The sequence below is a fragment of the Diplotaxodon limnothrissa genome, linkage group LG19 (assembly GCF_057381915.1).
Source record: "Diplotaxodon limnothrissa isolate DT_005_m linkage group LG19, D_limnothrissa_male_GT1.1, whole genome shotgun sequence".
Taxonomy (NCBI): Eukaryota; Metazoa; Chordata; class Actinopteri; order Cichliformes; family Cichlidae; genus Diplotaxodon; species Diplotaxodon limnothrissa.
The window spans coordinates 25,634,014-25,922,371 of NC_140614.1; the positions used below are offsets into that span (position 1 = coordinate 25,634,014).

Here is a 288,358-nt window from a genome sequence, read left to right on the forward strand (position 1 = left end):
ATTGTCCTAAGGTTGGTGTATGACCTCTGGGCACGAGGATGACTGTGCATATGTAACCAGGCTAATTTAGACAATGCTCTGAGCAAGCTTTACTCCATAATTCACAGGCTTGGGGTTTTTTTTAACCCCTTTTTCCCCCATCAGACAAACCCTAGGTCTGCAGCCATGCACAACTTCTGCTCCCCAGCTCATCTGGATAGCTGGAGGCCTAGTCAGAGACAGATAATGGACCAAAGGTACAAAGGCGCACATATCTCAATACATGCATGAGAGGAAAGTGCTGGGTCGTTATGGTAGTCTGAGATAGCCCCAGTCTCATCACTTTCTCTGATGTGTGTGTACATGAGTGACATGTCATTGTCCTCACATCGGCCTAAAGCAAAGCTCCTTTGTTATCATCTCTGAATGCATAAACCTTTCTAGTCTGGACCTCAAAACAGAGGACAGGGCAATTAAACACCATGGTGTCGCTTGAAAGAATTTTCTGTGCATTTTTTTCCAGTCCCTTTTAAAAATGATGTCCCATAAAGGAGAACGAATTGCTCCATGGAACTGATGCATTTATTTATGTTTTGTTTTGGGGTTGTTGTTTTTTTTAGCTTTTTTAAAAAAATAATAAAAAACATTGATTGTTATAGAAATAACTTCTGAAGCACATTCATTACAAATAAAAATGATAAATTAGACTTCAAGGTAACTATTAATAAAAACCTCTGTACAAAACATGCAAAATACATCAAAGTATTTATTTGGTCTCTCAGCTACAAATGGGAGACTAAAGAAAAAAAAGTCTTGACATGGTATTCCAGACTAAAAGCAAAACTAAAATTTCAGATCACTTCAGCGAGCCTTCAAAACAAACTTCACTGCCATATCGGAGAAATGCTACCACGGTTCCTCTGTTCCTCTGTGATTGTGATGACGAGTCGTTCTCCCAGTTCAGAGCCCTAATGGTGTCTGTGGAAGGAATGTAGAACTGAGTTCCAGGCTGGCAGGGACGTGCTTAGAGCTGCACACTTGTCACAGTATATGATATGAGCACTCCTCTGAACTACAGCCGTTAATAATTTCTTCAAGATCCAAAAGTCTTTTTCTTTTTTTTCTCTCCACACTGTCTTTACAGAACTAGCCACCAAGTCCCTGTAACTATTTCAACACTTGCAGTAGAGAAAGCAAAGAGATGGAACACTCTCTTTGTTTAACTGAAGAAAGTTTGCAGAACCGGTCTCAGAACTTGACATGAAAAGAAGAGCAGTGTGAGCAGTCAGGCAGACAGATAGTCAGGGTGGCAGGCTCTGAAAGGAATTCTGGGTACCAGTTAGCTTATCTAATTGCAAACGAGCACAGAAGTGCATGGACACTCATCACACGCTTGTCAAAACATAGCTGCCCAAGATTTTGCTCTGCTGTTTGCTAAAGATTTTGTTTACATCCAGACAGGCGTTATCTAATTCCACTTTGAGAGGACAATTGTAGCAATTACTCTCAGATAGGTTTGGTACAGCTGGAGAAACAAAAGAATGAAAAGATTTATCAAAAACATCTCTTAGAATTATTGCATCATCCCTGGGCTTTATCTGGAGTCTATGTGCATCAGCTTTGAACAAAGACTTGAAGATATGTGTTTTTTTCCTGATAGTTTAACATCTATGGTAAAGATTAACAGGCTATTAAAAGTTGTGTGTTATTGATGGAATATGATAAAAGAAAGTTGTTAAAGGTTCAATTACAAAAATGAGCCTATAAACACTGAGTAAAATTAAATGGTTTCATATGGAGAGAAGTTAATGTGTCTTTGTAGTTGTAGAAAACAAATTTTAGAAAACAACAAATGCTATACCAACCGGTCTGTAAGGCTTCAATCACAGAGACCTAGAAACAAATTGGTGGCTTCAGGGGAAAAGTTTGTATTCCTTTGAAATGTGTCGGTGAGTGTTTGTTGGCTGACTCGTCAATCAGAGTGAGTGTACGTGACATCAGTTAGGACTGGGACTTTGGGACCTGCCGGCAAACTTCACCAAATACTTGCAACCAGTGAGGGAACACACATTATTTCCTAGCGTCCCGTGGTTGCTAGGTGCTCGCTAACCATATCTGATGACGGATTCAGTCGTCTGCAGTGAATCTTGGTAGAACCTATGATGTAATCTACGTAAGTGCTCTACACTGTTGCCAGTAGGAGGTGATAATATAAGGTAACATACATGCGAATTATGCATCAGGTTACGCTGAAGTTTAGAGTGCTCTGTGGTTACAATGTAGCTATGGCATAAGTCTCCAGTAAACCTGTGTAACATCAGTCTCCTAGCCTGCTCCCAAGGTCAATACTGACATGCTTTTCGAGCCACTTCAATATTAATACCTTTTTTAAAAAATTTTTTTTTATTGTTTTAGTTTAGCATACTAGCAGGGTAACATGTTCTAGTTATCAAAACTAATTAAAATAATTTTAATGTCACTAGTTTGGAAGTTAGCCTGGTAGCGCTGAGGAAAACATTGCAGAATGGCAATCTGTGGGACCGTTTGAAGAGAATTTTTTCTATTGAAAACTACAAGTGCCACACTCATGGCTGAACTAGAAGAAAAGACAAGGAAAAACCGAAAAATTCCCTGTTATCCTCTGGGTGCTGTGGATAACTGTACCAAAATTCACGGCAAGCAAGTCAAACAGCTGTCAAGACATTTCAGTAAAAGCAGAACATGTCAACCTGCTGGTTAAAAGTTGCTGAAGTATTTCAGTCTGGAGTCTGAAGTGGCCTTCCCTAGAGCAATCCCCTAGCATGGGTAAAAAAAATGGTGACAGGTGTCTTACTTAAAGGAACACTGCTGGTAGTGAGAACTAGAAGAATTTCTGAAAGAACAGGAAGATTAACACAAACACTGAACTTAAGTTGATCTTATTTTCACAATGCTGAGGGAAAGAGAGAAAAGTCTCCTTACACAAATATTCAGGATCCCCTTCTAACACTGCAACTGAATCACAGCACACGTCTTGTGGTTTTTCCAAACATACAGCGCATTAAGTAGACATGTTCTTTTGAATTCAGTGGAACATCCTCACTCACCAGGTGTCACTAGCTGAACGGGGGTCAAAGTTTAAGGAAGGAAGAGGCCATTTTGTTTTTCACCATAGACCTGAAACTGCTGATGGATGCACTTCCTATGTCTTTGCATCCACACACACATACTGGAACAAATGGTGTGACTGTATGCTAATGTTCTTGCTTGTGGCCATGCATTATCTGCTCAACAGAGCAAAAGATTAAAAACAACCACAGATCACTTGTGTTTTGAAGAAAGAAAAAAAATTTGTTCAACAGCATTTTGCACTTCTCTCTTAATGCCACAAGGCATTCGTGTTGAGTAATGAGTCAGACTAATCCCTCATTGGTTTCTGTGGCTTTGAGCATTAAAACATGATGCGTCTCCTCACTTCACTGTAAATGCCTGTGGACCTCTTAATGTAGCCAAATGCCCTGCTGGGTTGGATTGACCGTAATGGATTTGGTCCAATGACAGATATCCCGCTCTCATAAATTGATTTGATCTCAGAGGACATAAAATTAGAGAATTTTTACAATTGAAACATCAATGGGAGATAAACCACAATGGCATGAAGAAAGTCAATGCCTGCTAAACTGGCACTGGAAGAATCAAACATGTTACTCAAGTGACTGGTTATTAAATACTTCTGATCTGCTTTTATCTTAATTTTGTGAGGTCGCTGATTTGTTTAATAGATGAAATACATCTTTCTAATTTAAATCCAAAAGCAGCTGCAACTAGTAAATAAAATTTCTTCCTAACTTCCATTTAAATTATTGTCACTGGAATGTTTTACCTATGATATGTGGACTAAAAATAACATGATGCTAATTCCAACTCCCTTTTGTTATTGTTAATGCCGGTATCAACATATTTTAGCATGAAAGATGTGTAATCTATCACAGGGTCTATTTTTAAAATCAGTCACTCAGCCAGAGTCCGATTGCTCATAAATTCAGCATCGAATAAAGTGATCAGATTACATTTAATGCATTTTTTTTGTTTCCGCGGGCCTCGGCTATAAATTAAAACCATCTGAAAGCGTCTAGAGTGCATTTCATTTTGCCTTGATTCATGCGCTGTAATATAACCCCTCTCCGATTCCCTGTGTGGCACAGGACAGCGGGGCGAGTGAGCTGAGTGCGTCAGGAGATTAAAACCTAACCGCGAGATTGGACTCAGGATGTAGGCATCAGATAATATACTAGAGATATAATGAAAGTGCAAACAAAAACCTGGCACAAGAGAAACGCCTGCTCATAAAATCTCTTCTCTCACCATTGTCTTTCTGACAAAAGAGATTCCACAAGCCTGGCGCCCTGCGAGTTATTAACAGTTGACTGAATTACATACTTCAGAAACTTAAGTGATTTGAGTTTTGCCCTAGCTTTTCCATTGCCCGACAGTGTGTGTAGCTGTCCTTATGAGGGCTAAGTACACAAGGAGCACATTGTATGAATGTGCATGTAATTGAAAAACTGACCCATCAATGGAATAAAGGTGTCAGAATATTGTGTTTCCTACACAGACAGGGAGGTCAATGAAGCAACTTTAGCAAATGCAGTTCTGCGAGAGGAGATCATGACGTGTAAAGCTCTTGCACTCTGTCAGTGCAGTGCTGAGCCCCTCTTCTCGACAGGCTTGGTTTACACCTTTGTGTCCTTGTGTGCCCGGCTGCTGTAGTGATAGATTGGTCGTCGCTTCCACGTTGGGAGCAGCACTGAATGAGACGCCTGCCGGACAGCTGTGCTGGCACACACTGCCATCCTTGCTGCCAAGTCGCAGAGCCTTTTTACCCCCTCTGCTCCCTGAACACTGCTCAGTGCTTACCGTCAGCCTCTTCCCTGTCGTGCTTCAATGACAAAACACACGTCAGGCTTTAACAGCTCACTTTGCACTAGCTTGGCGGATCCAGGCCAGCTTTTGTGTTATTGGCAGGGTCGCTGTCTGAGGTGTGTGCTGGGCCAGTGGAGCATACAAGGTCATATTTGGTCTCTGCTGTTCATGCTAATATATTAGATGACTGAGATGATTAGTGCAGACATACGCAGGCTGCAATTTCCCGGCCTTGTGGGAGCTGTTATCATTTTATTTAAAGTCTAAAACAACTTACATTAAACACCTTCCTGGGAGAGGCATTACAGGAGAATCCTGAAGTACCCATCGCTGTCAGGTTCTGAAGGCCTTGAATTGAGATGTACTTTTAGTTACAGTAATTGAAGAAGTTAACATGGAAGATGTAGAGGGGTGTAATATGTGATTAGCATTTTGCTGTGGCACCAGACTGCATTAATAAGAGATGATGAAAAATCAATAGCAGTCATTACACCACTATGCAGGATAAAATATTAACTAGTTTGGAAACTGACCTGAGGAGATTTCTTTTCCTCCAGCAGAGAAGGCTTGATGTGGTTATTGGTAATAAACACCTACAGGAGTGCAAAAGCTAGCCGAGGAAACATCATATCTACCAAAGAAAGGGATGATGAGCAGTTAACCTTCAGCATAATTAGATCAACCTGGCCTCGTATGTGTTTTTTGCATCAGTCAAGTAAAGGAAGGTGAATGTATTTGAGCAGAGAGAATGATAAGTAATACAAATGCACACTGGCAAATTCAGTTCCTGCATTTGTAGGCATGTATTGACTCCAGACTTCAAAATGTATATCATGGCTTTGTGGAAACATCTGTCAGTGTCATTGTACGGCTTCACAAATGGCTTTGATCTCTCCAAGCTACTTCAAGTGCGAATGCAGAATCTCTTTCTAAGGCATGTTATGATTGTCTGTATTAAAAGCATACATTTTAAATGGGAAGCAGATGATGTTATTAACCAGATCCTCCATATTGTTGTTACCATTCTCACTGAGGACTGTAGTCTTCCTCTTTCTGTCTTTTCTGAATAGATTCCCAGTGGAGGGATCGACATGGATTTCACAAACAATTTATCCCAAATTGCAGGAAAATTGACTGCAGATCTTACAGAGAGGACAAGAAAAAAAGAGAGGAACGAGCTTACGATGATCCACAGGGTATTTATTCACCAAGGCTCTCATGGTCGTTCCACAGGGTTCTCTCCTTTCAAAATAACCCACGGCCCCCTTTTCAAACCACCCTCCAACAATCACCACCCCCACCCATTCGTTCGCCGTTTCAAATGTATTAATGGGCCGGAACCTTCCTGGATGATCTTGGCCCTCTCCCTAATGAAAACACTCTGTGGCTGGATCCCAGTGCAGTAATCAGGATCTGGCCTCCAGAGCACTGCATGCAACATGCAGAGCAGGAAGAGCCCCCCAGTGACCCCACACTGTGTCCTTCAGTCACCCCATGTTGCCCTGCGCCCTCTCTGGCCTGGGCCTCTTCTCTTCTAAAGCCCTCAATGCCTGAAGCCACAAGCCAGGACCTATACAGTTTGAGGAGTTTGATAGGCTAGAAACAGCGCCCATTACCGAATTTACTGTTTATGTAATGTCAATGAGGTGTAACGCTCTGCAGTATCACAGTTTTGTAGGCAATTAGAGTTTATGGATATTCAAAAGATTTTGAGTATGTGTTGATATATTATTATCCCGTGGTAAGCTGTTTGTTTCAAATAATCTCAGTATGTACCTCAGTGAAGAAAAGTTGTTGTTACATGTTTCAAAATATTACATCATCTTTAACTGTGAAAGCTGTGTATACTGTGCACTCTGCTTTGGGCATCTCTGATTCATCATCAAATCAGAGCCCTCAGCTACCATAAACAGAAGCTAGCCGCATATTGTAAACGGTGAAATAAAAGCCTTCCACTTCCAGGGGAGGTGTCATTTTTAAAGGCTGATCGGGACAAAACAGAAGCAGAAACCATGTCTTGGGCTCTCTCTGTGTTTAGCCTGTCGGTAGCCAGAAAGACTTTGTTTGGTCTGCTTTGACAGGCCTCCTTTAGTCTCCACTCTCTGTCCCCCCCAGGCCCCAGCCTTCAGCCTCGAGGTAAGCCCAGCCAGATGTGGCGACCCAGGGTTCTTTACAGCTGCACGTGTAGAGGGGCACTAGAGTGATGGTGCAGTCGCTGGGATGTGCATCATCTGTTTTAACTTGTCTGTCTTCCCTGACAGACCTGCTGAGTGCTGTTTTCATTCCCCTTGGATAATATCTTTTACAGTTTTGCGAAACTGTCAGCAACCTAAAGCGGTGATCCCCACCTACCTGTACTGTTGCCCATCACCCCTAATGACAACCAGACACCTTCAAAGACAGGGCACTAAGGTGCTAACTACCCCACAGAGCTACAGTACATCTCACACACTTCCCAGCTCACATTTTCCAGATAGAATGTAAGGTTCAGTTTATTTAGCTGAAATATCTGTTACGTGATTTTACTGTTGTCTTTTACTTTTTAGTGGGTAGTTTTTCTTTTTTCTACTAGTAAACATGCACCATTTCTAATATTGGCTTTAAAAAGAACTTTGCGCATCGTAGGGGTGTGATAATGTAATAGAGGGTTGATGTCACTCAAACTCAGCGACACTAGATAAATTCTGGGGACCATTTTTGCAAATTGTGAAAAATGCCCCTCTTACTTTGGTTTATGCGAGAGACATTTATGTGTGAGCACTTCTTCAGGGCAATTTATTTGAGAATAAAAGAGGAGCCAGCCTTCACATGTGTTAGTGGAGCGTGTGACAACTACACTATGGTCTGCATTTGTTTTTCTTGGGCTCTTTCATTCTCTCCCTCTGACCTTGGGGGAACAAGGACCAGTGGGCAATTGTCTGGTGTCTCGAATAGTTAAGTCAGACATTTTGCTGCTCTACAAAGAACTGCAGGCCCGCTAACTACTGAAGAAATTATAGAGGAAAAAATAATGAAAGAAAATCTGTCAGATATGAAGAAGTCTCAGCTTTTTAGTGTCAATGCTCAGCCAGGCATAAAATGCTCCATTTAGACCCCTGTTCCAGAAACAAAGCTTTCTGGCACAGCCTCACAGGTAGTGATTGTCTGAGAATGTACAGAAAGATTTCCATGTCTCCCTTGCCCCCTCCTTTCTCCTCCGCTTCCTCCAGCCCTCCCTCTCTCCTCATATAAGACTGTAGCGTTCAGCAGCTCAGCTACGAGTTGTGAAGCAAACTTGGTGAAAAGCAGCAGGAGATGAATCTCTTTAAGTCCCCTTGAACAACATAAAACAGTCTGGGCTTCCATTATTCAGGGGCCTATGCTGCTTGTTTACAGTAGACTGGGCCCCGGTGCACCTGCACTCCGGATGGCCTGACAGCTTGATGGGCCCTTTAATGGTGATTCACTGGCCAGATATATGTGGATAAAAATGGAATTCTGGGAGAGCAATCTAATAAGAAAATAAAGCGCTGAATGGTTGCCATGGCTGTTGGATGAGCTTGTTGGGCCCTGTTCACCAGACCATGCTGGCTGGAAATCAAATCCAAACTTTGATCTTGGGGCTTTATTACATGCTATCACCTCAGCTATGGGTCCCTTCAAATAGAGTGTCACAGGGTCAAGTAGATGGTACTTTAGTTTTACCTTTTAAAACTCAGGCTTTAACCTTGATGCTCTGTAAACAGGAATTCAATCCCAGCGTTGAACATTATTTGGGTGTCTGTGGCAGTGTGCCCATAGTAAACTGTACAGTAAATTCTACACAGAAAAGAAATAAAATATCAGGCTGGTATGGAGCTATGCCAGAAATCTGACTCTAAACATAGCACTCAGAAGAACAGAACAACAAGCCTCACAGAAATCAAAGTTTACTAACTTGATCTCTGGAGGAATATTACTTTCTAAACAAGCAACTTAAAACACAGCCAATTTTATTGTAATTATATTATTATATAATGTATATGATTACATTATAATCTAATTAGTGGATATGATCTTTTGAAGGCATCTGACCCTGCTATTCCCAGCCTTTCGTCAGTGAGATATAAGGTATCCAGAGGCAGTCCAGTCTCTATGATGTTCAACAGCATGTACTCATTAAATACAGAGTGCATGACATGGTGCACGCACACACACATGAAAGGACACACATGAACGCATACAAACGCTCGCACTCACACGCAAACACATATCCAGGATTCTAACGTGAGGTGCATTGATCTCCCTTGTCATATATCATTAATGAGGGTATTAAATCCATGTTTAGGAAGCAGAAGGCTGGCTTTAAGCTGGTTTTGCTGGAGTAATGCAAAAGACCCTTGCAGAAATCTCCCCCAAGGAAGTGCCGAGCTCTGGCTCTCTGGCTGAGGAGCACATTAATGGAGTGATGTCATGGTAGCTCATATAACTTGCTCTGTCCAGGGACAGGGAGAAATTTCAAGTCTCTGACCCATAAAGTGACCCTAAATCAGCAAATGATAACGTGCAATTATTGAAAGCATATGTTCATATAAATACCAAGACCAAAAGCTGGAAACGTTTCTTTTTTGTGAGAAAGAATATTCAGATTGATGATAATGTAGGAAGCAAATAGCATATGATGCATCCTTATAAAAACCTTGTCATACTGTATACCAGCTCTATTGATCTGGCTAAAATTCTCCCCTGCGTGCCTCACCCCTGGGTTATCATCGCATCATTACCATCCGGAGTTTGGAGAGATGCTACAGTATGATATGGCAAATGGACTCACTATTGATTTTGTCAGAGAAAGACAGAATGGCAGATGGAGAGGAAATCAAGAAAGAACATCTGGAAGGGGACAGGGAGAAAAGGGTGTACAAAGGGCCTCAGATGAGAGATGATACAGGAGGATGGGGATTCGCATAATCCTGTTGAAATTTGCAACTGTGCAACGCAGAACAATTTCTGTGGAAGAAATATTTAAAGTCAGTGGACCTAAAATAGGCAGGATATGTTTGTTTCACACTCTTTGTACTTTCATTACACGTGATTTAGAAAAAAGAAAGTCAATTTTTTATCTTGTATTAAAGGAAAATAGAAGGCTGTAGCACATTAGAAAATAGCAACTTTTCTCTGACTAATCCCATTATAAGAGGGAGTCTTCGCTTTGGAGCAAAGCTGAGGTGTTAATGTGATGAGCAGCATGAATGCTGAAAAAAATGGGACAATCCTTCCTTTCGGGAAAGGGATATCCTGAGGCACAGCTATATAGACCTTAAGTGCTGACAAAGAAGATATTGTATTTTTCCAGTAATCCTTTTAAACACCACAAGGCAGAAGCATACAGTTCATTTCAGAGTAATGCTTTTAAATTTCATTGAGGAAAGACTTCTTTTGTGATTTTATCAATCATTTATTACAAGCCTGGCAGAAAAAGGTGAATATTCATATGCATAAAAGTCACAGTGTGCTTCTACAAAGAGAAATACTAAGAAAATAAAATAATCGCAGCAGTTCCTCCTGAATCAGGTCATCCACACACACACACACACACACACACACACACACACACACACACACACACACACACACACACACACACACCAAAAGACCAGTATTTTTTTCTCTTTCTTCCCACTGGCTTGGTTTGTTTTGTTCTGCTTGATTAACCGAGAATGCTTGAAACTGTATGTATTGTTTCCGCACCATGAGCAGTGTCTAAAATATTTGCTGTGCATTAAATACTTTAGCAGACAATCAAAATCCTTTCAGCACTCCCCATTACTGTGAATAGGCTTAAGGGAAAATAATGTGCTGGGCATGCTGGTTTCGGAAAACATGTCAACAATTTATCGTCAGTAGAGTTTCTTGCTGTCAGGTGGAGCTTACTAGGGGCTACGATTAGTGCGGATTTGTGTGATGCACCATAGCCTTGACACTGAACTGTAAAACAGCTTCACGCAACATTCCAAAGCACCTGTCAATCACCTCACACCTACAAGGATAAATATCCATCTGCTAGGGCAGCGCTTTGAAAGATGTGTTAAAGTGAGTTCTGTGTAGCTGTTTTAGTTACATCGGGAATATGTTTTAAGATACATTCTTGGCTGAACTTTCTGTTTTTGCACAACAGCGGACATTGTGATGTGCAAAGATCCACTAAATACTCAGGAAGACTGTGTGGTATAGTTATACCTTGAGATGGTACAGCCAGTTGCATCGGATGTTGCCAGGTCCCCAAAGCGAGACTTTCTGACCAGACAGTCTTCTCATTATGACCAGCACAGGTGGATCCTTGCTCTAGTCTGCTCTATTGTTCAGGCTTTGGACACTATGAGAGTACCATTAACAGTAGAGGTTATGTGAAATGTGAAGGTGGGAGGAAACACATTTTTCAATACATTAATTTTTAGGAAGCATCTTTCACAAATGTCTCTGCTATTAGCTGACCTGTGGGAAGCTGCTGAATGAGTTTCACCCAGCGTTCAAGGTAGGATGGCAGCTTTTAGGAAGGGCAAAGGTCAGAGAGCATTTGCTTTCATAAAACTGGTTTTAATCACTCCTTTGCCACTTACTGCTTAGACTGAACTTTTGGAGAGTGCATGCATGTGTATGTGTCTTTCTTCTCTACCTGTTCAAATCTGCTAGCTTCATTTGCCCTTTGAAGATATAAAGAGAACTTCGTTTATTTATTGTAAAGTCACTATCTACAGTAGCCAAGGGGACAGCAAAAAGAGCATAAACCACTTAGCAGCTAGAAGTCTTTTTGAATTTATTGCAGGATTTTTAACTGGTCATTTTCCTTGCCAACAACTGCACATACTTTATGCAACATCTCATGGCTGAGAAATACAGGAAGTCTGGCGGCTTTACCGGGGGAAGCTGGAAGTGTTGCAGGGCATCCCACTGAGAGGAAAGATGGACAGAGGTGTGGTGGAGTGGCCAGGGCACCTCACAGGAGACCAAAAAGGATTTCACACCAGTTGTGGCCAATTGTTTTGGCTTATCTCAGAATTTATCCCAACTCCACCTCAGAGGCAGAAATATGGATATAAGAAACCAATAGTTCTACATAACACATCAGGAAGTAAAAATATGTTAATTATTCAAGCTCGCAGCAAAATAATAATAAATGAATTCTCTGGAATGCTTTTATTATTACACTGAATACCATTTGTGTTGTTAACAATAACGAGATTAATACACCGGCCTCACCCCCTGCCATTCCTCCTGGATTATGGTATTGGCTGGGTGGTGAAGCTGTCAGTCACCAACATGTCTGGACGCATCAACCCCTAATCATCAGAGTTTTAACAAAGTCCCTCACTTCTAACAGCTTAGGATGACTGATACATCACAGGAGCGGGCACCACTGCCTCAACATGCACCTTAATGCAGTATAAGTCTTTCAAAACCGAAACAGGATGACATGGCCACACTCCTAAAGCATGTTTTAGAGACCAATCCTCCTTTGGGTAGATTAAAGAATATATTTTCCTGGTTTGTACCTTGGATTCACAATGTAGAGTTTGACAAAGGCTGGCATTCCCTTTGACATCCCTTCATTTGGTCTGTGGCTCTGTGCCATCAGGCCTCTTGAGGGTGGGAGATGAGTGGCATGGTGAGGTCCAGTACACGTTTGCCTGCTGGTGTGATGCAAGGGCAGTGTTTATGCGACATCATAAATATGCATGTTGCTTTGTGAAGTGCAGGGGCATTTATGACAGTAGAGTGACAGTATTTGCACTTTCAGAGGTCATTTACCTGTCATCTACTGTGACAGTGGGGATGAACAAGGCAGAGGACAACTACGCATCACAACTGATAGGACAGTTTGAAAGGGTTTAAGTGACTAAGGGGACTTAGTTTTAATTAATTATTATGATGTAATGTAACATTTCCCCTAAATTATAATTGCTACCTTACATGTAGCTGAGCTGATCTGCATGAGATGAAGTGCACTTTAAGTATTTATAAAAGAAATCGCAGAAGACATATTAAGACATAGTGTTTTTCTTCTTTGGTCTTTGATTGTTCTTTCTAGCTTGAGGATACTTTTCATAAGCTGATTGGGGTTAATACACTAGCCAATAGCACAATGCTGCACTTCTGTTCCACTCTGCTATTTTTTGGGGGTGTTGCTACTTTGGAGTGTCTACATCAGCCCTAGCCTCAAAATAATGTTTCCCAGACCTGAACACTGGCCCCAGCATGTGGTATCACTTTGATGGAAGATTAGCAAGGCTGATATCATCAGGCCTTGTGACCTGATGCTTGTCCTGTGGCTGTATAAAAACATTATGAAGATGTCTTGGCTGTGAGGTTGTCCCAGAATTTCTTAAATAATAATAATTTCTTAAAATAAGTAAAATTACAGAATATATTAGGTGAGGCACCCTGAGGTAATTTGGCATAGACACTTGGGCATAGAGACATTTCCATTTACAAAATTCTAATTTCAGACTAGAAGTTGATGAAAAAACATCAACTGTGTGATGTCATCTTATAAGTAAGATTAGGCAGCAATGGTTGAGTCTTTTCCTGGAATGACACGGGGTTGGTCAGAGGAGGTGCTCATCAGCCAGGATAAGCTCTGGATATCTACGCGCCCCCACCTCAGACAGATCACGCGATGTGGAGAGCTATGTCCAAATGAACACAGGTGCTCTGATTCGTCCTGCGTGTTCAAACACAAATCCAGGCCTCTAGGGAACCATGCTATCCTTCCCCAAAGAGCATCTGCCTCGAGGGATCTAATGTCAACAATGAGGGGATGTTTTGGAGCTACGGTGCATTTTATAGTTCTGAGTCAGATGTGTATGGGGTATGTGTATGAGAAAAAAGAGCGCAGGAAAGGGGCATACTGGACACTGGATAAGCATTCCTTTTAAATCACTAAAAAGGTATTTCACAATATTTTTCATGAAGTAAACAAGTAAAAAATAAACAATGTTGACCAAGGGATATTGAAAGTTTTACAAACTGAGTCCTCTAATTTAGACATTGTCTGCATAGATAATGTGTGAAGTTATAACAAGAAAACAGCCAAAAGATTTGCACAAACCACAAAATCATATGTGTCAGTAAGTTGAGAACCTGATAAACCCCATCAAAACCAAACCCTGCTGTGCCGGGACTCACAATAGCTCACTATTTCCCGTCTTGGATACAAGTCTCAACAACCTCCTCTCACTGGGTCAAAGTGCTATATGGCACAAGTCCAAACACAGGCCTACAGTAAATAGAGGGTGTTTCAGAGTGCATAGAGTCTTGCTTCAGAGGGACAGTGTTTGGATAGGCCCTCCTCTGTCTCATGCACATGGACTTAAGTTGAAATAATGTGCTCACATGCTGCATGCTAGATTTATGTACCTGAAAGTGCTGCTCCATCTCCGCAGCTTAGTGCTCTCGGGTCTTTCACCAACATGTAACCTCACATTGATAACTCTGAAGCAACAGCAAACAACTGCTGGGGCACTTGTAACTTGAGTCCATGACAAGTATAAACATACATGATGTTGTTGCCTTTTTTGTCAGTTTTCCTTCCTTCCGTGTTTACCGAGCTATAAGATGAAAAGTGTTAGCCCCTGGCTTTTCCTTGGAGTTTGTCCATTGTCAGTGTGTTATAAGCTCACATGATTAGTTATGTGTGCTTAAATTACTAAAATTCAAGTAATGACAATGCCTATGGCAGAATGAAGTAATATTTATGCATAGTGTTTACTGTACAAAAATATGCAGGGTGGAGGTGGATGCCAAAAAAATCAAAACAAACCTATTTCCTACTTTCCTCTGACTGCTTGGATCTGGGCTGATCTGTCCCTGGCATGAGCCCCAGGCACAGAGACTGAAGATATACTCCCTAAAATGATCGTCCTGTGCAAGTCTTACACGGCTCAGCTAAAAGATTCATTTGGGCTGGAAGGACAGAAGAAAGGCGGAGGAGTCTGGGATGTTGCAAGTTTGTTTGCGTATGAGTATGTGTTTGGGCAGAAAGGGAGTACGTATGATCAAAAGCAATGGGGAGGCAGGAAATGATGCAAGGCTGTAAAAAAGAAAAACTGCTGGTGGTGCTTATTTTCACTACACTCACCACTAAAAATGGACCAAGGTCTGAGGGCCTGAAAGGTTAGGGCCGATGCCTTGGAAGTGACCAAGCTCTACAAATAGCCCCCCTGCCCCTGTCTAAATGTCATTGTTTGAATTCCATCTGGAATATGGATAGTTCCTACAGGGTCAGGATCCCAGGAGATGGATATTTCCCTCTTGTCCAAATCTACAGAGGAAAGGAAATATTAAACAACTCCACTGCACCTTGATGTTTCTGCAGACCAATTTTTTTTCTGACAGAAATCCTTCATATTAAGGAAACAGACAAGATGCAGTGCATGCTCTTACCATCTCTAAATTCTGCACTGCAGCATTAAAATGACACGGAGAAATACAAACTAAGAAAAATAGAGGATAGTGTAGCTGCACTCTCAAACAGGAAGGTAAGGGGCAGTAGACATCAAACTGTCACTGTCAGTCTATATGCGGCATCTCCATAAACTGCTGGATACAGACTGGCTCAGCATGAGGCCAGGGCCCCCATTCAGCAGAGCGTTCCACTAGAGTGAGCCCAGGGGAGCCCTGGGCCAGGTAAAGTACTATCCCAGTGCCTGTCTTCTGCATCTAGAATCACAGCCCATCTAATGAATGAGACAGAGCACTTCCACCACTGACTCTCGGAGTCATTAACAACCTTCACTCACAAAGATTTATAACTTCATGATAAATGCATGTGTGACTAACTACAATAAAGACACTTCCAAGGATAACAGTTTATTTTTGGTCAAGCATGTGTGTGTGTGTGTGTGTGTGTGTGTGTGTGTGTGCCTTGTGTTTGGCAACAGCGGAAAAAAAAAAATCGCACCATTTAACAAAATTTGAGACAAAAACAAATTTTGCAGATCATTTCCATTTTATAATGATGTCCTTTGTAGTGTGCACTTTCAAGATAACTTCAACAATTTTCCAAAACTGATATTTCTAAATACATATATTTATATTTATAATATGTCAATCTAATATGAATATATTAAATGTAATCTGTGCTAACATATGAGCTACACCTTGAAATAGAAATAATAGAAATAGCCCTCTACTGACCGTAATAGAAACCCATAAAGTGGATTATATGCAGAATGCATGTGAGGTTTAAGTAATCTGATAAAACCATCAGTTGGAGCAAATCGCCAACAAACTTAAACTGTGCGCAGAAACACACACAGCTGCACACGGGAACAGACGCACGGCACTATCTGGTAAAGAACACAGCAGGTAATCTGAAGCAGTTCCAGGACTGTGCTGCTTAGATGGCTCCATGCCTTGAGGGCCTGCTAAACACTACTCCCTTGGCGAAAGCCCCATAGAGGAAGAATCAAGGAGAAATCAGTGTCTGAGATCATCCAGGCCTACAGCACAGAGAGCTAATAGTAAAGCTAACCCTCACCTGTCCATGAAGACTCCCACCTCCATGTGTGCCGTGAGTGTGTAGTGTGTGTATTTTGCATGATGGAATTGGGAGAATATCTGTGCTTGTGTGTGTGTGTGCCAAGAAAGTCCTTGCCAAAAGCACAGCTGCCTTCATTGTGACGCATGGTTCCATCCCATCTGATCTATCTATCCAGAAAATGAAAAACCCACTTTTTTTTACTCTGATACCACTCCGCTGCTACCTCTCTCTTTCTTTTAATTTTCTCCTCCTTTTTTTTTACTCCATAATTTCTTCCAGTCATGCCGTCTGAATGTTCTCTCCAGACTCACATGGCAGGACAGAACCTGGAGCCCCAGCTCTCCTCTTGGAATGTCATTAATTCCAACATTCCCATCTCTGTCTAAAGTTAGATGATTAGACCGCTCACTTGCTATGGAGTTAAGATATTGTTCTGATGAAAACATTCTGCTGTCTTGTCCTCCTTTCTTTCGCTGCTAGTGTGAGCCAGAGGTTGAGAATGGATCCAATAGAAAGAAGGTAAAACTTGTTTAAAAGCACCCTTTTTATACCCCCAAACATATGCAAACAAATACATTTTTCTGCACATTATATTTCTAATGATACGTATGCTGGACGTTAGTAGAGAATGTTATGATGATACTACTTGAAAAAAAAAACTATTATTGTATAAACTATGATCTTTGGTGCAAGAGATTTGATTGATCATATGCATTTAAGTCTGCAAAGTTGGAAAGAGTGCATACTCAGGATCAAGTGAAGAACAAGTCAGTCACTTTTAAACTCTCACAGGGAAACCAAGGTCAATACAGCATACAAGTCCGATGAATTCGACTCATTGAATATTGATCAGAATGGGGGAAAAGTAAATGATCGATGGGAGAGGTAGAAGACTGCTGAAAATCTGGAGGTCCTCATCTACTGTGAAAAAGATTCCCAGATTATAGAGAAAAGGTGAGAACGTGGTCGGACGGCTCAGGCTACAGATGTTCGCTAATGTATTTCACAAGCGGCCTTTCATTTTTACTTCTACTACCTTTTTTAAACCTACATAAATTAAAATATGGTTTCAAACAACTTTATTAAGTGCATTCACACAAATTAAACAGTGTCCTTCTGACCAAAGGTTGTTGTGCAATCTGACTCAGGCCAAATGAACAAATAAAAGCCTTTAAAAGAACACCTCGACTCAATTAGGCCTTTTAACCAAACCACGGCAAACAAATCACTTTGTTGATCAATCTCTTCAATAATTAAATGCCGGGCAATAGCTTTTGTGTTTGGCTGCTGTCAATACAACTGAAATTTATTTCTCACTGCCTGTACAGGAAGTCAATTTTTACAACCTTTCGATTTTTGACTGTGAAAGCAAATAATCTGAATGCAGCAGTGAGTGGGGTATTAAACAGTCAGTTGTGTAACTGCAGACGATGATGTCTTTTAAGGGTTTTTTTGGTTTTGTTTTTTCCTGCTGCAACATTAATCAATAGATGAATTTAGATATGCCCTGCAGTGCTAAATCCCATGCACTATGCTCGAGGAATTTTGGTGCACAATGCCAAGATATACAGGATATGAATATGATATAACCATCCAGTAGTGGTACTATCCACTGCAGTAATCTAACATGATGAAATACATCCTCTGAAAGCATTTCACAAAGTTTTCTGCAAGGGTTTGATTGTGTCTCATGCTGTAGTCTCCCTCTGGATGAGACTGTATATCATTATTTTTTCCTAACCTCGGGCTATTTACTACTCTTTACACTGACGAAATAACTTACTTTCAATCGGCAACCCTTGCCCTCTTTGTAAGGTAATTTCCCTGGCTGAGAATGGAGCAACCAGAGGAGGAAGCAAAGGGACAAATTACCCTCTGTGTCTAGACAGGTACATGGGCAACAACAAAGGCTAACCTCTACAGAGAACAGATCTGAAGAAAAGACAGGCACACGGTCAAATCTCTAGGCTGCAACCCAAGGTTTTCAGAATGGCGAAGCAATGTACAGTATTTTTAAGTGCACAAAGGTAAATAATTATAACAAACAGAAATAAATAATAAAGTTGTCAGCCAATGGAAGGAAGAGTACGTGGGGAACATAAATCACACAAGTATCACAATGCAGCACCTCCTTTAGCACAGTCCCTAGAGAGAAGGTCTGGGCAGACTTAGATCCTGGACTCTCTCACAGCTATGTAAATCATACCTGCTGTATTAGACCCTTCAATAGACCCCAACAGCTCCCTCCAGACACTAGTCACAGGTCCCCTGCTCAACTGTTAATTCAACCCAGAAATCACTACAGCCACTGAGCCCGTTGCTCCAAAATAAGTCTCAGAGGAAGTGCTCTAACCCCAACCACAAAGCTCCAGACCTCTAACCTCAGATCCTCCAGGTACATGAGCTCTTAGCTTGAGTCACAGTTGTGATGCTATAGTGGTAAAGTCCATTTTAAAGTTATTCTCAAAACTAAAAATAACATGACGACAACTCTCAGTGCTCAAAAAAATGAGAATAAAGAAACTTGCTGGATTAAAAAAAAGGAATCATAATGATAATGGAAGACATCCATGTGAAGAAAGCCAAAAAAGCTGTTAAAAGCTTCACTTAAGAGGCCATATTTGATCCTTCCAGACACTTCATCGGGAGCCCAGCAGGAGGAAAAAAAAGAGCAGTTGATGGAATGCAGCCATTTGTTTGACCCCGTGGCTGTCTCGGGGAGGAAGGCCGGAGACAGGTAGATATATGGCTAGTTTGTTATTGTGAATTCCAGATCCTGTGATTATCTCTGACTCTCAACCTTCTGGAGTTTTTTAATCTGGGGATTCTTGAGACAGTTCACTTGCAGCCGCTGACGTCGCTTCACGCTCACCTTTTTCTGACCCCCTCTTCACTATTTTAACACTGCACACACAGCACACATATGCAAAAGCTACAGGATTCCCTGTTTAAGAGAGAAGAAAAAAAAAAGAAGTGGGGAAAAAAAGCAGTACCTTACAGAGTCCAGGGCCAGGGTCAGGTTTCGTTTTAATGTCCGTTGCATGAGGATGGGGGCCTGTGGAAGTGGGTTGCTGGGCAAAAAATGGGGTTACCATGGAAGAGTGTGGGGTTAACAGGAGTTCCCATTCTGCACATACAAGCCTGCTGATGTCACACACCGCTACTTGGAAGCTGGATGACGAGTCGCAGCTTTTTTGCTGCCACTTAAATCGCTTCTCTTACTGCTGATGGGGAATTGGAAATAATGTTAGCTGTAAAAGATGGTGATAGACAAGACAAACAGGAGACCCCCGATAGCAGAGACTTCTAGACAAAAGGAATCAAGTTTCTGCGCCTTTCTCCAAATGAGAGGTGGCTGATTGAAACCAGATAAGGTTAAAATGGAACTGTTAGGTCCAGTAATGAGATTCCCTGAGTGTATGTTTGGATTAGGTGATTACAGAACTTGCCTTCCTCCTTGCAGTCACTCAGACATGCACACTGACACAGTCTGTATGTACAGACACCTACACGTATGCAGGCGCACACTGAGCACTAGGCTATCATGAGGGTAAGAGTTCATGAAAAAGGTGAAATACAACTCTGTCTTCCTGTTTCTATACTATAAGGAGGTGTAGCAGAACAAAAGGGAAATGGGTTATGAAAATAGACACAGCTGGTAGAGCCTAAACAATGGGCCAGCTGGTTCTTTTTGAAAGTAATGATCCTCATGACTTCTAACACTCGTGACAGGGTGTGCAGAGTTACCAATAAAAGTAAAGCAGAAGATGAAAAGACAAGCAAAACTCAATAGAACCCGAGCGTCAGACTAACACCTGCCTATATGCAGGTTAATGTCAGATTTGGGATAAATCCAATGCAGACTGAAGCTCAAAAAAACCCAAATTAACAAACAAAAAAATCCCAATTTTATTTTTCTCCATCTGTGGAAAAATCTGTTCAAATGATCATTTTTTAAATCGCATTTAAGTTTTCCCCCGAAATTAAATCTTTCATTCTACCGACGCGCCTGTAGTACGCAGGGACTCTAGCGAAGTATACTGACATATGTTGAAAGTTTGTTGGCTTAAGTATTTCGATAAAAAATATGGCGTGCATAATTAGGTGATGTTTCCATTTTTTAACTGCTGGGACAACACTGTCAGACAGGCTTGCAGCCGCTCACTTCAATAACGGTGTGTGTGTGCATTGTTCTTTTGAAAAGTTTGTCACACTGACAGCGTCACCAGGGTTTTTGACATCGCCTGTCATGCTGAAGATCTCTGCTGCCTCTGTTGCTGTCACTCCTTATCAGCACTCATTTCTTAAGTTTATGCTTGCAAATATTCAAAAACCATATTACCATACCTAGAGCTGCCAGGGGGGCAGAAATGAAAGGAGGCAATAATCTCTCTCTTTCTTTATCTGCAAGCTATCCTTCAGCAAAGTATTCTGAGCTAAGAATTTTCAGCAGGCTTATATGACTGAGAAGGATATTAATGTTTTGATTGTCATCTTTTTTTTTTCTAAAATGATCCAGCTTGTGTTCTCTATGGCAAACACTCTAAAGTTATTCTTTTCTAAATTATTCTATTTTACCTCAGGTTAAATGGCAATGTCACAAAAGAGCGTATATAAAATTATTAAATACGGCACACAATAGTTTGGGGAGTGTGGGGGTGGCTTACATGCACATTTAATTGCATTACAAGACAAACACTTAGCACCATAATGCAAAATCACAGCAGTACAATTTCACAGTGCTTCCACACAAAAACATGCTGCCTGGCATGCATTTTGGCATATCCATCACAATGCTCCTATCTGCAAGGTGCAGGGTAACCTGATTTAAGGGCAACTTATTGGATTTGTGGGAGGGACTGAGAGGGGTGGAAGGGAGAAAAGAAAAACAAAAGGGAAGGATTAATCACGATGCAGCGGGATGACAGTGCCTACAAAGGCGGCCATGAAACAGTTGCTTGACGAGAGAATGATTGCAGCATCTGCAAGTAACCGGCTGCCACTGGCGATGTTCTTCCTCCAACTCAACTTGTCAGGTGTAATCATTTTGTTAAGCTTAATGTTTTATGCAAATGCACTTGGGGAGAGTTTTGTCAGGGGGCTGGTTGTTGTTGTTTTTTTTGGTTTTTTTCCCTCAGTGTGTGATGTATGTGTGGGTATGTATTGTGGTTAAAAGTGTGTATGATGTGGCGTGTGTATGTGAGCATGGGGAGTGGGGTGGAGGTGGTCCATATTTGGCAATGTGTATGTGTGTGTGGTATTGTTTCTTAAGCACTCTGAAAATATTTGCATTCCTCTGAACCCTGCCTGTGTTGCCCTGATTATTTCCTGTATGCATCAGGGTTTTCTCTCACAGAGATCACACAGCTCAAGTCACATCACACATGACTGAAGAGGAGGGAGCCATTGCTCACGAGTGCCTCTGCACTCTTTCAATAGAGAGGAAACAATAAAAGGATCAATGAGGAAAGGAAAGAACTGATATGTTTATACACTTCCTTGGATGTAGATGGCAGCTGATTTTCCACAATCTATAGACTCAAAGCTGAGTATACTGGCATGATGTCGTTATATTGAGTCACATGACCTATTTTTATATTTTGGAAAAAACAGACTTTCAAGGTCAACAAGACAATTCCAACAAATGTCTCCTTTGTCCTTCGTATTAACTGAGGCAATTTTCCAATCACTTTCCATAAATTCAAATAAGACTTTTCTTCCCCATTTCTGTTTATGACAACAGCAATGACAACTATATTGTACTATACTGTATTACCCCAGTCTGTAACAGTTAATAGGTCATACATCTTTCTTAACGGACGCCACTGTAACAGCCTCATGGGACCCGGCAGACACAAACAGCCAGCCACACTAACTCTCCCAAATCAAAAAATATTTCATCTATAAATAACTAAGGTAATCAGCTCTAAAAACCAGCAGAGGGAGAAGAAATGCATTGGGATGGACCAAACCTAACATGGCCCCCAGGTATGCTTTATGAACTTGCACCTTTTTGTACTTTTATTGAGCTATATCATTTTTTATGGTTCATCACCATCATCAGAGGATCTCATGTGAAGAATCAAAGTCTAATGTCAGTGCAGAGGAAGGAAAGAAGTCGGGCTGAATGCGGTCTTAGCCCGGGGTTTCATTTTCAATCGTCCTTTTTTTTTTCCCCACACATGCCTTAATTCGCTGCCAGATGCAATAAAACGGATGTAGCCTGTGGAAAGCGGGGTGGCTGTCTTATCTACAAGATGATATTCACTGCCTTGCCTTTTTCTCATCACCTTTAAAACTCCCTCACACTTTTACACAGCTGCCTGAATCCTACGGAGCAGGTTCACTCTTCCACGTTCTCTAGTCAAAGACAGAGGAGAGATTGAAATTTACCCATGCTTTAAAACCTCACTGCTTTGAATGAAATTTGACAAATTGCTCATTTTAATTCCCCAAAGAGTATATGCCCCTAAGCTTTCACCCCTCAAGTTTGGGTTACATCTTTTTCATCATTGTCTTGAACTGAAACTGTTTTGGATGGGAAGCTGAATGTTGATGATTCGTGACTTTGAAAATTATTTTTGTGTCCAAAAAGGGAAAAGGCTTTGTGACTTTTAACCTCTGGTTCTGTAGTGCATCTCCCATGTGCATACAAGTCAGAGTGAAAATATTTGAAGATCCTGTTTAAACTGACATGACCTACAATAGGGAATAATAGCACAAAGAGGAAAGGGGGAGATCTAGAAGCTTCGTATAGTTTAGAACTATTTTCACACAACCAACTTCCAACTTATAATGCAACTCTACAATAATCCAAATTATGCTAAATGCTAACAGAACAAAAGCTATTTGTTGTTCGGTGAAAATTGATTTAGACATTATTTCTGACGCAGTTTTGACTAACAGCCACTGGACCGAAAGCTCCTGTAAATCTAAATATCGCCAGTGGAAGTTGTGGAGTGCACACTGTTCTGCTTTCTCGTTGAGTTTAGCGATAATATGAGGGTTGTTATGGAGGAAAGGCAACCATGGCAACAACAGATGGCCTCCACGTGCCGTTTGTCTGTCCATTTGTCTTGTCGGCATAGCTCGTGGGGTTTTTCCGAGACTGGACTCAAGGGAAGCAAATCAACCAAGTAAAAAGACATTCAACCTCTGGAATCTTGAATGTGCACTTCTTCTCTAGGCTCCTTGTGTAATCTGTGATGTAACTATAATTGCCTAATGGTTAACTCCACTGATTGTACCACAAACTTTGTATAAAAGATAAATATCGCCACCATTATGTCACAAATTGGTTTGAGGACTGCCGTTTTGAAGTCGCAACTTACCCATTTTTTAATTTTTTTATAAGCACAGAAAAGGAAAGACGGGATTTGACTGAGAACTTAAGGAAAGTGACTATCATGCATTGAAAAAGACCTTAACCTAGAAAACGAGACAAAAACTTTCATAGGAAAGAAGGGTAATTTTTTCAAAGACTTTGACGTAATCAGACTTCTTTTTGCAACCAGACGGTTATTCTTCTATACTGGTAATTAGACAACACAGATTTAAGGCACTGCATTGGATTTAATTTTTAGATGCAGAAGCTAAGCCCATTTCACGATAAAGTCTAAAGATTAATCTAAAGATTAGGACATTAAAGGTGGCTGAAGAACACTGCTGTGAATAATTCTTTTCTAGGCTAAAAATATTGGACAAATTGGACACAGAAAGTCTTCAAAGTGCAATGCAACACTGGACAATTAGTGGCGTTTTGGTTGTTTTTTTTCTAATAAAAAAAAAAAATGCTAGCAATGTTACAGATCTAACACAGAAAAATAGACAACTTATAACCAATTTAGATCTTCCAATTAACCTAATCCCAGGAATGTTTTTGGATTCTGAGAGGAAGCAGGAGTACCTGAAGAAAACCCATGCAAGCATATGGAGAACATCACACAGAAAGGCCTGGCTAGCTTGTGGATTCAAACCTGGGCCCTTCTTGCTATGAGACAACAGTGCTAAACACTGCACAGCCATTGTGCCGTCTGCTCATAAGTAAGCCAAGGAAAAACTTCAGTTTTCAGTAAACACTGAATAGTGTCTTAAAATACAGTAATGTGTGCATTTGTGCATCTCTATGTGTGAAAGTGGACCACCAAAACAGAGCAGAGAGGACAAGCAATATTGCAAATGACAACAAAGGACTTCAACACTGCTGCACAGGCAACAATAAAGTGGCATCCATGGGTGCAATTACAGAATTACTAGAGTGGTGTAGTAGCTCTTTCTCATTAGAATATTACCTCTGGCTCCCAAAAAACAAGTTGAACCCCATTAAGATGACCTTCACTGGTACAGCGCTCATTAAAGAATGCTGAAATGCTCTTTTTCATCTGTGGCCGTAATGAGGGGACCGGTGTACATATCAATATTGAATTTTATCAAGAAGGACCCAGGCAGCAATTATAAGGACCTTTTTGAAAAGTTCACTTCTATTATGCCCCTCTACCACTGGTAATGACATTGTGGCCATAATCGCTCCCCCATGTAGTTAATATCAAATATGAAACCAGATATCAGGGGCCCCAGAGACTGTGAGTGCATGCTTTGTGTGTGTAAATGTGTGTGTGTGCCCGCATGTAAGCACTATCACAGTGTAAGCAGGTGCGTCCTTCATTGCATTGTGCCTTTAATCTTTTGATATTACAAGCCATTCATCATTTCATCCTGACACCTTCATAAAATAAAACATACAGTAATTAATTTTGGTAGATGCAGAGACAGAAAAAAAACGTAGACGAGAGGAAAGGATGATGAGAAAATGAGGAGAGGGTTATAGAGACAAGGCTTGAGAGTCCAAAATAAAGATTAGATTTATTATATTTTATGTGTCACATTCAGTGCACATTTTGGATGTGTCAAATCAAAGGAATAGAGCTAATGGAGTTTAACAAAAATTTAATCTACTAATTTTATGCTTGAATCCAGAAATACAGGCGATTTCTCTTCATCAGTATGACTGTATAAGGCTGTGTGACTGCTAGATTCAACCACTGATAAATGTCAGTTCAGAACAAAGATACTGCAACATCCACTCTATTACTTTACATCATTCTCCCCAACACACATTTTCAGGTTCATACTGTAGGCATCTGGCTTGTAAGTAGCTTGATACAAATTTTAGATTAACTATATCAACAACCTTACTCCTGGGCATTAAAGCTAGACCTAAATGTAAATACACAAAATTTTAACTTAAACTGACATTTTTGGATTCTGATACACACATGTACAGAAATAAAAAAGATAAATAAAAGAAAAAACTGCCAACAAAATTTACAATGTGGACCCGCACACTGCGTGCAGTATACAGAATTTTTTTTTTCTCCACAAACTCATTACTCCATTGCAACTTGGTTCTCCCTGTCAGTCGTGGTCTACACATCAGCCTCTATTACACACAACTACGCTCTGAACCCTCTAACACTGCTGCAGACAGTGAAGATGGATGCTTACACGGTGGAAAGTATGAAATTAAAAGGAAGAGTCTGATAAATTGACAGCAGGCACCTCAGGATAGAGAAGCATGAGATGGAAAGATCGACATGACTTGAGTGTGGAGCGTCGGGCCGCTGAGGAGAGGCTGATGGATATGCAGTGGGGTAAGATGTTTGGCTGTGAAATTGTTGCTGTGTTGTGTGTTCTTTATTTCATTTGAGATTTGCATGTTTTTACTGTATACACTTTCTTTTCCACTAGGCTAGATATTCTTCAATAAATAAATAAAGAAACAAACAAACATAAAACTGAAATGCCTGCAGAAATTGCCCTAACACTTAAGCAAGTTTAACCATTTTTTGTTACAAAAGTAAAGAACACGACAAAAATATTTCATGCCACTTTAACACAGTTTTGTAAGTAAATTATTTACTTTTTATTTATTGTGGTTGTAGTAACTTCTGGAAAGTCCTTCCTTAAGATATTAAAAGAGTGATTTTTGATCAAAAAATTATTTATGGATTAAGTCACATATTTCCCATATTTTTTCCCCCACCATTACAAATTTTTTAATGGTCTTCACTAACTAGTGCTGTGCACACTCTCTTCCAGGCTGAGACTCTGGCTCACTTCCCAGCACATGTGTGTTAAAATTTAAGTGGCAACAACCAAGACATTACTGTAACTAATTTCCTTCGACCTCCACTTCTCAGAAGCAAATGTTGAGGATGTAGTGGCCTTTCGAACTGGCTTTATACCTCCCTCTTGCCTTCCCTTCCTCTTCTAACAGTGGTAAAGTCCCTGCACCCCCCTAACCCTACGCTGCCCGGCTGCTCACCCCAGCACAGGTGTTTCCCATTGCCAGTCACAGTCTCTCGCCCCAACACCAACATTGTTTTAAGGCAGAGGACTCTGGGCTCCTTCCAGAGACATCTGACAAGCCCATGTTTATCTGCACGCATAAAACCGCATGCATCGCAGTGTCTACTCGCTCAGCCTCCAGGGACAACATATGGTTTCAACATTAGTTCATCCCAATGAATGAAGTAAAAGAAAAGCTGTAAGGCCTTTGGTGGAAGAGGGCTGAAACGTGGGAGAGAGGATGAGTGTTAGCATCATCCACTGTATACAGTAGCTCTTTCACAAATGCTATAGAGAGCAAGTGCAGTGCGATTAGGCTGTTACGATACCTGCGTTAATGGGGGCGGCATGCATGCAGTCATCTTGATAATTTAATTTGAGTGTGCCCTGAGGTGGAGCAATCTTTATTTCATCAGCTCAAAGCAGTTTATTTCATTAAAATGTCTTCTTGTCCATCAGTAAGAACCTGTTCCTTTTGAGATAAGCTGGCAGAGTTCATCATAATTGCAAATGTTTGCCCATAATGTAAAGACCTTGTGGGGTCTAGTATTCTTTGAGATGAAAAAGGTTGCCATGCATACAAATCAGGACAAGTGACAGTAATTCCTGCCAACATTTTCGATTAGTTGCAATTCATAAAAAAGTGTCAGAGTTGCTCTCACCTGCGGGGCTTTGTAATTTGGCCGCACAGTTTCCTTTAAAACTCTGCTTTCCTCTCCATATAGTTTTCTCTAAAAACTCCCAAACAAGTCGAGTTCATTTTATTGAACTTAAAACAATTAGGTATGAAAATGAGTCCCTTTGTGCCATCATCTGTAATTTAAGTTTCATACTTTTCCTCACTCCCACGCATTTCCAGTATGTTAATATACACTCGTACGAGCACACGCTCAACTCTTGCCTACACCCCTCCCACACATCGCGGCGTAGCCGCTGAGAGGGACTAACTGACAGAGATTGCTGGTAATTCAAGCCAACATGATTGACTTTGTGATCACTTTAAAGTCCCAACTGGTCTTTATGCTTTCAAGAAATGCCAAAAGTTTCCAGCACAAAAGTGGCAGGGAATCAGGCATGAAGGAAACAAGAGGTAGAGAAACTGTACAACTGCTTTCACTTCAGAGCCCACCTCCCTCATTCCTTCTTCCCTGACTCTTTCCCCCCTTGGTACATTTAATGGCATAAAATTATGGGCCTGCAAGAGCGACAACAACTGTCTAGGTTTAAAGCATAATACGTTGACAGATGTGACACGGCCATTTTCTCCTCCTCCATTAGCGTTGAGACGTGGCCACCTCCTTTTGCTCTTAAAGAACCAACCACCGTGGCAGGCTATAGTTGTCAGACGTCACTTCCTCTGTCATTAACCGCCGACACACTGACTGCTGCTGCTTTCATACTGACAAACAGAAAAAAAATATATCAAGGAGTCTTAAAGTATTTCAAAAGTAGTTTCTCCTTATTGTTACATAAATTCACATTAATCACAAGGGGGACGTGATTTCAAAACCGTGCCCCCTAAATGCACAAAAAAAGTATGTTTGTTACTTGGGAGGAGTGCAGAAAGGATCCCGACCATGAAATCTGTCCACAGAACAAAGGATTCAGATTCTAAAAACTGCATATCTCTTATCCAAATATGGCGGCCACATTCTGTACACTGTGCCTCGGAGAGCCAGAGAAGAGAAATATGATTTGGATAAACAGGAAGAGGATTATCATTCATAAGCTTCTGAAGAATCTCAGTGGTGAACGCCAGGTTAGCTGAAACCATAAATAAACAAGATCTGTACAAACAGAGTTTTGGTGTCGACTGTGCCTTACATAATAGCTTCGCTATTCTACAACTGTGTCGAAGCCAAGGTCTTTGTATAACTGATACCCTGTGCTGGTTTCTGACTGGTCTAAATAACCTATGACACCTCATTAGCTCTCAAGTTGGACACTCAGCATCATATTATTAATGGTGACATTGAAAATAGTAGCCATATTAAAGACCTCGCACTTAATGGTGCTGGTTTTGATTAACATCGCCTAAACTAAAGTGGCAGTGAGGTTAATGGGAACTTTGAACACACTTTTAATACACACGCTTTAATACGACATGCTTATTATTGGCCTTGCACACAAACATGTATACACACACACACAGATACGCACATATTTTCTCTATCTTTGCTCATATTGTCTTGGTAGGGGGGGTTGGGTGGTTATCATAGCATATGTATTATAGCACAGAAAATAAGTCTGAGGGACTCATGAAGCTGCCGCTGACTTGTCTGTATGAGCCTCATTAGGGACATTGATGGATGGGCTATTGCCACCACTGGGCTCACCAAGAAAAGCTCTGGGTATTATTAGTGTTTGTGTGTTTCATAAACTGACACTTAATTACAGGTGCAAACTCATACAACATACATTAATGAGTGTATGGCCCACTGAGTTTAATGCAGCCTGGATACTTAAAAGAAAGAACAAATGCAATTTAACACTGTGATGAAGAATTGGCCATATTATACAACATAAGGAAGGACAAATTATTGGTTTTATAAAATTGTAAAATTATTAAAAGAGGAAATTAACCTAAAATGCTTACACTGGAAAAATGAATAGCGCATAACTAGTTGTTTTTAAATATATGATAAGGGTTCACCTTGTGTCTTGTGTCTTGCTTTTACCTTCCAAAAACCACAGAAAAACTGTATAATTTAATTAATTCTATTAAAAATCACAGTTTAAAAACTAGATCACTGCGAATATGTAAGAAAGCATTAACTTAAAAATAGAATTAACTTCATAAAACAGTGTTTTTTCATTTACTTATGTTGCAGTGAACTCAATTCTCTTCTTTTTCACACACGCAAAACTGTAGTTGTGTATCAGATTTACAGCTGATAGTTTACTTTTATACCAGAGGAGGTCATACGATATGATATTTTCTGTTTCCCAAAATGGCTTCAGCCAAGAGCCCAGACATATAAAACATACTCCTGACAGCGATACATTTCATGTGATGACACTACTCTGAAACAATCCTGATATTGCCTTTCTCTGTCATAAACAAAACCTGACCACAGTTCTGCTTGCTGGTGTGTGTTTGTGCACTGCTGTCAATTTGTCCATCCGGTGTACGAATGTGTGGAAGGGGAGGAAGAATAGAGGAAGAATGGCAGAAGGACATGGAAGGGAAAACTCTTATTCTCAGTGGCAGAGTAAGTAGATGGGTTCACTCTGGGGAGAGCAGTGCGGATGGTTGTAAAATGCACAACTCCATGGTAACTGAAGGAGATGGTGGCTCTTCTGAGAAAAGAAACAAAGCGAGAGAAAGGGAGGGAGACAGGAGTGAGCGAGGAGCGCTAAGAAAGAAAGGAGGAAGGAAGAGTGAAAGAAAAAAAAAGAAAGCAGGAGGAAGGGAAGTGAGCAGACAGACAGAAGGGGATGGAACAGACATGGCGGGGGGGGGGGGGGGGGCACTCTGGCAGGTGCTTCATCATCTGCTGAGGCATTGTCAGGCCGCCCGTAAACAGTCATTGGGCTTCTCGAGGGAGCAACCTTCTTCATAACTAGCACAGGTATAAATCTGCCTCTTAGCCACTAAATTAGACACATTCTTGAGAGAGTCTCACTCTGCAAGTGCTCCACAAACCTGAGGGAAAAGGGAAGACAGAAAATTAAGGTAATCCACCGAGAGCAGTAAACGAGGTGCATGAATAAGGTATAGCCTGTGTGAATTTAACCAGATGGCCACTTTGATCCATATGAAAAATTGTTAATGTTTTCTCAAGCAAAAGCTGTTATGAATAGATTCTTTACACTGAGCAAGAATTAATTTCCCCACCAACTCAAAGAGCTGTCACTGCATCACATGTAAGTGCCTGCTGAGGCTCAAAGCCCAGTGCCAAGTCCAAGTCTGCACTCTGTCACTTCTTCACTGTTTATCCTTCATTAAAACTCTAAAAACAGTGACACACCTTTTTTTTTTTTTTTTTTTGGATCAATGAACTTTTTTAACCTGTAACGTGGTGACACTTGGATATCACTGGCAGGGATTAGTAATGGGGGGAAAGGTCAAGACAAATGAGCCTTCTGACCATATAAAGTGTCTACTCGTCTGTGAGAATCCCTGTCATTCATCCTAAAAATAGCGGGATAATATTTATATATGCCCATATTTCATTTGATAAAAGGCAATATTATTAAAGTCTTTATCGAGAACAATAATATCCTTTAACATAACATGTAATGCTCCCAGCTAAAAGGAGTTTGTTGACATGGTGTACACTTACATACCACGTCTCCTCATCGGCTGCTTTGAATGAGTTTTCTGAAGTTCAAATTTGTCATTGGGAAAAACCCTGCAAACACGAAACTAAAGTGTGTTGCTATGTGTTGTAACAGGATACTAATCTCCAAAACACTCCATATATATATTTGCTAAAACATTGCCTCACTCGCAACGTGTTTGCTTAAATAGCACTTCACTTAGTCATGTTTTCAAAGGGTATTCTATGAGTCAGATGAAGGGGAAAGTAGGTTAATGTTAAGACATTTCAGTACAAAATAATGAAAATGTCATTTTAATAATCATGTAATTTACTATAAATTTGATAAGGAAAATTAACTTTTTTGTAAAATGAGTATAAACAGGAAATTAAACAACAAATGAATAGCTTAATAAAAATTTGGGGTATAAAATTTTTTTTTATACATTAAAAAAAGGCTTAATGCATGATGTAATTAACACTTTAACTGCAAAACAATGCATGAGTCTGTGTTTGCAGTCTCAGCCAAGGCTTTGTCAATCGTCCAGTTTAGGGTAACTGTTTTACTAGTTCCCCTCTCACTGAGCTCTCTAAAAAAATAAAATCCCCGCAGGACTTTTTAACATTCTAATAAAACGATTTTACAGAGTGGCGTGGGTGTGAATTTTGGGGATGATGCCATGAAAAAAACATGTGAGCACAGGATTGTTAGTGACTGAAAGGAAGAATAAAGGGAAGGTGTTGAGCATATTTAACTCATAAATCATGACGACACCGTATCACACAAGCAAGTTACATTTAGTTCAATTATGCAGGGCAATGTGAAAGTGATGCACTCTCTATATGTTAAAACTGCTCTGCATTTGGTTAAAATCATTAAATATATTGTTGTGAAAGTTTTATATATATTTATATAAACTCTAGAATTAAGTGAAAAAATTGTATTTGATGTTTTTTTTTTTAATTCACATTTCGTTTTTAAGATTTATCCTTTTGACAAATCACACAAACAAAAGTGCATGCTAAATTAACACAGCCATAATCAACCTTTGATACAATAAGCCTTGTGCTGACAGAAATAATCCACTGGCCACTTTCTCAATGAATAATTGATGCCCATCTTAACGGACTAATGAATGAATGTGGTTTGGTTTTGAGTGATAGCCCACTCATTGGAAAGCTATCCCAGGAGGGACGGGGCACTGGAGACGGAGGTGCCATCCTCTATAACCTGTATAATTGGTCATTTGACATGAGTGACTTGACTGTGTGTGTCCATGCACTGCCAGTGGAGGCTGACCCCTTTACCCTATTGTTTATTAGCACTGTTCCAGGTTATCACACCAATTAGAGCTGGAATAACAGTGATCAAGAAAGCAAAAACAAAAAGTATAAAAATGCATACTATTATCTGCGGGAATAGGAGATCAACTCGGTGATGGCAGGCATAAGAGAGTACTCTTTTGACCTGACTAAAAATAATTCTAAAACAAATAAATAATCGAGGAGTAATTTTAGAATCATGAAATAAGCGACAGATGCAAAAAAGGGTTTTTGTTCTATAAAGGTTCCCGCTGCGTTGCTCACTTTAAAAACAACAGCGTGGAAAGGTGACAAAGCTCCAAGGCTGTTCCCTGTATGCATTTGTGCTGGGCTTGTCCAAACAATCATACTTACATTTTAGCACTATTATACGCACACCCGATTTCCACAGGTCTGATAACATTCTCACTGCCGTTTTGGTGTGGCACTCTGACTAAACAATACCTTATTGACACGAGCTCTGGCCTCACAATAGCCACAAAACATCAGGGTTCCTGTTTTTGTTGACACTGTTTGAGCCCTCCATTGAAAGCAAAGTCACTGTGGACACAGCAATGCATAATTGGAGCTCCCTGTCATACAATACTGCAAATCAACCCTTTAAATGTTTGAGCATGATAAGGCAGAGAGAAGGCACACAGAAGGGGAGCAGGACAAAGACAGGGGGAAGTCAGGTGAATGGAAGTGTGGAAAGTTGATAGAAATGGAGAGTTAAGGGATTGTGGACTCGAGCACCACTAGGGGACAGTAGTAAGTCATGGACGGCAGCAGAAGCGCGCGTGTATGTGTGTGTGTGTGTGTGTGTATGCATGTTAGTGTGTGTGCGGCAAACAGTGAACAAAAGACTTTCTTTGTTGCACTCTCAAATAATAAAAGAATTCAGAAATAGCTACTTGACTGCTTTAGAAAAGATCTTGACAATGCATTGGCCCATAATGCACAGGAACAGCTCCAGATTTACATAATCATATGTAATGTAAACCACTACGAGGCTCCACAGCCAATAAACAAACTGACTGGGGAGAGGGTGAAACAGAGAGAGAGAGGGATCCACTTTCCCCTATGGACTTATATACTCACTTAAAGTACATTTTGCTTCATGCGCTCACAACAGTAGCACAACGTTTGCAAATTTTGTGGACACGTGCGCTGATGACAACAGAAAATACGCTTCTTGGGTAAAAATCACAGACAGCGAGGCAGCTATTTTGTTTGCATTTTACTTAAAACTATTTAATCATTGCAGTTTGCTAAGAAAAGAAAGACAGTTGAGTGTTTTTTAATCCACTGCAATAACAGTTAAAATAACACAAATTATATCTGGTTAAAAAAAGTCTGTGTTTTAAAGGCACATAAAAATTGTGGAACCTTTTCTTTGATCACGTATCCAGATGAATGGCCAAATGACTCGATGTCATTACTTGTGGTATACCTACTTATATCTGGTTTCTTTGTGTGTTAAAAGTCATTTGTTTGGTAGCTGGTTTAAACTGGAGAAGTTAACACCTCCACGTACCTCTGACGTTAGATATAACTGTCAAGAGGGAGCCTGTGTTTCTTTTTTGCTATGGTAACCGAAGACGTATATTCAAAACACGCTGCCTCCTCCTCCTTCTTCTCCTCCTCCTCCTCCAGCAATTAAAAGCAGAACAATAACAATATTCACAGATGACAGTGGCATCTGTACAGTAGTTATGCCCTTCGTTAGTCTCAAAATGTTCCTCATGAATTAGTTAAGTCTGTTAATTGCACATTTATTGCACTCAAGGCCACGGAGAGAAACACTAAACCGCTCTCGAAAAAAAATAGCAGTTAAACACGTATAGGAATCATGAAAAATGAATCAAGCTTTTAAATTAAAGCTTAACATTGTGTGTGTTTGTATTTTGTTTTTTTAGTCCTACAAATTTAATTTACTTGCTATTTTATCTTTCAGGATAAAATGGAAAATTCTCATTGATCTAATCAAAGGGGCTACATTCACAATTATCATATTTTACTTTATTAAAGTTAATGACGTTATTAAAAAACAAGCATGCTTCACTGCTTGAAAATTAGCGATGGATAAACAATAAAAGGGAAATTCTGGAAACTTTATTTTGAAAGAAAAACAAACAAAAGTAACAGGCCTAATTATTCCAGTGCCTACATTTTGTGTTAAGTGCTTCCAAAACATCACGGTTACGATCATATTTCTTCAGAGACAAGAAAATAAGGCAAATATCAGAATCATCCGGCAGCATAATCTCTTTGTGTTTACACTTTATCATCGCCTTTTCTGATCTCTGGCGTGTTTCATTATGGAGTGATGTTTGAGTGACACTGTGCCGGCTGTCACAGCCATGTGCTGAGGTTCCCTCTCATTTCCAGCAGCAACAATAATAATGACTATTCTAGTGCTAGCCCCACTGTTTGTGTTATTGTTGTGGGGTGTCAGACACAGGCCCTGACGTTTGCTATGCTATCAGCAGGAGTGTACAAATACAAACACATTTGCCTGAGTTATTGACCTTTATCTCCCCACTTTCTTGACAGCCTTCTCCAGTTATTGACAATACAAACACATGGGACGGCGCATAACCTTTCATTTACAGAGCACTTTCTCTCTTTTTGTCTCTCTCTCTGTCTCCCTTGTTCTTCCTTTCCCTCAGTCTGCGCCTCTCTGCACTTGCAATTTGTTTAGATAAAATGGGGACAGACAATGGTACTGCTCATTTCTGCCATTTTTCTTTCACTCCAAATTTCAGAGGATAATATCATTAGACTGATACAATGGCTGCTATTCAGCCTTAGATACACAGATATTTCAAGTATTCAATATAGTTTTGACATGCTGACATTAGGGGAGATTGTTGTTTCCCTATTTGTTTGCTTACAATGATGTTGATTCCATCATAAATCTTGGGTACCTAAAGCAAGATGTTTGTCTTTATGATGTTCAAATTATCAGTGAAATATATGTGGTCGGTAAAGTGAAAACACAAGGAATAAGCAAAAAGATGTACAAAAATAAAAACTGGATTTGAGAAACAAATATTTACACTGTAAATAAGGAACGTTAAGTTTTTACACTGAAAAGTATACAGTGAGCAGTTTTATTAATGCAAAATAAAAAACAACATAATTATTCTGAAAATTGAACTGAATCCACTAACCCATAATAAACAGTACAATTTACTGCATCTCAATACAGCATTGAATAACAATGGTCATAAAACCACTAGTATTCCACTAATGATTCTCCTCCAGGATTTATTGTGTTTTTCAATGTGTGTCCTCTTGCATTTCAGCGTGAAAAATAGCGTACATAAAATACGGGTGTCCCCACCAGTCGGCCCTCTGCAGGTACTTCAGAGCCCCAAAATTAAATTTTAAACAATCCAGACCAGTGTTTGGTGACCATGGTTAATCATCAAGAAACAAAGACATCAAACAATATTTGATAATGAGAAAAATGCCTCCAGGATATTAGGGGATGGGGGGAGAGCACAGCATGAGCCTCGTCAGCAGAGCTAGGTAGAGAGGCCAGACCAGACACAAGCCGCATTCACGTGTCTGTGTGTGGTGATGGTGGGTGTCTGTGTGTGCGTGTGTGTGTGCCTCATACACAAAAAAACACTTATGCACGCACGCACACATCATGGTGTGTCGCACACACCAACGCTTGTACACACACACCTCGTATGGACTAGAAATAAAAATTTAAAAAGCCACTTTTTTTTTTCAAAGTTCCTGACGAGATAATTAGAATTCAGTGTATGGAGCCATTGGTGAGATTAGAGCGTTGTGAAATTGTGCTTCATTTTGAACTTCACTGCATCACGCCTCAACCCAATTATCTACAGTTAAAATGGCTTAGTGAGGCTCCAAACTGTGACTGACAAAAATACAGAGCAACCTAAAAAGTTTTCTTTATAGATAAAAGTAATTACGTTGCACCATAAAAAAGCTAAATAGCTAGACTTCTATTTTCTCTGAAAATACATGCAACGTTCAAATCACACTTTGACATCTATTAATATACATTAAGAGGTTAGTGATGGAAAAATATTTTATTATTTTAAATATTCAAGTTTTTTTTAAATCGTATATATTTTTTTAAATTAGGAATTTATGCTTTCAGTAATAGATGCAGATCCAGAATGGCTTCATTTTCATCAGGCCAGTATAATTAGTCCTAACTAAAATAAGAAGTTGGGCAGCCAGGAAGAGGGAGGGAGGGGAAGTGGTGTTGGGTAATGAGAAGAAAATGTTTTTTCCCCTCTTCCTCTGTCATACTGTTATTGGGTTATCCTTGATTGACGCAGCGTTAACGGCCGGGCCAAATCAAGGCAGATCCAGCAACCTAGGCCGAACGGCAGCATGTGCAGCCACCTCGGTGCAAATTGCACTCGGGCAGCCCGTTGACTATGATTAATGAGTTTGGGCTGCAGCCTTTGTTTCCGCATGCAGCCGTTTAGAGTGAAATACAATCCCAAAATATTATGAATCTCCTATTAATCCAGTAAATTTGCTCACATTGCACATGTTGTTTTGGGCGATTTACAGATTTACAGCCAAATGTGTGTGTGTATGTTTGCACATATGTGTGTGTGTTTGTGTGTGTGTTAAGGGGATGAGCACAATTGTATTTAATTACATGTCCTCTAATTAAATTCATTAAAAGATAATAAAATAAATGAAAGAAACAGCTTTGAAAGCTTAGGTGAAACACATGTGTCTTGTCTCCCATGATGTAAAATATGGATGTGGGATTTTCAGGGGCAGTCATGCTGTACAGGGGGGATGTATGAATCCGATACCTTGCTAATACTACAGGCATTTCCTGGTTATGGTTTGCCTCATGTTTAAACTGTGATTTTTAGAGCTAAGATCCCAGACTCCCTGAAGATTGGAGAGCAATTCTGTGTTGCAGGGGAGTGAAGTCACTGGCTTCAGTAATGGAAAAAAAGGAACATTATGACAGTAATGCTGACGATCTAGTGTAACAAAATGCTCTCTTTGTAACGTGAGTAATATCACTAGATATGGTAAGGAGGGACTATGTGTAAGACATGGGGAGGGCTTGCAATTTCCTTAAACTATGTGATGAGTAACGGAAATTACACAGCCTCACAAATATTCAATTCATTGTCAGATACTGTTGATAAAAAACACTTCTTATGCATGCACGCATTTTCCTCTTCTCCACAGATACACACTTTCCCTCTGCTGCCAGCAAAATGCAAATGTTTTCCAGGCATTAAGGTATATAAGTGCCATTAGTGGAACAGTGCTTAGCACTACAATGGTGTGCCGAGAGCAGTGGAGCAGAGATCAGTGCAGCATCTCCTGGATATCAGAGGGAGACATCCTTTGTAAATTCATCTCCTACTGTGAGACGGCTTCACAGCTGGTTAGCGACACTGGGTGTACAACTGCCCTGTTTACACGCAGTCTCCAAAGCACTCATCTTTCACCCGGTATCTTTTCCCTGCATCCTCTCCATCACCTCGCTCTCTCTTTCAGCTCTAATCACAGCCTGCTGTGGCTTTCTTAGCCATCAGTAAATGCATACAGATATAAACTTATTCAATACAAAAATGTGTGCTTACACACACACATAGGAGTACATAGAAGGGCAAGAGTAGACACCTGCAAACAACAAAATCTCTGATCCCCTAGCTTTTGAAGCCATTACAATACACAGCCTTCCAACCCCTTCTCTGATTTTTATCATTTTATACCATTGCATTACACTGGTCCTTTTATACCTATTACACACACGGCTCCCCACCAAAACCCCTGATCCTCTGATACCTAGATGGGTAAACTGCTCCTCCTGCCCCTGACCTCAGCCCTTTGTAGCAATCAGACCAGACTTCCTCAGTTGCCCTGATCTTATCTAGCTATACCAATCCCACTACACAGCTCCCTTTTGTAACAGCTACAGAGCGCTGAGCCCTTTCAGACCCAGGCACTATGCCGGTGAACACAGAGCCTAAGACCTCAGCTCATCTCAGACATCATACTACACTGCCCAACAACAATGACTGCTATTTTCTGACACAGCACAGGTCAGATAGAGCCTTTCTGCTCACTGATGCATTGTTCACTCAGAATGCAGAAAACCAAAAGAATGTTTGACTCAGCCATAGAAGAGACTAATATAATTATACAGGCATACAGGTGATAATACAGATTAAAAATAAATAAATAAATAAAAAATACACATTTTGAGTCCTGTTATTTGTGACAGCGATCATCTTTCATTTTTTATTTTTTTAGGAAAATAAAAATCAAACAAAAATGAACTGAAGAAGACAAAAGATTTAAAAGAAAATCTATTAGTGAATGAGCTTTAGCACTATTCCACAGAGACTAATTATACAGTAATGCCATTGTAAAATTATATTGATCTCAAGGGATGTATTTGGTCTTAAAGAATTACTCCAATCTTACTGTTGTTTAAAACAACCAATTTTTAACTGTTAGATTCATAATCATTAAAAGACACACAGCTTCAAGTTAGAAATGTTACAGAAAGCAAATGTTTATCCTTCAAAGTTTCACAGTTGTTTCTTCTATACAGCAATCCATTTGAATTTTTTACGTCTAATTTATGTCGTGCAAATTGAACCAATATACCTTTACTGCTGAGAGAGGATGCTGGTGGATACTGGGGGAGCCCAAGACTGGAGATGACCCACAACATTTCCCATAGGAGGTAATTGTGGAGTCAAGGGGTAACAGATGTCATATGACTCTCATTGAACCACTATAAAAAGGTGAGAAAATATATTTAGACACTTTAATTTCAATTACTGCGCTAAATACGGAAAATAAGAATTTTTGAAAAACGATGGACTCAGCTATAAAGATACTGCGTCTTCAGTTCTTTAAAATGTAAATAACTATTTTTAAAAATAAATCAGAAGTACAAACAAAAGAGCCATGTGTCTGAAATCGCTGCATGAACCCTTCGCTTTACATGAGACTGAGTGTTGCGGTACAAAATATAAACTTGATGGTCAAAGCTAAAAACTATTTGTTTCAGCCATCGTTTTTTTTTCATCCCCAGTGAGTGCCATAAATGTAAACGCAGAACCAAAACCATGGCTAGAAATGTGTTAAATCTGTCACGCTATTAGTGAAACTGTAGTTCACATACGCATTAGGGAGGCGTTCCCTTATTTCTCCCAGTCACCGTGCCTCTATTTCTCCATTACAACCTTTCCCTTAAAACAAAAGAACAAAAAACATAAGCGTTTTCCCTAACAGCACAGTTCATGTATTCCAGAGCCGCTGGACTGCAAAATACTTGAAGAATGTAACAGGAGAGCCTGTATCTTATCATTACTAATACCTACTCGTTTTTGCGTGCGTCGTTAACAGCCGACGAGAAGGCAGTTCCAGTGACCAACACGTCTTAGCTAGGCACCGCCTTCGCGCTACAAAGTAACCAATCATCTGTCGGCATACTCAGCTCCTTGGATTCTTCTACCAATCAACTCGGTGTTCACATGAAAGTAACCCCCTTCAACTTCCTAGCGGGAAGCAGCTATCGGGGACGGTACTAGGACTGCAGGAATTAAGAGTAAAGATCCCTTTTTCATGGTATTTATTGCTTTTGAGCTATTTTTTGCAGCATGTTGCACACAATAGACATGAAGCCGACTAATACCTTGGTGAGACCGAAGGTTTTACGTTATGATATGCCCTTAGTGTTTCGCAGGTGTAACATAAAGCTAGGTTTGGTTAGCGGTGCAGCTACTAAAACAGTAAAACAGCTGTTTTTGACAGCTGTCAATGACCTGACACCCTCGCAGGTCGCGTTGTCACAACTTTGTGCAGAAGCATGTGTTGATCAGATTCTCTTCCCCTCTTCAAAGATGAGACTGTCCCGAGCAGAATATAAAGAGATAGTGCGATGGACTGAAAAACTGAGACCTACACGCCGATGCATGAAGATACTGAAGGACAAGTTTCCAAGGTGAGTGTGTACACACTGGATTGCATTCAGTGTGTGTTTCCGTTGCATTTGCCAATTGACTGTTACTGTACTCCAAGTGCATATTAATGTCTGACATAGAAAGTAAACACCAAACTGCTGCGTATGAGCATCAGTTACCACACATTATAAAACAATGAGTCAAGACCAAAAGAAGCCCAAACAAGATGTCTTTGGATTATTGGAAATTAATTAATGTATCAGAAAGCTTGTTAATTTAAATTATATTGTTATCATCTGAGTACAGCTCCCCATAGCCAAGTAATCCCCCCCCCCCTCAGTTTTATCTCCTATTTTTCAGCATTTGTGATCCTATTTAATTCACTTGTTAAGATCACTAATTAATTCCACACAGGTTTCTGTATTGGCTTCCACCACAGCATTAGCCAGCGTTTTGCCATGCAGGTCCTGCACATCCAGAAATCGAAGAGAGAGGTTAATGGTTGTATTTGCCTTTCTCCTTGACACTGAAGGCCCTCCTGTTATTGACTGTAACATGTGTAATCCCCCAAGGCCTCCAGGACAGCATGGCTGATCCCGTCGAGGTCACTTACAAAGTCGCATGTATTTGGAGCTTCCTACTTCCATTGTGCCCTAATCACCAATCTAGAAGAAGGTATCAGGTCCCCAAAGGGGATGCCATGGAGTTTCAGTTTGCCTTTGTTCTCACTGTCAGCATTTTACGGAATATGTCATGCATATAAAATGCATCCAATATTGCTCATGTTTAAGCACTGAAACACTGAAGTCTGTCTAGCGTTTATTTCTTTTTTGTATTCTCACTCAAACTGCCTTTAACAAACATACCAAATGCCATCTTTTGTACTGGAGTGTAATAATTAAATGAAAACACTGCACCGTTTTCATTCCAGTAATTCTTCACAGTCTTCCTCTCCCAGAGGTGCTTGCTCTTTTGTTTAGTCTTGCTGGTTATTATTTTTACGTTCACTATAACCAATCTCGGGGAGGCCCTTGCTCTTTAAATCCCTGAGTCTCGTCACTGGGCCTGACAGACAGGCACGGCAGCAGTGTTTTCACAGTCTGCGAAATTATTCTGGTTGTCCAATCAGCTGAGCTGGGCTCTGGAGGGTTAGTGATTGGACTGGCAGGAAATCAGGCTCTTAAGACATAACATATCGACTAGGCCATCCATCATCTCTTAGCATGCGCTCAGGCACAGCAGTCAGCCACCCCCACCCCACACACCCCCTGTCCCCTTAGACTGTGTGGGAGCCCTGCCATTGCGTAAATATTGGCCAGGCTGGGCCTGGCAGTGGTTGGGTTGGAGGGGGTTTGGGGCTTTATTGTGGACAGGCTTGGACTAAGGGGATGGGCAAGAGAATTGGTTATTACAGTCAGGAGAATAGACAGTTGCATTGATACCAAATCATTTTGCAATATACTATACCTGTTTTCCAGGGGATGGAAACTGTTGAATAAATTGTAAATTCATGTGTTGTTTACAAGTATAATAGCAGAGGCATGAAGTTTATTTAGATAGTGATATTATTTTGCTACCCTGTAATTGTATTTTATTCAGGGTTTCTCTTTGGCCAACATAGCCAGAGCCAGCACTGTAATAAATATATATATTTTCAAACCTCATTTTGTTAATTGCAATATTATTTACTCAGTTAAAATCAATATTGAGTAGAAATGGCATGAAATGCACATATTTCTGTCAAAGAAAGTAGCACAGTCAGTGCCTTAATTGTATGCATGTAGTTAACCACTAAAGGCTGACTTTGAGTCAGTAAACACCATATAGTTTTCTTTTATGCTACATTAATCTGATTTATCCAATAAGTATATGAAAATACTTCACAGGTGAGCGTAAAGGCATCCTACTGATGTAATACATTTAGGTCTAGGGAGTTATTAGTTACTGACTTTAGGTGAAATCATAAATGATTTGATGGTCCTCTGTGGTCATTTTACAGTTCTGCTCTGGCTGAATTCATTTTTTTATGCAATTAAAGTTAAAATGTATTAATAAAAGGAGTTGATATAAAAAGGATCTTTCATCATATATTATAGCTACAGATCTACAGTAGATAGATGTTGACTAGGTTGAAAAAAATCTTTATTTGTTAAATTTCTTACAGTTCTTTCCCCTTTAGTTGTTTTTTTTTTTTTAAATTCTGTTAAAATAATCATTACCCCAAAGGATCTGAATGCTGTATAGAGTTCAAAATCATTTCATAGTCATTGCTTTTGATTGGGAACTTAAATGGAAGAGAATTTAAACTTGGAACAAAAAGATTGTTATAGGCCATTTCAAGGTAATTTCCACAGAGAGTCTGTCGGTCTTTTGCTTGTATTATGAAAAGCGTTTGTGGGAGGAGAGAGGGAGTGTCCTATAGACAGACAGAAAGAGAAAGATTGTGATGTGGAGTCCCTCATCTGTAACGGCTGCATAACACAGATGTTGGGAGTCATCTGTCAGCCTGGCCTCTCTTGCTGGGCCCGAGCTGCTCTGGGGGGAAAAGAATTGGACATGGTGCTGTCACTTTTTACCCCCACTCACAATGGAGGGACATGCAAATATCAACCCCCGTTCTTGCCCTCTCTTCTTTGCCCTCCTCTTAGCCAGTCGTGGTGTCCTGTCTACTATCTGGACTGTGGCTAGGCAGAAAAGGGGGATGGGGGGCCGATCGCAGGCTGGTGTGGGGGGAAATGTGACATCAGTCCCATCAGGTCCTTCTCTTGCCACATATTAGAATTGGAAATGATGGGCTGCTCTCTCAGGCCTTGCCTGTCTTCCCATGGGTCTAGAGGGGACCCCAGTCCTTCTACCACTTGTCCCCCGAGAGAGTTGGTGCAAGAAGGGCAAGATAAAGAGGGAGGGAATGTGAGAGTCCTCTGTGTCCTTCTGTGCTATATTATGAATGAATTGGGATGTAATGATCACCCCCCTCTTTAAAATGCCATTCAGCTCCTTATATGGCTTTCACAGTGATGAAAGTAAAAGAATGAGCAAAACGGGGCAGATGCGGCTGATTTGCAAAAAAGAAAAGCTTAAACAGTAAAGTGTGAAGCATCTTTCCCCACTAAACACAATCAGCGCCTCTCTTTTATTCACACACACACACATACACACACGCACAGACACAGTTCCCTGGTGAGGAGTCCCTGAACGTTTTTCGAATCGGGCCCTAATGTGCCGTTTTCATCAGCACTGAGGCGGGCTGCAATATGGTGCTGGAGCTCGCTCTGGGAATATGAATGTTGATTAAGCATGCGTTCAGCCTTTTGAAATTCTGAAGAAGTGTCAGAATAATGGATGTTGAGCAAATGTCAAGCATTTGTTAATTTCTCTGTTATTTGGGGTTTATCTAGCATGATCTTTGGAAGGAAAGTGCAGGGCAGGGTTGTTGTGGCATGTGCCATTGATATGATGATTTCTTGGCTACACTTTGTTTTTGATGGTAATATCTCAGCTCAGCATGAAGCTCAGGGAATTGCTCATTGATTATTTATTGTAGTCATATTGTTTACCTCTTTACATGGCGGTTAAAGTTAAGGATTTGATAACAGGTATAATATGGTGGAGAAAAAAAACATTAAATATCGCTTTTTTTTCCCAGTGTGTGGTATTTATTATTTGTTCACAGCTTTCAAGGGCTCATTGCCCACATTTTAGGTATATCAAAGTCTTGGCATATATGTATTAAATTCCTGGCTTGTTTCTCAGTTTTAACTTTGATTTCTACGATTGTCCCTGTGGAATCAACTGATTTTCTCTTTCCAGCTGCTGTGCTGTGAAGGTAGAACTCCACAAGTATTTTGTAGGCTGGAAGTGGCAATGACATTACCCAGAGACTGATCAAGTGCAGAGCCTGTGGGGCCAGCCCCGACAGCTTCCAGTGCATGGCCTCACACTTCTGGCTGCCCATATTGAACAAAACACAAACTGGCAGTTGGGGCTTAGGGGTACAACCCTTGAAGGCTGGCTAAATAATTCCACGCCTTTATGTGGTTAGATGAGCACTGGAAGGGTGAAGGGATGAATGAAGTGTTAGCAGAGAGAAGGTGTGGAAAGAAGAGAAGCTGAGTATACAACTTCATGTCAGGCTAAGGAGTTCATGAATAATAGATGTAATCAATTACTTGATTAGGAAGCAAAGGAATGGCTACTTCCTTCTCATATCAGAGGGATGTTGTCCAAGCACATTCCATAGAGTGCAAAGCCTTTTTGGCTCATTGGTCTAAAAACAAAGAGGTAAGCAGCTTGTTTTTGAGTTAGGCCTGATAGAAATTACATGGTCCCTTATCGTGAAGGTTAAAAACTGCATTTACTGGAGCGATAGACTGAGTAGGTCAATATTAGTAGAGTAAAACTATTGATATGGTACTCTAAGAATAAGAGCAGCATCTGCTGTACTGTATGCTAGTGTCAGTAGTAGTGTTGTCACTGAACCCCCCCAAAAAACATATGTACTCTGAGGGAAACCTACAGTTCAGCTGGGCAGTTATATCAGAGTCTCTAGCCTGGGGTTCTCTTTGCATACTGGAATCAATTGCAGACGAAGAATGAAACAAAATTGCCCAGAATGGTACAAGTTCCCCAGCTGCGCTTGGGGGAATAGGCAATTGGTCAGTGTAATGTGTTTCTTTGCCAGACCAGTGGACACTCGCCACTTGACGGATAGCATGAACCTCATTTTCTGTTTTCCATGAGAGCTTGCAGAAGCAGCAGTGACAGTAATTATGCTTTAACAATGGCAAAATACTATAGTTATAGCACGTCTTTGCACAGACGGAGTGGTGAAGATCCCTTGCTTTCAGGAGGAATCACAATTAGAGTGGTGATTGTAAAGGTTTTCTTGCTCTTTTTACCGCCATTATATAACAGCTCTGACAACTCAGGGCACCTCAACAGACAGAAATTTTAAAGATTGTAATAAAGTAAAGGAAGCTCAGTAGGGGTCATATTGTGCCTCTGCTAAAACCATTTCTGTCCATGGTCCCCTACAGCCTTGTAGGTTTGTATGGCCTGCTGCGGTAAGATTGTTGGGGGTGGGGGTTTCTTCACAGTACAAACTGGTGAGTCTTCCTTCAGATGGAGAAATATCTTGAAAATATTGTTTAAAAGTGACAAAAAAATTGCACAAAAATTTCTATAGCTTTCTAAAATGCAACAGTCATTATGTTAATTGTGCTTAAAAGGGAAAAAAAAGCCTTTATACTTGTTTTTGCAGAACAAAAATTGCAAATATTTAAACTCTAAACACGTGCGCTCATTGTGCAAGTATTTGTTTGAAGCTAAATGACACACTGAGATTTGTGTTTGTTTCTATCCGTTGTCAGAATATATCACATTTATACATTAATGTATAAAGATTTTTTTTTCAACTCATTTGTTTGGCTGCTGATGACGCTAGGCTTAGCTGAGAAACAGATGTTAGCATTTTGCCTATCAGCATGTGTAATTAACAACATTTGCATATCCAGCGTTTTAGCCCGTATTCAGCTGTATAAAATACTGATCTATAGCAAAGTAAGTGCTTCATATAGTATTGTCAGCACTCTTGTCTGAATGAGGTGTTTTGATGGTAAATAAACCTAAATATGTGAAAAAATAATGGAATTAAACTTCAATAATAATGTAATGTAGTATAGGTGTAGAATTTAAACTAAGCCTTATCCTCTCAGATTTCCTTGCACAAAATATTTCTTCCATGTCATTCCCTTCTGAAAATTGTTTCATCGCCAGCAGTAAAAATATGTGCTATTAGACAGTTCCATGCCCTGAAGAGTCACACCATTCAACACACTCTGCATGCAGATCCACCAAATGCTAAATACTGTCGCAGCATATGATACCAATGCCATTAGCCAGGTGGCTTTCATTACCCAAATTACAGCTATTGTTTATAATTAATTATTTGTAAATAGGAAGTTTCCAAATATAATTGATAGTTTGAATTTCCCTCATCTCCTATTAATTAGGTTGATGGGAATTTCAAGGCTTTTCACTGTGTTCGTGTTTAAGGCAATGATACAGCCTGAATGCACAAGAAAATAAGTTAATGCAGCACTCAAACTTGAATTTATCAGATTCACAGCCACTGGGTAACCTAGCTTAATAGAGCCTGAAGTACTGACCAGACAGCCATACCAGTTCAGTGACAAAGTGAAAGTCCCTAATTGTTTTTAATTTAATCTGCTGCTTTACTATTTTGGGTGCCAGTGCATATTAATGCTCTGTCTTATGTTGTAAGGAAGGGTAATTAGGTTGAGAGTGAATGATTCCCTAACCACTCTTCTGTCTCCCAACCTTCTGTTTCCCCATGTTCTAAATTATATCCGAAAGGGCAGATTTTTTATTTTCTGCTTTTTACATAAAAGCCACTGTAAGTGTGCACTGCAGTGTCACAGACTCTTGTCCGTGGCTCTTCAAATTATATTTTGTGTGTTCTTTGTTTGATGAGATTGATTTTTTTTTTTTTTAAGTAAGTGAAACAGCGATCAATGAACCCATATGTTGACCTTGGCAAGTGCATTAAAAAATAGCTTTCTTTATTTACACAATTCACAAAGGGCTCACGACTTCCTAGCTTTAGTCACAGAACTGTTTTAGGCTTCACTTTAGGAAGACAAGTGTCTAATATATGTTATTTTAAATATTCGTAGTCATTGTCAGTTACAACCACATCACCAAGAGATATTTAAATATTAGAAAAGGTGGAAAACCTTGTTACCTTATCATCTTATTTCAAAAAAATGTTCAAAGCTGTTTTATCATATCCTAACATTTCCATGTGTTGCATATTGACACTAAGCATTTGGCTGTGCGTATCATGTGTGCAATTCATAATAAAATGCAAGCTACAGGATTTGTTTAAGGCTAACAAAATACAGTCAGAAATGCAGCTGGTTTTAGAATAGTTAACAAATTGGGTTCATTTTTATAACCACTGAGACAGGACAGAGTTTCACAAACGCTTGTACTGTGTGGCAATGGGATACATGAATTATAGTAAAAATGTAATACTCCTGTTCAGTAGGCAGATCAAATCCTCGCTGTAAGACGGCAATTGGCTACATATTTTAGCATAAGGTGAGCTTACTGCGCCCAAGAGAGGACAGGCTGGATATACATTAATGTAAAGTCTGCAAAAACTTATTGTTAATGTCTGTTAAATAAAAAAAGGGGGATTATAGCAGCATAAAACTTGACAGACTCTATAAAATGCAAACAAGTCTTGGTTTTAATCCAGATATCTGCATTCAGCTCTTCATTTTGCCCCTTTTTAATGTTTTTCCTTTTTTTTTTTAAACTATTTCTTCACATCTCTAATTAGTTTAGTTCGAGTCTTGTTTTTGTGTCAATCTGCTTGAGGTAAAAATGAAAACACAAGTCCCCAAAGTTCTTAGTGTTTTTGAAACAGATATGTTTTCATAGATATTAAGCGTCGTTTATGTCCCTTTAAAGTTAACAGGCTATAGATTTAGCAATTAAGCAGTAATCATGCTCATTATAGAGAGTAATCCATTTAAAACGTAACAGATGTCTGGTCCGACAGGGGGATCATGATGGTCCCATGCCAACAATAAGGCTGTAATACTGTCGAAATGCTCAGGTGCAAGGTTGAAGTGTGGAAGAAATTTTTTCCCTCCCTTAAGTGTCCACATGTTGACAGTTGACCATTTAATGGCCCACTTAATTGCGGTGGCCCCTTCACCCCTAAGCATCATTATAAATTAATGCTGAGGGGGTAGACAATTTTTCCCCTCACACTCTGAGAACTTCCTTTGTCGTCTTCTTTACTTTTGTAACTTTGTGTGTGATGAGAATCGGGCTGCTTTAACATGTGGTGCTCGATTACACCAAAGTCTAGTATGTTTGATATGTGTGAACACTGTATACTGCCCCACGGGCATGGTACGATGATTTGTGTCCTGCTTCTTGATGAAGAGCCAAACTTGGGAGTGCACGAGACATACTTGAGTATCGTGTGCATCAGATGAAAAAATCTGTATCAAACACATGAGATGAGGTTTGAAGGATTGCACGACTGTGTGGACCGTCTTCATTTGCACACCCAAAACAAAACCACCAGTGACGTGAAATACTGCTCAACTTCGGAATACTTCAATAACATTATCAAGTTGTTAGAACTGTTGTGTCAGTAAGATTTGGTGCATGTTTTATTTTGCATATGGTGGTTGGGAAATAAGCAGGGAATTGAGGGGGGGGGGGGGGGGGGGGGTCGCAGTTGTTCTTGGACAGTGTACAAATTAATTGTACCTAATGTGGAAGTATCCTTAGCTGTTCTTCAGCTACAGGATTAAAATTGTTTAAAAGTGGTGTCTAGGGATCCCAAGAGGACTTCTTTGGTTCATCATAACAGGCTGAACTATTCCAATGGTTAAGATGCTTTCTTTAAAAAATGGTCACAGACAGACATTCCAGACAGAAATCAGGATTTGACATTCTTCTGGCTTTGTTTGCATGTCACAAGGGTATTTTACGGTTTCTAGTGATTGATGTCGGTGTCCTGTGTAGACTCAATATTTTAATACAGATTGGAAGCTTCAGCTTCTCATGAGTATTTACATACCATTCCCAGGTGACTTGTAATGAAAAGTCCATTAAATTTAACAATCAAGTGTACTGAGTGCAGTATATGGAGACATAAAACCACTTGTGAAAATTACGGAGCAGTTTGTGGGTGTGTGTGTATGAGAGCACACGTTTCTTTTTTTTTTTTTTTTTTTGTGATATGCAAGCTGAAGACGTGCACAGTCCAACTCCTATAATTTGTGTCACTCATTTAAATATCTGTAACTCTAAGGACACAATGGCAGCTAAGGTGGGTATCGAATGGGCTGCAAGTCCCTGTTGGAACTGTCTGTTTTCCGGGTTTGCCTCTTTGCCAGGTGTTTGACATTGACTGGAGCTGGAGATAAATGTAGCTTATGGCAACCCATGGAATTGACTGACTCTCGGGAGTCACATATAGTGAAAGTTTCCATTTCAAAGCCCATCCGTTACAGTGGGAATGATATAGAACGGTCCATATGCTATCAAAGAAAGTACTTTTTTTTCTTATGCGTGTCTACATGTTGTCATACACAAAAAAAGACACTCACAGTAGTCATCCACTTTGCAGATTAAAGTAAAAAGCATACACTTGGGTCAACATGTTTCTTGGAGAAGAAGAAGATTTTCATAAAAAATGTTTTTACACCACAACAATGGATTCACAATAAGACAATCCAGATATGATTGTGTAGCATTTCAGCTTTAATTTCATGGGTTTACCTAAAGTATTATATAGGAATTACATCCACCATTTCCACAATTGGTCATTTTTCACAAGCTCAGAAATCTAGCATTTGGTTATGTCCAACTGTTCCAGCTTCCACATATTTATAGTCATGCTAGTTTATCCACTTACTTTTAAACCTATGAAAACTATGACTGTAATTGCTAGTGAATACCACGCTTTACTCACTAGTTAAATATTGAACTGTGTCAATTATTTGCATAGATATAAATTTCTCTTCAATTTTGTTATCTTTAGGTTGGTTGGAGTTTTCTTGCCATCGTGTTACTTTATAATAGCAGACTCTGCACTTGAATTAAGATTAGTTTAGCACTTTCCTGGAGAGACAAAGGATAGAGGAAGATGCTACGTATTAATGACTAAATGAAAAAAACAAAAATGAGCTATATTTTTCTCATCTTTCATACCCCACACAGCCTCCCTTTTTTTCTTCCCCCACACCATCGTAGCAGGAATCCTTTTGTCAGAGGTGTTCATCTGGAACAACTTTGCCACACTTGTTTTCATGTTCTTTTAGATTACAGGGCAGCTGGCCCCAGCTTTGAAGCTCCCTTCTCCCTTTGTCTCTGTGCAATGCACTCTGGTAATTAACTTTGTCCTTCTTTTATTTGTTCCAGTCACTCGCAGTCCACTCTTCTGAGCATCTTCTCCCTGGAGTACCAGGTTAGAAGTTTTCTTCCTTTGTGAGCCCTGACAGGTGCCTAATTGAATGATGAATGTCCCTTTATTTCTTTGTAATTGAACTGCCAGCTTTCTGATTGGTTTGGAGGATGTCCCCCCCTCACCATACCCCCGTTTATTTCGCCCCACACCACCACCCCCTCCTCCTTCTCACGTTCACATTGAGGGCCTTTGCCTGCCTGAGCCTCAGTGGATGTCTGCCAAGCCTTCCCATCCATCTGTCTAATAACATCTAGCCCCTGCTTATTTGGTGGACCTGTAATAAATTATGCTAAACCATTATTATTCTGACAATAATAATTTCCCCGTGTAGTGCGGCTGTGTGTGCTAAATGTTTGCTGACTCGCACTGTCACTGCTGCTTTCCACGGCTGACAGTGGATGATGATAAATGGCCACTGCCGCCAGTGGCAGAAGGCAGCACAAGCAGAAAATGGAGTCATTTATCATCCCACTGACAGGTGTCAGTCACACTGCCCGTCTCTGTGGAATTACATTTTTTTGTGTGTAGTAGTTTTTAAATAAGTTGTTTTTAACCAGTGCTCTTCCGCTATATCCCCTGTTCTCCTTCTTCTCGGCAACGATGGCAATTGAATTGCGTAGAAATGTCAGGGTGTGAAATGTGGAATAATGTCATTGTTTGATCAAAAAAGGAGAAGTGAATACAGGGTTTGAATCAAGAAGGTAGATGGAGATAGCTGGTTTGAACGAGAGTGCCTTGGCACAGTTTGACCCTTACCAATATCATTGAAATTAAATTGCTGCTGCAATTGTTCATAAAGAATAGAGCATGGAAGAGAAGCCAAGGGTGAACAAGTTAGCATTTTAGTCAGGTCAACCGGAAATGGAAAGCACTTTGTGCCTAAAAATAGTACTAACTTAAGAGCTGTATCTATGCCTATGTGTATGTATCTGTGTGTATGTGTTAATTGTTTTAGCTATTATGATTATTATGCCATTAATCTTCATTTTTCTTCATATTATTATTACATTTAAAGAAATGGATCAAAAGGACATTCTCAAGACACCATGTGCCGGATGTTATTGAAAGCTACTACCAAAGGTATTGTGTTTCCGTGCTTTATATTGTTTTGTTTTCTTCTGTTTTCTTTCTAGATCGTTCTCCTTCTTTATCGTTTTCTCATCTCTCTTACTGTTTTTCTTCTTCCTTTAAATCGTTCACCGACCCCTGTGTGTGGCCTCCATGACAATTATAATCTCTTACAAACAAATCACCACCCACAGGATTCATTCCCGACCCCCACTTGCACCTGCTAGGCTAAAGCTCTGTTCTCCGTGTCAAACTGAAAGCAGGAAAGTAAATAAATAAACCAACCATTGGACATTTGCCTTACACACAGGCTTATGATGGGATGATTATCTGTAATTCAATGAGCATGGTTAAATTTAAAAAAAAGAAAAGAAAGAAAGAAAGAACTGAAAACAGACTGTATTGGGAAAAGCCTCTTTGCATATTGCAATTAGCCTTTATCTAGCTTATTAGGCCACTGTTCTGGAGAAAATAAAGCTGGATAATGCACTTCTAATCTACTTACAACAACAAACCTCTGAGATGATCTGGGTAAGATCTGAAGTGTGTTGCAGGTTTAGCTGGCGAGGGAAAAAAGGCTTTTTGGGCGGCAGGGGTTAACTAACTATCATATGCTTGTCTGGCTTCTTGGAAATTTGAAGCCCTTCAAGCAGTGCTGTTTTAACCACACGGAGCCTGCCATATGCCACCCAGGGCAAAGTCATCTGGGACATTAGCATGTCTTGGCTAGCCCGATCTAGCCCCCTTCTACCCTTCTGTCTGCCTTTGTGGGTCATGTTTTTTTTTTCACTACTCTTGTTATTCTTTGTTATAATGAAGGTATCTGAGTGAAGCCAAGGCACAGCCTACTGCTCCTGTCCTGCTTGAATTGGCCAATGAGGTAATGGCATAACTTTTTTTTTTCTGTCTTTTTACTTGCCAATGAAAAACACATCTGAGTTTATCCTTTATTTTTTCTATAAATGGATAGATAGCAGTTGGCTGCAGTTTTTGATTTTCTTCCTTGTCTGTTAGTCATTATCAAAATTGGTAAAATGGTTGGCTCAATTATCAATTATTTAATGTAATTAGCGCTCGGCTCCATTAAGCAGATGTGAAAATACTTTTTCTGTTTTATTATGTAATTTTCCAAATTGCAGTTGAGGCAGAGTTGATACAAACTGCGGACAGGTGAGACTGGGGTCATTAGTTAATTCCTCTCTTTATTATTTGATCTGTTATTTTCTTTGCGAGTTCAGTGAAGAATTTGTAGTCTTGTTGATGTAGCAGCAATTGTTTATGTGCAGCTTAAATCCATGTCATTCAGTGGTACAAAACTCAGGTAGGTTGGAAATTCATGCTGTAAGAAACCTGTTTCTTTCAGAATTTAAGTGATCACTTATATTTATTATATTTTAAACCTAGTTAGTAAATGTTTGCTATTTTTAGGGTAATGCCAAACTCTTGTTAAGTGTTCCAAAATATAAATCCAACTATACTATAGTCTCAATACACTACATCTTAGATGGTTACATTACTTCTTACTGAATGAATGAAAATCTTTGCATTCATTTTTTGTAAGTTCACGACATTTTTCGTCTTACAGATTATAAAGGAAGAGAAAAGGCCCGATAACCTTTTTAAACATTTAAATTTGCATTTGAATTTTGATTGGCGCGTGCACTAGGCAATGAAATTCGAGGGTCTCTTAATCTAAAATCACAGTAGTTCACATGCATCAGTGGTACCTCAAAGCCAACTGCCATTATTCATTCTCCGTTTAATTGACGCTTGATTTTTTTTTTTTTCTTGAAAGGATCCAATTCAGCTAAGAGATAACTGTCTATGAACCATTTAACTGTCATCTTAATATGCTACTTAACATTTAAACCAAGCACTCATGGTCTCCCAGACTGCTAATTGATGTAGTTTCATGTCTTTATGAGACAATATATCTCCAACAGAGGAAAATGATTAACAGTGATGAAAACTATTCATAGATATTTTTTTGCCCTTAGAAGAAGCTCATGAAACAGAGATGGACTCAACATTCACTGTTTCTATCTTTATGGGAATTTTATGCAAATATTACTTGAATATGGCATTAGAACAGGTGCAGTTGTGCTGCACTGTGCAACCCATTTTGGTTTACAGTTTGATAAAACCAGAGTTTTAATAAAAACGAATTCTTTTTAGGCTCTGTGATTCTTAGTCACATGTTAAACTCATGAAGGTATGTGTTATGACCAGGGAATGAAGATGGACTCATGATTAATATGAAAATTAGGGAGATGCATGTACCTCAACTAATCAGGTAGTCTTTATTCAGGCTGAGCCTGCATTGGTAATGTTGCCATTTTTCATGTGTCAGCTCTGATGCAGGTTACCAAGAATCTGATTTTCTCTGGTTATTCAGGGTTCGATGGTTTGAGTTGTGAGCCGGCCAGGAAGCACAGAGAGAAAGGAGGGAAGGGAGAAAAGAAAGTGAGGGGAAATTAAAAGAATTAGAGAGAAGAAAGAAAGCTACTGTAACTGCAGGTTACAAATGCAAGTCAGAGTCAGTACTATCAGAGGTCTTAATGAAGATGTAAACTCTTTGCTCACCCCTTAATTATTATAGACATGTTAAGCTTTTTTTTTTTTTTACTAGCTGCCTTCTTAGTGCAATATTATGGAGATGTTAACAAATACTACTGTGGGTAAAAAGACATTGTTTAGACAGAAGCATCTCTGCTCCCAGCGTTACAAGGAAGCATCACAGAAAAGATGAAACACTCCATTCTCACTGCAAGCTGAGGGCAAATTCACTTTTGGTCCCCAATTATGCTAACAAGAGGAAAAATGATCTTTGGCTGGAAGAATGTTGTTTCGTAATGAGCTGGCTAGGAATGGCAAAGTCTTCAAGCAATGTTTTAATTCCCTCTATACTGAGTAAGCTGTGAATTTTAGTAGTGAATGACTTAATGCATCTTCTTTTATTCGCCGTATATTGTTTCAGCATTAGCCAAATGTAGACCTTGGAAAAATATATCTTATGCTAATGCACCCATATATATTTTTTGTCATGCTGTTCTTTATAATAACTGTTGTATTTTTTTAATATGTTAATAAAACATTGTAATAATAACAACAATTTTAGTATGTAGGAATGTATTGCACTGATCAGAGAGACACATTCACCATCAGTCGTTCGTGCTCTCTTACCTGTCAACTTTTCTCCTTGCACTCGACCATAAACACTGCTCACCTCTAAGGTGTGTTTGTGTTCAAAGAGTGCTGCTGCCATAGGTTCTTTCCTTCCTATTAAGGACTACATTCCCACCATCCCTCAGGTGTGTCCTATTGGTTCCTATAGTTTTGCCTTGGTGATCATTCTATGATTAAAGCTCTCCATTGTCTCTTGCCTGGGCACAGTATGTGCTGCTTTTTCTTTCAAGATGAGAGACTCAGGTTGTCTGTTTGACAGAAGGAAAGGCAATTCAGCCAGGTAGCTTGGCTGTGTAATAAGCGATCTCTTGTTCCTGTGGGAAAGGTTGATGCAAAGCAATGCTTTCAAAGACCAATTTGCACGCGGATTGTCAAAAGTAAGGTCAAGGTTTTGAAACGCAATAATATAATTTAGAGCCATTACGATCATTATTATCTATGTGACATCAGCCAAAGGTAAACTGGCTGTGCAATTTCAATGTCGTAAGTCTTAGGCTCTTTAAAATATGTTTGCACTTCCAGCTGGATATATGGGATTTTTTTTCTCAAGCAATTCTTCAGAGAGGAATATAAATTCCACCATCTTTTAAGTGAATATTAATTCCTCATTGATAGTAAAGTCTGTTTTTATTTAAGCTGCTTGTCTTTTCTGTTGATTTTTTTCTTTCCTTTTATGTTTTTTTTTTTTTTTGTTTTTTGTTTTTTAAATCTGTGTAAAGGTGGATCTGTCTCCTGCGCTGATGGCTCGTATCATCCTGGACAGGTTTCTTCAGGGCCAGGATGGTGGAATGCGTGAGTAACACTTTTCCATTTCTCACTCTGTCCTTTCTATCATTCTCCCCATCAGTCTTAATTGTAGCACTTTGTCTTTTTAATCCCTTTCTGTTTGAGTCCCAATTCCAGTCTAGCTGCTGTATTTTCAGCCTGTCAAACCCTAATGAGAGATAGACCACATTTAGTAGTAGCTGCATCCCAGGGCACATGACTGGCAATTAAGTACTAGGAGGACCACCCACCTCTCAACTGCAGTGTGGATCAATGGTAGCTCACCTCATCAGTGTTATTTATAACACCCCTGATTTCTTCCCTCAGCCTCCTTCATCCCCCAATGCATCCATCTATCGCTAGCATTCTCCTCTTCTCTCATTCCCTTCTCTTCCTCGCTGCCTGCTGGGGTCTGCAGAGGAAATTGAGTTGAGGGAAGACTGTGGCAGAAAAAGCAAACCATTTCTAGGTAGTGCTGATGGACACACTGTGGGAGAACAAAATTACAGACACAAATATTGTTGTTGAATGTGTCAAAGATCTTTTCCAGAAATTGTGGGAATTGTTGCCCATGTGTAGTCTGGTTAGTGTCTTTCTCCTGTATTTGTCCAAAATTCCTGCGTTTTACCAGTTTTAGTCACATTGTTAATTTATAACAAAAAATAAACAACTCCCCCTCCTCTCCCCTCCCATCCCCACACTCTGGAACTTCCAGTATCACACATATGCATATTATTTTAGTGGGTCTATCCCGAGGACTTTCTGTCTGTGCAGTAGTCACTACTTTGAGAGCGAATCACATGATGTCAAAAAGACGTGCTTCCAATTTAATCAAGAAAGAGATTAAAGTGGATGTGTGTTATTTTCAACTTCGCCACAGCACAGCCATTTGTCAAAGTCAAAGATGTGATTGCTTTGGACCCACCGTTATCCGCTGCCTGTCAAAATACTAGTCTGAGCTGCTTGTAGAACAGGGCATTCATCCACAAGCACTATGTCTCAGATAATGGCACACTGCATCTGTCCATCTCCATACAGTGAAAAAATGTTTTATTATTGCTCAGAATAGATTTGTACCAGATGAAATGTTCTAGAAAATCCTTGTTTAATTTTGAGCAGAGTTACAGGCGTACAGCATCTCACTTTTTTGGATGCTAGCAAATAATATCATGCTCCTTCAAAGAATAATTTCACATGCAATGCATGTTGTAAATATTTGCATAATATATTATCTAGTGAAATAGATAATATATATTTAATATAAATATATATATATATATATATATATATATATATATATATATATATATATATATATATATATATATATATTAGTGCAGTAATTTGTTTCCACAAAGAAACAATGCAAGGATAATTGTCTTTCCTGACAATTAGCTAACAGGTTGGTTCAGTGCTATTGGCAGGCATATCTTTCATCCTCCCTCCAGCCTCGGACAGATCTCCAGTGTGCTTGTGTGTATTTGGGTGTTTTAGTCAGACTCTAGAGGAAGGGCAGGCAGGCTCACTGCAAAGATCAATAGACTTCTAAATAAGGGACATTACCTCCAACAGGGTGAGTGGCTTGCCTTTGCCTACCATTGTCGTTGTTTTTTTTTTTTTATTCCTCTTCTCTTTCCCCTTGCATTTAAGAGACACATGAATGGGGCCTTTGGGACTATGGAATATATGTACAATCACTAGTGCCGGATCAATACAGAGTTTTAAATTGTTTTTGTACCTTCCTAGTGTGTGGGGTTTTTTTTGGTTTGCTTTTTGCTTGCTTGTTGCAACCCCCTATCCCCCACCAATCCCACATCGTCCTTCCCACTAGCTACCCACACTGCCACACCTCAACATGACAACAGCACCAGCAAACTCCATCCCCCTTCCTTGAAGCAGAAATATTGGAGAGTGTTTCAGTCAAGCAAAGTGAAAGACTATCTGGTGATGCTTGTACATGAATCAATACAGTCAAAGCAGTTTTATTATGTATTGAATGCAATATCAACATCCATAATGGTCTTTGCTTCTTGTCTTTTGAAGCTGGGCAATAGGGAGGGTCACTTGTTCACCCAAATGACACAGCTTTAGTATATACACCAGAATTCCTTGCAGGGTAGTACTTTCTTTGTTTTTCTTTCCAGACTTGTATCCAGCTTATGTGTCAGGGTTGTGAATATGATAGAAAAGTTTTATGAAACTTTTTTTAAGTCAAGTGGTTATTATAAGTCTTTTTATTGGTTAAATCTATGTCTGTGTTGTTTATATAAATATACTGGATACTATATTTCATTTTATGAAAGTATACATAATGATAATAAAGCAAAATTGTATTGTTTTTAAATATTCAGTAATCTTGAGGAATACATTTTTAAATGATTACATTTTTTGTAAATATTTATACATTTTCAAATATTTCAAATAAGTGATTGAAAAAAAAAATGAAGATAATAATTTCACTGAATTTCAGTGAGCATGAATGTGCCAGCTCCACACAGAGAATCCCTCGCTGGCTGATGGATTCAAGTCGAGGACCTTCTTGTGAGGTCACAAGGGGTCATGCCTGCCAGTGCATGGGTCCTCTCATGTACTCCAGCTTCCTCTTACAATCCAAAGATGTGCATCTTAGAGTAACTGGTGATTGTAAATCGGGTATACATGAGAATATGAGCATGAATGGTCATCTGTCGCTGAGTTAGCCCTACGATTGACTGTCAACCTGTCTAGGGTGTGCCTCATTTCACGCCCTGATACCTGGGATAGGCTCCAGTCCCATCGCAACCCTGAATTGAATAAGCAGAAGAAGATAAATGAATGTGTGGATGGATGGAATTGCAGTGAATCCCAATAACGACAATTACTAGAGCTGAACTAACAATTGTGCATTTTAAAAGGTTTGCATTAACAGGAGTGGTAGGGACAGATCTCATGAAAACATTATTATAGGCACAGCTAACACATCTCAGCCCAATGAAAAGTTCTGTAAATGAAAGTATAACACTGCAGAGAGCTATACTGTCATTCCTATTCTGTATCATTAGATACAGGATGGTCGTATCTAGTAGTAGATTCAAAGTCACAGCAAAAACACTGGGGGAGCCAATGCTCTGTCTTCTCCCCCTCCTGCTATCTCTTCATCTTTCTTTCTATTCCTCCTTTGACAGGAGTTGATGTGCCTCTAGATTTAGACATACTTTTTGAGGAGGCAATTTTGCTAGCTATTTGACCTTTTCCATTTTCCCAAGGCCCAGCTCCAGATTAGATTGCTACTCCATGTTTTGTAACTATGTGATTCGACCGCCTTTAAGATTTATTGTCACATTCCTTTACAGAAGCCTTGTACGCAAGGTTATAAATGTCCCGTGTTTGATGTTAACACTGTGAGAATCTTAGTGTCTACTATGATCCTTTGGTTACTTGACAGGATTTATAATAACTTTAATGTTTCTCAGATAAAACGTGTTGATAACTGAATATTGTACTGGGTCTTATCGGAGCAAATTTTCAACGTGGTCGCTATGACTGTTATGGTCCCTTCCCTCTTGTGTTCAAGTGCTCCTCTCTTCTCTGTTACACCTCTCCAATGTGCAGAGATGGGGTGTGTATATGAAGCCTTTTTTTTCCAAATAATGAGAGCAAGGGCACTTCATTAGCAAGACGGGAGGGAGTAAGGAGGCAAAGACAGCATGAGTGTTAGTGTGTGCATGTGTGTATGCAAGGGGGCGGTTGCGAGGGAGGTAAGCAGCACCGTGGTACTTCACTTGACATGTATACTAATTACTCCTTTTCAGCAGAGAAGCTCCAGTCAGCCTCTGCCACAGTCTAATGGCCTGACCTGGGAAGCCTTTCTCCATAGCAGTGCCTCCCCAGATCTACTATTACTACACACACACGCACACATACACAGAGAAATGTGGAGTCTCATCTCACCGCTATCAGAAGGAATCAGGTGGAAGCAGATCAGTTCTGCCCCAGTAACCTCTTCAGGGACCGAGTTCCTCTTGCACAGGAGATACCACCTCATATCATCAACTAGCACCTACACACCACCACAGATAGTTTAAAAAGAAACACATACCCCCCCACCCCCTATCTCCCACTCTCTCTCTTTCCCATCTTCTGTTTTTTTTCTTTTTTCTCAGTGCGGGGGGATAAATTTAAAAGGAGTAAATTGGAAAATCAAATGAGGGCTTTAGGCAACCGCAGAGATTTGCAGAGCTGTCGGCCAGTGTTGGAGAGCCTCATCCATCATGTCCCACAAGTAGTCAATTCCTCTAGTATCTGTAAATGTTTTCAGATATTAGCCAATTTATATGCTCCGAGATTCATCATGGAAAATCAGCTTTAGCGGTGCACATTATCAGGACCTGTCTCTCCCTTGCTCCATGAAGTTTGATGAACGAGTGCCCCTCCACAGCTCAATGGCTTGCGCATGGGGAGTGTGCGGGGGTGTGGGCATATAGAGGAAATGGGTAACTGCCCACCCCCACCCGTGGAAAATAGTGGGTTTTTTAATTAATAAACAAACTTACAAAGGAGCTCATCAGTGTCAGGGGTAATAACAATCGTCATCCGTTATTGTTTATTACAGTCCTCCCTCAACAAATGTTGCTATTTAATGAGGTTTCTCTCTGTTTTTTTGTGTTTGCGATAATGACTTTTTCACCCTAGTGGAGAAAAGAGGAGTCCCAGTAGTTACAAATGAAAGAAAGTAAGCAATGAGAAAACATGCCAAGGTTCTGTTGCCGTTACCTTGCCTTATATAGTTTATCTTGTTTTGGAGTTGCATATGAAAACAGGCCTGCGATTTGTTTACACTGGTTGTTTTCTTTAGCAAATCCCTATGGAGGTGTAGCGTTTCACATCTATTATTCCCCTCTTCTCTGTTCCTTTTGTTCAGATGTTGACGGTGTGATATGGTGCCTTAGTCAGAATTTATACCAGCATGGGACAATTACAGTAAATTTGGTGAATGTTTACAAGGTGCAAAGTTGTGCTGCAGGGCTTTGTTCTCCGTGTCTAGTGTTCTACAGATTGTGCTTTTTATTTTTCTGCACGCATTTTTATGTGTGCCTCTGTATGTGCTTTGAGCGTGTGTATTTAAAGAGCATTGCTTGTGTGTTTTTGTTTCTGTGTGTGTATGTTTGCATATAGCAGAAAGGAGCTCAGGGTGTTCTAGAGGTGTGCTGCCATGCAAGGCGGGGGCGTCTTTAATAAATGTATGCTGATGTTCGAGGCTGCAACGATGCGAAGGATGCAAGGGCCCTGTTGTTATTTACTGCTGTGTTTGTGCACAGCAGCGAATCCTGGGCCTGCAAATGGCATTACAGCCCGTGATGAATGAGCATTAGGGTAAACTCATTTTAAAAGCATCCTGATTTATTAGCAGCCTGGCCTTCCATTTTCATCAGGTCAATGCTTGGCTGAAATTCCACAATGTCAGCGCCAAGGTCACCTCTTTATGGCTATTTTTAACCCCATCCCTCAAAAAGCGCAGACGAAAGAGATCCTGGCACTTATTATGGCCGTCGACAAAAAAATATCAAAGAGCTTGAGAGACAGGGAGAATTCTAGTCCTGAAAGTGTGTGTTATGTGAGAGACCAAAATGTGGTGGTGGTCAACCTCCAATTATGAGTGCTAGTAAGACAAGAGCTTTAATGGCTAACGTTTGCCTTCAGGGAGGTTTATTACACACTACTGTTTTGCAGAAACAGCGTCAAATCTATAAAAAGACCATTAGGAAGAGGGAAAAAATCAATCAAAATGCCATTAAAGTGGAATACATTGCCAATATTGCTGATGTGGTTGCGGGTCCTTTGATTTTCCTTCAGATTATTAGGCACAGTCGAGTAGTGACTTTGTTAAGGGAAACCAGTGTTGTTGGGGAGTAATATGTCTCCTGGCTTCATAAAGTTTGCTGCCTCATATTTCCCACTTTATTGATTATCCATTATCATTTGTCATGAGGTGTCCTAACTCAAGGGGAAAATATAACCCTCTTTCTTCACCACCACCCGCATTGCACAGGAGCATGGTATGGATCTGCGTGTGAAGGTACCAATCTCTGAGAAAAATGAGCAGAGAAATAAAGCACTGCCCTGTGCCTTGCAGCTCTAAGAGGGAGTGTGGGGTTATGGGATGGGCTGGGGGAGCACTGTAGCTGGCTGGGAGAGACTAAAACAGAAAGCAGGTTGCACAAAACAAGAAAAAAAAGCCTATGCAGGAAAAGATAGAGACGAAGAAAGGAGGAGGCGCTTTTGTTCTTCTTCCACCTCCTCTACTTTTTATTTCATCATAAGGTAGATGAGGGATCATAGCAATGGCTATCTTGTTTGTGGTAGTTTCCCTAAGTGTGTAGGGGATGAGAGCATAGAAAAGAACAGCCCGCCTTTTTTTTTTTTTTTTTTTTTTCACCCGCCTTTCTGTGGGTGAAATTTATCTAACAGAGGCCTAATGATCCAGATGGCTATCAATTGATTTATTACATTTTTTTGTAACTTTTTTTTTCAAAATTGTATTAATTTTTAAATAAGCCATCGTGTCTATAACCGTTATATACTGTGTGCAGTTTCCTAGATGCGCTTGAGAACTTCTGCGATGTTGGTATAGGCACCATCCATGCCTGAAATGTGAATAGAAACATTCCATGTATTGTCTCTAATGCGCCAAATCTGTCAGGCGCATGTGTACATATATATCACTAAAATGGTGTGCCTCAACCATTTCGTCACACGGTGATACAATCCATTTAATCCAAATCTTTTTTAAGAAATGATTTAAGGAATTTTTTGCTGTTGCAGTAACAGCGAGTCGATTCGCAGGCCTCCCTTTCTGATTTATAATGTTAGTAGAGCAAGAATAGGGATGAGAGATGCAGAATAGTCAGCGTTCATAACATAGATAAACTACATGAAGCGCCTGTGCTTTGGACTGAAACATTTATCTATAGAAAATCTGTACAGACACCAAGCAACCATCTAATAGGCTAGTGCAGAAATACTGTACACAGGTTGGTGGGTTAGAGGCTGTCCGGGCTGGTTTTGTTTATAACACTAACTGTTTTGCTTGGTTAAATCCAGCAGTTAGACATTTTCTTGAATAAAATTATGTGGTCATTATTTTTTTCCTTTTTCTGTCTGTCTCCCTCTCTTCTTTTGCTGTCTTATTCTCAGCATCTAAATCAGTCCTCAACAGCATGCTGAAGGAGCCATCTTTAATTCCAGACCAAATTTTGGCCAGTAATGTCTACCAAGTAAGGGTTTTAAGTTTTGTACTTAATTAACATTTTCCAGAGAACTGTTTAATTGCCTGAGAGAGATAATTCTATTTAATTATGTGAAATGTTATTATTTTAAGGCATTTGCTGTGTCTCTACTTAACAAATCGAAAATTGCTTGTGCACAGTGAGTTTTCAAAAAAAAATGGTACTCTACACCTGGCTGACAGACGGCATCAGCGGCTCATGTTTGCTGATGAGGTCACGTGAGAGCCGGCGGTCATGCCTGCCAGTCTGCCAGCATCTCCTGTGTTTTCTCCTTTTTTTTCCAGCAGTGTATGGGCTTCCCTCACCTCCCTTACACCCACCCACCCTTTTGGCACGCCATAATATTTCTTCCCCCTCTTTTCAGTGCACAATAAATGACTGCTGTTATGGACCGCTGGTAGACTGCATCAAACAGTATCCTATCCCATAAAATTTTAAGCCTGAAATTGACGAGGAGCTATTGAAGGGGATGAGATGTGTCTGGCTTCACCTGACATAAAAGTTCTGCTTCACAGAGGAAGTGTTTCATCCTGCCTGCCATCCCACTATCATCCATACAGGGGCTGGAAGGCGATGGAGGGAAGAGGAGGAGAGGATAGGCTGATCTAAATGCATCTCTATGTGCATGCTGTGAATCAGACCCAATGTTCTATGATACAAGAAAAGAAATATAATTCAAAAGCTTTTTGGAACAGGAAAAAGAGCTAATACTGTTACATACATATTTTTAAATGCATTTTAATTCATTACTATTTACTTCTGATCATTTTATTCAGATGTGCACTACAGAAAGTTTTTACTACATTTGTCTAACTTAAGGTAATGATTTATTATTCATTTATAATTAATTTGTCCACCTCATTACTATTCTTCCCACACACTTTCCCCACCTACACACACCCCCTACTCGTCTAGTAGGACCTTGGCTGTAGGGGCAGAATGGAGCTCGGGCTTTTTTAGGGGCAACCAGCTGGGTAGCAGATCAGCTATTTTCAAGGGGAGGAGAATTATTTGAGTCGGTGTACACGTGCACGTCCGTATGTTATTGTGTCTGTCCAGGCTTTCTTGCCCGTGGTGGGGCTGTGTTGTTCTGTTCATAGCCAGTCAACCTTGTCCCTATACCCTCCTTCCACATCCCCCCCTTTTTTAACATTCTGTGGCAGTCCTCTCAGTGTCAACTTAAAATCAGTTACTCTGCCACAGAGAGTTCATTATAACCACCGCACTGCTATGTTCTTTCAAAGAAGTCATCCACACATTGAATCAGTTGCGTGGCTACTAGTTACAGTATGTATAAATATATATATATTTATGTAATTAGAAACCATTTTGGTTGTTTTAGTTTTTAGAGGGTAATATATTTCTATAAGAGCTTCTTTTTCTCTTTCAAAAATAAAACCATCATCATTGCATATTTCCTTTTATGTGCCTTCAAGCTTTGCACATCCTTAATACAATATGGCATTTATTCTAAAAGTATTTTTTCTTCAAATATTATAAAGTACTAGGCAGAGTATCTCATCTATGCACTTTATGCATTTTGTCAAATTGGCATTTGTTTTTTCTTTCTTATTTAGATAATGCACTTCAGAGATTTGTTGTGAAAGCAGATTTAACTTGACCCGAACTCTGATTATGCTTTACTGTATGTTAGCATGAGGAGAAATGGCTTTTGCTTTGCATAGTAAATCAATAATGGAGAAGAGCAGATTCTTAACTGTAACTGATGGTAAACATGTGCATGTAGTCGAGCACTGAATTTTCTGGTTTCCAGAGAATTTAAATTTAAAAGTCAAATGTATCGTAGTATTGTTGGAATCCTTGACTCGATTCTCAGCGCCATAGGCCATGAGCATGAAGTGCTGCTCCGGGAAAAACTGAAGGAGAAGAACCTTTCCTTTCTGGGTAAGCCATCCTTTGACCTTCTCATTACATTTTAACATGAAAATGAAAACAACTCATAAGTCATATTGGAACCATATGGACATTCTTGACTGCAAATATTTTTTATTTATTTATATTTCTCTCTGCGTAAAGCTGTTTTGGGGGATTTGATGTTTACAGAAAATCAAACAGATTGTTCTCTGAATATCATCTATTTTTCTGATGCTATTGCCATATTCAGATCAAATTAAATGAAGATGGAATGTTCAGGTATGGAACTATAGAATCCTCCCATCCTCATATCACCCCATCCCATCATCATTTACTAGGTCAGATGAGTGATGAAGAATAAGAATCATTCCCACTGTCATTACGGCCGTATCATTTATTTGGACATGGAGTGCTGACCTTTCTTCAGGGCTGTACAGAAGACTGTTCTAAAGCTGTCAGAGTTCGAGGGGCACGAGGGCCACTGAAGCAGCCTCACCCCATCTGATAAATGGATTGGAAATAAGCTACCCAACAGCAGGAATGGACCATTAATTTTAATCAAAGCTGATCTAAAAAAGGCGATCAGAGCCACATGAGAATGTCAACAGCCCAGTGGGTGTGTACAGAGGTTCCCATCCTTATACACACAAACACATTTCTACACCGACATTACAACATCTTGGATGCCTGGATATCTACCACAGTCCTCTGGTAGCCTCGGTGACCTCTCTCTGCTCTCTTTCTTCATCCGTGGCTGATGCTACCTCTTCACCAGCACTAACCGCCACCCTCCATCTAGCCACAATTCTCTTCCATGCCCCATTAGTTGAGCTTGGCTGAAGACAAAGAGGCAGGCCTTTGGAACTGAATGACCTGGTCAGTGAGATTTAATGGAGAAATCAGGTGTTGGAGGGATAATGGCTAGAGCACGCCAGAAGTCAAGGACAATGGCTACAGCTTGTGCAGGCAAGGGTCAGGCTTGCAGAGACTATAATGCCAGCCTTGTCTCCTTTCTGTATATTTTATAAAGCACTGCCAAAGAGAGCAATACTGTAACTGGAGTTTAGAGTATTTTGTGCAGTGACAGCAAATACGTGACAGATGTAGATAATGGTTTAACTACACTGGCTGTGCTCTACTGCTGTTTTTCTGCTTTGCTCACGCTGAGCAGTTTGTTACCAGCATCTTTGTGAAAGCAGTTAGATCAGCAGCCTGTGACTGATTGTTCATATAGAAGGTTACTGCAAAACAGCAAGCATAACATTTCTAAACTTTTATTTTCAATAGATGAAAACCACCTGAGAACTATGGGCTACGACAAAACACCTGATATCATCCTGGAGGTTCCAGTTGGTTAGTATTTACATTATGAATGTAACCTCACTTCAACCTTAGGCATCTCTATTGTCAAAAAGTTTTGGGATTTTTTTGTATATGACTGAAGAAACAAACAAAACAAATGACCTCGTCTAACTAGTTTTCTTAGATTTGCTGTGTTTTGTTATTTATGAAAAGCTGTGGAAGGACACATTGTACACTGGATTGAGAGCAAAGCCTCTTTTGGAGATGATCAAAGCCATCAAACCTATCTCAATGAACAATTCTGGAGCTATTGGAACAGGTGAGCCCTCTCTTTTTTTTATCTGTTTTGTTTACTTTATTGGCCATCAAAAATTTGCCAATGTTATTTTATCAGTTTTCATATTCTTTATAACTTCTCCTTTTTCACTAGAAACTATGATCAGGTATTCTCAGTTGTATAAAGAACTCCTATCTCTGTCCGCCAATGCTTACCACTTCCTCTCTGGCAAAGGCCACTTTAACCACAGGATTCCACATGCTACAGCTGCACATTACACTACTTCCACATTCACTCATGTTCTCTGAGACCTTTAGAGCCTGAATGGTCTGCCTGTGAGCTTGATTGTTTTGTTGAATAAACACATTGTGTTGGAAGGGAAGCAAGGAAATGGGTGACTAATGCCTGGCCTCTGTAGCATGAGAACTTTTGGACAGGAGCAGGTCCTGACGGTGGCGGGACAGAGGTATATGTGCGCAAATACATTTTTCAATGAATCTTAGAAGTGATAACCTGTAGAACATACTGACCTATTTAATATTTAATTTGAAACCTGAATAGAGTGGACACAAACAAGTGGAGTCCACATCTTAGCCTTGGCTGACACCAGGTTCCCATATCACACTATAGCCCTGATCCTCCACTAATGGTTAGCTGACATGGTGGTGCAGGTTCTCGTCATTGATGCTGTGTTCAGTGAATTATGATAACTTTATTTGTATGGCACTTTTCAAAACACAGAGTAACAAAGTACTCAACAACGGTCACCTTAAGGTGCTTTATATTGTAAGGTAAAGACTCTACAATAATAGAGAGAAACCCCAACAAGTAAACTGCCCCCTTTGAGCAAGCACTTGGTGACAGTGAGAAGGAAAAACTCCCTTTTAATACAAACAAACTTAAACCAGGCTTGGGAGGGGCAACCATCTGCCATGACCAGTTGGAGGTTTCTCTCATGTCTGTATGATTTATTAGAATGTGTGCAGTACGTGATATAATGAGATTAGTTTGAGATTTGATGTATTCATAGAATTAGGTCTAAAAGTATTTGGACAAGGACACAGTTTTTGTAATCTTACCTGTGAACACCACCACACTGGATTTTAAATCAAACAGTCAAGATGTGACTAAAGTCCAGGCTTTCAGCTTTGATTCAAGAGGTTTTTAAAGTGTTGCATTGCATTGGACTGGTTCTTATATAGCGCTTTTCTACTCTGAGTGACTCAAAGCTTTATACTACTAATTCATTGACCCAATCACGCCCATTCACACAAGCTTGTTAAGTGCTTACTATCTAACATTCATACACATTCGCACTCCGATGGATGCATCGGAGAGCAACATTGGGTTAGTATCTTGCCCAAGGATATTTGGCATGCAGACTGGAGAAGCCTGGGATTGAACCACCAAACTTCCGGTTAGTAGCTGATCTGCTCTACCACCTGAGCTCATCGACACTGTGAAATGCTATCTGATCAGTGTTGCAGCCAAATGCTGATCTTTCTGGAATACTTGCAGCTTGGTTGGATAGTTTGTGTTAGTCTGAGCCTTATATATTTGCTCATATGTGTCTGTCATTTATATTCACAAGGCTAGCCTTGTCCAAGTATATTAAGGTACTGACAAAGTAGATCCTATCACGTCAGCCAGCAGCCAGTCAGACAAACATTCTGTGTCAAAAAAAGAGAAAGAAAAAATGTCAGACCCCACCTTTTTCAGCACCCCTGTAAATTTTATTTGACATTTACAACTGACATTTCAAAATGTGCCCTAATCTTTCTGTTAGACCATACGCATGATCATTTGAAGTACAAGTGTAGTCCCTGATGTTCATGTTTGTGTTTGGAAACGCAATGACACAAAACTATAACCTGTTAAGAGCAGCAGGTGAAAAGAGAACGGTATCATTACCAGCTGAAGGCAAGGCTGTTTTTTTTTTTTTCTTCCTCTGATTCTGTTAACATGTCAAATGCGGTCTTGGAGACTTTTGTTTAAGCAGTGGCAACAACAAAGACAATGTTATAACAGTCCTCTGTTAGTCGGTCTGGATGTGTGATGTTGACCGTGTGTTAGTACTGCAGCATGTACAGAATTAGGTGTTTTGTTGAGATCCAAAAGAAGGTTGAATTTAGCCATAGGTGTGGGCTGTTTAAATCTTTATCTGTAAGTCCCTACTCCATATACATGATATAATGTCTCGTGTTTTTGGTTTAAGAACTCATTCACTTTGGGCTAGATAGTGTCTACTTCACTTTTCACTTCATCTCTCGTTAGTTGGTCTAAGTTTCAAACATCAACCAACAGGTTGATGTTTGAAATATTTGTCCATTCCTTCATTGCTCAGTCCGATTTCAAAGTCTAAACTGTTCAGTTTCCTTTTTGACCACCCTAAGAAGGGCACACCAGTGTTTGTAATTACTTCATTGCCTCTGATTGACATTTCCAGTGATTTGCTTATTTTTCATGAATTCCTTCTTTGCTTTAACTGAGCTGGGTTACCCAGAACTGTGTTAATTGTTCTTCACTTGCCCTCAAGCATTACAGAGTAAGGATGTGTTTTTGTAGACGGATAGAAAAAACATAACTAATTTTCCCTCCAAAGCCCTCACCAACTGCATTTATCATCCAAACAATAGTCTTGCCAACACAGTAACCCCATAATGAACCCCTCTTCAGTGGAGTGAGGGGTAATGACGCTTCACCTACAATGCTCCCAAGAAAAAAAGGGAGAGGACAGAAAAAAATGGAGAGAAAAAGACAGTCTTCTGCAGAATCAGACAGCGTGTTCAGGCCCAGTGCCTGGATGAGATGGTGAAACAGCAGCTATTGGTGTCTTCCAGCCATCAATCTTAGCTGGTGGCGTTCCAGAGCCAGTGAGCCCTCTGCTCTGACGGATGTTCAGATAATTGAGTGATCCATCTCGCGCAACTATCAGAGTTGCATAAAAATTATTCACCTGCTGGTGAATATTAAACACATAATGAGCCTCTTGTGTGTTTTAGGAGAAGTGGATAAGGTTAAACACAGCATGTAATGAAATATGGACTCTTATGTGGTAGCACCTTAACTGCCCCTAGTTGATTATGGTGTACTTATATCAATTACGCTTGGCAAAGTTCCTTCCATAACTCTGCAAGCAGCAATTCAAATTCTGCTCATGCATTTGTCTGTCTAGGTGATCTCATACTTTAATCCAGAGACCATGGAGATAATTATTATTTGCTGACTTCTTGATTATTTTTGCACTCAAATATTGTTGAAACATTTGCCTAAGTTATGTAGCAATAGAGATTTGGGTTTTTACCATTTGACTGAATAATAGTTGACATAATTGGATAATTAAAAAAAAAAAAGATTATAGTTGCTTATTAAACCACTTGTAAAGGCTACTTTTTTAGAATGAAGGACAAAAAAAACTAAATAAGTTTTTATACTTGATGGAGCTAAAGTTTAATGACTGGTCCTTATTATCAGGAGAGCAGAAAACTGTCAAAACTACAATATATCCAGGCTCAGAAACCTTATTGCATGCTTATTGTTAACCCGCCAGACTTTTTAGGTTCATTGAGGTAGCTAATTGCCTTTATTGCAGCATTTGTGTACCAAAAATAATCAATCAGGTAAATCAGAAAATGCAGCAACCAAGAAAATAACTTTTTTATCGTGTTTTAGTAGATTAAACATGTAAATGTGGGTATAAACGAGTGTAATTCAGAGCTCATTCATCACTTTTCAGCTCTTTCCCTTCGTTCCCTTTCCCTATTCCACCCAGCCGAACACAATGAAAAGCCTGTGTGACAATGAGCGTGGACGCCAGCTCCCCTCCTCCCAAAGTAAATCAGCTGTGCGATTCGTAAACTGCAAATGTGTCAGAGTTGAAAATGTTAGCACTCTTAATGGAGGCTTGAAAAGGTTAGATCTGATAAAAAGCTGTCAGACGTCCACAAAAAATGATTTATAGCAAAATAATGGGACAGTATGCCTCATTTCTCCCTCATATGAAATGGGGGTTAAGACTTTTGGGTTTGCTATTATACATCATCTGGCTTGACCACTTGCAAATTTAGTGAGACTTGAATGCACACACACGCATTATGTTTCATCTGGCTCCTTTGTTTCAGTAATTTTGAAGGCCTTGTTGTAATGCTGATAATTTATGTCCCCACATAATTAGTAGCATAAAATTCTCATGCACCAAAAGCACTCATTGATCTCCATTCTTATCTGCTTATGTGCGTCCTTTGTTACACTTTTGTGATGGAGGAAATGGTAAAACTAATGAGAAAGTCATAATTCCAAAGTCTCACCAGACCGTTCCTATAACATCAATGATCTGCTTGCTGACACATTACCTCATAAATAGACATACCTAAGATTTTTGTGATGTTTTATATTAGTTGACACGACCACAATTAGAAATCTCCAGTTCTTTGTGAACTTTTTCTAGTTATATCAAGGGCTGCATGCTGTAGGTTTTACAGATGAAATTGCGCATTAAGCCTGTTAGTCTCAGAATGTCAATCCATTTGCGACATCAAATTAATTTCTCGATTCATGATATTGAACATTGCCATCCATTTTTAATGGACATGTCCATCATTTTTGTTGAACTTTCTAAAGCCTTGATAACAGGAATGCCTAATTAGTGGAGTGGAGTGTAATGTTACAGTGGGTGTTTGATATGCCCTATTGAATTCATCAGCTGGTACTTTTAGCTTTAAAATATGTAAGGCCTTCTTCTAGATATTTGGATCCATAAATGTAGTTTGTGTTCACTTAAATAACTGTTTATATATGACTGAAGCTGCTCATATTTAGAAATAATGTTTTGACCTTGTGTGCTTCTGCACATGTTTTCTCGTATAGTCCCAGTTAATGCAGTGGCATAAGAGTATTAAAGGCCTCAGCATCTAGGACATCACAAAGGAAGAGCAGATAGGGGATGTCACCTGAGCGAGGGAGCCCAAAGGCCGTGGCTGCCACTGATTCAATGAGGCTGGACATTACAAGGCCATCCCTGAGGACAGGTACTGGCGCTTCTGGGGTGACAGTGTGACACCTCCAAGACCTGTGCCCTGCCATACCTTACCTCAGGTTCTTGTCATAAATGTGCAAGACAAAGAAAGGGGGTGAAAAATAAATAAATAAAAAAGTATCCATGGCAATATTAGCCTTTAATGAATAGCTGATAGTCACTAAAGTGACAGAAACAATATTTGAATAGATTCATTATAGCACCAGCCAGCAGTCTTTTAGTTTCTCAATTAATCTATTCTCTTGTGATGTTTAAGAAAGAGCTTTTTTTTTCTGGCTTACAGTTTTTCTTCTGTTGTGTAGTTTTGGGCACTTAATATCAATAGAAAATTCTAGTTGTTTTGTGGGGGGGGGGGGTTCTGATAAAGCATAACTGTCTCCGCATAGCCTTCCTGCTATTTATAGTTATGGATGCCCCATGCAGTGCAGGAACGTGGCCTCTTTTATTGTTTCCTTTGTTATGACATCCTCACGTAGAATATTCCACAGCAAGAAAAATAGCCATCCACAGTGGTGGTTCCTTTAGGGCTTCGCAAGTGTTTGTTTTGGGGAACGTCAGCCCACAGAAGTGCAATGCTAGCCCTCACAGAGCAAGCTACTTGGAATATTAATGGTAAATGACAAGTCGGCCGTGATGCTTCAAGGATTTCATACTTTTAAGGATGCACATTTGGGTGCATTGTTTAAGACGTCTGGGGTGTAATCCGCACTCTCAGGTCTCTGGCAGCCTCAGGATTTAGCTCTGGTTAAGCCCCATGTCTCCTATTTATGTTGGTAGGGTTGTATGTGTGCATTATCCAAATTTGTCATTTACCATTGAATGTGAGAGCAGCTTTGACATCGCGCTGTGTGTATAAACGAAGAGCAGGACAGAAAGCGGCACCCCAGCGATATATACCCCTCCTCCTGTCTTGCTGCTTGCCTGTGACACTGTGAGATGGAGAGGAAAGCCTGAAGTAAAATGAGGTGCAAGCATGTCTGCTCCATGAATTCCTGTTTTGGTATGGAACTTTTTGAAGATGAACGTACATTTTTTTTGTCAGCTTTCACGATGTATGTCATCACACTTAAAAAGACTCACTCCTCCCCCCCTCATTTTCTCAGTCTCGCCGCCTTCTTCTCCTTCTTTTTTCCTCTACATTGACCTTCTGGGTTTCAATCCAGGAAGAAGCCAGCAGCATTTGTCAAAAGCACAGAGAGACTAGTGGGCAAGGAATCGAAAGGCTTTTTGTAAAAGTCAGTCTAACAGGAGAATTTTAATGGCTGTCTGACCTCTAAAGGACATTCAAATCTACATTACCCTCAATGTGATGTTAAACCTGCAGTAATATTTTCTTGACAGCGGGACAAATAGATTTGTCACACACTACATGATGCTTTATATGCATCACACAAAGGCCTGCACACTCACAGGTGCTAAATATCTTCACTTCTATCTAGATAAGTTCTAGAGATAATGCGAGTACGTGTGAGTAGTATCTGTTATATTGATCTAGTTTTTTCATTTAAAGACCTGCGAGTTCTGCTATAAATCGGTCATGGCGAGAAATTAATGGTTCAATTAGGCTAATTTAGCATTAATTTATGTTGGTCAGCATTGTCTTTGTGTATTTGCTGGCACGGAAACGGTAAACACTTTTTTTTTATTCCAGTCCAAAAATAAAAGAATTATTTTTTAACAAATGACAACCAAGGAAACAATGCTTCATATTTCTGCCTTTTGTGTTTAAAGAGCAGCACTGTGTGTACCAGATAATGTGCTGGTACTCGTGGTCTGTAGAGGCCCATCAGTCACTGTGTGAAGCTGGTCGCTTGTGATAAGTGGTTCCTTATAGATAACCTAGACAGTAGGCTTCTTTTTATAGACACACTGTCCCTCACATAACCTTGTTTTTTATTGTTGTTGTTTTTTCCCGCTCATTCTTGTTTCCTTTTCCCCTCCACACTGACTTCAGCCTCTTATTTAGCTTCCACGCTTTTAGCTTTGTATCTTTTTTTTCTCGCTTAATCAAACAAGTAATGATTGGATTTCTGTAACTAATATTACCAGCAGAATTCTGATCATATACAGTGAAGAAACACACACACACACACACACACACACAAAACCGTACACTTGCAATACATGTGCATGTGTGTACTGCAGTTTTAAGTGCTTTCCTGGCTCACATTCATCTGTGTGTGTATGAAAGTTAAAAAGATCCTGACAAAAGGCTCTTGGTGATTTATACCTATAAAAAGCTTTTGATATTCTAAACCAGGAGGCAAAGTTCTTCCTGTTTTCGTTATATCTCACAAACTCTTCTCTGATAATGCAGCAAGTAACAGAAAGGATTTTAAAGAATAAAATAAATTATATTTAAAAAAAAAAACACCAGTTGGCCTCCAAATGACTTCAAAAGCAGCCATGCTATTTTAAATGTACTCTAAGCATTCTCAACTGCAGTTAAGAAGAGATTTCTATTTTTTATCATTTGTCATATGACCTAATTTCTATTCAAAAGTACATTTGAATTGCTTGTTCTCATATTTAAATCCTATATCCGATTGTATCCAGTAGCAGTCATTGTGACTGATGTACCAAAAGTAATTTAGTTTAAATACCATATGAAGAGATATTTATTTTTGAGAACAATGTTTTATATTTCAGTATTAATTCACTTCTTTGCATTGTTGCCAGAAACACTGAAAGAGATATAAGCACATTTGAGTTTTTCCCCTCACTGGCCTGGCATTTGTTAAAGAGCTTCGTCAGAACCCTCTTCCCCCATCTTTGTTCCCAGGCAGCCCTTTCCTTCTCCTGTCTCTGGTTTGAGTTTCACGTCTCTCGGCGGTCTGATTGCCTGATAGCTTAAACATCTCTGCCTGCCTATCCTTTAGTGGGAGTGTGTAATCAAAGACACATGAGGAGCCTGTGTCCAAGTGCCGACCTTCTGCTTTCGCTCATCAATTCTTGGGGTTAATGTACAGGATCTATCAGGTCAGCAGATTTGTCTGCACAAACTCTGTCAGGTCTATAAACGATTGGAAGAAAAAAATGCGTCTGGCTGCTGGCTCTTATGAAAACTGTGTAGAATAAAATGAACACAAGAAAATTTCTGCTTATATATTTTTCACCACATCTTTGATGGTATCAGTATTTCTGTTCTGTGTTTGTTTTTTTATGACTGTTTTGAAATAAACTTCGTTGAGGTCTATATGTGATTTTGGAACAAAAAATCCTGTAACATTTGTTGATGTGATTTTTCACCATAAGCCGAAACAGATGGCACGCAATCCTTTTCCTCTAGACTGATGCAAGTTAACAGGGGCATATATTTCTGAACAAGTGAAATCTAAACTCTTAACAGAGTTTGAGGCTTTGACCCCACCCCCTTTGAATGGCCGCCATAGAGATGTCAAAGAAATCTATTTCTCATTTTGAGTGATATCTCTATCAGTTGGCACATTCGCACCATGAGTCTATCCCAATGTTAAACCCCGAATCTGTCTCTTCAATGACGAGTGCGCACGTCTTAAATGACCACTCGTATCTTTTTGTTATGTGTCTGTGAGGTTAAAAGTGAACGGGCAGAATAGAGCTGTCTGGTGAAAGGCCTCTGATAGAAAGTGCCACTTCCATTTGAGCGCAGCTGCAGCAAAGCCTCTGCTGGCTCACTGTCCAGCCCGACACTTCACATTCTCTTCTCCTGCGATTGGAATGGATTTGAAAACTGTTAACTTCAGACAGAGTTTTGGCTTGACCATTTCTGATCTCTTCCCATTTTTTTCATTGCTTATCTCCCACTTGTTTTGTCAGAACCAATGACTGTCTCAGACGCTGTTTTCTTTTTGTTTACTTAAGTTTTCTGACTGCGTTCCTTTTTTTAAAACTTGGACTCAAAGTTGATTCCAAACCAAAGTTGGTACTCCTAAACCCATGTAAAAAATATTTCATATACAGTTTATATTTAAATATATACTGTCATGCACCGTTAAATTACATCTTGCATAACTTTTTATTCAACTTTCCATTGGACATACCATTAAGCTCCAAAATACACCTCCTAATTTGGTGATGAGGGGGTTTAACGGTTTGAGGAACTCTATTCTCAGACATGCTGACAGTCTTCACCCCCTTGGGTCCCTGCTAAGGATGGAGTTCGTGGTCGGAGGGAATAAAGTGAAAAAACCCTGGCTGCGTTTTAAATTCTCATTGTGGTTTGAATTAGAAAGGGGATAAATGCTCTGAATAATGATCAGAAAACATTTAGCTTCAGCTGCCCGGGTGAAACAAAACACACTCGAGTGAAACTTTTGAACTTTTTTTTTTCCTTCCCCCAGCCGTTTTGTTTTCAAATTTTAGCACTGAGTTCATGGGAAACTCACTCGGAGGTTACCTGCGCCTCTGCAAAGTGATGGAAAAAAGGATTACGTCTGCAAGAATGTTTTTACAGTTAGTTGAAATATTACTAACCTTGTCAAATGTCATTTTGAATGAGAGCGCAAACATATTTTAATCAGGGTTTTAAAGGCACGGCTTTTCAAACTGTGACTCTAAGAGAAAGGGGTCAGTTAATTGCAATGTTTGATGTCATATTTGGTCTCTGGCTCCATTTTGATGCAACTGCCTGGAAGCATGCTCGCTCTCCTGCCTGGCTCTGTGTCTTTCTCTGTCTCACACACATACTTCATCAGACACAGTCAAATGAAAAACTATTGAAAGGTCTCAGAGTTTGTAGTGCTATAATCTTCATAAAGTCGACTTCTTGTCAGCCTTTCTTTCAACTTTAACCTTTAGCCTCTCACTGTGTACATCACCAGAGTTTGGCCACTTTCCATGGATCTGGCACTGCTGACATATAAGAGTGTTATTCATATTTTTGTGAATGAAACCATGAGTGTACAACAGAACAGCAAAAGTTACAGCAGCCTGACTTTTTCACTTTTCTTGTGAAAATATGAGCCCTGCTCTGACTTGTACTCAAACCTCTCCCAGCATACTATAATGGGCTAATCATCCAAACTCAGTCCCAAATCTCTTTGGTTCCCATAATTACTCTTTAACAGCAGTGGGAGGTAGGGGGTGGGGGGTGAGGAGGTAAAGGGATATACATTGTAAATTATGTTTGACAAGGTGGGGTTAGTGGTTTTGTCGTAGCTTGTCTTTAGTTATTACTCATACTTCCTCCTGCCATAGATAAGGCCTGCTGCTGAACATACCAAGGTGAGCACTGGCGCAGGGCTCTTATCGCCAGCATTGATTTAGGGCAAGAACTTAGTGACAGAGGTCATTGTGTAGTAAAGCTATCCGTCATTCAGGTTTGATTTCTGTTCAAACTTGTCTCCAAGTTGTCTACGCATAGGTTTGTAGCTCACAAGAGGTAGAGGCCACAGGAGGGTTGGACTTGGGTGGCTAAAGCTAAGTGCGTGTTAAGAGATCACAAAAATGTAGCATTTTGCAACAGTGACTACTGGTTCAAACTGCTATTTAAAACATAGCTAATATTGTAAATCTAATTCAAACCTCTTATTATCGTATGAAATCTGAATCCACAATCATTCGTCTTATGTTTAAAGCAGACATTACAAAAAAAAAGTAGACACATTTTTTTCTCCAGCAGCAATCTGATAGCCTTACTTATAGAGGCATACTTACAGAAATTCCCCTTGTATTCTGTTTTCTTAGTATGTGTGTAAAACTATTAAATTTTCCCTCATTTAAAATTCAAGGTAGTTCTCAGCCTGTGGTATATACATTTGCAATCATAAACAGAGGAGATGAGTGTTTTCCCCTGTGCAGGGGTGTTTTTTTAGATGTCTGGTGATGGGTATTTAGTACCGTTAATGTTGTTCATGGCCTTCATTTCTAGACTTGTAACTTTTGGCTTAAATGTTCTATTTATTCTGGCAACCAAGTGAGGAACTCATACTTTCAAATATGCTCTGAGTCATATTATTGATTGGTCACGAAGATTATTTATTGCACTTTCTCTCTAACTTTTGCAAAAGTTGGAAGGCGACTGAGATTCTCCTGGAGTGCTTGCGTGTAAATGGCTATAAACTGGCTGTGCTGAATCCTGAGAGGAAAGGTACTCCCGTAGAATGTAAAGGTCTCTTTAGTTATGCTAAAATATCTAGCAAGGATGGTGGTGCTGCTCACTCCAACCTTCTACGGGATAACTGAAGTGGCTAATTACACTTCAGTCTGTAATCAAACCCATGTCAGGTTGTCTGAGAACCTGGATTTATATGGTGGATTTCGGTTAAATACAGGAGCAGCTTAAACATTTTATGGTTCTCTCCTCAAATTAAAGTTTTTTTTTTCCCCGCAATCCCCTCTAAAATATGTCATATCCCATTACGCAAATTTGGATATGGTAAATTAGTGAGGAGTGTGCTTACACTATGAATATGTTGACTTTTTTTGTGCCGTATGCAGAGGGTTAGCTTGCTGGGGGTTGGGGGTGTCTTTAACTCTAAAAAGTTGTCTTGAATTTTCTCCCCTTGGAAGATGATGTGTTTTTGCAATTCAAATATTTGCTCATTCTCTTCTCCATTGCAAAGCTCCCTTTGAAGCAAGGAGTTCTATCAGGACCAATGACAGTGTGAGTGTGCAGCGTGACAGCGCAAGAGGCAGTGCTGGACTATTTCTAACTGCATATTTAAATAGCACGGAAATCCAAAATCCAAAATGTATGCAAATGACGGCATGTTTTGCATGCTGATATTTTCATGATTTGGGGCTTGCATATTCAGGTGGTGCTCAGTACGTGCCTAGCTTTAGCAACATTAATCAGAATTACTTCGTGTCTTCCCCATATCCTTGATCTCTTTTTAACCAACATTTCTGTGGGTGGAAGGCCTGCAATTTGGTAGATTTACTTGATTTATTTTTCATGAAAGCTCTGTTGAAGGTTTTAAGACTGTTTTTAAGTGAAAGGACATACTAAAAGTCTTATATTTCATAGGAAAGTGTGTAACCCAGAAATGCTTAATATTTACTTCTTAAGAGTTTTTTTATTTTTTCCCCCATTTACATCCTGACTGCTATGTTTACTCCCCCTTTGTGTTATGTGCACATGGTTGAATGAAATTTTTAGATAATGTTCATTAAATCGAGAGCATATGGAATCTGAAGCTGCCTTTTAGGTTTTTTTTATGTAGCTCTTTATGCAATAAGCACCATATCAAGACAAAACCCTTGAAATGGGCCTGAGGCCTGTCTGCACTTCTTAAGGTATAGAAAATACAATATAAAATAATTAATTGAATTGTCATCTGTATGAACGGTTCTTGCTCTTTGCACCCTATAATTCCCAACCTCTTTCTCCCCATTCCCCCCCCCCCCCTTTTTTTTCCTTCTAAACAGCAATTAATCTCATTTTTAGTCCAATTTCCAGCCCTCTGCTAGTGTCAGAGCGAGTCCCCTGTTTTGTTCCTATTTGGCTTGGTTCCTCTGCATAGTCATTAAGGGCCCAATTAATGTCACCCTTTAGCTGAAGAGTGCTCATTTTTATTGGGGAGCTGACAGTCACCGCCATGAGTGCCGCAGTGTAATATGCATTAATTGCCCCGTAACACTGGTAATTACCAGTTCTTCAAGCCTCTCAGTAAACTGTCATGCCCAGACACGACTGCTTTGAAATAGATTACTCATTAGGGGGACCTGCCCTGTTTTCCAATGGGGGCTCACTGGGTTGGCATAAAGACGAAAAAAATCTGGTGCTTGAACAAATAGTTGCCAAGAGCAATTTCCTATTACAACTTCCCGGTGAAGGCTTTTCTCTCTTTCTCTCTTTCTTTCTGCCTTTTTTTTTTTTCCTTGGATGGTTTTCCAGCCGTCACTTGAGTTAAGGATCAGAAGTAGAGTTAAAGGTCCATCACAGATCTTGCTGATAGCAGTTGGTTTGTCTTCATGTCCCAGTTTGACTCCTTGAATGAAAATGTGCCTTGGGATTTCACCATTCAGATCACTGCGTTGTTTTAACTTTGTTACATTTGTATTTTGTTCATTTCTTTTCTTGCCTTAAATTTAAAGAAAAAAATGCCCCGAGACCAGTGCTGCATTGAAAATGTCAGAGTTTTGCTTGACGGGGGGCATTTCAAGGCCTCTGCACATAAGATCAAGGCAGTGTTGATGTGAAGTTCTTGTTCAAATATTGATGCTAACTTTGCACAACGCTCGTGTTTGCAAACTGTGGAATCTCCGTTTTAAACATAAGCTTGTGCTTCACAGCCCCTTCAACATGTTCCATGTCCCTGCAGAAACTTGTATTGATAGAGAATGCAAATAGATAAAGAAACGTATAGAGGACAAAAGGCGAGGATGCAGTGTGGGTGCCACCTTTGCTCGGCGATAAGATATTATAAAGGAAAGACCAAATCAAACAGCGTTAGCTAGCACACATCCTCTGCACAGAAAGGTGTTGGCCTGTTTAGTCACGCTTCAAATAATATTTAGATTTCACCACAGCCTTGTAAATGCTCCGAGTGTGCTGGGCCGATTCCTCTCTGGTACCTTTCCTTTTTTGTCAAAAGCACTTTTGTGTCATTACCCATTTACCGCAGCAAGGAAAAGAACAGAATTTGAAGACCAGGGAAAATTCTCTCACATACACACACAGATGGAAAACACACGCAGCCATGTGCACACCGAGCCTCACAAAGGTGCTGCTTTTGTTTTATCTCCCTTATAGCACCTGCTTCAGGCAATCTGCTCCCACTCGTCTCAAATGAATTTTGTCACGGCCTTTCAGATTCTCAGTCGGCGATGTGCTAATGAAAGGAGATGGTACAATTTGAACTGACCAGGTAGCAGCCAGCAGTGCACAGCTGAGAGCAAAGGATGGGGACACACCCCTCTTTGAAACAAAAGACAAGTCAACCGTCCACTGATATACCCATTACCCTTCTCATTAATACCCTGCAGACCTTGGTGTGTGAGCGTGTGTACTTTGGTGCGCTTGTGCGTGCGTTTATCTGTTTGCGTTGGTTGAACACTTATCGAATTGTTTATGACAGGCCTAATTGGGCTAATTGAAGACATTAAGATTACCTGTCAGCTGTGTGTATCCAGTCTCCCTATCTGTCTGACAACTTCTGACAAGTGAGGGACCCCGTAGCATCCGTGATGATGGAGCATTGCCGGGCCGTAATAGGGACAATAGGGGCCTCTCTAATTTGATGTGGGCAGCATTAGTTGTGACTATCCTGTGTGTGTGTGTGTGTGTGTGTGTGTGTGTGTGTGTGTGTGTGTGTGTGTGTGTGTGTGTTAAGTATAAGTGAGAGTTAGCTAGGGTAATGGAGTCCCCTTTGGCAATGTGACAAAACGATGAGGTAGTCTGAGGGAAAGAGTGGAAGGGTCTTCGAGTGTTTAAGGACATGAGAAGGAAGGTGCTTGAGGGTGATGGCCTTCACAGACTGACAAGAGACGAGCACTGACATCTGAGTGTCTGTGTGATTGTGGACCATTACCAGTACTGCTATATCAGGGATACCCATACTTTTTGACATGGAAAATGATCAAAATAGGTCCTGAAGTTCCACTTTGGTCTGATCTAATGTCTGCCATCATAACATAAACAGGTTTATAAGAAAAACCATACACAGAAGTATTTAGTTGATAAGTTACTGTATTTATTTTTGATTTTCATAACATTAAATTAAACCCAGACTAAAGACTCAGTTGAATGGTCCTTTTTTTGTCCTCCTGAATTTTTATTTTAAGGTGAGCGGAGCATAGTCCTATCTTCTGAGTCTTAAGGAATGTGCCTGTGCATATCTGTATCAGCTCACCCTCCCTCCTTTTTTCCTCCTCACTCGCCTCTCCTGTGTGGCCATTCTGTGGGGCTTTGCAGTGTCATCGCTATGACAGATCAACACTGTCAGCCCAAGAGATCCCTCTGTTTGTTTGTTCTTCTCCAAAAGGGGTTAAACTGTCAAGTTGACAACTCACGAGACCCTTAGACTGCCCTACTGCCTCTCCTCGTCTCCCTCCCTCCCATCCACATTCATCCCCAAACGAGTGAAAATCAATACCAGATTGCCTGAGGACCACTGTTTGGTGTGGGCTTGACCCCTAGATGTCCCCCACTCTGCTTCTTTCATTACATGTAGCCCAGTATTTAACTTCCATCCTGATCCCTTGCCTAATTAGTTTCGATAAGCTCAGAGTCTCTCTTTCCCTCCCTCCTTCTCTGTATCTCCCTGTCCTACTCTTACAATTGCATTCACACACAAACACAGCAAACACATGGACTTTTTGCTTTCTTTCACTTTGAAGGGACACTGTGGGCTGGGAGTAATAAAAAGACAAATCCCGACAGGCACACAGAAGCCCTAAGCTATTCTTGAGCTAGGATTATTGTTTTGTTTGCTTAGCAAATTTTTTAAAACTACAGTGAAATTAGATTTGCACCCCAGATTGTCAGTACAAACACTGGGGATATCCTGTGTTGTCCAAAACTAATGGCACTCTGCTGTGTTGGGCCTGTTGGCTAGTCCTGTGGTTTTCAGAAGGCCTCGTTGATATCGCGTAGCTCTGTTTAATCATTTTACAAAGCAGCTATTGATATTGTGTGGAAAATGCAACTTCACCTTTAGAATTCCCTAATAATAACCTTAACCTTGATAAGTGATGCAAGCAGGTATCCAGTGGTTTTTCTGCAGGAGGTATATCTGTGTGTATATGTATATTTACCACCCAGATGTCCAGGTGCCGCCACTGTGCCGGCTGGCCCGTGGAACACTGACAAGCCCCAACAACATGTCGGCCCCCCCTGCTTTACTCCCCCCAGGGGCTAAAATTACCCTCAGGAATGTAAACAGACTGCCGAGTAAGCACACAGATTTCTGTGGCCCTTCGCCTGCATCCCTCTCCACACTTGCCCCCCCTAAAGTGGGACAGTTCCATTTTGGACACAGAAGCCAAGGTTGATGCGGAGGCTACGGTTTGCTACAGTAGTTTTCTGATTGAGTAACAGGACAGTGATAATCATTTTTCCTAACTGCAAATATTTTTTGTAACACCTGAAAGACAAATCTACTTTTTTCCCACCCTTGTACTCCTCATATCTCCTTTCCCCCATTTCATTTTAGCAGACAGATAGGCATTCACACCAATTCATTAGTGTGTGGGGTCGCTGTAAGCAGTGGAGTTTGGGTGAAGAAGTTCACTGGGCTGGGCGCTGACATGTTGATTTAGTGGTGGTAACACGACTGCACTTCCAAAGGTGCTGACTTGGACGAAAGCCAGGCCTCTTTCTCTCACAGGGAGACAATAGAGACCACACTCTAATTTTGGGGCAGGGTTGTACTCATGGACGCAGAGGCCAAGAGGCCTACACAACAAACATTCGCACCTGCCTTTCCATGACTTTTGATTCACTGAACTGGTAACAGAACTTACAATGAAGTACTTATTCTTGAACCTGATGGAGACCTTGGGCCAATGGATAGCATGGCTTTTTCAGAATGGAAGAACAATGAGGAGCAGCCATACGAATTTACAAAGTCTCATTTAAAAAATATACTTGTGGCTTACATATTATATATTTCATGCAACTTGTTTGTGTTTCTGTGGTTTTAAGTACAGTTGCATGTGGATATTAAATGTTTTATTTCAACAGCTTATGTCGATTAAAAAACAGCTGAGTGCATGGCACACATCCCATGACCTCATATGCAAACATGATATCCATAAGTACACACGCATGACATTGTTCCTCCGCTGGATGCATTAGATGTGCCGGCGCTCGTTCAGACTGATGTTGCCCTAGCAAGGGTGGATAGGGTTACAGTACAAAATGTTGTTGATTAGGGGCTGTGCCTGTAGTGGGGGATCGTCCTAAATTGAAGACACATTAGCTACAGGGGTTAAAGGCAGGATTAGGTCCAGATCTGTGTGGCATAAGGAGCAATGGTCAAAGAAAAATGCCTGTCCCAATGCTTGTCTTTGACTGTTTCCCCAGGGACAGGTGGCAATTATCGGCCAGGGCTGCTGGGAGTTCACAATAACAGGTTAAAGGAGCATGTATCCCCTTGACAATGTGGTTTTCTCTGTCTGCACAGCCTCCCAGCCCCCAGCCTTCTTGCCCACTACCATGGGGAGCTTCTTGTCTCTAGGCAGAACTCATAGACACGAGGACTCATCAAAGGCCCGAGGGGCTTTCAACTGATCTCCAAATTAGCACTATGGTCAATGTTTAGTTTTTAGAACTTGGAGCATTATCTAAAAAAAGGGAAAACCTCAGATGTTTATTTTTTTAAATCATATTTTTACTTAGATTATCTTAAACATGTATAGGAACTCGATTAAAACCGATAACAAACAAAATACTGGCACTCACTGATAAGTATACCCTTTGTTAAAAGGTAAAACAAACTTATTCTAGCTATAAGCCGGCATCAGCTTCACTGGCATTCCAGATGACAGCTTGTACCTGAAACTATATATACTCAATGTTTGCTAAAACATTAAGTATATTCATCCCCGAGCACCGCTATTTTGTTTGTTCTTATAACTACATTTAAAATGTATTTACATAAATCAAGATTCCCAGACAAAATTACTACCCGCTCAAGATTTCAGTTCAATATGGTAGAGACACTATGTGCTGTCATCACCATGAAAGAATTCATTAATATCAGCATTAACTGTTAATGAATATCCACTCAGTGTGTCATAACTGAAGAGATCAAGCCATTTTCATGATGTACAGTGTCATTAAGGAGTGTGAGGAGTCGATATCTGCGAACAAAAAAAAAAGATCAGGTGTGCTCTTAGTTCCTGGACGTTAACCCTTTAAAAGCCGGAGAGACCGAGACGGACATTTATTTTTCTTGCATTTATGTTAACAAGCCTGTTCAAAACAATCCTTTTTGCAAAACACTAACACACAGGACACTTTTGTCTGAAGGACAAGTTTTGGGGTTTTTTTTATGATTATGGTGCCACCACAGAGCTGTCGTCATTAGGCCGCTTTGTTGTATGTAGTGTACTCTGCGCTGCTTGGGCCAAATTCTGAACACTGGAAAGACAAATCTAGAGCCAGACCACACCTTGTTTAGTTTTGCTTCACATCCAATACAGACCAGAGTGTGTCAAAGCGTGTTGGACCGTGACACCGTAGATCTGAGAGGGAACCCGCACACATTACACACACAGTGCACACTTGTTTCTCAGATATGTGTTGCTAATGTGGTAGGCGACATGCTCAGTTAAGGGACTTAACGAGTTCAAAACACTGATTAAGTCTCCTCCCTTCAGCTGGAGGATGTTTTGGAAGCATGATATTGAGCGAATGGTTTCTAACTGGGACCAAATGTAATTAAGTTGGATATCTGTAAGTTACTATTGAGCCAGCAAATAAATATAAGGTTAATGCTTATTTGCTCATTCACATAATCATGTGTTAGTCAAGGTATCAGTCGGATGTCAGATTGTGTATCTGTACGGTGATAAGGTTTTGGTTATTGTGAGAAAGTAGCTGAAGTGATAGGAGCTTGTGGGAAATTTGAAGCCAGAAAGTGATAACTGATCAAATAATTAACGGGAGAAAAAAAAACATTTTACAATTATGGATGCATATGTTTAAAAATAAGCAGTTTTCTCTATTTATCATATAGAAAAAGCTCTAACCTTAGTTTTTTGTGTGCACAAATCTCTCCAGAATCTTTAAATTCCCAAATTCTTTGCAGTATTACACTTTGTTCTCAAATTGCTGAACCATTTGTCCATATAATCTTTTAGTAGCATTATTGGTGAATTGAAAATATAAAATATTAGTATATTATTTTCCCTATTTTACATTTATAGTTAATGAGCACAAAGTTCACCTTTTGCATTTGTAGGACGGGACTGAAATGTTGCTAAAGCTGAATCGGGTTGACCATCAACTAATTTTGTGATCCCTTAAAGGGCACAGGCTACATCCTGCTCCAGAAGTGGTTGCTGTGTTTACCAAGTAAAGCTCTGGAATCCTCTTGTCTCTGTTTTGGTATTGTTATCTTGCATTAGTGAGCATAAATTATCTCCTACTACAACATAAAACTGACAACACACTGAGTCGACCTGACCTCCCACATCTCTCATACTCTCATACTTAAACATTCCACCTCCACACCTCTAGCTTAAAAACTACATATGCATATGAATATGACATGCTCTTCACTGGTGACAAAGATTAACCGCATTCTTCTCTGTTCCTCCTTAATTACGACGCTTGCGTAGGTTTTGGTGATAATAATGTACAATCGTGTGCTGCGGTTGCTTTATAATTGTGTTTTAAGTACCTAAGTTGAATTAAGTTTTTTTTCACCGCTCAATGAGACAAAGTAGGGGGTGGAGAAAGTAAAAAAAACCAAAACAATGTTTTCTATTCTTAGCTATGGTCATGTTAATAACTTGTCTGTGGGAGGTTAACTCTTCCATTCAGTTCCTGTTATTTATGGACAGTCGGATGTATAGTTTGTAGCAAGGGATTATTTACCTCCCTGTTCGAGGACGCCCCTCTGGGTAGAACCAGCCTTAAAATATCCTACTTGTGCACAGCAGTTTTACTTGTCAGGGGTGTCTTCATCATCAGTCTGGCTGAATTGCAGCAAAATGCACTACAAAGTCATTAAAATACACAAGCTGGGTACAGTATTCATGCAAAACTGTATCACCTGCTGACATGCAGGCTCTGGGTCACTGCCGTCCCTGTAAATTTTCGCAAATAATAACACATCACAACACCAGTATCTAACCTTTTTTTGTTTTTGTTTTTATAAAGAAAACTCTTATAACTCTTTGATAGGTGAACATCTATCAAAGGGATCTCAAAAGAATAGTCTTACTTTTACACATTTATTCTCTGTCTTTTACTACATACGCAGTTCGTCAGACTTCAACACAGACATTTTTATGCCTCTGTACTTCTCTCACAATCAGTCTGAATGCTTTTTGTCTTAAAAGAAGTTGAGCGGGTTCCATTACGGCATTTGGGAAAACTGAGAAAAGACTGACTAACACTAATGTTTGGCAGTGCTTTAGCTGCCTACCTTGTGACCTGATGTATGGATGCTGAAAACAAAGAGGTCTTTGTGGAGAGACCTCAGAGACATAGACTTCACCCTCAGGTGAAGGCTTGCACTGTCTAAATCATTGCTGGGGTGTTTGTTTAAAGTGGACCTGTGCGGTGTGTAAAATGAAGTGAGGGCATTTTAAAGTCGAGCATAAATTCATCTCAATTTTATTGATAATTCGTCATGTCATGTAATGTACTTTGGAAAAAGTGATTGAACCCGAGTTGTGCTTGAAGCTTCTTCTTTTTTTTCCACCAAATGTAGCAAAGGAAGTTAACCTTGATCTGCGTGTTGAGCAGAAATGTTCAACTCAGAGATTTTTGAAAAGGTTACACTACCTGACCTCCCATGCATGGATTACGGGCTTTCAGCCATGCTTTCATTTCCCCCCCAAAATGAGAAAAGCAAGAACTAAAATCAAGAAATAAGTCTGCAAATTATTTGAAGGGTAGAGTTGGTATATTTTTACGCATGTGTTTATTATATTCCGTATTGCTGGCTTCATGGCATGTTGTGTGTGCACAGGCAGATACTAATAACACTCCCTCTTCTCCATTCATGTTTTTTTTTCTATTTCTTACTGCCTCGCTCTCATTAAGCTGTTGTAGTAAGCTGCTTGGCACCTGCTTTAAAATGCGACCACCAGCAGCTCATTAACACTAACGAAAGCACGGCTGGCAGCCCGCAATCCATGCCCAGGCTCGTCAAGTGGCCCTCTTGCTGAAATTAGCTACATTTCACAAACAATTTCACCAACTCGTTACATAGCGAGGTGTTTATTGGAAGATGGTTGACTCTGACTTCGAGGTGGTGTGCGTAATAAGCACATGCCAGCTTAAAATGAGCCAGCCCACATAATAAACCATAATTTGCCTACAAATTTAAACTGAACTTCCACTCACTTCCTCCGGCGTTCCAACACACAAACTTCAGAGGAAGTGTGTATATATATATATATATATATATATATGCAGTAGTAGTGCCTAAAGCACCCTGCTGTGTATTTTTACTTGCTTTCTACTTAGTTTTAGACTTTTTCACAAGAAAATCATGCTGGAACCATCAGACTTAGTCTTGACCCCCTGACCGTTCCCTTCCCCCTTCAGTGTTATTGTTACTATTCCCAGTCCAAGATTTTTACCTCAAGGTCCCAGTAGTATTGACTTGTATTAATCCTGAGAAGGATTCAAACTCCATTTATTTTCTTTACGGTATGGAAAGGCCTTGGTGACATGGCTCCCCAGTGTTTATAATTTTGCTTGTTTCAATTTGTACTCAGCCTCCCTTGACAGACCTGGGACATGATGAATCGTGCACGGCTGCCTTATCTGTTGATGTGCAGTTTTAACCTTTTCAGAAGGTTGCCTCTTTCCAGTGTGTGCCGACCAGTCTGCCCGTTCTACGCTTCTCACCCTCCCCAAACACACGCATACATCCAGAACACAGGAAATACAAAGAGAACGGCGGCAGAATAAAAAGAAGCACATAAGCCCTTTTCTGAAGCCACCTAATGTAAATGTTTAGGTTTTGTTTCCAAAACATTTCCATATTAAGAGTTGACGGCCATGTGCAGCAGTGGAGCGTGGAAATGGCGAGAATTTGAGGGTTTGAGTTTTGTGCAGTGTTGAGAGGGTGAGCTACGTGTGTGACACTGTGGTGAACTTAGAGCGTGCATCTGCAGGCTTTCTTCGGGGCTGTTGGCTTTGGCCTGTTTGCTCACAGATACAGCACCGTAAATCACGCGCTGTAAAACGCAGAATGCAGGGATGGGGTGTAGGAGCATGTACACTACTGCGAGGGCCGCTTAGAAGGAGGTGCACATATCTTCATGTACATGCGTCTGTCTGCACACGGGAACTGTATGTAGCATGCGCACTGCCTCGAGACCAGTCATTATAACAAGACATATGTAACAGCTGGAAAAAGAACAAAGGCTGAGAATTTATTGTTTCTGTGGTCACAATGCAATCTGTGTGTTTACAGTAAATTCTTAAATTGCAAACTAAAGATTTCTGTAAATACAGCATCTATAATAGTTCTTATAGTCTAACCAAAATGTCAAAAGATTTTATGAACTTTACCTTGAAGCTGAACTTGTACTGCTCTCTGTGGCCCTTTAGCTAGCTTCCTGTCTTGGCCTCCAGAGGCCCCACAACAGCGTTAACTGTCCAAGGATGAAGAGCAGTACTGTCAGCCCCCTGAATCTGCTCTAGCATCTAGCAGCTACAGTGCTCTCCACTCAAGAGTTCAACTGTGACACGTCTTTATGCGTGGCAGCTAAGGTTCAAAGAAGAGAGGGGCCACTGGTGGCTCTTTGGGGGTTAATAAATATCTTGAAAGCTGCTTTATTTCCTTTTTGAAAAGAAATAATAAAATGTAGTTGCACATTCCAAGTGACGAGTTCCTCTGTTTAAAGCGTTACTGCATCTTTCACATCTTTAGGGATACAGTTGCTACAGGTTCTACAAGGAAATAAACAAAAACATCCTATATCTAAACACTCCTAATTTGAGCTCACATTTGCTTGGAAAGTCAATCTTTATTGCCGCAGTGCAGATTGCTTTCCCCCTCAAAATGAAGGTAAATGAAACAGCTGGACACTGTTTGACTAGCTAACCTTAACCACCATATGCAGTGTGTTGAACTCTGCATGCTCTCTTATGCACCAAAGGCTTCTGATGTCAGGATCCGGAGGCCTTGGTGTAGTGCTTTGTTATAGATAGATTATTGTTATTTCACTGCCATTGTAATGTGATTGAGTGTGTATCACCCTGTCAGAAAGATCTTTATCTTCCTGGCGGTGTTTTTGTTTGATTCAGCACAAGTTTCCTGGATGTGATCAAAGGAAAAATACCTAAGCCATCTTATCGCTCATAGATCCATCTCACTAGTGTCCCATCTTTCTATCTCTTTACTAACCTATTCCTGATGTTTTCTGTATTTCCTATCCAAAGTCAATAGCATTTTCAGATATGAATTTGAAAGTCTATCTCAGTATTTGCACACTGAGAACTCTTGAAAACAGCAGCGGTAATGTACTAACAGTCTGTTTTGTTTTTGTGCACTGCAGGTTTGGTCCAGGCCTTGTGATCTACTGGTATGGCTTTATTGGAGAGCTGGATTGCCAGAGAGACAGAGGTATCCTACTCAAAGACTGCTTCCCTACAGACATTGTCACCCTGTGCCATGCCACGCAACAAGACCGATCACCTGAGAGCCAGAATAAAGACAAAGAATGAGAAAAGATCAGAAGCAAGAATAAAACCAAAGTACAGATGAAAGAATGAATGGGAGGAAAGTGGGATGACAACAAGGAGGTGGGAAGGGTACGAACACTGAATTTTGCAGGGGTGGATACCTAGATCCGGAAGCAATTTGGCTTTCCTGCAGTGTGAGACTACTGGCAAAAAATCTGCCCTGAACTTCACCTGACCCTCATTCTCTCTCTCTCGCTCTCTCTCTCCCTTTCTTCCTCTCATTCACTGCTCCAAAGCGGCCGCATGTAAATGCACACCAGCATTCTCTATATATCTGACGTCACTCATAGTCATACCTGTAAATGAAAAACATGATCTGGGAGGCTGCTCTGGTCGTGGTCAACACCTGGCCCTTGGATGGCCTCTTGCACTGGAGGCTACGGTGCAAGCCAGGGCCGAAGCAGGACATAAGGGCCTTCCTTATCACGCTCAGGCCCTGGCCTTTGTCACTCCTTCCTCCTCCGTTCCATAGGCAGATAAGAGAGGTGCGGTCTAGGGGCTGGGTGACGCCTGTCTCTCACCTGCGTCACTCAGTGCCCTCTCAGTCACTCTCCAGCGGGATAAACAGGATAGTTTCTGATTAAGGTTGGCCCCTCAGTGACCCTTTTCACATTATAAAATCTTTTTTTTTTTGTTAGCACATATGCTTGACAGAACTGTTCATGCTGCTGTCAGTGTTTATTTCTTAACTGCGCAACTAATATTCAAATTCAAAGTTCCACTAACCTAATTAAGCGCAAATTTTGATACATTTACAAAAAAGGAATTTTTTTTTTTTTACATTTGTTGGCTTCATGTTTACTGTAGAGTTAAAGTTATTGATAGAATTTCCAATAGGTGTGAACAAAATTGAATAATTTTCTATTTTTTTACGTTGAATATATTAATAATTTTTCACTGCATAATGTCATAAAATAATGAGCATAGCCGTGACAGTTTGCCTAAAGCAAAGCCATATTGAAATTGGGAGTAATGTGGTAGCCTAACAGTATTCACTTTAAAAGGATATAAAATAAGTGAAGAGCTTATCCTCGCATTTGTGAACCTACGTTTGCTTGACCAGTGTGTTTACTTAGTAAAATATCAAAACCAGGAGCTTTTTTACTTGTTTCACAGTAATAAAAAATAAATAAAAAGACTATTAGAATCAGCATTTGTTGCATTCTGTCCCACATTTAACCTGTAACAATTTAAAGTAAAACTACTGTACTTCCATGTGTTATTTTGTACATGTAAATATTAATAAATGTGTTGTGTAAACTATTTTTAATATGTTCCCACGTTACTGTCAAAATCATAAACTTTATATATCAGGCACGTTTAGGCAAGTGAGGTAAAAGACAGGTACGTAGAAACACCTGATTACCATGTAAAGGTAAGTGACTGTCTAGTAGTCGTCTATTGCACATCTTTATAACCGTGGTACATTTTATGAGTGGATACTAATGGAAGAAACACAGCCGGGCTAGGAGAACCAGAAGTGAACATAAAGTTGAGTGATGGCTTTAGAGGCAGATATGCACTGCCTATAGGGGATCCCTGTCCTGCCCCTTTCTTTATGGCACACAAAACGATAAGAGGAAAGAAAGTGAAAGGGTGAAGAACATGCTGTCACCTCAGAAAGTACACTCACAAAGAACTATTTTTGTTCATAGTGTGCTTTCAAACTGCAGGCTTCACGTGTTCTTGTGCATAGAAATGAGTCAAAACAGACCTCAGGTGCAAAGTTAGTGGAAAGCTTTTGTCTTCAGTCTATTAATCACCAAATCCGACCGCCTCATTTTCTGTTATTTAAGACAACTTCCCCATATGAAACAAAAATATGTGTTCCTATGTTTGGCCTGCATTTATGCACTGTTCAAACAGTTGGAGAGATATGGTATGTAGGGGTTAAATACCATTAAAGTGCTGCTTGATTTGTTACCCTTAAACCTCTAACCTTAAGCCGACTCCCTATCTAGGCCCTGATCCCCTCCATGAGGAGGCCACTGGGTCACCACTGGGTCGCCAGGCGTCCATGGCTTCCTCTGTGCCCCCCCGCCTCTCTGCACACTGTGGTACAAAACAACTGTCCCCATGTGTCCAGTTAAACTCGGCGCGAATGCCTGGTCATGGTATGCTTAGACATCACTTTATGGCTCCTGTTGGACAAAAAAAACAGAGCTATTTTACTCGGGGAGGGAAAATTCTCCATTCAATAAGAGCAGAAAAAAAATTGAAAAGAGCAGATTCAGTTCCTCTCAAGTTTCAAGCCTTCCTGCCATTGTTTTCCAAGGTGGTTGTTGCACAAAAGAGTAGCCAGGGTCAGCTCCTATAAATTAGGTTCTGCACACAATGTTCACTAAATAAAGCTTTTTTTTAAAACGGACTTCAAAGGCGAGCCACGGCATCAGTGTCAGGTGACCAGATTTCCATGATGTGAGTGCAAATATAGAAAAACTAGTTTCCATCTGATGATTTTTAAGAGCCAGACGTCTGTATTTTGTGTTTTCTCTCCCACCCCTGTTAGAGTCATTGTTCCTGTCACAACAATGGGGCACTCGAGTGCTCTCCAAATAAGGCCAGTTTGGAGAGGTCACTTCCAGGGGCTGGTAACACCCGTGTTCTGGAGAAATTTGATCCTCAAGTGGCATACAGCAAAAACAAAACTACACATTCTTTATTTTTTGCACTGGAAAAAAACCCATTGACAATATATAGATTATTCAAAAAGTTGTAAGTTGTAAGTTTCCAAATTTTCTTAAAATTAAAATTAATAGTTACTAGTTACTTATTTATTTGGGGAGGGGATGGGGGGGTCTCTTCTTCCTGTACTCCAAGGTAAGGTAATACGAAGTTTTCAAAGTAATTTGTTAATTTGTGAAAATAAAAGACAAAAATACTCCATTAGCATAGTAAACTGGAACTGTAATACATCAGCCTCTATGAGGGGTCTTTGAGATGCTCCTAAACCTGACTGGAATCCACCTAACGCCTCACAGAACTCTAATTCACCAAAATGAAAAGCACACCTGTTTATATAAAGTCCCCCAGTTGACTGTGTGTGTCAGAGTGAGAGCCAAGTGATCCAAAGAATTATCAATGGGGTGATACATTCTAAAGTGTGTAGAGCAATTTGCCATAGAAATATTTGACATGATTATGTCAAGTGCCCAGGAGCTCGGTGGAAGAAGTTTGTAACCACCAACAGTCTCCCCAGACCTTTCCACCCATTTGCTTTTTGAAGGTGGGAGTAGCTTAGTGCAGAACAGCTCTCAGTGCAGCACTTTATCAATTATGGCTTTGTGGTAGAGTGGCATGATGAAATCCATGCTTCACTAAAAGACACATGACAGCCCACTGGGAGTTTTCTAAAAGATAATCACCAGGATGAGATTCTGCATATGAATATGTAGAATCTGTAGGTAAAAGTCAAGCAGTTCAGGAAGTTTTCTGGTAGTCCAGGGGCTATTGACTAGACACATTTGAGCAGGTTTTGCTTTCAAAGAGGCTAGTGGTCCATGTGAAAAGTAAAAGGGTCGGCATTTGTAACAATTTATGCAAAAACCATCACTTGTTTATACTGGTATTGCTTGTTTTTTGCATTTCTAAACAGTGATCAAAGGATACAAACATTTCCCTCAGAGGCTAAGCCAGCACACTTTGTGTTCCCAGATTTGCCAAAAGGCAGTTCGACTTCCAGACCATGAAAAAAATTTTGATCTTTCTGTTCTCAGTTCTCAATGGCATAGAGGAGACAGGCCACTGAGCATAACCTCATTAATATCATCTTACAGTCAAACACAGTAGTGGTGGAATTGTGCTATGAGCGACTAGTCACGATAGAGGGAAACAGGGAAACCGAAATATATAGCTCGATCCCGAGTGCTCAGGGTCTCAGGTTACCAAAGGTTTCATTTCAAGAAGATGACCCAAAGCATAGCACAGAGAAAAACAGCAGTGGTTTTGGGAAAACTGTGTGAAGTCTGCACCTGAACCCCAAAGGAGCATTTATAGACCTGGAAATGGCTGCATAACAGCACTCCCAACCCAACATAATTGACTTTAAACAATTCTGTCAAGAAAGGGAGAAAAGAGATTCCAAGTTTGTAGGATCTTTCCCACGAAGAACGGTGGCTGCAGTTGCTTCCAGTGGTGCTTTAATCAAGCACTGAGCGAAGAATCTGAATACCTAATAAAGATGTTTTTTTTTCTTTTAATAAATTAACAAAACACACTTAATGCTCTCAACACACTAAAAAAATAATTAAATGCATTATGAGAAGACCATAAAATGTGGAAACCTCAAAAGTTTAAAAACCTGAATACAATATATGCACATGTTAATAAAAAGTTTAAGAGGAAAATTGAGATCATATTATTCATCATTTTTTGCTGTTGCAACATTAAAAAGAAATGATGTGTAAGGTGATTTAGTTACACCTTATTATAATACTGGTTACAGTTCTTAAATCTGGGACTCCCATGTGTCAGATTAGTTTGATGCAGTTCACAGCATCCACTCTGTCTGGTCTCAGCCTGCAGGCTATTGGAAGTCCACTATCCACTCAGATGTACATCTTGGACCAATCTCTTCCACATCCTGCTGTTTTATGCTTCTTCATCCAAGCTCATAGATAGACCACTGAGACACACAGAATGAAAAAAGGAGAGAACCTGGAAGAGCTGGTTCTATCCCTCTAGCAGACCACCAAAAGGACTTTCTCCACGCGCCTGTGTTATTTATGTGAAGAGAGCTCTGGCCTGTTTCTGCCGCAGGCAGCATAGTGCTTTTAGTAAGGATCCTCTCAGCCTCCCTCAGCCAGCCAGACATCACAGCATGGAAATAAATAAAATTATATCCAGGAAGAGTCCAAACAGCCAGTATGAAATGTAAAAAAAAAAAAGAAGGAAAGAAAGAAAAGAGAAAACAACAACAACAAAAAAGATTTTACATTTTTTATTTATTTTTTTGTTGTGAGGGCTTGAATAACAGCACTGGGAAAAAGCGGTCTCTCTTCTCTGAGCCGAGGAAGATGCGAACAGACTTCATTTTTATTTTTAGGAAGCTCTACCCGCTAATCAGAGGCTGTTATTTAAAAACAACAATAGATCATGAGAAAAATGGTTGGGGGGATTTTAAATGGCAACGCGGTGGATTTTTGATTGACATGATGGAGGACAGATGGTATGTTTGAGGGAAACTGAACAACTATGACAAATAAATCCACACTGAAGGGTGGGGGAGGATAATTTAGTTTCCTATGACTCATTGGCTTTATGGGACAAGACACGAACGGGAGCTTTAAAAAAACAACAACAACAACAAAATTTTAAAGCTCTGCACTGCCTGCAAAAATCAAAGATCACATGCAACCAAGGTCTGGCCAGTAGCTTTAAATGAGCAACTCAACATGCTCTTAGTTGAAATGAGCAGCTTGGCAATAGAAATGGTATGCAACAGTATTTTAAAGAGAAAGCTGTTGACTTGGCTTCTTGCTGATTGACGTATTTCATTTAGAGCTAAGCTCCCATTTGTGAAAACAGTGGCACTTGCTGCATAACCCGCTGCATTCAAATAAATCCAGGAAGCATATCTGGAGTTCCTTCTACTGAGATCTGATATACCATGTGTCTGCAGCTAGCACTTAGGCCTGTCACAGTCCTGAGCTTAGCCAAGATGTCATACATCAGCTATTTTTGTTCCAGCTACATTCATGCGTATTATTTTAACATGTATAGCAATGAATAAAAGAGATAACGGGAATACAACCGAATGTGCGTTTGTGGTTGGAACCACAGGGGTGACAACCCGCATGGAGTATGCCTGCTCCAGCATCAGCCACTAGAAAGGTCAGCCCCCCCCTTGAATGGCATTTGGTTTGTGACAGAAGTGACCCAGAAACTGTGATATCTCCTGATCACAGCGAGGGTCCAGAGGAAGCCCGGTAACAACCCCAAAATCAGGTTCAGGCCAGCATGGCGATGAGCAGGGGTGAGGAAAGCAGCAGGGTAGAGGAAAGGTAGAAGAGGAGCAGACAGCAGAAAGGCAGCAGTAGATGTATGATCACAAGTGACATCCTAAAAGATTAGAGCTGCGTGGTCGGAAAATACGACTAGAGCTAGTCAGGGGGAAAAGGTTAGTTGCATGAGGTGGAGAGAAAAAAATGATTCGGTCAAAACAACCTTGGCTCACCCTCTCCCTTGTCTTCTATTTGTGAGCATTATGGCCTGATGAGAGCTGTGGCAAGCTTGTTATTATGAAATAAGTGCACTTGGGAGGAGGTGGGGCTACTGTACGGATGAACGTGGCTATTATGGGATGCACAGACCGCAGGTTTTGATTGGTGCTGAGAGCAAAAGCTTCCAGGGCATAATCAGAGCCACTAATCCAGCTGATAACAGTGGGTCTGGCCCTGCACACTGTGCCAACCCCTCGCTCATTCAAAAGTAGCATTGCATTTGTCAAAACAAGCCTTATTGTCATTTATCACCCTGCAGTAAATCCTGGCTTGAAATCCTAGCACACAGATGAGAAGACTTCTCTATTATGTACAGACTTAGCTTAATTTGGGAAATATATGAAAGAACAGATGTGATTGGGTATTTTATTGAATTGTTGCCACAGGTAACATAATATTTTTGCGCTGGGAAATTATGAAGAGCAGGGATGGAAGCAGTCGTTTGCACGGTGAAGACAAGAACAGAAGAAGGCACTGGCTTTTTTTTTGTGATGTTTTATGAGTGTTTCATCGAGCCTTTGCTGCGCTGAGCAATTAACTGTTTTGCTTAAAACACAGTGCCAACTGCAGTGCTGCTTCAGTTAGAGAATTGTAGGCCATTTGTCATTTTTACAACTCATTTTCACCCCAAAACACTCCACGATGTGGCTGGATATAACCTTGCTGGAACCATGTCCTTGAGTTCCCACTGGCAGGTAAATATACACTTCCATCTAAACACACGTCTCACATTGTCTGCCTTTGACTTATGGGAGGTCAGCCTGAGAGGGATCGATGTTGCAATTCAGTTTTAGAGGCCTGATGATGTCACGTTGCAGTGTACTGTGGCTTATGGGACCAGGAACCTGTTGATACAAGAAAACCACATCACCTCAACGGTCTTGACTCACATTTAGTGACAAAGGATGAGGGCCGCATGTGTGCTGGAGTGGGTTTTTATGCACACTTGCATGGACCAAATCTTGCACATGCTCTACTGTAACTTCAACACATCACTCCACTGACAACATCCCAATCCCACAGGGATCATCATCAGGTCACACAAGAGGGAAGAATGAATAGAGCGATGTGATGTTGTCATTCAAATGCAATGGATCACTTGAACTCCACTGCCCTGTTGTAATGACCCTGTGTAAAGACCTGTAATGTGGTTTTCCCATTGGGTTTGAGGGAAACCCTATTCCAGGCCATTCAGGTGTGCAATAAAGTGCTTTTCACTTTCTGAGGACTTCCTGTCTCCAGTGGCGTTCTCCATTAACTCCTCACAGACAGACAAGAGCCTTTCTATTGGCCCAGGCACTCTTTATCGCAGCAGTTATTCCCCTCAGGTATGGCGCTACCTGACCCACAGATAAGATAGAAAGCCGGCTGCCTGTCATTATTGGTAGATGAAGGCTATCTGAATATTGACAACAGTTTACACTCCTTGTTGTGAAACAAAGTTGAACTTGTAAGACAGTTGAACACAAGGCTTTTATTGTGTTGAGGAGATATGAAAGCTCCCTGTGGCCACATACCCAAATACCCTTATGTCATGGCTTGCAACCCCTCCTCTTCAGTTGACTATTTATTCCCACCAGCTGTAGTGACGTGCTAAAAAAGTTCTTGACACCAGCTATTGCTTTTCATCACTGAAGCTTCCCTGCTAACAGGGAACAAGTTAGCGTTTCTTGTCTCCCCTGTATTCTGTGTGCTTGTGAAAATGCTCACAGCGACCGATTTTAATGCAAGACACCGCATAAAATGGGTCCTTGAATCACCTGCTATTAGAGTGTTGTGCAGAAAAACATGACTAATAATAATAATAATAATAATAATACGCTGACGTGGATGTTGTGTGAAAAAATTTTTCGCACATGCACATTCCATGTTTTTTGCAAGTAAACTCATCTTGATAGTTTAAAATAATTAGTTTCGCCCGATTATATAGTTTAAAATGACCAAAATAATGTTGTTTGCGACTGAAAAAAAGTAATCTAAATTTAAGACGTCATTTTCCGCTTTTCACTGGATAAAATGATGATTATCCGAAGTTGTTGGGCTATTTGTAATTTGAATAAGAGCAACTTATCCGGTCTTAAAGTTTGTGGAAAATATTTTAAATAATATAAAGCCATTTCCACTTTCCACTATTGTAAAGGCAATAAAACGCATTTCAGTTCATATTTAAACGAAATTAAATGATTACTTATTTCAATAACAATGTGATGCTATTAAAATAAGAAATCATCAATGATCAATTCTGTGTGAAAAGTTATTATTATTATAAATTATTATTATTATTAATAATAATAATAATAATTAAATAAATTGCGGTTGGCTGTGCTTGGAGTCTGTCGTCGCTATGTTTTATAATCATATTAAACCAGTCTGGGCTAATTACGTGGAGCACCGTTGACTCGCGTTGACGCACAGCCTGGAACTCCATCCCAGTGTCACCAGACTCCCTCTCCTCTTTTTGCCTTCACTTGTCTTCGCTCCTTTTTCTTCTTCTTTTTTTCTCTTTCGTATAGATGCCTGCATGCCATTGAATTGTCGAGGTTTTAACTGCCATCCGAGACGATAATGGTTACCGATTCTATACTTTCAGCCATAATCTTCAAGTGGGCCGTGATTAATGATGTCAGAGTTAGCAGGGTCCTTCGGGTCCCCGGCTGGATGACTTCAGCCCTGCTGCCCTGCTCTTCAAACCTCCTCTCTTTTCTTTAAACACAGACGCACAGCCACCGGCGTACACAGAGCTTGCAGAGATGGTCGCGTATGAATTGCTCATTTCTCTCTCTCTTTTTCTCTGTCACATACACACACACACTCAGGAATGGGAGCCGGGCAACAAGTCCCCAGGTGCAAAGCATTATATTGACCCTACAATCCATCTTTATTGATTTTACCATCAACGTGCTCTCCTAATACATGCATAAGGAGCCTTTTACCTGTGAGTAAATATGAAACGAGAGTCTCTGAGGTCACATTTACGGCAGCAGGTCAGGGTCTCTCTCATATGTTGAAATAGCCAAGGTGGGATCCCAGTATGTAAACTTTTGAGGTAAAGGAAGAAAAAAAGTAGGATATCCGTATTTGTATATGTACATAAATATACACGTCTGAGTATAAACTTCAATGTTATTTGCAATTTTTAACACAGAAATGGAAATGAACGAATGAACGCTGATGTCTCTCAAAGAGAAAGACATAGAAACCGCTTCTTCTTCCTCTCTTTCCATAAATACATTTACTCTGGCCCCCAGAAGGGGTCGCCATCATGTAATAACACTGCGCCCAAGGGTGTGGTGGGGAGGGGGTCTCCAGATCGCGCTCCTTCCCTCTCCCTCTCCCTCTCTTTCTCTCTCGCTTGAGAACATCTACATTATATTGAAGTTATTTAATGGATTTGAAATGCGCATCGTGCCTTTAGAAATATGCACATTAATCAATAACCCGGAGAAATTTCATATTTTACAAAATCCACTATGTGTGCGCATCCACGCTTCTCTCCCCCTGCTTCTCCCTCAGCCCTCTTCTGTTATTTACAGTTCTTGTGAAATGTCTCACTTTGCTGCCCTCGGCCTCCCGCAAGATATTTCTAACCATTTTTTTAAGCTCTCAAAATAACCGAAGGAAATTAGGAATAAAAAAAATCTACTTACGAAAACAACCCATAAATTAAGAGAATCGATATTTGCGCCACTCAGTGTTAGGACTTTCGTTTCATAATGGAATAATGCCATATTTATACCCCAATCTTATGGGCTCTCAAGCCATAAACCGTGATTATTTCACTGAAAAACCGGTCAAACGTTGACAACCTTGGGGCCATTGTAACACGGTGCTGGAAAAGGGAATATAATGAGGAGGAGGAGGGGAAAAGGAGGCCAGCGGCTTGCCTAATTAAATCTTAACTGATTGAAATGAAGGTTTGAGTACCTCAAGGCTTGACTAAACTTCGGCTATTTCCCTTTTTATTGCGCCTTATTTATTCTGCACTAACATGCCGTCTTTTCTGCCTCTCCAGCAGCCTCAGCACTGGCCATTGCAATTTTCAGTTTCTGCTAATTCCAACCCCCCATAGCTATGTTATTTGACTATTTATAACATTCGCATCATTAAGATTTCCTTTTTGCAGGGTGAGTGTGCATTGGAGAGGGGTTGTGTATGTGTGTTGAGGGGAGTGGCAGTCACTCTTTTTTAAGAAGACAAGTATCATTGAAGTGTGAAAAAAATCGCCTCTTATTCCTGTAGCGGGCAAGCAAACAATCGTGAATATCACCCGGACAGTTGAAGATTTTTTTAAGGTGGTCCTCATAAAAATATAAGCCATGATGCTCTTTTTTTATTTGCATTTTTTTTGCAGCAAAAAATATGTTTATATAAAATGCTATGTTTAATTTCAATATTCCAGAGATTTTTATTTATTATTTATTTATTTATTTATTTTTATTTAAGACAAAAATCCAAATTTTCTATTGATCAATGCCGTCGAGTAAATATCGCAGAAGGCCAGTGAGGAGTCATCAGTGGGACTATCTGTGGGCGCGTTTCTTCTCCTATTGTCTGAGGAAATAGTATCATAAATGATAAATAGATAATGGAGCTGTCTCCTGCAGACACGTTCATCAGCGGTAAATGGGAGCTGGCGCAGAGCACCACGGAGAATTAAGGCGAAAGAGTTTGCAACATTCCTGCAGGGGATAAGTTGTTGACAATTAAAGAACACACACATATACACACACGAGGAGAGAGAGAAGGAGAGAGAAAGAGTGGTGGGGCGGAGAGATGGGGACGGGGAAAGAGGTCAGAAATGCATTTACTGGTTGTCTTTGTTGGTTATTTCTGTTTGGTTCCGTGTGCTAATTTTTTTCTCTTTTGTTTGCTTTTCATTTGAAGACTTTCTCCTCAAGGCCGGCTTGACTTTTACGCCATATCAGGTGTTGCTGCCATTTGAGCGCGTGTTTTGCTTATCCAACACCCAGACAAAATGCATTACACGAAAAGGGAGGTGTATGTGAAATCACAGCTCAGTTCAGGTAGATGGGAGCATTTGGTTCTTAACGCAGCCTGACTTTTGATTAATCGCGTAAGATATGAATGCATGCGTCTTTATGCGCCATTCCCCTGCTAGTTGGCTTGAAAATTGAGTGGTTTCTACATGGTGAGCTATTTCCTGGTGTGCAAATTCGTGTATTTTTTTTAATTTATTTTATGCCAAAAGGAAATGCTTCATGTATAGGAAAATAAAATGTGAAAGTATATCACATCTCATTACTGAGAAAAAGGGGGCAATAAGCATTAGAAGTTAAAAACACAATGTGAACTCGACGGATAGATGAAGTTTAGACTCACACAGTTGCCTTTGCTGAGTTTGGATTGCAAAAAACAACCAAGTCTTCTTTAAAAAAGGGGGGGGGGGGGGGGGGGGGGGAGCCACTGCCGTGAGACTGGGTTGTCCAGAAAGCCTTTTCGGTGGTGCTATAATAAACCATTTTCCCTGGGCTTTATTGATCAGTCACTCTGAGCTAATGTAATTATCCTCATCAATAGGGGGACTGCAGGGAGAATCATTATGCGGTTGACATTGATAAATGATCAGCCAAATGCGGTCCTTTTCTCCCAGGGACCCCCGCCTCTGACCCGCCTCGCACAGGCCTACATAACGTAGTCATAGAAACACCTTATGGCAAGAGGAGAGAAAACTGCTGAAATGTTAAAAAAAAAAAAAAAAAAAAAAAAGGAAAAAAAGGAGGGCAACACACAGACACACACATGCGTACACACACTCATGGGCCTACACACACAGAGAACTGAAACTTAAAAAAAAAAACAAACAAAAAAAAAAACTGTCCCTGTCCCCCAGAGCAAGCCATTTTGGGGAGAGCCAGCTGCACAGCGAAGGACACTCAGTCCCTGCGTAAGCGTTCATTTTTACGACCACTATCCAAATCAGCAATTTGAAAGAACAACAAAGAAGAAGCAAAACTTTTCTAACGCGCTCCCCCCCGTCGCTGCCAGCAGATCCACTTGTGTATCTAAAAATATATATTTGCAGTCGTCTCTCTTAGATCATAAACCCCACTTTACCAGATGCTCTGCAGGAAGCGCGCACGCACACATATACAAACACACACACACACACACACACACACACACACACACACACACACGCACACGCAAACATATCCAATAACATGAGTATTATTAACATGTTGCCTCTGTAACGCAGTGTTTCTAGCGGGTGAACTGGGTGTGTGGACTTTTAATATTGTTGCACGGGAGGAGAGTGTCTTCCAGAGGAACGGGCTGCATTGTGCAGCAGTGCAGAGGGAATATATTCCTTATTTTATTCCTGCAGCAGCGGCCCGGACTGGCTTTGACAGGGAGGAGATGAAGGGGTGGAGTTGTTTAGCTCGGCTGGATCATCCATCATCCCTGTCACACCGAATCGGCAAAAGGAAAGCAGCAGAGGCAATCTACCTTCTGTCTCATCGGGGAAGAGGGGAGGGAGGAGGAGGAGGAGGACGAGGGGGGGGGGGGGGGGGGGGGGAGGAGGGGTCGGGACGAGGGGGGGAGAAAAGAAAAAAAAAACTATTAATATTAAAATCCTCTCCATCCACAGTAATCCTCACGTTTTCTCTCTTTTTCATCTGATAATCTCCGCACAAAACGAAGGGTTTCTTCCTTCCGTTTTATCCACAGAATAATAGACCACTAAAAAAACAAAAAGGGCTTTTAGGTTTTAAATAGTCGACAAAAGAAGATACACCAAACTAGACTTTGGTGTAAAACTAATAATTTTTTTTCTTCTGCCTGGTTAAGGCCCAGCATTCCGAATTGGAAAAAAAATATTGTTAAATAACGATTATCTCTTCAGGTATGGTGTCTGCAATTAAAACAATTTTTCACCGACAACCTGGGAATCGTTTAAACCAATTAAAAGAGGGGGGAAATACCTAAAAGGAAATATTGCTTTTGGATTGTCGTGCAGGCCAAAATATATGAACGATAAATAGCTAAACAATAATAATCTGTCAATGCTGGATTTAAATAAAAAAAAAAGGACTTTCCATGCAGAGAGTGGAAATATGCGATGTGCAAAACCGGAGAAAATACATAATAAAAAACTAAAGTCAACAGTTAAAAACCTGTTTAGGCCTGCAAATGCGTCACAAACAAACAAATTTAAGCAATAATGTATAAAAAAAGACCCATCATTTTTTTTTACGATAAATTATAATATCTGAATAAAAATAAAACGCAAAAAAAGGCTCGGTTAATATTTAAACCCACAAAAAATAAATCGAAAATCTTAAAAAAAAGAAAAAAGAAAAATCTCTATAACAACGACAACACAAGAAGAAATAAAGAATTAAAAATTTAAAAAGAAAAAAGAGAATCCTAAGCCAGTTTGGTTAGTGTGCAAAATAAACAGTAAAATTCAATAATAATAATAATAATACCTATAAGTTTCCATACACTATATTTGTTGCTTCACACATAATAACAAGATTAAAAAATACTTTGCAATGATAATTAAGAGAAAAAAAATGTAGGAGTTGAAACATACTTATAGCCCTGAATCCAGTGCAAGAAAGTAAAGGACAGAAAATGTTTCAGCCAAAGTTATGTTGTCATTTCTGGTTTAAGGCTATGACTTGGGTGGCCGCGGGAGAACACCGGCGCAGGGATAGAGACAAGAGAGAAGAGATAGCCCTCAAAGCCCATCTCTGTACTCCTGGACGACATTGCCCGATTAGACCGACAGGCGGCGCTGCAAAACGGCAGAAATTAGCACAAAGCACATACAGAGGGCCGCCATGGTTCTGACCGAAGAGGCAATTATTGTGGGAACAAATCATTGCTCTGTTGTTAGAATAAGTAGGAAGACTTTAAAAGGTGAATCTATGTGGACTTTTTTTTTTTTTTTTTTGGAGGGTACAGGGAAAACCCTGGCTTTTTTATTATTTCTATTTTTACTGTTTTTTTTTTTAAATATTTAAACTAATTCACTTCCACTCAGTTCATAGTCACTTTCCTCATGTTGGATATCTTTAGAAAAATAAATAAATACATAAAATAAAAATACATGCCCTTTAAAACGTTTTGTTTATGCTTATCAATAAGTCCAGGCCACTGTCAGCCTTTTTTCTTTCTTTCTTTTAAATGCACCTCCACTTAACTGTTAATAGCCTTCTAAGTCTGAGATGGGCTGGTGTTGAATTTGCTCTGCAATTTGCACACTTTATTTGCATTTGTCAGTAATTTATTACGCGGAGGGCATATTTGTGTGCCTAAATAAATGTCCATGGGAAGATGTATTTCAACCACAATTTGTTATTGTCAGTTTAAGAGGGCACTCAAACGGGCAGTCTGGTTAAAACAAGCTATTGCAAACAGAGTGCTGGAAGAAAGTTTGAAATGGTGTATTTTTATGACCATTTGCAAAAATAAATTCAACAGGCAACAATATATATACAAAAAAAGGGTTTCTGAGTTATAATAATAATAAACCAATTAATTGTGTTCTGTTAAAATGGGTACGTGAATTAAGACTTGTATGCAACACAGTTAATCACACAAAAAGCTAACAAAAATCAAAAATGAAATATTTATTACAGCATTTGTGACTGAACACCTTTTAAACATTACGTCACAGTCCTCATACAAGTATTTAATGTATTTTTGACAAAGCTTAAGGGAGACGGCATCTTATCATCTAGTGAGGAACACGTGCTGAAAAAGGAAGGAATTCATGGACATACAATATCAATGCCACAGCAGATCTGAAACTAGCAAAAACATTCTTTTTCAATTGAGGTAAACACATAGAATATCTAACATGAAACAATTAATAGACTGAACTCTGTACGAAGTTTGTTACAATATTCTCTCAGCTTTTTTCTCCCAAAAGCATTGAGTTCATAATTTAAGTTTTTTTTCTTTTCTTTTCTTTTTTTTGTGTGTGTGTATGCGTGTGTGTGTGTGTGTGTTTCAGGTTTTTTGGTGCATCAACCATCAAATGCTTCTCCAGTGCCACAGAATCAACATTTGTGTCAGCATTGTCCTTATGGCAAGAATGTTGATCCACAGATAAAGAAGCGCTGCAGGATGTTGCTTTTCCACTATTAAGCTTCCTTCAAAATGCTCTTCATCAATGAGAGTCCAGGGTACAAAAAAAATAAAATAATATTAAAATAAAAATGTATAAAACCAACACAATCCAGTGCTTGGGCAATTCAAACAACGAACTCTTTTTTTCTTTAAAACCTACAGGGCAACATTCATTCATGAACCAAAAACAAGAAAAAGAGAGAGAGGGGCATGACAAATGTTCAAACTGAATCTTCTGGAGAGATCCGGTGTCATTTAGCAGCCTTTTCCCATCATGCCCTGTTCTTATGGGGGACAGGACCTGATTGCCCTCTGTGGTTTGAAGCCTTTTTGAGATGTTCCATCTTCTTATTTTTTTTTCTTTAATAGTGCTGTGCTGCGAGACAGTTTCTCCTCCAGGAAGGAGCACACACAGTGTGAGAGAGAAAAGGTTAACCTTTAATTCTAAAACTAGCTCAGGAAACAGAAACCATGTGATCAACAAAAAAAATGCACAAGTTTTAACTTATTTATCTATACTTTTATACTACAGTAGTTATAACTCTTGGAGTCTTTCTGTTGTTTCTTTTTTTTTTTTTCTTCTCTTTTTTAAATCTTCCAGAGTGATCTTATAGAAGCGTTTGAGAGCATCACATGAATGTGTACTGAATGTGTTTATGACGGTGCGTGAGTGTGAGAAAAGTGTGTGTGTTTTGCTTTTTTTCGAGCGGGTGCGTCTGTCCGTTCTTTGCACACGTATGTCAAAACATCCTCTGTTGATCTTTACCAAAAGCCCAAGACTTTACAAAGTGTTCTTGTCAGCTTGGTCCTCCGTTTGGATGAAAGTAACAAAATTGACAAGTTAGAAAAAAAAAGAAAAGAATTATCACAGCTCATCTGGAATTCTGTTTCGTTCGTGTCAAATTCTGGTCAAAAGGGTTTGCTTCTTATTCTTAAAAATAGTCTCAAAATAGGATTTATTGTTGGTTGCTGTTTGTTTGTTTTTTATTCTTATTGGTTTCTTGTAGTAGCTGCTGTTGTCGTGATGTCGTAGCAAAGTTCCCTTATGCTATTGGGCATGGATGTCCAGGCCTTGTCCTCCAGTACTGGGGTCAACGGGAGAAAGCAAAGGGGGTCTCTGTGCAGACATGGTCATTCCTGGGTGCGACGAGGGTCCTCCGTGCATCAGCATGGCGTGATGAGTGTGGTGGACGCGGGGATGATCGGGTAGGTATGCATGGAAAGGGGGCCCGTGTCGGAGCTGGGAAGGGTGAGAGGTCAGCTGATGATGGTTGGTGTAAGTGGGTGGGATCATGCTCATGCCCATAGGACCACTCTGAGGTACGTACTCCCCTGGCATGCCTGACAGACCTGAGAAGAAAGGCAGAAAGACGAGAACGTATTTACACAGTCACTAAAACTGTTTTCTCGCCGCAGCTTTGACACGCTCCCTCTCCATTAACAGACCTTAATTCAATTTAAACTCAACGTCTCCAACAAAGAGCTTAACAGATTTTATGACACTGCGCCTGTGACTGCAGCGCTTTTAGCTCCTACAAGTAAAGAGAGACATTATTGCAGCAGACTATTTTAGGCGATGGTGAGTGGTTTACAATGCCCAATAGCGTTGTGGTCAGGTCTCAGGTCGGAAAATGATCCTCAGTCATCCACAGACACTGTAGTCCTGGAGGATGTGAGGAAAACCAAGCAGGCGTATTGATGTGGAGAAGTGCTAATACTTTTACAAGTGGAAGAGTCAATTCCCCAGCTGAATTTAGTGACTAACTGAACAGGCATTCTCTCGTGGAGATGTGCCTTTGTGCACATATTTGATTTAGAATCTCTTAAAGACATCGTTAAATAATTTAGGTCTCGGTTAGTTGCATCACCAATATAGAGAACATTAAAGGCTTGTTTCCGCCTCTGAATAAGAGCATTTCAAGCAAAAAAAAAAAGTACCAGTTGTTCATCAAACAGCGGCAAGGCAGTGTAACAAAGACAAAAAAAAGGGGAAAGAGAGAGCAAACGGAAAGGCGGTGGCTTATGCTGATATCTCTTAAGGTGGACTCCACTTCATATGTGTAGAGACCTCAGCATGCTGCATCTCTCATACTGTGACACGACCCAGGACACGGGGCTGACTCAGCAGTGCCACTGTTTGGCTTTTCGCATTGCTGTTTGTTGTAATCAGCAAGAAAAAAAAAAGTCAAATGTGGGGGTGTTGTTCCTGGTGCCTGGGACTGGAGTATGGGAACAAGGCTGGTCCAGAGGCCTGGACCTTGGGGAGAAACGAGTGAGCAGGAGGTCCCGCTGGAGCCAGGGGGCCTGGGTCTGGGATTGGGTCTGGGCTGGCCTGCTTTGTAATGTGAACCCCTGGGGGATTAGAAGCTGTAATAGGAGGGGAGAGGTCGCTGCAAGGTCACTAGGCATGCTCACTCTCTGCATTCCTCCACCTTAGAACACTGCAATTAAGAAATTACACTGGAGGACCCCGGTGAGGGGAAGAGGAGGAGGACAGAAAGGAGAGAGGGACAGCAAAGGCCAAGATTAATGGCCAGTCCGCTGGTTGAAAGCTATGCCATTCTCTAATGCTCCCTTTCCATGTCAGTTCATTTGAAATGCAAGTGTTTGTCAGAACAGGTCTCTTAAAACCTCACTACTCGGGTCATAAAATAAATAAATCATTCAGGGTGTTAGTAGGGTATGATGGATGCCCTCACCTCCATATAATCCAGGACAGCTCCTGTTAAAAGGCCCAGCAGATGTTTTTGACACTGTAAGCTGGTAATCTCTAGTCTTGTAAGCTCCAGTCATTCCGTTAAGTAGATCCTAGACCCCCCCACCCCTTCTTTTATTAACAAGAGTGGTAAAATCTGAAGACAATGACTGAGGACAGACTGGGCCTCTCTCCCTTGCCATCTCTGCATGCCTGCCTCCCTAGCTGGCTGCGCACTTCTGTTATGGCACAGTAGTCCTGCTCAATGGCTGGCCATAATTAAGTACCAAATATACCATATTGTGTGACTGTGTAATCAAATCAAGAGAGGATAATATTGCTCTGTATTAAGCTATTAATGTAATTGGTCATGAAGCATAAAGTATGTTACGTAATTAAATAGTCTCAAAATTATATAGCCCTATATTAAGAATTAGCCAACCTGAGCAAATGTTGTCTCTGTGTGGCTGTTTTAGGGAACATTGCTTCCTGATTTTCCCTTCTCTCTCTCTCTTTTTTTCCCTCCTGCCATTAGCAAAGACAGGAGGGGATGAGATAAAACGTGCGAGAGGCAGCGAGAAGCAGAGGAAGAGAGAGAGAATGCAAGGACTGGAGGGGTGAAATGATCTCTGTCGGCAGAATTACCGCTGTGACCCTTTGGAAAATCCAGTCTCCATTTACATATAAAGGGTTCTTTTAATCAAGGTAAGTGTTATTATATTGTGCCTCATTGGGCAAGGGAGTTTAGGTGTTAAATAAAATTTCATCTGCCCCGCCGCCTTTGGGATGTTATATGTCTTGATTTTTCAAATGTCAGCACTGTGGCAGAATGGCCAGCTTAATCAGACTGCCGCCATTTAGCTATAGAGGGATTGTGTGTGTATGTGTGTGAAAGAGAGACAGAGACAGGAAAACAGTGTCTCGGAGAGGCCGTATAAGTATGTGTGAAAAAGACCCCCTCCTTTTGGACAAAGTGTGCATGCCTGTGTCTTCTACCTTATAAATTTATCTCAGTGTCTCCCTGCTCTTGTCTGCGAGTCTCAGGTCAGGCCACTCACTGCCTCCTCCCGCTCCCCAAATCGTCTCCCTCCAGTAAAAAATAATCAAAACACACAGCCCCCCCACACACTCATTCCTCCCTTTACACAGCTCAAACCAAACCCCCAGTGAAGAATCGGCCATGTCACCCGCGGCCCGTATATCTTGCTCAGGGGCCGTAATGTACTGCGGTGTTCCCGTCTTTGCATATAAGATAATTTGGGCATCAATCCTTCCCCAGACAGATTTATGTCACTCGGAGGACAGTTTCACTTCTCCTTCTTTATCGCTTCACTGGAGCCTGCTTAATTTCTCCCTGTCAGGCCCTTCCCCAGGAGATGTTATTTTTTCCCTAAATGTCCAACATTTGCATTGGCTGTCCAAGATGGGGAGAGCGATGGCGCTGTTGTGATAAATAAATTTGTGCATGCCATGGCAGGTTGTTTCTTCCCCCCCCTTTTTCTGTTGTTGTTCATGTTGTCTGGCGCCACAAGTCGGGTCCTCTCTGTCCCAGGATGATTACCCCTTTTTCTCAAGTCTTCAATTTATCCTCTACATTTAAAGCATCTTTCTGGCTACCTAAGTTGTTGCTGGGAAGGAAGGGGGCCCAAGCTTGCTGTAAAATTCTGCCCAGTGTGAGAGGACATTGTGCTGGTCAAGTGAAAGGGAATTGGGAAAAAAATGGCATAAAAATAAAACCCAGCAGCCCCAACGTGTGAAAAAAAACAAGGAAAAGAACCCAGTACTTACTTCCCCCTTTTCTTTGCTTTTTGAGTTACAAGATGGAGGTTACATGTAGTGCCATTGCCCATCCATGCCCATATTCATCCCCATTCCACTCATAGGCCCTAGAAAGAAGAGATAAATGCCAGAAAAAGCATCAGCAGGAGTTTGAGTCACAGCGAGGTCAGAGACGACCAACTAGTAGAAGGGATGAGGTTGGTTAGCTTTAGATGGAAAATGAGGGAAGAGGAAGATGTGAAGAAGTGGTTTAAGAGTTTACATTTCTTGCTGGTTCCCTTAAACCCATTTGTTGTGATTATGAGATTAGAAAAAGCACAAGCAAGGCAGGCGGGGGGGACTTTTAAAGACAAGCGTTATCGTGGTTGAGGTGCACACTAGTGTTAGGTTTATGCGACTGACTTGGGAGACCTTCTCCATGCTGAGGTTACTACATTTCATGCTGCAGACAGTGGGGTCAGTGTCATTCAGCTCTTTGGTAACTCTTGTGTGGTAAAGCAGGCATGGTGGAGGGAAGACGGACGAAGGAAAGGAGGCGGATGGACTTACCAGCTGGTCGGATCCCCATGTGTTGCTGACCGTCCAGCACGAAGCTACCCATTGGCTGGCCCTCCGGACTGTACGCTGCTCCTTGGCTCACTGAAGGATCAAGAAGAAAACCTGATTGTAGTCAAAATGTGGACATGAAAAGGGAAGGGGGGAAGAAGAAGAGAAAACACACCAGACAATCAGCAATTGTCCCAGCTCCAGCCCAAACATACTGTAAGACATTGTGCTCATGTTTGTGGACAGCACTGACTGACGCGTGGCATGCAAACATGCATACAGTGGGTCCTTATGCATGCAAGCACACACGCACACACAAACACTTGTGCGTACACGCAGCAAGTGTCATTCAAAACCACGCTCAAGGGAGACACATTGTTCTCTAACCGAGAGAAGAAAGCATGCAGTTTGACAGGATGGGAAGAATTTATGCCATGGCAGGCAATTCATCCAGACTCAGCCTTCAAATATTTTGTTAAATCCATAGCACATGTATATGTTTCTTTTCTTAAGAAGAACATAACATACAAATTTAGATAATCCCAAAATTGCCAGATCGTTTAATATGTATTATGGATGAATTACCTGATTAGCTGTTATAATAATAAAGAAGACAGAGCAGCAATCTTTGCTCAGCTGGATCTTATTTTGTTTATTATTAGGCTTATTGAACTAATGCATTTTGGAGACTGCAGAAACCATTGCATTCTGGGACTATAACAGAATTATCTTGGATAATCTGTAATTCTCAAAGATTAGAGGGAGATGTTAGTCATGCTGTGTTAGTAGAGATTGCTGATTGGCACACACTGGATGCAGGCTGTCAAATACTCCACACAAAAGAGCAATAAGTATAGAAAGAGGCGCCCACATTTGTAAGTGCATCTCATTTTAATCATGGCTCGTGTCGGTTTGAACAATCTCCATCCCTGAGTGTAGGGATCTTCATAAAACGAGAATTACTGTTTTTTTCTTCTTCTTTCTTTTTTTCTTTTTTGGTAATGCCAAAGTCAATGAAGCTTAGGGTGACTGAAACATTCAGCAGGATCACATAGTGGCATACTTGCTACTACTAGGTTGTGCTTTTGGAAATCTGAACACATTAGACATGGAAAATCAGTGTGTTATGATTTACCAATATAAAGTGTTCCATCTTTTTTTAAACCAATGTAAATCTCTCGTGCATGGGGGATAAATCAAGACATAATGGTGGAATCCATTAAAAAAAATCAGAGAGGTTTTGATATTTGCAATGCAGTGAATGACTACTTAAGATCAAAATTAAGAAGAGTGATTCTTGAGGGAAGGAAATAAAAATGCAGCAGAAAATTTCAGGGGAAAGCCCCCTACCTAACTGAAAAAAAGGAAGAAAAACAAAATAGCCTAAAAAAGAAGGGAGATAACTCATAAATTGCTGCTAGCGTTTTTGGCACTCCTCTTGTGTCCAATTAGTAATTCACAGAGAGACTGCTAATATACCTCTCTTGCCACTTAGACTGGGAAATCTCCAATTAGAGTCAATCAGCAAACAGCCTGCACCACTGCTGAACACATCTCATTGAGAAAATGGAAAAGGGAATGAACGATGGAAGAGGAAGAGGAGGGAGTAGGTGTAGGGTACCCCTCTAAAAATCTGGGCTCCAGGCATAATGTGCTTGCCAGTAAAGGATTTGGAAAGGGTGTCTTCATGCAGGGAAAAGAAGCCGTACTCTACTGTAGATTAGCTGGATTGTCTGTTTGGGTTTTTTCATTTTGAAATTTTTGTTTGTCTTTTCCTTTTTTTTTACCTGCTCGATTTGACTGATCGATCATGGGTTGTACTATTCTTCTCCTGGCATTGATAAACCTGGCAGAGGAAAAAATAAACACAGAGAAGAGAAAAGCAAACGTTAAATCACGCTGCATTCACACACAGAAAGATTCATCACGAGCCTCCACAAAGAAAAAACAGTTTTGCATGACTTAATGGCAACATTAGCCACCGAGTCCTTGAGAGAGGCGCTCACGACACAACAGCAACAAACAAAAGGGCAATTGTCTGCTGACTTGGGAACCCAGTGAGGGATACTTTTAATGTTCCTTATGATCTATTCCCCCCTCTTTTAATAAAGCTTTTGATTACGTTTGGTTGCTATGGGCACCAGGGAGACATTCCTCAAGTATTAAGTGCAACTTGGGCACAGAAGAACCCTCAACATGGCACATCCATTCCTCTCTCCGTCTTGCTTTCTTTTTTCTGTCACTACTGCTATAGTTCTACCCAACGCTCACCAACTCTATGTAATGTACTGCATCTTCTACAGTTATTGCACCAAAATGTTATTTTTTGTGGGGATACTTGAATTTCAAAATGAACTTTAAGTTCAAAATGCAGGACATAAATGGTTCCTTTCATTGCACCCCCATCTCTTCCCTCCCCCTCTGTGGGACCCCCAACTCTGGCTGCATTGTAGGGGGTTCTGCTCCCCTTCCAGCTGTCCAGAAATGAGGACCAGGCATGGGCCACGCCGTGCTTTCACAAGGTATTGTTATGTCAGTGAGCCCATCAATTAGGCTGTCTGAAGTTTTATCACCACCACAGCAGCGAGTAAGTGCACCTCCACAAAGCCTCCCCAGCCAGTCTTGCTCCTGTGGCTTTTCCAGTGTAGAGCCGGAGGTCATCTGGAGGTGACTGCCAGCCAGGGGCAACCTTTTTAACTTGGAATGGGATGCCTTGGGTTGTGTCAAACACAATCTGCCCACTAAGGCCAAGGAAGTTCTCCACCTTTATATCTTTCTTTTTACCTCTGTTGCCACCTCTTTTCATTCTGACTTTCTCTCATTCACTTTAATAAACCTGAAAACATAGCATGGACCTAGCTCTAGGGGTACCCCCATGTGGTTGATATTAAAGTGGGGTTTCAAATCACGTTGGAGCTGTCCAGCATGGAGTCTTTTGCTAGTTCCAAAAAACACAGTGGAGGGAAGAAAAAAAAAAGTCTTTACTGCCCTCTCCTAACATACGGGCCAAGGCACCATCAATATGGCTAAAGAACTGGTCATTAGAAGGAAGGGAGAGCTGGAACCAATTTGGGTTCCTAATCCCCCATGAAGCCCTGATACCTGCCCTTACCTTCTCCAATGAACTTAAACGCCTGTAATCTGCCCGGCTCAAAGTGACATGGTTAAATGTACAAAATGCACAGTTGGGAAAAGAAAGACGCGGTGCTCATTTGCCAGGGGGCATCCAGAGTGCAGGTACGCATGGGGTACTGCAGGCCCCTGAGAGAAAAAAGATGAAACAAACCCACATGAGAATAAGGGAGAATGAAAGAGGAAGATGAGAGGTGGAGTGGAATGGAGTGAAGGAGAGAGCTGTATTGGAAATTATACTATTGTAACGCATGATTTGCAATTTAAGGGAGGAATAAAAATGAACTTTTATTAACTCTGAAGTATTTTTGAACAAAGGGGACAAAACATTGCGCGATAGCTATGCTCCAAGAAATGCCCGAGGTGCTTCAGGGAGAAAGACGGTTCCAGCATCGAAACCAGCTGAGCAAGAAAACAGTAAGACATTCCTCGTATCACACTCCCCTCTTTAAGTACAGAGTGTAAGGCTTGCCAAAATATATGTCCTGCTTTCTCCCTTTGTGGATGCACCAACAGGCTCAAAATCACAACCATGTGCATTCTTACCTAACGTATTCTGGGTCACAGCCATAAACACATAATATTAAGAATGTTCTTCCCAGGTGCTAAATTCAACCATACGGTTTCTAGTGACTGCAGAGGAAATACTCTGTGCACTGGAGAGTACTCAGTAGGATCAAAGTGTCATTTTCAGATGGAAAAATAGTTGTTTATATTTGTGTTTTTCCATCTTCTTACAGACAATATATAAATGTAAGCATGCCGGGAAGCATTTAGCTGCCAGTGTTTACTAATTTTTAGTACCCAAACAGCTCTTGGGGTATGGAAAAATGTGGATTTTCAGATATTTTCCCAAATGGACCTGCTTCTTGTCAGTGTTCCCTGTTGGCTAACTGTCACGATAAAGATTCACAAAGACTATTTTTGCACACTAAACAAGTTGCCACAGTAACCAGCAGGCGACGATGTGCACCGAAAAGAGTTGGGGGGTGGGGTGGGGAGTGGGGGTGCCTCTTGTGGCCTTAGAGCACCTTTTATCGGTCTGAGTAAAGTCAATTGAGATTATCAGAGCTGGGCCAGATAACACTGTTTTCCCTCCACCCGTGAGCTGCTAATGGAGTGTGCTTAGAACAACACAACCAGGAATCCTCCAGAGATGAGGGCCAGTCAACTCAGATGGACAGTCAGATGGATGGATCAGAGGACCCAAAGTCCTGAGAGAGATACAGAGGTTGACCACAGGGATTTAGAATTCCTAAGCCACTTGCTAAAATGTGTATGTGTGTGTGTGTGCTGTAAATCTACACATCAACACCATGGACATAACCACAACCACCGCCAGTGTGTCCATAGGCTAACCAGAACACAGGAGGCTCACAGGGGACACTAGCTAAAAAACCTCCAACCCAAAGCCCATGTTTTATTATCTACATCTGGTGGTCTAGCTTATTATGGCCTGCCTCTGCTCAGTGTTAGAGCACAGAAACACCGACACGCACACACGCACACATAGTACACAGAGTACCTCTCAGCATGGGAACTCCGTGCTGTCTTCAAACAAATAATTAAAGGCAAGGTTAGGGGGTCGTGTGGAGGTCATTCATTGGGATACAGCTCAGAATGTGTACAATACCCCAGGAAAAAGTGGGCTGTTGGGGGCTGCGGCCCACTGCTGTTTAATATTAGCAACTGGTTTTGTCCAGCCAATAGGCCCTAAACACATTTTCAAGCTGCGTTTCAAAAACTGCACTCACAGTGCTAAGTACACTTTAGAGCTTGCATGTTAATATGTATGCACATGTCAGTCAATATGTGTGTATAATGCATGTCAGCACATTCTTCACATACTACTGCCAGCTGGCTCACAGAAGCACTTTTATTCACTGAGATGGCGTGAAAGACGCACTTGAAAAGCACAAGCTTGTGTGCAGATACAATAATGCATCTCCACAGGAAGACCTGGTATCCATCTTCCTAATGATATAAGAAGCTAAACTTACTACGGCTGTTAGGAGTTGAACATAGTGGGCAGATATGAATGATGGAGACAGGCTAGCATGCTGTGTTTTGCTATAGCCTGTAGTTACTTGAGTGTGGGGGGACTGAGATTAAGATCTGGTCAGGCACAGAAGAAGAGATATAGATGGACTAGTGAACTTACATAATCCTAAAGCATACCACGAGACTTTATTTTTTAAGTAGAGTCCTTCAATTTTACAACGCTCCCCTTTAATGCAGCAAGCCAACTGCATCACAAGCATAATAGTATCAAAGGTTACTGGAGGTTTGCAGATGTAATCACAGCAAACCAGTCTGTCTCACTCAGTGTCGTCTTAAATTTTTTTCTTACTTCCTCATCTCAGTCTGTCAGAAAGGCCTTGTTTCTAGTTAACTGACTTGCAGCCACACCTGGTAACTCGCTCCTGTTGTCAGCATTCCTTCGCTGAGAAATTGTCATGCCAAACCACCCTACCCTGGAGCACAGCCAAGAGACGGAGAGCGAGAGGGAGGGAGACGAGACAGAGAGAGGCGAAACAGAGAGTCTCAATGCTTAGTTAGCCAATTGCGGTGGAGATCACAGGAAACCTAGCCAATCAGGAGTGGGGTCACTCGTTTGACGAGTTTGTGATGAAAGAAAGAAAGAAAGAAAAAACAAGACAGAGTGAGACACGAGAATGAAATGCAGAAAACTGAATGTGCCTTATCTAAAAAATAAGCACAGGACTACTCCAAACATAGCGCTGTACAGTGTGCAAAGCATTTAAACAGTGTCACAAAAATCGTTGACAGTTTATTGCCTTCATGGCTGACCTACACATGCCCATTTTGGAAGCTCATATACCAAGTGAGAGGGGGGCAAGTTTCCGATTCCTGGGCCCCTATTCGTCTGACTTTGTAGGAAGATTAGATGCAACACAATCTGTACAAGAACATACTGAACTCAATCCATGATCACTGCTTGCAAACATGACTGTCCTCTGGTTCCTATTAAAGCTCATTGCTTCCATACTTCCGCTTCAGACAGAAATAAAGATTCCAAACCCCCAGCGATTGAGTCACAACTCACTAGAATCAAAGGAGGAAGGCTTTAGTTTGATGCTCTTCCACCAAAAAGAAAGGCAGAGAGACAGGAGTGGAAACTGGATGTCCTTTGACCGGGAAGTGCATGCAAATTAACCCCATGAAGAGAGTGTGTTTAGTATAAGCAAACACTAATTATGGTCCAGTCAGACACAGGGTAGTCCAAGGCTACTGAACTTCTAACACTGATCCACTGTAGTGTCAACAACGGTGATTTAATCAGCTCACATGGTCCAGGCAGGCCCCTGTAACAGTTTATACATGGCTTGCCACCAGACTGAACCTACAGTATCTGTGGATTTATCATAAACTATCACAAAGGAGCTTTTCACTCCTCTAGGATAGAGATAAGTGACAAGGAGGTAGGAATGGGGAAGCTTTCTCAAGCTCATCAGCGACAGAGTTTCCCTTTTCTATACCTTCTTCGCTTCTTTAAGTTAAAACAGGAGTCGAGAGACATGTGCCGGGCGAACATTACCTCACCCCTGTGTTTGATTTAGTGCAGATGTGAAGCAGAGCAAGACAGGATCATTTTTTTAGAAACGTCGGTGAGGGCCCGCGTTTAGGGCAGCCACTGTGTTTACATAGTTTTACCTCTGTCTATCTCTTCCCCTCTCTCTCGCTCTCTTTCTCACATCCACTGTGCCTCCATATTCCCACCTCCCACGCCACCTCACCCCCCCACACACACTCTTTTGTCTGCCTCTGAAAGGGGGACTGTTTCACCTCTCCTCCATGGACTTTCACTGACCTGTTTTTCTTTCCCTTTTTATTACTCCACTCATTGCCCATTTGTGGCATCCCCCCCTCAGTCCTATATGACTAACATTTGCATTGCTCTGTCAGTCTAGCGGCAGAAGTCATTTCTCTCTGAAACCCGCTGAGTACGAGTCATTAAGACTCCAGTGGAAAATCAGACAAAGAATTATATATTTGTGTTGCAAACTGACAAGATTTAACGAGGAGCTAATTAAAATAAATCAATAGCACTGCGGCATGCTTGCTCTCTGTCTCTCTTTTCTCACTCTGATTCTCTGTCAGCACCAAAGAGGTGGAATACTGCAGTGTGGAGCACAACGCTAGGAAAGTAATTGTTTAGCCTTAAAACCAGGCAGCCGTCATCCATGCATTATGAAGAATAAGTGGGAACTGACTCACTCATCACAAAAGGGTAAATATCTGATAGAAATATGGAACAATAATCCCAAAAGTCTCGCTCTAAACTAAAACACCAAAGCAACACACACAACAAAAGAAACAAACATAGACATCTCTCCCTCTATTTACCCTCCCATCTAACACCTTCTCCCCTCTTCCCCCTGTCCAGTGACGGTATGTCACCTCTGGGCCTTGCAGTCCAGCAGCCTGACCCCTACAGGGCGGGCTGTACGGCACCAGCTGCTGACTGTCCGTCAAACACCTCCAGAGCAGCGTTGGGCCAGGAAGACCACGCTTGTTGCCCCTTTGATCCGGCAAGCAGCAGCTGCTGCTCCACACAGCAGCACTTTGTTCCTCTGTCTCCTCACCACACTCTGTCCTACGGCACAAAACACCAAATCCAGCGCAGAAGTGGGAAAAAAAATGTGGGGGTTATGGGGGTGGGGGCAAAAACGAAAAAAAAATTCCTCCCTACAACATCAACAAGCTCTGACAACGGCAGCGGGGGTTTTTCTTGGCCCCAACAGAGCTCTTAGGCATCTACTTCTTGACGCTTCACCCTCCCTTCTCTTTTAAAAGATACGATAGTTATTGTTCAAATCAGCCAGGGTGAATGGAAGGGACTGAGGCCAAGCCCGCCCCAGGCGTCAACACACCTGTATGAAAGAGACCTTATTGTAGCAACCCAGCGTTACTAACTTGCCCTAGCACTACCAGTTTTCTGAAGTAAGAAAGAAGGACCAAATCATCTCATCTGCATTTTTCTATCGACACAGTCTCTTAACATTTTCCTTCATGTATAATATTTCCTTCATTAACTTCCTCCTTTTTTTAACCGATTGCCACTCGACAGGGGTAATACGAAAGGAGTTGATCCCACAAATCTCTTGTTAGCAAGACACCCCCCCTCCCTGCTCCCACACCCACCTTAAGACAACACCTTATTAATGTGCACAGGTGTACAAAAGGTATTTTCTGCCTGCACAGGAGCCGAGGGACCAACAGCTGCATTTTTTCTTGTTTGAAGAGCGCCTGAAAACAACCAACATTCTTAGGTCAATATTAGCCCTCGTCAAAGGCTCCAGTACATAGCGCGTGACAGAGGCCGTCAGCGCTGGAAGGTAACGCTCATTCCTCATAAACCAGCTTCTCACCTTTTGGATGGGTGAGGTTTTCCTGCTTTCACGAAGGACCAGCAAGAAATAGAACAGATACACAGAACACATACTGGCAGGCTGCCTCTCTCTCTCTCTCTCTCTCTCTCTCACACACACACACACACAGACACACACACACAGCCAGGCAGGGGGAATAGAGAAACTGACTGCAGCACTATCATTACCCCAGCCTACCCATCAGCTCTCCTGAGATGAGTGGGTGTGCTTACAAGATCACCCCAATTTCACAGTTGTGAAGAGTGCCACCCCTATTGCCCACATTCGCTTCTCTTTTTTTCCCCCTCCACTATGCCAGACCTGTTGGACTCCTTTTCATGTCTTTGCGAAGTGGGCAGGTATAATCTCAGTTTCCTTCCACTTCTTAGTGCCAACATAGAAAATCTGTGGCTTTTCTCGCTTCTCTCCCCTGAATTATCTTTCCATCTCTTCTTCTTTCACCCCGTCTTTTGTCTCCCCGCTCTCTCGTTTTCTGCTCCCTTTCATTCTCAACCCCGTTTTCTCTCTCTGCCTGGTAATCGAGTGAGAGATTCCGTGACTCTGTGACTCCCCCTTATTGTCAGATATCAAACAGTGCGGCTTTGTGGATTACCATGAGAAGCTGATAATGACATGATAGAGGCGTGATATTTCAAACAAAATTGAGTGTCAATTGCCTGCATCGTCTAGGCAACACAAGTGTCTGCTCTGCGGCAGCCAGACAGGAAATAAGGCCAATCTATTTCCTTTGCTTCATATCAAACCTCTCTCCTCTCCCCCTTTTATAAGACTGTAATGGGTCCAGCTCAAAGAGAAGAAGAGAGGGGGCCTGCCAAGAGCAACAGTTACATTCTCTCTCTCTCTCTCTCTCTCTCTCTCTCTCTCACACACACACACACACACACACACACACACACACACACACACACACACACACACACACACACACACACACACACATAATGTACATGTATTCTCACATTTGCAGACAGCTTGCACTCCTGAATATAAAAATGTATTAGAAGGCATTAAAAATAAAAGGTGCCCTCATCTTACCACCCCATTCCCAAACATATGTATACATTCATATTCTCCCCCTGCTCTTGAAGTTTTTACTCCTCATGCTGGTGTGCTACTAACCGTGAATTTAGGGCAGTGAAAATGCACTGCAGTTTGAGCAATTAAAAAGTGACACCTAAACCTAGTGGATCGACCAGTGAGATTCTCTAATGCCTGGCTTTAGGTGCCGCTGCACTTGAGAGTCTTTCAGAACCAGACTACTGCAGAGTACAGGATTCAGTCTGTGTGTGTATATTTGGGAAGGGATTCTCCCTCCCTCTGGGATGTCATCATCTTCTCATCACTGGGTCTCTGGCGTGTGACTGAGTGTTTCCATCGAGCACGTTTCCATGATGTTGTCTGAGCGAGCGAGTTTGCGTCTAGCACATATTAGTGACCGCGAGAGAGTCACCGGTTAAATGTTGTCAGCTTGCCTCTCACTTCCCTATTGAATAATTAATCTGAGTTTCAATTGCACATAATCGCTTTGAAATATACACGAGTGAACTCACAGGCACACAAACACACATGCGCCGGCACAGTCAGAAGCAGAGTTTAGGGCTAAAAAGTCCAGCAGCAGGCTAGTGATATAAATAGCTGTTGTTTGTGGAAGGGACTGCTGGCAGAAGCAGCAGTGACACTGTGGAGCAGACCACAGGGACTCTGATGTGCTTGGTGGCCTGAAGCGAGCCCTCTGCCTCTCAGATCAGCTCTACCACCAACTGTGTAAAAGCTTTGACTGGCCTCCTTCATATGTGACAGCCTTAAACAAATACAACAAAGCCACATTCTATTAAGCCTACACTGCAGAAGATCCTTAAAGGTCCTTAAACTTAAGCCTCTGAACTGACATGTGGGATGTTTTTATATGACACGTCTAGTAAAAGCCCCAAAATACAGAAAACTCAATTCTCAGCCATCTGTGTTCTTTAGATTTCAACTATCCAAATACATTATAAAGAATGTATCTCATACAATACAAATGCATTACCACATCACAGCAGCCCTACCCAGCAGCCTTGACCCACACCAGTTTGCCTACAGAGCAAACCGATCGACAGAGGACGCCATAGCAACAGCACTCAATGTAGCATTAACACATCTGGAGAGGCAAGGAAGCTATGTGCGTATGCTCTTTGTGGATTATAGCTCGGCATTTAATACCATTCTTCCATACAAACTGGACGCCAAGCTAAAAGACCTAGGGCTTCCTCACAGCACCTGTAAGTGGATCAATAGCTTCCTCACCGACCGCAGACAGAGAGTGAGAGTGGGACGTTACACATCTCCAGCCCTAAATCTAAGCACTGGGTCGCCACAGGGCTGCGTGCTTAGTCCACTGCTCTACTCGCTTTATACACACGACTGCACCCCCGCCCACCAGAGCAACACCATTGTAAAGTTCGCAGATGACACTACTGTGGTGGGGCTCATATCTGGGGGAGATGAGTCTGCCTACAGAGATGAGGTGGAGCGGCTGTCTTCATGGTGCAAGGATAACAACCTTCTCCTAAACACGAAAAAGACCAAAGAACTCATAATTGACTACAGAAGACACAAGACAGAAATCCAACCACTAATCATCAGCGACGACTATGTGGAGAGGGTGGCAGACTTCCGCTTCTTGGGAGTCAGCATAGAGGGAAACCTATCCTGGAGTGTGAATACCTCTGAGCTACTGAAAAAGACACAACAGAGACTGTACTTTCTGAGAGTGCTTAGGAAGAACAACATCACACAGAGACTGCTGGTATCTTTCTACAGAGCCTCCATCGAAAGCATACTAACGTACTGCATAGGCATATGGTACGCTAGCTGCACAGTGGCTCAGAGGAAAGCACTCCAGGGAGTAATCAACGCTGCCCAAAGGACAATCGGCTGCCCTCTCCTCAAACTGAAAGACCTACACAGTTCCCGCTGCCTCAAAAGAGCCCATAACATCATAAAGGACACCTCACACCCTGGACACTCCATGTTCGAACTGCTGCCTTCAGGTAAACGGTATAGAACAACATACACAAGGACTAACAGACTCAAACACAGTTTCTACCCAATTGCAATATCATGTCTCAATGCTACTAAAAGTAGATGACTTTCATTGCCCCTGTTGTCATTTGTGCCCTTGATGTTGGAATGCTTTCAGACATGTTTTGTTGGATGCGCTAACAAATTGACTGAGTGATTGATTGTTTGAGTGATATATCAACTAGGTCGTATGTTGAGTGTCTGTATGGGGCCTTAGGCCTGGATTGCTTGGGTGTATTTACTGTATGAGAACACTGTATTTTATATGTATTTCTATCTTTTATATCATATCTATTATAGTTTTTAAGTATTTATCTTTCGTGATGTTGCACTGACCGGAGACATCTTTCAATTTCATTGTACTTGTGACAATGACAATAAAGAATATTCTATTCTATTCAATATAACAAAAGGATGATAAAGCAGGCATATCTTGGGTGCTTGACACCCTCTACTACCAGACTGACACCCCATTCCACCTCACGTGCTCACAGAGTCCCAATTGAAACATCATCACCAGTAATGGGAGGAATAAATATTCATAAGGGTGGGAATAGAGAAACCCAAGATTAGGGTAATATGCCTTTCATTGTTCTTTCCCTTTCCTTTTGCCAGCGCTTCCTCTATATCTCTGTATCTTGTTATGCATGTTATGGTGTTGGATAATCTTGGCTAATTCCTCAAGCTACCTCTGATAACTTCATCAAAGTGTGTCTGTTTGCTTGCAGAGAACGTGGCAGCATGCTACTCTGTTTATTTCTCACCTCTCCCAAATTGCAAATTAGCAGGTTTGATATGTGCAGGAGTTTGGGCCACACTCCAATTAAGATTGGATTGTTTTTGTGAAGAGGCCCTCCCTCTCTCCCCCTCCTGCTCTCCCTTCCCTTTTCTGCTTGGCACCAGGTCTACTGATATCTCATCCATAACAGGCCTGAACTGGGGCAGAGCATGGCTTAAACCAACAAAGGACTATATTGATTTATAGGGTCTCCCGTGATGGGCTTATTGGCCTACACCTCAAAGCCACAGAGGGCACAGGGCCATGAATCACAGCTTCAGAAAACACACAAGCGCACAACAGGTAAGAATATTACACTGCAGTGTTGCTAACAATGTGATTACAACTCTCTCCCGTTTTCTGTCCCGACCACATTTACTTTCATCACGTCTTAAAGGACGGAGTGGGTGGTAATTGGAGCTTATTTTGAATATGGCACCACAGAAACAAAGCAAAGACAGACGAACATGCCTATTTACATCGTGTTACCGTGCACCCAAACACAAGGACAGAGGGAATTGCAAATTGTGTAAGGAGGAGGTAAAGGAAAACAGAGAGTAACAGAAAGAGTGAGAGAATGAGCGTGCCTGGACAGAGAGAAAATACCTTGGTAAGGTTCAGGGAGTTTAAAGAGCTCAGCCAAAGAAGGAGCTCCTGTCCTCTCTGGCTCCAACACACACAAACACACACATACACGCACATATACCCTCAAGGCCATTCTGTTACACCTGGTCACCTTTATCCCTTTTAGTCCTCTACACCCCACCCCTGCTTTTGAACACACACACCAAAAACACATACATAACATCCATTCTCCTAATTCACATCACCACCAAGGCACACATAGCAGCACCCTGTGCCTAACACACAGCTCCGCTGGCTATCTCCCTCAGCAGATATAACTAATTATTCCAAATCTACTCTGTCAGGTTGTCTGATCCTCTGGGGCCTCAGTTTAATTCTCTCTCTCCCTCTGTCTGTCTCTCTCCCTGTGTGTCATTGGTTCGCTCTCAGTCATAAGCCACAAAAAGACCAAGAATCTGCGCCAGATGACCTCCCAAGTAAAAACATAAACAGAGCGACTACCCATAAAAACACATATAGCATCACAACAGCTGAAGTTCATGACTTTCTTTGTGAAACCAGACTATTCAACATAACTGCCAAAATGTAAGTTCGATTTTTAAAAAAAAATGCACAACACAATAAAAATCGGGGATCGAGCCTTGCGCTCTGAGCAACTTTGAAAAATCACAATTATTGCATGACATCATCCAGCATACAATCCAAGGGACTTATGCACCTATTCAAATGCTTAGTCCCTCTGTTGGCACTTGATGTTGGCACCCATGTCAGGCTTTAGAGCTAAATAACAGGCCAATATGCCAGGCTTTCCAGCAGCACACCCTGAAAGCCTGTGGAGAAACTATTCGTCCCAATGAGCTCTAAAGGCAAATGGAAGCTCATAAACAGAGACTCGACTGTATAGACTTTGCATTTTATCTTTCAGCAGTTTCCCCCTTTTATGAGCCAGGGATCTCTATAACAGGAGGGAGAAAGGGAGGGATAAGCAGGATGAGAGGATGGCAGAAAGAGTGAGAGAGAGAAAGGATGACAGTAAGGATGCAAAGAAAGAAGATGATGGCAGAAAGAGAAGAAGAATAAGAATGAGGTAGAGGTTGGGAGAATGAGATAGAGGAGTGCTGGGGTCACAAATCTTGCTGCTATTCTAGTACGTGACATCTTCGCTCGTTTGCGGCTGCTCATTAACAAACAATACTGCTGTGAAATTGGTTTAATGACAAAGTAATAAAATTGCTATTCTGCTCACAGATGGCCTCAGGCGCAGGGAGATTCTAGCAGGCTTACTGTGGCTGCCCGTGTGCATTAAGCTGCTTGTTCATGAAAACAGCATCCTACACTTTCTTTCTCACTATCATCAACCCTTTTTTTCTTTTTAAGTTCTTTCTCTTCTTACAAATGAAATAAATTAACCTACTTTTCTGCCTTGTTTTCTCCTTGAATTCTCCCTCTCCCACACTCTCACCCTCTTTCTCTCTCTCTAGTGGATTCTTTTCCTCGCTCTTTCTCTCTCTCTTTCTCTCGATCTCTCCCCAGTTCTCACCCCTAGTACAGAAATTACCATCTTAAAATAAAAAAAGGGGGGCCTGCCCACGCAAACGCAGCTCGACTTCATTTCAAAAGCAGAGCCCTTGTTATTAAACGACCCACCAATAAAAACCAAGCCGTTGAGGAATAAAAGAGCCAAAAGGAGCAGAGAAGTACAAAGACCTCCCTCCTCCCATCTCTCTCTAATGCTTTCTCTGTAATGCCTCTTTTAGCTCTTTGCCGCTCTATCTTGCCTGGTCTGGCTTCGTTCTTCTTGCATGCCGTCTGCGCTTTGGAGAATCTTGAGCTTGCAATGGGAAAACAAGTTAAAAAAGGCATTCGTTTTCGTGCACGATCAGCCGACATTGCCAGTTTTTGTGAAAGTACCACCTGTTTTCCATAACTCATACAGAGGTGGGCACTGGGTTGCTTCATAGCCTCGTTGGGTGTCCATACCATGCTACGAGTCAGCGTGCCCCCAGTGCCTGATAAAAATGTTAGTGAGCCCTGTTAATCACAGTGAGAATTTCAGCAGGGCTAATGTACTCACATATACTGTGAGAGCACGGTGGCACACATTAGTGTCAGCTGTTTAAGACTCCCATGGCTTAAACTGTGAGTAAAGCATGTGTCTAGATGGTGCAGTTAACAGATATTTGGATCTGTAACAACCGCTGAACAAAATGAAAAAGAAAATGAAACCTGCTACGAAAAAAGAGCCCGTTCTGTTCTAATCTTGCCAATAGTGAGAATATGTTTTTCTAAATGTGTTTCTTCCTCCAAAACAGATGAAACAGGATTATTATTACAGCATCAAGAAAGCAGCCAGATCAAATGAACTTAGCGGGTAGAGGGTGTTGGTAGGGGGGATGGCACTCGGGATCCGACAACAGAGTCAATTCTGCTAATTAACTGCCAATTAGCGGTCCCTAAATGAGAGGGATCATGATGCCTGTGTTGGCAGCACCCCGATAGTCTCTCTTTTTAGTTAGACACACATATACACTCATGCTTGCACACACAGATACACCAGAGAGACACACACACACACGCAGCCACAACCTCTCCACACTCTGGCTGTATATTTAGAAAGCCAGGGGCATGAGATGGCCACTGCTGGGAGTCCCTGGTTGCAGCCAAAAAAAGGCATGACATTTCCATCTGGGTCAAAGTTAGACAGATAACCAGCAACTTCAGTCAACTAGCCCACCAATGTTGTAGAAAAGAAGAGATAGAAAAGTAGGGAGTGGGCAGTGAGCAGAGTACGGGGTGGGGGTTGGGGGGACCTCAAAAGCCTCTGTGTGAGATTCATGAGACGTAAATACTTATAAAGAATGTGGAAAAACAGGCGGCTAGGCCAGTTTCATAACTTTATGTTACATTTGGAAAATATTAGTTATTATTTTGCATTTCATAATGGGCGTCGCTGCCAAACCAGAGAATCATAAAATCGTATAAAATCGTAAAAGGCAGTGTTCCTAAGTGTCTCTTTGGCCCGAGAAAGGGGGATGGAAAATGCTTTCTAAGTGGAGGAACAAATTTGCTTTTGCTTTTTCTCTTTCGTGTTTTCAGACACCACAAACAAATGTTAACATTTTGCACATGAACCTTCAGTGCAGCCACTTTGTATCGCCGCCGAGTGATTTAAAGTCTGTAAAATCTAGAGGTGATCCAGGATGAGTTGATCTGAATGGGAATGGGGAACCTGCTGTGAAGAGAGCTACAGATCAGTCAGTTTAGAGCCATCTAAATTCAGTTTATCTGCATGCTGTGCCACAGCAGAGCACAATCGGGGGTCATAATCGGGATTCTATATAGATAGGGTAAAGTTCAAAAGGCATATAATTGTAATGACTTTTGATTTTTTATTTGCTTATTTATTTAATGTATTTTTTATTTTATTTGTGGCATTCTTTCAAGATCCTGTTTCAGTCCTGTTTAGCTTATTTCCCCAGTGCACCTGCCTGCTCAGTTACTCGACATATGAATGACATTGGTCGCACATAACGCAGTTTGCTGGCTTAGTCAGAGCACATCCTTCTGTTCTTAAAACAGAGTAATTAAACATATTATTGCTAATACAGTACATGTACAGTTATTTGTTGGCGACTGTTCAAGGTCAAAAAAAAAAGAGAAAACAATCAGTGCACCACACTCCACACTGAACTGCCACAGAGATTGAGCCTATTTCATCTCCTCAGTGGGCACAGGCTGCTTGGCGCCGTTGTCTGGCGGATATCCTTCCCTTATCATGTGACCTGTGCTCCGACAGGGGGCAAAGGTTGGCTGCGATCCGCCTCTGTGTCTTAATAACTCACTCATTGTATTCCTTTCTGCCGCTAATTGGAGCCTCTCCTCACTGTGTGTGTGTTTGTGTGTTTGTGCATGTAGTCTCCCCTGGGCTGTAGAGAGGAGGCAGACAAGTAAAAATAGAGTGTGGCTTAGTGCCCTCTTTATTGTTATTAGTGGTCCAGTGGCACAGCAGTCAGTTATCATCGATGCCAACAAATGACATATTCGCTCTCTGATTTGTTCTGCACCCCCACCCCCACCCGACTGCAACCCAACCCCCCCCCCCCTCACTCAGCCATGGAAATGGCCAACTGGCTGCCTGCGAGATGAGGGAATAATGACGGGCCGATTTCCTTCCTTTTTTTAGATGCCATTTCTTTCAGTCATCTGTCATCGGCATCATCTCTCAGGCCCATGTAATAACCCTGTGTGTGTAGTTACATGCCGCCTGTGTGAGCGCGCGCGTACCCGTTGGTGCTGTGGTAAATAACGGCAGGACAGTCGGTGTGTGTGTGTGTGTTTATGGCAGAGAGCGAGGGCACATCGTGCTGGGTGTGATGCTGAGACATGAAAGGATTCGGTCAGGCTCCATTTAGTTCAGAATGATAGCAGGACACTGGGAGCTGCTGAGGAAGGCAAATTTGCCGCCAGACACTGTAAACTCTAAATGCTTCTTTAGCTTATGAACACCTGTCTGCCATTTCACCTACTTCGCTATCCCAGAATGCCATGTGTGACATGGCCCTCACCTTTTCCTGCAATCTTAAACAAATGCAATTACATATCAGACCACTCCCACGTTCTCTTAGCATGACGCCTGCTGTCTCAAATGTAAGCAGGGCAAACAAAACCCCACACTATCTAATGGTCAACTAATGGTGTCCTGACACACTGTATACTCATACACATCTCTGAAGTTCCCATTAGTAATAATGCACATACAAACACACCTTTGAACGCAGGGGAAACTATTAACAGGATAATCAAGTCTTTCCTCTCATAAGCTCAACACCAGAGCAATGAGATTGTGGACTTTAACCCTTTCCTTTGCCCTTATTAACATCAAACAGCTGTTGGCGTGTGGGCTACAAACAGGTGAGGCTGTTTTCTCTTCTTATATATTCTCGAGTTAGACTCCGCCGGAGTATCAGAGTGTGGCGCTGAGACAAAAGGGTTTAAACCAGTTGAGTTTTGCTTTCTGCCTGCACAGGTGAGCTCCAGGTAAATGTAAAGCTAGGTGTCATTTGGAGGGGATGGTGCTGGGAGGTTTGATGGGGCAAAAGGGGAGAGAGTGAGATGCACTGTCTATTGACTATCACACAGTGCACCGTTGTGCCCTCGCTGGGCTGCGATTGTGCCGGCGGACAAAGCCCTGATTCAGCACATCCTTTCCCCGAGGGAGAGCTCTGGAAACCGAAGACGGCGGCCATCCCCTCCCTATTCCCCCCAATCATCCTTTGCTTCTTTTCCCCCCTGTCTGTCGCTATCTCTCTCTCTCTCCCTCTCTCTGGTCAGTAACATGGCAGTAACCATGCATCAAAGGGAATAACAGAACAATGCAAGGGACCAGCCAGGAATTTGAGGGGGTTTTTTTGAAACAGGAATTTCATATGGCTAAGTTCTGTCATATCTGGGGTGAATGATCTGAGCAGCCACTGGACCAAATATCAAAGAGAAAAACAAAAAGGTCAGACATTTAACTATAACTCGCTACCTAGCCTAGATAGTAAAAAGTGGAAAACTTCTGCACCTTCTTCTCACCTTTCCCTTACTGTAACATAGCCAGTAACGTGGCAGAGTCACCCAGGCCTCCCGACATCAGCCGGGATGCACCACAGATACACTAATGGACTCCAAGCCTCTTCAGTAACTGGTATGTATTTTATAAGAGGCCTGGTGTAAAGTTAATACAGCTCTGTGATCATCTGTGATTATGCATCTGTGTGCGTATGCTCAAGGATGTTACACAGTGCAAGATGCTTTCAGACCAAATGGATGGCTTGAATTTCATGGCCAATGAGAAGGCAGGGACTCGTCTCAGATCTATCTCTGTCTATGTCTCTGTCTATTTCTCTCTCCTCCCAGGTTAGCAGAGTATTTCTGCATTAATCACCATGACACAGGCAAGGCAACTCAATTTTCTGCTCCTGTAGGTAAGGTGCATGGCGTCCCGAAACGGTGGCACGAGGCATGAAACAGGCAAGCGGGGGCTAATCTTTGGTTACTAGTGTAATTGAAATGCTATCCACACTGTAGGGTGCATTAAAGTCTGATAACACCGGTTCCTGTGGCCAATTTAAGTAGCTTGACTTCCCCTGGCTAGAAGGGAATAAAGCAAAGGGTGAGAAAGAAGGGGAGAGAAAGAGAGAGGGAGCGAGCGAGAGAGAGAGAAACGAAGGAGACAGAGTATGTCAGATAGTGGGGGGGAGCACGAGGGAGGGGGCTGATAGATAAGGCCGACAAACCAGGCTAATTCTCCAGGCATGTTTCTCATTGTGATCCAGGAAAAATGAGAAAAAAATGAATCACAGAACCAAAAAATCAATTGACCCTCGGGTGGCTTGTCAGGCTGCGAGTCTGATAAACCTAAAAGCTTCGTTAATGTCAGCCTGCCTGTACCCAACAGATAGAGCACTTTGTAAATGAACCCGCTTTGATAAATATATTAAGGAAAGCTGTGAATAAAAGGCACAGACTTGTCATTTGTAAATAGAACCCCCGCTACATGGAATTAGAATGATAAAATGGGGTTCCATATAATTAAGTTTGTGTAAGACCTGAAATCCGTGCAAATACCTTCCCGGAATTTTGAAAGGAAGCTGTCAGTTCAATTAATCTGAACATCACCCTGAGAATGTACTGAACAAAATTAAGCTGCAGATAAAACCTGGGCTAGTATTTTGATAAGTAATTCCTGTATCATTTCTTTGCTTCTGTGATCATTTTATTTAATCCACCACCCCCAGTTATGTGCTAAGCCATCTACAAAGGCCCTGCTGGCCAGGCCACCAAAACCTTAATCCACCATATAGCTGGTGTAAAATGGGGAGGGGGTGGAAAGGCAGTTTTGCCTTTTGTGGGGGCACCAGTGGCGGTGGTAGGTATGGTTTTGGATGAAGGGGTGGGGTGGGTGTGGGGGCTGTAGGGGTAGCTTATGATCAGTGCCTGTCTCCCTTAAATATATCCCAGTGAATACATGTGCATCAAACCACAAAGACCACTGACTTAGCCGCGGAACACTTTACAGATAACACCGGAACATCCTGGTAGCTTACATATAATAATGTTACAAAGGTTGTCTGTGTGTATGTCTATGTGTGAACCTCTGCATGTGTCTGTGAGCGATGGGGAGGGATGTACATAAACGGTTTTCACACTTTAGGAGCATTAGTCGTCTTGGCTGATGGGGAGAGGGAGGCGAAGGCTTTTGAAAATAAAAGGCAGAGCGATGCTGGTGGTGGAGATAGGGCAAGCGGAAATCTTGACTCACCAGTTGTTTACTTGCAAGATGGTGAGGCCCGTGTCTTGGGCTAGCTGCTTCTTCTGCTCTTCAGAAGGGTATGGGTGCTGCAGGAGCAAGCAGAGAGAGAGAAACAAACACATACATGAGCCTCTTTGACATACAGATTAGCATAAATATCCATGCATGTAAGCACTCGTATAGCGAAGCGCTGGAAAACGAACACGTGCTTCGAGTCAAGTTCATGGCTGTTGCTTATTACTGTATCTATTCAATATGTTCCTGTGTTTGTTGCATTGTGTAACTTAAGACTGGACCTTCTCATGACCTCCACCCAATGCTGCCTCTTGCACATTATAGACATTCACACCATACACGTGTCCACACCCACGCATACATACACACACACACACACCTACACACACACACAAACACACACGCACAGTTTAGTGCAAAACCTGTAGGAGCTGGCCAAACAAGTTTGTTAACACTGTCACCAGTGATAACCCCCATTCTTTATCCCCACCCTGCCTACACAAAAACAACATATAGCACACCTCCAGAAAGAAAAGACACTTATGACCATACACACTTTGACAAACATGACTTTCCAGTAGGCCTAAGCCATATATTGTGGTGTCTGAGAATCCTTTTATAACATACCGGCACAGCAACAGATTGAGTGGGTGAAGATTTGTGGAGAATACATTTATCTTTCCTTGAATGTCTGACATGTATCCCGGTGGTGGCTCTTTCATAGAGAGCAGCTGAAAAGAGACTAATGCTAAAAGAAGAGAATGCTGTGAAATGTGCTCCACAGATATGCCAAGATTTTTACCTGAAAATGTAATTCTCCAACAAGGTCTGCAATGATACTATTTGTGTCAGGTCCAATCTAGAGAACATTGGCTGATATAAATGGCAGACCTTGGGCTGCCTTGCTCCCCCTGGGCCTGCTATGAAGCATGACAAAACAACAGTGATCGCTGGTGACAGATGTCTTTAAGGGCCAGATTAGGAGACGGGGCGCACGCAAACGAAACAAATGAGACACTATGTGTTTCATTCAGCCGGTGTAAACAGAAAGCATGCATGCACACAAGCACGTGCAAACAGAAATGCAAATAGACAGATGAAAATTATTCATAGACCTGACACCTACAAATCAAAACACACACACACAAATCCTTTTTGAGGTGATGTTTATAACTCCCCCTCCCCCCAAAAAGAAAAATACCTTAAATCTTCAAAACTTTAATTTGATTGTTTCAGTTCCTTTCCGGGTATATGCTCATTGAGCACATTTCACAGCTGGCAATGTATGCCCAGCTCGTGTTAATTGAATTGAATTTTAACTTGAAATGATAGCAGTTGCTCAAGAAGCATTTTCTCATTTACCGCTGTAATAATTTATATGAGAAGTCATATCAGCAGAGAAGGAGATTCCTCCTTTCAGGTAGCCCTGCCTGTTTAAATGTAGTCTGTTTTAATTAAAGAAGGGATGAAAAAATGGTTTGAGGAATGTGCACAATTAATAACAAACAAGGCTGAGATTGGACAAATAATGACTCCCGGCTGCAGAGGGGGATTAATCTGATTTGTACTTGTGTACTTAGTCCCTTTTAATATGCTAAAATCATTAACAAAGGAAAGATGATAATGCTTGCATAGAAATACATTTTTTGATTGCCAGGTGTTGACATTTCCTTGGCTACCGGAGACAGAGTTGCCAAGGTATTGTGTGTGTGTGTGTGTATGCACATTTGTGTGTGTCTCTGTGTAAACATTTTCAAGAGAAGCCACAGGGTGCACAAGATACAAGCTCTATTTTATATATATATACATATTATATATATATCCTTTTTTTTAATCCATTTTTCCTTTTAAGTATACACTATATAAACCTCGAGTATGCAAATGCGCCTAAAAACCTACACAAGTAGAGAGCTGGCTAAAGATGATGTCGTATGGAAGTGTGGAGATAGGAGCAGCCTAAATTGGAAATGGGAGTGGGTCATTTACATTGTATTAAGGCTTCCTCAGCCTCTCAGCCCCAGACCCGGTCATCAATCGCCTACTGTCAGCCAGAGCGCGCTCTAGCCTGGTGATAAATACGCTGGCCAGCGGCACGGCTCGTCCAACAGCCACCACGTAATGAATGGTTTGAACAAACAAGAAAGATGTCTCATCAAGGAGAGTGGGGATGTTAAAGCCCCCCTCGCACACAAAACCCCTGAGTAAGGAGATTTACTCTGACCGCATAGACAAGAAAAAAAAAATCCTATTTCGTTCAGCTCATACCTCTTCCCCTCCTTACTTATACCTCCCTGTGTCAGATGATCACCCCCTGCAATCTTAATACTTGTAAGCATTCGCCCATAGGCACTGCTGAGCGTACACACAGAGAAACAAATCTAAACGCAAACAGACTGCAACATACAAACAGCATGAGTACATAATCAGTCTCTTCTCTTCATCTCTGCTCGGCATTCTTTGTCTTGCATTTGTTGCTGACCCTCCATGCCCGACATATGTGTGATTTTTTTATGAATTAGAATGCAAACCAGACCTGGCGACACACACACACACACACACACACACACACACACACACACACACACACACACACACACACAAACATAAACACACAGACATAAGAAACAAGCTGACATGGTGGGCCTAGTGGTTACAAGTCTGGAGTAGCTGTGAAATTGGAGAATGGTTGATTGTTAACTGCCACAAAAAATACATATATATATATATATATATATATATATATAAACACCCAGCACGCCCCTGCGGGCGGTTTATCCTTCAAGCTCGGGTCCTCTACCAGAGGCCTGGGAGCTTGAGGGTCCTGCGCAGTATCTTAGCTGTTCCCAGGACTGCGCTCTTCTGGACAGAGATCTCCGATGTTGTTCCCGGGATCTGCTGGAGCCACTCGCCTAGCTTGGGAGTCACCGCACCTAGTGCTCCGATTACCACGGGGACCACCGTTACCTTCACCCTCCACATCCTCTCGAGCTCTTCTCTGAGCCCTTGGTATTTCTCCAGCTTCTCGTGTTCCTTCTTCCTGATATTGCTGTCATTCGGAACTGCTACATCGATCACTACGGCCGTCTTCTTCTGTTTGTCTACCACCACTATGTCCGGTTGGTTAGCCACCACCATTTTGTCCGTCTGTATCTGGAAGTCCCACAGGATCTTAGCTCGGTCATTCTCCACCACCCTTGGGGGCATCTCCCATTTTGACCTCGGGACTTCCAGGTTATACTCGGCACAGATGTTCCTGTACACTATGCCGGCCACTTGGTTATGGCGTTCCATGTATGCCTTGCCTGCTAGCATCTTGCACCATGAGCTATATATATATATATATATATATATATATATATATATATATATATATATATATATATATATATATATATATATATATATATATATATATATATATATATGGCAAAATCTTGAATGCAAAGTGATTGGAAAAAAAAAAAGTCCAATGTGTATCTTCCTGGATATGTCCCTCTCTACCATCAGCGGATGTATGACATGAGTATTTAATGGAAGGAACACAAACACAGTGGAAGATCAAAGATGGTATTGATAACCTCCCCACTGGCTTTGGAACCACTCAATATGTTCAGTTACAAACACCACAGCCAATATCCTTAAAAGAAGATTGACCACAAAATGTAAAGCAGTCTATAAATAATTAGAGGCAGACATGAGCAGTTTCAATTTGTTGTCCCGGCAGCGCGAGTCTCGGTTCGAAACAACCCCGTTAATTATTCTGAAACCTGTTAATGGAACAGGGCACATTATCCTGATGGGCACATGTTGTCTAGCTCCTGCAGTCTGACCTTAAAAAAAAACCCCACTCAGACAAACATCAACACAAACACCGATGCATACGCAGGTGGACCAAATTCTGTCTCTTCCTAAGAATTGAGCTGTGCTTGTACTTCTGTGTGTGTGTGTGTGTGTGTGTGTGTGTGTGTGTGTGTGTGTGTGTGTGTGTGTGTGTGTGTGTGTGTGTGTGTGTGATCGACTGCTGGCTAAATTACAGGGTTTGATGTGCTCTGTGCTCTCTGATAGTGCTGGATGTAATGGCCCCTGTGGTTGCTGAACATTACAAGCTGAGGTAGCTCTAGCATCTGCTGCGTACGGTCCTTGACCCCACCCTCACCCCCACCACCACCACCCGCCTGAATCCAGCTTAGCAGCTTGGCATTTCATTGTATGCAATAACCACATCTACCGCTGGACCCGTCTTAACTTGACACCACACCTTTTGCACACCTATCTACTCATCCAACATCCAGTTTGTCATATATCACTTTTGTGCTCTCCTGACACCTATATGCACCCATCATCAAATCCCGTGGCCCGGTCATTATCCCGGCTGTTCCGTACAACCCCCACCACTTTTCCTGCTCTGCGGCTTTCACTCTTCCCCCTGAACCTGCAGCTCCTTGCATGAGCTGCAGTTGGACCCCATTGATGAATTACATCATCAGTGTGTGACATGAGTTATAGAGGCAGGTCACAAGGTTACAGTGGCTTGCAAACCAATTCCATGCTAATGACTCACAGGAAATCAAAGGCCATTGGCTGTTTACCCTCAGTGCAATGACAACACAAAGAATATACTCGGGATCAATGGGGTGATTTAGCTTAACCTCTTTTTGATTTTCATGGTAACTTTAATTAATTTTTAAAAAAAAGCATTTGCTACACAGATACAGAACTTTTTCATGTGTTGGAGCCACTGGTGGACTTTATTGTGACTCTTCTGTATCTAAATTTACGGAAATATTGCATCTCAATATTTCCTTTCATATACGCCTTCCACACACTGATTGGAATCATATTTGTTTTTAATCAAAGTGACTGGAGGATGATAATAATATTCACTGTCAGAAATAAACGCAATCAAATATAGGAATGACATTTTAATATGGATTTGGCATTGAGCTGGGGTAAGATTGGCACATTTTAAATATCAAGTTGGCGCTGTTAATAATGTTACAATTGGCTTCTTTGACAAATGACAATGAGATTGAATGCATATCAGCATTACTGAGAGATCAAACAGATATGACAAATAAATCCAGTTGGAGTTTTTGAATCCTCGCGAGTGTTTACTATGCACACAGCCTACCTAATGGTTGGCTTTTTAGTCGCAGGTTTCTGACAGGTTTTGTGATTTATATTGAAGAATACAGTTAATTACGTCCATCTGTAGACATCAAATGGACGGGCACATGACAATTAAAAAGAGAAGTGCGTTCTATTTCTGAGAAATCAACTTTTCAAATTTGTCTGAATAAATGCAAAAAAAATTATTTGTGGTTGAATTTGGTAATAGTGAGTAGAAATTTGCAAGAAATTTGCAATTGGTAAATAATCCAGCTTTACTGTTTAAAAGATCAGTTTTATTTATGTAACTGATTCTAAATAACTGTGATGTTTTTAATGGACTCTGAAGTAAGAATAGCAAACTTGGGTATACATATGTGGGACTTTTGAAAGTTAAAAAAATGCTGTTGTCCTTCCCTACGTTCAAGCTCATCTCCAACTTTCTCTACTCTGTTCTCTCTTTCTCCCTGTTTTTGTGTGATTTGAGGGAAATGGAGGTGGGAGGCAGTTGAGGGTTATTTGGGTGTTTGCTTTATTTCACTGGGAACTACACTGCTTCCTGACAACAGTCTGAAAACAGGCAAGAATGCCACATGACTCAATGACTCAACCCTGCTGGTTTCCCTTTCTCTCTCGCTCTTGCTCTCACTCGACTACACACACAGGGATACTGCCAGCTTATAAACAGAACTCACATGACGCCAAACAACAAACCGCACGCACTGCATGCCAACCTCTGATAACAGCAAATAAAAGTACATCCATATCTACACCTCATACGATCTGCATTCAGAACATACCACTACACTTGTCTTGCTCTCGCTGCAAACTCCAAAGCTTCCACAGTAAGTATAAGGGCTCTCAGTGGACTGCCCTCTGACAGTAAAACAGTGATGATTGCAAATACAAGGTGGACTGGTGAGGCCTGCGGCATCTATTATAGAGCAAAAGGGCCCCCAGTCTGTCTGTCTGCCTCTCTGACTGGCTGGCTGGTTGGCAGTGTATCAGTACTACTACTGCTGTTGCTGCCACGGCCCCCCACAACAATCGCTGGCTGGGCTCCTGAAGCCAGCTCCTGGACCTCTGCCAGCAGCCTGTTTGCTCTACACCATTAATTTATGTTCACTGGAGACAGTGCAAGGTTGTAGAGAAGCTCTACGGCATAACTGCCCCGTTTGCCTGCCAAGCTCCAGCAAGAGTAAGAGCGGAATGAATGGAAGAGAGGGTGAGGAAATAACCCTGGAGGATGTGAAAGATATAGGCATCTGATTGTACCAAGCTCCATGAGGCTAAATAGCAATCACTCCCACACAATCCCAATGCACCTCCAGACTTAGCGATCGACCAACAAAAAGACTGCGATGTTTTAGGGTAACACCTCCAAATTCTATCATGCATAATGAAATGAAAGATATCATTTTATCCAATAGAGGAGATAAAAATGTTTTTAAAAAATAAATAAAAAAAACCCCTGCTCATTATGTACACAGAAATCAAAATGAAACTCCCAGATGAGTTTCTGTTGAGCTCAACCACAAATCTATTAGTCGTTGCCAACAGTTATATCTACAAACTGCATGTGTGCTGTGTTGCAGACCCCGGTCCACTTGTGGCCGGGAGACATAACACAGAAATGCGCCTGTCTAATCGTCAGATTGAGATCATGGCTTATTTTTTCACCGCATGGCTGCCCCTGTGCTTTCAAGAGGAGGAACGCGATCCTTCCATCCTTGCAGTGTGGGCCCTGGTTTTCTATCTCTCTCTTGTTTCCTTCAATTTCTCCTTCTCCCACTGTACTCTATAGGTCCCAACAGCAATACTTCTCTTGCTATACTCACTAACCCCTTTGCCCTCATCTCGTACCCTCTTTAGTTCACCTCATCGCTTCTCCTTTCCTCTCATCTCGTCTCGTCCCCCTTTTTCAAAGTTTCCGCTCAAGCTTTAAGCCAGGTCCTAGAGGGCAGGAATTTGGCCTGGTTTTTCAGTCCAGGCTGCTGGCTTTGTTGTGGTAACTGCCTGCTCAGGGGCACCCAGCTCTGTTCTGCTCTCCTTTCTAGCTTGCATGATGTCAACACACAGCCACGCTCACTACTTGCTCTCAAGAAATCTTTAAAACATGTTCTTGCAATGACTACAGCCGAGCCAAAGGATCATCCTACAGAGGGATTTGTTCCTATTAAAACTTTATTGGTATACATTTTCCAACCTTTGGTGGATTTTTAAAAAAATAATTCTTAGTAATGACTCTCCTGTTCCATTTTGTGCTATGATGTTGCTTGTTAAATTGTGAAATGACTGGTGTTTTGCCTTTGCACGGTACTTTTCAAACCTATGAAGAGATCATTAGAGGTTTGCTGGGTTGGTCATAGCAGTCGATCCAGTCACTTTGCCTGCATGAGACAGCTCAATATTCGCACCACGCGTTATTGTTGCCAGTCACAAAGTCATGGCAACGTGAATCTCTGAATAAACATCGGCACTGGTTTAGTAACACGCAGTGTGCACATGCTACAAAGGAAGCAGTCGTTTTCTGGGGCTGAAACATGACATTTTTTTTAGAAACTATGAGCAACTGATTTAAAAAGTAATTTGTAATCAATTAAAAATACATTGTATCAAAGTACATTTGAGACGAATGTATACTACAGGAATACAGAGTGTTGGAAACCATCCCATAGAAATGTCAGGAAAACAGGGGCTGGTGTCAAGACAGTAAAGCACTTACAACTAAGAGCTTGTTGGAAAAAGTACTTAATATTAACATACAGAGTCGCTCTACGTTTACCCTCTTATTCTATTATGTTCCTTACACTTTGTTTAACTTCCTAAGTCAAAGTAAAGTGGGGCTGATCTTCAATTGAAATAGAAACAGATTCATTTGGTAAGATGGACAGATTGAGCTACAGAAAAAAGGGGGGGGTGTTCGCTCTTCAAATAGAAGCTTCTGAGAGTTTCCACTTGACGGATCTCCCTTTCACTGTGAATTAACTTAATGAGAATAAGTATTCAAATACACATCCAGCACCTCCTTTAGCTCTATCCCTCTCTCTTTCTACTCTCTCCCTCTGTTTCTTTAAGACTCCACATTCTCAAGAGAAAGGCCAGTGCGTTCTAATAGTAAGCCTCAGGACACAACAACGAGAGCACAACCACTTACAGAGGACAAACAAGAAACCCCCAGGGCCCACTGTGGAATGTCAAGCCAATTTGGAAGATATCATAGGACATTTGTAATGTCAATTTTTGTTTTCAGGTCAAGAATCAAAGGCAAACACGGTTGGTAACATTTGTCCATTACATTGCAGTCAGAAACAACCCCTCCCCTACCAAAAAACAGCTGCGGGGGACACTTCCTGTTTGCTAATGATGCTAAATGTGTTCAAGTCAACCATGTCAAATTTTCTCCCCCTCCAAATGGACAGCTGGGGTGGAAAGAAACATTTTATCTCTTTTCCTTCTCTGCCTCCCTTTTTCTCTACCCTCTGCCAGTAAAAGAAGGTCCATGGCAGGAAGACACTTCAGATCACATCTCTGTCAGTGAGCCGGACGAACATAGCCGCTAGTAAGCATAGGTGCATTCATCTGAGATCACAAGTACTTCCAGGGAACAAAGTCAGCCAAGCCCTGATCAGTCACCACCCTGCCCCTTCCTGTTGTGTCTGTTCTCTTTTACTGACTACAATTTTTGCCTTTCAGAAATGCAAGTCTTCTGAGCTCCCCTTTCATCTAGGAGTGTATGAGTCAAGGAGATATCTCCTGTCATTGCTCAACACCCAGGGGCGGCTGGCTGCATGGGGCTGTGTGGACTGACAAATGCCCTCAGGATCTTTCACTTTCTTAATGTTTCTCAAAGGAGGGTCGGCATGTGACAGGAGTTAAAATGCCTTTATGAAGTGCTGCCAAGAGGAGAAGAGAAGAGAAGAGAAGAGAAGAGAAGAGAAGAGAAGAGAAGAGAAGAGAAGAGAAGAGAAGAGAAGAGAAGAGAAGAGAAGAGAAGAGAAGAGAAGAGAAGAGAAGAGAAGAGAAGAGGCTTGTGTTGCTTTTAGTCTGGTCAATAGCAGCCAATCTTTAGGTGCATTCTTCCATCCCATTTTCTCCCTGCTTGTAGTGCTCTTAGGCTCAATCCTGCCCGCAGGCCGAGGTGACCTTTGCCCTGGCTGGCCTGCCTAGCTACAGCCCTCTCGTTTGTTAGCCGCTTTATCCACTGACAAAGCAGGCAGGAAGTTGGCAGCCACCCAGCAGCCCCATGGGAGGATGACCATCAGCTAGCTCAGCTTACTGCTTATTACAGGATGCTGGGGAGCATGTGTGTCTGTGTGTGTGTTGGCATATGTGTTTGTCCTTATGCTTATGTCTTATGCATTTATTGCATGTTTGCATGCATGCATGTTTAGAAATGTGCATATGCAGACATGTTTAACTGAAGGTTTTTGTGCAGGAAATTCTTCCATAGAATAGGTCATGTCTCCAAGTTAACCAGATCAGCTATACATGTTTGCAACAATCAGGCAACCTTCCAGTCGCTGGACTCAGGGGACCCCAGCACACTTTCTCTCTCCCTCTCTCCACTCTTTCTTTCCTCACCCTCCTCCTCTCTGCAGCCTGCTCATCAGAGCGCTCAGAACAGCTCACTAAAACATTATATCATAAGACACTCTAGTTTCACTCTCGCCACTCCATAAAAGTCAGGTAATTCATACTTCATTTATATACCTTCCCATTAATAAAGCTGATGAACTTTTACTCCTTAAATCTAATGGGCCATTTTAGCACGACTGCCAGCGCTTGCCGTTTTCTCTTTCCTTTTCCGTCTGCCTCTTCTCTCCCTTCTATTCTATTAGTACTTTGAAGAAGGATAATCCGCAGGCACTCAGGCACTGCACACGTACAGTGGTATGTGGCTGAGGATGCAAAGAGAAGGCTTAGGAAATTTTCAGACTTTTCACTGACCTCTGTCACAGACAAGCAGTGACACATACCATCCATGCGGTTGTTTTGTTTTTTTCTTTTCACTGTTTTCCCCTACCTCTCTCTATCTGGGCACAACAGAAGGTCACTGACCTGCAGGCCTGATGCAAGGCATCATGGCTCCTCAGCTCTGAGGCTGTTGACAAGCGACTGTGTTCTTTTCAACAACTCGTTGAACCCCCCTCCCAACCCCACCTCCCTTCTCAGGAATGTAACACAACCGCTCACTGAGGTAACCCAAGCCCCTCCCCTCTCCCATCCTTCATTTGCGGAAAGAGAGAGAGAGAGACAGAGACAGAGAGTGAGACCGAGACCAACTGGGGGTGTTAGACAGCTGTCCCCCATCTCCCCATCTAACTCTTGCTCACTCTCTATTTCTCTTCCTCTCTTTAGATTTGCTTCTAGCCCACTGCCTGTGGAATAATTAATGATGCAATTGAGCTGAGGAGAGGACTCTGACCAGCAGGGGCCATTCCTGAATGCCCGGGTAGCCGTTTTATGGAGGACCGGAAAATAGAAACAGAGAAAGACATGAAGAGACAGATAGGCAGAGGAAGAGAAGGATATAAAACAGTCCAACAGCGAGAGGAAGAGATTGTTAATAGTCTGTTCCTCAACGGTCTTCTTCCCTGTTTTCGTCCCCTCTAGTCTAATCCTACATCCCCATCCCCCTCTTCTCTCTTCCATCCTCATGGCGGGATTGGGGGGCCTGACCTGTCTGGTGATTGATGGTAATGTCTCAGGAAGTCATTTTCCCCGACAGCACCCCGCCGCCTTTCAACAGGCCTGGTGCAGAGGTGAGCCCATCACATAGACGCTGTTAACTCTTTCCTCACTCACTGGCCCAATCTTTCATACTGATCTACTTCACACCCTCATCTCTGCACCACCTTCTACCAACCCCAACCCAAAGACTTCAAGTTCTAAGACCATGGCAAGGATGAGAATGGGATCAGTGAAAACAAGTCATCTTGACATAAAAGCCACACAGGCCATCTTGAAGTGGATCTGCCAGGCAGCCCCTAATTCAGGTTGCTGGGGATAGATCCCCACGATTCCATTACTGTCAGTGCTTACCACCTCCATTATGGCAATTAGGACATGGCTCTAACACTAGGAATGCTTTGCTATCTTCTGGAATTGCAAACATCTGCCATGTCTCCGCTCCATGTGTCGGAGTGGAGTTGTCGTTTCTTAAACACACATCTTTTTACAGTCACACTCTCCCCTCTTTTTTCCCTCTTGTTTCTTCAACACTGCTCTCCACATTTATTTTCTTAATTCGACTCAAACTGTGCCTTAAAGAGATCCTTCTCTGTTTGAGTCCAAATAACCTAAAATGATCCGTGAAGAGACTTGCGGTTCCTGATTTCAATAGGCTTCATTAGTTTTTAATATCTAGCCAAGAAAAGGAGGGGAAAATGGCATGGAGATAATCAATGGAAAGGGGCTGGTACCCTATTAATCTCCCCCAAAGGATTGTGGGTTAATACACGCTCTTACATAGGCAAACATGGCTGTGTGGTGAACACATCTGTCTGCCTGGATGGGTTACTTAATGAAACAGCCAGCGTTTGGCTGCTGAGATGGATGTCATTCCCTCAGTGAAAAATGAGTTCTCTCTCCTACTATGCTGAGGCAGAGCCACACATGATAGGACTCCATTCAATTCACTAGAGACCTAACTGTGCCCCTGTGTGAGAGCAGCTTGTCGGGCTGGACAGGCAACGCATGGGCACTCGAGCAAGTCTTCATGGAGATCATATCAGGGAATCCTAATGTGAACAAGACTCAGAGTGATCTGGGAATGAGAGAAGTCACGGAAAGACTAGATGAATGGTATTACAGTAGGAAGATAAAGAAGAACAAGAAAGAGGGGAGATGAAGGTTGAACCACCTGGGCTAGATAAGCAGGCTCAATGTGTGTGTGTATTCTAGATTGTAAGTATGCCTGTGTGCATGCATCTGCCAGTATACGAGTGCATGTCTGTTTGTGCATGTATCAGTGCGCATTCTGACAGTGTTGGAGGTGACCCCTGGTCAGGGAGTCCTGTAACAGGAGCTCACCTCCGGTTCTGCGAGCTCTCCTCTCAGTGTGCTAAACAGCCACCTGAAGACAGGATTAGCTATTGTGACCCAGCCCCAGAGGTAACTGAGATACACCTCCGGGGACAGACATGAAACGCACACTGTCACGTGTTGCAGAGACGCAGCCAGGTGGGTAGAGACTGACACAGACGAAAACAGCCGTTTAAAAAAAAAAGCTGTAAAAGGGAGACAAGATAGGACAGGTGGTGGGAGGGATTGTAGATGCAAACAGGACGCTTATAAGAGGATGATTGCAAGCAGGATACAGTGTAACGTAAAGCAAGTTAGGGTGAAGGTGTCAGTGGTGTTTGCTGTTGTGTAAAGACAACAAAGCTTCAGAGCATAAGAGGATTGGGCAGCCTAACTTACTGCCTTCGGGTAGCTGAGATTTGTGCCTCTGTGGAAATTGATGCCTGTCAGCCTATCTATGACTCAACTCTGACAATATGCATGCATGTGTGTTTCTGTGTGCATGTAAAAGTGTGCATGCTGTGCTATGACAAATGAGCGGTGCCTAATTTGTGACTGATTATGCAGGCTGCGGGTGCCCTAAACCTCTTTGAACTTGTAATTGCCCCTGGTTTCAGTAATGAACATTAAGGAGGATTCAGAAATGTGTGGCTAATTACACATTTGCCCCCTCCACACACGCACACACACTTGCACTCTTTTACATTTCTTCATCCTATTGCTGGAGAAGAAAGAGGAAAAGGAGGAGTTGGAGAAGGAGCATGAGAGCCAAGGAGGAGGTGCTGGTTTGGGAGGCATATACTCCTGTTGTTACCCTCTTTATCTAAATAATTGTACAAGCGGGTTTATTGGCTTTAGAGAGGTGCTTTGTGTGTCAGTTGGTGCAGCCCTGGGGATGTAGGGGACTGGCTTTCCCCAAGATCAATATTAAGAGAGATTCACATCTGGAGCCAAGGCCTGTTCTGCTTAGATTTGGATTTATATATTTGGGGGTTTTTTTTCCTATGTGATTTTTCATTGGTTCTCTTCTTCCTCTATCCATCTGCTTTTTCTTATCAGTGTGTGATAAAGCCTACTTTTGATAGAGAGACTGTTATCTATCACACATGCTCATTTGCTCAGCCTTACATGATCTTGGAGGGACTTGGCTACAGAGAAATCCAGAGTTCTGGAGTGAACTACATCTGCTCTGTGTGGAGAGCAGACACAACACATGGCTCGGTATAAGCGCTGAGCAGAAATGCTTGAGCAATGAAGCATTCTGGGTAAATGGTTGCAGTGCAGGGAAGGTCTACTGTGGCTAGTGGAGGGGGAAGAGTCGGGGAAAGGAGCAACAAATTGACCTGCTCAGCCTGGGTCTTTGATGTGGACTGAGCTCTCTCTTAAAAAAAAAAAAACAGTCCATATGTTCAGAGAGGGAATAGCGATAGGATATCAATGGGGGAAAATGAAAAGGTGAGGAAGTGGGGGGAAGAGGTGAGAACAAGAGGCATGGCTCCCAGTTATAAGGACCCCACTGTGCAGGAATCCCACTGCCTACCCCTGGACTAAGAGCCGGGCAAAACAAAAGCATGCATTTGAGAAGAGTTGGACGGGAGGGGAGAAAAATCACACAAAATGGCAGGAGTGGGATTTGGTGCAGCTAGGCTCCCATGACAAACCAAACAGTGAAACTCATAGTCTGTTTTTGATTTATACTCCGTGCCTCCATCCATCTCTCTTTCCTTGCCTCCCTCCCATTTTTTAGCCCGGCTTGCCATTTCCATGCCTGTGCTGCTCCTTTTCCCTTTTGCATTTTCTCCTCTTGGTGTGAGATGAATATCAAAGCAATAGTGGGGCAGCTTGGAGGCCTGCAGCAGAATCTCATTGGCCTCCATGGTCCCCAGCAAGCAGCCGCCACTGCTCTAACAGCTCTTGCCACAACCCTGCAATCAACCGCGGGGGCAATGAGACCAGCCTCCCGGGTGGATATTCTGGAAGGGTAAGGGGTAATTTAAGGGAACTAGTTTTAAGACGTCAAACCAAAATCCTCTTATATATTTTGTTTTGAATAAGATAACCCGAAAAGTGTCAAAGGGAGGAAAATCCTACACAATCAGCTCCGACCATCTTAATAACCTTGTTTTTTAACCAGGGGCATGTTCACTATCGCAGACGCTGGGCTCCCTCACTGCATATGATGTCATTCTGTCCCATGTCCCGCTGAGCTGGCTCAGCCAGGTCCTAGCTTGGATCAGTGTTATTACTACATAAGAAATGGACAGCAGTGCTGAAGGCAGGGAAACGTTACTGAACTGGGGTCAATTCTCAGTGGAGCACACAGACGTAAAGAAGCATCCTCCTTTCTCTGCACGTGTGTTCTTGGAAGTCTCTCAACTGTTGTGAGCTGTAAGTTTATAAATCTGAGCGGCCTTGACAGGCTGAGTTCTGTTTGTAGTCTGCTGTGGTCAGGGCATGTGCAGTCACCTCCACAGGGGCCAGTCAAAGTCATGCTGTGCTGGAGCTCTTCGCCCGGGACACCTTATTTAAAACCATTATTTAAAGAAATGCATATAATATCACCTTTCGTGAAACGTGTTATTATTACTATTATTATTTTATTTTTGCTGGAGGATAATTTGTAGGTTGCTCTCTCTTTTTTCTTTTGCAAACACCGTGGAATTTCACGCAACTTAATCACCTCCATGCAGTGGGAATGTACCGTAAACAGTCCCTCAGCGAAAGCACTCATTTCTGCTACTTCATTAAACAACCTGCATTAAGATGCAAGCAGCAGGAGTGAAAATTAACTGGAAGGGATGGAAATGAGAGGAAAAACGGAGGAGGAGAAGTGGTGTGTTTGTGCAGGTATCCCAGCGTTAAAAGATACACAATATAATATGATGCTCATTTTGAGAATAAGCAAGCTATGGGATTAAGAGGGGGGAAAAAAACTACAAAAAAACATGCCAACAATTTTTTTCAGCGTATAGTGAACGCGAGGCTAATGTGCCACGCTTTATATGTCAGTAGATTCCAAGTGGGGTTAGTTGGCTTTGAAGTGGAACTGTGACAGATCTGGATTAGAGGGCAAAGTGTAAAGGTCTGATGTTGGAGCATGAAACGAATTAGGGTTTATTACATTCTAATACAGCACTAAATCTCTAGAAACACCTACCATTTATGCCAAAGCACTGTAAACAAAGCTTTTGTCAGTCATAAGAGCTGTGACACACTAGCATTTGAAAACAATGCCATAGTTGCTCTGCAATGAAAACAAAAACTTGATTTATTTTACTCATTTACTCATTCTGTTTTCTTCTTTGCAGATTAACATTCTTGAGTAAAATAAGCCTAATTTCTCTGTGAGGGTCTGCCACTGCTGCGTTAGGCCCTCTGTGGTGTACTGGCTGGGGAAGAACAGATGGCAGACTGAGGTGGCTTGTGTCTGTTTTCCAGGGTCGCTGAGCAGCCAGCATTAGAACACAGAGGCTAGACAATAGCTAGGCACCAAACCTCAAACCCCCCACCCCCACCCCCCCCCAAAGGTCTCTTCCACACTCATTATCAATGACTTTCAATTACCCCTGTGCCAAACATCACCAAACTATCCTGTCATATTGTCACTAACATCTGTTTTGCAAACACACAGGGAGCAGTGGGTCTTGTCACAAAAGTAACCATGTGATGACTCTTTTTCCTGCGTTTTCCACTGATGATCACACATTCGGGCAGTGGCAGTGAACCAAATTGTCGCCCGGGTTGCTACGGGTGACTGGAGGACTGACTTTTGAGCTCCTGAGGCAAACAAGCACATGACAGATTAGTGTGTGGGCCTCCTCCAGGCGTCCACCTCTGTGACCCTTAGGAGTCCCCTCCTTACACCCCCTGCTCTTACCCCTAAAGCCAACCCCTGCCTCTCCTTTGTTCATCCAAACTATCAACAACCTAGAGAGATGGACAAGCAAACAGATTTTTATGTTTTGCAGTCAACAAAAAGAGGCTAAAGTTACTTTGAATAATATTTTCAACGTAAAACTTTTTTGTCTGATCTATTATCAAACACAATTTTTTTTTTTTTATTGAACCGCTCAGTTAAATGAAATTATAGGTAAGTCGACTATTTGTTTATTGAAAAAAAAGTACTGTGCCATGTGTATGGGAAAGAAAAAGTAGGCACCAACAAATATGGAATAAATAGCTTTTGGCAGTTCGATGTAAAAGGAGGAAGGGCTATTTCAAACTGTTTGCAGATGTGTGTCTGCACCAGCTAAATGCTGCTTGTACTGGAACAACACACAAGGATTAGAAGGACTAGAGGAGCTTAAACAAAACTGGGGATACTACAGGGCTGACTGTTTAGTCTACTCAAACAACATGTCCTCTCTTTTTGAGGAGTGGACTTGTACACTTGTTTATCGTATGGAACAAACATCCGTTGCCAGGTTTGGCCGTGCCTGCATCCATGTCTTGTGAATGACCCTAGCCGACTCTTTTATGTGCGTCTATAAAGGGTGGCAGAGAGAGCAGCTCCCATAGGAGGGCTCGACCTGACGATGACACCCTGTCGTCATGGAGACTAATGCTATGTTGGGCTTGGATCGGGAGTGTGCGCATGTGTGGGTGGGGCAGGGGGGATAGCTACTGTCACTAGTGTACCTAATGATGTTTTCAGCACAATGCTCTTAACTCTAAGACGCTCCTCGCTCTGGTGAACACCTGTGTTATCTGCACTGGTATCTTTACTGTTCTCGTAGGTACATTTCACTTTTCAGTCAAAACATAGCTCATTAGTCAATACTTGTACTGGTGTTACATTTAGGATGATAAAAGCCAATTATACTAATAGCTACATTTAAATACCATCTACCCATACATAAACATTTCAGAGCTGAACATTTAGTTCTACTTCACAGTCCAAGGACTCTCTAAATGACTAAAGGATATATCACTTCCCTTTCAAGGAGCCCAGGGGACCAATACACCTGGCTTAGCAGCTTAACAGCATTTCCCAAAACACCCAGGCCAAAGGGTGGCCCAGCACAGAACTTGAGACGCTTGATGCTCTAGTTGGCTACCTACTTGCTCGTCTGACTGACCGCTCTCCCTCTCTCCTACGATCCCTCACTCCCTTGTTTGAGTGCACACACTTAAGGAAAACTTTCAATTTGGCCCCGATTGCTCCTGAGGTTCCTTATTTATTTTCATAGGTGTTGGAGACTTTACACTAGTCAAAAAGACAAGGCCAGAGCCCAGAGAGGTATCTTTGCATCTGAGTGCTTCCTGTTTTCATTGCTAGGCCAACCCTTGTCTTTACAGGGGTTAGTAAGGGTTAGCGGGGGGTTAGCAGGGGTTGAGAAAGAAGGAAGACCAGGGGCGCCAAGGGGCTAATTGTAAAATTTAAAGTTTGCTTTTGCTGAGCACAAAAGGGCATTACCATTGCAAAGGTAGGAAAAAACTCCCATCACTGCAATTTTACAAATCTGACACGTTCTCTGAAATCTTTCTCTAGCTACTTATCTGACTCTCTCTTCCTATCCTGAATTCTGTGGTCCATGCTTCTGAAGTGCAGCAGAACATTTTACCCCTAACAGTGAAGTTTACCTTTCTGATAACATAATCTCCCTGTAGTATTGAAAAGCTTATACCAACAGTCTGGGATTTCCCTTCCCCTAATGTGGCTGGAAGACATCCAGAACCTCATGGTGAGGGAGGGGGGGTATTAGAGAAAAAGAGTGGGAGGGAAGATAGAAGAAGGGAGTGGAGAGACAGTCTGACCCTCTTCTGCCAGCTAACACCAGCTGATCTGTTCAACACTCTGCCAATTGCATATGGAGCATTTAAGGTTGCCAGCTCTGCAGTCAATACGCATATGGCCTCGACATAAAAGAGATCAGGGTTATCGCCGCCTTCTCTGATTGTGCAATTGTGAAGAACTGTCTCTGAGATCAATATGGTGCAAAAACTGTACTTTCCCCTTGCCTGGGAAATTGGCATACTGAGATTAGCGGTAAATATGACTTCAAGTGAGGTTACTTGCTATATATGACCGTCATGAAGGAAACAATCTTGTGAGTTCTCCCATGAGAGTGTGAGGTCAGAGTAAAGCAAGGGAGGGTGGGAGGGGAGAGGCAAAGGGCAATTTTGTTATACTGAATCTAAAAGCCAACAGTTGTTACTACTGGCCTGTGTTGTTTTTTTGTGTTTGAAGGGGGTCCTGTCCTTTTGAGCTTTTCAGAAGATGTGACAATGGCTGGATGTTGAGAACATATGTAGAGAGACCCCTGCGGCTCATGGAAGAGGAGCTCCATGCTGGCCCCTCAGTTTGAGAAAATACAAGCCCGCTCCTTTCACTCCTCACCCCTCAGTTAATGAATGCGTGAATGGCAGAATGCCGCTATAGGCCATTCAGGGGCCAAAGTCCCCAAGAATTCACCTTTGCACAAATGCATCCAGCTATGGCAAATACATTTGCTTAACAAATTAAAAGAAAGAAGAATGGTTAATGGGTGTGAGTGTGTGTGTTTGTGTGTGTGTATGTGTGTGTGAGCAAGAGAAAAAGAGCGAGAGAGTTTATGGGTGGGAGAAGTGGATGGTGAGAAGAGAAGGGGGATAATTCAATTAGCCGTCTTCCTCAGCAGAGAAATGAAGGCAGGTTAAAAGGGAGGGATTATTATTTGTACAAGACTGGCCAAGGCTTTGCACAAAAGAAACAAATAAAGATTGGATAACATCTACAAGCAGGGTTTGTGATAAAGGGGTGAGAGGGAAAGGGGAAAAAAGAGGGTCTGAATTAACCAGCGTTCTGAAAAAATGTGCCCCTCCTTTGCTCACCGCTATTTCAATTCAAATTTAAAACAATTCTAAAGATAATTGGCAGGGACTCTTCCAAAAGGTCTGTGCAGAAGCTGTATGGGGCTTTCATCAGGAAAAATGACCAATCTTGAGAGAATTTCTAGCCTTACCATAAAGCCTGTGTATATAATTTGTTATTTTGTTGTGTTTTAATGACACACAAAAAAACAGGTAATCTTAACAGTATTTGAACATTTTTCTTTCAACTAACAGTTAGTGGTACTCAAAAGTTTAATGTCTGATTGAAGCCTGGTCTGTAGCATTTGGTGAGAGGTCTCCAGTCAGAGAGCGATGGGAGCCGCGAACAGCTGTGAAGTCATTTTGATAATGATGAGAATAATAAGCGTGCAGACTGGCGTGGTGGAGCCGCTAAGGCCTGCGAGGCTCAGGGCTTTGCTGTTGCAGCTTCACTGCTCCTGAATAGATAAAAGTGATTAAAGCACTCCTGATTATCCCTGACCAATATGTAATGGATTTACAGCCCTTTCAATTAGGCTGTATTTGCTGGCTGCTTATTACTTGGGCTTTTGGTTAGGTAATCAGGGTACGGGGCTTTGAGCTGGGAGTGGGCACTGTGGTGGTGGTGGGGGCTACAGAGTGCACAAAGGGCACATGACCCTCTTAAATGTGCGGATGTTCTAAAAGACTCTAAACGAAGGCTCCTTTACTTTCACATTCTCTCTCTCATTTCTTTTTTTTATTTTCCCCATCCCCCTAAACTGTCCATCCATCCCTGGAACGGGGAACCGCAGCCTCAAGCAGCTTATGTGTCCCGGCGTCGCCACCTCCTTCTGAAATCTGACCTGTGTTGCAAAATCAATACAGCCTGATGTTCTGATAATGTCCTGACATTAGAAAGGGAGAGGGGACATGTGGACCACCCCGTTTCACTAAGAAACATACTCACGGGAAAATAACGGTTGTGATTTTACAGTTTACATTTAAATTACTGTGACATTTAGACATATGATCCAAGACTGATCAGTCATTGTCAGAGATTTCTGACAGAATTGTACGGTAAACACTTTCCTATGGAGCTATGGAGAAGAAATAAACTAACACATGTCAATTTTATCGAGAGATAAGTAGATTAAGGTTCCCTTATTCCACAGAAAGACTGATTATGTAAAGAGGCCTTCAATTCCACATCCTACTTCTTTACACAGCTACACAGTCACAGTCGTTCTCTTTTATTCCCCAGTTGTTTTTTTTATCATGCTGCTTGTTCAGGCCAGAGCTGCAGTGCATCTCGTACTAGAATAAATGTCTTGGATTGCTGGGTCTTTTCTTTCTTTCTTTCTTTCTTTTTTTTTTTTACAGAAAGTGTGCTGAGCAGAGTAAACAGCCCAAACTGATTAGATTGACCTGGTCACTGTGTCCCTTTGACAGGTGGCTGACAAGTGAGCATCGCAGCAGCACCATCACTCTCTCCCCACTGCCTCAGTAGCTACTGTGTGACAGGTGCGTGTGAGTATGTGTCTTGAATGTGAGTGTCTCTAAATGTTTATTTGGTTTGTTGTGTGTTTTTTTTTTTAAATAATATAGACATATCTCCAAATTATAATGGTTGTGCTTACCGTGAGATGCTGGAACAGCCACGCCCTCATGATGTTTGTGGCCACCTTAGGGAAAATGCCACGCTTTTTCTGCCTCTTCTTATCCTTGTCTGGATCATCGTCATCCCCTGTGCCAGGCGATGCAACGCTGTTGTCTAAGCCATCTCCTGGACAGAAACCAAACCCAGGGTTAAATAACATCCCCGACCACACCACAGGCTCAGAATACAATAGCAAAAAAAATGGAACAGAGGTATACAGTCAAAGCTGAGTTTAAGGCTCATGAAAGATGGATAAAAGGACAAATACCACAGATAACTTTGAAAGAACTGGAAAGTGCTGCACTAAGGCCAAACGAATTTCCACAGCAAAGCCAGTGTTGTGTAGTGAATATATGGAGGTAGGGGGATTTAGATGGCCTTAGACGAAGGGCTGTACAGAGACTGAGAGGTTTACATGGAAGCCTCGCAGAGCTGCTCTATACCCCAGAGCACGGGAGGGGAATAGGGGTTAATGACTCTAATGTTATGGTTGGACGCTGAAACACTGGGTTCCTCATTCCATTTTTACAGTAGGAGGAGATGGAAAGAAAAAAAATGGACACAGAGCCTTCAAGTACAGAAGAGACATGGACTCATGTCATTAATTCAATTAAATTTGCATGCTTGACATAATGTAGAGCATTTTTTCCCATCTTTTGATGAGGGCCAAAGGGGACAGGATGGAGTTATGCAGATATGTACTGTAACACACAGAAATTCATGAATTTAGGACATCCAGTTAAAGTGCGTGGAAGTAAATGTTATTTGGGGTGGTTCATTGTTGCACTTCGATGCACATAATGGACTCTTCATCGGCTTCCCGAAACCCTGAACAACCCCACCCCCAAGCTTCCGCCACGAGATTAGCATGACCGGCCAGCGGCGGCTTTGCCTGCATTAATGTCCATCAGCGTTTGATTTCACAAGGGAAGCGTGCACATACCCGGGCACGATTTCTCCTTTAAATTGAAGTTTCCATCTTTGTCCCTTGCCTTTTCCTTGTTCGTCTTCCTCGGCATTAATTGTGCATTAGCAAAAATGATTTACTTTTAACAGTCATAGTTATTTTTTCTTGCCCCCGGGCACAAATGCCTTGAAAGCCTTCCTTGAGGGCATCTAAATTATGTATCTGAAAAACTCCTCCACTAAGGAAGAGAAGGACCCTGACATTCTCAAAATTCAGACTCATATGTCCTCCTGTTTTTGGAGAGGCATCAATCACAGCCACCTATACAAGCCTTAATCTCGCATAAATATTTGAACTAATAACATTAAAAAGGGGGAAAGAAAAAGGATCCGACTAGTGGCGTAATCTAATGCAAAATAAATGAAGAATACAAGGACAGCGGGGGCCCGCACTAACTACTTTTCCCAGTTTTTTTTCTTCCCCTTGTTTTTGCCTCTCTTTTTCTTCTCTGTCTTGCACAGTGTTTTCCTTCCAGATCATTAGTGGAGAGCCACACGAAAGAGGAAAACAGAGAAGTGCCGACTTTGCGCTCCCTGTGTGAAGTTAAAGAAGCAACAGTCCTTCTGAAGGACACATGGGAATGGGGACACAGGCTAGGGGTGTTGTAATTGTAGAATGGGCATTCATTAGTGGCAAATGCCATAAATCCCAGACTAAGTACGAATCCTTGTTCAGGAAAGCTTAAAACAATAAACTTTGGTCTGGCCATAGCCCTACCCTGACTGTGAGGGGCTTCCTGAGAAATGTGACCCAGACGGAAGCTAAGTCTAACTCCCTGAGTTTGCTTCCAAACTTCAATAAAAACACAACTAGTGAGCTGTGAATTTTAACCAACTCCCTTTTGTTTCACTGCTTTTGAGCTTCACTGAATAATGTTGATACACAGTTTGCTGTTTGTTTGTATGCCGCTAGGTTTTGTGTTGATTTTCGAGCTACTCTCCAAATCCCTCTCCTGCTGTGAGCAGTCAGGCTCATCCAATAGAACCACACAGTGGCCAAAAGGCTGGCAGATTAATTTTATTGACGTTTCCATTTTCACTGCAATGCGATAGCCTCCCCCCCGGCCAGGGCCAGAGCGACCCGTGCGTATTTACAGACTGACCTGTCACTTCATTACCCAGCATGCTCGCTGCCTCCTGCCCTAGCCCGCAAGGATGAAACCAGACTCCGGTGCTTTTCAGCTCCTCTCTCTCTTACATGTGCACGGATGCTGACATGTGTCCACAGATCAGGCATGTGGCATTCGAGCATTCATTCTGTGTACAGTTTAAATACAAACTGTGTACAGCTTTTGTATGACTTCAAATATGTGAAAATGTGCACACAGTAAATAAAGAATAAAGAAAAATCAAATGTGGACAGAACATGAAAAGAAAGAGCAAAGAAAGAAGAGAAACAAGAAGACGCAAGAAAAAAAAGGAGTAGAAATAGAATAAAGAAGATCCAACTTGCACAACCTCATTACATCTAAAGGAGGGCTGGTGCTTTGCATCCACCCCCACTCCTTTCTTATGAGCGAGAGAAGGAACGCTGCAGGGCAAATTGTCCCAAACGCTAATGGCTTCTGACTGTTCCCTGGCAACTCTGCCATTCTAACCTGTGTGGATGTGCACTCTGAAAAAAAAAATCAGGAAAGAAAAAAAAAGTGCAGAGCAGGGGGATGAGTGTCCCATCATCTGGCCATGTGACACAGATGGGGGTTGGCTATTAGGAGGCAGTCGAAAGGCCTAGGGGAGCTGAGGTGCTGGAGTGTAGCCCCAGGCACTTTTGGAAAAGCAGCGCCCTTGGAGACAGAAAAAAGACAGCCCCCCCCCCTCTCTCTCTCTCTCTCTCCCACTCTCTCTCTGTCTTCCCTCAACCTTTCCTCCTCCCTCCTTTTCCCTCACTCACGCTATCAAGATCTTGACTTAAAGTGTCTGCAATGAAAGTTTCTGTGCAGATTTTCAGATGCACGCAAGTGGAGAAGGTGTAATCAGGCAAGATGGAAGACGATGACCGGACGCGATCAGGGCGAGAGAGTGAATGAGTGAGCGCACTAGCAAACAAACAAGCACAAGTCCAAAGCACATTACGCTCGCACACATTCCCTCTCTCATCACCAGTGGGTGGTTATTAAAAATGCATTCAGATATATCTCCTTGTGAGTAAATTGGTCTCAGGGCTGAGCTCATTAACGGGTCGGGATAGGACTGTAAACACACTGCAACTTGGCTTATCTAATGCTGGCACATTCAGGGTCACTTCAGGATTTCTTGCATCAAAAATTGTAAAGTACAAAGTGTCCTACAGTCTCTGCTTAGAATAGGGCAGACTTCAGTGGACTTTTAATGACTTTAGAGCAAAAGTTGTATTGTGTCTAGTAGGTATCCTGCCCCTTAGGGACCCACTAAGGTCGAGTCTGTCTTGTGTATATGACCATGAGTAACATATACTGCAGCTATCAGTATAACAAGAATGCCCTCCCTCTGCTGCTTTGCCGTTTTCATATGCGTGAATAAATAATGACTTGTCAATAGCTGGAAAACACATTCAAATCCAGCCATGTTTAGTTATCACATAACACTCCAGAGTGGTCCATATACCATTAATAATAATACCGTGGAGCCTCTAGACAAGCTTTAGATGTTGTGTGTGTGTATCATTGTAAAGGCTGTGCAGTGATTTTGCACTAGGAAGTCTGGGCGTTTATTTCAGGGTAATGAAGCAAGAGTGTAGAAGCAGTGGCTTATGGAAGCTGTGGTTAAAGTGACTAATTACAACAGACCCCCCACGCCCCCTGTCAGCCCAAACTAGTGAAGCGTGTTCACCCAAGCTCACCCAAAAAAAGGGGGGGGGAGAGAAAAACTCATGAGGAGAGTTAGATGGAAAGAGGAGCAGATGGATACCAGAAGCTTGGAGTTTTGCTGCTTTAGGAGCTTCGCTGGTCTTAGCACACCATAGTGACCGGGCCCTACACCTCTCCCTCCAACACCCTCCTATTACCACCACCTCTATCCATGCAGGCTTGGCCGCAGAGAATGAAGTGAAAAGAAGAAGGGGGATTTAGAGCCTCCCTTTTCCCCCTTTTTCTCCTCAACTTTTCAGCCAACATAAGCGGCGTTTAGCACATTCAGTCCCCCAAATGGCAGCGAATGAGAGAAGCAGTGGGGGCTCCTCTTTTGTCCGTCTGGTTACCCCTTTTATTTACTCTGGATTTACGGAGGGGTCTTTGCTGGCTCTGGGACCACATGCTCTTGACGCACACACAATCTCTCACATAGGCACATACACAAACACATAGAAGCTCTATTCACACTAGTGGAATGGCTATTTCTCTGCTTCTCTGTGCCGACTAGGGATTACAGATCATCTTGCTATAACTGCAAGCTAGCAATATGGTTTACATTCATGTGAAACACAACGCAAGTGCTAACAAGTAAAACACGATTGCCATACCGGTTAAACACACACACTCAAACTTCCAACTTTTAGATAAAAGTAAAGCATCTGTGAATTTGTGTCTTCATGTGACCACACACCACAGATGCCATATGGTTTACTGCACTCATTCAGATCCATACAGTAGATGAGGGCTCTAAACTGAACTGTTTTAGTGTGGCTGCACCACTGCAGCCAGTGTTTTACGCTGATTATTTCCTGATCTGTGCTTAAACAAGCAGCAGCCCTTGCACTGGACCATAAAACAACAGCTTAGTAAACAGCAAGCATGCTGACAAATTGGTAGCGCTCAGGCCGGAGTCATTAACAGCCTTAAAACCTGTCAGAGCAATTACAACAAACTCTCTCCTTCAGCAAGTCCCCCTGCCAAACTCAGATGTCACCATCCGCCTCCTCTTTACCACCCCCCGTTACTGCCAGGACACTGGCTAAAGGTGAATTAGAAAGCACTACCATTTTTCCCCTCTCTTCTTCTCCAACAGCCATGACACCCCAGAGAAATGAGGACAAACCTCCATCTCAAACACAGCTGTATCTGCATCCTGGGGGCTACAACTGAGTGGTTCTTTTTGCATGAGAAATAATGTGTAGTTGTCTCCCCTGAAAAACACATCATTAAGTGTTCCCTTAAATGAAGTGGAATAAGAGCTTCTAATTAGATGGTTTTTTTTTCTATGTGTGGGGAAGCGAGGCAGTCAGGCAGTAAGAAAGGCATGGAGAGAAGGAAGGAGGGAGGTGGGGGCGGGAGGAGGGATGTCAGGGAGCGGTTGCTCAACAACTCCTGTACCTCTTCCCCTCCCTCCCATCTCTGCCCCCTTCTCTAAGCCCCCTAACACTGCCATCAGGCAGATATCTCTCTGTCATCCCTGGAATGCTGGAGATAACTATCGCCTCTCCACCGATAGAAGGACTCTCTCCTCTCATAGGCAGAGAGTTGACCCTACTCTGCACATCCCTACCATAGAGGGTGAAGGCTGAAAAGGGGGGGTAGGTTGGGAGGTAAAACTTGTTTTTAAAAGCCAGTTAGACTATTTTACCTTTTAACCCAAAATATGGGCTGTAGCAAAGCCATTCCAAAGCCTTTTCAGCCTTACTTCTATAGCCAAGGAATCATAGTTTGTCCAGAAGCAAGAGGTAGGAGGTGGGCCAAGCTGCCTGATTACAGCTTTTTTTTTGTCTATATTCGCTGCTTCCAACAGTTTTTTATCATTTCATAAAATTCCAATCTGTTGAGAATGTACAATACAACCTGATACCTGCAACAACAATTAACTTTTTCCCTCATAAACCGGGACTGAGAATCATACAAACAAATTAGGCCTCCCTCCTAAACTCTTCAAGTTCTCTGCATATTTATGTCTATATGAACACACAGCAAACATGCTGCCTTTACATAGATGTGAGTTATATATAAAAGAACGCATGTCAGCTGCGACGAGGCTCTGCCATCCAAATGGGGCTTTGAGGAGGAAAAAAGATCCGAAGAAAAGAGATGGAATAAAGATGTATAAAAGAAAGGAGGCAGGCTGTTGCAGATGTCAAGACCCAATTTGCATGAATGGCAAAGGGCTAAATTGCAGGGGATGGGGGGATCTACCCTCCACCCCCTCACCCTGCTTTTTTTGGGGGGGGGGACTAAAAGGGAGTTGTGATGCCCATGACTGCCCCTCGCTCAGCAGACAGGGATCAGTGGCTAATGAAGGGCTTTGGGCCTCCACCAGATATTTCACACTCTCTGCTTCTCTGACAACTCCACCCTGCTCCCCCCTGCACTCTAACACTGCAGAAGAAACTGCTGCTGCTCTTCCCTTACATTCTGACTTGAATGGGGCTAATTGGTCTCACAGGTAATCTCGGTTCATCACTCGTTTCTTCATAAACAAATTTACAAACCTGCCACTGCATGAGTCCAATTCTCGCTTATGTCTAACCAGACTGCTTCTGTCTTATCTTCTTCTCTTATTATGATACACTGAAGCTATTGTTAGTCTTGGGATTGTATATATTGACAGTGCTCAATAATTTATCATTTATACAATAGGATGCACCCAGAGAAGCATACCTGCATCTCAAGATTTGATGCAGCATTAAATATTAAAGAAGAAGTGTTTACCAAAAGTAATTAGGGTACAGTGAATAGAAACACACATGAACAGTAGTAAAATGAGGTGCCCTCACACATATGCTTCCTAAAAAAATTACTAACTTGCTCTATTTTGGAATTAAAAAAATTTAAAAGCAGGGGAAAAAATGAGAAAGAGCAAAATGAAAAAAGGAGGTGGAGACAGTGCCGATACTTCATATGGCTCTATCTGCTAGTAAAGAGTAAATGAGTAAATGCTAGTAAATAGATTTCTAATCCCCTCTAGGAACTATTGTATATCAAAGTCTTCTACATAAACCGCAAAGAGCAGCTGTATGCTGGTTGCCAATTTAACTGAGTGTTTTTCTTTCTTCCTTTCTTTTTGTTTTTCATTCAGAGCAGCTTACATCGTTTCAGGCAATGCATGATAACAGCATAAGCAGTGATTCTCTACCCTCAATTACAACTTAAAACCAAACAAACTTGCTGTTTTTAAGCTGAAGAGGAGGTCAAGTCCTTGCCACACCTGATGGACAGTGGCATCAAAGAGTTCAACAAAGATTGGGGGGGGGGGCTTGTCTATATAGAGCTGGGGGTGGGGATGGAGGGTGGAGGGGTTGGTAGAGTAAATGAATTAAAAGGTTTATAAATCAACAAGTCAACCATCAGATTGCAGCCTCTGCTCAGCAGCCCTCTCATCAGCCAAATGCCAAGTTTTTTTTTCTTTCCTCCTCGCTCTCTTTTTTTTTCCACACAAATGTCCTGGAGGCAGGGAACAAAGCGAGCAGAACTGATTACTGCACTGTTGCTCCGCTCCGACAGACTAAACTCTGTTTGGCTTCCTAATGAGCTCACTAAAAACCCAATTCATCACCCATAACCCCTTCTCAACCTGCCTTGAAATCTCCCATTATGGGGAGTCAAGGACAGTCCGTTTACAGGCTTTGGACCAGGGTCAAGGGCTGCGATGGGTGGATGTCAGTGGCAGCGACGGCAGAGCTGCCAAGATTATTTTGAAACAGGGGATACTTCCTGCATGGCTCCTCTTTCCATACACCATTCATTTCATTCTAATTCACCTTCTCCTTTGATTTTTATTCTAATGTTATACACCAAAAATATATTTTTTAAAATATACAACAAGAATGTGGTATGCTGTTTTTCAAGTCTTACACCAACTTCTCCCATCTCTTATTCCCCCCTCCCCATTTCACAATACCAGTGGTGTCTCAGTCTTAGTAGAGGAATGTCCGGCTTGATGGCTGCAACAGCGGGAATGTCCCGTTCTAGTCGGCTTTCGCACCAGAGATTTCAAATTTAATACCCTTTCGTCCCATCCCTGCAAAGACAGGAATTTGGTGGGAAGGGAATGTAGTGGGGTAGGGGTGGGGGTATAAAAGAGTGCAATACAGTCAGTGTATTAAGGGCAGGGAGAAAGGAGTGAGATGAATATTGTAGGTAAATGACAAAGAGCTGAGAAGGTAAGGAACGGGGTAATAAGGAAGCGTTTTGGTTGGAAGGAGGGGTCAGAAAGAGAAAGGTGGAGGAGGAGGAGAGCAGCACAGGGCTGGGGTAAACTCCCACAGTTCCTCATTACATGGAGCTGAAATGATCCTCCTGACACCTGAGCTGTAACCAAGAGATTACAGAATTGATGAATCCTTGGTTTAAAATGCAGCTGTTTTATTCTGCTTTAGTAATTAATTCTTTTTCCGATAGTATATTGATTAAGCGTAGCCCCTGATAAAGTTCAAACCGAGAGAGATCCCTCCAGGGTTTTGGGTTGGCCTGCTCTAGAGAGCCAATGAAAACTTCCTCCCTTCACCTGCATCTCTCTTTCTGTCAGAGCAGTTTACCCTCATAAATTAGTCAGATCTTTGTGGAGTGAAGATCTCGCTAAGTTGATACTTGCTTTGTCTGCCTCTTGCTGATACTTCACTCTTGTTATTATCCAATCACACCAACACAAATGCAGATGCCCTTACAGACAAGTATATATTACACAGCTCACCAAAACGTTAATTTGAGAGTTATCTTGTGCCGTACTGAGAGACAACACCTGTCTATTGATTACTTAGGTTCATTTGCCCTCCTTCCTTGGCTCTCACTCTCACCGAGCGAGGCACTCGTGGCATACTGAATGTAAGTATTTTTTTGTTTTGTTTTTCACTTTTTCGTTTTTTCACAAAACTACTCTTTCATTTTTTTTTTTCCATCGCTGCATTTTCCATACAGCTGTGAGTGAGAGTGTGATCAACAGAGGGTAGAACGGATCTCTCCGGGGAGTCAACTAGCAGAGAAATCAGATACAGCTTTACAAGAGACTCAGCCGCTCATGTCTTGTCAAGACCCCTCACCTAACGGCTTCTTTACAAGTCAATAACCAGGGCCTAGTGTCCTCCACTGGGCCTTGGCACACATTCACCTCATCCTATAGGAAGCAAAGGTGGGGAGGGGGAGGGGGGTAGTTTCAGAGCCTTTTTTTATTCTTTATTTTTTGCAAATTTTATATGAATAATGCTAGATTTTCAATTTGAAACTCATACAGACAGATGCTGTGGTGGAACATAAAATATAGACCCCCTCCCCCCAGACAACGGCGTAATAAATAGTGACAAATAATTGGTGATCTCACGAAAAAAGAACAGACAGAATCCTTTTTTTTAATATTAAGAACTAATGAATGACTGAATGAATTATGTAGGGAGGAGGGAAAGATAATTAGAAAATGGAAGTAGTGCTTAATACATTTACAGACTATTTCCTTTTGTTAATGGGACCGCAGCACGCGCAGAGAGGGTTTTGACGAGGCTAGTACTGACTGTCCGCCCTGCTCCTTAAGGTAAATCCAGCAGGTCATTTCATTAAGGCCCAATTCCATGGCGCTAATTTTGATTTTAGGGGCTTGACAGCTGTTGGAAGTGGAAATTGCGATGGTACGATGGTTGAGAGAGGAGCCTATTACGGCAGTGAAAAATACAAATTGCAAAGCCACTTCAAATTGGTGCCAATCTGCAACGCTGACCCACCAAAAGTCGCACTTCATCACAGTCTACGTGATGTTAGCTGCGTGTAAAGACAGAATAAGAGCCAATTACTGTTTTTTTTAAGAACCCCCCCCCCCCCCCCCCGAGAAAACAAACAAACAAACAAACAAAAAAAACCCAACCTACATATACTTTTCAACAGTAATGTTTTCCTTTGTTCAGTAATAGTAATAAGAAAGGCATCAACATATGTATTTATTGAATGTGTGTCCCACAATTTTGACATATAGGAACTGTCACAAACTATAGCTGCAGGAATTACTGAAATGAACTACTATCACAATTATTGCTGATTCAGCAGTTTCATAAAGGTAGGGTTGTACTACAGTGTTTACGCGCTTTCTATTTTCCTTGAAGCTCAGTGCATACTTTTTGTTTACCTATCAATTCTCCCTCACATAGCATGGTCAACAGATGGACGTGACACATGCTTTGAGCTCCTAATTGCCTTGCCTCACAAGTTAATATGCAGCATCAGAGCTCCAGAAGGAAGGAAAAAAGCTCTTCGTCTGATGCTATTAATTAGCAGTGTTCTATAGCTCTCAGCTTTTTGAAGCTCTCCATCTCCTTTTGTTTTGCACTCTTTTTTTCTTTTCTTCTTCTTTTTTTTGTGGGGCCTCGCTATTGACTTTTCAATTTTCCCCTCACATCCACCCGCTGCAATAGCAGTAGCGCCAGTGCTTCTAGTGTGGTAGCCAACCCAACAATACCCCCAAGCCTACTCTCCGAGACGCTGGCTGGGGAGCCCTGAGAGCCGGGCCAGGCCTACAGCTCCCACCAGCCCACCACTCACTCCCCATGAGACCAAAATCAAAGAGAGAGGCCCTTAAAATATAACCATGGGTATAATGAGGGTGCTCCAAAGAACAATAAGCATATACACCAAAGGAAAAATGAGAGTAGGAGTACAAAAGAAAGATGGAGAAAACTATAGGAATGTTGGCTCGCAAGTGTTCTTGAGAAGTGAACAGCATTGAGAGGATGAGGGGGGGAAAACACAACGCGATAGTGTGCTGTTGGAGAGAGGGCAAAGGGCCACAGCCAGTGGTGATGGTAGCCGGGGCCACGCATCTATCCAACCATGTATCTGAACCCGAAACAACAAGGGGGTTTGCCGCATGCCTCTGGAGCCGAAGGGAGCCAAAGGGAGCACGACTAATTTCTGCACAACAATAGGGCTGGATGAGCGCCCACACAATGGCAGGTGCTTTGAATAGCAGCAGGGCCCTTGCAGCGGGGATCTTCTCCTCTCTCACTCCGAGGGCTTGGGCTCTGGCTTGTGTAACCTTTCATTTTCAACCAGGCTTCCTTTTGACTCATAAAGGATGAAAATGATCTCATGGGGGGCCAAAGGAGTAAGAGACAGCCAGGCCTGTGAGGCACTATTCAGACCAAGTCCATCTGTGTTTTCTCTAACATCTTCTCTGCCTCTTGTTTCTTTCCCTCCCTCTCTTTCTCGTATTCAGTTCCTTTTTTTTCCAGCATCCATCGCTTCCTTACTTGTTAACTTGCCTCAATATAAATCACACTTTTTTTCTGCCTCATTTTCTTTCTTATTGACTGTATGTTGGGTTGTTCTTTTTCTGTGGTGGTTGTGTTTGTTGTGCTGCTCCTGGGCTGTCCTGTAGGCCAAGATGCAGTGGAAAAGGCAGTTTTCCCCCCACCTTAAGAGCATTTTTTCCAAGGTCACAAGGTCAGGCTTCACAGATGTCTCCTGCAGACACTCAGTTGTCTACGGACTGTATCCCTGGGAGTAAGCATTTGTGCTAAACAATGCAGCTTTCCCTTCACTTTGGAAAATATTACAGTTCTTTCCTTTTTGTCTTGCTTTTTCTTGCCTTTCTTGTTTTCATTGTTGTATTTTTGAATGAAGCACCAAAGTGAGTGCAATTTTTTCCAAGGTGGGGGTTTCTGTCTCGAGATAATGAAGCAAAGCACTGGTTATCACAAGATAGTGGTGTTTTCTTGCTGCTTTCATTCCTTTAAATACTCCCCGTCTCCCTAAGTTTCCTCCAATTGTTCTAATGGGGCCTTAGTCATCCTTGCCTGATGGCAGAGGGAAAGATGCTTTTAAAAGTCTTTTTCTTCTCTTCGTATGTGTTGCCAGGAGAGAAAAATGAAAACATGTAGTAACTGTCCTAAAATCCACACCGATAGACAGATACAAAAAAAACCCTTGAGTAAGCAGGGTTGAAGGCAAACAAAGAGAAACCCTAAATGAACAGAATGACAATATTTGAACTAGAACATCTCTGTGTAGCCTCAATCTTGCAAGAAAAAAAAGAAAATTCCTGAGCTAAACAGCTTTCATTAAAGTCAAATCAGCTTGTGCTTTTTTTAGGGGGTGGAGCGTGACACTGGTAAAAGGGAAGCGATTGCACCATTTACCATGCAAGTTCTGCCTCAGAACATGGAAATGTGTGTAATTGGAACAACATTTTAAAAATACAGGCACTGAGCTATCCTTGAATATCTCACTCCTTTTCATCTCGCTTTCCCTTGTTCCTTTTTCTGTTCCTTCATTTGATATGGTGTTCTTGCTTCCCCCTCCAAACATCTCCTCTGTATTCTGCAAATTGATAACCCTCTAAATGAATTATGGTAAATGCATAATGAAGGTTTTCTCAGCTTCAGCCCTGCAGCCAGCCAGGATGGAGCATCTCGTTTGGCATGTTTGATTCGTTTTGTTGCGCATTTAGCCCCAGTGTTCCTTCAGAGTGTTCACTGCTTGGGGCATGTAAATAAGAAATTATCCTTGCTGACTAACATGGCTAATACCTCCTCTGGGGTAATCAAAAATTATTAGACGCTTGCTTCCAATAAACATTAGGGCTCATGGCACTAACCACTGTCAAATCACTCACCTCCGCCTGCTCCCCAATAGCCATAAAATGGGTGAACAAAAGTGATCAGGTGTGGAAAAAGCACCCTGGCTACACGGAAACTGAGAGACCGCAGGACTGCTATTATGCCTAAAAAAGCAGCCCTTGGCTTTAAGAGTCATTAAAGCATGTACTAGAGTGGGAATCAGACTAGAAAATGAGCTTATCTTGCATAAAGCCCTCAAAAGCTTTGCATAAACGTGAAAGATGTGTGCGTGAAAATCAGCAGCAGAGAGGAAGAACTCGGATTGTAACACACTTCCTTTATCATCCTCCCACTCTTTTGGATGGTGGCAGCATGGTTAAAGCACTACCTGTAGGGTATAGCTGCTTTGCTTGGTTCCAAATATGCTTTAGTGTCTAAACCCTGGTTTACGCAAGAGAAAAAAAACCACACACAAGTGAACAAGCTTTAGCTAGCCTTGCTAAGCCACTCTACTCAACCATGTGCTGTCTTTTGGAGGGACCTTTGCTGTGATGTGCAGTTTTGACATCAGGGGAGGAGAACTGGGAGGGTGGGGGTGGTGAAAGAGATTAAAGAGCCAAGGGAGGCAGAAGAAAGAAATGAAAGTAAAAGAGTGCAAGGCCCATTGGTCAAACACAAAGGGGAAGAGAGGGAAAGGACATTTGAAGTCGGGGTTAAACTCCAAATAAGCACACCTTAAACTGGCTCATGTAAGCTAGCAGTCAAGGTTTTTGGAGTTTCCCTGCAGGTGTGCCTTTGACAGACTTGGCCCCCATAACCTCTCTCTGATCTAGAACGGGGCCTGGGGTTGGACACAGAAACTAGTGGCATCTTGCTGTCTCTCTCTCTCTCTCTCTCTCTCTCTCTCTCACACACACACACACACACACACACACACACACACACACACACACACACACACACACACACACACATGCTTACATTCTCTATAAACACACACGCACACACCAACACACCGCCAGACAAGGGGAAAACAAATCTGGTGAGGACTAAAGCAATTGGATTATCACCTCTTAAGGGTGACTTCTTGGCTGACCCCCTTCAGGCTAGCCTGCTGAAACAAGACTGAAAATTTCCTGGGAAAACACTCTCTCCCTTTAAAGAAACGAAGCACTGTCGTCCTTGTGAAAATGCAGCAGTGGCAGCATTAATGGACATGGAAATGCCCTTTGGGGCATGCGCTCAAATCCCTTTTAGCCATATTACATCAGACCCCTGTGCACTTCTCATCATCACCACATGCGCTGGTGTAATCAGCAATGGAACAAGGGTGTGTAAACCCACTGTATAATGAACTGATACAACAGCATTGCACTGTCTTTGTTTTTGCCTAAAGCCTTTGGGTAAAAGAATTTAAAAGCCACTCCCCTCCTTTTACTGGAGTTCAATCCTGATTACTTCCCTGCAACACCGTTTCCTCTGTGCTTTTTAGCTATGCTCAGCTCACTCCCAGTTAAGCTGGCCTTCATCTACTTCTCAGAGAAACAGAGGAAAAGAAAGAGAGAAAGAAAAATCTCCCCCAAGTTTCCCCTTAATGGCGTGAAACAGAAATTCTCCTCAGCTGCTGTCAGAATAATCTGGATAATTTTTTCCCTATGTTCTCCAAACATTAGTTTGCACATTAGGCTGACACAGTAAAGACGTTTTTCCTGTGGCGTAGGCTCAGTACCTGGCCAGGTTGGGCTGGGCCAAGTCACACCAGAGGCCTGTTTGTGATTATGGATCAGAGTGAAAGGAGCCAGCACAGTACTGAGGCAGAGGTCAGTGGATAGAGGGGAAAAACCAGAAGGAGAAAAGAGATGCTAAGAGAAAAAGGGAGCGTGGATGGAAGACCAAGAGGTGGTGATGGTGGTAATACTGTGGGAAGCCTATGTTACTGGAAACTGGCTGTATTGACAGTTTTTATTCTTTTACATTACCTTTTTTTCCAGTCTTTTAAGCTATAGCACAGGGTCAGAAGAAAGACAGAGAAACCCAAAAAAAAAGAACGAAGAGAGAGCGGAAGGGAGGAAGGAAAGTGGGAGCTGAGGGAGCTGATCATTCTCTTTAATCACATTTTGGATGAGGGCCAGGTAGTCTGCGGAACTGAGAGCGAGACAGAGAAGGGTGAGTGAGGAGAGGAGTACGAGCGAGTCAGTAAGTGAGGGAGGGGGTGGGAGAAAGAGAAGAGGAGAGAGATGGAGGAACAAATGGAAAGAAAGGGGGAGAGAGAGGATGGGAAAGGGACTTATGGAGAGAGGGGATGAGCCTGAGAGCAGAGACCCTTGAAACAGCTTGAAGTGCAGCAGTGCTTAGGCAAGTGTGCACATATGCCCGCACATTCTATGTCTATGTGTGTGTTTGTGTGCAAGAGAGAGTGACAGCCATTCCCGTAAATGCCCGCGAATGCTGAATCCAGCAAGAATCTGGTGTTAGAGCCGAGGCTAGGAGAGATCCATTTTAAAACTATGTGCATTAACTATACTTTTCCCCATAGATTAAGCACTCCACATGAATAATTTAGTCTCTTTTATGCTAATGGGATCATGAAAGTATCCCCTCTGTACCATGTTTTCTCCCCCCGCACAGCAACACTTCTCAGCTTTCAACAATGGCCCTGCCCCTTCCCAACAAACCATCAGACAGACATGTTGCACTCTTTCCATAACAGACACCTGACTAACATGTGACTGACATGCAGTGGCATGGCTAAAGCTGAGCACCATAGCTCATTGAGAAACATTGTAGCATTGTTTGTTTTGTCATTAAGCAAGTATACCATTGGTTTATGTTAAGTGCGGGCTACTGACTGAGATATAGCAAGCTGTATGCGCGTCATGGCTGCACATACTCATGTTTAAGTTATCTCCCTGCTGATCTGGTTTTGTAAATGGCCACAGAGCCATATTACTCTTAAACTTTCTTTGCTTTTTCTGTGGTTCTCTGTTTTCTTTTGAGAGAGGAAGTGGACATATCCTGTGTGTTTATGTGCCTTTTCAGCCCTTTTTGTTCAGCCTCTGCCATCGCACACTAAAAAACACCCATGCGCACATGCGAAAACCTTGTTGCTTCAGTATTGTGTTGTGGTGAGGTGGGGGCAACTGTGTAAAAGATTATCAGTGCTCCAACAGCTGGGAGTGAGAGCCATGAAACAGCAGGGCTTGGGCCTGCATTATTGTTTATCTGTTGTTTATGGGCCAGTGTTCAGCTTTAATTACTACACTAAATTAAACTCTAACAGGCACTTAGAAGAAACCAGCTAACACATGCACATGCATACAACCTCCACCCCCCAACCAAATACACACACACGCAAATTATGCATTGTAAATACACAGACACACCTCAACGATCACTCCAGAGCTGGAGTATACGCTACTAAAATGCAACAAGGTTTCCATCTTGTGTTTACCAAAGATTGCTGTGTTTTTTTCTAATGTGATTACATGTTCTTTCTTTTTCTACCTGCACATTTGCATCTTCTTGAGCCCTGAGAAATACTGTATTTAAAAAAAGCAAAGCCAAAGGTCTGGAAACTATAAGATCCAACAGGGCTTGTTCATGCTGGGACACAAGGAGCTGAGTCCCCAACAGAAATGACCTCTTTCTAGTGAGCTCAACCACAAAGACCTTGCTGATTGGGGCCCCTAGCCAGGGCCAAAGGAACTCACCACACTCCCTACGCATACACATATACACACACAAACACAATCATACCACAACACCATCAAGCGCAACGTGCTCCCTTGGAGCTGAACACTCAAGCTCTCCCTCTCTTTCCTCCCTTTCTCTCCATCTCTGCCTCTCTCAGTCTCTCTGGGGAGTCGGTCTATCCGCAGAGCGTGGGGATTGTTCAATTGCTGAGAAAATGTACAAAATGCTTTCTCCTCTCTTCTGTTGAGCCTTGTCCATCTACAGTAGAAGCTTGGAACAGTACAGAAAGCCCTTTTGCTCGGCACTCAAGATGTCAACGTGGATTTGGTCTTCATGCATAGCTAATAATTACAAGTGTGGACTGGAGCTGCGGCATGCTCAAACGCACACACACACACACATATGCACATACAGAAGGAGGACAAACGCATTACCTACCATGCTGAATCAGTGTTGGGGATTTACTGTTCATGACTGAGTGCATTTGACTTTACTGTGTTTGGTGTGGGCAAACGTGTAGAGTATTTCATCACACTGCTCCATCACACTTTGGATGCTTACCATATAACAGACACCTGCTTGGAAATGAGTGCTATCTTAAGGCACGCACATTCATCAAGTTTACCTCCCTGCAACTGATGTCTATGATGTTTCAAGATAAGCTTGGAAAAGCTCCAAAGGACTGTTAATCAAAATGATGTGAATGCAGAGCCAGTGTAGTTATTGTGTGTTACCTTCTGAACTGGCTCCCCTTGTATTTATTTATCTAGCTAGAACATAGGGAGTCACTCTCTGAGAGTCAGAGCGTTGATTTTGCCCCGAGGGCGATAACTCATATTTCCTTTTTTGGAGGGAAATTCTGAGAAAAGTATTTTTTTTTTAAGTCTGTTAAGCGGAGGGATTAGGGTAAGGATGCAGATCTGAGAATTGTACAGAAAACTTTTTTTTTAATATGTGTCAGAACCTTAGCTGGCACTCTTTACTGACAGCTACGAACATGCTTCACCTTGGTTTTCTGCTTGACAATAAATTATTCCACACGAGGGATAATACATATTTGCGCACTTGTTAAATTGCTTTTTGGCACAGGTTCAGAACAACGCTCAGCACTGAGATACAAGCCAAAGACTTTAGAAGAGGACTGTGTTCAAAGCGACCCTCTTGAGTCCTGTATGACGGTGCTTACAGCACTTTAAAAAAAGAAAGAAAAAGAAACGGTAAGCAAGTGATACAGACGTTTATTCTCGTGTACATCCCCTAACAGGGAAAGGCAAAAAAAAGCAAAGTGGACTTGGTCACTGTCAGAGATCCTTTGATATTTCTGGGACAAATGGACTGGTGTCATATTTCATGCAAGGATGTTTCTAGATTAAAATTTGATTTCAGTGTTTCTCAAGCACGGATAGAACACACCTTTTAAGAGGAAAGACGGCAAAAAAAAAAAAGTTGATTTTTTCTTGGCAGCCGAAACCTAAAAGCGGCGTGGATCTCACGCGCTCTTTTACTGTGCTCCTCTCTCACTTTCTCCCATCTATTCTGTCTTCCTCAACCGATCCACATTGTCACCCCTTTTAACAGGGGCCAAGCTGTTAAAGACCCCATTACTGAAGTGAAGCCCACATTTCACATTTTCTCTGTGGACTTGAGAGTGCGGACTACAAATTTTATGTTGAAATGTATCGAGATAGGAGGCGAGATCATGCATGGAGCGGAGTGAAGGAGAAGAGAGTCGAGGCGGGAAAGGTGGAGAGGTTGGAGAGGGAAGGCTCTGTCAGAATGGAAGGGCCAGAGTCGGGAGTCAGCGAGCGCTTCAAGCGTTAACGTAATTGCAAGAATGTGAAAAATGAGGCGGCGGGGCTCCCGAGCGAAGCGAAAGGTCAGAGCATGCCTCACACAAAACAACTGGCTAGAGGACGGCCTCATTAGACCATTAAATCAGCTGCCCTTGGTCTTTTTCCCTTTTACTCTCTTAGTCATTTTTCCTCCCTGATCCTACTTTTTCACCTTCTCTGCTCTTTAACCTTTGTACTTCTGTGGTTCTTCAGCTTTGTTCAAATCTCCACTTCTCTTCTAAGCTGCTTAGTTTGTGTTTTTTCTAGCGGCTAAATATTTTTGAGCTGGTGGATTTTGCATTTAACACTGCGTGCAGGTCAGGCTGTGGACCTGATCTAGTCTAGGTCTATCTTGGCCCAGAACGCGGTGCTATACCGTAACTGTCTTTGGCCCGTATTGATTGGCTGTTACTGGATACGGTGGGGAAAGGAGTCGATAAGTGCTCTGTGGATTACAGGTCACTTGTACTTATGTGTGTAAGATAATCAATAGGCAGTGCATTTCTTTCTCTCATCCCCTTCCTCTTTCGGTTGCTCTTCATCTCCCGTGCTTCTTTTGCAATTACAAAGAGGAGTGCAAAAACTCTACGTGTGCTCTGTCCTCTGATCTGTCATGCTACGTTTTTAACTAATACTATGACTTCAAAGCAGAAAATCCATTTAAATCACAGCAATTTCTTGGATTTTTCTTTTCTAAAGTTTTAAGTATAGTTCAACTCATACATCACTTGGCCAGTAAAATCGGCCTATATTGGTCGATGTCGAATATATTAGTACTGTCTGATATATACTTATATTTTTTTGCATAACATAATGCAGAAAATGTCATCACATAGTTTGTTGACAGAGCAGCTCTGTCTGCATTGCTAATGCTCTCAGCACTGTCTGCGGAGCACATGTAGCAGATTAGCATTAGAGCTGAGCAGACGGTTTTGCAGAGTAAGTTTCCACCTAGTTTGCGGTTAAATAAATAAACAACAATGTCATCATTTTCAATATAACCCTAGCATACTGTACGTATACCTACGTGTATGAAAATGAAGTATGTCATTTTCAGACAGATACTGTATTTGCATGATCCAGTATCAATCAGGTCCTAGTTTTAAGACATTTGAGACATTTAAGACATTTGTTGCATAACAAAATGTCCTGTTTATGCTGTCTGTGAGCATGCAGGGCACTCTGTAGTGTCTTTAACCAACAGATAGTTCTGCATCTGTCACGGGAAGAGGAAAAACTTTACCAGTCTTAGTTATTTTTCCAACCAGGCTGTGATTCAACTAGTTCTGACACAACTGACCACAGATGTCTGCTGTGGTCAGTAATGTTTCAGGGGCTTCCGTCTAAGGAGCAGGAGATGATTTAAATAGCCCCACCACAAAGTACACATCATCAATACATTTGACTGCTTATTGGCAAAATGATAGCACAGAACAGGCAGAGCGAGCAGCTTTGCTCTGTGAGCGAGCTGGTATCGGTGTGTATCTGAGTCTGCTTCTGTGTTTAGACAGCGTGATGAAATTTCATGAAAAACTCTGGACACTGCCAGAGGGCACCCATGGATACAGAAGAGACCCACAAAAGCACACATCTCTGGTGCATTCAAAACAAGATGAAGACAAGAGAAGTGGGGTCAGGAACTCTTCATCTGCTCTCTCGGTTCAGGCAGCAGATTTCACTTTTAATCGACTTTAATTTTACACGAATTTAACACTCGCTTTCATATAGAAACTTACCTAACAGCACGTACATTTGACAATTTTCATGTCAAAACTGATACCGACCGTGACAAAAATACGAGGCAGGTCGCTGTGACTCAAACACACTATCTGTATTAAATTCAAATGCATTTGTTTTGAAATGCATTATAAGTGTTTGGCAGGTCGTGTAGTAGATAACACAAGGCTCAGTGAGACATAATTAGGGGCTGTTGTGCAGGCAAAGTTAATATGGTTTAAATTCAAGAAAGAACTGGCAGAAATATACTATTAATCACCAGCTTTTGTTCAGCTCTCTAAATAGCAACACTTTGGAAAGCCTTTTACTAGGTTGGTATGGTATTCCTGTGGCTGTTGCTGGTATTTCAGTGCGAGTACAACAGTGGATAAGCATGTTCATTTTTAGGTGTGACTGTGTTTACATGGATGCCAGTCAAAAAATTGGATAATCCAAAGTGCAAAAGGAAAGGGACTGGGACATGTGTAAAGAGAGATGTGCCACCTATTCACTATAGAGCTCACATTAGACAGGGTTAAAGTGAAGAGTTGGCAAATCCATGCGTGATGATTAATATGTCCTGCATAAATCTATGTATGTTTATGTGCTAGGGCTTGAGCGCAAAACTAGACCAATGTGTGCGCATGTGTTACGAATGTGCATGCATGTGCATGCCCATTTCTGTACTGACTCACCTTGCTCACTGCTGTTGTCACCGCTTTGTGAAGCATGTCCCCCGCTGGAGGGCCCCGGTGTGCCGGCTGAGTGTGTGGAGGTGGCGTCATCGTGGTCTCTCCAGGAAGCTGGGTTCTGAGGTTTGAAAAAGGAGAAAGCGAGCGTGGGATCCATCCATCCATCCGTGCATCCAACCACATTCCCCATCCAAACCACAAACCAGGAGCAGAGAGAGAGCAGGGAGGGGGAGAAGTTGGAGGAGAAGAAGATAGAGAGGAAAGGAACACAGAGAGAGAGAGAGAGTTCATATGAGAATGCTGGAAATGTGAAAGTGACATCTGTAAGAGTCTAAATGCATCGTGAAGGTCCTTGGCCTGTTTGTTTCCGCAGCTTTTTTTCTCCTTTATTTCCCAGCTAGCAGATAATCAAAGTAGCTACAGTGATTGAATAGAAACAAACGAATACACCAACGCAACTGGCTATAAGTCAAAACGCTGTAATCAAAGTGTTTCATTAATGTATGAGGGCAAAACAAAGCACCGTTAATGTGGCATTTGATTTTGAACATTGCAAGTAGAGCGCTTGTGAGTAATAGTCTAAACACATATGGCGGAGCCCAGTGCAGTTCATTTGTACCATAACCAATTGAGACTTCCGTGTCAAGTGAGAAATATAGAGGTAAAAAGTCCAAACACACCACAGCCGCCATTAATCATTACCACTGTCAGAAATGAAAATAAGATATGACAGTGATTCTCCTGCTAATCTGCCAAAAATGTGTACACGCCCACACTGACATACACACACGCCCACAGAGGCTTGCTGAAATACACTTATGCACACATGCTAATGACATAATAGAGCAAGAAGTATAAACACAGATGCACGCACACTCACTTTCATATATACAAAGGCATCGTGAAAAGAAGTGTTAAAATCCCTGCTGGCTAACTTCAAAGAAATAACCATAAACAAATTCATAGCTTTTAAGTTGACTTTATTCTCTCCTGCCCTACGTCCAGCTCAATTTCTCGGCTCCTCTTCTCTTTCCTGGTCATTCCCACTCCCCTGTCAGTACACACAGGGAAACAGGATTTTCTACTGTACAGGAAAGGCTTTATCAGAGCCACATGAAGGCAGACTAGAGCTGGAATTTCCTCTGCCATTCAGGCAATAGAGGGACAGACTGATCACGTCATATACTACATCTGTGCCCACAAACACAGACTCAATCGGCTACGCACTCCAAACAGCCTCTCGCACAGAGTTGATACGACATCCTAGCTCACGCAGCCCTCGCTAGTCTTTCCCAGTTTAACATGTCACCTGAGTATGATGACAAAATGTTGGCAAACTTGAGCCTAACGTTGTCTGGGGCCCGAGAGAAGCAGCCCCTTGAGCAGAGCCCAAGCCAAACAAACACAGGCCTGCACCAAGGCTTCCCACAAACCTCAACCCACTTCTCAGTTCCCGCTACGTGTTTTTTTCTCCCTCAAACACACATAAACACATATACATACATATGAAAGTAGAGGGAAAACGTACATGCCACAGTATATTCCTAGAAACAGACCGTTTTTACCATTTTGTCCAACTTGAGCAGAGTTTCTGATGAACTTTTCCCTCAGTCCCCACCAGAGAGGAGCCTGCCTGCTTGCCTTTGTGCCCCAGTCAGAGTAAGCTGTACTCGAAGAGGACAGACAGGATAGAGCCTGGAGACTAATCGAGGTTCGCAGGGAAACAGAGACTAAAGACACGCCGCTGCCGAGGTCCCCTGGGCACACAGTCCTGATGTGCTGGTGCTTGTTCTGCTGCGGAGGCGAGGCTGCTGCTATGCCTGTAAGCGAGGCCCTTTTATCTGCTAAGTTTTTTGGGGAAGGCGGGCTGTTTTCTCAAACAGCTTGGAGCTGAAAACAGCAGACAGAAACACACAAGACCCTTCAGACCCCGCGCTCCACTCAAGGCCCTCTCAGCGTCAGCTGTTCACCGGATGGCAATCAGATAAAGAGCTCAGAGAATTACTCAGAAGAGGGGTAAGAAGACAACGTGAACAATAGCCCGTGCGTGGGTTTTAGCCCTCCAGAGTGAGTGAAGGGGAAAGTGTCCCCGTACTGAGAGCGATGGATGATTACGATGTGTTCACTCTCTGGGCCACTGATCAACACATGGAACACTTCATGGGAACGAGGTCTGTTGTTATAGTAATTCTCTGTTATTCTCAACACAGCGCAGGCTAAGTAAAATCCCTAATGTGGGAAAAGCCCATCAACCCCCTGAAAGCAGTCTAATTTTGTCTTTGTCGTGTTCAACACAGAGGGAAGGAAGAAAGGAGAGGTAAAAATCCCAGACTCCCAGAGTGAATAGTGTGTTTAAGCAGAGCTGGGCTCTGGGCTCTCAGAACGGGCTGTTGTTGTTCCAAGAGAAGAAAATGACTGGGTTCTACTTCCTCACAATGAGACACCCACTGCCGGCGAGACACAAGACAGACCTGAAAAACTGTGCTCACTGCTCTCACACATGCCTGCTCTCTCATTCTATCTCTCCCTTTAACACTTGCCAGCCACGGCCACAGCCAGCTATGGTTTTAATGCAACAGTGGAATCGATAGGACTTAATTTAGCTATCATTGCAGAGTAATGTGTCATTTTTAATGGCGCTGGCACTAAATTAAATTCAAAGACACCTCATCTAATGGTGTAAAAGGGAATGATATTTTGCTGTGATTTGCTACCCTGTGGATTTAATGGGCCTTTATGTGGGGATGTAGATAAAGCTTTGTTAGTTTGGCTCTTACAGTGGAAAAAGAAGACTGCAGCACTTTATATGACCTAATAATAATAATAGAGTGCACACAAGACCAATGCATATGCAGTGGAGCGCACACTTCTCTTTTAGTACCTGTAAGTCACCGCTCATTCATAAGCGTGTGTACAAAACAAGACAACGAATATCAAAACAACAGTGTTAACTTTCCACACTCAACAAGGCGACAAAAGCAACAGCCTTTCCTCCCTATGAATAATTTAGTGGGTCTCTCTAAGCTATGGCGGGTGCATCATCAGACACTGCGCCGTGCAACACAAACACACACAACCATTTTGCCACAACCCCTGTGGGTCTGATAAAGTTCAAACAAGTTGCAGGAAAAAAAATCATGTCACACAAACAGTCTTCAACCTACACAAAAAGTGCTCGAATAAAACAGGGGAAGATGCAAAAGAGACAAAAAGGGCCTCCAGCCCATGTGACTATTCCCTAAAGCTGGGCATAATTAGGAGAAACACGGTTCACTCCATGCTCCTCGCTAATTGTGTTAAAGAGCAGTGTTACCAGGAGGAAGAGGAGAATGCCAGCAAGCAAACACACATACATGTGCAGGAGGAAACGCGCACACAAATGTACACAGCAGGACTAGATAGAGAATAAGATACAAAAGAAGAGGGGTCTCTAGAGGCAGCCTTTTCTATTTGCTGGGGTTAGCAACTGGCGGCTGCTAATACAAGTTGTAATTAATATAAAAGCAGGAGACAATATGGGAAGGAAGGCTCGTAGTGCAGCCAGGCCGCAGGAGAGTGGGAGAATGCTGCCGTCTCCTCTGCCACTGTCCCCTGTTTCTCATTTACAAACACCTGCCTGGCACAATTTCACTTCCCTCACTGCACTCTGCCTACATCCCTAGGAATTTCAAATAAAATTGATTTAGCAGCATCATTGAATTTCCCTCAAAAATTCCCCAGAAGCCTGGAGGGAAAGGGGGAAATCTGGTGCAGTAGCAGCAGTGTAACACAGGCTGAGAACGACTAACCTTGTGAGTCTGTGCGTGTGTGTGCGTGTGTGTGCGTGTGTGTGCGTGCGTGTGCGCGTATGTTGAGCTATCAGTGCGCGGAGCAGCTACAGAGATCCTGTGCCGAACATGTAAGGAATCGCTGACGCACCAGAAACACACGGCGCCGTAAATCATGAGGCGATGTGACATTTCAAGACACATCTTGCCACATGGCATAAACAAAGAAAGAGAAAAACTTCTCACACATTTCTGTTGCGTTGAGCTCGTAATTATATACAGCCACTTCAGAAAAGTGTAGGTGCACTTCCATTGAACGGCTAAGCATTTACAACCACCTCAATTACCCACAATATAAAAAGTCCTTAATTTAGCAGCTAATAATTCACCACAGCATGTTTTAACAGACAAGGAGGATTGTCTGATTGTATTTATGCCTGAAAACTTTCTCTGAGGCAAAAGCTGTTTTACTCGCTGTAGTACATTATGTGTGCAAAGAAAGAAGAGATTACGTTTTTTTTTTAAAAAGTGATTCATGGGTTTGGCACAGCTTAATATGATATATCCCAAAAAAATCAAATGGCAAAAAAAAATGTTATAAACACTTGTGCTTTCATTCATTCCTTTAAAATAACAATGTACAAGTTAATATAAATCTCCTGATCACTGCAGTCATTTACACCATGCTTTCAGCCAAATATAGGGGAGTGCGGAAGATGCAACAAGTTAGCATAGCCTCTCTTCAGCCACCATACCGATGATTAGATATGCCTGCCAACAAGGCCCTGCCACTGAACACAATTCAAATAGGAAATGTAAGGCCAGACATCCCACCATCACAAAACAATTGCGTAGAACAGACAGAGCGTCCCAAGTCAACAATGCACTGTTTTCATGATATCCAAACGTAGTCGGCCCTCGAGGAGGACAAAGCTAGTAGAATTAGAACACCTCCAAAACTGAGAAATTGCATGGTTCAGCAGGCAAGCTTGGCCTGAGGGCTCGCTGTCCACAGGCAGAGGGCTGCGTATGCGCTGCACTATGCATAGTGACGTACAGAAATAGGACAGGATCTTCCTGGGCACGCACCTCCACAAATACACACACACACACTTATGCACAGGCTCAAGATGAGCTATTGCATTACTTGATTAAACCTGTGACATCAGTGCATTTGACCATTGGTCTACAGCGCCCAGAGCCTTTATCAGAGCTAGAGACCTAAGCAGAAAAGGCTTTTCCTCCTGTTTTCTACAGCCAAGCAAATTGCAAAATAAGCTATACCATAACTATGAGCACTTTCACTCCTTGAGGAAAGATCTCCAAAACAAAGCAGTGGGATCTTTGAATGCAACAGAGTTTCTGTCTGGCAAATCTTAAACTATGCAGAAATTCTACTGCAGTCGCAGCATTATAATGCATATGCATAAAAGAAATGAGAACCCTTCTGCTAATAGCTTGACTAAAGAAGCGGCACAATAGCACAAGAAGACACAAAGGCTAATTCATTAGAACAGATAATACTCAGACACTGTTAATTCTATTTGTCTCCCTAATTGGATGTAGCATAGAAGAGACAGAAATTTTATTCATTAATTAAAAGACGAGAGCAAACCAGTGACAAGTGCACACACATACACACACCAACCTTTTGCAAAACTACACCACTGTGTGTGTGTTTTTTTTCCTATCACCCTTCATGTGTAATACAAATTCTATTTTTCCTTTAAATATGATTGAGTCAATCTGAGGAGGGGCAATGAGTTAGGAAACACTGGGTGGGCTACATGCTTGAGATAGTCACCGCAAGCGAATGAGGGAAATCAACAGTGTCAGTGAGGCCTTATCCTGATATATGCTGTAAGCCAATCATCTCTAAGACCACGCTGCATTCAAATGTAAATACAACTACACTTTAAAGCTCCGCAGTAAGGTATGAGGAAGGGACGGGAACGAAAAAGAAAGCGATAGAAAGGAAGGGGTAACACAAACATGCACACATAAAAAACAAGCTCAACAGGCTGCCTCCTCACTGAAGAGCCTGATCTTCTCCAGAAAAACCGACTTTCACCAAATGAGATGTAGCCCAAGGCTATATATTAAAAATGCATATCAAAGCAAAGAAAAATGGACGTGTGAGATTCTAACTAAATAAATTAGCATATCTAACTATCAAGCCGCCTTCCTCTCCTCAATGAGATGCGAGGACAAAAATGAATAATAAAATAGAGCCCAATAATAGAAGTGAATAGATAGAATAAATAAATCAGGACAAGAGTGACAGAAATTGTTTCCCATCCATCGGCACAGTTTGGCAGCCAAATGCCTTTTTTGGGGGAGGATGGGGGGTGTATTGTGTCCAAATACTGAAAACACATTTTCGGCATGCAAAGCTGGACGCTTTTCAAATAGATGTGGCAATGACTGCTAGAGCAGTTAACTATTTATTACAAGGTTTTTAGATCATGGCTGCACTATACTGTAGTTTCGCTTTCTTCCCCTTTCTGCAAATATTATTCCCACTTAAGCATCATGAGGTGCACACATGTTCTCACACACTGCCCTGCACCTCTATTTATTAAAAACAATAAGCTGGAGTATGTATGCTTCCATAAATTGTAGCCATTATTTTAAAAAAAAAATCCCTACTCTGCACAGACACAGCTCTGAAAGCAAATAAGGAGAGAGAGGAAAAGAAAAAAAGACTTTCTCCTGCTTTAGTAAAATCCAGCCCAGCAGTTAGGTATAATAAAAAGTTCATTGGTGCCACAAAAGTGAAATAAATCCCTCAAACTTAAATAGCTAATGAGGTGGTCATTTCAAACAACCCCGAGATAAATGGCTTGTCATGCAACCTTCTTTGTTTATTGCTGCTCCTGATTTGCTTTATTGGCATATTTAATTTTCTAATTATCAAAATATTTCTTACAAGTGGACTGATGACAAAGCTGGTGTCTGAGCACTGGAGGCACCATTGGAAATTGGCTTGAGTGCCAACCATCTGCCATGAAACTAAACAGGCTAGTTTATCTAATCTCTGCACTTTAAACAACAGCATGCCTCATTTCTACACTTGTGTTGGAGGGCCACAATGTTGCCGTTTTGACCGTTTCTCAAACCAGCATCGGCATCTTCGGGCTAAACACGCTTCGCTTCACCTTGTGTGACGCGCTGCGTGGCCCTGCACAGGCGACGGGCTTTCAAAGGGAATCCACTAGGCCTATAACCAGACCCAACAGATGCAGCGCAGAGACTTTGCATAACACTTAAATCTGCTTTAATTCCTAATAGGCTTGGCCTTGTGCTGCGCAGATATTAACTAGTCACTTTGTTACACTAGCCGATTTCCCTCCCAGCCCGCCACCCCCACTAAAACATTAGCTTTATCGCAGACATAGAAGACGCAGTAATTCACAAATATGAACTTAGTACTACACTGTCAGCTCTATCCATACTGCGGAGGGGGGGAGTTAGAATCTGTGTTTATTACGCCGAAAATGTACAATTTAAAGCAGACAATCGATCTTCAAATTTAAAGCTACTGTACTTCAGGTGCATATAATTGAATTTAGCATTATGGAGCCTCCAGCCATAAAGGGGGGGGGGGGGGGGGGGGGGGTCGCAGAGGAGAAAGCAACTGCAGAGCAAACCACACGGCAATCAATACGAAACAATTAAACACATTAACATCAACAGCAATGGAAGGCCTCCAGACGAACCATCATATGCCTTGTGAACTTGATATTGATGGTAAGCCTTTAGCTCTGAGATCTCTTTCAATAGGCTACCACTTTCTCCACCTCTGCAGCAAAATCCACAGCTTTACGCGCAGGCCATATTCAGCTCCCACAGCCCCCAAATATAAAGCCTTTTTCTTTTTAAATATTGGCCTAAAGCTAAAGCTTACCGTTGATACCCTGCTTTAACGTTAAACCTGCGTAACAGATAATTGCCTCGCGTTTTTTTTTTACGTCTTTTTTTCAGCGTGCCACTCTCCACGAACGCAGGGCAGCGATTTGCACACGCGCACGCGCACCCTTTATCACGCGCACGTACACACCCACTCAAGCCTCCAGCACGCAAGCAAGCACGGACGCGTTATGCACACATGACTGCCCCTAATCAAAAGACTAAAACAATAACTCACTCTATTGTATCACATCTAGCTTTTGACCTTAGAACATCGATCGGCAGATTTTCCTTGCAGAACAGAGCATGCTCTATTTACTGATGGCACAGCAGGGTCACACACACTGAGCAGAAGCTAAGTAGCCCCCAAAGTTGGCTCTATTAGATAAATCAAACAATGTGATTATTATAAAATTATTGTTTTAAATATATATATATTTGAATATGGTCGATTGCTACTCAAATGCATTGTTTGCTGAAAACTAAGGGCTCATGTGTCCCTGGTCTTTTTCAGCAGCAGATGCGCATGCAGACAGACAAAAACAGCACATAACAAATTACGAATACAAAAAAAGCTCGTGTTACTCACGTGATCTGCAAGATTGGTCGATGATCCCGAAAGTTCTTCGTGATCTGATTTTGAGCTGCCATCCCGTTCGTCAATAACTAGATCTATTGGCATTTTTCCTTTCAAACAACTGATGTACCGGTGGCAAAAATTGTCGCAGAGCTCGTGCACCTAGAAAGGGGAACAAAACACCTTTTCTCAGGATGGGGAAACGCTTCAGCCAGGTCCAAGAATAACTTCAATTAAGAGGCATTATCGGCGGCGAGGAAACAATAGTGAAATTGTTGCAGAGCTTATTATTCTCCTGAGGCCGGAGCAACAAGTTGAACGACGAAAAGAAATAATAATAAACAGCACGCCGTAAGCTGGCGAAATAATGAGTAGCTGAAACCAAATCTGCAGATCAATAACAATGAGCAACGTGGGCAAAGAGGTTCTAACATATTTTATCAATATCCACTTCATCTGCATCGATAGTTGGCTAAATAAAGCAGCATATTTTATGAAAATGAGCATCATCAGAACGTCTCTCGGTGCATTTATTTTCTTGTTCTTTTTCATATCCGTGATATATGTACAGCAGTGATTACCTCTAGAGCACATTTAGTGATATCGCTTACACTGCAGTCATATTGTGCGTGTGGTAGGTGAAGTTTAGAGAGCGTAAAGATATATAAAAAATTACCTTTTCTAATTCCAAGAGGTGAAACCGTAATACTTGTATGGCTTGTATCATCTGAGTGGAAAAAGAGCAAAAATAACAATTAAAATTACAAAACTGACAAGATTAATGTATATGTACATTTTTTCGCCTCGGAAGTGAGAACGGGCTGTTGTGTCATAAAATAGTTATGAGTGCACGACAGTCAGCGAGAGCATGCAAATATTATATATTTTTTAACTTCTAACACTTCTAATATGTGATTACACAGTGGTCAGCTGGGTAAGTTAGATGGGAAGATTGAACAATGACAGCGGCAAATGTGGTCACACAGCCTCAATTCTAAACTGATCTGACATCAGTGCGGAAGTCTAAATCATATGTTCACATATTTACTTCGAGATGCTGTGGACATTTCAGTATACCGACGGAGGGAACTGGAAGTGGGAGACAAAGAAGTGCGCTTACCAAATTGTCCAACTCTGGATTTGATGAAAATAAAGGTTTTTCTGCTCGGACCTAAAACAATACACCAAATGTCAAAGTTAGTTTAGCATGAAATGTGTGGAATGTGGCCCACAGCTACAACTTTAAATTGAAAAAAAAAAAAAACAACAACAACAAAAAGCCAAAAAAAAAGAAGCAAAAACTTGTGTTTTAAGTGAAAATTCTGTAATTAACAACAGTCACAAATAATTAAAAAGGGAACTTTTTATTGTAAAAAGAAAATAAAGCAAGCGGGAAACTATTTGCCGTGACGCAGACACACCATCCAAAAATATTTTTTAAACTGCAAAATTGACCTGTTTGGCAAAGACTGCAATGTCCTCATTGAAGGAGTCTGAAGAGCAGACATCGCCGCCTGCTACGCCGGGCTCCCTCGGAGTACACGTCGCCAACTCGCACTTCTCAAAAACCAGTGCGAGGAGTGGAAATAAAGGGTGACTGCAAGAGGGGAAACACGGCCTGAGTACAAACAGCACACCGGCTCTACAATGCCCACTGTAAAAAATGTCCAGTCTACCTGCGTATTAGTCGGCTCCCTGCTCTTCAAATTCTTACTGCAACTAATAATAACAATAATCATAATTAAAAACATATTTTATCTCGATTTTTGTTTTTACTTTTATCCCGCTGTCTAGTTGTTTCTTTGTTTTTTATTACTCTACTATCAAAACATGTCTTAAAATATGTTAAAAATGGACGGCGACAATTAAAACAGTGTGTCTGATTTTAGAAAAGTCTTCTTAGTCGTTTTCTAGTAACACATGCATGTGGACAACCCCGTTTGGTACATTTTCTTTTACCAATTGAGGTCTCATATGTTATTAATCGACTCGAGACAGACATTTCTTGCAGTGCGAAAGACAAAAGACTGAGAAGTGAACAAAACTTCAAACAAAACACAAAGCTGACTGTCGACAGATTTCAGTGGAATTTTAAGAAATTATACGGTCGCCAGGGATAAAAACAAAAACACAGAGTTACACTTAAGACGTCGTCACCGAAGACTTTAATATTATTATCACTGCTGTTTTAACACAGGCCTACATCTTCATCGTTTCACAGAGGTGAAATGTGTAAACTCTATCTTCCAGTTGTTACAGTCATCCAACATCTTGAGGCAATCGCCCAAATCATTTTAAAATGCAGATTATAATTTCAGCAAACTCCTTATTTCTATCACCAGCGACAACTGGATAAATCTGACAATGGCTTTTTAGTTAATTGTGATAAGTATATATTTAGGTATTAAAGAGAATAGAGTCAATTTCCCATATGAAAACGCAAGAAAAATAGAAATGATGAGCTAGATTTACTCTACACCACATCCCAGATTATATCGGGATTATAGCACTTACTGTGTACGTATTAGTGAGCATTATCTGTAATCATTTTTTTTTTTAGTTTTGCCCTCAGTAGTAAGTAGCCTGCCAGTTCTTACATTATTGTAGATTAATGTGATAAAATTATAAAGACATTTAATGTGTTGTAACGCGCTGGCTGTGTATGTGTGTGTGTGTGTATGTGTGTGTGTCACTGCAAACTATTTTTGAAACCCTTTACAATATATTTGCATGCAGGAACAAGAACGTTTTAATAAGTATAGCCTGTGTTTACGATGGAGGAATATTAGTGTGCAGCGATATTACAAGGCACACTTTGCACTATGGAGCAATTGCAATGATGTTAAAAAATAATTTTTTATCATAATTCTTTGCAGTCTCTGTATTTGGAGGTTGGACTATGAACAGCGAGCTCCCATGTTATTCTACAGCTTGTATTTCAAGCTTAAGGCTCATACTCTTACTTGCTGCAGGCTGCTCGATGCCTTGTACAATGAGTGTAAAATTACACATCAACAAAACTCCCCTAACCAACAATAGAGGTCCAAAATTGCGGTCAAACCTGCACAAAACACTATTTAAATTTAGTAGTGGGAGAGAAACTCCAACAAAGCAAACTTAAAGAAAAGCTGCAAAGTTGAGGGGGGGAAAGGTGCGTGAGCGCGTATAAGATCCGTGTGTAAACCTTACCCATAAATTTGATCTTTATCCCTCTTTAAAGCGTCGTTGACAGCGGAGCCCATGCTGGTGGGCATAACGTTCGGATGAGGAGCGTGGGCTCCGTAGTGCTGGCTGGCGTGCAGCGGCGGTCCGTGGTTCAGGTGGTGGACCTGGGGAAGCGGCCGGGGAGCATGCGGGTCCCCGTACATCGACGCCGGGACTCCGTCCATCCCACCATAATGGGCCAGCTCATCGTACTAGGAATTAAAATTAGAACAAAAGTCAGCCGACTTTCCGGTTAAGCTACTTTTTCTTTTCTTAACAAATGTATAAAGTAAAGCATGCCGTGTCATTCTGAACAAACTCAAAGAAGAAAGTAAAAAAAAAAAAAGCGTTCGCAGTGGAAAATTACGCTGCAGCCAGGGCAGAAAAGTGTGATATATTATATCTGCTACTCGGTGTGTCATTACCAAAAACATAATAAGTTGGGAGCTCCGCGGAACAGAGTTTGGTGGGCGAATAGATCGAATTAGTTTGGAGTCCTCTGTGAAACTGCTCCACGGCTGTCGTGGAGGCTGTCGGTAAAAGTAGAGGCTGTCACTTTGCTTGAAGAGTGAGAGCGCTGCAAAAATGTCAAATATAACTGCTTTGATGGGAATACTTTGTAAATTTGCCACCACCCGACAAGAGGTTAGCGATACGATGGCCTCCCTACAGTGGATTTGAACAGGTAAGTGTAGCAGATTTAAAAAACCTACCCTTTGCGCCATCAGGCTGCGCTCCAATAAACTCCTGAATCTGTCGTATATTTAATATCCCAGTCCCGGTTAGAAAGTGATTTAGTGGCAAGATTCCTTTTTCAACCAACTTTGCGAACTCTCCTATTCGCCAGTGTGGTTCAGTTGAAAGCGTAGCATCAGGGAGTTTTGCAATTTTTCTTGTTTACCCTCTTTCCTGGAAAAAAAAATAAAAAATGCGCCAAAGTGAAGGTTACAATCGGCCCATCAACAACCTGCATGTAACTAAACTGTCGTGTCTCATGGCTTTTTGCCACTCCAGCTGTCAATCAAAGCCAGAGGTTGTCAAGGTAATGAATGAATGACGGTTGGTGATGATGTTCAAGAGAAGGACGAATCTTTTTAGTCCGTTTTCATCCCGCAAGTCCGCGTCTCCTTTAATGCCTCCAGATCGCTATCTTGTTTTATTATCACTGTAAAAAAAAAAAAGAAGAAGAAAAAAAGAAAAAAGCAGTCGAAATTAAGAGATTGCGATTCAGATCTCTCCTTTCTTTCCCCCGTAGGTATTTCGTCTATCTGGCGAGACTGAGATGAGTGAGTGTCAGCGAGTGTTGGCAGGTTGGCTGCTAGCTTGCTTATAGAAACAGAGTCAGTTCGCAGCGCTGAGCGGTGGGCGAATGAAATGACGGATCCCGGAAGTAGTGGTGGCCATAGCCAGTCCTACAGCAGCTCCAGAAAAGAGAGAGGAGAGACCAAATCTTGTGATATGCAGAGTATATGCGAGGCACAGGGACGACTTCAACTCCACACTGGGGGTAAAAAGCCAACGCAGAACAGCTCCAACTCCCACCCAATTCTTCTTCGCCGATAAGCGTCCTAAAGAAACAGCAGAAAAAGGTTGAATGAGAGAGGTTTACCAGAGCGGGCACTTGTAAACACTTCGGCTACAAATGCTCCGAGCTGAACTAAACATAACACCGACTGAATGTATCTGCATGAATTATGAAAATAATAATAACAACAATAAAATGCTACATTTAGAGCAGAATTGCGCACTACGAGTCCAAACTTTTACGCACGGCAAAATAAATATTTTACGTCTTTATTTTCATTGATAGAAAGCTATTACAACGAGATCTTATGAATGCTGACTTTAATATATGAGCACGACGCTTACTTGTTTTCTGTTTTGTGGTTATAAGCCGGTGTGCATACTCAGTATCTCAGTAATACCTCCTAATCTCACTGCTAATTATTGCTCTGGTCTTTTTTAGCAATTAAACGGCGCGCAGCACCCCTCTAAGCCCAGAATGAACTTTTCCAAGCGGAAAAAAAGCTTTTGTGGAGAAAGTAATTTTGTGTGTTTCTTTCGTCCAATCCCGTCTCTTGATAGAACCTCGTTCCTTACCTCAGAGTAGTCAATTATCAAAGCTCCCCGAGATCATCAATCATGTGTGGAGATTGAAGTTTAGAGGAGGAGCAACGCTCCGGCCATCGATTGCAGTGAAGCCCTCTTTGGAGCCTGAGCACTTTTACGCTCAAAACAGAAGCAGGCCATCTATCCCCTTTAATATTTAGCTCCATCAGTGCTAATATGGCATCATGGCTGTATTGATAGGTTCTCACATAAAGGCTCCATTTATTGCTCCGTGACATTTTTTGATGGTGGGAATTAATTATTCACAGGTTAGGATTAAGGTAGACACGCTCAGGGAGATAGGCTGTGGCTACTGCTGGAGGGTCAATAAACTCTCCCAACAAACAAAATACAAAGCAGAGCTGTTCAGGGTCGATTACGGAAATAGAAGGGTTTTTTAAAAAAATGAAAAAGATTTAATACATGAAAGCGTGACAACAGTTATGTTTGTTGGCATAAAGGGGGGTGGGAAGTGTAGGACTGCAGGCTTTGACAAACGGCTGTGTGGACATTTCAACGTGCAATACCCCGGGAAGGAGCAGCAGAGCAGTGCGCAGAGAGCCAAGGCATTCACCGTCTCCAAGTCTCTCTCACACTCTGTAAACACAACCAGCCCGGCAGACTCTGCTATTGAAGACTGATATTTTCATAAGCTAAATATTGTCGTTCATATTGATTTGTGCACTAACGCTTGACTTTTTTTTCATCCTCCTTCTTTGGACAACCATGGTAAGTAGCATAAACCTTATTGTATCTACTGCTTTGTTGTGAGCGCGCGTCCTTTCGGGGCGCAGCATGGGGAAAGTTGTGAGGCTGGACTAGACAAATGCAGACAAAATTCTTTCTTTTTAAGCTTAGGTGACGTTTGCACTATACAGCTTAGCAAATCCGAATCTTATCGTTATTTTTTTTTTCCTATTTGCATACTTTTAGATTTTGCGAATTTCATATTTTTTGTTGTTTTTCCCCCCACATTTATTCAGCAAAATATGTGATTTGCCCCGGAGGAGAGTGATGTAAACACCCGAAGAGCGTGTGAAAATAGGAGAAGCTAATTATGCGTGTCCAATGTACGGCTCCACAGACACACATCCTTCCCTATAAAACTTGCGGCAATGACTCCCAACGACGTGAAATTTTAAGCTCTTTTCTTCTGTGATAAATTTACTCGAGTAATTAATGAAAGCTATAAACACGAGACTTCATAAGTGACAATATTTAGGTTATTAAATCTGCTTAATAACAACTTTTTTTATGTGGCATTACACAAGTCGGTGTTTAATTTTCCAATTTCATTTTAATCATCATTCACTCAATGGTTAATTAAAATTAATTTTCCTCATAAACAAGACATGTGCCAACCTAAACTCCCCAGCTTATAACCTGACGGCGTTTACAAGGAAGATACCTCCAGGAGGACACCTAACACAGACAATTAGACTTTTTAAAGTAGTTTTATGTTTCTTCACGTTAAAGCTCTTTTCAGGTGCACAACTCCCGCGCGTTTGAGGGAGAAAAGAAAATCAGTAGATGGCATTAACAGGCGGTAAAATTTCATCTGGTGGTGTCAAATTGAGGTCAGTTTAGGGTTAAAGCTCTCGGTGTCCGTGTGGGACATGGCCAGCTGCGTTTGGATTCATTAGGGGGGGAGAGGATCCATTTCAAGGAAAACACTACTGTGACAGTCACCAGGCTAAAGATCCACTGCATGTCACATCCCAAGGTGCACCAGGACCGCCTGCGCGCCACCCGAGCACCAGCACTCCAAGTCCCACTCCTCTGTTTACTCTTTGCGGGACTTACAATCCCTCTCCCCCTCTCCTGCCCTGCAGGGCTCGGTTGTTCACACACACAAGCCTGTTGCTAAATATGGAGAGAAATGCATTGTTGATTTAATTCCCTCAAAAAGATCACTGATATGAAACGAGCTTCAAATCCTCTTAGTGACCTTAAACACTCCCGAAAAAACAATTGGCCCTCAACCGCAGGAACAAATAAAATCGCCCTAATCTTGTTTGTAACTTTGTTCTTTCTTTGGCCCACTTCAGTATTTGAGATTATGCAAATTAGGAAAGCTAATGTGTAGAGAGGTTGAGATAAGACAGGCTCATGGACTGACTGAAGGAGGAGCGCGGAAAATAAAAACCTTGCAGTGTCTTTTTGTTTGTTTGCACCAGTTCCTAAAAATTATAATAATAAAAAAAATAATCACGTAGTTTGACAGAATTTTACTTCAGCATTTAATTTTGCGCTCAATAAAAACAAGTCAGTTCGACATTTTCTTGATGTCTCCAATTCCACAGAAGACTGTTAATTAATCCATAATTACCAGCTCCATATACTATACGTTTATTTATTTATTTAATTATTACATATTTTATAATATTTTATTCATCATTTGTTTAGAATATTTTGCCCCCTTTTTTGTTTCCTTCTTTCACAAAACATTACCTCAGTCCTCTGCGTCTGAACTCTTTATGACCCCGGAGTGAAATGTGACTATAGGGTTTCAGAAAGCGGAGTGAGCAACTCAAATACTTGTAAAAGTTTCGCGACTAACTGTAAATTCTTCAGCTCCAAAGCCTCATTTTCCCCTCCACCGATTCTCGGAGCCTGGTGTCAGAGGGTTAGTAAAGGGTGGAGGGGAGAGAGAGCGAGAGAGAGAGAGCGAGGAGACCAAGACAAAACGTAACCGCGGCTTCCCCCCCCCTCCTCACAGGCTCGGTATGAAATATGCTGCCCTCTAGCGACACCTGGCGGCCACAGCGAATTCCGAGCCGTCGAGAGATTTGCCACAAAGGCAAGAAGGCCCACAAAATACGCCAATCTTAATTAAGCACATTAACACGAAATAAATCCCCAGAAAAATGACCACGCAAATGTGTTTTAAAATTAAAATTAAAGGTAGCTCCATTAAACTGTTTATTCTTGAGGTACCGGAGGTCATAAATCAAAAACTGAACTTTATAAAATGCCTTGTTTTTGTTTTACTGATTTAATCTAAATAGTGTACGCATTTTTTTATAATCTGCCATTTGTTTTCTTGTGGTGCTTCAAAAATAAATTAAGTTCAAATGTCTGCGCCCTTTATATTTGATTCTATTATAAGACGGTCACTGTGTGACACAAAAGAGGAAAAAAAAGTTGGCCTTTATCAGCCCTAGCCTGCATTTAATTTAAGGCACCGCGTATATTTTGTGTTATTGAGTTTATCTGATTTTTTATTTGTTTCTTTTTTTTAGCCAATTTTGAAATCAATTCTGCAGCCACATAAATCTAAATAAACTGGACAAAGAAAACCAACAGCACTTAATAAGAACGCTCACGTGCTTATTTTAATAATAATCTGAAAATCCGGGTTTTTTCTGTTATGAGCGATTTTGAAATAAACTAATAAACAAATTCAACGTTTTACAGGCTTTTACGCAAGAAAGGCACAAGAAAGTCAGCAAATCGATTCACATCACGATTCTGGAAACAACCTCAGCACCTAAAAAACTATTTATAAAATATTAATGCTGGAAAGTGATTTAGTTTTTATTCTTCTTTTTACAGGAAAAAAATCTTTCACGTATAAAATTATATATTGATGTATTTCCCCAACGCATTTTCCCCATACATTTATAAAAAAAAAATTCCTTTCCCCCCCTTATCAAACTACCCAAGCTACTAATATTTCCCCTCCTCAGTGCGTGCAGCCGCTCTGCAGAGAGAGTCTCAGCTCTGCTCGGCTGTGACACAGTTTGAGCAGGTCACTGCCGAGATTAGAGCCCGTCGTTAACGCCTGCTCGGATACACCAAATGCTGATTTAATGAGCTTGCATTGGGTGTTTGTCCAAGAATACCTGGTGTGCATGCGTTAGTAACGCCACAGACCGTAATCCCTGTGTTTTCCCCTGAACACGTGGCTTTAGGGGCAACCTAAAAACACTGCAAAGATTTGACTATGATTTCTTTTTCATTTCTTTCATTTTATTTTATTTCAGTCTTCCTGAACAGGTCGAAGCCTCTAAGTCCCGTATCCAGCCACATTACCACATGTAATTGAGAGAAGTTTAAGTGGAGGCCGGGAAACCGAGGAGTTAATAGCGGTGACCCTCTTGCTGTGCCTCTGTCGCTCATCATTTATCAGGCTTAAGGGGCTTAAACAGGCGACGCAGACCCACCTTTTATTACATATCAAACCCTCTCTCCCTTATCTGCATTATAGGAAATACATGCATCGTTGGCCGTTATGCGGATTTGGAAATAGAAACACGTCCAATAAAGTCGCCCTCCTCCGCTGATCAGAGGAAACGTGTCTTTAGGCGCCACAGAGACACCCCAGCGGTTTAAGTCTTTATTAAATTATCTTAATTCCCCTCTCCACTTTGAAACGAATATAAATGCGGCTCTTCTGTTGTTTGTCCAGCGCGGAAGAGAGGAAACGTGAGTGCGGAGGTCCGCCACGGTTCAAGATTAGGAGGCGAATAAAACTGTAAATGCAGACTCCAAGCGCCTGCAAACCTGCCCAGAGCGGATATAACGCGCACGACGTTAAAACTCGAGTGTGGCAGATTTTTCTCTTTCCCTTTTTTAAATTTAGATGTCAAAATATAAAATATCACAAATATAAATATATATTTGTGTGTGTGTGTACACAGGTGGCAGCTGCTTTATTGGAAAAATTAATTAAAGGTGAGAAAAAGGCAAAAAACTTCCCCAAGACAAGATATATTTAGAGGCTCACGTGACTTCCGTCATTCTTCTTTATTTATAGCGAGCTTTAATGAATTAGTACACAGGCAAACCATTACAATACCTGCTCCCTTTATCCGGTCACGGCTTTTCTTGAGATTTGTGGCGCGCGTGTGTGTAGAAAAAAAATGCATTTATTACTTAAAATTCTACCGATAAAAATCCTCTTTAATATTCCGGCATCCCTATAGGAAACGGATTAATTTTTTTATTTATTTTTATTTTTATTTATTGCTGGCACAGGCTTTCAGTTAAACTTCAGGTCCATGCCTCAGTTGTCTGCTGGTTTCCTCTGAGGAGAGCTCAGTTAGTCAGCCTGAACGCAGCTGCATTCACGTGGTGCGAGGGGGTTTGATATTCCAGTCACACAACAGAGTAAACACTGCTCTCTTATTCAATAAACATCATTGATAAGGACCCCATATCAAAGCCATTTGAAATACAAAAACTAAGCATCAGCATTTATTTTTTACTTTGTTAATGAAGACATTGCATTTATTGTTGTTTACACATATATTTTAGCCTGTATCATAAATAGCCTTTATTAAAAAATGTTTTGTTTTTTTCTCTGAAAATAAATGTATTGTGTATTTTGTGATTCTTATGACTTAATTATAAATTCTTGAATCTAAATGCAATTAAAATGTTTCAAAACTCTCATTTGATTCTCTCTCTTTTTAAAAAAACATACTTTCAGTAAGTTTTCACTGACTCATTCCCCTGTCTGGTACATATAGCAAATGGCTCGCACAAGTTGAGTTTTGCTCTGTTGCCCAAAGCACGTGGAGGGGCCAGGGATCGACCCTCCAACCCCGGGATTAGCTGACACCCCGCTCTTCCCCCTATGCCACAGCGACTATAACGAATCAAATGACTCAACCCATGAGACAGCCCTATTGATTTGAATGGTGGTAAGCATGCACTTAAGTGCATCTGTTTGTAACCTGCACGGTCTGACCTTTTGCTTACTCCCTTCACAGTATGGGCCAGCCCCACTACAAAAAGCACTGCTGGACAATTTAAAACCAAATCGGACTTGCTTAACACAACACAGTTCAGCTCTTACGCATGCCCCCCCCCTTGTGAAACAGTGCAGGTAAACAAATGCAGATGGTTTGTTTGTGTTTGTGTGTTTTGTTTTGGTCCCCCTGCTTTTTTTCTGTTTATGCATTGCCATTTCCATCTTCTCTCACAGCCCAGTACACCACCCTCCTTCCCAAAACTCCCTCCGTTCCTCGCTCCCTCCCTCTGCTCTGGTTCTGCAGGAGTTCACATGATCAAGCAAGGTACCCGAGTAATTACCTGGCATTGTCAAATAAAGCGACCACTGATTCAAATGAGGAGTGAAATATCAAAGACCGGCATTGCCTTTGCAGCCACTACTTATCCGCACAGGAGACAGAGAGGAGATCTGAGAGCTCGGGGACCTGCAGGGAGGCAACAACAACATTCAGCCTTCCCTTCCTGGATAAATATCACCAATGGGAGCAACAGAGCCAAACATGCCCAGGTTCACTAGTAACAGCATATTTATTTGTATAACATATCCCACTTATCCATTATTAGCTTGTGTATCCTTTAAAGTGGCCACAGTGCAACTTTAACAAGATGAATTTTGCTATATCCCCGGACCCTCCTGATGTGCATCCTGCTGAGTCTCCCTCAGAGGTCAAAGGTTGGAAATTTATGAATGATATTGTACTCTGAAGCAGCAGTCACAGGCAGCACGGTTACGCCGTGTTTCCAATGTTCTGCAGCAGCACTTTTTCTATATCTCTGGATCACATACAAAGGGAGGAATAAAGAGAAGGTAGTCACCAGGATTAAAACTGAATAGTGCATTAATGTTTGGCAGTGCAAGTCCTCAGCTGCAGAACCACATAATCATTTATAATGAGCAATATTTGTTTTTGATTTTCTTCTTGCTCAAAGTATTACAGTCTAAAACTTTTTTTCCCCTTTTTTAAATCAGCACACACGCTTTTTGCTCCCACCGCACGTTTCTGCTTTCACTACATAATTTAATATACTGTGTAATTTCTTCTACACCTCAATTCAATCAGCACTGACAATGGGACCTTTGACATTTTGACACATTAAGTGGAGGTCGGCCTCAGAGAACAATGTCATTGCTCTAGAAACAGCACCTAAAGAAAAAAAAACCTCATTTCTGATCCCTTCACATTCGAACTAGACAAGCGGCATCCTGGGATTTCTGTTCAGCATAGAGAGAGTACCTGTAATCTGACTCTCCACGTCTAAATGGGAGTTGAATAGGTTACATTGTGCAACACCAAATAAAATGCTTGCAATGCTTTAGTGAGTGTTTTTCATGGTTGGAGGCGAAATGGGGTTTGTGACGATATTTGAGCGTTTAATGCTATAAACACACAGACTTCCCTCCCTCTGGCATATGGATGGCTCCCAGGGACGCTTTGCATGTAAATATTCATAGTGTGATGGGATGGGCGATTAATTATTAAGCACAGCATAGAACTGTAATACTTGAATCTTGTTTTTTTATTTGCTGTACCTGAGGATGAACATTTTGAGGTGAAATGGGTCATATTTCAAAAAAACATTCTTCCGGTGAGGCTGAAGAAATTGAAGAAAAGCTGTTAAGAAATAGAGAGCAATAATTATCAAGCAGAACATGCAAAATATGTATGAATACGGTATACATAATTAACATCATGGCTAAAAGGCAAAGAAAGTTGATGATAACAGCAGAGCACAGAAACGTTTCTCTTACATCAAAATCAGGGGCATGACCACTCTAAAACGAATAACATGAAAGTCTGAGCGCTTCCTGTTTAACTTTCCAGGTGAACTCCATTGGCACACATTCCTGAAGTGTTTTGTTTTTTTTTTCCCTCCGCTAAGCTTTGCGGCCTCATGACAAACTGTCACACTATGATGGAGCTCGAGTGGGGCCACCAGTGAGAGGTGGTTAGAGGGCCATACCTGATCTTCAAATTGCAGATATTTGACAACTAAGAAGAGAGCTGGGTCTGTATGGTTGGGTAAAGAACAAGGAAGGAGCAGTGAAGAGTTAAATAAAGTGTAATTTTACACTCATAACGTTTGCTTGAGTAGAAGAAGCTTCACTCAAGTAGAAGCTTTATATAGATTCAAAATGCAGATTGGCCCCTCCAAAAAAGAAAAAAAAAAGGAACCAGTGATGCACATCATTTGCGTTGACGTGACTCAAAAGCAAAAAGGACCATAAGATGCTTGCATCCTTGCCATTCAAGTCATTTGTGTCCTGAAAAACTCTGAGCGGAAATGAATTAACAATTTCCCTAGTTGCTGCGTCCTTTTAAAACCCTCATTACGCAAAAGCATTGTATATATTATTCAATCCCTTAGAGGAATATAGAACGAAGACTATGTTCATCTTATCATCACTGGGTTGTAATATTATAATCAATTAGCATGGATGAACTAATTGTCCAATCTCTCACTTGCTAATTAACCCAGGAAATATAAATGGGACAAACTAATGCTCCATTTTTAAAAAAAAGAGGATACACAAATTGAGCTCATGCTTTAGTTAACACGGTTGGTTTCTTGAATGGGTTCGTCAATATGTATGAGCTACATCAAAGAGCCGAGATAGAAATGGGGCTTGCACAGATGCAAAAAAAAAGCAGAACACATTTAAGATCCAGAATATGCAAATACATCGATTCTTGTTGAACTCTGGTGTTTGCATAACATCGAATGACACAGTCTGTGAGAGCTCTTGTGTGCCACTTGTGTACAGACTACAAAACACACTGTCCTCTGGGATATTTTATTTAAAAAGGCACACTCGGAGCGCGGCATAAATACACCGAATTTCAATGCGCTCTTATTTCCAAATTGCAGCTGCCTAAATGTGGCTGAAATTATGTAATTGAATGTAAAGCAGGATTGGAGTTTAACGCGAGCTGATCGCTATCACTCAGTCGCACGGATGTCGTAGGTGATGTGGATTCGCCACGCTGCGGTTAGACAAAAGGTTGTCAACATTTCTGGTACAGTGAGGCTGATGAGATTAGAGCAGAGATAAAAAGTTCACAGTGATAAACAGCGAATGAGACACTCGGAGAAAATCAGTGAGATATTTGCTTGTGTAACTCTAGACGTATGTTTCCAGGGAGTAGCCCTCGGCTAGATTACAGTACAGATGGTGACTAACTGCCCTTTAACAGAAATGAAAGTACAGTGAATAAACATATCTTTTAACCCAGGAACACTAAGACGGTTTATTACTTCAAATTTTATAGATACGGAAACTCACTATTGTGTATAAATAACAGACAACAGACTGGACTGGACTCATAACTCAGACGCCCTCTACAGGAAAGGGCAGAGCAGGCTGTACCTGCTGCGGAGACTCAGGTCGTTTGGGGTGGAGGGCCCACTCCTGAAGACCTTCTATGACTCTGTGGTGGCTTCTGCTATCTTTTATGGTGTGGTCTGCTGGGGCGGCAGCATCTCTGCTGGGGACAGGAAGAGACTGAACAGGGTGATCCGAAGGGCCAGCTCTGTTCTAGGATGCCCTCTGGACCCAGTGGAGGTGGTGAGTGACAGGAGAATGGCGGCTAAGCTGTCATCCCTGTTGGACAACGTCTCCCACCCCATGCAGCAGACTGTGACAGCACTGAGCAGCTCCTTCAGTGGGAGACTGCGGCACCCACGGTGTGGGACGGAGAGATTTCGCAGGTCTTTCCTCCCCACTGCTGTCAGACTCCACAACAAAGACTTTAACTGAACAAACACACACATCCACACATGTGCAATAACACTAAGTGCAATAATCTTTTCTGGCATCGTTGTATTTTTACTCAGTTGTATATAGCATTCGTATTCTATTTTTATCTTATTGTATATTTTTATTCTATTTTATTCTACTGTATATAGTATATTATTTTATTCTATTCTGTACAGCTGTGTACTGTATTTATTCTTATTGTATTCTAATTTTTGCGTCATAACTTTTGCACTGTCCACTTCCTGCTGTGACAAAACAAATTTCCCACGTGTGGGACTAATAAAGGTTATCTTATCTTATCTTATCTTAAAATAAATGTATGTATAATAAATGTCCCGTTTATACAAAACTGCTATTTGTTTACACCAACACAAAATAAGGAATTGGCCCAAAAACGCCAGACAACTTTTTGTTTTTGCTCTCCGGTCCTTTGTTCTGTGCTGTTGTCAAATTTGAAATTTAATCCTGTTTTCACCTGACTCCATCTGTAGAAGAGATATCCCACATTCTCCTTTAATATTCACTGGTGGTTAATTATTAAAGGTATGTATTTGAATTATAAATATACTAGTTATACAGAAGTAGGCAAAGCAGGCATATAGCCTCAGGCTAAATTCTTCCATTACCCATTATTTTCCAGTCTGCCGTCTCCATATGCCTGCCTCCTTTCCCTATGTCATCTCCAAAAACACAGAGGCATTCCTTTGTACTTACCTACCCCTCCCCACTTTGGCCACCCGAAAAATCTCCCCCTCCATACATATGTGTGCTGTTTCCTTGAAGTAGGATGTCACACTTGTCTTAAATATAATGAATCACTATCTTCAAGGCATCCCTGGATCCCAAACACTCCCCACAGAAACCTGCCTAGTCCTCCCTCGTTTCGAGCCTTCCTACATGTCACAAATCATCCGTTGTGGAGGGCTCTCCACTAAATCATTAACATTGTCAGAAATGACTGGGCCAAGAGTGGGAAGAGCCCAGAGATGCAGCAAAGGCGTACGTGCATGTGATGGGAATATAGAATGGTAAACAAAGACACAGCCTTATACCCAGTCTTCCTTTTCCTTGCTGTTCCCCTTTGCCTCCTCTTTGTATTGTTTTTTTTTTTTTTTTTGCTTTCCCCTTTCATGGGATTTTCGAACAAGAGAGAGTAGTACAGTATGAGGAAAAGTAAAGAAACTGTCAAAGAAGTTTAACAACTCACGTGAAATTGCTAGCCTCCACTCTTGAAACTGCTGTGAGTTTTTCCTGAAGAGTTTTTTCTTAAAACTCTTCTTTGTAAACATTGTTAAAAAAAAAATATGTGCAGTGCGATTATGTCTCTGGGCCATTTTGATAACCGTATTTGGAGGTCCAGCGTTGAGAGGATAATCAAAATTATGACGTCTTTTCCTCGAGTGGGTTAACTTAAACTGTGACGGCTTTGTTGTCACACAACGATAATTCTCCTGTCATACAGCATTATAGTTTGTTCCATATACAGCATATGTGCCATCTAATGAAATGCAAGCTCCTCGCGTGATGCTTCTTATCAGCCGACTTCCTTTTAATGCTATAGCCATACTCTCATCTTAAGTGTACACTCCTACCTATGGTATCATCCATCAAAAGGATTACTAATTTTCCTTCAATTTCCGTTGCTCTCTTAAGAATCTAAAGGATGATTGATAACAGATGAAGGAAAAGCACAGTGGTACTGTTTTTAACCTTGCTCAAGTCATTAATCTGCTTTATACCCATGAAGGTAGTAAAGGAGACAATGAATTAGTCATTAAAGCACAGGTCAGTTTATTAGAATTCCTGATTGAACTGTAAAACGACTTCTCCCAAGATGCCCGAGCAGAAGGAGGAATCTGCAAAACTGGGGAGAAAAAAGGAGCTGAGGGAAGCAAGCGGAGGAATTTGTGCAGGAGTGCATTTTCCCATCGAGAAAATGGCAGAAGCCATCGCTAATCTGCCAAAATAACAGCTAATTAGCACGCAGAGTGTATCTGCACACAGTTTGGTAAAAATCATGCACAAACTGCTACATGAAAAATATCAAATGGATTGTGCTAGTTAACATGCCCTCATATAAATGCATGTAACTACACTAAATCATGGTATTTGGCCAAACCTCGTGTCTGTTGTTGACGTGAGTGCTGGCTTATGTTTGTGACTAATTATTAAGCCATTTGGTTGCTGAAGCAGCCTGAGACATTTGCCGCTCCCTAAAACAGAGTAATCATCAAATGACTGGCAAAGGGGTCATGAGACCTGACAGAGGATGTAATAGATAAGATCGAAATCAAAACACAATGCAGTGCTGGCGGTGTTAAACAAGTGGATTTAATTTGTCTTGGAAAACAAATTTGTAGTAATTAAATCCTGCAGCTGCAATAACTGCGAGTGTGAAAATAAACGGAAATAAAATTCATCGTAACGATCAACAATTTGGTTTTTTAAATCTCTAAATCTGTTCCTGCCAGAGAATTATCAGAGGGGCAATGTTCGCATAAATCTGCTGAAAATAGCTGGTATTAAGCAGCGTAAAGTTTAAGAGTTGCAGTTTGCAAATGCTACATTCCACTCCCAACAGCCTGGATAAACACATTTCCCAGTTATGAGAATTCAGAATATGACAGCTGAGATATGCCATTATTAGCCAGCATTCTCAGGCATGTAAACATCTTAGTCCATTAAATGGTGATTTTGTGGCCTGCGTAAACTCTGTTTCCATGGCAGCAAACATAATATTGTTTATTTATGTAAACAAGGGTGTTTGTGGATGGGATATGAAGATCAATATAAACAGCCTACCCTAAATGACCTGAATGGGGTTGTGCTGTTGTAGAATATTCTGTTATCATCATGCATCACTTGCAGCATGGAGGATGGTTTTTCAATTTGCCAAAAAGTGTTTATTTTAGAACTTGCATGAACTGTGAGCTGTTAGATTGTTTTGAGACCAAATGCAGCCGGAGGGCTTTCAAGAGCTGATTGCGACGTGTCATTCTTACCAGGAAGGCCACTTATCACAGTGGCCGACTCCAGAGGAGCTGGCAGGGCTTTGGGGTTCTCCACTTAATGTTTTGTCTATGACACGAGAAGTGAACTGCATTAGTTTAAGGAATGCCTGAATCAGACGCACCAGGTGCTTTGAGCATGTGGGCACACAGGCTTGACTTACACTGTGGTGGTTTCTTGTTTACAGGCATGTCTACAGACTGTCACCCCAGTCTGTCTTACTCCGTAACTAAATGGAACTTTCATTTCCTGGTTTGTAAATGAGTCTCTCCCTCTGCTTTTGTTTGATATTTATTTATTCAGTTTATGTGACAGGAACAATGCACATTAATCAACATCTCAGCTTTCACGTCACTGTAAATGTGTCAGACCCTCTCTCCCCTCTCTCCCCCATCCCCCCCCCCCCCCCCCCAACTCTCCTCCCTCCCTCTCTCCTCTCGCTGTCGTTTCTCCTCTCCTTCCCTCGCAGTGCAGTAGCCTCAGCGTAACTCCAATCAGCAAATCAGCACAGTAACTCTAATGAGTGAAATTGCTTATGAGGGGAATCTGTTTCCGATGGCGGGCCCGATGATTAATGTGCACTGACAACATGTCTTTGTTGTTTGCCTCTGCAAAACATTTCAGTTGCTTTTTACACGGGGCAGCTGTGGCTCAGGAGGTAGAGTGGATTGTCTAAGCTTTGACATGAAGACCGACTGAGGCGGAGATCAAACTATCAACTTTTCAACGAATAGATGGTAGAAGTGTGTAGAAAAAAAGCCCTGCACAGATATGTCTATGAACTGGTGAATGTGGCTTGTAGTGTAAAAAATGACTTCTTTTCAAGAGTGAAAGAGTATCTGTCCAAACTAATACATATGTAGTGTAAACTATACAGAAACTTTCAAGCAGGACATTAATTACTATCCCTAAACTAGTATAGAGTGAAACTTAGGTTACAAACTCCCCCCTCAGTTCCTAAATGACTGCACTGAAACGTGGCCAGAAAGGTTTATTTGCAGAACATTATGATTTCACAGTGAAATGTAATCACTTCTTCTTCTATACAGTTTTTCCATTATTAGTGTGAATTCTTGCGTTTTGGCCAAAAAAGTGTTGCGCAAGGTCACATTGACCTTGGTTTTTGTCTTTGCTCCACCAAGTTCTGCTCGGTTTGTGCCAATTTCTTAAGCATAGTGTCCATGGGACCGGGGTGGATGCATGGATGGACACGCTGCTTTTACCTGCACAGCCGCATAGCTACACATACAGTAATGTAGGACTGAATCCTCGTGATAGTGTTATATAGAACACAACCTTGGTCCATCACTTGTGATGCGATGGTGGTCTTACTGAGCTCAAATTAAGAAGTGTCACATGACACATTGTTACACATGAGGGGAATCCAGTGGCTGGAGTTCAGCCCTCCTGCTTCAGCTGCTCAGCTGTTTCCATTCCATCATGCGTGTACATTTCATCCGGCTCCTGTTAATGCTGAGAGATTGCTCACAACTAATGGCCGTTTCTGAATGTCTTATTAATGCTACATGAAATTAGCCATTTATTTGGACAACTGTTTTAAACAAGTAATATGATAGCAGCAACAAGCACACCCTTCTGCTTGCTGTGTTGGAGCTGCAGTTTAAAAAGTTACTGTATGCCATATATCATCTGCAATAAAAATGTCCATGATACATTTCAATCTTTTCACTTTTTAACTGTATTGGCTCAATAGCATGTGATGAGTTTAGATTAATAAGGAACTATTCATCTCCACACTTCACACTTCAAGAGAATTTCTTATCTACCATAACCATTCCCCAAATTACATTACACAGAGTCTGAAACACTTATCCTTGGTTTGTAAGGGTCTAATGTAACATGCACCATTATCGTAGAATTTCTACCTAACGACCCAACTAACCCGAACACTCCTTTCTTCATTCCAAGCTTGCAGATGAGATGAGACCCCACTGAGCCAATGAGCTTCAACAAAACTGACTTGATTGCCAGGGATTTAGCGTCAATGATCCTAGAATAACAAGGAGCATATTGTACCATCAGCACAGGGTTGCACAGCCAGGCCTGTTCCAGGTTAACAGGCTTTCAGATGCCTGGGCTCAATGATGGAGGTAATGATCTCATGATCCAGCAATACAGGTGAATAGATAACTGCATAGGCAATGGGGACTATAAAGGAGAAAAATTGCATAGTAGAACAAGTGGACACCCTACACATTGAAAAATGTGTAAAGATAAATTCAACGAAGGGAGATTATTGCATCATATCATTATATTGTTAAATATTTTTTAAGACTCACAGGGTGAGAGCAGTTAAATAACAACAGAGTTAAACATAACAAACTCATAAGAGATCATGATTAGATCATGAGGTACTAATAAAAAAATAACTATGGCATTGTGTCTATGGAGCGCATGTAAAGTATCAGCTTGCAAACAAGTCATTATCACAGTGAGACCACTGACGTTGTTACGCATCGCTGTCAATATTATGAGTGGAGCTTCAGTACTTTGCACAACTCTATATGAAGTGGTTTGACACTTTTATCAAGCATTGAAAATTCATTTCTTGTAATTTCCGCTGCAAAGACACCTTGTCAGCCTGTCCCTGCCAGATGCCAAAGTAGTGGCGAATGAGTGAAAGAAAAAAAAACAGCTCATTTTGATTATTAAGATATGATTGACACCAAAACAAAGAGCAGTCATAGTGCATTGTGCATTTGTTTTTAATTTTCCACAAGTTTTTAATCACAATGTATGACATCTGTCACCGGGAGGCCTCTGTGATGTGACTGACGGAAAAGGCACATTTGTGGTGGAGGCACAACAGAGTGTTTATATATGATGCTTTCTGCATATGTGCATAAAAATATCTGCAGTAAAGACAAGCTTGCATGCATCTATATGCAGTCCTTCTTTGTCTGCATGTGCATATAGGAAACATGCACGTGAGTTGACGCTGATAGGACAAAAGCAAGGTAGCATTATCATTACTTAACATATCTGCCTGCCTGCGACCACCACTCATAAGCTTAGTCCCTGTCGCTAACCGCCTTGGGAGTTCAGATAATGTTCCGTGGCTGACAGAAGACAGGTTGATAGCTGTCAGGGACAGAAGCAAAATAGATGACAGGATTTCATTGGGGCACCTCTAAGGCGCATTAGGGACCTCAGGATCCCAATCCCCAAACATGCAATGAAGAATCATTTTGTCACAAAGGCACAGGGTCGCCCATCACTGTCTATTGCATGCCTTGATTAATCGTAGGGATGGATCAACATTATGTCCTATTCAGGGAGATGCTTAATTGCCTCTGCTATCCAACTCATCCATTGCCCTAATGATTGTGCGTCTGCTCCTCTGGACACATGGGTAGTCTGGCGGACTGTAGCTTAGCAGGACAGGACCCCCTTAAACATCATCACCAGCTGAGAGCTTACCCTCTTCAGACACCTTTACCTCCCCCCAACTGCGAATATGTGGATAAATGGAGCCGGCTTCATCGCCCGTAGCCCCGTGTTTATATTCACAGCAGAATGTCTGCGAGTGTTAATGTATGTAGATTTCATTTCTGATGAGTGATTATTTGACTGCTCATTTTGCCTAAGATTTATGGCACTCTCTCTATCTCCTGACTGCAGTGCCACTCTTATCTTTAATAAAAGAGATGAGGACATTAATCAGGTTTTGTTGGCGGCCCTTACTAAGACATTAAATGTATTGTATGGGGTGAGTAAACACGCTTCACATCCTTCTCTCTCACAGTAGAGAGAGACTGGAGGAAGGAGGGTGAGGGACAGGCAAGAGGCGAGTGAGAAGGAAAAAAAAAAACCTCATTATATTTATCATAATTTCACATCTGCTGTTTTTGAAGCAATGTACCATGAGCCCATAAAGTGTATTACAACTGGGCATAAATTCAACTGATTTGTGGCTGGAGTAGCTAATTCCTTGAGTACATTTTAGAAAAACAAGCACTGAGCCCTGAAATTGCAATTCTATAAAGGCTTTAAATTACTGAGTACAGAATCAAGAACTTGCCTGATGTGCCGCGCATGGTGACCGTGTTATAGGGGAAAGCAGCACTCCCAAGATAGAGACAATAAAACCTGAGATGAGTGAGCCATATACTCAAACAAAATAAAGGAAGAGAGGATGGGGCTGGCTACAAGATGAGGAGAAGTGACTATCATACCCCTTCATCTCATTTTACCCTTTTAACCACAAGGATGCATTTGAGAAGACACGTTTAATTCTCTTCCTCTATAATATCAATCTCTCCCTGCTTCATCCAGGAGGAAGACCTAGTGCAGACGCTAGAACCGCGTGCAAACCCTCCTCATTCAGACGTAGTAAAAATGATACGAGTCTCATCATTAGCACAAAGGGGAGGATGTATACTGAGACACTCCTGGCCAGCCAAAACAGAAACAGCCGCACGCATTTCCACCTATAATATAAGCTTGTGCACGCACAGTAACACACAGCATCCATTCATTAATTTCCCAGAATCACTAGCAGATATTTATGTTTTTCACTTTAACTGATTTGTATGACTATGTGATGCCTTCTTCACAAATCATTAAAAAAAGAAAAAGAAATCAGTTCCCACTTTTTATACAAAAGTATTATTTTGCTATCACACAAATTCAAGGCGTCACGATGTCTCACGGTGTATTAATATTTCATGTCATTCTTTCTCCTTTCCCTCATGCACTCCCATTCTATCACCTACCCTACCCACCTTCACTGCATCTCACCTCCCCGCATTCTTCCTCTTCTATCTAGAGTCATTTGGGATCACCATGAACAAGATTTTCATATCAGGTAAATGAATATCTTTATCACAGAGGCAGAAGCTGGGATGCTCGGGGAGCTGGAGAGAATAATCACACAGAGCAAACAGTCTAGGGAGAAACAGAGAGGCACTCAGTAATAACAACCTCTCTCAGTCTCTGACACTGCTCTCTGTGTACATCTAAATAGCCTGCTTACTGTGGTGGATGCTGTGGGATCAATGGCTTTGCTGTGGCTTACCGCTGACCTGACACCTTGGAGGAGCCTACAGGAAAAAAAAGGATGAAAGGATGTAGTGATGGTACAACACGAGCCATGACACAATATTTGATATACAAGTTTAAGAGAAGTGCCTTTTTTCTTTTAATAATTGAGACATATTGGTCATATTTTTGGCCACTCTGGTAGTACTCAATCACTCAGTTCACCACTCTGGTCCTGACATAATTTTTCGGCAGCTGCTCCCAAGCAAATTTATCATCCAAAGATGAATAATCCTACTCACATTAGTACATTTTCAATTGGTGTGACAATCATTTTGTAATTTTTCCAGTAAAACATGCAACTATTGTACAGATTGCAGTTTAAATTTACCCAGACACTGATGGTTCCTTATGGATGACACCTAAAGATTATTTTAGGGATCCTCTGACTTTTCCACTGGAGCTGTACAACTCAACTAGTGTCACAACAACAGTAGGAGTAGCAGTAGCCAGGATTTGAAAACCATAGCTGAAGCTTAATGTAAAATCTACAGGAAGCATTTAAGATTACACTCTAAATGAATGAAGTTAAAGGTCGTATATTAAATATACAAATATTTTGTATATGTGTATTTTTTGTATCTATATGAACCCATTAATTGCGTTCTTCGTTAATTGTGCCATGAACGCCTCTGCAGGCACACACATTATCAGATTTGTTTGCAGTGTTTGGCTAACCGTAGCGGTGCTAGCAAAAGTAGCCTTTGTTTTTTCATGCTAGTGACCACATTTCACTGCAGAATGCGGTTACACATCACTTGGTTGTTTGGGTTATATCCCAATTTATTTGATCAAAGTCCACATACAGCGGGTATTTACTGCAGAAAAGCGTTAGCTTAGCTGTCATCTGTTTACTTCCTTATTTTCTCCTTTGCAACTTTAATTCACTGTCAGGGCTGGAGAGTGGAGCCCAGTAAAAAAATAGTACTGGATTAATACCCTGACTATAGTTTTAAAACAAAGCATAACATTTAAAATATTTGTGCAAATAAAAATAAAATAGCACTGATTAGCTAGAACAGTTTGTCACTAGTTTTATGCACTGTTACTAACAATTATGGAAGTTTTTAATAAATTAGATAAATCAGTCTGTTTCTGCATAACAGGTAGACTTTTCATTTACCTGTATGAAGACTGGGAACGCTTCATTCTTTTCTAATGTGGAGAGCAGAACAAAAAAGCAGCCATCTCTCTTTATTGCAATGCCCAATAACAGTTGATTTAATGGCTATAAAATGTGTTCATTAGAAGGTTATAGTTAAGAAATATTGAAAGTATACCTAAAAGTGTCACTTTTATAGTGAATGAACCGGATAATATAATCTAAAAAGGCTGTGATTATATTCAACTCCTGTCCTCCAGCATTATCTTGGAGCTCATAAAGGGATGAAATTTAATATGATGCTTTCAGTCAGTTTAATTGAATTTTAATTGCCACTTTGGACAGAAGGTTTAGATCTAATCAATAAAATATTAAACTTTTGGGGCTTTGAAGTGGAATGGTCTCCCTGTCGCCCTCGGTGCAATGCATCCTGCCGAATGGCGTGTATAAAAAGTCTGTTTATGAGATGAAGTAGCTGAGCCAACACCTTGCTGTTTTCCATAGAATTTCAACAGAATAGCAGAACAGCAGATAAATAACACAAGGCGAACAAGCTGAGATTCTATTAATTACGCTGGTGTGGAAGAGTGGTCGGTCACCTTCAAAGGAAGGCCTTTAATGTGCCAGAGCTATAAATATTTTGAAATGTCACACCTTGGGAAGACAGCATCAGGCCAGAGCCGTGGCGATAAATCAAAGCCGGAGAAGAACCAGGAAAGAAAAGATGGCTCTTTGGTATTTTAGAAATAATTACTAATACAAAAGAGGTAATGAATGAAGCTATAAATTACATTAAAACAGACCATTCGGAGAGAAATAGTTTATAAAACCCATTGCTGTTCCTTAAAATTACCTTCTCAGAATAGCGGCTATTTTACTTCATCCATCACTCATGGAGAAAAACATGTATGTATAATATAACTAACTCAGCTGACTGATGCAAAATTAATTGATTTTGTGCTGCTTTAAAATGGGAATATTGTTCTTTCCAAAATTACCATCACAGTAGTTTCTCCTTGCAAATATAATGCCTTACAATAATGTCCAAGGTCAACTTCTATGGGAACTATTAGAACCTTCCATGAAGTGCAACTTCGATCCAAATTGCAGAAGCTTTTCTCAGAGATACGACCTGGACAGACACCTGTGAGCTAGTGAGTGGCCTGTTTGTAGGCCACTCACTGACCGCCACTAGCATCACCAGCACACAATACAGTTATAAATCTGCAGGAGCCTTGGTAAGGAATGGAAGGAATTTATCCTCCATCCCTATAGAGAGAGCTTGCGAGAGGAAATTGACATGGCCCATCCTCTAAGGCTCATAAAAGTCTAAATTAAATATCAAATGGAACCACTGATGGATAGCGTCCCTTCCATGGATCCCCAGCCCCGCCTCAGCCTCCACTCCCTGCCACGACAGGTGCTGCTCACATGACTGGAGAGCCAGACAACTTTGTTAGTGGGATTATTCTTGGTTCAGTGTAAAAGCCCCTGTGTACAAAATGAAGCAAGTGAACATAACAAGATGCCATTATTCGTTTCTGGTTTCTGCCAGTTAGATCCTCCCTTTCTTTCAGAGGATTCATAAATATTACACAGTGCATGTATGACTGAATGTTTTTTCAAAAGGAGCAATTTATCATCTGAATTACAGAATACATGATTCTCTACATATCCATATTTATAAACTCATGATTCTACAATCCTCAGCAGAAGAACACTTCCAAAGATTGCTGTCAGAGCGAAACACCTCTATGGCAGATACACTAACACTAATGCCAACCCCACCACAATAGCAGTGGTAACACAAGGCTAAAACTGCACATTATGAATCATCAATTGTCGCCCTGCTTTGTATTATCTCCAGAGAAAATCCCAATCTGGGCTTGAGCCCATGGCTGATGGACACCCCATTATTCACTTGCGCTTCTTCAGCTCTGAGACAGGAGTGGGGATAGGCAGTAAAACGGCGGCCTTAAGATTAATCCTCCCCTCTTTCTCCTGCTTTCTGAATCAGAATGAAATAGAAAATTCCCTTCCCTTAATCAAAAAGTTTTTATCACCCCCCCCCCTCACCCGCACCCCAACCTGGAAGTGGAAGTGGGCATAATGCTTGTTCCATTGCTCATCCCCTGAATTGACACTGTAGTGTGTGATGAGAGGGATCTGCTAGTGCTGTCTTTTGTACTGTGACAAGCAAGCACAGCCCCAATCCCAAAAAAAGTTAGGATGCTGTGTAACATGTAAATAAAAATAGATTGCCATGATTTACAAAAATCTCATGAACCCACATCTTCACGCTAAAACATGGAAAACACACCAGATGTTTAAACTAACATAATTTACTATTCCATGAAAAAACAGGTGGGATCTGCTTGTCGTGTCAGTAACGTTGGAAACCATCAGCACCATCAAGGTTCATTTTTTTCGTATCAGGGAATAAAACTTTCTTCCACCTTTCAATGTCCCATGTTTGGTGCTCTCTTGCAAAGTCCAAATGGTTAGTTCTGCGGCGTTCAAGGAGATGAGGTCTTTGAAGACATGTTTGTTTTGAAGCTCTTCAGTCTCAGATGGTGTCTGATTGTTATGGGGCTGAAATCGACACCCTAATTTGGGTAGAGGATTGTTCAGTGTCTTAACGGACAGATAATTGGATCCTCTGGCTCGGTGCTGGTGAAATTTTTTTGGGTCTTCCACTTGACTTTTTTTCCATAACCCTCAGGATCATTTAAGAAATTCCAAATGACTGTCTTACTGCGTCCCACCTCAACAGCAATGGCTCGCTGCGAGAGACCCTTCTTATGCAGTTCAACAACACGACCACGTTCAAAAAGGGACCGTTTTTTTCCTTTGCCATCAGAACATCATGACAGTGTGACTACCTGACAGAAAATGACAATGAATCCACATTTTTTTCACAGATTTGCCCTTTTAAAGGCATGTATTTCTAAATTTCTAATCAGCTGTAAAACAGCCTGTTTTACTTTAAGTGTTGTTCTCAATAAATTGTTTGCTCAAAAAAAAATGTTTTCTCTCACTCCTATCTCTTCCTGTTGCACATTTGGGACTGTATATGCAGGTTTTAGACCACCATAATCTCCCATCCAGGCGTCTTTTTGAGGGAAGGCTTTGCATTTTTCAGCAAGACAATGTTAAACCACATTCTGCATAAACAGCATGACTCCATAGTAGAAAAGTTCGGGGGTTGAACTGGCCTGCCTGCAGTCCAGACCACCAATTTCCAGCTGTAAACATCTGCCACATCATGTAAGAAAACACATGACAAAGACAAACCAGCTGAGCAGCTAGAATCTTACATCTGATGAGAATAGGACAGTTTTCTTTCCCAAATGTCCAGCAAGGGATCTCTGCAGTTCCCAGACATTTACAGACTGTTATTAAAAGTAGAGTGGATGCTACACAGTGGCAAGCATTGGCCTGTCCAACTTTTTCCAATGTTAGCAATAAAGTTTTGTAAACTAAGGTTGTATGTCTGTGAAGGTTCTCAGTCATCCAGGTCATCGTAGTCAAAGGAGCTTGCAAAGAAAAGCGTCTGGACTTCTTTAAGTTGCTTGAAGACGTTTCACCTCTCATCCGAGAAGCTTCTTCAGTTCTAAGGTCAAATGGTGGAGAGTCCCAGATATAAACCTAGTGGGAGCAACCCCCCACGGAGGGACAAAAGGACCCCCTGATGATCCTCTAATCGCCTGAGCCAAGGTGTGAAACTGGGTGTGGGTCCCAATCAACCAGAGTTTCGGGTGTGTTCATTGTGAAACCTGGCCCCACCTTATCATGCGAATTCCTGAGGTCAGATGGCCCAGGATGTGAGTGGGCGTTAAGGCGTCTGGGAAGGGCTCTCAAAATGAGCCCCCGCATCCTCAGGACCTTCTATCACTGTGCCATTGAGAGCATCCTCACTGGATGCATCACCACCTGGTATGGCAACAGCACCGCCTACAACTGCAAAGCTCTCCAGCGAGTAGTGCGGTGCTCTGAACGGATAATTGGAGGTGAGCTTCCCTCCCTCCAAGACATCTACAGGAAGCGGTGCCTGAGGAAAGCGGGGAGGATCATCAAGGACTCCAGTCACCCCAGCCATAAACTGTTCAGACTGCTTCCATCAGGAAGGAGGTTCTGCAGCATCCGGTCCCGTACCAGCAGACTGAGAGACAGCTTTTTCCATCAGGCCATCAGACTGCTGAACACGTCATAGACACCTCAGCTTCACTACTGGAACTTCAACATTATGCACTCCACACTGTATATAAATGCCACTTGTTTTGCACATATTCAACTCTGTATATTTTATATATTTTATTATTATTATTATTATTATTATTTTATTTTATTTTTTTACTATTTAATTTGTAAAAATGTGTATAAACACACACACACACACACACACACACACACACACACACACACGTAGGAAAATATTTAGTATACACATCCAGAAATGCATACACTATTATATATTGTACATATATTTATTAGTTTCAGGTTGGCCATTCTTGTATTTTGCTCGTTTGTGTTGTTGTGTTTGCACATCTCTGTTGCTTGTGGGGCTCGCACACAAGAATTTCACTCGCATGTGCTGTGCCAGTGTGCCTGCACATGTGATGTGACAATAAAAAGTGATTTGATTTGATTTGATTTGAAAACTGGATGATAGATGGCAGAGAGTTGGTGTCGTAAACCCCCGCCTCTGTTCAAAGATGGTCGCTCACAGTGGACATAGATGGCTTCTTGAACACACAATGAACACACCCGAAACTCTAGCTGATTGGGACCCACGCCCAGTTTCCCACCTTGGCTCAGGCGATTAGAGGATCATCAGGGGGTCCTTTTGTCCCTCTGTGGGGGGTCACTCCCACTAGGTTTATATCTGGGACTCTCCACCATTTGACCTTAGAACTGAAGAAGCTTCTCGGATGAGAGGTGAAATGTCTTCAAGCAACTTTAAGAAGTCCAGACGCTTTTCTTTGCAAGCTCCTTTGACAAGGTTGTAAATTAAAATCTTTATTATTTACATACAGGTCTTAAGGGGCGATCGAAGCTCAAGAGTTGGCAGTTTGTCTTGTAATTGGAAGGTTGCCGGTTCGAGCCCCGGCTTGGACAGTCTCGGTCATTGTGTCCTTGGGCGAGACCCTTCACCCGTTGCCTACTGGTGGTGGTCAGAGGACCCGGTGGCGCCAGCGTCTGGCAGCCTCGCCTCTGTCAGTGCGCCCCAGGGCAGCTGTGGCTACAGTGTAGCTTCCCATCACCAATGGGTGAATGACTGAATGTAGTGGAAAGTGCTTTGGGTCCTTAGAGACTAAGTAAAGTGCTATACAAATACAGGCCATTTACCATTTAAGAACAGGGCAACCACATTTGAAATAACATGGTGGCAAATTTCGTGGTACTGTGCTGTAATAGAAGGCAATAAGGCATGGATATATAGAAAAAAGGCTAATAACATCATTTTAAATCTAATTATCAGAAAACTTATTCTATATGAGGAGTGTCTAGAGCCAATTATTTTAACTAAAACCGAACAATCACAATCATTTTTTCCTCGTGCTCACAGGTTGGTAATGTGCGGCATAAAGTGAGATGTGATTTGGCTCTCAGTGAGATCAAGCATCAGGTGAGCTGTGAAGTTGCGGTTGTAGTTGTCTCTTTCCTCAAACAGCTAAGCTCACCAAAGCCTCGATGCCATCATGCCTTAGTCGGCCCGCATCACTTAGCAGAGGGGTGTGAATTTGTTTTTACGGAGGCATTAATGAACTGTGGGCTTTGCGGCCTTAATGAGAGTGTGCCTCTATTGAGCAAAGGTACCTGGGAGGATAATAAGAGTTCACAATTCACAAACGTATCCCTCGCTGCCGCTTATATGGTGTTTTAACAAAAGAGCTGTTGATGGCCGCTGATGCAGTTCATCTCTGACCTGGCAAATCAGCTGCGCAAGGAAACAAGACTACGGGCGTATTCGTCATCCATCAAGAACATGCAGTTTTGTACCACACCTTCTGGCTTCCAGCCAAGTCCAAAGCGACCCATTGTACAGCAGCCAAAAGACAAAGGCAGCTCCCCCTCTGCTCTGCGAGAACAGTGCGTGGAGGTGTGGGTGGTTATGCAGATCACTAATTGTACAGGCCACCGGGGAAAGAGAGAACGGAATGGCAGCCTCTCTGCAAGACATAGCGAGGGAGGGGAGGGACGGACTGGTGTGAGCCACCCTCCTTTCTCTCTCACTCCCTCTCTTTCTCCTTCTTTTTCACTCTCTACCCTAAATTGGCAGCTGGCAGGCAAATGAATGCAGTGTGAAGTGAGCCCACTGAAGTGCAGGGTCCTGCTGTTCAGGCAACAAAGGAGCTCCATGCGAGACATCTGCTGTTCAGTTATCAGAATACATTTAGTCACGTGCCTCCCTTCCCGTGCTCTTTCTCCATTCCTCTTCCACCAAAGCCATGCAACATCCATTCTGTCAACTGAGAACTGAGCCTTTCTTTCCAGCCAGTCCTCTTCAACAGCATTCTTCTTTAGATCACTCCTCCACTGATACTCCCCCCATCGCTCTCTCTCATTCTGTGACTTGCCTTTACAATCCCTCTCTCCACCTCTTTTTACGCTGCCTTTATTTAAACAGTTTAGGTCTGGCAGATAACCCTGGAGTGCTTCCTATCTGGTCCAGAATGCTTGAACTCTGTGTGAGTGATCACAAGACGGCCTGAGGAAACAGCAGACTGAATCTTAATGAGCCACACTCGCACAAGCAAAAGTAAATTGAGCTTACCACCATGATAAATTAAGCTAATGAATGCAATTGTTTTGTGGCACGCTAGCTTGGGCTGGAGCCAGATGGTCAATACTTAGTGCAGAGTTTTGTGGCGCTTATCTTACTTTTCCTCTTTTCTTGCTTTTCTGCTAAAAAACAAAAACAAAACAAACAATTTCTTCCTTCTGTTATATTACATTTTGCTTCTATCTTAGTTTACTACCTCTGACACGGTTTGCATGAATACCTTTTAGGTATGTGTCCTTCCGACACGGTTGACCAGGGACTTGCAGCTGAGTAAAACAAGCATCAACGAGGACATGATAGGGGTCTGTGGTGGAGACCGTGGTGTGCATTTCTCCCCATTTCCTGTCCTGACTCACGATATCCGTGTTTACTTTAACATTTAATACCCCTAAAGTGTGTCACTCGGTTTGCACGCTCTTCACTCTCCACTTTGTCCTCCATCCTCTCCCAGTGGTGCAGACTAGCATGAAGGTTGCACATCCAGGAAGGGACAAACCCCCTCCTGTACTGCGTGTAAACTAGATGACTTCCTCTAGGCAGGTGGCACATATCCAGATGTTCTCTCAATTTCCTTCGTGTGTGTGTGTGTCTGCTATGTGTATGCGTGCATGTATTGCTTGACACACCCCAAGATGGTGACCTCCATGCTCTCTCAACAACATCACCACTGGAGCAGTTTACACCATAATGACTTGTACTGCCCGAGGCCCCACCACATCTGTGGCTCCCTTCCTCCATCTTTGTCTCTCAGTCTTTACCTCTTTCTGTCTCTGTTTTTCTCTTTGTCTTTCGACCTCCCTAACATGCAACCTGTCCACAAGTCTTCTGCTTTCTCTGGTCTGTCATGCATTTTCCCACTCACTTCAGCCTCACTTTAGTCAACAGCACTATTACTGGGGGGAAAAAATTGCAAAGCTCACTTCGCAACGACTTAATGCATGTCTAACATGACACCTATCTGCCACAATAAACAAACACATCATTCATGTCAGTTGGCTCGAGAAGGTAGGTGCAGCCCCTCAGTGAAGGGCCGAGTGTCCAAGATAAAGCGCAGGGTCTGCTCTGCACTGACTGAGTCTAATGTCAGCAGGAGTGACGTGTACTCCACCAACAACAACTCAGCTCATTACACACCCAGGACGGCATGGAGGGAAAATGGTGCATCCAAAATGTGACCATGTGCTGACCAGGCATTCTGTCCCAGTCCTCCCCCCCGGCTGTATATGGAGAGCAATGACCTCTTACTCTGATAGTGCGGCATTCGATCGATCACACGTGACATTTGTGACACTGCATGCATCCTAGATATGCATCTCCGCGGTGTCAACTTATCAGTCAAACCATCTCACAGACAGGACATACATATCAAAATACATGTTCAGCAGCTCCAGCAGGGAAGCTGTATGCGGCCTGACTCAGATTCTCTGACGATTTTACATAAGATCAACTGTGTCTCTGTGAATCTTGCCAGAGCCTGTTTCACCCTTACAGGTAGTAAACTCCCAAATACAAAGCAGACAGATAAATAATTGACTTCATCATCACAATACAGGGGGTCCATTTTTTTGTTTTTGTTTTTCAGAGATATATCTATATTTTTTTTCAAGATATACTGTACTAGAGCCACCTCTAAAAGATACTATAATGTATCTATCTGAATTTATGAGAACACACACACACACCAGTCACCACACACAGTGTCTTGTTTTCAGGTTCATTAAGCCCCAGTGTTACCCAGAGTGGCTGACAGGATGAGGAACAGTGCAGAAATCTCCCCCTGCAGGTATTCATTCACATTATCATTGGGAAAAAGCCTCTCTCATCAGTGCCCTTGTTACGGCTCGAGGGGGGACCACTAATTAGAGAGACAAGAACTGCTTGAGAATAAGTCCATTACACCCATGTGGACCCAAAAGCTTAAAATACCTGGAATATCAGCAAACTCACAATATCTCCTCTAATCACTCTCAATCTGGCTGAGGGCATCTTTTAAAGCATGGAAAAATACGACCAAAGCATCGTAGAGATAGACAGGAATGGAGGGAGGAAGCTGTCGGCTGTTTGAGAGGCTTTATGAAAATTATCTTCCAATTAGAAGCGATAATCAAATCATACATGAACCCCACTCGTGAATTCTCAGCAATTTCTCCAATTTCTGTCTCTTTTTACGCTCTCAGTCTTAACCTGTGAGTAAATGAGTGTGTGTGATGTGGATCCAGCTTCAGATGAACTCACAGAAGAAAATTGTGTTAGTTTTCTCATCAGCGGTATTTGTACTAATACACTGGAAATGCCTCTATCAAAGTGCAGGAGTCATGTGCGGCTCCTCATTGTAGTAATACAATTTAGGGTGAAAGATATCAAACTGATTATCACTGCTCATTTAGTAATCTCAACCCCACATCAACAGAAAAAAGCAGCTGGGATATAACAATGAAAAATATGATCAACTGAATTAGTATACACAAAATACAGTATACATGCATATTGTACTATACTACACAAATGTATCAGAGGAATTTTATGACAGCTTGCAGGTGCTTCTGCTTCACTTGAGCATTTACACTTTATGCCACATAATATTCTTGCATTTCAAAGGCAAATCATGCATTGTTAAACTGATGGACCCAGAAGCTACTACTTACAGCATACACTGCAAAACTACATATGTTGTCAAATAATCTTGTCTGTCATTACCTTTAAAAACTTTTATTTTCTAAAGACAGCTGACAAGATCTATCAGACCTCTGAGATCATTTCAATTTGTACCCAACAGAAAACAACCGCCAGAATCAATCTGGTGGCACTAGATGAGTGACTTTTCTCATAATGTTAAAGTTAAAGCTAAACGTGAGCTACACTACCAGTCCTGTTTGAAAGTGCAGACAAAGACAAGCTGAGCACCAACATGCCTCAATTTCAAGCATTTCAAGCTGTTAATATTTTACTTTTCTTACAGTACACAGGTACATGAAATCCCTTACAATACTGTGTCACATTGAGAACTAGTGCATAGGGAATATTACTAATTCCTACTTAACTTCATTGCTTCACATTTTCATTTCATTACGCTCCAACAAATGATCCATTAGTTTGGATGGAGACTCTAGTAGGCAGGTGAATTCAGCCTGCGTGCAGTTGGCAGTATTTATGCAAGTTGATTTAACTGCTGGATAGGGTCCTCTTGTGAAACATGAGTCAGTTCCAGCATTTAACCTCACCATACTAATTTATGCACCATGGCATAGGGTACTTTATCATCTGCTCTTTGGGGAGAGACAGTCATCTCATTAGGCAGGATTTAATGAAATGCAAGGATACACTTCTTAATTCCGTAGATGGCTGAAACAAAAATCCAGTGTAAATCCTGCACTCCTCTGTGGCTGTATAAATTGTAGCAGACAGAGGAGGGAGGAAGAGAGAGGGAGAGGCAGTGGGAGAGACTTGAGGTGAGGAAGAAAGAAGATGTGCCTATAAAGTCCAAATTTGTTTTGTGATGGTTACTTTCCTGGGTTGAAAGTTGGATAAAACAATGTTTTGGAAGCACGTGGCATGGAGATATACTGACTTATATCTCAGACATTGTAAGTCTAAAATATCTACAAAACAGGACGCAGATGCAGGATCTTTATTCACAGCAACAGACCAACATGTGCAGCGAAGCCACTGTTCTAACAAAGTCCCACTAGTGTTCTAGCCTCCAGCCAACAAAGGCATGTTAAATTCTTTTACAAGAGCAGACAGTCGATAGAAAGAAATAGGACAGACTGTTGACCAATCTTGGCAAATGTACTTGTTCATTTTCAGGCAGGCCTGTAGACAAGAGCCACCAGACAAGGAACACACCAGCTCATCATCAACTGCACGACACAGAACATTAACACCATAATTTACATAAAATTACTTACATACTGGTGTAGTAATTAAATTTGTTTGACCAGTACAGTGCAACTGTGAGGAATAGATTCATGCAGGCACCACGAGGGAGCTCTGCTTACTCTTCCACATGACTAATTCTATCACAAAATGTTATTTAAAAAAAATAGACACTTTAGAAAACCCCATTTAATTTACAACTCCCTCCATTCCTTCCCAGGCACACGCTCGCATGCGCGAACTGACATTCATGTGCAAATGTAGTTGATGCTGTAGTTCCGCATCAACGCCAGAGTATCCACTGGACAACTTGCATTGCAATATGAATAATTAGATGCTGATGTGTTTCATGCGCAGACTTGTAGAGAGACCTCAGGTTACAGTGACCTGGCGTAACACTTGAATAGCCCTGAATAAAACTTCTTTGAAATTCACAAAGGCAGTTTCACAGGTGGGACATTGTCAGTTACTGATGTGTCAGTTATAGAAAAAGTCAAAGCAAAATGTCCTTTTGATTAACACGTTTACAGTGAATGAAAACCATTTAAAAATCCTCAAAATAAACTGACTGTGACAACAAGCAACCTCGAAAGTTCTTTCAAAATATGCTAAACAAAACTGCCATTTCCTTAAGCGACTTGTATTGTGTGTATAGGTACTAGCCAGCACTGGCATTGCTTGGTATGAAAAGCACAATAACAAAGAAATATAATGGTCTGATGGTGATTTATCTTTAACGGCTTTGCCTAAATTCAAATGGTTTTAGGCTCAGCCCACAATATCTGTTGTCATCTGTTAAACAAGGTGTAGTGCTGGAACGGTATGGTCAGCCAACATTTCAGAGTCATTAGGTTCAGTGATCACTCTGCAGGGGACCATAACTGCAAAGGAATTGGAAGCCATTTCTAGACTAGAGGGAACAGTGGGTGCCAGCACTATTTCCTCACTGTTTCCAGACCCAGTAAGGCTTCATACGAGAATTTCAATGAATTGAAAACAAGGGTAAAAAACATCACAGAAACCGATCATTGATCTTTACACTAAACTTTGGTTTGTACTGTGTTTGTGTTACTGGCAGGTTTTAAAGATAATTTAAAAGAATAAAAACTGAAATGAAAGATAAAATTTTCAGGTTCTTCTTCCTGTGTCATTGATTCAGTTTTCTCTGATATGTATGCAATATTGAAATACCTCTCTACTGTGTGTCACAAAGTATTAAAATGATCTCTACCACTGATTCCGAACATGGCAGTAGGGTGCTGGTTGAGCATCTTTTTCTTTTTCTCTCTATATATATTGTCCTGTCTAATAAAGGCAAAGATGCCAAAAACAAATCTTAAAACATGCTAAACATAATGTAACGTGAACATATGCATCAAATAAAATAGAAATTTGGACAAGAAGCTAACTTTCTCTGTGTTTCAACTTGTGTTTTTTGCAGGTACAATCCCATGAAATAGACTGTGCACACTCATTCTCTTGTGTAGTGCATGAATTTCAGTTTTCTCAAGTCAAGCACAGCAAGACACTTACAATACACCTACTTAAACCACAGGTTTTAGCTTCTGCTAATGCTTTAAGCTTGTTGTTTTAAATATACTTTATTGATAACCAATATTTACACACACAGACACACAAAAAAAACCCACAACACACATTAGCACATAAAAATCTGCTACCTTTACCTAGCTAGCTAGTATTAGCATTTAGTCTGTGCTTATGATATCGTCAATCCTGCTTCAGCTGGTTGAAAACTGGTTGGTGATCGCTCGCTTTTTGCACACTCTATGTAAAGGTAGTGTAAATGCACTACAAATAGGAACTTTGAATGCTGAAGTATGTTGAAGATACAGTATTTCCCTTACTACTGATTCACTGCTAGCTACAGACTAGCTACAGTAACAGAGCAAGACCATAGGGCAATAAATGAATAAATAAATAAATGCCGAATAAAAAGAATATAGTTGAAGTCTAATTCAGTCGGATTAGATATAACTAATATATTTCCAAACTCCTTCAATTAAATGCAGTTCTGAAACAAGGAAATCTATGAGGGAACATAAAACAATGCATCTTCAGCCTGTTTTCTTTGAACTTACAGGAGAATTACAGCAGCTCTTATTCAACATCAGCCATGGCTAACCTGACAGGAGAGCTGTCACCTTCCTGTCAACCTGGCTGCTGTTTCAACGTAAAACCCTGTCACTGTGACACGGAGAAAAAAAAAAACCTCACCACCTCTACTAGAGAAAAGAACTTAATGTCCGCCCTGAAAATTGCTCAATTCCTTTTTTTCTGTCCCTGTGACATATTATTATATATTGTTTCCAGGAAAAGCATTTTCTATTATTTCCATTAGAAATATGAAAGTTTTGGGGGGTGGGAGAAAAGCGCTTGCAGGATGTAGAACAACATTTGGGGGAGAGAGGTGAGGGTAAAATGCAATTGAAAGGCTGTAATTATTTGAAATAGTCTGCTAATGTGTATTATCATGTCATTAAATGTAAATGAGATGGAGCTAAAAGACCCAAAGCGAAGGACTTGTGGCATGCTCCACAAAGAGAGGAAAGGGTGGGGGTGGGGGGGGGAACAACTCCATAATGCGGAAAAAAATAGAGGAAAAAATGTCAAGGCTATGTTCATTTGTGGGGACGTAAACATTTAATAAGCTGACCAACCCATGACAACGAACTGTGATGCATTTACAAACAGCTACTGGAACTTACCAAACCTTTGAGGCTGCTACTGACACGCAAATAAAGAGAGGGCGGATAGTGAGAGCGATTTAGTGGGAAGATCCTGATGCTGTCTGAAGTCCCAAAGATAACTGTCTTGATTGTGAGTGGGTGTGTGCACGAGTGTGTGCGTGCATATGTGTTTACTCTTGCATTTGATCCCCGACGTGAGCGAGCATCATTCCACTCCAGCTGCTTAATAAGGCTGTCTGAGCCAGCAGCTCCTCATGGCCCCCAGCCCTGTTATCAGAAACATTAAGCTGAATATTAATGGTCTGGCTCGAGACGCATGCCATTAAGCTTGGTTAGCCATTTCTCTCTGTCCTTTCCCTACCACTGTACAGGAATTAATGAATCGTGGCTAAAACAGGGTACACAAAAGAACAAGAGAGATAGAGAAAGTGAAAGAGAAATGAGGAGCGTGGTTGGTGGCTATTTCTCAAAAGCAAAAGATAAATACGGGCGAAAATGTAACATGTCATGTGTGGACAAAGGGGGGAAAAAAAAAAGAGTAAGGTGGCAACATATCTAAAAATAAACTCCTGGTTGTAGTTCTTTCCCTCCCGCTACATTAATAACACACCCACGACAGACCTTTGTGTCTTGCTCAAAGAACGAAACAACAAAAAAATTATTTGGTAATGAGTTGTTCATCTTTATTTCCTCTGGCTGAGCAGGCACATAGGTTTACATTTAAAATGGAACAGAGAGAGGGAAAGCACTTATTACTCCCTAAGTGCTGTGCTGCTGCAGTCTAAGCAAAGTGAGCTGTTAACGGATATAATTTGTGCAGAATAGCCAGAGGAGAGCTTTTGATATGCAGAAGAGCTGACCTCCGGACTGCCACTTTAATTGGGTTTTTAATTTTCCAGGCCATCTGACAGTATCAAACATGATCCCTGAGCTTTGCCCCACTGATTGGAACCACCGTGACAAGAGGAGCCTGACGTTCCCTTCGCTTTTCACGGGAGGGAGGACAGCAGAAAGAAAAAGGAAAAAGAAGTGAGACGAGAGGAAATAAAAGCATGTGAGCCAAAGAAGGGCTTGGGATGGAAATTCGTCTTAATAGTGAAGACCTGAGTGCGGTATTGTGCGGGGGCTGAGGCTGTGCTAGTGATGGGATACCACCCTCAGAGATGGGGAGGAAAGTGCAGACTGCTGAAATATAGGCTGTCACTTCTGACTAGCGACAGTGCACAAAAGACCTAACCAGACTTCACTGCTTGAAGAGCTGAACCAGTTGTATACAGTATGCTAAAGACAGCAGGTCAGTTAATAGAGGCAAACTTTAGTTCTGAGCTCAAAAGAGTTTTGCCTCATTTCACAACAGTTTTTTCTGCTGTTGCTAACTAGATCGAAATCAGCAGGTGTAATGTGTATGCATTTGTGAGCAGGGTTGTCCAAATACTCTTCCACACTCTGCAGGAAAACTTCAGCTCTCATCTGGAAACATTATAGCGCAGCGTGGAATGGCTTTCAAATGAGGCTACATCATCAAATCCTAACATGGCCCATCAACACGCCAACCACCACAATTATCACCTGCGCCAGTCCATCTGGCTCGCTATCGTCACACAGACAAGAGTCTGTCTTGTGGTTTTTGGACAGGGGTTCCTACTGCAGCCTGTTTGTTCAATCTGCAAGACCACACAAAGAGTTTCAGCCCTCTAATCTCCTAACCAAACAAGACAGCAATTACACAGGCAGATAACTAGGGGACATTTTCATCCGTGGTGACAGTGCTGGCACAGAAGTGTGTCTGTTGTAGACAGAAGAAGAGAGGGAGACAGAGGGAGAGGGAAGAAGACTGTTGTCCTGTTTGAAGAAAAGAGAGGTTCACCTGCCAGTCAGAAAACACAACTGTGACACCCACTGTAGTCATTACAAATGGACAGTTATCTCAAGGAGCACTGGAGGTGGTTGAGCGGGTCACAACCTGCCAACAGGATGTGACAGTTATTGACTAACTGACATATTTAGCACTTTTATTTATGTCATGGAATTTATTTATTGCTGACATGAAACTCTGGATTGGATTTCCCTGAATCCAAACATCCGTGTTGAACTCTTTGTACACCATGAACGGAAAACTCTAATTCCAAGCTGAAACAAAATGACTCATGTCCTTGGTAAGTGTGAGAATGTGAATGAAATCGGTGGACAGGGTCATCATTCAGAATTAAGTCAGTTCCATGACATGCATTAGACAAATGTAGCTATTTTTCACGAGTAGTGGAATACATTACAGATGAGATTGAGAGTAATGTACCTTTCTTGGCACCACAGAGATTCTTCAACCTTTAGTCATTAAAAAGTGGGAACTTTTCCACCTTTTCCTTAAAGTTCATGTTCTCATTGAAGCTAAATTACTCTGTCCTAAGATACTCGTAAAAAACCTGCGATGACAAAACCCTTTTAGCATGTCATGAAATACAGAGCGGTTATATATTTGTACGTGTGAGGTGTACGCCTGCTAACCTGCACTCCTATACAGCGAAATCTGCATGCATAAGCACTCGCACACGAAAGCACACGCTGAAACGAGGCTCCATACACTCACACTCACATATACACACACACGGGCATACACAGAAATCTCATTAGAGCCTTTGTTAATTGCAGTAGACAAATGCTAATGGTTTGGGCAACAAAGCAGCCGTGTGTATGAAAAATGAGAATCCACAAAGTAATTATTACATCCAATATTAATTTAATTATACCATTTTTTGTGATACAGTAATTTGAGGAGGGCTGGGGTTGGGTGGGGGGGTTTCTAATCACACTCACTCTTGAAATAAATTAGGAGTTACAGAGGCGCAGGGGAGCTGAGGATTTCTCCAAAGACTCACTAGGGGGGAAATAGCATCATTCTCCTTCAGAGAACTGGGATTTTCACATTTAAATTAAAACGCTACTGTTGCTCTCTCATCAAATGTGAGACTGCAAGAAAAAGAGTGGGATGCCTATGTGTTTTCTGTGCCAGAAAAAACACAGCCTTTTTTGTTTCCTGGTGGCCATGCCTAGCGTTTGGCTGATGAGAAAATGGTGAGACGGTGCGGCTGTCAGTGCATTGGCTGTGTCTGAATAAAAGTACGAATATTAATCATTTCTCCTGGGCCTGGTTTTGCCTCTTCGCCTCTGTCTTCTGAGCCCAGAAATGTAATTGCACTTGTTTTCTATATAATCAGTAGCCAGAGAGTCTGTGTTATTACAGACTCTCAACGAGGGAGCTTTTGTTTTAATCTTTTGATTCCAAAGTCAGGTTCTTTTTTATCAGCTGTGGTGTACACAAAAGAAAGTTTGATTGGCGGGGAGTTTGCATCTTTTTTCCACCACCACCCCCACCCCACCCCTCCTGTCTCTGTCATGTAAATTGTTATTGTCTTTTACCTCAAATTGCCTGAGAAGTTTGTCAGATGAATGGATTCGCAACGCTGCGCTTTCTTCTAAGGATTTGTAGGCTACATAACACGCACGGCGGCCAGTTATAATTCAAACAAACACACCTCAGCCCCAGCCTGTGCAAGGCTGTATCTGTGCATGCACAAATTGGACAGATGTATGTTAACAGTCTGTGCCATTGTACCTCTTTTTGTGCATGCGTGTCTCACTCTCTTTCCCGCTCCAGTCTTTTTTTATATTCACACTTTTTAATAAAGCAGAACATCTCGCCTCTGGACGTCACATGGATGGACAGCTGTGCCGGTGGTCGAGGTGAAAATAAACCCCAGGACATGTCAAAGAGTGAGATTTCCAGTCCTAAAATTAGATGAGAAACCTGGGTGTCTGTGAAGAGTGGGAAGAAGGAGCGAGGGGAGGGAAGGAGCGCGGAGGGGTGAAATAAAGTGTTAGAGAAGCACGTCCACCCCTGGTCAGTTACTGTAAATCAGGTCCCTGAATGACTAAGGGTTACACCTCAGGAAGTAGCTTCCTGGAGTCAAAAGTGCAATGGTATTTATATAATAACACTGTTTCATTCCAACATCCCTCCATTACAGAGTAATGGGGCCTCTGGCAGCAGCGCCTTTAATGCTCTAATGGCAGAATTAAAACCAGGGGATGCCAATGAACGGATGTAAATTAACAATCACCTCGCTATAACAAACTCGTACACACGTACTTTATCACACACATGCACACAGGAAGTCAGCATGCCAACTTGCTCGCGTCCTTCAAGCAAATAGCAAATTAGGGGAGCATCTGATAAGAGTGGGCTATTGTTTTCTTATCTGCCTGGAAGCCTTTATAAGTTAGTGCCACGTGAAAAGAGCTGTTTAACGTGACTTTCAAACCAGTGGTGGACTAAACAAGTGCAATGAGATTTTTTTTCAAAGTAAACAAAAGTTGTGTCTGCATTTGTCACCAAAATGACTTGTCCAGGGGCCTACATGCAATAACCTCCTTTGAAGAAAAAAAAGACTGCGCAACACTATTAGTAGTCAGGAATCCAGAGGGTGAATTGCCAGCAAACATTTTGATGAGTAGTAACCATCAGCTGGCCGTCTTTTCTTGTTGACAAATAGCTCCAAAATGAAAGTTTATTTGACAGCACAGAAGCTACCCCAGTGTTTGCTCGAGGTATGCCTTCAACATCTCGCCTAGACATCGAGGAGGAGAAAGTCTGTTTTCTTTGTCGATTTGAATAAAATAACACACACAAAAAAATATATAATAATAAAATAGTCACTTGACTGATGATTCAAACTTGCAATCTCATGCTTTTATGTCCACACTGGTATGAATAACACCATTCCTTACCAGTTTACCATGCCACAGATGAAGTAAAATGTACTTCTAACAGGCTGTGGTACTACTACTCTATCTATACTGTATTGAGATGTGTGGACAAATCCGTTTACAGCAGTAGTTGTAGTTGAAAGGTTTCAACTGTTTTTGAAAAGGTAAGAGAAAAATTATTAATACCACAATTTAAAAATAGTAGACAAAGAAAAACGTCTTAGCAAAAAATGGAACTAAATATTATAATACCATAGCTAACTGTACTAAAGTACTGCAGTTTTCTCTAAAATGTAAACTAAAAATAATCAAGATAGTAACAGTAGCCACTGAGTGATGTTATACTGGGGTTGCTTTACTATATTTCAGTATATTAATTTTCTATTTTTACTTTTTTAGTAGATTGACTTCTCTTTTATCTCCCTTTACAAAATTAACTTGCCTCTTGTTTTTAAATAATTTATGACACAAAAGATCAGGCAACCCGTGCTGTTAAAATGCTTTGTACATAATTAACTTCAAATGTTATTGTAATTGGAGGAAATCCACACATGGGGATTTTACCCACCTTTCACCACAGAGCCTTATGTTCTCTACTGGGACAGGAAATGTTTGAGGGAACAAACTTAGTTCACATGTTACAGGTGGTTATGATAGAGCGACTATTCAAACTATATTTCTCTGGGGAAACACTAGCCCTGGAGTATTTACACTAACAATGGGTCTGGCACGATGCCCATGTTAGTGCCACATAGCCATATGTGAGTGTTTACAGGAGGGCGAAATGGGGTTGTAGGAAAATAATGACAGTCAATGTGCAGAAGTTAGAACTGGCAGCATTTTTTCCCTGCAAAGTTTTAAAAAGAAATTCCTACTGAAACACATCGTGTCAATTTTTCAAGAACTTATCTGTACTCCCCAATGCTTCTTCCTGGCTTCATATTGCACCATTATTCACCAGCCTAAGTAGAAATAAATTGATGGATTATCATTTGAGTTTATTCAATGGCTCAAACCTTATGGAAGGAGAAAAGAACAGTCCTTGCCATTTAGGATAATGGTTAAAAATGTGTATGAGTGTTTAATGTCCCTGCAGTGTTTGCTCTGTAGGGGTCTCGCAGGGAGAGGAAGATGGCTGTTCTGGGTCACTGGGGTGGGGACGGCTAGAGCTTAGTCGATTAGCCAAACTCTTTTTAACCACATCAGGCCCAACTGGCAGGCAGAGAGGCTGCTAGGTTCAGGCACACTCAGGCTTTTTGTTGTCCTATTATTCCGCTCAATGATTGGGATAATAGGCAAGCCTTTCTCTCGTACCCTTTACACCCCCCGATTCTTTCCTGTCTCGTTTCTCCTTTAAATGCCCTGTTGTTCCACGCTGTCATTTCCCGTTGCTATTTGAATTTTTTCTTCGCTCTCTTCACAGACAAGGTCGTTTATGAATTTGGAGCGGCTATTTTTGTTTTTGTTTTGCATTAGTGCCTTTCGGTACTTTTTATATGATAATTGTGTTGCTAAACTTGATTTCATATATAATAAAGAGTAATATCACAAGGCCATGTGGACAGAGTGACCTACATGGAAGATCTGGGTAAGTACGCTAAAGTACCCCAGGTGACTTCATATGGTCTTCATTTTTGATAACAAACAGTCGGCATGCCACCACATATACGCAGATGTATATGTTACCCCAATCAGATCACTCAAGAGGCTTTTCGTGATATTGCAGTGACAGATGGACAGTGAAACCTAAACTGTAATTAAAAGGTCTTTCTGTTTAAGTGTTTGTCCTGTTTTGTTCTAAACCCATCCGTCCTCTAATACGTTGGTAAAGTAATTGGAGTTCAGATGGCTCCACGTGGGTATGGATAGAATATACTCAACCACCAGGGCACACCAGGGCACCCAGACCTCTTAACTGTAACATCAACATGGTAATGCTGAGCTAATAACATTACAAAACAGCAATTCAGTTAAACACACTCAAACAAACTTTGACACAGATCTGAGATCCAGACTACATATGTTGAGGGATTTAAATACAAGGTACTTTAGGGTTAAGTGCCTCCCGTCCCCCCAGCCCATCCACCATCCCTGCCACCACCACTCCCACTCTACCCCCTGCAATGCCTGATTCCCCATTTGCTTTTGTATAAACCCAAATAAGGAGATTTGAAGAGATAAAAATAAAGGGCACTTAAATCTACTAACACACTTATGGTATTGTTCAGTCTGGTAAGGTTAGGTCTATCAAGAGCCTTAGTTTCTGCAGCTGATAGCTTAAAGTTCCCATTAAAGTGAATTGTTCAATGAAAGTTTTTACCTTTTTGAACAGTCAGAAAATAAAAGTAGGATGTCTTTTGAACATTGGTCAGTACTTATTTACAGATTACAGAATTATGAGTCCTGGGAGCCCTGATTGCCAGAATAAAGCCCAATGTAGTGTTAGCATGATCACCTATTTATACTACTAAAATAACTACAAATGTCCAAGGTTGAGATAAAAATATGAGAATAATCGTTGCTTCTTCTAAAGCTGATGACGTGTTAACCAACAGTATCTGTGGAGCTAACGAGAGGCATTCATTCTGAAATTTTCTGCAATCTCTTTTTTTGGGTTATATTTAGTCACGTTTTTTATTTAACAACTGATCATGTGAATTTATCCAGATAAACAGTGTCAGGTAGAGTTGAAAGGTCAGCCGAGGACAGATGTTAAAGTAGGAGTCAATCCAGGTCTACTAGATTCAGATATCATCATGGTTGGAGGGGACCTTCATGTGACCCCAGCCTGCCATTAGGGACTACACAGATAGATGTCCTTATCTCTCCCTGCAGCTCCCCTGCAGCTAACTGACAGAACTGGGAACTGTCAATCAGTGCTGACATGTGATGTCTTACTCAGCCAGGAGATGGGACAACACAAGACGAATCACTTCTAAATGACAAATCACTGTCGCGGTGGTGGTTTATCACCGTTTTGTCTTAGTCCTGAGATATGTCTCTTACTGATTGAAGATAAATACACTTGTTTGAGAGTGATATTTCAGATTTTCAGAGGGGTTCGAATATCGCCACAGAAAGAAATCTTTAGCTACATGGAAACAAAGAAAAGATATTAGGCCTTTATATGACGAGCCACATGTTCAAAATGCTGATTTCACAAACAGGTGGTATAGCAGGAATGAAAGGATTCACTTCACTTAAGTAGTGATAATTTAGCAGTGATCGTTGATCACCCCTTCTCGGAAGCTGACAGCCTCAGTGACATCCTCTTTCTTTCCCTTTCCCATCCTAGCTGCTTCCTTATATGGCAAGCTATAATGACAAATGCTGTAAAGTCTGTGTAAGCACTGCCTTCAGACACTAAAAGTGACCCTCAAGAGTGTAATGGGGCTATATTCCTTCTGGCATTGTGAAAAGGTGAGACAAAAACAATTTATAACTCCTTGTACTGCCACTTAAGGACTTTCACCACCAGTTTATTTGCAGTGAATGAGGAAGCCTTTAATTTTCAGTGTTTCATAGGGAAAATAGGTATGTTTAGTAAGGTGAATAACAGGTTAAGTTGCAAGTTCAGTGCTGGTGTTTTTTTATGGGTTTGGAGGGCATGTGTTTAGAGCAGGGATTAAAACACGTGGATACACAGCAGACACATATGACACACAAATGTGAGCATGACTTTTAAGACAATAATTCAACTTAAAATGAATAAAATAATTGTTTTCTTTATGTTAATGTATTATATATGTGTGTATGGCAAGAGTAGTTCATTTTTAGTCAACATAACGTGTACCCTCCTACCACCATAAGTAGTTGGAAGTGCACCAAAATATTCCTTAATGTGCAGTTTAGAAACTCACTGAGCTGTTCAGACCTGTTCTAGTTTTAAAGTCCTTGTGACATCCAAAATATATAAGTCCACAATGGCAAACAGCTCTGTCTTTTTAAATTCTAAATCAGCAGATTCCCATCAAAAAAGTCTCTCCAATAAGCCAAATCTTCTGCAGCTGCTGCGAACGCAAGTATTTTTTGCATGTCCCAGTGGAAGGAAGGGGGCCAGGGACTGGTGAGTGTCGGCACCACAGTCCAGGATGAGACAATGAACATCCGAGAATACATTGGGAAGATGGTCCCAACTGACCGAGTGCTCAGTGAATACCTCAGGCAGCAGAAACCCAAGAAAGAGGAGGGAGACGAGGAACCATCATGGAAGGACAGGCCCCTGCACGGTATGTACCACCGGCAGATAGAGGAGGTGGCTGATATCCAGAAATCCTACCAGTGGCTGGACAAAGCTGGACTGAAAGACAGCACAGAGGCTCTAATCATGGCAGCACAAGAACAAGCTCTGAGTACAAGATCCATAGAGGCTGGGGTCTATCACACCAGGCAAGACCCCAGGTGCAGGCTGTGTAAAGATGCCCCAGAGACAATCAAGCACATAACAGCAGGGTGCAAGATGCTAGCAGGCAAGGCATACGTGGAACGCCATAACCAAGTGGCCGGCATAGTGTACAGGAACATCTGTGCCGAGTATAACCTGGAAGTCCCGAGGTCAAAATGGGAGACGCCCCCAAGGGTGGTGGAGAATGACCGAGCTAAGATCCTGTGGGACTTCCAGATACAGACGGATAAAATGGTGGTGGCTAACCAACCGGACATAGTGGTGGTAGACAAACAAGAAGACGGCCGTAGTGATCGATGTAGCGGTTCCGAATGACAGCAATATCAGGAAGAAGGAACACGAGAAGCTGGAGAAATACCAAGGGCTCAGAGAAGAGCTCGAGAGGATGTGGAGGGCGAAGGTAACGGTGGTCCCCGTGGTAATCGGAGCACTAGGTGCGGTGACTCCCAAGTTAGGCGAGTGGCTCCAGCAGATCCCGGGAACAACATCGGAGATCTCTGTCCAGAAGAGCGCAGTCCTGGGAACAGCTAAGATACTGCGCAGGACCCTCAAGCTCCCAGGCTTGAAGGATAAACCGCCCGCAGGGGCGTGCTGGGTGGTATTTATTTATATATATATATATATATATATATATATATATATATATATATATATATATATATACACACATATATATATACACACACACACACACACACACATACATACATATAGATATATATACAATGGTGCGTCTAAGGCATAGGTCTCAAACTCTGGCCTGCGGGCCAAATTTGACCCGCAGCCTAATTACATTTGGCCCACGAAGCCATACCAAATTACTATTAGAGCTGGCCTACTGGTATTATACAGCTAATATATATATTGTTTAGTATTAAGCTTTGCTTGTTCCATATTCAGTTTTTCAGCAAAACGTGTTTGAGTCCATAAGAAAAGATTCATTCTTATATCTGGAGGAATAGAGGTATAGACGATTTATTAAATAGTTTAGAGTCCTAAGTAAAAGTTTGGAGGTAAAATAAGAATAAAATCAGCTTAATCACAAAGTTGATTCTCCTAAGTTTTTCTACAGTTCTTGGTATGAGTATGCCTACTTAACTTTTTAAACTCATAGTAGTGCTTTAGTCGTGGCCATTTTTATACTCACAAGGCTTCATCATCTCCAAAGCAGGTTTAATTCTCGATATTTCACTCCTGTGCTCACAAAGATTACATTGAAAGTACAAAAATACAGGAGCTGTTGGTATTAGCAAGCCGGGGAAATTACATCTTCTCTGTTCAATAAGTGCTTGGGACTGTTAATCGGTCTGAGTGTAAGACTATGGTCCACAAGTGAAGTGAAAGCCTCTGAAAGCCTTGTCCACATTTTTGTGTGCGAGAGAAGAAGAGAGGGGGAAGAGAGAAAAGACTATAAGCAAGTTGGTAAGAGAAAAGCTCCTCACTATCAGCCGAGGTTCCCATGTATTTATGTGAAAGATATTTATTAAATTTCTGAACTCGAGGGACGGCGGATGATAATCCGTTAAATGTCTGCACACACCTTCCCCGCTACTGGCACCTTATTAAAATATGTAGATTAATTTGCGACTGGTTCTGCATATGATTAGAGCAGAAGGACTGAGTGCTCGAGATTCAACTCATATTTGTAATCTTCTAAATTTAACAGCGAGTGAGAGCTTGTCAATTAAATAGAATGAAATGATGGGGAAGAGCAAGATTCATCTTCATCTCCTTGTTTTATGCTCGAGTGGCCACAGAGTTATCATTTACAGGGCTTCAGATAATTGGCAGCAGTTTTGTTGAGCACCTCCGATTTCAGGATGAATTTGTATTCTTCAACCAGACAGCAGCTCAATACTCTTTGGCAAAGTGTAGCCAGGCTTTGTCAATTATAGTGCGTATCACAGGGAAAAATATCATGTCATTTCAAATGAGAGAAAGGCATTAATAGAAGAGTGAGGTGAAATAAGATCTTATGGAATTTCATGGTATTTATGTCACTTTATTTGAAGGTGATTGACTTGGACTTTTCATTCTTTATGTGTCAGACTTCACTGTTAATTTGACTTGCTCTGGAAATTTGATTTAAAATATAGGACACTTATGTGACAAGCTAACAAGACCAGTTAAAACTGTATAACTGCTCTATATACATTGTGCTACTTTACTTGGCCTAACAGCGGGAGCGAAGACACAAAAAATCTCTCTATATATATTTACTGTATTGTAGTTATGTTATACCAGTTTAAATACCTAATTTAAGAATGAACTCAATTAAAAAGCATTCTTATATTTAAAGCTTTTTAACCCCTAATGCACTGTTTCCTATTCTGGTATCTGGTGCACATCCTTCATTAAAGGCTAATGTTTCTATATCCTGTGCATATTGGCAGCTGTTTTTTGTTTTTTTTTGACTGAGTTGAATAAGACAACAGAAAAATGATCTGACAATGAGGTTCGTGCACAAAAAAACCTTTGTCATCAGACCCAATAACACAATTTGGGTTAATTAAATAGGCAGTGATTAAGCCCAACATTTGGTTTAAATCAAATTAGTTGTGCCTTCAGACAATGCTAGTACACCATGATTGTAGTATGGAGAGGTCATGTAGGTCTCTGGAACAGGTTTGAATTGATCTGCCCAGAGGAAATGAGCTCTTGCTCAAGCAGCAATCAATGCAATAAGATCTAGTATATTACGACAGCAGCACACTTGTAATACTACCATTGATATTGCTCATTAATTATATTTATTGAAATTAGAAATTTTTCCACATCTTGTTCCAAACTTTATCCACAAACTTAGCAAAGTTCTCAAGGAAGTTAAAGTTGCCTTCTCGGGCTCTATGGCAGATATAGCCATGGGGCTTTCCTTGTCTTTGACCAGAACTCAGTAAAGACCCCAGGGCTCAGGAAAGACAGAGGTGAATCACACACACACACACAGTTGTCTTGACAGTTTCTTGTTTCACCTCCCCTCAGCACTTTTCCATCCCTCCGGCAGGATTTTGCAGTGCCACTTTTCACCCACTTTGACCGTCAAAAGTTTAATCTGAAAACGAAAACTCTGCTGCTGCATCATTCTGTTAGTGCTATATAAAACTATCCAATTGGTTGAACTAGAATTCCAGCAGAGTGAGGAGGTGGTCTTCGCTCCATGCAACAGAGCCTACAGCAGCTGAGCTAAGGCTGGTTTGGCGGTAGATTGGTCTGGAAAGGAAAGGTAGTCTTGTGCTGATTGTCCAGCCAGACAGTGAGACAGGATTAGAGACCTCTCCTGACACTTGGCACAACACACAACTGGGGGCTGAGTTAATTTAACAGTACAGAGTCAGGGGGTCACGTCCTGACCTAACCACTACTGGCAGAGTGAGGAGAACAAAAGACACTTTGAAAAACAATACTTTGGCCTCTCATAATGCACACAAATTTCTAAACAATATGTTATGAATTCACCTCATATGACAACATGAACCTGCCAGATATGTAATAAATAAGTTAAACTTGATCATTGGTTGGGTGGAAAGGAGAGGACTAGTGTGTGCCTGTGCATGTATGTGCATTAGTGTTTTTCCCAGCTGGGTGTATGATAGGTTCAGAGGAGGAGCGGCAGGGCCTCCTTGGTCCTTCAGTCCTTCAGTCACTCAATTCCTTTTGCTTGACTGCTTTGCTCAGCCAGGCTGAAAGCTGCACTGTTGTCAGGTTGGAGTGTGCTAATTAGGCTGCAGTTTAATTTTCCAGGATGCTCTACTGCCCTTTAAATGGCCATTTCAAATTCAAAGTGATGGTAATTGTACTGTGGCGTGCTGATCTTGTAATCACCCTGGGATTTTTTTTCTGCTTGTTTTTTTTTCTTGTTTTCTTTCTCAGTTTATTCCATCTCATCTTATTTTTCGGGACCTTTGCTGCTTTCCGTAGGCATCTTCGATTGCACATTGTGTAGACTCTGGTAGGTCTAATCCAGGGTCAAAGCTACCAGGGTTAAACAGGGTCTAAAACAAATAACATCTAGTGAAAACAGGGGAATTTGGTTAAAACATGGACCAAGTTAAGAGATTAGCGGGGGGGGGGGGGGGGGTGTTGGAACGTGGGACAGTTTTCCCTGTCTCCATGTGAATGTATTTCCCAAAAGTCAGTGGGTCACAAACTTCACTAATCTCGCTACAAAAAGGAACGTCTAACTTTTAATGACAAATTCAGCAGGGTGGGAGTATGAGGAACATAAGAGAAAAGGCAGGAAAAGGACACATTACATTACTTAGAGGCTGTATTAAGGGTGATTAACCTCATGTAACATTTTTTCATTTGGCTTACATCCCAGTTTAACTCACCCAGATTAAACTGGTTGATGAGGAGACCAGCTGGAGTTATTAGAACACTGGAAGAAAGAGTAATTTTGATAGCCTCCTGGAAGAGTAATTGGGGTTAATGAGCTGTACTGTATAAGGGGAAATTATTACATTTTGCCAAACTAAAAATCTCAGTGGCAGACGTATAAAAAAAAAAACCAAAGCAACCATTACTGTTACAAGATTTGAAAAATGCACCAACAATCATTAACCGTAGGATAAAATACCTCTCATTTCAATAATGAGACTGTTATTGATTGAAATCACCTCAACTTTTAACCGCGACTGCCTCCTGCATTTGCACACGCAGAATTCCTTTTGTCTAGTTTTATTTGTTTAAAAAAACATGCACAACAGCACACATGCCTAATGAAAATTCCTTTGGCAAAAACAGAACTTTTAAGAACATAATCAATTTCACTTCCTGAATCTTAATTAATTCCAGCGGGTGCATTTCCTTTTGTTAAAAGTGGAAATACCCTTGCTGTTTGATGCTATTTACTCTTGTCCTGGACTAGCTTTGCTTTGTCAGGTGAGGTTTTATTTCTTCTTGAAAGGGATTCCTTGAAGTGACTCGAGTGTCAGGTTTGTGACGCTTCCTCTTTTCAATTGTCTTTGCACTCTGAGGAGATGTGAGGACGGGTGGCTCCTCAGCCGTCACAATATTGATACTGTACGATGGCTGTCGAGGCACAAGCACCAGCTTCTAATCTGCCCTGACAGACCGTGCAGCACATGAATGATAGCAGGTGTGACATCACAAATAGGAAGGAAATCAAATGGAGTGAGTAAAGAGAAAACTGAATAAAAACAGAAAAAGTTTTGGAGGAAGTTTTTTTTTTCAGTTTAATTTATTCCTTCATGGCAAAGATTGGTAGATGGAAAAGAGATGCTCCTTTCTGTGTCTCTGATCCAACATCCATTATCTTTTTCTCCTACTGTTCTGAGCTGGAGGAGATGGTTGATGGGACAGTGGCCTGGGCCATTCATTGTAGCAGTGTCAGCAGTGGATTTATTTTCTCTTTAGTGTGCAGAGGGAGGCACAGGACAGGACGCTTAAGACTGTAGAACAAAGGCATACAATAGACTTCTTCAAAGACACCTTGAAGACACTGATTCATCAGTCAGACAAGAAGCCTGTGGGCAGGTGTCTGGTCACAATGGGTCACTCACAGATACGTACACAGACACACACAAGTACACAAAGAAAAGGCATAGAGGAAAAAAAACAAAGGTGGAAGCTAAATCAACTGCTTGCTTTTTACTGTGATGCTATAAGATAGATGGATCCTAGATGACACCTTTGTCCCAGAATGCAATGGGCCTAGCAGCTCTTTGTTAAGTTGTAGATTTCAGTTTCAGTATAGCCAATACTGTTACTGTCTCTCAAGAGATTAAACACTGTGAATGCAATTCCAGTTAATGTCAAGGGATTTCTTTACTCTTTAATAGCTCTGTTTTGGAGTACAATATGCATAAAAAAGCAATGGCAGAATTTCCCAGAGCCCCATGTGTTATTCAAGAACTTCATCAATCAATAGAGAAATTACTGGCAGCTATTTTGATAATCCATTATATGTCTGATTAATAACCCAGTTATTGATCAAGAAAAGAACCATAAAAAATAAAAACAGTCATTATACATTATATGTTTTTAAAAAGCAACAAATCATATATTTGAAGCTTCAACCAGATAGTGTTTGCTTTAAGAATAACTTGGACACGATTCATTAATTTTCTATTGTTTGAGCTCCAGTAAGACTGGATTTTGCTGAACATCAGACTGATATATGATAGTATCGCAGTTTTTAATTTTGTGAGGCCAGGCATGTGTGAGTAAGTCATAAATATCAGCAATCACTATTTTCTAGGTCCACTGAGAGTGTGAGGGCCCAAAATAATATATGTTTGTACACGGAGAGCAGGTGAGTAAATGCAGAGCAAAAACATATCCAAGCGCTGTCACAGTTTGATATGACAATAAGAGGTTTGCTTGGTCATATCGTGAGCATCCGAGGCTATTGTGGGACTAGAACTGGGTGTGAGTGACAAGGTGAGAATGGGGAACATATGTCTGATCAGGTAACATTTCCATTTCAGGCCACTGTGAATCTGATGGCAGTTTTATTTTTGTTGTCTTCACTGGACACCTTAAGGTCACTATTATTTGCAGACTAATTTACTATACACGTATAAAATAAATCCAAACTTATCTGTATTCATAGTTTTCGCAAGTAGTGAGAAAAGGTGAAATTGTGTGTTTACCACAGAAATGTGGGTAATATTTGATTGAAACTTGTTTTTAAACTGTACTAGGGTGACATACTAATCACTTGCATTTCCAGTGGAAATGCAGACATTAGGTACTGTATAATCTATATGGTTTCACTAATAGCACCAGAACCTTATGAGAAAATTATGCTGTTTTTCCTCTTAGTTGTCTCGTTGCCAGTCTTTTTTTCTCCCCTTGTCCCACAGGAAAGACTCTTGAAATTGTTCATTTACCGAGAGGAAGAAGTTGAAGGCCAGGACATTCTTTTTTTTCTGTCAGATTTGCAAAGATTATTCCCATCATGATCCTATTAGCCACAGGGAGAATGTGACTACTTAAGATGGATTTATGGAAAAATAGTTATCCCCCAAAAAACATTGGTTGGTGGATAAATCCAACCCCCCTCCCAGCCACAGAACTTATTCCCTCTGCAAATTCGATTCAAGAGGCTACATTTGTGTTCTCAAGGCCAACAAGTCTGAAAGTCATAATCCCAGACCACAAGTACCACTTCACGTTCCCAGCAGGCTCTTTTTCCTGGAACTTTGAGATTGCTGAGGCGGAGCTGATTTGGCAAGGGATTAATCAGCCCCAGCACCTGCAGTCTCTGTAACCAGCTAGAGACCCCAAAACAGTGGGTTAGCAGAGGTAAAGAAACAGAGTAGAACTTCTGATATCTTGGAAAATTCCATTTATTTCCTGTTATATGTTTTCATAAAATGTCCTAATTATTGTAAATTATTGTAAAACATAGATTGTTTAACAAATTCTTGTAACTTTTTAGGCACTCAAAGTCAAACCCCTACAAAGTTTACTCTCTGTTTGCTAATGAATGGATTTTATTTTTGCACTCATCCTAATGAGTGAGGCTTACCTTCCCTTGCCCTTCCACAGTTTATTTTCCTCAGGTCAGAACCCCAGCTAAAAGACCCCATAGCTGGCGCCATATGTGAGCAAAGCAGGGGGTGGTGCAGTGGAAGCCTGCTGGTCATGCCACTGAGCTCAGGTAGGTTCCCCAAGCCGGATCCCCCCCACCCGAGCACCCAAGGGAGAGGAGGTGTTAAAACCTGAAGGGCCTTTGCCTGGTCCCCCTGAGCATGCAACCATCTGCTCCCCGCCCCCACCCAGCTGGCCACCTTTGATCCCACCAATTTTGAGCTAAAATGAGGATGATGACTGAGGTCTTCCAGTTTGTTCTAGAGAAGAGGGGGGAAGCAGGGAAGAGAGGAAGAGCAGAAGTTCAGGGCCTTGAGATGGAGAGAAACTCGGCGATGACATGGCTACAAATCCCATGGACGTGTTTCCGCCTAAAACTACATGTTACTGTGAATGTGCAGGGACAAGCATCTGAATGTGTCCTCAGCTGATCTGTTAAGAAGCATGGTAGCTTCAAACTGTTGAGCCACACTCATTGTTGAGAGAAAATACTTAAAGTCTGTCGCATAAGACAGCACAGTGAACAATGAAAAAAAACTTGCAGGTAGATTGCCCATTATTACATGAAAATCTCGGAAATCCTACCATTTATCTCCCTTAATGGTTAGGAATTCACTGCGACCATGGCAAGCAATTGCAACATTTCATATCTCTAATTAAAACTCGTCTCTCAAACAGATGTAAAATGTGACCCAGGGTCAATTAAAATTGATATCAAAATGATCAGAATTACTCTTTCACATGAAAACATATGGATCTGAGCCAAATGGCTTATACTCCCAATGATTAAAAGAGGATTTTGAACTGGATGACCAATTCAGTGATGAATCAGTGAGTGAGCCCACAATCAGCATTTTGCTCTAACGACCCAGGACCAAATTGATTCCACAGAAAATATCATGTGAATAATTAAACGCATTGATTAAACAGTGAGATAATATTTAATTAAGGTGGCTCATTAGAATTCCTGGTGCCTCACCATTAATGGGTCATTAACACAATTAATTAATAAAGCACCCTAAAAGGAATTCAATCTATAATGAGTACACGTTTTTGAAGAAGTTAATTAGGTAATCCCAGCTCACATAACGTCTTGTGAACAGAGTCTAATGTGAACTACAGTTACTGTTGAAACTTGCTGAAGTCTTTGTCAAGAATGTAGCCAAAGAAGTTGGACTAAAGACAAAAAAGGGTGTTTTCTATAGCAATTAAATTAAGAGAGTTTGTCCACTTGCGATGAACAGCTCTAGAACTTTACAACCCAGATGGTGCATCGTTGTATTTCCATGGGGCACTGACAAAGGTGATTTCACAGCTGAGTTCACAAAGTGGAGTTTAAGGATATCTGATTTTTCTTGGGGTCCCTGAATAAGGGGTTTTGTTAACTAAATAACAGAAGTGCAATTGTCAGCCAATTAATTGTGCGACTGAAAATGAATCAGCTATTTTAAAAACAGTTTGGTCTATATCTTAAGTAAGATAGTGTTTAACTTTAAATGGGTAAAATGCCCAGCTTGCTAGCTTGGAGACGGATTGGAATTGCAAGTGGGGTGTTTTCGGTAAACAGATGTGGCACTGCTGATTGAATGTTTGGCTGCTCCTGATAGTATTTAGTATTTATTTATTTATTGTCATTGTCAAGAACAATGAAATTGCGTTTGGGGCTTCCATACAACCCAAAAAAAAGAAGAAAATAATAAATACCCCTTAAAACCCAAGTGTACATATTTAACCCAGTGTGACTCCAATGCAATAAGACAATCCTTAGCAATAATGTTCGTAGAAATTCAGACAAAGACCTGAGAAACATGACAAAATACAACAATGCAACCCATTCAATATTATTGTACTGTGAGATATGATATCAGATATGATAGTTATCTATTTAAGAAAGAGGGGGGGGGGGGGGGGGGGGGCAGGAGGGGGAAGAGAATAAAGATATGATGCACCAATGCAGACCAGTTCATTGCTATTAAGAAGTTGGATATGGTTATTGTCCGTGAGAGGGGGGCAGAGAGTTCAGGAGCCTCACAGCCTGTGGATACAGGCTGTTGGCCAGTCTGGATGTTCTGGCCTGTATAGACCTGTACCTTCTCCCTGAGGGCAGCAGATGGAAAAGGTGGCGCGCAGGGTGATGTTGGTCCCGCAGGATACTGTGCACCCTCCTCAGATAATCGACTAAAGATGAGCTGATGAGAAAAGTCCTAATCAAACTGTTTGATTGGTTGACTGGTCACCACAGGAAGTGGCGACCATTAGCTGTTTAGTCCAGCATGGATGGTTGAGCAGGAAATCCTAAGAGTTGGATCTTTTAAAGAGGAGAAAAGAACATCACATGTAGGTACCACACAAATGTTCAATTAACCAAACACAGTTTATCTTTTTCCTTTTTAATGTTAGTAGCCTAATGTTAAGGACTTTATAACTATAGCTGGTTTAGTAAACATTTTAAAAAGCACAGTATTACTTATTGTTATTACTAGCCTTTTTCACTTCACTCATCAAGGACACAGGCATATATGGTTGATTAATCCCATTCTTCTTGATATCTTTGTTTATTCACTGTATATAGACAAACAACAGAAACTTGGTTATTTATATACAACAGATTGATATATACATGTAAAACTGATATATATTTGTCTTCTTTTCAAGCTACATAGAAACATGTCTGAAAGACAAAAAAATAACCTGTGAATCTTGGGTTTGATTGTTAAGTAGAATATCATAATGTTTGTATGACCACTGTGAACGTGCACCTTTAATCTGTAATTTTAAAAGAGACAGCACAGGCATTGATTTCATTGGTCAGTAATTTAAAACCCCAATTGTAATAATCTTGGCTGTTGATGTAAATTTACCCGCAGGCTGATCATTTAACCTCAAACTGCTGTGGTTATAGTAATTGACTTTTGTTTTAAACGTGTGTGTGTGTGTGTGTGTGTGTGTGTGTGTGTGTGTGTGTGTGTGTGTGTGTGTGTGTGTGTGTGTGTGTGTGTGTGCAGGAATGATTAACAACAGTCACATCCACCCATAAAGTTTTACATAAAATTTAGCAGTTCTTGCAATTGGCTTCACACAGTCCTTATGGTCCTAAAAAACATCTTCAGCTTTAGCAGAATGAAGTTTTGTCTGTTGTCCCAAAGACATATATTTTAATTTATTATATATAAATGACCAATCAAATTTAAAAATAACCTTTAAATATTAAAGCAATGTTAATACTTTTGTATTTTTGACTGCTGCTCAGACAACTCTAGACTCAACTTGAAATTGAGGAAAATTTATTAGGCAATATATCTGTCTGCTGACATTAAAACCATCAAGCAATTAACCAAGTTACACAGCACCTTAAGCACAAAGTCAGCAGCTGCAGTGATTTATTACGGCAGTTTGGTCTGTTAGATTCTGCATTTTTATTTGGAAATTCTTGACATGAAATATTTTGGGAATGCTTGATCTATATTCTACAGAGGAAAGAAGGCAAGGTGGTGAAGTGACAGCTAAAGCAGCCCTGTGTGTGATCAGGGGTGAGCTCCCCTGGTGAGATTCCTCACCCCTGTAGCGTGAACAATCCTCAGACGTGATCTGGCAGGCTAACCGGCTTGCATAAATAAAATCGGTTATCTCCCCATCCCTTTGCTTCTCTGTCCGCACTCGGGCTGTATTTAATCACACGGGGGCCGAGGCAATGGGGCCGTTTTTCTGCTGGAATAATCAGACAGCCTCCATGTGTCCTGGTCATATGTATTAATCCTGCCTTCCTATGGTTGGCCTTATCAGCTCCCAAAGCCTACCTCTCATGGGATCTGGGCTGCTGTCTCAGTGCCCTCTAATCTGCCCTGAGAAATTGTTAACAGGATGTAAATGCGTCCAGGGATGATATATGGCTTCGTGTATAACATACATGTTATTGTTAAGCATTTTGCATGCAAGCCCTGAGATTATGCACACAGAGAATAGAAGAGATGGTATTGATTGATGGAATAACAAATGTTGAATATCGTTTTAGATGCAAATGATCAAACAGGGTTATGGGAGAAATCTTTTTTCTTCTTCTTCTTTTTTTTTTAGCATTTTATGGATATAGACAAGGATGAAATAGTAAAGGGATTGGAGGACTTATCTCAGGCAACAATTTTAATTCAATGGAATGAAGTAAGGAGAATCTAAACATTAAGATTATTTTATGATTTTATGGGTTTCACTGTAGCTAGGTGAAAATTTGGATTTTCTTGAATTCACTAAAAACAAAATCTCAACGGTACAATGTGAGTCATGTTTCATTTTTTTAAAACATCATAAGGTGTCAACTGCAATTAGTGTCTGAGACAGTGAAGGAATACATGTTTTGGGTTTTTGTCACCGATCCAGAAATTTATTCACGGCTTCTATACCGTGTTTGAATTTTTTCCCTTTTTTTTTTCTTTTTTTTTTTACAAAAACATCATCTTGTCGTTTTCAGTCAGAACCTGTTTGGAGTCAAAGTCAACTTCAGCTTACTTTCTGATGCATTTATATTTTGATGTACACTGTTTCATCTTTATTCTGTCAGCAGGCAGGGCGTATTGCTGATGAGCATTGGAAATATTCATACAAAGCTGTCAAGAACTGCATTTTTAAAAACATCAATAAAGCATATAGCGGTGTATATGCTGTCAACTCTAAGTAATATACTGTATTTTATCGAGACTCATAGTTATCTATACTTTCCCCCAAAAAAGAGAGAGAATCAGTGATTCGCTTTGATGAGAAAACTATTCACTCTCCAGTCATGAATCCCCTCAGTTTTGTTATCTTTTACTTTTCTTTTTCTCCAGTGCTCAGGCTAGAGAAAGTGTTCGTTGTCACTTCCTGTCAAGGTTCGTTAGGACTCAGCATCAGTTCCGATGGACAGGAAGCTGTGTGATTTTTCTGTAGTACAATAATTAGACCCCCCCCCCCCTTTTTTTTTCCCATCCAGAAACTGCGATGCAAAGCATCTCAAAGTACTGTTTGCCATGATTAAAGACGGCTCATTATCTGTGGCTAGTCCCCGTCTGATTCAAGCCCCCATAGAGGAATGAGAGCAACCCAAAGAGAAAGCACAATTGTCCCTGTCACCCAAAAGGGAATCTGCTTTTTTGTATCTCAGGTCCTTCCCACTCTAAAACTGGATGTTCAATTTCAAAGATTAGCTTAAAGCATTAGGTTTTCTTAAGTTAAATCATACACCTTAATAATTTACAGTATGAGCTTAACGAAGAAGAAAAAAATAACAAAATATAAACTAAATCTGCCTGCAAATAACTGAAACAGTTAATTGATTAAGGTGTTATTTCAGCTCTTCACAAAATCAAGCCAAACATAAAGAAGAACCAGATGAAAAATGACAGTATTCCCAGCATTCCTTCATCCACTGATATAACCTGAAGGCATCCTAAGACAGCATACCTGAGGGAACACACAGAAAGTGGTAAGATGGAGGTGAGGACCACCACAGAGATGCAGCAAAAACAAAAAAAAAAGGAAGAAAAAATAAACAATACATTTGTCCAGCAACCATAATTATGAAAAATCAAATATTGAGTTAGTCTGCGTGGTGGCAACCTTTGATAGAAATGTTACAAATTAGGTCCTCAAATAATGAATAATTTGTGACCACTCTCAGTGGTGGCTCCCAGCAAGAGAGTGCCAAAACGTGGACATTTTTCAAGCTGGGGACTGATTAGGCTAAGGATGGGACTCGGCTGGAGGACGGACATCGCAGCGCTTCCCCAGAGAATAAATTTGCACCTGCCCCATCCGGAAGAATGGACCTCTGCGTTTGTGCAGTGCACGGGACTTAATTATAAAACATGGCTAATTTGCACACTGTACTCAGCTTCAAAATTGGAATCTAGTTCACCACTGAGTCTGTTAATTTGCGCAGGAAACTACCGACTGAGAGGGGATGGGGCTGTGATGGGTTTGACAGCAGACTGGACAAAGAGCGGACACAGTGAAAACATCCATATTGCGGGCCTGGATGTCTAGCTCTAACTCGCTATCTCTGTCAACACACAGTGTTCAGGGAGGGAAAAACTAACTTTGATTCAGCGTACCAGAGGAATAATCCTAACTGCTTCATAGTGTGGGATAATCTCCATAAAGTGAAATCACAGAAGGGCGGATGGTGGAATACGAATCCTTACACGTCTCTTCTGACAGGTGACCGGATTGATGATTCCACGAGAAAATGTATATTGCTGAAAAGGCGGATGAATTATGACAGTTTTCATATTAAGCAGACTTATCTGAAGCAAAGAGCATTAAGAGTGCCAAGTACATCGACCGATACAATCACAAATTGACCTGCCAATCACCTCGCTCTAGCTTCAAAGGTGCAGATAAAGTATTTAAGGTCATTGAAAGCAGATTCCACTGTCTGTTGGCCTCCCTCTTTACTATTATCACAGCCGTGTTGCTACCAATAAGAAAGCGCCTTGGTCTCTCTTGCAAAATGAAAAAGATCTCAGATAATTCCCCCGGGCTCAAAAATGGGGGCTATTTTACAGCTAGGATTTTAAACGCAAACTGAAATAGCCCTTTAATACTTACTTCATGTCTGAGAAGACTTGGTAGCAGCGAGGTCGTGGGGTGGAACTTGCCAAGGCTTACAAGGTAATCTCATTGATATTTATTCATCTAATGACGACGAAGAATGTAAACTAATGGCTACATTCGTTCCACGATGACCCCAATGAGTCTTTTACATATTAAAGTAATGAATTGTACATAAAAAAACGGCTCAAAATCTTCAAGTCTAACATAAAATAAGCTCTAGCACAAAGCAATCCCAGCAAGGTATTAAAGTTAGCAAATGGCAGATAATACCACAAGATTCTAAAATGTATGTCCAACAATGATCCTGTAAGGGTGAATTAAAGCTACTGACAAATTGGATGTGAGACTTAAAGACTCAGTTTCTGTAGACAGAAAATTTTAATGCTACCCTTACGTTCCTTATTTGAAAACTCTCGCATGAAATTTGGATAAAGACTACGTAAAAACAAATTCCATCTGCAAACAGCTTAGTGTACACCGAGTAATTGCAAATGGCACGACCAAGATGATATAGAGAAAGGAAGTGGCAGGAAAAGTGAGTTCTTCCAGGGAGATCGAGGAGGTAGCGGGAGGGGATACAGAGTGCTGGAGACAGAAAGTCGAGCACAGGGAGAGTGTTACTTTTTGGGGGAGATCACTCCTCACAGTGAGCTGGAGCTGTCGTACCTGTCGCTGCGGTGCTGACAGGCGGTTTGTTTGAATGGGGGGTCAAGCAAGGAGCAGGGGAAGTGAAAGAATGCTAAGGACGCTCAAAGTTACTGATAGCATGAGGGGATCAGGCAGCAAAGGTGACACTGTGATTTATTGACTCCTCAGGGGGTCATCTTGACCTAAGTTTGAGGTCACTGTAACAGCCTCTAGTAATGGGAATTTTCTTGTCCTTATCTTCACTATAAACAAACACACATTATTTAAAACAGGGGGAATCAGAACAACTTTAATATCTATAAAGTTCAGACTCTTTATAAGAATTCCATTTTATTATATCAGAGTTATTACATAAAAAGGCATCCTGAAGAGAAGATACTTAAAATTTGAAACAGGATACTGTTTTAGCTTCACATGAGTAAACAGCAGGCTGAAATGATATTCCAGTGCGTAAAAGCAGCACTCAAAGCACTGCCGTCTGCTCTCCTTCAGCTGTTCTTTTTGCCTTGTTTACTCAACATTCACCGGCGTCCATGTTGTCATCACCTGTGAAATGACTAAGCTTGGAGTATAAAGCTCTAATGAGAAAACACACAATGGCACTCATTTGGTATTGCAGCATTACACAGAGATACAGTACGAAGCAAATCCCCGCAGCTATCCAAACATGTTGCTTTTCATATTGCCTGTTGTTGCCCGCCGTTTGGCTTGCGTGGCCATGGGGGCAGCTGTTGACACTGTTACCATTGCATTTCCTGTTAAGCCTACCAGCTGCCTCTCCTCTATTCTCCATGGCCCCCTGGAAGGGTGGGTGAAGCAAGTGTTACCAGCCGTCTCGACGACAGACAGCTCCTTTCTGCCTCTGGCTGTTACTGTATCGCCAGGCTTTTATGGCACAAAGAAAACCAGTGAGCGTGGAGACCACAATGGCCTCAAACACACCTAACAAGCCCTCTCTTATTAACACACACTTTTGGTGCTGCAGGTTCAACCTACAACTGGAAAGGGGCGTTTAGAGGGTGGACTGTCTGCCACAAGCACAATGATAACATGGCTGCAGATGAGCATATGTCAGCATTAAAGCTGAACACAATTGAGATGCAGCTGAATACACAGAGGTTCATTTAAACTGAGATGTTAATCAAAAAGCAGGGAAATGCATCTTCGGCCATATGTTTGTAAGAACATCAGTTTAACTGCAATACAAAACACAGAGCGAGATTTCCACAACTGAGAGAAGAAAACATTTTTAGAGTTTTAGAGACACGGTCAGACTGGAGATTGCTTGGCTGATTCAGATTTCTTTTTTATTTGTTTGTTTGTTTTTTCGTATTTTTTACACTTAACGGTTTCAGATTTTTAAAAAATGTTATTATTAAAGATAGCCAATGTACAAAATTCAGTTTTACATAATGGTTTTGTCTATTAAGTGGAAAAAAGTTATCCAAATATACCTGGCCCTATGTGAGGAAGTAATTGCCCTCCCCCTTGTTAAATCATGAATTAAATTTTTTGGAAAGCTGGGTTCAATTTCACTAGCCACCCCCAGGCCTGATTACTGCCAGACCTGTTGAATCAAGAATTCAGTTAAAGAGAACGAGAAGTAGGCTGATATATCTCAAAAAGTAACACATCCTTCATTGATCTATTAGTCTGGAAAGGGTTACAAAGCCATTTCTAAGGCCTTGGGACTTCAGCAAACCACAATGAGAGCTGGGGAAAAAAATGGGAAAAATTTAGAAACTTGGAAGAGTGGCAAACCTTCCTAGAAGTGGGCGGCCTACCAAAATTACTCCAAGAGCGCATCAACCCCTCACTTAGGAGGTAACAAAAGTAGACTGAACAGCATCCAAAGAACTGTAGATCTCACTTTCCTAAGTTAAGTTCAGAGTTCATGATTCAACAATAAGAAAGAGACTAGCAAAGAACACAAAATGTCTCATAATTGTCAAAAAACAGCTTGATGATCCCCAAGACTTTCGGGAAATAATTGTGTGGACCGACGAGACAAAAGTTGAATGTTCTGGAAAGCCATGTTACATCTGGTGTAAAACTACCGCAGCATTTCATAAAAAGAATATCACACCAGTCAAACGTGGTAGTGATTGTCCTAAGCTGCTTTGTTGCTTCTTTTGCTAATACATACAAATCTCTCACAAGACGACGTCCCAAAACTGATGGAACCATAAATTTGGCTCCACCAGGAATTGCCGAAGGAGAATGTCTAACATTCAGTTTCACACTTGGGGTTATGCAGCAGGACAATGATCGAAAACACAAGGCAAAAAAAAAAGGCAAAACAGTCCAGACTTAAATCCAATTGAGATGCTTTGGCATGTTCCTAAACCGGCCCTACATTCTTGTATGGCCCCTTCAGGAAGGGGGCAAATAATTTTTCACTGCACTGTAAGTGGGAAGTAGAACTCAGGAAGTAGAACAGGTCATCTACCCATCAGAACATTGGTATTGAGTTTCCCCTGATGCATTCATCGGCATGTCAATGTTGGGTTAAAAGTGCTCATATCATTGGAATCAAGTATACTATCTGAGACTGAACAGCTCAGTTTTAGTCTCTGACTGATGGACCAGTTCATCTCTAACTTTCTATCATCAACAGTGAAAAGTTGGCAATAGCAATGTAATGTAACTATATGCAGTACAGCATGTAAAAGAAAAGAATGCAAGAAATACGTAAATGCATTTGTAGGGCCTCTCCATTCTCCTTCAATTTTAAATATTAACTGTCAAACAGAGGATACACATTCAGGTAATTAGTTTATATGCATAAGAAAGACACCAGAGGACCAGTGATGTAAATGTGTCAATGCAATGTTTGGAATGTATGCATAAGCTTTGCAAGCAAAACCAAAGCAATCATCCCTAAATGTGTGAAACAGTTTCTTTACAATGCACAATCGATAATCAAATCTGACCATTTTGATGGGACTGGGGCTTTTAAGAGCAGACTTTGAAAAAGTTCTTGTCGTTATTGATGGCGGCAGTATTCTCATGTGGATGTTGATGGGGGGGGGGTTAGTTGCGAAGATGTCACATGATTAAAGCAGCAATTGGAGATAGCGAGATCGGTAGGGTAGGAGAGGAGATAAGAGGAGAGTAACCATGTTTAAAGTGTGCTGTGATCAGCCATTGCATGAGGGAAAGCAATGACAGGTGTATTGGAGATAGGCTTACAGCGAGGAAAACAGAAATGGGTGACTCCTCCAAAGCGCTGCCGCTAAAATTAGAATATTTTAGAAGATATGAACAATGGACAGTGAGATTGGGGAATAAAGATTCAAAAAAGTATTTTTATTCCATCTGAAAATGACCTTTCCACTATGTGTTTATTGTTAATTCAACGACTGTAGACAATATAGCTTTACCAAGATAGAAGACCTGGTCTGTCTTGCTTAAGAATGACAAAAGTAAAGCCAGGCAACACTGGAGGACAAGGCCATCCATGAAGTAGAGAAGCTGTAGGAGAAGGTGTTTATTTCACACTTTATAGACCTGCCTTGTCAGCATATCAGATTCCTAGCCAATGTCTCAAACATAAAGCTGCGGTGCAAGAGACACCTCAACCCAGTGCAACATTCGATAAATATAATAAACATCCCTGTGAAACAAATTGTTCATAAGATACCTGTTTAATTTTTCAGATCTCCTTGAACCATATATTTCCTTATTAGTTTGGAGACATTCGCTTGGCTTGAGTGGATGGATGATGCTGTCAGGGGCCTGGGCATTATGGCGGCTCTGTGTGAGTGATTTCTACCAAGGAAAGCCTATTAGGCCTGACAGGGGGATGATGATATTAGGCCATCATCATTCAGGAGACACCGCCCCCACCAACCCTACTACACCCTCATCCATCAGACAGCCCAAAACACCCAGCCATGCTCCCGCCTTTCTTTGCTCCCCCTCACTCCCTTACTCACTTGTTCTCCCTCTTTACTCTTTCCTTTGTTTTTTTCTTCTTCTTTTTTTACACTCCCGCCAATTTCCTTCCTTTACAGACTGTCTTTTGCTTTTACGGTATTCCCCTTGCATCCTTATTTTCATTCTTTTAGGTCTACCTATAATATCCCCTCGCTTTACCTTTCCTTTCTCTCTCTCTAATGGCAAACACAAAGACAAATTCTGCCCTTTTCTTAGCCCATGAAACATTTAACATTTCATTCCAGATCTTGGCAGACGAAAGTAAAAAATGACCTAATGAATCTTACTTATTGTCTACCCTGAGTGCAATCATGAGCTAAATATGACATCCCTGTCCCCTGGCCTGTATCCATTGTCTTCATGGCCTTCCCTGTTCTTGCGTATCTTGTGTGATTTGAGATTTTTGACTTTAAGCTAAAAACCGTGCAAGCCAGATCAGCAAATCAGTGTACTCCATATTCCTTGGGTGCTTGGGTGTAGGTAAGAAGAGAAATTTTACCAATATACACGAATCTCTCACAACATTAAAACCACGAGTAGAGTGAATAACATTGAGCTGCTCAATATTCTTTTGCGAATCCTTTGACCCTGGCATTCACATGGATGCTACTTTAATATGTACCACTCACCTAAACAAGAACACACTCTTACTCCCCACTTTAATCCCCTTGCAGGACAATTTGCCCAGTGACATCACAAAAACTACATGCAACTCCTCAAAAATGTATAGAGCTATACCAGCAACTGAAACAGTATATGTAAACTATAAAAACTCGCCATGGGTTGCCTTCTCCACCAAATTTCATCAGGAGAGCCTCTAGCATGCTTATAGTTGTCACTATATTTATGTTGGGTGTGTGAGGCAGACTCAGCTTGTGTTTAGATGGATTAGCACTTGGGAAGCTTTAGACATTAAGTACCTCCCAAACCAGATAGACACACATAAATTCTTCAGTGTTGCAAGTGTTAGCAATATAGATTTAAATATATATATATATATATATATATATATATATATATATAGATAATATATTTCACATGAATAAAGTAAAAATGTATTGTCTTGATTGTCAAGCCCATTTAGCAATTAGTCTGAACACTGCTGATCCCCAAAGTCATCATCTATATCTTCACAAGTATGGATGGTTGAAATCCAGCTGGTGAAGTATGAACTATCTACAATTATCGGCTACAGGCAATTTGATTTGATTGATTTTCATGTAAGTCACTTCTTCTAACTAAGCCATGTGCAATGTATTCTTGTTTGCTTTCAACATAGAAGGCAATGTTGACCATTTTCTTCTTTTGTCAGGATGAAACAAGAAATGGTAAGAGATCTCTTTAGTAATCCATCTGACCCATAGTCTCTTTCTTAACCCACAGCCTTTTGTTGATGTATGATCCTAAGACAGCCTTACGACCTTAGCTTTTTAGTCCACAGTTCCTAGAGTTGTGACCCTCAAGACCCTGAGACTTGCGGGGCCCAAAGCAGTTCCATTGATAAAAAAATAAAAAAAAGCTTAGTCTAAGCTTGTTTCACATGGCGATCAGTTGAGCCAATGGCTGTCTGCTGGCCTTGACAATGGATGGTTTATATGCTAACAGTCAAATGGTGTCAACAACGCACTGCTCTTTCAATCTCTATTGTCAACCTCTTCTCATTGGGTTTTGTCTAAAGCCTTGATCAAACATGCCTTTGTCCTGCACTTGAATATCAGCTCTAAAAGCAGCAGATATGGCAACATCTGCCTAAAGTTGTATATGTGTGACTTTAAATATAAATACACTAGCATATATATATATATATATATATATATATATATATATATATATATATATATATATATATTCATATGGTAACAACCCAATGCATTTAGGCACGTTGAAATGATGAAGACAACCTGGATATAGGAAAGGTGATATAAATTACTTTGACTGCGGTATGGCTGATCTGAGTATTTCAGAGACTGCTGAACTACTAGGACTTTTGCACACAACCATCTGTAGGGATTACAAATAATATTCTGAAAAATATCCAATAAGCATAAATTCTCTAAGCAAAAATGCCTTGTTGATGCCAGAGATCAGAGGAGAATGACCAAACTGCTTTGAGCCAATGGGAAGGCAGCAGTAACTCAAAGAACCACTTATTACAACCAAGGTATGAAATTGCTTCTACAATTGACATGGACTCACCAAAATTTGACAATAGAAGACTGAAAAAAACGTTGCTTGATCTGATGAGTCGTTCTTTGGATATGACACCATCCTGCATTGTATCAACACGTCACGCTGGTGATGGTGTGTTAATGGCTTAGAAGGTATCTTCCGGGCAGATTGTGGGCTCCTTAATAACAACTCTAGAATCATTTAAACACCACTGAGTTTTTTTTGCCTAGGACGCCGATTACTTTATGACCACAGTATCTGATCTTCTGATGATGCTTACAGCACAATATTTTTGAGTTCAAATCATCTCAAACTGGTTTGTTGAACATGAGTTCACTGCACTCAAATGGCCTCCAATAGAGTACCTGTGGGATGTAGTGGAATAGGAGATTTACATTCATTTGTGCAGCCAATGAATCCAAAGCTACTGTGTTATGCCATCATATCAATATGGACCAAAATCTCAGAGGAATGTTTCCAACACCTTTTTAAATTTATGCCATGAAGAACTAAGGCAGTTCTGAAGACAAAATGGGATCCAACCAGGTACTAGCAAACTCTCTCTAACAAAATGGCCGGTGAGTATACACGATTTCTTACACAGTCAATAGACAAAACAATTTCCATATTACTTTTTCATCCTCCCTCAGTACAACAAAAGAAACAGCTTCTATGTTAAGTGAAGAAAGACTTTTTTAATTGGACCTCATTATGCACCGCATACGCATACATTTATAAGGCTGAGTCCAAAACATTCAGACCAATTTAAGACCATCTGAATGATGTTATTAAAGAAAGGTTCACCACTAAGGCAGCTTTCTCCCAGGAGAGCATTACGCATCTTCAAACAGCATTCATGGTTTACCGCTTTCCATTATGTTCACTTTGAATACTGTCAAAAAATTTCATTATGACATGATGGGGTTTGGTATGTAGATGCAGGTCAGATGCTTTTAAGAAACTCCACCCATAGATTCTTTTTGTCAGTCATCCTATGAAAAATGACTGCTCAGTAAAGACTCCAGGCGTTAGTCATTTGGATTCCTGATGTCTTCATGTATTCTCAGTGTCCCTCAGGCCATCACAAGAGGGTTACAAAAGGCTTACACCTTTCTGTAGTTAGTGTGTTTAAACCATAGCAGAATACTAAAGATATGGATTTGTTTTCCTCCTATGGAAACCATGAGTATATCATGCTGTGTTGCCATAATAGTTAACATTGTATCAAAAATATTTCAACAGTGATTGGGTCACTGTGATTCTATCTACTTACACGATTAAATGTAACTTGATACATTAAATGCTGGATTATTATCAGGATGAACAAATAAAATAACACGCAGATAGTCTATAACTAATAATATAAAAATATTATAGTAATATTATTATATAATATATAGTTATATAATTATATAAAATAATAATAATACTATAATATTACTAGGGTTGTATCCAAGTATTTGACTATGTGGGTATTCATTCACTTGGTAGAAATTCAGTTTTCAATTTGGGATTTGTTTTAATGTTTTCTTTTTTTTTTTTTAATGAAAACCATCTCAGCTTGTCTCTCTACCCCAACAGAGTTGTTGGTTTTTATTTTATTTTATTTTTTTTTTACCTACATGACCTTTTCATACCTTTGTGGAACTTCATACCTAAGTTTTGTATAATAAGAACGATACCTTTCTGTCTCATTTCTGTACAGAGACAACCCAATTGGCTCAGTCACAGTAGAACAGAAACACAATGGCAACCTCCTTGTGACTAGGAAAACTGGTGGTTTCCAATTTCCTATGTAAGCAATTTCTTCAATTTTTTTTAAATGTGAATTTCTGTGTATGTACCGCCACATATTTGAGGTGTTGTCCAATTTTCAATTAAATTCGATCGCAAACTAGTTTGAAGCTGATAGTTAACTGTCTCTGTTTTATTGCTGTTTTTTTGCGAGCTTGACACACTAAATTTACTATAAAGACAGGAACTGACTGCGAGTGGTCACAGATCGGGTCCACATCTCTAACGCAACCATTTCAAAGGCAATAAAATCACAAGTTAATTGCAAACAGTTGCAGTGATTTTGGTCATGCCTTGGTGTCCAACCACTGTTTTCTCTAGTGTGACTGTAGCACAAGGCTATGAGATCATCTGTGCTATGAAAGTAAATGCAGAACTCTTTAATGTGCATATAATTTCATTTACAGTACTGGATGATGATATAGCTCTTTATTCTTCTATTATTCTCCTGTTAGTTTGTCTGCCAAATCTAGCAGAAATTGTATTTTGTAACCCAATGTGACTGTAATAGTAATTTCATATAGTAACATGCACTAGACCTCTTAGACAGACTGATCATTTTCAGCCACGGCCCCAAAATAGATTGGGGATTACCTTGGATGTGAATATGTCATGTGAACAAAATGACAGAGGCAGACCATGGTGAGAAGCAGTGGCTTTAAAGGTTTTATGCAAAACATGATATCTCTGCCTGCATTTCCATTAACTGGCTGTACTGAATTACTTAATATGGTATAGACATTAATTGAGGGATTACTCTAATATAAATCACACTGGCTGTTTGCTGTTGTGCACAGAGATTCAGGTTCAGAGCTCCAGCTGAGAATGTCTGCTATTCCTGAGACATGCAAAGCAGAGGAGAAAAAGCACTCATAATGCTAATTCTAGTGATGGTTGGTTACTGTCACAAAGAAATCTACATCGATTTGCCCGTACATGAATGTTGCAGCATTTCCAGACAACGTGACAACAGAATTTAGCCACTGCAAACAACTCAATTTGATCAGCTTTATGTAAATCAGTCATTTGAGGAAGGAAGAGGGGGGCTGGTGAGAAGATTAATTGCAAATGTTTACAGTGGAATTTGGACTGTGTGTTCAACATGCTAATCCAGCCAGGATCCAAACACAACAGAAATAACAAATTAATAACAATTGAAGCGTTTCCTTATCACAGACAGCTGTCTGTTTACTGTGTTAAAAATCCAGACGTCTGCCAATCCTGAACACTTGTGCGTACTGTGTAACACTTTTATTAAAGACCCAATCTTAGTTATTGGTACCATGCAAGGAAACGCCTTTTTAAAGTCAACACCTGCCAGAAGTTCCTGACTAGTGTATTTTTTCTTATCCCGCCACCCCCCACCCCCGTGCTCATGTGATTGCTATTAATAATTAGCTACGGGCACTCTGCGACGAAGGCAAAAGCAAATGCATTCTTGTGTTTTCTTTCCATCAGTTTGGTTGTCATGTCATTAGCTTTGCCTTACATGGATGAAATTATTAGGGAGTTTTGTATGGAAAGCAAACCGACAGCATCGACTTGACCTCTTTATCCCTTTAAAGCCTGAACCATGAAGTAATTGCCAGATTTATTTGTGTTTTTTGTAATTTATTGCTTAAAAATTTACTGGGCAATTTATTTAGGTTTTTCAGGGGAATGTCACAAATGTTTTATCACAAATAAAGAAAGTACTGTGATCTTAAACGGTTACTTAAGTGAAGTGAAGTACATTTAAGTTAGGGTTTTAATTATTTTCTGTAGGCACTTAATTGCATGTGTGTGTGTGTGTGTGTGTGTGTGTGTGTGTGTGTGTGTGTGTGTGTGTGTGTGAGAGAGAGAGACAGAGAGACAGAGAGTGAGGGAAAACAGCTTTGCATCTTTAGTGTTGCAGATCTTTTCAGCCATTGAAACAAAGAATGAAAAGGATTTTTTTTTTGCACGTTACATCCATATACACGCATGCGCACGCACACACACAGAACAGATGTATTCAAATTATTGTACCTTGACCCTTTATTGAATATCTGAGTGTGCGCATGTGTGTGAGTGTTTGTCTGTTCGTGTCACTGGCAGAAGATGGTGTCAGTCCTTAGCCAACCCCCACCTCTTTAGCTAGTCCTAATGCCCCTTTTACCTCCCCATTTTCTCTGGCCTATTCAAAACCTGTCAGTCACTACTATGAATTCCATTAAACCGAAAGGGTGCCGTGTATTTACCTGAAAGAAAGGAAAAATATACACCAGCAGTTTGTGTCACTTTGCGAAACACCGAACTTTAAATCTGCAGTTTGTCCTTTTTTTTTTGATAAAAGTAAAGATTTCTCTAGGGCTGTTTGCTCACACAAATCTGAAAGTACCCTCTCACTGTTCTTCACTTTTTCTTCACCTGAACACTGAAACTAAAATCCCAGTATAAGGTCACATATTAAAAGGAAGCAGAAATGTGGAGTCAGCAGAGCTGGCTGGGAGAGAAATGTATGTCTGGGTCTGAATGTGCTGAATGAATGAATGCAGGTCATGATTTATCAGGCCCAGAGAGCCACTCTCCACCTGTCCTGCTGAGTCCTGATGGCTGCAGCCTTTATGTAAAACAAACCCAGCCTTTTCATTCTGCTGCTCCCATCGCACCACTTTGCTGTGGCTAGAAAGCCAGACTCTGCATTCCCCAAAGCAGCCCAGCAGCCACAAAATGACCATGGGCTTCTGTTTTTATTGAGGTATGAGCTAAAAATCCGCTCCACATGAGAGGCAGTTATTACGCAGTGAAGAGCAGTTTGGATTATAGAGCAGGCAAGCAGTTATGATTGAAAACAAAGGGATGGTTCATTCCGAGCTCTGTTTAACTAGAGGGGGTTGGCGGATTTAGCTGACTGCACTAATATTCAGCAGGTATCTGTCATTGATCATGATTCTGGCAACATATTAATACTTTCCCTACAGCTCAACATTTGTAAAGTTGAGTTTATGTGCGGAATAATTGGTGGCTACTGAAATCTTAATGCTCTGATCACCATTTTAGTAGCATTCATCAAAAGTTCTAATCTAAAGCGATGAGACAACTTCTGCAGGGAAGATTATGTATGGTTTTAAATACATACATTCTGCGCTGATCAAGATCTCCTTTTTGAAAGACTGCTCAAGCAGTGCACACCAACCTACCACTTAAACCCCGAAGGCCTTCCTTCAAAGTTTGAACTGAAAATGACCCCTTTCAGTTTAATTACCGAGAATCTCAATGACCCGGCATGTCCTTTTTTTGTCCAACAAGGTGAAGGAGGGGTGTTTATGACCGGCTAAGCCTAAGAACGCCTTTCGGTGCTGGAGGTGTCAGTGGTAACCCCACAGTGGTAGTGTGGGCCTCTCCACTGGTCAGCAGTATTTAAGGGATTGACAAGAGACCAGGACAAAAGCACTCAGTCAACAAGCTGTTTAATATCCAGTATTATGGAGTGAACATTGTGCCTCAAGACAGGTAAACACATCTCCATTGATCCATTGATGGCAAGATAGAAATATTTTCTCTCGCCGCTCACCGCCATAAAGTGCCCCCTTTCACAAAGACAGGGAACAAACAATACAGAGGAAAAAAGCAAAGAGGCATATAGGAGGGCTGACATTCTGCTCCATTGGTAAATAATAGCATCAGCAAGCTGGCCTATCTATAACCCCTGAAACCGCTGTCTGCCAAGATAAAACGTTGGGCCTGCTACTCCAGAGCCTTCGAAAAAATCAACACGGCTGATGGAGTTTTATTTGTCTTTAATGTCACACTCAGTCTGGGCTCTCTAAAAAATAGTCTCGAGTAAATACTAATGACAAGAATGCTCTTACACACTTCAAATTGGACGTAAAGCACACCACTGAAAAGCCATTGCACCTCAGTGGACCGCTAATCTGTTGAACCTCTGAAGTGGAAAAGACGGTGATGAAAAAAGCCTGTGGAGCTCTTCACAACACACACCGATGATGAGTAGAGTAACCTTAGGCCTGCTCGCACAATCAAAAAGAAACCAGCTCTGTTTTTCTTTTTTTAAACAATCAATCTTGACTCACGACTGATTAAAAGTCTCGCACGCATGCCATTTGGTGTTGAAAAATATCAAATTGCATGTTTTACCATTGTAATTGCACATTTTTATGTACTGTTGACACCCTTTCCTCCTCTGCTATCTTTTAACTGTGCGCTATTATGACTTCTCCCTTGTAAGCTGTGAATTAGATGCCTGCTTTTAAGTTTAAATGGAGGCGTATCCTTTCCCACAGGCTCTTACATATGAGCCCTCTGTCAAAGAGATGGGGACAGACACTTGGTATGCTGTTATTTTGTGAACTACTCCGCTTAGTGTGAAAGCAGAGGGCATCTCGTCCCAGCAGGAAGTGGACAGCTCTTCCCCCTGTAATGATGCATAACTAGCACACTTCCATTCACTCTTGCAATCCTCAATGAGGACGGCCTCTCAAACCTAACTATTATAGTCTAGCTAATGTCAGAGAGTCAGCTGCATTCAATATTATATTTTGGTCTTTTCTGCAGTTTGATTACTCTCCTTTACAAACACAGACCACCCCACCGCTATCACACCCACAATGGCATCCATTTCCCTCTATCTGGTTGTCTGTCTCTTACCAGACCTCTCTGAGTTTGTCTCTGTGATTTCATCTTTATTGTCATCTAGGCTTAACGCTGATATCCAGTCCTGTTCGGTATAAACAACCACTGTGGGTAATTCACACTATATTAAAAACTGGCGGTGCAACAAAGAACTCTTAACAGTAGAGACCTGCACAAGCAAATTATCACTGCTAAATTAAAACTCTAAGCACAGTCTAGATGGTAATAATATAGTAAATCTCCAGAGCAATCACAACCTGGGTGCATAAGTTTACTTATTTTTTCAGTAGTCAGCCTATCAGAGTGTTTTAGGGGCTCTAATGGCCTCATGAAAATGTCTTTATTATGGTATACACAATAAAGGTAATGTAGATTAGTATCTGTTGAACCGTTTGGATGAGCACAAATGCGTGGTAGTGTTATGGCTTTTGAGTTTGTAGTAGTAGAGCACCCATATTATTTGGAAGATGTATGACAGCGAAATGGCTCTTGATTTTCCTGGATTATTATATGTTACAGTTGCTATGTCTAAGTCACTTCCTTAGCTGTTTGTCAGAAAATTCTTTGCTTTGTGGTGCAACATTAAAAACCCATTACTAGGGGTCTCATTTTAGTGCATGATAGGGTTCATATTTCAAAACATTTCTTTGTTCCCTCAACTGTTGATTGTTATTCATGCAATGCAAAATATAAGCTCCGTATTCCTTGCAAACCCTACCGTGGCGTGTATCAAAAAACTCGTGTTCGCCTCCCACCTTTCAAATCGCAGCTTAATGTGATAACATCAGGATTATTTTGCATTTAAACTTATGTGCAGAAACAAGAAATTTGCATAAGCATCAAAAAACTAAATTTAAAGCATCATCTCACGGGTCAGTGGGATTTATATATGACCTAAAATGTTCTCTTTTATATACTTTTGTAACTCTTACGTATATATTAACAACTAAGAAAAAAAATTGTGGTTTAGTGATTTTATTAAAATCTTGCAGTGTTTTTGTCAGTCCATATTTTAAACGCTTTGTCAATAGTGGCATTCAGGCTGTTTAGTTCTGGTCGCTGTGGGCATAAGTGGCATATTTTTTAATGGGAAGACAGTCGCATTTTAATGTTCCACAAGAACAGGCTACCACTGTACTCTTTTCAGCCGTGGCCCTCCTGAATTCAAGCCGATTATGGATAACAACCACATTACAGCACGATGCATCAAAGACCTAGCTTACTGCTCAGTGGGGAGCCACTCTGGCACATTTCAAAAATCCACCCATTCAAGAGCTCTCACTGGAAGCATGTTATGCATTAAATGTGTCACACAGGAAAGTGTCTTCTGATCCATCTGATTCCAGTCCTCATTGCTGATGCTATGCAGTTGTGCTGGTTTCATTAAAGGAGGAAAAAACAAAACAGCGAGACAAAGAACAAACAGCAGCGTAAACAAAGGCTCACATGGAAATAATGACAACAATGAATTTGAATTTAAAATAAAGCTCATTAACTATTAACTGCTTTTCACATGGACTGTCTGGTTAATTACAGATTTTTCTGAATGTTATTTTGCAGCTTAAGCTTTGAAAATCTAACTAAAATTTAAGGAACACTCTGCTGTGCTGTTCTGCAGCACTTTCCTAACAACAAAAATTATTTCAAGAACAACACAAAAATCAGGTGAAGTCTAGGCTGTGACATTAGCAACAAAAAATTATGCACTATAATGTGCGTTTACTGTATTTCCTACTTCACGCTTAGCTCATATTACAAAGATCCATACATCCTTCTGCACATTTATGCAAAATATCACGTCCATTATAATTGAATCTAATTCATCTAAACTAATTGCAGGCTTGTTGTGTTAATAAGCAGATGTTTTTCACGCGCAGGTGTGAGGACCCTGGACTACCAGGGTGTGTTTATGTATTTGCATAGCTTCACACCTGTTAATGAAAGTGCTTGTTTTTCCAATGAATTTCCATGTTCCTCTAATAAGACTCAGTGTCCTCCTACAGCTACCCTAATGACTGTTATCACACCACCTTCACAGAGCCCAACGCAGGAGTTATAATAAACTGTGCACCGTAGCAATGCTTTGTGTGTATGTGTGTGTGCTTACACATTCACACAGGTGATACATGATCCATGCAAATGGGTGGAAAAGGGGAAAACCAGCAGATCAACCAGAAGAGAGCCATAAAAATACTCAAACAGGTGTTGCATCGTCTTTATACATTCACACATAAAGGCGAAGCATATTATCATTTACCTTGATTATTTTAAGGATATGACATGTGAAATATATTTATCTATATTGTACAGCACATTCAAAGTTTTTTCCTTTTACTTGGTCTTGTTTTTCCCCCCTTTTCTTATCCCATTGTCCTGCTCTCGAAAAATCCAGCCAGCACTGACATTTTGCGGGTGAGAGCTGGTGAGAGCCTGCCAAACCTTTACCTACACCCATCAACTTTTCCTGAGAGCTTGAAAACATGCCAAGGCTGCCTCCGATAACAAGCAGAAGATGTGGAGATGCTCCTCTGGGCAGTAACAGAGGTCTGTGAATAGCTTACGAATTTTCATCTTTCCTCAAAAATGCCCCTCAGCCTTTTGTGACTTTCTATGCCTGGAACTGTAGATATTTCCAACAAGCAGGCTTCTCCATTACCCAGAGCTAAATTAACAGCATTTAAGTGTCTATTAAAACACCAGTGCTTTGCTGCCTCTGGCTGACCTCGTCTCACCCTTTTTCCATCCGCTGCTGCTCATTAAAATGGCATAATTGCAGGTAAGCATCCTGCTTTATCAACACGCTTAATTACCAAAGTGAGAGAGGTTCATAGTGCCACATTGGCCCAAATAAACCTGGGTAGCACAGGAATAAATAACAGTTATCATTAACAGTCCAAGCCTGTTTCATTACTGAGGGCAGGGCCTTTATTGACGCGTCCTTATTAGCTAAAGAGAAATTAGGTGATGACAGTGTTTTTGGACAACAATAATAACATACTGTCATTCATATTTGTTGCTTTTTTTAAATACTAATTAATCGGGCAAGCATTTCTAATAAGAAACAATGTCTTTCTTTCAATCATGACATGAAAAAAGATCTAAAAGTGTGGAAAAAAAGTCAATTAAAATGGAAGTGAGGCCAGTAAGCAGTTGTGCTTACTGTGGAAGATATAAGGCAGTTAGCCGGGTTTACTGGGGTTTGCTTTCCGTGGTACACTTATCAAACTCAATTAATTTTCACATGTTCACACTTCCCTCCTTCGAGTAGTGAGTGGTGGTTTAGTTAAAGATTCAGGGTATAGTTAAGCTTCACACAAAAATCTGCCTTTTTAGCCTCTGTTTACAAAAACAATGTGCAATATGGTTTTATCTTATTTTACATCTACTTTGACTTCACTTCTAAATCGGCTTCCATCATGCCCTTCCTGAAGCTGGATTTAACCTCACTTCATTGAAGGTTTTAACTACGGTGCTAATCGGCTCTCAGATTCCACTTTTGTCATCTCCCGTCCCCTAATATGCACTAACTGGATATATATTGTATGGGAATGTTCTCACTTTTTTAACCTGCCTCTGAACCGTCAAATTTCTGCTTGCTCTTGATCCGTCTATTTTATACATTTTAGGTCCTTTAAAACCCTCCTTTAAAGCTTCTTAGTAACAGTCGGTCGATCAAAGCCACCACAGCCTTTCCATCCTCTCCTGAACTGAAGCACAAGTTTAGGATTGTCTGAAAAGGGACAAGGGACAAGCCGAAATGGTATTGTTTGCCACTGACCTGACTCAGTAAACCAAAATGTGGTACCCTTACACACATCATGTTGAAAAGGTGCTTATTTTTATTCAACAGTGCTGAAATGTTTGATTTTCAACAAGCATCTTGATTTAAAAGTCACCATTATTTTGTAAGTTAAGCAGAGGAAAAAATACTTTTACCTCATTTATAACTGTGATACAAAGCGAAAGGGTTATCCATATGTGCTATTATGCTGTGAATAACACAGACTGCCTGTCTGCATTTTTCAAAAGAGGATACTGCAGGTGTTTTTTCCTCTTCTGCACAAACCTCAGTAAGGAAGCACAGGTGCACTGTGTCTGTGCACATATTTCAGAGAGAGAGACAGCGAGCGCGTGTGAAATCCATTTGTGAATGTGTGAGCATGGTCTGTTTGTGTGTGTGTGTGTGTGTGTGTGTGTGTGTGTGTGTGTGTGTGTGTGTGCAAGGTATTATTTGCCAGTCTGGGTCAGAGGAGGTGCAAGGTATCAAAGATCACAAAAAAGTGTATGACAGCTGACAATTTCAGGCTTTTGATTAAGATTTGTTGATATGACCAGTCCCTGGGTCTCTCCCAAACTCACTCCAGGGATTCTGGGCTGCCTGGCTTTACCGCAGACGTACAGCCCGTCAGCTGATAGAAACAGGCGGCAGTTCTCCTCATCGCCTGCCTTACCTCCCTGCTGAAACCCCAGTAATTAGAGTCTGGGCAACATGCAGAAAAAAACACCTACAGAGAGCACAGTGTCATGGACATCACCAATTATGCAGCAATCTTGCTCATGGATGCAACCAGCTCTTGTTGTAACGACGCACACACACACACCGATGGGCATGCATAGCCAAGCCTACGTACACACACACACAGTCACTCACATACACAGGGAGATCATTACAGGACTAAATCAGGTTTAATCTTGACATCTGCTTATTATTTATCAGAGTGTCATGTCAGCAGTAAAAGCCAGAACACATGATGTTGCTTATTATTGCTATTTTGGTCACTAATCCCTATCAAGGTCCTCACCTATAAGCTTTGTATACACCTGAGATTCATTCACATGCATTCAATTATAATAAATTGCTACAGTCATAAAACGGGTATCTGTTTAAAAGGAAAATGAGCAATGGTGGATTTTTAGGCATAAAATTTAAAAGAAACTTGCTGAAAGCCGCATATGCATTTTATCTGATGACAGTAATAAGTTCTAACGACTATTATCCTTTAGATTCTTTGCCATTAAATCATCCTTGATCCATTATCTCCAGCTGAACTGTTAAGCACCACAGGAAAAAAAATGGCTTAAATTTCACAGCAGCCATAAGATGCTGTTGACTCGAGGCGAGTGTCTTTAAAACACCTTCTCTCTCTAGAAAAAGAGCAGGAAAAGTTAATTGCAGCATTTGCTCATCGGGGGAAACAGAGGGCCACTCAAAACGTCCCCTCATTTCTGAATTAGAGACACACATTTAGCCACAGGAAATGTAAAGTGGGACTGCGCTCCATGAAGAGGAGGTTAAGTGCACTAATGGAAAGCAGTTAAGTGTTTGTTATTGTTGCTCTGTTATTTCTTTTCTCGTCTGCATTTATGGTTTGCAATCACAGATGTAAATTTTTTATTTATATATGTTTTAACTGTGCGGATTTAATTCATCATCCAAATATAACATCCGTTGTTGCTAAATGCATCTGACTGCTTGTCGGTCACTTTGTCCTTGGTTTTGTGCGAATTTTTAATGTCACATAAATTCAAATACTTCATGTATATATCACACACACAGTACAAAGACAGCTTGTCAGTGGCCTTTGTTTTTTACATGCTACCTTCATTTTGATAACACTACAGCTAAGAGCCAGTCCTCCCACCCTATGCATTTTTGGCCTTTGAGGAATTTGAGAAAGAGACTTTTAGTAATTATTTGTGCAACTCTTTCCAGTATAACTTGACATGTACATTGTTAATGTAATCCTGCTGATGATGTGCGGCGGAATTAGGACGTCAGTATTTTATTTAACATGGTTAATAGTATTTCCCTTGGTAGAGATTTTTGAGGGGAGGGAATTAATGGGTGCATTGTGGCAGCTATTGTTAGCTGTACCGAAGCACACGGACATAGTAAAATGCTTGAAATTGTATTTGTCATGTTTAAACTAAGTCAGTGCCATAAAAAAAAGTAGGTGTCAGAGGAGAGAAAATCCTCAGTATTGCTCTGAGCCGGCTTTGACACAGATCTTCAGCATAACATGCTGCCTCTTCCAGAACAAAACAACCCAGGCAAAGCTCGCAGACTTTTGGAGCAACCCCTTCTAATGAGAATTTTGTGTAATTGATGTCACGCTATGGCAAGATTGGGATCATTTCTCAGTTTCGTCTCTTTGTTTGCTGCCATTTCAGAAATACGCCCTGTGAACTTTAACAGCCATTTATTCTTTCATTTCCTTCTCTAAACAAAAGCGGGGCCTCTTTCTGCTCATCACCGTGCCAATATGAGAGAAACACCATCTTGTCACGCAATGTAACAAAACCATTAAATGTGCAGCATTAAAAGGAGACGAGATGCAATTAGCCAAGAAATTACTCTGATCTTGGTGACATTTGGGAGAAATTGTAACACAATATACACGGCCAACGCTTGATTGACAGCCTAATCCAAGTTTGATGGGCGCGGGTCCACATTCACCGAGCAGAGCGGGTCGTCGAAAGATAACGAGTACAGCTGCACACCCCTGATAGCTATGTCCGCCACGATTCGTCACCGGGCAAATTCCTCTGGTTTAAACGATGATGAAAGTATCGACCATTAATGACAGGATCATCTCCCTGCCTGAAATAAATGCTCTAATCCCTTTTGCCAGGTCCATGAATTCCTAATATGAGTTATATAAACTGGAGCAATAAATCAGTGTTAGCTCAGTTGTATTTGGAAAATTGTACCAAAGCTCTTTGCCCCCTCTTTAAAATGCAAGACAGGCAACTGAGGATGCTTAAGCTGTAACATCCAATGAGTTATTGCAGGGGATAGATTAACTTTCTTACAGCAATAAGAATTGCAAATAGGTGAAGAATGAGGTGGAATTTCCCTCCGCTATTGTGATCTGAAAAGCGTGTTTGACTGCTGTCAGTGAATGTTGATGAATTTCAAAATCGGCTGGACCTTCCGTAGGTTGAACATGCGTGATGAGACCAGCGATTGGAATATTCTCATTGTATTATTAAAGTCATTAAAAGATGAAGCACGGACAGCTGGGAAAATTATTAGTTTCTCTGAACCAAACAAATCAGTTTTTCTTTGCAACTTTTTGTAACACTGCATCGATAAATTACAAGCTCATATGTATCAACTGCACACGCTAAAAAGTACAAAAGGTTTTGCTTATAAAACCCAAGTTGTATTTTAAGGTGCATTTGAAGTAAATTAAGAATATATGCTTTTGTCAACACAACTGGTTACTTAAAGCACATGGGAAACCATCCCTGAAAACATGAGGAACATGATAGGAGAGGGGAGAAGACTCTTGACTGACATTTTTATACTAGAACATCCACCCATGGGATGGCTGACATAAAAGCAGAAACACATTGCCTAATTCACCTCCCCTCAGTAAGATGATTGTAGCCTTTTTTTTAAAGAGAGGTGACACAATGCTGCCTAAAAGTAATTATTAGGGTGAGTGGAAAGCAAAAGTGAAAGGCTGATGAATATTTCATAAATGTTAGCAGCACTTACTGGACACAAGGCCTGATTGATGGCAGAGTGGCTGTAAAGGGTTGGATGTTGAAGGGCTGCTGCCTCCTTTCTCACCAGTGCTTACTTCAAGCACCATCATCATTAATCGCAGAATAAAGATGTATTTATCTGAAGAGCTCTGTGATGGAAAGCAGGCGACCAGTCTTTACATCATTAGTAGTGGCGTGTTTACTCGAAAAATATATAATTAGTGTGACACTACAGATTAAGTATGCTAAGAGTCAACTGCTTTAACTTTTAGAAAATGTACAGAAAACAGTCTGGTTTCTAGTTTCACAAATGCACACACATTGTGTGCACAATCATGTTTGTCATAAATGTTAGGATGCTGTCTAAAATGTAAATAAAAATCAATAAACTTCTGATTTTTTTTAAGGAAGCTATATGCTCAGTTTGAAGGGACTGTTTTATCACCAAGTTGCATCCCCTTTTCTTCTTCTCAGTATTTAGGAGCTGAAAAAACTCAAGGGATGAACCAGTGTTGTGTGTACACATAACAACTTTGCAAAGAAAACATTTTAAAAAGGCACTTTGTTATGTGTAGATTTCTGCAAAAACAAACAATTTGTTCCAATTTACATGAAAAAAGCCTATGACAGCACAGGCATAAAATAAATAGTATTAGGCATAAAACAGTCATTTTGCACCAACAGGCTCTGTCACTGAGCCTGTTTCTGCTGTAGGTTTCTTCCTGTTGAAAGGGAGATTTTCCTCCCCACTACTGCCAAGTGCTTGCTCATAGGGTAATGTCTGATTGCTGGGATTTTCTCTGTATTACTGTAGGGTCTGTACTTTGTAATATAAAAGCTCCTCGAGGCATCTTAATTGAATTTCTAAAGAGCTCAGCTTAGCTTTCCTTAAAAAAAACTTTAAGGAAACTGGACACGTTGAGGACAGGCGAAGTGGCACACCAAAAAAAAAGTAATCCAGAAAAGACCTGACACAGGATAAGGAGAGATACATCTGGAACATCTGGACTGTAGGGAGTGATTAACACCAAATTATTGTGACTTTCAGTAAAGTGCTGCTCACAGGTCAGATAATCACAACCATTCAATATCACTGTTACTTACTAACTTATTCCACATTTGATAAAATGTGTTTTCTGTGTAAAAATGTTATTTAGATATAGGGTTTACCTCATATTTAATTCACTGTACTGTATTTACATTTCACACAGTGAATTCAATGCATGATGTGTCTTTTTTTAACCTCTATAGTTTACATATATGTGTGTCTTCTAGCAGCTTTCTTCACGGTCTTTCCTGACTCTTTACTACATTTTTACTGCATTGCTGCCACTGCATATTATTGAAAGATCATAAAACCAGAGTGAGACCAATAAATCAGCTAGGTCATTATAATATAAGTATTACCCTCTAAAATTCGGAATTGACCAAGCTATATATTCTTCACCGTGTATGTTTGCATATAAGTAAGTGAGTCATGCCCATGCAAATGAAACAAGTACAGACAAATACAAAATATCATGAAGACTTATATTCATTAAATTCTATTATGAAATAGTGGAAATGAGACAAATCTCCGGTCATCTATTAAACCCTAAATCTTAATAATATCAAGGTTACTACAGGAGACAGAGAAGAGTCAAAGGCAGCAAAAAAAAAAAAAATCAAATGGCATGTATTATACTGGCCACTTAATATAGCAAGCACTATAGTATTCAGGTGCAGACATCTCCCACTCTACTACTCACATAATAATTTGACATAAGAGTTTTCTGAATTTTTTAACAGGAAACGTTTGCTTATTCCACCTTACACCTTATAAACACAACTGTTATATTATTTCCATCATTTCATAAAGTGCATCAGTCTGGTTTACATTTTTGTCTATACGATTCACATGCAGTAGCATAATAGATATGCTTTCCTCATATAAGTTCAGTGAATGAGCGCACACAATTATTTTTACTGCCCTGTGCCCTCTGATGCATTCTGATACATAACGCTGCTTTACAGATATGGAGAGACACCTAAACCTACTTTGGATCCACTGGTCCAGCTCTCTTTAATTAAAGAGTGTGCATTTTTCTATTACTGGCAAGTACATTTGCAGACAACTATCCATCACACATTTGCCCCCTCTCTGCAGGGACGTAATGAATTGATCCAAAGTGATGTGTAGTAGTAATTCTTCAGAGAAACTGAATGAAATGTAAGCATTGGGTGTATTTTTTTTTTATATTTCTCCCTTTATTTCTCTGGGGATTAATAGTGCCCCATAGGCATGGGTATCATATAGATGGCAGCGAACATTATGTTGACTAAGGTTTTCCTGCTATTACCATGTATTTCTAATAAAACTAAAGCCCTAAAGAATGAAGCTCCATCTCATTTTTCATTAGCTTTAGTGCCCTTTACCTGAAGTCTTCCTCTAGTTCTTTAGCTTTGCTATAAGCCTGCTAATAACTTAGTCAGACCATTAGGGAACAGAGGATTTGAGCAGTTATACATGAGATATTAATGCAGGGAAGGTAGATAGATATTGCTACTTCCATAAAAACTGTCACTGTTGGTTTTCTACTGTAGATTTCTCGCAGTCCTATTTGTTTATCTTGCTTTAAAACTTTTAGAATATCACAGGGAATATGGACTAAGCCCCAAAGTTAGGAGCTGCACAACTGCAAAATAACAGAAACCTGATTATTGTGGTCAGCACTGAGAATTGGGTGCTAAAGAATTTATCACTGATGCACCTGGAAGATAAACTAGAAAACTTTTTTTAAAAAATCACTTTACCGTTTGCCACACGACATCGTTTTCCCTCATTCTTCCTGTATGAGCACACCTGTGGCTCAGGAGAGTTAGGGGTCATGACAGCATCCCTTAGGGGGGCCAGCCTTAGACATGCCCAGCCCTGCTATATCCCAAAGGCCCTCCTGTCAGCTGTATGCCTCCACTACCGTCACTGATTTCCTGTGTTTGTGTGTGTGTATGGGTGGGTGTGTGCGCGTGTGTGTGTGCTCTAGTGTGTGGGTGCATCCTGCCGCAGAACAAGACCCAATTTGATTTGCTCCACTGGCCTGTGAAGCTCGGCTGCGAGGCAGCACCTCTCTTTATTCCTCTAATGGCTTCCCTTCCCCGCTGCTGCTTACCCTTCCCCAGACAGCAGTTATGTGCACTCTTGTAAATATACTGTAAATATACACAATGAACGGAGAAGAGAGGAAGCTACTGTGATGCACAGATGCAAAGGCAGACACAGAAGAGGGAGAAATGGAGTGAAAGAGCGTAGAATAAAAATGAGACAAAGGTCAAAAACTGTGTTCACTGAACAAGAAGCAACTTCCCTCAGAGGCTGACCTTGGTGCTGAGGTGTCTTTAATCTGGGGAATATTAGCAGCCTTAGATTGGCCAAAGAGGCTGAAGTGGTGGCGTCTGCCTATCAAAATAGGAGGACAAGCACCAGAAACAGTCCATTTTCACAGCTAGGGTACAAGCAGGGTTTGTCAATTTCTTAGTATTTCACTGCGGATGGTGTTCAGGGGCAATAGAGGTTACGCTTTCTCCTGCTATTGTTACATACTCTATACCACTGCAGTACATATGGTATTATACCAGTGCTATTCACCCTTTCCCCTCCCCTAAAAATGATCTAAATGGTAGCTCTTGTGAGTTGAACCATATAAGTGAGTGTGATGGAAAGACATGTAAATTGCATTGCACAGGACATGCAATTGGCTTAGTCTATAGCTACCTAACAGTATGGTTCTGCACAAATAGGTTTTTCAATGCGTCCATGTGTGACTTTGAGCCTAAATGGGTCATGCCATACAGGTACAATTCAATCATATATGAAATGAGTTTGCTGCAAGTAAACTTTGGAAATGATTTTCTTTGTCAAGTCTAATGTGCAGAGTTGTGCAGTTGTGGGTCTTGGAAAATTGCAAGGGCTGTGTGGGAGGGGGCGCTAATTTAAGAGGCTTAATAATGACCCCCTACTATTCTCTGCAGGAACTGCCTTCATTCGCCCATCACATCACATGCATGGCATGACATGGAAAGAGGAGATGCATGTCATTTTTGACACAGCTTGGCACTTACTGGCTGCAGGGGAAACTTGATTCTCTTGCTACAATACCTGACTCTTTTGGCTCGAAAGAATACCTGACTCAAAAGAAGAAAGGAAAAAGAAGTGAATCACTGATTTGTTTTTTTTTTCCTTTCTCTTGTCTTCCTAGATTGAAATAAACAACACAATCTTACAAGCTTCCTTTCAAACATAAGAACACAATGCTGAATACTGAAAGCAGACAATGTAAAACCTGCTTTTTCTTACTGCAGGTGCAAAAAATGGATGAAATGCACAGTTGCATGACTGGATTAATTAATATCTTTGTAAAATTAAAGCACCTTTATTTATCTATTTTTTGCAAAGCCTTTTACAAAAGAGCTATTGTTTGATTTAAAGTAAATGTAGATGAGGTATATTTCTCCAAAAATACAACAGGGAATGTACTGTTAGTCGATGTGCTTCTATCTATAGAAATCACAGCATAATCTGACAACCCTATAAACAGACATTAGGAGTATGCTGGGTTTGCAGAAACACTCTAAATCTTATGGGTGAGAAATCATCATGAGAGCAGTTAGAGAATATGAAAGGTGAGCTGAGAGGCCAAGGTGCACACAGTGTTTAGGTAAATATCCAGGGATTTCCAGAGCTCAGAAATCCAACTGTGTGACCTTTTTTTCCGCCTAACAAGAATGCATCATTGCTATTAAAAGGCTGCGCTGAGCTTCCAGGGAAAAAATAGTATTCAGCACCCAAACACGTCAGACACCATGAATGAACCACGCGTGGAGATATAACGACACTGACAGGCATTAAAATGGTGAAGTGCATGACATAAACATCGGCTTCAGGCATGAATCGGATACAAAATCAAACTCACTGATACACAAGTGTAGTCTGCATTTTTTTTTTACTATCATTCTTATTATTATTATTATCGGTATTTGTTTTCTTAAACATAAAAAATACAACATCTAAAATGTCTTACATTTTTTACTTTTTCAGCTTTTATTGTTATTTTCACTTGAAATCTGCTCTCTGATTCTATAACGTGAGTTATTAGCTCAGTCTTTACTTTGGTTGATTCATGTGGGGGGTTTTTTCCTAGAAAAGACCAAAAACCCTGGGGTTCATTGAAAAAAAAGAGGGCCCCTTGATGCAACAGTCACTATAATGCAAGTGGCATGGTGTGTCCGCTGTTAAACGATTCACATGAGAATCGCTCCCTCCTTCTTCCCTCTATTTATCTCTGTTCTATAGTCTTCCTGTCTTTGACCCATGTAGAATCTAGCTTCCCATTTGGGCTTCCATGCGTCTAGTCATTTACATTTCAGCACATTTAAACCCTTCCAAATAAGATCCAAAAGCGTGTCATCACACTGACTGTCAGGAGAGGCACTTCCCTTAATTTCATTTAAATTTTCATGTTTTTTTTTTCTTCTTTATTTTTTTTTTCTTGTTTCAGTTTGGTAGGAGGCTTTCTCAGAGGTAACCGTTTGGAATGATTGTGGGCTCAAAGTGTAAATGTGAATCACAGCTTACAGCCTGAGAAAAACCACAGTGGAATACTCCAAAGTTATTAGTTACATTCTCTGAAAATCACTTCCTTCATCATAAATTTATAACTGCTGAATTGTAACCAATAGCTTTCATAGTCTGCCACCTAAAAAGGACCCAGCGTGCCAATTTCAGGTGAATTTTTGATATTTCATTATGAAATGAGCCAACTGTCTCTATCTCCCAAAATTCACTTTGCAAGAATTATTGCAACCCTCCCCGTGCCTCCATTTCCGCAGGTCTTGTCTCATCTTCTTGTAACCAACCCACGCTCATCTGATTATCAGTTGATAGATTTCTGTCTTTATGTATTTCACATTCAATACCAATGATGAATTGAAACTCTGACAGTTAAATGACTCTGTTAGGTTCCTCTTAGAGCCTCCTAATTACTTAGACAGTACTTCCTGATATTTTTTTTATATGGTTATTGTTCATAGCATTGCTGGTAATACACCTAGGGTGGTTCGTCAGTTTATATAAGTAGATAAATTGTATACTTGATGGCAGAAAGTTGTTCCTGCAGTATTGTTATACAGTTATTACATAAATAATAAAATATTATGTATCGATAAATAATATCGATATATATTTTTTTAAGTGGTTTAAAGAAAGGCACTTTCTTAGCATCTATGTGAATTAAACTGAGGTTTATCATGTAACTTGGATAACTACAATTCTAACTTAAATTGCATACTCTTCTATGGAAGAGCATTTAATTATATTCAAATTAAAGCCTTAAACCAAATGAAAAACTTAAAAATGTACATATTTTGCTCTTCTACATGTAAAGACTATGAGTTAATACTTGTAGCGATCTTCACACCCAAACAACAAAATAGGTCATTTCCTAACAAATACCAAAAAGATGTGAGTACTTGCACAAGATTAGCGGCCCTGCTGAGGTAGTATGCTTACCTCCAGCTAGTGGAGGGGCTCATGATTTGTTATTAAGGAGAAGAGAGCCTTTCTCAATATTTACCTTATAGACATTGTCACCCAAAGCACCAAAAGCTAGTATTCTCTAATTGATTGAACATTTATATAATTGTGTCTGAGTGATTATATGAGCATTGTTTTGTACCTGATTGCAGTCAGACTGAATATTTCAGGTCTGCAGAGAACCAGTTGTCATTATAAATACATTCAAATTATGTATTTTGATGGACGAGGCCTGGACTTTTAACTATGAGATTAAGGTTTGTGTCCAAGGATGTTTTTAAATATAGTTCGCATATTAAACAGTTTATTGAGTTGTTTCTTTCTTTTTCAGTCTGCTTGTTTAGATTTCCTGTAACTATTTGCTTAAGTTTCAGGGGAAAAAATGTGATGTTGCTTACATGATACTATTAATCACATGCTAAAACAATATCATATTTCTCTCTGTGATAAGTCGTTCCCTAGTTTGTAAACTTTAGATGGACATTTACTCACACCAACTCAAGATGACGTCCACGTAAACAGTTTTCTATGAAGTTGGATTTTGTTCTGAAGCTGGACTGGATGCTGCTTACTCCATGAGGCATCATGGGATTTTGCTTTACAGAGACTTCACAGAAAGATAACTTGACACAGTTGATATTTTGTTTTTCTCATAGTTGGATTTTGTTTTTTCACTTAAAAAAAAGGCACCTAATTTTGCATTGTTATGTTAACATGAACACACCAAAATGCATGTCAGCTGTCTGTTCTACATGAACACCTAGATAAAGAATGATTAAAAACTCCATGCTGGCAAATCACGGAGGATGTATTGTTCAGTATTTTTATTTCCCAAACTTAAGGTTGTGTGAGACTACCCTGAAATTTTTCCTTTAAAAACTTGCCAGAACCTTGCAGTTAACACGTCCTTTACAAACACACACACACACACACACACAGTCACATTTTCCCCTTTGATGATATTCTGAAATCAGTTCTCTTTAATCACATGCGCCATGGTGTTCAGGTGTTGAAAAGCCCTTTTCCCTCCCATCTTCCTGAGGTTGTTGTTGTTGGAAAATAATTCACACTGGAAAGCAAACCCTGAACCTTTCCGTAATCCAAAGGGAAAGCATGGCTTGTATGGCTTGTGGTTTTTTTTTTTAAATCAAGAAGCTTATAGATAAACAATAATAATACATTTCAACTAATGAAACCGACCACGATGTATGGAGAGCTTACCCGTAAGCCAAGCGCCTCAGCCTTGTCACCATTTGTTTGGAGCTGTTTGTTTTTAACTGCCTGCTATTGTTACTGTTTTTAATCCGAGAGGCAAAAAAAATTATTTGAATGCTCCATGGATTAAAGAAACTGTGATTTTTCCACTTCAAACACATGCAGTGTACCGTGTGATAAAACGACTGCAGCTCAGAGTTTCATTGTCCCTTTTCTTTATGCACCAAATGATGTTTATTTAAACTGTACACTCTCTTTTTTGGTTTCCAAGTGCCTGGGTGTCTCTATAAAGATAGCTTTTCTTTTGTTATTTGGAGACATTGTTTACCTTCTAAAAAGCTGGTCGGAATAATCCCAGAGCCCACCTGCTCAACCCAAAAAAACCCACCAGGAAGGTGTGTGCAAATGTGTGTGTAGCAATAACGCACAGTAAGTCTATACTTAGCCATAACTGCAGGGGAAGAAAACAATGGGAAGGCTTTATTTACATCGCACTGATTCCTTATCTCATCACAGCCAGTCGTCTATCATCTGTCTACCCGCAACTCCAATTAGCACCGTCCATTTCTTTGTGGTTTCAGGAAATCTGGTCAGATGGCTAAGGTAAGGGCCAACTTCGCTCCACAGGGAAACTCAACACCAAGGACCAAGTGAAAGATGGAAAAGAGGAACCATGTTTGTGAGAGAATGGGGGAGAGAAAAGAAAGCGAAAGGCCGACGTACAGGCGGGACCGTGCTAGTGAGAACGCGAATCAGACTTCAGATGCTTGTTTACGAGATGGTTGTGTTAGTACATTCATACATATTGCTGAAATAATTAATCAGTCACTGGACATATGCCTAACAGAGCGACATCTGTACAATGATGTAAACAGCTTGCACATGTTGAGCAGTGTGGTTTTGTTTGAAAGTAAAAGTGGAGGGATATGTTTTCTGTTTGGGCTATAAATCATCTGCACTTTCAAAATGTAAACCTGATATCATCTTAACAAGTGTTAGGAACCTAAATACAGATAATAAAAACAGACTTGTTTAAAGTAAATCAACTACAATTTTTGCTATATTGCTTTGAAAAGTCATTTATTATTTGTAGGTAGCTGCAGACCTCCTCTTGCCTTGTCCAAGAGCAGGTTGCATGAATGTGCTATAGGCTTGTATGACTGCACAAGCAGTCAAGTATGTAAATTTGCCCACGTTTTTTCAAGAAATAAAAAAATAAAAAATCCTGCAACATTCTGACAGTCAGGTCTGTGCCTCCACTCCCGCCGACACCACCACCACCCTCTAGGGCTGGGGGCATTTTAATTGGCCCACTTCCGAAGTGTAATTTTTTTAATTGCTTGGAGACACTCTGCTCTCTTTAAAAGAATCAATGCAGATGTAATAATATCTGTAATTGTCTGCCACGCTCCAGGGACACCACAAAAGCCTTGGATCAATGGAGGAAAGCAGGGAAGCTGGTAGGGGTTAATTTTTCCCTTTCTGGAGGTAATGACAGGGAGGCAACGCTTGGCTCCTGGCATAGAGGCACAACTTGTGCTGTTCCTATTGTCTCTACAGCGCCTAATTGGGCCAAATGCAGTTAGTTCCCCTTGGCAGAGGCTGTCGAGGTGGTGATTAATGAAGCCTCCAGTCACGTAACCTGATAAAAAGAAAAGAACGGGATAGGAAAGGGAAAAAATATCAACCTGCTTTGTGTTCTTCATCCTTTTTCCTTTCTTGTGCTTTTTCACTGCCTTTGTCAGTTCTCCACAACTTGGTTCTTAAAGTAAACAGGTTAAGTAGTTTAAGTTTGGTGAGGTTTATTTTTCTTCGGGGAATAAAAGGGGGCATGCCCATTGCTACACTGTGGCAGTAATTAAAGAAAGAGAAACAGGGGGCTGGCTGAGCTTCAGTTCCAAGTCTACTTGCATTATATGCAATATCACACGTTCGCTGTTAAAAACTGTCTGGCCAAGGAGACAGTATTTGGATTTTGCAGCAGTCTTTCCTGTACAGTCTCCAGAGATGTGTGTCAGGAATCCAGGATCAAGAGGTCACAGGTATTAGCCTCCCAGGATCGTCATGGCCTTTGACTAATTACCTCATTAAGCTGCACTCCAATACTTTTCATGGTCTCTGCGGCCTGGCCTTGTTGCTTAGCGTAAAGAGAACAGAGTGGACACGGAACCCATCCAGAGTGACCTGAACGCAGCTTGCTGCCGCCTTGTAGGTGGATGGTGGGAGGGAAATCAATCCTCTGTAAATATATTAGATGCAATTACATCCTGCTGGACTTTGCCTAACACATTTATGGAAGCATTAGGCAAAGTCTTCTTTTATCAACCCCCTAGGGCCATTACGACAATGACATGTAATTTTCACATGTAGGAACCAGAAAAGTATTGGAAAGTATTGGAAAAAGAGCATGGAGGAGGAGTTTTGGGCCTGAAGTTTTGATTGCATTCAGAACAAAGCCATTTATTGGGTTGATGACAATTTGTGGGTTAGGTTTATCCTAATAACAAGGCTTGATGCAACAGTGCAGCCAAGCTTATGAAGAAACCTTGGATAAAAATTACTTTTATACCTTTAAAGCAGTGCAAGATGCAATAAATTAGCTTCACACAGTGAATAAACCCATTCCTTTTCTCGCTGATTAATTTAAGCACAACTCCATATAAATACGTCATCATCCATATAAATGAATTATTAATATGGCATTTCAGTTTCTCTCAAAGAGAAGTCTGATATACTCATTTTTCACGTGATAATCAGCAGTAGTTGCTGAATTATTTTGGGGGATTTGATTAATGTTTGTGTTTGTGTATGTTCATTTTGTCTGGAATTACGTAGGCACCTTAATTCCTCTGTGAAAAAATACCCAATTACCATAAAACGTATGAAAGATAATTGTGGAACAATGTAATGTCAATAGCCTTCTGATTAATCCCTCTGAACGCAGCCAAATGGCTGGCACAGTAACTCGGTAAGTGATAAGCAATTTAATTTGTTCCTAATTACTAAGAGACCCGTTTTGCCACTGTCACGATGAGATTTCTAAACCTCCTTAACCAGCCAAGCCTTATACATTTATAAAAGCATCTCTCTTCTTCTTTTTTTCCCCTCTTTCCTTTTTGGAAGGTATTCAAGTCTAATTACTCACAAGAGGGCATGTGTGCTTACAGTAGTACAAGAGGTGCTTGTCAACAAAGTTTATCCCAAACAGCTAAGACTGAAAGTACAATCAGGTACTTTGGAGAAGAGCAGCTGTCCTACTGGAAAAGTGTATTTGTTTATGCACGTTAACGCCTGCATGCTGTTGTGTCCAAATTACATGAGTTTTTTTTCACAGGGTTTCCGAGACAATAGTTCATTTGTGCTTATCCATAAAATAGCTTTGAGCCTACACGCCACAGGCTTTTCAAACTGCCTTTTCCCCACCTTTCTCTTTATTTTAGCAATGAGTCGGGGAACTGAAATGCATCATCACATAGTTTTACCTCAGGGCTTCCTCGCTGTCACCCAACAGCACCCTCAAGACCACTATTCTCCTTTTTATCCCAGACCTGAATTCTTCATTTGGTCACACTGTTTGCTCCTGAATAGTCACCTCTGAGGAGATTAACCCTTTCATTAAAAATGCCTGACTAGGGTCAACCTTCTGCCTGGCTCTGCAGTCCCAGTGCCTTGCTTTGATCTATCAGCTATGGTGAAATTATTAGCAAACTCTAAGCCATGCCATGTGATTTGTTTTTGGAAAATTTGTAGAAATTATTCATAATCCTATTATGTGGCCAAGGGGTAAACCTGCATAAAAAATATAAAGGCTTTGTCATGGGGAAGGCAGTAGGGACAAATGTTGAATGAGGGTAAACTGGAGTCCAGGAAAGCAGAAGGGTTGTGATGCAGTTCTAATCTGCCAGACCAGGTCTTATACATTTAATTAAAAACAAACTGCCTCTGTAACAACAGATACCACTCACTTAAAAATAATTGTAAAGTTACAAACCTTAGTCCCAACAGCGTGCATTATCGGGAGGGTAATGTATTGCGCATAAGTAGGGGAAGAGAAGAAATCACAATTTTTACACCGCCCATCTCCCTTTCAGGGGCCAATACTTTGCAGAACAAAAGTCAATGTCTCAGCCTAAATCTTGTCTGACAACGCGTAGCAGCCAGTGCTATTTTGGGCTCTTTGTGGTGCCAATCTCCTATCTCTCCTGTGACATTTTTTCAAAGAAAGAGTAGATTTCCTAGAGACTCTGCCCTTTGCAACTTCCACAGTGTATTCTTGCCCATAGAGTAAGGACCCTCCTCCTCACTCTTATGCGGCTGCTCTCTGCAGTGACCTGAGAAAGGGAAAATTAAGACAGCGTATCAGGCTAAGAGCCCTATCTTTAGCTGGTGGAGTGAAAAGACATTATACAGATGCTTAATTCTCAGTTACACATTTGGACTGAAAGGTACTAAACCTGGGAAAATTTTGCCAATGAACTATGCTGAAAACAAGAGCCCGAAAAATGTTTAAATCTCTAAATAACATCTGATAGGAAACTGTTGCTACCGCTACTCAAATCAAACCTCGCAGGAATATTTCCTGACTTGCAATACAGTGGATTTATAATTGTGTGGAAAGTTATTCAGAAACCCCACACTTTAATCATCCTGTTCTCTGTTCAGCAGTAATTTACTGCTTATACAAAAACTTGCCTTCATGCTTTTAATGTCCCCATTTTTAGATGGACTGGCTAACTGGCAGGCCACCAACTTCACATTAATTTGCTGCAGTATCTGAGTGTACAGGTCTTATCTGGGCCTGCTTTTATTCGGGGTGAAGAGCTGAGTCGTTCTAAATAACGCAGGTCTAATTGGGTATGTTTTGCAGTCAATTTCCATAAAGAGTCTAGGAGACTGTCACCTCAGCGTGGGAGCACAAGGTGCTGGAGTTGGAGCCATGCACCTCAGCCAGCCGTTAATCAGGAAACGCACTTTCGACTGCTTAGCAAAGGGCAGAGGTCAAGGAGGAGGGGCTAACACCATATCTGCGCAGAGCGCTATAATTGTAGGAGTGTAAATTGCTGCAGAAAAATGCCCCATCTTGGAAATTCAGTGAAAATAAAAGGCAGCACTTTGACCAGAGGCCATAATGAAGAACCATGTGTCTCTTTGTGTAAGCAGAAAAGTAATACTTGGGAAACTTGGATATACCAATAACAGTATATCCAAAAACGCTGTCATGCCAAATCTAAAAGGATATACAGATCTTTTCTGGGTGGTGGCCCCAAGTCCTTTAAGTCCTGATTTTAACCTGTAGAAATATCAGCATCAGAGAGAATATCTCTGCTTTGGTCTTCTGTTTCTGCTGAACTGTAGCGTTGGCTAGGAGTGGACTCTTTCTCCTCGTGTGGAATGTTTGATCGCACAGCTGTGATATTTTTGCTGCCACTTAGCACCCGATGTCTTGAACAGAGGTGGTCTACACAGAGTTAGAGCTGCTTGCCTGTGGTCGGCACCACTGCAGTCCACAGAAAGGGGCAAGCTCGAACACATGGTCCACTCTTCATGTATGTTACATACATTTATGGAGTTGTAGAACAGATGCAAATACCTGATGTTTTGTACAATATTTATTACAAATAAGCAAGAATCCTGGCAGCAAAGAGTGGCTGAGATTAAATGCATGATGAATTCTTAACATAAAAACTTTACCTGACCCGTCAGATATAATCAGCATCTTCAGACTGCACAAAGACATGCAAATACTTCACCAAAGCACATCCAGGTCCTAAAGGTACAATTCTCAACTTCATAGCAACACTAAAAACATGAAAACCCACAAAATCTGAGAGCAACTTCCCCCAAAACAGGGTGCAGCCTATCTAAACTGCCCTTATTTATTCAGTTTGAAGCGACCATAATGGGTCCATGGAACACACTAAACCCCAGTGGTACACTTAAGTGGCTCACAAAAAGATGCAGAGGATGGTGCTGCCAAGAGTGGCTTTATAGGGACAATTTAACATAATGGTCAAATAAATACTGGTGTAAAAAAAACACCTGTGAACAGTGCTGGCAGGTTGATGCCATTACTATATTTTTTGCGTGACAGTTCAGCAGTGTACAACAGTTTTCATTCCATTTTGTCAAAGTACAAGGGTGCATTTTGGTTTTATACGTTGAGCATCATAAATGCACCGCGTCTCACCAAATGCGGCGAGGAAAGGACACGACAAGCGATCCTGTTATCGAGTAAAATGACTGAACCGTTTTTGTTTTTAGTTCCCAATTAGCTCCCATTTTTACGCAATAATCACTCTTCTGGTGAATTTTCAGCAACATCGCAATCGCGGAAACACCAAAGTCCTAAATTAAATTACAACGTGTATGCACCAATGGGAAGAAGCAAAAGCAAAGATCAATCTAATATTTCAGAATAATGTAAATAAATATTTTTTTCTTAAAACATTAAGCATGATTGTGATATTTCCTTTAATTTTGCAGAAAAGAATTACACACATTGGGTTTGTATACTGGTTAACAAACAAACAATGGTCAGTGGCACAGGCTCTGATTACTCTGTTTTTGTCACGTTTTTGGCACTTGGTTTAGTCTCAGGGGGGTCGGAGTGATGACTGGGTATCTACAAGCTGTCAAAGCTGGACAGCACTGTCAACTAAAAAAATGAAATCAATATAAAACCCAAATGGCAAGAACGACTGTGACGTTAAAAAAAATGTTCCTATCGATTAGTTGATTAATTCTTTTTAAATTAAAAATACTATACTGAACCTTCTCAAATGAATATCTGCAATTTATTCTTAACTGTGGATTTTCTAATGCTGGGCTGTGATGTTACTTGGAATCTGGAGACATATGCCATTGCGTTCTCATATTTACTCATGGATTTATTATGAAGAAAATAATTGATATGCTGGTTAATAGACATGTTGGTTTCAGCCACAGAGAGCCTTCTAGTCTTCTAATAAATTTTAGAGCAGAAGAAAACTTTAAATATATCTCATTTAAGGAGCTATGCAAACAAATGGCTTGCCCACAACCAAACATCCTTTATAACAATTTATGACATATGGATGAAACATCACCTTTAAAACACCTTGTTAGAAACCATAAAAGAAAGCGCTCTTTTTCTTTCTCCCTTCTAGTCTATAATAAAACATTGCATAACCTGACTTTCAGACTTTGTGTCAGCTACACAAAGATGCCACATAACCAGGCCCTGGTATTTTCTACGCATCTCGCACTACGTCTGCTTGTCATGCTTTTCCCTCTACAAGATATATGACCCCTGCTTCACCCTTGGCACAGGGTGTGAGCTAGATGTCCCAGTCAGACCTGTCCTGTTGAATACCTTATGGCAGGTTGTTTGTGAAACTCTTGTGGTCTGTTTGTTCCCGCTCCCCACCCTGCCCTTGTTGACAGTGTCTCCATTGTGAGGCTGAGGGGCCTCTGCTTAGCTTTGTCCGTGCCTCATTGGAGAAGGTGTTGGTCCAGAGAGAGCTCGCACACCACCTCTGCTTATTCTGTGGAAGCATCATTTGCGTACCTGCCCATTATTTCACTTTACACGCCTGCTAGTCTGCATTTGGTGACTCAAGAATAATATGTAATATTACATTTATGCTGCTGATGTTAATGTGTGAGAAAAGCTACAGTGAGAGAGAACAACGGGTGACAGTGATAAGCATCAGTCAAGCTCCATCTCTAGGATCAACTCATTATATTTTAAATCTATGTTTTATGTATTTTAAGAGAAAATTTTATCTGCTATACAATTAATTATACAATTAAATATAGGAAAAAAATATCATTTGAAAATTGTGTAAAACACATATTGTGTAGTATTGATTTGGTATTTCAGTATCTTCTAAATTACAACAAGAACTTATACATAATTAATTGAATAGGGTGCGTACAAAAACGAGACCTCAGTGGACTTCAGTGTTTTAACATGCTCTCTCACAGACACATAAAATCAATGATTTTGGGGGGCGGGGGAATCACGTTAAATAAAAATCCAATACAGTCAAATCCAGCCTCATGTCTACATCTAGTCATCTACCTAATCCCCTCCTCAGCAATCTCCTGTTCCCCTGTTCCTAACATCAGCGGGGAGCGTGGCTAATTTACGAGCATGGGCAATGCCAACATACTCTCTGAGGAGGGCCCATTTTAACACCTCCAAATGCTGTAATGCATCCCAGCTGACCTTAATTATAAAAGCATGTGCCTCCCCTGTGTTTCCCCCACCTCCCCCGTATACAGTCCACAAGGCCGGGGGTGTGAGCCAATGTTCTTACCTGCAGAGAACAACACAGCAGCAGCTACCGTAGCAGCTCAATGTTAATAGTTGCATCCTGAGAGGAAATCAATAAAGCTATAAAGGGTGATATCACAGTGTCTGGGCCCCCACGCACACATTCCTCTCATCTTCCTCCCTCCCTCTCTTCCTTCCTCAGTGGAAGCTGTTTATGAGGGGTTCTTGTGGTTGGTGGGAGCAACTGAAAGGTCAGTAGTATGAGGTTTTGATCCAGGGATGAGACACCCTCCTTGGGAGTGTGGGGTAAATGGTGGAGTGGGATCCCTGACTCATCTGGAGAAAAGTGGATCTTTTAAAGGGCTTATAGCTGCTGTGTGTTGTCAAGGTAGCGAAGCATTAGTGCTTGTAAAGGCCCATCGATGCCGCCTGGTTACGATCAGAGAAGAATCCCAGGAGGTAAAACGAGGCCTTGCTAAACTGCTGATGAACCGAGGGAGATATTAAAAGACCGACTCTCCCTCTTCTTCTGTCTGTACTGCAGATTTTTGCCCATAACATTGATATATGCACAGCACGGGGCTCTAGCATCATTGGACTGATAAACTGCTCATACAATAGATAATCTTTTATGTACCTCCCGTGCACAGCACAAATATTATGACTATTAGTACATTAATTAACTTGCTGGCCTGGGGGTCCTCTGCCCAGCCAAGGTTAAGAGCTTCTTTAATTAAAGATCAATACGGTTTTGCAGTATATTTCTACAGCTCCAAAAGAGACATGAAGCTCTTTAATGTCTACATGTCCGAATGATGTAAAACTTCACAAGATATGTATAGACAGAGAATCAGAGTGCAAAGTGCAACCATTTGTGAGCATAGAACAGTGAACAGCGTGTCAAAACAGCTGAGGTGATAGTGTAAATGATGTATTAACACCTCCTTGTGTTTTGTAACAAAAATGTATACAGTAATTTTTCGGCAGGTCTGGATTCATTCCCCCAAAAATGAACCCATTAGGATCGACACTAATTAAACTAGCAACAATATCCACGCAATCTTTACAGCCTTTGTTGATATTTGCACGCCTAACAGCACTTATTAATACACCTGTGTACTGAGCAAAGCAACGGAGGGTTGAGATCAAAGTCCACAGCACTCTCTCTGCGTGTACACCTGAGGATTTAGTCCTTGTTTGTAGAAGGAAAGATGGCGAGGCCCGAGGAGCACGCCTTTTTGTGCTAAATGCTCCAACGTCCCCCTTAGAATCCACTTCTAAGGGGGACTGTGTTTGACGGGACACCTCTGTGTGTTCAGAGTGCAGCCCACAAAGGGAGGCAACAGTCAAAACCCTGACCCTAGACCAAAACCAAGAACCAGCCTGCCTCCATCCGTAAGCTTCTTGAAAACACGGACCTTTTCATTTTTAACTTCTCACCCCTCTGACACCAAACCAGCCCATCCACGTGTACTACAGTCCTATTACATCATATTATCACATGTCGAGTATTATACCCAAGAGCTCTGGGTTCTAAGTGAAAAACTTCTTTCTCATTCATCGTCTCACACATACACTGCTGGACTATACCACCTCCACTGGCAATGTGATGGATAAGTCAGCCTCACTTATCAATGCTTAACCCACCTGGGTCTCTCTGGGCCTGTTGGCCAGTCTCTTTTTTAAACCCTGCTTCCTTGTCCTCCCTCCCACCAACGCCCACACCCCTTTGCCACACAAGACTAAGACAGGTTAAACAGTTAAACACCAGCAAATCCAGCACTGCCCTGTGGGAAATTTGCTTCTAATCCCTAACTTATAGGCACAGAATCAAAGCCAAAAAGCCTGAGCAACAAATCTGATCCTCCCTCTAACAATCTTGGGCCTCTTGGGAGGGTAGGGAGAAGCTCTACAGACTGGGCTGAGATGGATAAATACCTAAATGATGAGACAGTCAGGGGACAGGGGAGTAGTGTCTGGCTATGGCCGTTCACCTCCAATTTGGCATCCGCACAATGAAAGGCAATTGGGCAGCAGCCCCCACACAGTAGCCAGTCCTTATTATTATATGTTGAAGTGTGGCTTGGGCAATGATTAATGACAGTGTCAGGGTGAAAACAAAGCACAGCGCAAGTTATCTCCAATCCACCTGCTCCAGTGGCCCGATTGTAAGAGAATGGAAAAGAGTGTGAGAAGAGGCTTGATAATGGGGAAGAAAGGGGGAGAGAATAGAAAGAGGAGAAGGAAAGAGATGGGATGGTGGACTGGCGAGTATAGTGAAGGAGAATGGAGACTTCCTGACCACAGCAAGGTGAGAATAACTTTAAAAGACATGCCAAAAACGTATACCATACATATGAATAGTTTTTTCATAAGACAAATGACAAAGGTGCTGTACTGCTTATTACACATTCCATGTTACCTTCAAGATCAAAAATAATCCCTAACAATCTGGAAGGATTTATTCTTTGTCACTTGAAACCAACCAAATGCCAATTTGCAGGTAGTTTCCTCGTGAGGTGTGAACATGTAGCTTGTGGCTCGCCGCGGTGATTGATTTGACAGACAGAGTGGACTTTCATGCGTCTGTGTTTGTTACATCCAAGCCCACTGTCCCCCGCTGTATTGGTGTTGACATTTATGAGACATGTCGGAGGGGGCCTGCTAGACCTCACTAATGAGAGAGCTGGGGCTGACAGTTATTAGCGCAGCCTGACACTGCCATCCAGAGGACACACTTGGTAAAGCAGCTAGGGGACGGCATGGTCAATTACCATGTTTACAGTTGTTCCACTTCTGTGATTCTTTGACAGTGTACACTACCAAATTGCACTGTCTTTCAGATAATCTGAGGAATTGCATTGAAACTACGAATAGCTGCTGATTTCTTCTTTACAACTGACCAGTGAAATAGTATGAAGAATCTCAGAACTATGTGCTTTTATAAGTGTGAGCTGCCTAAATTGTGACCAGTGAGTTTATGCCCCTGTGAACTTGACTGCCACCCGGGCTATAAAGTTGCCCTGGATAATGTAACTGTCATGAGATTTCTCCAGTAGCCTATTTGAGACTGTTAAGAACCATTTACTTACAGTAACATAAAGCGGTGTCATCATTCAAGTAATTTTCCTTTGCCCGTCCCTCCTCTGCTCCAATCCACTTCCCAAGCACATGGCGAAACAAACACATGCAAACATGGCTGCACAGAGAGCAGACGAGAGGAGAGAGAAACATGTGCAACTCTACGTTATAGTTTGATTTGAAAAAACAGATGCAACCACCTTTACAGTCAATCAGTTAAACCACACAATCATAATGTAAACGACATTAGGATATAGAAATGCCCACCTGAAGAGCTAAACACAGCGTTCCTCGACTGCCAGGTTTTCATGAGGTTTAGCCAAACCCTTCCTCGCTCACTTGTGAAAGCAGAGAGAAAAATCACAATTAGTAGCCTGATTACATACTGACAGCCCACGCTTAACTAAAGTTAATTATTAAGTGGTAGAGAAAGATTTTTTTTTAAATATGTTAAGCCACATCATATGACAATGCATCGATGGAAAAAACACCAAAATTGATCCAAGAATTTACTATGAAATTTAAAAGTATGTATTTCAAATTGTTTGTAACAGTTCTCCAAAGCCAGAGTTTAGTTCATAACCTTTTTTAAGGGGTGTTGAATAGCAATAAATGCATGAATGGATTATAAACAACAACTGAAAGATCTTTAAGCACTACAGCTTTCACTAGACTGTGTTTTGACTAGACATTTACAGTAACAGGAACGAGTACTGTGACACAATAGGTATTTGAATCACTGTTTTCATCTTTAATCATTAGTACCGACCAATAATTGCCAACTTAACTAAGAATTTGCTTTGTAAAAAATAAGCATTTTAGTCCATACTTTCTGGGCCCGGGGCTCCAAAGCTGCATAAAAAACAAAACAAGAAATGAACTCTCATTTTGACCCATGTGTGGACCTAGAGGCTCTCTCCATTAAAACCAGGAAATGAAAGCGCACCCCCCTGGCTCCACTAATGTATGTCTGCACTTTCCAAAGAACCCCTTGCTATATTACATACTCTTGCCATCCTCAGTGTGATATCTTCCCTAGAGTGGTACAAAAAATGTTTAACGTAGCATATGTCAGATAAAATGGCTTTATTTATATGCAGGCTACTTCATCATAAGTACAATCTCAGATTTGTTACTCAGCAGCATGAAAACTGTGGCATGAAACTCTTTATGCAGTGGGCAGCTTGACCATCTTCTGAGGAAGAATCACACACTCCACAATCTGAATTGCCACTAAAAAATTTGCTGAGCTCGTGATTGTATTATTGTCTGTGCATATGGCTACTAGGACCCAAAGCTTGCCTGGATTTAACTTCCTAATCTGTGTTTACTACTTTTTTTGTCCTGAAAGTTCAAAATCTGTGTTTCACATCTCAGCTAGTTTGATGCTTATGTTTCCAGACTATAGGAGCAGCTTTATAATCAGTACTGACTGCTACAGAGCTCTATCACACAGCACCAGACAGAGTTTAAGTTCTTGACTCAGGAGTTAGCAGTAGTAGTTTCTCAATTTAAAACACCCAGAAGAGGAACTCGCCTCCTCTCAGCATTAAAGGAGAAACATAATAACTGACAACTTTACCAAACGTTAGCAGATTACTCCTTTCTAATGTGTGGTCCTAATTAACCCCACATACTGCAACAATGATACCTAGTGATACCTTTAGCAAGAACGACAACAAAAAATGTATTAAACATTTGTTATCAAAGTAGAAATGATAGAAACAACTTTAAAATTACCTCAAATATGGGACAGAAAACTTTAGTTGTCTCTGACTTTTGAATCAATAAAGGGATTACGGATGAAAGAAAAAGCACCGGAGACAGATCCCCTTTCATTAATTCATACTGCTGTGTTAGAGTTGTTACAGGTGACAATCTCAAGTAAAAGAAAACTGGACCCCTTTACCTCTACAGTGCTGGAATCTCACTTTGCTACGCTTAGAGGTAAAGGTCACTGCAAATCACCAAAGTTGGTTCTCCAATCGGTTTTTGTTGATTTGTTTCGTCACCCTTTCCCACGTCACTTTCTGTGACAACATGGACTTTCAGCATCAACATAAGTGAATAATACACAAACAGGGGAGATCTACTTCCCTTTATATCACACCTACAGGTTATGCGCTGACTACTTTAACCACACCTCCCATCTACACAGTGTTTCATTCGGCTTGTGTGAAATTACTTCAGACACTCTGCTCATTTCATTTTAGGGAATTAAGTCCTTTTTCATAATGTTTTGCCTTGATGAATAAATGTAAGCTAACTGAAAACTTGCTCAAGCTTCAGAGTGTTACACACCCAGCCTTAAACAAGTAGGGTGTCTGAACTAAACAGCAAATGCACAAAAACCACAATTTATAAATACGTTGTTACAAGTAAAAGTACTGAGAGTTCCAGCTTGGTAGGTCTAATCACAAATGGTATATCCTTGTTTTAGAGAATAAAAAGAAGTTGAATAAGCATGTGAAAATTGCTCTCTTTTTCTCTGATCCAGGTTGTTCAGCACTATAATTGACTCACAGCTCAAGACAGCAGCATGTTTTTTGCTGCTAACTCTAAGACTGAATCACATCCCTATTTAGTCATTAACCTACATCACAGAGCTGGGTACTGCTCCCAAAACTCAGTTAAGCCAGGCCAGCGCTTCATTTTCATGCCTATTTGGAGCCGATGAATGCGAGTGTGATTTTTGCTAATTCTTTCATAATGTAGGTTCTCAGCAATCTAAAAAGAAATGAATCAAATAAAGCTATATAAATTTACTTCCTGTTTTATTTATTTAACAGCTGTCTCCTGTGTCTTCCCTAGATTCAGTTCACCTGTGTCTCATTCCCCAGCTGTTTCCACTTCCCCTAGCAACCCTTTGTGTCTTTGTGTGTATGTCCGTATATCTGTTGTCCTCGCTGTATAAGCTTTTTGATGCCACTGAAATCGGATTAATTGGGATCTAAAATTTTAAACTTAAACTTTTGACCAATGTATGGCAAAAAAAAAAAAAGTTTTTCGGTGGTGGAAGAAAAGTTTCTACACTTCTCTTGTGTTTTTATGACCCATTGCTGAGTTATTTGGATTCTATCACTTTGGATTTTTCCATTGACATGGAGATTCGGTGAAGCTGGTCTTGGTCATATAATGGGCCAAAATCTTATTATATAGACATTATGTCTTTATTTTGTGTCGTTTAACTTGTGTCTACAATGAGGCTGCACTGGTTCTGATTAATTCTAATAGTGCTTGTTTCAGTGCATTGTACTAATTTCTATTATTAATAAGTCTCCATTTTACTTAATCTAAGTCAAGTAGGAAGGTTTGGGCAGTGCTGTTACTTAATTTCTAATTAATAAGCATTCTGTCCTACAAAAAGCAGATCGATCCAGAAATTAAGAATTTCCACAATATCAAATTGGGAGATTGCTCGTGCCTAGGACCTAAAACAAGAAAAACTAGGCTGAGACAGAACTATCTAATTTTAAAAGCCTCACATTCACTACAATATTACCTCTAATAAGTACTATTTTAAATAAAAATGTGGTAACAAAAATTTACCACAAAATGTTGTAAAATTAGACTCATTCAATTCATGTTTTCTTTTTTTCTTTTCTTTTTTGTTATCATACAATCTTGCGATGCTAATTCTGAACATGTGTGTAACTACTGCATACATCACTTTTCTCACCTTTTAAGCAACAGGATTTGTTCAGAGGCCTTGACCAGTTGTAAAGCACAACAACAACAACAAGGCTGAAGTAGGCAGCCCTCATACAAAAGCTAGACATTTCTAAACATCAAGAAAACTCACATTTCTTTGTAAACAACCTGTCAATCATTTCCATTAAAAATGTTTTGTCATTTTTTTTGAACACTTGTTTTGAGACTCCACCAACTGTATGCTTTATTTGACAGTTCCAATCATGTAACATTGCATCTTTCAGCTGTAGATGTGGCAAGGGTGTCTTCCCTGTGTAGTTTTCCCATAGCAATGTAATCGGCGGAGGAAACAGTAGTGCTTTTAATGAGAAGCCACGGTCTGCTCTTCTCCGTAACAGCGCTTGTCTGTCTGTAGCACCGTGCAGCAAAGCACAGCACAGCATGCTCCATTGAAATGTGGTCTGTCTATGTGGGATTGCAAGGGCCCCTTTGAAGTACTGAGTTGCGGCTGTTTCCTTTGTGTGTAACAACACTAAAAATCAAACCTAAAACCAAAACACCCATAAGAATACCTAAAAGGGGTACAATATAAAGAGCCGTATGTATATGATGCTTTGCACATCTCTCCTTTGTTTCATCCCCTCCCTTCTGCCATGATTATGCATGTCTTCTGTGAAGAGCTGCAGTGCGTCTGGAGAGCCCCCTGAATGGAAACTGTGAGGTACAGAGAGGCACATTAAAATCCTCTAACGTTCTCAAACGAACAACCTAGGGACAAAACATGAATTCCATGTGGTTTCTCTCCTTGTAGTGCTGTAGCTCAGACAACCTCACATTTAGTACTGGCTGCCATCTCAGACAGTGGGTCCAGTGGGATGTGTAGCTATGTGTTTATCAGAGAATGAACTTCCACTTTTAATGTGGCATAACCGCCGCCCCCATTATCTCCTCCCCCATTTTCCTTATTCCTTCCTCCCCCTCCTCCCTCCCACTCCGGTTAGACTGTAGTTGAAGGTGAAGCACCAGAGTTCAGAGAGCAAGAGGAGCAACCGCCGCCTGAATCACACAAAGCTCTGCTCTTTGGGGGCTCAGGGGTTTTGCCCTAGTGTAGACGCTGTGGCACACTTACAGGAGTGACAATGTAGGATGCTTGGAATATAGTTTAGATTACTGTGGCCTATATAACATATGTGCTTGACAACTAAAACAGAATAAAAATAAACCTTTTATAATGGGATATGAATATGTGGACATGAATAGAGACCATGGATGCTCTTTTACATGTAATTCAAATATAAACACACAATTATGACCTTATGAAGGGAAGAAATAGTTGAGAATAAAGGGCACAAAAAGAGCAGCTAGCATATGCATAAAAGGCATGCTTGTGACTTTGTGCTGTCACCAATTTGTGTTGCACACACGTGTCCACATACTCAGATTAAATTAATACACTTTGTCAGTTAGTGATTCGTATCTTATTTATATAATATGTTTATCATAGTGAAACTAATTCAAAGGTTGCCAAAGAGACAAATAGTAAAAGCAAAAGGATATAAAAGATTTTACAACCATAATTCTAATAAAATATATTAACAAAAAAAATAATTGTGGAAAAATAGCACAATTAAAACAAGTAATCTTCCCGTACACATGCATGTATTTTTGAAGGATTTCCCACCTTCCACTCTGAACAATAACATTACGTATAATTAGTTTTAAACATCGTCATGGACAGTATTTAACTGAACTGATTCATATTTTCTGCCTAATACAGGAATAAATAAAGGAGGTCGATAACAAATTGCATTATCAACATTTACTTCAGTGTAGGTGGGCCTGATAATCGCTGAAGCTCTGAGTGAAACTGCTGTGGAGGATATTTAGGAGACAGCATTCTCAGTATATATCCGTGTGGTACAGCAGCTCCTCTTGCTTATAGCTTGACTTTTAAAAATGCTGGATTTGATGCACAGTACCCCACATGCCAGGTCACACATCAGTTGCCTGTAGTGTTTTACATTTACTGTCTCTCGGTTTATGAGTTCCCGGATTCAGTGTAAATGTATCTGCTATATAGTGCACTCTATGCCGTGATACACTGTTCTGCGTTACTTATACAATCTCTCAGTGATGTTGCAAAATGATGTAAGCATTTAAAATCTGAATTTACTGCTCAATATTGAGTACTTTTATGACCATCCTTTATACTGTATAGGCAGCAATGAATGGATGAAAAAGAACAAGATGTGATTTTGAAGTTATTACTTGTATACCGTCACTTTTTAAAGAACTATTGCATAACTCATATCAACTTCATATTGCCAAACTTTTTATTTGAATCAAGGCATAATAATATGTGAATGCACGGTACAAAAATATGTTACGTTTCTACAACTATGACTGTGAGAAAAAACAACAAGGGTGCAGTTCAATTCGATTTAAATGGTGCTCTCTAGTGGACACTTTGTATCACTGCTGCATTTATTTTATCAGTTTAACAGACTTGTGTACAATTAGACAAGTCTATTAAATGTGTAAGCTTTTTGTGAACTGACTTTTTACAGCCATTTGTGGATATTTTGGTCATTATAAATTGATCAAGCCAGATTTGTGCCATCTAACAGTAAAATTCAGTTGTTGATGCCTATTGTTTCTGTGGTTTATTCCAGAAAGGTGTTTTTGGAAAATCGACTCACTCACTATACATTTTGCAGTCCTGCTTCAGTTCTAAACTGGAAATATCAATTTTACTATAGAGTGCAAACAAAATATGGTTCCAATCTGTTGTTGGAAGAAAGAAAAACAAAGATATGTACCTAATCTTATTACATGCTGAGAATACATGGTGTTCATTATCAATGTCAGCCGTCTCTGTTCTGCAGTTGATTTCATTAAAATGCCTGCTGGAACAAAATTTAAGACTTTTCAGAATTGTGTAATCTAAACATATATTAATAAACAATAAATGTGTTATCACTATGAGTAGCTATAACAGCTACAAGAACAAAAATGCTGCTTTTGTTAAAAAAAAATTTTTATAATAGTTAAGTGCTTTGCATGTATAAATATCCTTAATTAACAATGAATATATGTTATATGTTAGTATCTGCTACCATGCAAATCTACAGTCTCATCAAGCTTGCGTAAGCTGATATAGTGCATTCAAAGTAAGTTATATAATAAAACACAGGTTTGTGATAGAAAGTAAGTTTTGGGGAGAGATCAGTGAATAAAAACATTTGTGCATGAGAAACACTGTAGTGTTATGTGCCCTATGTGAGACCTCTGTAGAACAGAGTGCTGAGACTTGCCTTGCTTGTTTGTGGCTTCCACTTTTCGATTTATATGGGGGCATTTAAAGACTTGGCACAATTTGGAGCACAATAGTCCTTTTGGGGTGGGCAAATATTATATAATAATATTATAAAAAAAATGTATAATATTTGTCATGGCTTTGTGTTGTGCTTTCATTATAATTATTATTATTATTTATAAATCACATGCATGTTCTAGGTCTTTGATCTGAATAATGCTACACTATATTCATATTCTTACCATTTTCTTTTAATTTCTAATATTAAAAGTAATTCTAAATCAGTTTGGAGTTTTCAGTTTTTGTTATACTGTTTGTTTGTTTATTTATTTATTGTTTCTATGTTTTTTGATTTCTTTATTATAAGATTTTTTTTAATTGTCTCCAATAATCAAAATCCACAGGGCCAACTGTTAGATGAGCACACTGGCAAACCTCCCAGTGCAGACTGAGTACTGTAAAAGTTCCAGCTTATCAACACAAAGACTCTAAATGTAGTCTCACCAGTCACTTCAACAGTCACACCTGGCTAGAACCAGGTTGGCCTACCTTTGACATGGTAAGAAACAGTATTCACATATGCTGTGGGGTTTTAACAATGCCCAGTTGGTATGAAGGGGTCCATAACGTGCAAAGAAAATATCACCCACACCATTAGATGACTAGCAGCCTGAACAAGGCAAGAATCATCGATGCTTTCATGTGTTTTACACCAAATTCTGACCCTACCATTTGAATGACGCAGCAGAAATCAACAGTGATTAGATCAGACGATGTTTTTCCAATCTTCTATTGTGAGCCCATGCAAACTGTAGCTTCACATTTCTGTTCTTAGCTGAAAAGAGTGGCACCTGTTGTTGGCTTCTGCTGCTGTAGCCCGTCTGCTTCAAGGTTTGACATGTTGTGGATTCAGAGGAGCTCTTTTGCATACTTCAGCTGAAAGTATAAGTTATTTGGGTTACTGGTGCCATTTTCTCTTTTTCAGACCCTTTTCTGTAAACCCTAGGGAGTGTTATGCGTGAAAATACAAGTAGATCAGCAGCTTGGGAAATACTGAGATCAACCATAACCTAGATTAGCCATACCACATTTCATTCAATAGCCATACACATTTCTTCCCCATTCTGATGCTGAAGTTTGAACTTGAGCAGGTTGTCTTGATCATTTCAAAATGCCTAAATGCACTGAGCTGTTGCCATATGGTTGGCAAATTAGATATTTGCATTAGCAAGCAGTTGAACAGGTGTAGTTAACTATGTCTATGTTAGTTTATTTATCTCTAAACAGACGTCTGGCACCAACAGCCATGCCACATTCAAATTCATTTAAATCACCTTCCCTGTTCTGATGCTTAGTTTGAACTTTGTCTTGACTATGTCTGAATGCCTAAATGTATTGAGCTGTTGCCATTTGTATAGTTAATTAGATATTTGCTTACATAGCTAATCAAGTTGCCATTGATTATGTGTGTTTAATGTTTAAAACTTAATATGACAACCTTAATTATAGACACAGGAAAAGGCTGGCATATTAAAGTTTTAAACAAATGCAGAAAATATTGAAAAAATAACTTACCAAACAAATTTTAAAAGCTTTAAAAAAGAACAAAAAAAATAGCTCAGTGCTAAATCGCCTATCTAGTAGTTTATGTCAGCAAGTCTCGATGCCCCAGGGGTAAACAAAACAGTTAAATGAATCCAAATCTCTCTTTTGATAAACAAATACTTGTCTATTTGAAAGCTGTATTAACTGTGAAGCCAAACTACTGCCACCCAACCGTATTTGCATATTTTCTTGGCAACCACATTTTCCACCAGAACCCAATAGAAATCAGAACAGTTTCTACTAAATATTCTCAAAGATGTTACATTTAATTCATCAAAACCTT

At 41.1% G+C, this 288,358-nt stretch overlaps 2 protein-coding genes across 6 annotated transcripts; one reads left to right on the top strand and one right to left on the bottom strand.

The window, feature by feature from the left end:
* Window positions 1-39,854: 39,854 nt before the first annotated feature.
* On the top strand, window positions 39,855-90,071 carry cdin1 (CDAN1 interacting nuclease 1). The gene is made up of 12 exons (XM_085342734.1): window positions 39,855-39,909; window positions 40,185-40,285; window positions 50,217-50,262; window positions 51,278-51,342; window positions 52,150-52,210; window positions 55,236-55,308; window positions 62,455-62,534; window positions 62,911-62,960; window positions 64,384-64,451; window positions 65,709-65,774; window positions 65,937-66,042; window positions 89,153-90,071. The coding sequence occupies exons 1-12, from the start codon at window positions 39,907-39,909 to the stop codon at window positions 89,319-89,321; spliced, it is 888 nt and encodes a 295-aa protein (XP_085198860.1). The 5' UTR covers window positions 39,855-39,906; the 3' UTR covers window positions 89,322-90,071.
* Window positions 90,072-104,212: 14,141 nt separating this feature from the next.
* meis2a (Meis homeobox 2a) lies at window positions 104,213-183,619 on the bottom strand. 5 transcript variants are annotated; one of them, XM_085343398.1, is made up of 13 exons: window positions 182,979-183,619; window positions 182,251-182,477; window positions 180,517-180,658; window positions 180,182-180,232; window positions 179,738-179,788; window positions 179,074-179,223; window positions 170,812-170,926; window positions 150,513-150,655; window positions 129,961-130,037; window positions 111,470-111,528; window positions 109,686-109,796; window positions 109,146-109,243; window positions 105,950-106,012 (listed from the first exon to the last, which is right to left on the bottom strand). In XM_085343398.1, the coding sequence occupies exons 1-12, from the start codon at window positions 182,988-182,990 to the stop codon at window positions 109,185-109,187; spliced, it is 1,197 nt and encodes a 398-aa protein (XP_085199524.1). In that variant the 5' UTR covers window positions 182,991-183,619; the 3' UTR covers window positions 105,950-106,012; window positions 109,146-109,184. The 5 variants fall into 5 exon arrangements, with proteins under 5 accessions (XP_085199527.1, XP_085199526.1, XP_085199524.1 ...); XM_085343399.1 differs by having other exon boundaries at window positions 109,686-109,775; window positions 150,513-150,658; XM_085343397.1 differs by having other exon boundaries at window positions 150,513-150,658.
* Window positions 183,620-288,358: the final 104,739 nt, after the last annotated feature.

Bases quoted from the DNA above. Each gene is read 5' to 3' on its own strand.
- cdin1 (XM_085342734.1), top strand. The intron at 62,535-62,910 runs GTAAGGGTTTTA...CCCTCTTTTCAG, and splicing joins TGGCCAGTAATGTCTACCAA to TGCACAATAAATGACTGCTG. The intron at 65,775-65,936 runs GTTAGTATTTAC...ATTTATGAAAAG, and splicing joins CATCCTGGAGGTTCCAGTTG to CTGTGGAAGGACACATTGTA.
- meis2a (XM_085343400.1), bottom strand. The intron at 179,224-179,737 runs GTAATTTTTTAT...TCCCCTTTCTAG, and splicing joins ACCTCTTGGAATTAGAAAAG to GTGCACGAGCTCTGCGACAA. The intron at 150,659-170,811 runs GTGAGTCAGTAC...GTTTCTGTCCAG, and splicing joins TGACAACAGCAGTGAGCAAG to GAGATGGCTTAGACAACAGC.